Source organism: Agelaius phoeniceus, chromosome 3 (genome assembly GCF_051311805.1).
Source record: "Agelaius phoeniceus isolate bAgePho1 chromosome 3, bAgePho1.hap1, whole genome shotgun sequence".
In the NCBI taxonomy this organism is placed as follows: Eukaryota; Metazoa; Chordata; class Aves; order Passeriformes; family Icteridae; genus Agelaius; species Agelaius phoeniceus.
This window is the reverse complement of record NC_135267.1, coordinates 80,926,298-81,183,370: the sequence shown is the minus strand read 5'-3', so window position 1 is coordinate 81,183,370 and position 257,073 is coordinate 80,926,298. Positions and strand designations below refer to the sequence as shown.

Below are 257,073 nucleotides of genomic sequence, written 5' to 3'. Positions count from 1 at the left end.
ACTTAAAAATCACTGCAATAAATGCTCTCCCTGGCTGATATTTGACAGCCTTCTGTAGCCTTTGACACTGTACACCAGCCAGCCTGGCTGCTGGAAAGAACCACTGCTAGAGCAAAGCTGGGATGGTCCTGGAGGGTGCATGTGTGCCAGAGGCTCCTCTGCTGTGTCCAGCACAAGGTTACTGCAAGCTGCCCGAGCACAAGGCACCTCTGCGTGTCACATCTGCCACAGTGTTTGCAAAACAGAAATCAAGAATAATGTCTGGCAGCACAAGTGAGAGTATGAGCATCTCTTTGTGATGTGACCTGGCAAAGCCTTATCATGTGCCAAAGATAAATTTCTGTTTCTGATGGATTCATATCACATTAATGTTCATACAATGAATTGGGAGAACTCAGGGCATATTTTGCACCACTGGTAAACTGCTGTGGGAAATGAACAACACTAACTTCTCTGAGAACAAGCTAGCAAGTAATGAAATAGCATGCAGCCTGTACAAGGACTTTAAGAGAATAGAAAATGGGCTTTAGCTCATCCTTAACTATACCATGTTACCTGACAATCCAGCCCTCAGCTTCCTTAGCTGAAAGGCAGTCAAGTACATCAGCATTATTGTGTGTCCTATCAGAAAAAAATCATCCCAGGCAAATGATCTGTTCAAGAATTTGAAAGTTTTTCTTAGCTACAGAGATGAGACCCATATCTGCCCATAATTTGGAGCAGCTATTGCCAGACCATTCCACAACATTGGAGTTATCCACTTTGGAAAGTGGATACAGCTTATTCTTTGAAAGATGGTACACATTCTTCACAAGGAAGTCTTAAGTATTTTGACTTCTGAGCTTTTACAAGAGGTGAAGCACATAGACTCAGGAAGTCTGGGAAAATGTGACTCCTAGTGGGCTGTGAGAAAAGACGTGGCTAGCACTAGGATAATTAGATAGGTTATGCTGATAGGGGAGCCAAAAAGCTTGACATCAGACATTAGAGCAGATAAGAGGAAGACTCTATCAACTCCTGGGCTGCAGCACACTTGAGTCTTTCTCAGGTTAGTTTAGACCTCCTGTTTGCTTATGCCCCACTCACTGGCTCTCTGTAATGGTTTGTGGTGTCCACTCACCTCTCTGTTGATTCACCATGACCTGAGGAGAAGCAGCATTGTAGTTCCCCATTCCCAGTCTAACAGAAATTCCATGTTTCAAGGTTCATGTTTTCAACTTGTTTTATTGGAACATCCCATACAAACCCATTATCAGCAGGTGCTTTGGCAACAGATGGGGAGGAGCGCAGCCAACAATCAGAAAGTTAGCAGGGGTGAATACACCACCAAAACACTTCCTAATAAGGGCAATTTTTGCTAAATGCTTTTTCTCACCCAACCTGCTATGAAAATGGAGTGTCACCATGGAATAACAAAACATGGGAAGTTCCCACAAGGTTAACTCCCACATGGTCTTGTACAAAGAGCCCTTTAAGCATTTACCATGCTAGCAGGAAGAATCTAGTATATGAATCAAAAAAACCATTACTGAGAGTAATCTCCCTGCACTCCTCCTGCAAAGACATCCTGGATTTTGGGGTCTTCTCCCCTTGACATGTATATGCAATAGAAATGAAGCTAACAACACCAGTGATATTGCCATGATCTATTCCTGGAATTCTATTTCTGGCCCTATAAAATTATAGTCTCCAAATAAGACCTACTCAGTGAATCTTTTCAATAACCTAAAGACTTTTCCCTAATGCTTCCATCTGCAAAATCTGCTATAGAGCTTCACCCAGCAAGTTCAGTTGTAGTTCAGTGGGCACAGTCTGGTCTAAGGATGCTAAACATATGGTCTCCCAAATGTAGATCCCAAAGGTTTTGATGAAGATGATATGCCTCATCTGCCTGTAATTCTGAAGAATTGGATTGCTTTCTGAGAATGTACCCAAAGAACTTCTGCCATAATATAAAACTTTATATTGGTTTTTTAATATAGTAAGCAAAGTAAAAACTAGCTATTATATGGGCAGTTGCAGTCATTAAAGATGCTTAAATTATTTTCTCTGCTTAATCACAACAGTATGTTTACCTCATCTGTTGGTCTCCCAGACTTACAGCATCTCACTGACCTACCTAACCTTCAAAGTACAGAAGTGTCCTGTCACCCTTACCTACAAATAACCATAGGAAGCCCCCATTTTGAACAGAGCATTTTCATTTGTTAGGTTAAGTTCAACATAGCAAAGGCGTCTTTTACAGACACCCCACAGGAAAACCAGCTCATTCCTGTTGGTCTGTAAATCCCTGTATTAGCACAGGTTACAAACAGAGGATGAACAACCAGACCAGGTGGCAAGGGGACATGCTTCCCATCTCTGGCTGCCATCCAGGTATCTTTCCATGACACCTGGGTAAAGCCAGCAAGGATTAAGTACTCTCAGCAGGGCCAGGAAACTGGCCTGGTCTCTGTAGCTGGCCTCCCCCTTCAGCACTGCTCTTTGATTTACTCACAATTATTTCAGGCTTTGTTAACCAGACGTGGTCAATTTGACTTCCTCAGCAAAAAGCTTAAAAAACAAATAATCCAATTAATGGAAGAAGCAGAGTGTAAAAGTGTTTTGAAAGGGTTGGAAAAGCCAAGAGAAGCAGCTGGCACATGCCTGGTGGGACATTTCTCTCCAAACAAGGGCACACAGAAACCCCTTTTTAGCACAGCAGGGACAGCAGTGTTGCTTCCTCTTTGAACCTCGGAGTTCTCAGCACCGTAACACATCACTGGGGCTCAAAGACAACACAACTGAGCCCTGTATGCCATGCAGACAAGCAGACATGCAGACATGCAGACACACAGACCTGCAGTTAAATTAACTCCACAGGCAAATGCTAACCATTGTCAGTGCTGCCCACTTCCAGTCCTACAACGACATCTCAGCAAGGGCTTATATAAAACTTCTCTCTAGCTCATCAACCCAGCCTTCACTAGGCAGCAAAAAAGAAATGTCAGAAGTTATTTAAGAGTCTATCTTTAGCCCTGAAATGAGTGTTTGTGCTTTAGCTGAGGTGGGAGAGGGGAGTGGGAAGAGGAAGATTGAGAAGTGTTCATGGTTATTCATATGGCAACCATGGAGAATATGTGTAGGGCTATTCATTTGAAATGTTGCCTTTGATAATGGCATTCAGCTGCAGAAATCCCTAAATATCACTTAGAGAGAGAGAGAACTCCTCTGCTTGCCTGGAAGAATGAAATTCAGGGCTTTGGTTCAAATTTCTTGTACCACTTCTCCAATCCTCAGCCTCACTGTGTAAAATCTTGTGATAAAAAAGCTGTGTGACTACAACAAACCCCACCATGGACACCTTTTTTCAGGAAGAGTCACCACAAATATTAACCCTTGGAAATCCATGATGAAATTACTCCCAGTCCCAAGTAACAACTCAGCTTTGGTGTTTATGGCCACAGCAATATCAGGACACAACCAGGCCTGTAAAATTTGTCATTGATGGACTGAGGAAACAGCTGTTGGTCTTGTCCATTTGCTCCTAACACACCCAAGCAGCCAGGATCATGCCTGCAGCCTCCCTACAGCTTCTCCCCACACTACTGAAGGAGCAATAGAGGGCATCGAGAGGAAACATCTCCTCCCCTTTCATGTCCTTGCTTGCATGTTTGTCTGCCCCTGGGAGCAGGGGGAGAAAAGATCATCCCTTTATCCTAGAGATATGAGACAGAAATCATATTCCCATGCAAGCAACAACAAAATGATTAATTGCAACTTGCAAAGACTTCATCCACATAGGCTTAAGATGAGGCCAAGTGATAGAACATGTGAAATGTTGAGAAAGGAGGCCAAGTGCTTGGGTGCTGCAGGATAAGGTTAGTCTCTCTTATTGCAATTCTTGTGCATAAAACTGTTCCCAAACTTTTTGAAGTTTTGTAGATTAGAAACAATAACCACACTGACAGCAGTAAATTAGACACCCTCCATCGACTGTTTATGGCATAGAAAATGCACATCCCACTCCACTCTCCCACTGATAGGGTGCCTGAGACAGCTCTTACTCCAACCAGTTGATTTCCACTCTGCAAAACAGCTGATTTTAGAAGTGAGGATGGTGCAAAAGTCTTCTGAAATACCAGCCCAAGTACTAACATCTAGCTCCTAACTTCCATCTTCTTCATACGAACTCACCCTGTAGATGTTCACATGCACTTTTCATACAGATGAAACACCAAAGACATTACAAAATGTTTTCAAAAACCTCTTCAAATAATAGAAAATAAAGAGAGAAATAAATGAAATCTAACATTTTACCAGTCTCTTACAGGTGCTGATAAGCTCTTGATCACTTTCTGAGCACTTCTTGTTTGTATGCCTTAATTTGCATGAAACACTGTTGTACAAGAGCAGATGCGATGATGGAAAAAACCACTGTGCAGATATTTTTTGAATTCAATTTATCTCTTGTCTTTCATTTCTTGGATCCTTAGCAGACGTCACCCCAATTTTGTGCCCCAACTCTATGGCCTTCAGAAAGTTTAGCCTTGGAAATGTGAAACAAACCAAACAGGGAGTTTACTCAGAACTAGCTAGGCAGAATTGTTTGGCAAAATGCATCACTCACAATAACACTAATTCCTTTCCCCACCCCTGCATGTGAAAAGAAACAAATGAAACAACAGACTTTAAAAAAGCCCAATTACTTTCCACAAATTAACACTACTTATTTATTACATGCAAATCAGGACTTGTTTCATTTTTCTTACTCATTCTTGTGAATTGACTTTTTTCTAGATGATAAAATGTATTCACTCATCGGAGAAAAAAATTTGAAAAGAATGCTGTAAAGCATTAATTTTCTGAAGACCAAAGAAATTTACTTTAGAGCAGCAGAATCTTTAAATGTAATTTCCAAAAAGATTAGTGTCTGCTTAGCTGGACTAGAATAGTTGAATGGAAACAATTATAGTTAGCACTTGCAGGTTCTTTACAGGTTTTCTCATGCACTGCCACAAAGGAGACAAAGTAAGCCTCTGATGGTCTCCTGTCAGGTAACTCCTGTAAGTAGTGATCAGGGTATATATAGATAAGCTGTCCTAATCCCCAGCAGGGACTGCTGGATGGCAGAAGGCCCATGAGGAGGACATGTGAAAGGGGAGCTCACCAAACACAGCAGGGGCTGTACACAGAACCACCACACCAGAGGCCTCAGCAGCCCCTATTTACAGCTCACCTGGGCTGGCAGCAGCAGCCTCCCTGCCCCAGCACACTGGAGCAAACAGCCAGGGCAGTCAGGGAGCTGTAACAGAGGCTAGCATGTAATATTTCACTTTGCAGCTGGCACAGCTTGGTTTCTTAGTATATTATCTCACTCAGGAGGGAACACACCATTTCAGGCATCTCTGCAGGCCTGAAACCTCCTTCTCCTATACTGGTGAATCAGGATTGTCTCCTCTGTGCCCCCTGCAAGTGCATTGCACAAACACAACATGCCAGATGTCTGATCATAAATGTCTTTCACTTTATGGCAAGGGACTCACAGAAACCATCTCTAGCACTGAACAGCCTAGGATAAACTTAGGATAAACTCTCAGACTAGGTTCTGTAAGCTCTGCACTTCTCACCATGCAGAGCTCAAAGCAGCTTTGGGATGCTCTTCTTTGGTGAGCTATCAGTGGAGACACAAAATAGTTGAACCAGGATCTGGACACACCAAGGTATGGCTGTGGCTGTAATTCACTAAAATTAACACAACAGAGGCCTCAGTCAGCCTTGACCTTACTTTTCCCTGGCCTTCTGCCTGGGGCTCACAACCCCTACTGGGATGCAACAAAAACAACCATTACATTTTGCAAACAGAAGCTCAAGCACTGATCCCAGCACACATCAGGGTGTTGCAGGGCTGAGGATGAAGCAGCAGGAAATCTTTCCCTTTTGCCTGGTCCTGGGCTGCTTGTTCCCCAGCACATGCATTTTCACAGCATGTGTCTTCAGCATCCTGAATGACAAGGTGGCCTTGTCATAGCCCTTCTAGTGCTGGGTGACCTGCCTGGTGGATGAGGGGAGAGCTGTGCATGTGATCTCTCCAGACTTCAATAAAGTGTTGGACCCTGTCTCCCACAGCATCCCCCTAGAAAAACTGGCTGCTCGTGTCTTGGACAGGTGGACTCTTTGATGGGTAAAATACTGGCTGGATGGCCGGGACCAGAGATTTGTGGTCAATGGAGTCAAATCCACTCTGCAGTCAGTCACTGGTGGTGCTTCCCAGGCTCAGTTTTGGGGCCAGTCCCATTTAACATCTGCATTGATGATCTGGGCATGGGGATTGAGTGTACCTTCAGCAAATATCCAGATGACTCGAAGCTGGCTGGGAATGTTGATCTGCTTGAGGGTAGAAAGGCTTTGCAGAGACCTGGACAGGCTTGATCAGTGGGCTGAGCACAACTGCAGGAGGTTCAATGAGGTGAAGTGCCAGGTCTGCAGTTTGGTCACAGCAACCCCAGAGGCACTACAGGCTGGAGGAAGAATGGCTTGAGGACTGCTCTGCAGAAAGGAACTTGGGGGTGCTGGTTGACATGAGCTACCACGTGCCCAGGTGGCCAAGAAGGCCAAAGGCATCCTGGCATGTTTCAAGAGCAGTGAGGCAGCAGGATTAGGAAAGTGGTCATAGCCCTGTACTCAGCATTGGTGAGGCTGCACTGTGTTCAGTTCTGGGCCCCTCACTTTACAAAGGATGTTGAGGTGCTGGAGATGTCCAGCAAAGAGAAAGAAGGCTTGTAAAGGGACTAGAAAATGTCTTAGGAGGAACAGCTGAGAGAGCTGGGTTTGTTTGGCCTCGAGAAGGCTCAGGTGGGGTCTCATCACTCTCTACAACCACCTGGAAGGAGACTGTAGTGAGCTGGGGGCCAGTTTCTTCTACTGTGCCTGCAGTGAGAGGACCAGAGGGAATGGCTCTAAACTGATACAGTGGAGATTCAGGTTTGATATTAGAAAAAAATATTTTCATTTTTAGAGTGGTAAGGCATTGGAATAGGTTACCCAGGGAAGAGGTAGAGTCACCATGCCTGGAGGTGTTCTAGAGGCCTGGGTGGTGGTTTAGCAGTTTAAGGATTACAGTGGTAGTGTCAGGTGGACAGCTGGACTTGCTGATCTTAAAGGTCTCTTTCAATATTGAATCTTCTCTGATTCTGTGATTCTATTAATGTCTGTGGGATCATGGGCATCCCTCATTCTGCTTTTTTTTTTTTTTTTTTTTTTTGTTTTGTTTTGTTTTGTTTTTTTGTTTCTGAATTAAAAATAGCCAATTATCATAGAATCATAGAATAGTTTGGGTTAGAAGGGACCCTTAAGGATCATCTACTCTAATCCCTCTGCAATGAGAAGGGAAATTTTCAGGTCAATCAGGTTGCTTAGAGGCCCATCCAGCCTGACCTTGAATGTTTCCAGGTATGGGGCATCCACCACCTCTCTGGGCAATGTGTTCTGGTGTTTTACCACCCTCATTATAAATAACTTCTTTCTTTTATTAAATTTCAACCAAGCTTTCTTCAGTTTAAAACCTCTACCCCTTAACCTATTGCAACAAGCCCTGCTAAAATGTCTGTCCCTGTCTTACTTGTAGTACTGAAAGTACTGAAAATATCTTCTCAGACTTGGTTCTGTAAGCTTTGCACTTCTCAGCTTTCTTTTCTGTAAAAGCTGTTTGTGTTTTTTTTTCTCCTGATACTTTTAAAGGACGTGCATGGGATTTAAGTTTCTCTCTCTCAAAACTATTTTTCACTTTCTTTCATTGTTTGCCCTTCTTTGAAAAGAGCATTGAAAACCTAAGGTAGAAAATGTCTATTATTGAAATACTTGGAAAGCATTTACAGTATTTTTCACAGTATAAAAAACTCTGAGGAGTTAGCAAGCAGAAAATGTAGAGACTTTTCTCTTACAATTCTTTGGGAGATTTAATGCTGGCAATTATAAGAATGCAAATGGTGTTTCCAGCTGAACTGTGCTTGTGACTAAGCAATTTATTAGAAGTAATTTACTTGATTTGGGGATCAAAACACAGAGCTCACCTTATGATAAATGGTTGTGTCACTGGAGGCAAGGACTGGAGAATAGAGCTTATTCAGACAGATTTATTCTTCTAATAAGATTTGAAGAGTTTTTCCCTTTCTTTTACATGTAACAAAAGAGCAGCATTTCTTCTCAAGGCTTGGTTTCAGAGAAGGATTTAAAATTTCATTAGAAATTTGTGTGGCACTCAAAAGAAAGATCATTCTCTTTGCTACTCTATTTCTACATTACTGAGTTTATAGTTAATTGAATTGCTACTGTGTTGAGTCATGTTTATGCAGACTGCCTCTCTTCTGCTTTTTGAGTGGAAATTGATCATGAAAAATAGCTGGCTTAAAAAGCATAGATATAGCCAGCTGCACTGCAGAAACTTCTGTCTACATCTTCTGTCCCTTAGGGAACACCTCATCCCTCTCCATGGCTGGAAATGTATTGCTCTGTAGGACTGGAAAATTGATGCCTGGGAAAAATGGTGGAAATGAGCAGCAAAAAGGGGCACAGGCTGCATTCCCCAACCCTGACCCCTTTGCACACACAGAGCAATAAAACCTTGGTCACAAATATCCTGAGGGGGAGGAAGGGAGGTGAGTTTCTTGCCTGCAGCCCTGTCTGCTCTGCTGCCCTGGGCAGAAAAAAGCCTTTCCAATGTCAGGCTGGTTCTCACACAGCGGGATCATTTTTTGAATAGTTTTAGTGACTGAGAGCAGTCTGGAGCTTCAATACCTCTACAGTTTTGTTCACAGCAATGAACAGCTTGGTGGTGACCAGTTAAAGAAACACAGGAAACACACTCTCTCATCCTGCTGGAAATGAAAGGAAGACAGGGGCAGGACAGGGATGTCAAGAAGGAAAAGTGCTGGTGTTTTTGCCAGTCTGTTGGGATCTATGTGCCCAGGGATACCCTTGCATCACTCTATATCCTCCTTGTACCTAGATCAAGTGCACCCCCAGCATCTTCCTCCTGCCCCATCCCTCCAGTAGGATCCCAGCTTTCCCCTCCTATTTCCCCCACTCTGCCAGCACCAGGACTCTACAGTCTCACTCTTTTCCTTCCCAAATCAATTCAACTGTGCTGAACGGGACATTCTGCCTTCAAATGCTTCCCATCTTCTAGTGATGCTGTTCCTGGGACTTAGATCCACACAAAAAGAGATTCATTTGGGTGCAACACCATCCAGGAGTTAAGGGAACCTGTGTATTCCCGCCCCATACTGAGATCTCTCATTACCACACAGGCACAAGGCCACTTAACTGGGAGAGAACAGTGTTAAGCCTTACACGGCGAGCCTGTGCACAGAGTCACATGCAGAAGGGCTTTTCATGAGCTCTGGCAAATACCAGTACAGAAAATACATAATCCACCCACTAAACACCCTGGCAGTTCTGGCCCTGCTGCATGTTTGGACACTTCTGCTTGCCAGGGAGGCACTCTAATTTCTGCATGTTGCCTCCACAAACAACCTGCATTTTGAGCAGTCTTCAGTGCCAAGAGCCAAAGCTGGAGGAGACAAGGATAAGGGCACCACAGAGGAGATGCATTCAGTTGCTGGGAGGCAGCCATGATCTCTCTACTGTGAAGTGGCTTTTACTGGCATCACCTATTTACTCTGACACCTGATGAGCATAAACAGAAAACGCATTGGGAAAATAGTCAGGAAAACAGACAGAAGACTGTTACTGGGTTTACATTTTCCAGGCTTGATTTGCAGTGAATAATTGAGTTTTAGTGCCCAAGTAAGTGGCACTGGGATCCAGAGTGAGACCTGGTATTCTTGGCAAACAGAATTAACAGTGGCAATGATAGCACGTGGCTTGCACTGGAAGAGGGCAGACAGGGAAAGCATGCTGAAAAAGTAATTTGTATTTTCTGAGGGCTCTGGTCCTCAGCTGCAAATTTCAACACTGAATCCGTCAGTGCTGAGGCTTTTGATTAAAACAAGCACTCTCCTGAACAGATGATTTTACTCCTCATAAAAGAAGTCTTATGGTGATGAATCAGGTTTTATAGTCGAGCAATGAAATATATCCCACTTAACCTGGGAAGACTCAGTCCCTACCTACACTGGATTCCAGATGAACAAAATCCATATGCTGCACTTCCTACAGACCCAGTTCTGTTCAGTCATGGTACACTTCTGTCTGCAATAACTGCAAGTTCTCCTCAAAATATCCTACCTAAAACTGATTTCCATTGTGGCAGCATTTTGGTGTCTGAAAGCAGACTGGAGAGATACAAACATCACAGTCCACCTTCATAATGCCACAGCTTTTAAAACTGGTTACACCTCTTCAGCTCCAAAGGACTGTGGACACAATCAAGGCAAGCTCCTCTTCAGTATAACCCTTGGCATTTCCTGATCCTAAATGTTGTGGAGGCTTTTCCAGCCCCTGCATTTACTGTTCATTTTGTTTATGTTTCTACATAGCATTTGTGGCAACCTCTGTTCTAAATCAGGCATTGGGAATATGGGGCATGGGAAGTATGAGTAGATTCAGCTGCATGGTGAAATTAATGAAGATTTCTTGATGCCCGTGACAGCTCTGTGTTGCACTTCAAGTGCAAGTGCATCCTCCACCTGTTTTCTTTTTTCCTGTAGAGATATATCTTGAAATAATTAAAGGAAAGCAATATCTGAGCATTGCTTCTTTCTGCTACATCCAAGAACTATAAGCAAATGCATGCACCAGACTTGTTGGTCCTAACTGGTATTGTCTGCATCTTCACAGTAAACACAGTACATGTTAATATGCTCTCAGAGTGTACAGACATTGAACAGAAAGTGATAACTTCTGAGTTTGCTCAAATGCCTTCCAAGACTAAGTTCACTTTTTTTTAATGTCTTTTGATAACTGTAGAGGCTGGCAAGGTCGAAAGTGATCACCCGGAGCTTTAAAAAAAACCCAACAACTAAAATCCATGACGGCTAAAATGGTCATTGTTCAACTGGAATGACTCAAGCTCTTCACATATCGATAACAGAAAAAGGGTCCCTTTCCCATTCCCCACAACAAATCTTCATCCTTGAAGCCTGTGAGCCTGCCCAGTTGGGATAGGGATAGCAGGCTCCCAGGACCCCATTGCCCAGCTGTACACTGCAGAAGACCCGGGGTAAGGGGTTTATCAGCTCTCTCTTGAACATTGCCCTGGCAAACCTAAAAGGGCTGATTTTGTCACCTTTGGTCACTTTTTTTTCAGTCTGAGGCACGCAAAGACTTGGGGACTTGGGACGTAATGACAGAGCCCAGCTTTTCCACAGTCTCAGGAAACATGGCCTTTGCCATCTTCTCTGAGAAACACAGTGCGGTTTTCATATTTACACACTGTAAGTTTGGTATACATCCATTTAGCCAAGCATGCCAACATTATGCATTCATTTGGCCCATGGGGTCTCCTCATTCATAAAAAAGTGAAAACAGAGCCCTGGCTATCCAATTGCTCTAATTATTTAAAGATGTTTCTGATGCTGGCAAGGGCTACAGCACACATAATTTAGCCTCCCTACCTTTCTCAAAAACTAGACAAACACATCAATGTACTTTATATAAGCCTTACAGGACATTGGTTGTTTTATTTACCTCAGGCCCATTTCAATATAAGTGCTTTAGCAGCTAAAGCCAAACAATGTTAACCCCCTAACTGCCTTGCCATCCCAATTACACTTTTAACTTCCCACTCTGTTCTCTCTGACTTTTTTTTTCAGTCATAAATGGTTTTGAAGAAGAATTTTCCTTAAGTGTAATAATGCATAAGTTAAGATTTTATTTAATGGAGTTTGAGAAATGTGGAAAAACTGCAGAATTTGAACTCTGTGGGATCTCAGCACATCGTTCCCGATGTCCAGAGATGCCAGGAGAACCCTTGGGGGTCTCGAAAACCCTGGAATGTTGCCAAGAGTGTTTGGTGGCTTGATTTTGATCCATCCACAGAAGTAACAAGAGTCTGAGGACAAGAGAATCACTTTAGAGTAAAAGGTGTAAAAGAGACACATTTAGAGGGTGAGATATAGACTTTAAGGTTTTTGGTACAGGGGGGTTATGGAGACAAGATGGAGAGATCGGGGCGTGTCTTGTCCTTCTTCTTTCTTCTTCTTGTCCTCCATCTCCTGTGATGATGTTGGCACTTAGAGATTGGTTTATGGTGAAGGTGCACTTGCCAACATGGGCGAAAAGCATTGGGAAATAAAGGTAAATATTGTATACGTAGGTTTTAGTATAAAAAGACATGACCGCCCCGTGGGTGGTCAGAGAGTGCCTGTGACTGCCTGCAGATCAGACCTCTGTTGGGCAGACAGAAAATTTTGTAGATAAGAAATAATAAACAACCTGAAGACCGAAAGCTGAAGAGTCCAGACTCGTCCTTTGCATCGTGCCCACCAAAGAACCACTCTACCCGTGTCGGGGCAGAGACAGACAGCTGGACCCGACAGAACTCCACTTGTTAGGAGTTAACTCTAACATGTGCAACCATGTTCTCTTTGAACAGAGCCAGCACTGCCAGGCTGTGCGTGACATCTTGGGGTGTTGTAAGATTCTGCTCTCTGATTCCTGTGGTAGTATTTGCTTGAAAAGGCTCGAGGGTAATTGCTTGAGAGCAGAAAACTTTTTCCTTTCCGTTTAAGCACCTGGATGGGATTAGATGTGACATAGCTACATGTTGTCTTGCAGAAATCATTTAATTTGTCTGTTTTCTGTCCTTGTATGCAGAGTCAGGACTTCCTTACTAAGCCCACACTGATCAGCTGAGTAGGTACATTCAGCACTTTCTGTGTAATGATCACAAGCCAGGTAGTTCAGTCTTGGGTCTCATATGTTTCCTGTTCATAACCTGGAGAGCAAATTATTTCATGGTTTTAGAAGAGTGGCCACAGCCTTGTGCCAGATGAGCAGTGTGCACCTTGAGTCCCACAAGTGGGACAAAAATCTAGTTTGTGAGAAACTCTCTACCTTCCAGTGGGAAAAAAATTCCCAGACAAAGTTTGGATTTCTCTAAAAATTGTGCTGGCATCTCTTGTTTATCTGAAGAGTATTTTCTTTGCCTGTAACCAGCAGAGCCAGAAATTCCTCTTTAGTGTTGGGAAGATAAACAGAATGAGTTGGACTGGTGCACACACCTGCTCCACAGGACCTATATGCCTGTCAGCCCTTTGCACAGACCTCTTGGAAGCAATTTATGGCCTTTGAAATCACCATCCTCTAGATTTTGATCTACTCTGTGAACCTACTACACAGTAAAACCCTTCTTTCTTCCTCTTTCAATGAAAGTTTGACCTATGCATGTGAATCACTACAGAAAGGCCAGCTATGATCAAAAGATAATGGACCAAGTCAGTAATGAACTCAGACTGAATTTAGACATGTAAGCACAAGAAATTCAAAAGTACAGATTTATCTAATGGTTCCCTCACAATAGCCTCTTCTCAGATCAGGAGCCATACCAGTTGGTGAGCAAACCCAGAACATGTGAGTTCAATTGCATTTCAAAATAGGGCAGGTTTCCCCTATTTCATTTACCTGTGAATGACTGCATGCAGAGAGAGGGAAGTATGAGGAATCCTACATTTTTGTGCTGGCTGATATATGTAAGTCCACTAGTTATGTTATTAAAAAATGCTTTGTTAAAAATTGTTGAAGTCAGATTTTAATGAGGATTAGATTAAGTCCAGTGAGCTTCCCTTCAGTGAAGTGGGATTTTCAGCTGCCACCACCTAGCTCTTACCCAAAGCAATGGGTAACAAACACTGTGTGCCTTGAAAATTCTGCATGACAGATGATCTCAAAATGCAGATTTATTTAAAGGTCTGTGACTAAGGTCTATCAGCAAGTGTCTAGTCTTCCAGGTTGCTGCTACCTCTGTTTGAAAATACCAAACTTCCTTACTGAGTCTTGGCCAGATTATCTCCTCTGTCAGAGGAGATAATAACACTGCATACATACATCTTATCTGTCTTTCTGCTGTTTTATCTTCCAGAGTGAAGGTAATATCTGAACAGATCACTAACAGTTTTCTTCAAAAACTAAAGAACCTTCTCAACTCTCTTTGACTCCCTGGTCTTACTCACTGGCTGCTTCAGGGGACAGATAAGAGGTCTGCTTTCTTTTGCTTTCAGACTTTGTTTCAATGGATCATGATAAATCCTGCTTTAACTAACATGCACATGAAAATAGAGCACAGTAAAACTTAAAAACTACTATCACAAATACTACTAAGAGTTAGCAGAAAACTAACTGAGGTGGAGGCCTCAGACTAGAAGCAATGGTGGAACACATGGACACATACAGATAGGGAGCACTTGTCCATCCCCTAGACAATCATGTTCAATACCTTTTGTCTTCAAATTAGTGGCTTCCTGACTGCACAGCCATCTCTTTTGCAAACAAATCTTTCCCTGTGGCAAATCCCAGTACCAAAGTAGATCCATTCAACGTGGTCTACCTCTTGTTTCTGCTCTTTGTGTTGTCAGCTCCTGGGTGGCTGGAAATTGCCTCTGTCAGGAAAGAGCACAGGCGACGGCACTCAGAAATGTTGTGATAAAAAGAGACAGTCAGCGCCCTCCTCATTCTTTTGTTTTGATACTCCTCAGTTCTCCATTACAATCAATAATGAGAGGCTGAATACCCTGAATAATAACAAACCAGATAGTTGTCTTTTTCTGCCTACTCTGTGTTTCAGCTCCACAGTTCCTGGGATGCTCATTTCCAGGATGCCAGGTTAGCTCTCAGGCAGCACTGCAGAAATGTGCCACCCAGCTGGCAACATTCTTGACCCTGAGCCAGGAGTGGAGCCAGCAAGGCTGGGAGAGTAAGGTGGGTGCAGAGTGGACAGGGCTGCACCATTGCTATGTTTCTGGAAGCAACAAAGCTGTGCTCTCACACCACTGCATTTAAGCAAAGTCCTGCCAGGACCACACTGGCTCTTTGCCCATGGTATAATTTACCCACAAATAAGATAATTCATCCATGGAAAATGAAAAGTGGATCTATCAGCTGTTTCTTTTGTAAAACTGCCACCCTGCAGCAACAACAAAGAAGCATGACCTTGGTAATGCCCTGTTGCTCTTGCTTTGACGCCTTGTCGACAACGTTCCGCATGCCAACAGCTACAACCCTCAGTGAGCGGACACGGGCAGCAGGAGCTGAACCTCAGGAGGACTTTTTGCCTGTACCATCATCCCAATCATCTGCTGTGTCTGGTTTCTCAGTTCCATCACTCAACACCAGTCCAGCTAGTTTGATGCAGTCCTGTTGCATGCTCTGCAAATGCCTTTGCCACCCAACCATGGTTTGGTTTGCCAGAAGCTCAGTCTTCAGTCCTCTCACTTGCACTGGTTTGAGATCAAGATTCCTTGGTAACCCACTGACCTGAGACTGTAAAGCAATACAGGCAAATCAATGTCTACATATATTCCCATGGATTTCTAAAAATAAGCTGCTTGAATGGAAAGTAAGTGGCTAAAGACCAGTGAAGGTCTGTGCCCAAAGATTTTTGATCTATCACCATCTGCAGGTAAGGAGTTGTCATGGAGACTTCAGTCTTTCACCAGCACTGGGAAGTGGCACATAGCCACTTAGCTACAGAACCCCAGTAGTTAGATATTTGTCCCCTTGTACCTATGTACCTCTAAACCTGTAGTCCTAAGGTCTTGGTCTTTTTGTCCCTCATTATCTGAATAATTAAACCTCACAAAGCCTTATAAAAAAGGTAATGATATTCTGAAATTGTTAACTTGAATTAATAATATATGGGGCAGTGGGGGGTGGTTTGTCAGGTTTTTTCTGTTGATCTTCTAGGTAGAACTGCTAACAGATTTGCTGTCTGAAGAGGCTTTTTTGCCAGTCTAGTGCATCCTGCCTTGCATGGACTCACCATGGCAAGCCAGAGCTCCTGTATTAAGAGTATCAAATGAATTATGGATCATTATATCTTAGTAACACAGTTGGAGCTTGTTGAAAACTTTTGATATTGTACTGTTTATTAATATGCTGAGCTGTTACACAGTTTCTGAAGGTACTGGAGTAGATATTTACAAGTACCAGGTAATCACCTTCCCTTTGAACTAAAGGCATTTAGGAGACTGTTAAATCAGGAATTATATGTCTTTCTAATGTGTGTTTTGAAGTCAATCTCCTGTATTTATACTAGATTTTTTTTTCATCCATAATGATCTTAGATTAAACAGTGTATGTTCACCCATGGATGTTTCTATACACTTCCAAATACCTAAATGGAATTGCAAATTATAGTTTACATTCTAGTATCCTGGAATAAGATACCAGCACTTCCTGTGATAACCCCATAAATGCTATGATCTTGGTTATCTTAATACATTTTTCTTCTTAAAGTTACCCAAGAAATTTAGGAGATGTGCATACAGATACTTAAAGAAACTAGTCCTTTCGTATACCTCATTTGGCCAGGTCACACTTAAAAAATACCAGTTTATTAGCCTTTGAGAGCATTTTATTAAATCCTCACATCCAACTTCATCAGAAAGAACCCTCATGCCACACTTCTACTTCTCTGTGCCCAGACTCGCAGAGTTATTCTGTCACTAATCCTCTGTCTTCAGGGAAACTGCTGGGAGAATACGATGCTATTCATGTAAGTAAAGACATCACAGTCTGGCTCTTCAAAAGATGTTTTTTCTCTTTAAACCTGAACTGCATCTAACTAATCTGGTAGCTATAATCTTTAAGGCTGTGTGGTTTACTCTCATCTACTAGCTCTAGTCATTTCACCACAGTGCTGAACTGCACGAGGAGACTGAAAAAAATGAGCCACAACATCAGCTGAGTAAAGCTTCACTTCCCAAAAGAGAAAAACTTGACAAATCTGACAGGCTAGTGCAAAAGGAGCATAGAAATCCCTACCAAAAATATGTGGGAGGGAACATATATTTAAAATAGGACCGCCTAATTCAGCTGCTAAATCAGTGTAAGGAGCTCTGCAGTCTGTGTGTGCAGGAGGGAAAGACAGAGAGAGAGAGACAGTGAGACAGAGAGGGAGAGAGGAGCAGAGGGAGGGAGGGGGGGAGAGAGAGCAATGTGCCTTTCACAGAGCTCGGAGCTTGATGGGAATGTTTGATTAGCTCCTCTCTGAAAGAAAAAAGGTGTCCAGGCCTCCCTCTGCTGCCTGCCTCTCCTTCTCTAGAATAATGTTGGCTGGAGTTTGGGATACAGAAAAGCTTGGAAAAAAACCCACTTTCATACTGTGTGGAGAAAAGGAATAAAAAGTTGCTCACCTCAAGCAAGGTAATTCTGATGTTGTTTTTCTGCTATATTTATTTAGGGGGGAGAGGGGGAAGTTGTGCTTTTTGCCTGTTGATAATAGTTAAATGTTTTCAGTGCTGAGAAACTGAAGGGACATGATGTTTTATTTAGCATTCCAGCTGTGTGCTTAGGATCAAAGACCTAAGAAGATGAAGACATAAATGTAGAATGAAACTGTACTTTACTCAAATATACTTCATAAAGTATTTATGAAAGCATTAAGCCCCTGCTGTTAAAGTGGACACATATACTCACTGCCTAAACAGCAAGGGCTTAACTATGTGATAAAGAATGATGTATATAAGCCACACACCAATAGACATTTATTCAAGCCTTCTGTTCAAATAGTTTGTGGTAGACAATGCAATTTGTTCCTCAGTTTAAAACTGTTCTGGTTTCAAGACTTTTTCACAAACTCTTTTTGATCCATAGGAAGGTGTGTCATTAATAAACACTACCTGACACTGGGGAATACTAATCTCCAAGGCACAGAGTGGAAAATGGTATTATTCCAGGGATGTGTGTTTCTGTGTTGTGAACTCTTTGGTAACGGATAGATACAGATGTATGAACAGTACAGTAGCCTAGACTCCATACATCCTTTTGTGCTGAGTGCTTGTTTTGGTGGTGAGGCTCCAAAAATGAATAGCATTGTCAAGCCTGCCACAGCCACTCAGCTCTCTGCAGAGAGATTAGAGTCTTGATAAGTCTCTTCAAAATGTGATTTCTCTCCAACCAGTACAAACACGAACCAAATGCCCCAAGCTAAATATCAACTCTAGTTAATATTCTGTTCCTAGAGTTTATGGGAACTACACCACATTCAGAGCAAAAAGCAAAATTACACATTACAGAGGCAAGTCCTCCTTAGAGCACACTGGTTTTTCTCTAACCTCTCCCAAATTTAAACAAAACATCAAAACAAGAAAACACACACAGAGGAAATTTTGTTTAGATGTCTTTTAAAATACGTTTTACTGAGAAAAGCCATGGAGTTGTATATGTTTATAACTTGTGTTTTCCTATATACATACTGAAGTTAAAAACACTTTGCAATCACCCAAAGAAAATCTATGTTTTTCTGTGTTACCATATTCTTCACACTTTACTCAGTTCACCACTTGAATGACAGTCGTGGCTGTAAGACTGATCTCCTTCAGAGATGCAAAGAGAACTCAAGCAAAAATAACTGCATTACAAACATTGATTTTCAAATACTAAGTTAGTGTCTTATATTAAACAGACTTACTTTGCTTGCATATTTTACTCAATCCTTTGAGTTGCTGGGGTTGTTCTCACTGGGATGACAAAAAGGACTTCCTGTCTTGCAGTTATTCAGTACATAAAAAGTATTTTTTTAAGAAGAAATTTTGAATGTACTGCCAATACTGTGTTTCCACCTGTAGTAGTAATATTATGTTCTTAACTTGGTCTTTAATTGTTCCTACCATTACTTAATGTAAGACACTACTTTCCCCAGTGCTATAATTACAGCACTTACCACTGACTGGTTGAACCAAGCAGTTTTACTAGCTACACCAGGTTTCCTCACACTTGGAATACTACAAAGATACTCCTCTTGGATTCTCTTTTGTCTAATAAGGATAAGATCCTACAAAAGCCTTTCCTTTAAAGGAGGCATTAACAAGGTGTTGTTTTTTCACCTAGTTACTGACTTTCACAGAAGTAGTAAGAAATTAATTATTAAACTCTTTTTGGTCAAAATTATTTGGAGTATTTCTAAAAGGGCACTACCTGAGCCACAGAGTGAACACTGAAGCTGAAAACCAGGCCAATTACTTCATGTGAAATGTTGGAATTATTTATTATTTCTGGCCATTGCTTCTTAGAAAACATTGCTAAAAATAAAACCAATGTTTATGTAACAATGGCATCAAAAACTTGACTGTATCTGGTCTGCCTGGAGAATTTTTTTCTTTCCCTCTCTGAACCACAAATAAAGCTCTGGTCAGAAAACCCTTCACCTGACATCCACAACTTCTCTGGCCAAGCTGTGGCAGTGCCTCAGCACCCTCACAGTGAAGAATTTCTTCCTAATATCTAATCTAAACCTACTCTCTTTCAGTTTAAGTGTTGATAGGTAAGTCATTTAAAGCACCTGGTTGAAATGAGTAAACAAAAGTGATAACTCAGTTTACTACCTGCAACTCTGACTGTATTCCTGAAAAAACCAGTGCTGTGGCACTTGTAGACATGAAGTGCCTGTGTAGTGGGACTGGCACGGGCAGGGGCCAGAGCTGCAAGGTGCGTGCTGGCCCATTGCAATTGGCTGGGGTGGCAGGGTCTTTTCTGCATGGGTAATGAAAAACAAAAGTCTGGTATTTCCTGGCAGTCCTGGAGGGATGTTCTGGCCCCCTGAAGCTCTGGGTACACACCAGGACTCCTCCAGCCTGCTGCAGCATCAGCTGAGGTGTAAGTTTCTCATGCAGGCCTCAGGAAGTGGACACTGAACATATAATATGCCTTTCCTTCTGAAAACCTGTCCACCATACAGATTCCATTAATCTGTGTTGAAAAACAGAAACACAGAACCGCAAAACTGGTGGTTTGGGGGCTGATTTCTTCATTTAATAAAAGAAAAATAATAATCATAGAATGTATTGTACAAAAAACAGGGAGGATGCAGCTACAGTAGTCGCAGATCTGCCCTTCCTCCACATCTTTCTCTTGTGGAGTAGATTTTAAAGTCCAGAGTCGGAGAGAGAAATAGGTGCTTAACACCTACTTAGAGCACTTCAATTCCTCTTTTGAACTTGCCGGGTCACAAGGAGCCCCCTTGTCCCAGCGCTGCCTGGGGAGGCTGTGCTGGAGCTCAGCTGGGACCCGGGACAATGCAGCCCCTGTTCTGGGCCCGGCTGTCGCACAGGGACTATAATTATCTCTCTTCTAATGACCAGCCAGGCAAGATAACAGTTTTCATGCTATGTTTAGAAAACAATGTCTTACTACAAATTGACGGTTCATTCGTCCGTAAAAGAGCCTCTCTAACAGTCCTAAAGCAGCTGCCACTCTTTTGCATCCCAGTTCCTTTATTTGCTGCACATTTTTCCCTCTTGGAAAACCGGGGCAAAGGCTGCACAGGCAGCACAGCTTCCCGCTGCCACACGAGAGGCTCAGAAAGGCGCAGAAATGCCCAGAAAATCTGTGGCTGTTTAGATCGTATCTGTTAGGAAATTAAACTCTGCCTGTCTGTCTTGCCAGAGCCTGCATCACCCTTGTGAACTCTGTAAGCCCCCAGCCCAAAGGGGCTGCAGGCAGTGCTGTGAGCCCGGGCAGGAGTAAAAGTACTTTGTGATGATGCCCGGTGGAAAGCAAGCTGATGCAAAAAGAGGGATGTGAAGGGGCTTGTTCAGATACAACCGGAGCATGAACTGATGAACTTTTCTTCCAGCACTGTGGCCCATAGAGAAGTCAGGATCTCCTGAAATTCTGTCGGCTCCAAAGGCGCCTGTGGGGTAGCTGTACTGGCCAGCTGTCATTGCAGCCTGTGTGGGTGTAGCTGCCCCTTGCAGACACCGGGAGCTGCCAGGTTTGGGCAGTCCTGGCAGCATGGCACTCATGGGCTAGCTACCCAAGTGTTTGCTCTGGCTCTGCAAATATTCTGCACCTAACTCTGTTCTGGGGCAGCTTTAGTGCTGTCTGAGGGCTGCTACCACATCCTCTACAGCTGCCCTGCCAGCAGAGAACAGAGCCCATTCCCTCGTTCTGCAGCCAGCTCACCCTCATCTTCTCTGTTAGAGAGGCAATCTTCTCTGTTCTCCTCTCCAGCAGGACTTAGCTGGGTTGCCTTGGGCTGCCTTTCCTCTTTGGGCTCATTTTTCAGCGACTGAGGCCTGGAAAAAAACCCCAAACAAACAGAAAGTGTTGACCAGAAAGAAAATTTCCCAACAGCTTGGAAGCACCAATATTTCTCATGAAAAACCATTTTAATTTAAAAAACCAACCAAACAAAAAATAAACAAAACCAAACCCCAAAAACAAAACCAAAAAAAACCAAAAAAACCCACAAACAAACAAACCAACAAAAAAAAAGGTAAAAAACCCCTACTATCTGCAGCTTTTTTCTTCCCCTTTTAAGCAGAACACCCAAATCTATATCTCATTTCCTGAACTGGAAACACATTCCATTCAGAAGAGTGTTTATAACCATATCTTGTTCATTCAAATTATCTAGATTTAAACAGTTCTTAACATCAGTCTTGCTGTAGTGGCTGAACTGACTTTCTAGTGCCCAAGAAGTCCATCCTATCTTTGCTTTATCTCCAGAACTTCAGAGTGCATTAAGAGGTCAGTGGCACATTAAGAACACAATCTGTGTTACTTATCCTTAATGTGCCTCATTCTACTGAGCATCCCACAGACACAGATATAAAAAATACATTCAGCTTGCATTTGCAAACTGTTGCTCAGCCTATCACCTTATAAAATATTTTTGTAAATAGAACACATGTAACACAGCAGCCAGCAGTAGTGCTTCAGCTGGCAGCTTGTTTCATATGAAAAAGGCACAGAATCGCCAAGTGACAGGTACACATGCGCCAAAATTTTCGGGAAGATTCTGAATGTTCTTGTGTAGCTTCATGCAGTCCTTTAATGTCCCCACCAGGATGATCTGGGGATTTCCAACACCTTCAGGCTTGTACACAAAACTGTGGAAATTTTTACCTCTCAAAAATCACTCATTTACAGGGAAGTTTGGACACAGCCATGTCTGTGCCTCTCGATCTCCCTGCCAGGTTCCTTTAGGGACTCAGAAGGCTCCATTCTTTCTTGTTTCCTCCAAATACATCATTTACCCTTCAGCCCATCGAACAGGGGTGAGACATAGAGGAAAGCTGGCAGCAGGGCTGTGTATTCTGGCTGTGGACAACTTCAGTGAGTCAGAGCTACAAAAGGGTAAGAACTCCCTGACTACAGGGGTATTTTCACAGCTGCCAGCCAGCTGAGGATGATGGGAATCCATCCTGCTTGCCTTGGTGTGAGCCCATCCTTCTCACCTCTTCTGCAATGCATCTTCAACACTTGAGAATTTTGTCCTTCTGGGCTTGGTTGAAGAAGTTTTAGGACATGAAGCACAGAAAGAAAGAGGCTGTTTGGAAATGAGGCTGCATGGGAAGGAGAGGAGTGTCCAGATGAGGGGGTGAGAGGTTAGAGAAGTTTAGAGTAGATCCAACGGAGCAACTTTGTACTAATGTTATAAGGGCAAATATTGACACCACATAAGTCATAAAAGCCTGCTTGCACCCTGTTTTGGAGAAAGCCTTTCCACCAAACTGCATCTCAAAAGAGGTGGTAATGTGGGACAGAAACTCAGTCTTCCATGGTCTACATCTTCTATTCCTGTCAGTGAAATCTGTATGTAGAAAGAAATACATAGGTTAGGCAATAATTAAATTTGAAGTAGAAGCTCATATGGTAATCTCCTAAAGCCATAGTTCAAATTTCCTGAGCATGGAAGTAGATTATGCAATACTCAGGACTGTAGGCTTCATTTGTTTTCAAAACAAAAGCCCACAAATTGTAAGTTCCTGCTTCCAGTCCAAGTAGTTTCCTTTTTTGATCTTGGTCTCTCAGAAACAGAATCCTCTGATCCACCTCTATGCAAAACAGCAGGTTTTAAAATACTCTAATATGCAAAATTAGTAAAACAGTGTTAGCCTGGTTCTGAGGCACATATCTCAGCAATTTCTGGCTGTACCTACACTGTCACAGTATCCAGGACTGGGCTCTGAAGGCCACTTGCTCTGCCACCATGTTTTCTAGCTTTTCATTTCCCCTCCAGGGCACTCAGATACTGAGGAATGTAGTTTTGGAAGCTTAGCTATTCCTCATGTTGTCCACACGCCCCATATGTTAGAGAGACCAGTGCTGCCAGTTGCCAAGGGCTGCCAGCACACACCTGCCATAAGGCTGCACAGCTTGGCCCTCACTGTGTCATGTCTCTCACCAGCACCTCCACCAACAGCATGTCTCCAGGAAACCAGCACAACCCCTAATAGCCTCATTTATGATGCTGGCACTCATTCCAATCCCTAGCTCACTTTCCTCCCAAAAGCAGCTTGGAGCCCTCAGATGTCTTCTTCAGTCATCAAAAAATGGAAACGCTACTCACAGGTTTTCAAACAGCTCCCCAGAACAGCCCCATCAGGTGAGAGATATCAGCCTGAGTGCCCTGTTGGGTTGCAGGTGGGCTGCAGAGGAGCTGGGAGGATACAGCTGGAGCAGTCTAGAGCCAAAGCAGCAATGACCACTGCCTGGGGAGGGCCATGGGCAGCGTGGCCATGCAGAACATCCTGGGATGTGGGGCTGGGCATCCTGGCCCTCAGCAGCTGACCCTGCAAGCAGGCAAGCCATTGGGAGGTCCCAACAAAGCAGCAGTACAAGATGACTGAGGGGCAGAAGGTGATTTGGGGTTGTTTTCTGCTTTGCCTTTGGTAGCAACCTCCCTTGTTGCACAGGTTGGTTTTTTCTAAACTAACGGTATCAGAAAGATATTTAACTGAGAAGGCTTGGAGAAAACATTTTCAAACGGAAGTAATGCAATTAGGAAGAAATAATATTTTTTTAAAGTACAAAATATAAAAAGGAAAATATTATGCAGTGCAAGGAGCACAAGACTATCATTTTTAAGAGATTGCAAAGTTAATTTCTTAACTTCAATTTACTGAAGTTCAGAGAACTGAATTTCAGCTTAGCTTTACAAAATGCTTTCTACAGCATTCCCATGCTTCCTGACTTGTTGAAGACCTTTTGTGAAAGATGTTTCCTTGATCAAGTTGTCATTACTAGACATAAATTAATTCCATCACTTCCTGCCTTACTTCAAAAAGTGCCAAATGCCAGGGTAGCTCCGGTTTTTTTTATTTTTTTTTAATTACAAATATTTTCTGAATCCTTATCCAACCAGTCCTTGGCTTTGGCATGGGATATCACTAGTAATACAAACTGTAGGAGATACTGGATCTATAAAAGTTTTCTGTAAGCTGTTATATAAATTTACTAGCATGCTTAAGGATGAGTTTGGCTTTTGATCTGGACATATAATTCACTTTTGTAGTAAAGGGTTATGTGTAGCTTTAAGGAGAGAGTAAACATCCTACAGTTTCTCTAAATTTCTGCTTCTAAGTTTCCACCTAAAAAAAATATGTTGTTTTGTTTGAACATGCTACAGAAATTCCAAAACCATCCCCAGGGTTATGTGCAGTTTTTTCAGTGCCTTTAACAGAAATTCCTTGCTTTTAGACTAAATATGTACCTTCAGGGGAATTCTGACACACAACACTTAGTTTGCAGGCAGCACAATAGCATGGTTACTCAGTGCTCTTTATTGTGCATCCAATCTGAGAAACCATGTATTGCACTTTAAAAAGTCACTTTGACTTGTTTAAACCATTTGTTGAAAATAGAAAATGGCACATTTTCTAAAAAAAAAAAAAAAAAAGAATTGTGGCCACAAATCTCATGCTACAAAGCTAGCACAGCCCTCCGGCACTGCTGAATTGCAAGTACTTTCCTCTGCCCTCTATTTCTTGGGAAAATTGCAGTGCCAGAGATTGATGGCACCTGGCTGGGGTCTGAATGATGTTAAGCAGAAGTAATAGTCAAACTAGAAAAGTAGAAAAAGTTTGCCTGAGAGTGAGTGGGGCAGACAAAAGCCATGGTGGGGAGGAGAACAGAGGGAGGAAGTTTTCTGGACAGGGATTCACAGGTTTAAGCAAACAGCAATTCCCAATGAAGCATGAAAGCTGTGCATCAAAATGAAAAATTAAAGCATAATACATTAGCAGAAATCAGGAAAGTACAGTGTAATGGCCCCCAAAGAAATCATAATCCAGACAGTCCAAATTATATTTTCTCTGTGGGTGGGTGACATATTCTAAATGTATCTCTTCCTTTGCTGGAAGGGGCAGGTCAGACCAACATAATTGATGGTTTTCTTGCTGAGACAGATGAAAATGTATAATCATTGCGGTTTTATTTAAACTCTGAGAAAGGTCTGGCAAGTTAAATCACACTCTAGTCTTAAATAAATTACCTTCTTCTGAAAGAGCTCTGTAGAAAGCAGAGAAGTCATCATCACTGTTACTTCAAACTTATGTTTTAATCTCAGGGTATTGCATGAACACAAAATGAGTACCGCAGGGCTGCTTACATGTTTCTATTTGTCTCTAAATTTTTAGGTATATCATCTCTTCATTATACCTACCTGAATGAGAGCTATTTTGAACTAAATTCCTCTTGCCAACCTGCATATAAACATTTGTTCAACCACCTCAGAAAAAAAATTGCTCCTGTGCCCAAGGTGCAACTTAGGTAGAATTCAGACCTCTGAATCCACCCATGCCTCACTTCAATGACTTGAGAGTGACTTGACTGGTACCCCACAAGAGGTACTGGCTACCAGCAGTCCCCACAGCCCTTTTGAGAGTCAGGAGCCTCACTAAGCAAAGCAGGCACCATTTAAAACATTATGTGGCAGCCATCAAAGTCTTGTCATAAGAAGCAAGTGGTGAGAACACTTAATCAGGGATAACTGCCACGGCCTCAGGGAATTTGGACCCATGTTTTCCTCATCACAGAAGAAATATGAAAGGTGAGCATTCATTCACCTTTTCTTACAGCAGCGGGTGATGAAGTCTATGATATTTTTTAATTCCTGGATGCATATATTCTATTTCAGACCACACAAAGAGTAAAGTCTATCCTCCCACACAGACAAGCTCACCTCACAAAATAGCACCTTGGATCTTGCATTTTGTGACCTGGCCTGGTACACCTACAGGTCAGCCTAAGCCTCCATAATGAGCTATAGCTATCAATTCAACCTTTCTGTCTCAACAAAACTCAGTACCTGCAGTTTTTCAAAAAACAGCCACTTTTAGATACTTTTTTTTGATGTACAGACTTTCAGAGCAACACAGTGCACTGAGGGTACATAACTTCATCCCTCTGACAAGAAACAGGGTGAAACTAAATCACATGTGGCAAGTGCTAGTCCTATCACCCTGCGTGCTCCAAAACAAACAGCTCTTGCACTGCCAAACAAGGTACAATGCCATGGGTACGGAGTATGAGCATGAAACAAAGAAAGGGTTAAACAATAATAAAAAAAAATTAAAAGTGACAACAGCAAAAACAAAAAAATCTAAAATATTTTCCTCTAGAAGATGATGATCAGCTCTTGTTTATCCTAACCAATTTACTCACACCTACACCAAACCCACTTGATTTTCCCATAAAGGGCACATATTTAACTCAACCCACAGTGCTTAGAGATCCTGCTGCTAATTCCATGCTCCTTGCTCAAATAGATTTCAGACAAAGTCCACTTCTGTTTTTCTTTATGGTGCCAGTGTTGCTGAGATATTAGAACCCCTTGAAAAGGGAAACAATGACACACACTATTGTGGTACAAAGAGAGTATACAAATTAATTTCTGTGGCACAGGAGATTACAGGAGATAAACTGCTTACTCCTGCAGAGGCAAAGCACATGGCACTAGCAAAGAATTTCAGCTTGCACATGGAACGGACAGCAGAGCCAGACACCAAAAATCAAGGACTTATAATCTGCACTTCCTCCAGAAAATATTGCACTTTGCCATACAGTAACAATTATGTGCATTTAAACCATCTGTTTATTTGTAGTACATAGCAGCTCTCTCAGATCTTTATAAAAGTCAAGTTGCTAATAAAAGGTCAGTATAAAAAAATCTTACTTTATACACAGAAAGAATAGCTTGCTAATTCTGTCTCTTCACTAACATTCAAGAGTTTTCAAGTGTTTGTGGTCAGGAAAAAGTAATCAGAATTCTTTCAAAAAGGATTGTGATTTTAAAAGGTAAAATATCAGCAGCTCTGGGAAACACTGAAGGAGATACTTCTTAGTACATTTGTACTTAGCAGGAATTGAAGCACATGTTAATGTAATGCATATGTAACAGCTTCTCTGGCATAAAGGTAACTTCTGTTATGACAGTCTGAAAGATTCAGGTGGTAAAAGGTACTCAGATAAACAGAGATCCAGCATACAGTTTGGGAGATTTAATAGTGTGTAGTCACTACTTCCCAGTTCTGACTGGGACTGTAAGTACTGCCTTAACAGAAATCTGATTAGAAGTCTCAGCAAAACTCATGCTCCATAATAATAAAAAGTAGAAACTTTTCAGTTTGTTTTAATGGGATCTATTCATTTTGTAAAGGAACAAAGGAAGTGCAACTTTGTATTTAATAGCGAAGTGCCATTTTTGACTTACAGATAAAACATCCCCAGACCTCTCAGTGGATCTACACTGACTAAAAAAGTCTGTTGTAAGCATGGATTGGAGCCCTGCTTTCCCTTTCCTTCCCAGAGGAACAAAAAACCCACTGCTTTTTTCCAAGCTGTTGCTCCCTTTAGCAGTGTGAAGGAGCAGATGCCATGCTAGTGCACAGTATAGGAGATCTCACACAGCTTAAATCAGGTGACACCCTAGGCCCCAAAAACAATGAATGCACACAGACTTCCCACTACAGAAAGCCTGGAGCTTCTGTGCCTGACACTTAATAGGCAGCAATGTAAATCCTCCTGTGCATTTCCCCATGTGACAGCCCACGGTCTGAAGGCCAGGACCACCCCTTGGAGTACTGTCACCAGGGCTGTGTCACAGGATGTCTGTGCATTTCTCCTGATAGGCAGAAATTATTATAGTGGCAAAAACTAGTAGAAATATAGCAGAAATTATTATAGTGGCAAAACCAAGTTTCTTTACTAATATAATTTATTTCCATGAGGATACTAGCACTAACGCAGATACAGAGTCCACAATAAGATGTTTTTCTGTTTAGCTGTGACAACAAAGCTGTTAAGCAAATCTAACCACCTTGTCTAAATGCTTCCAGTATCTTTCTTATTGATAAACATCTGTTATTGCAGGCTAAGGGATCTGCTGAACTCTGCTGAGCCCCTGACAGGCTTTAAGCCTTAAATCCTTTTAGATTTACTGGCTTCTTTCCACAGTGAATTCATAATAATTTAGGAACAAAAGCCCACTTTCTGTTGCCTTGAAGAGAAATTCCCACCAGCCAACTAGGCAGAGAATGCAACTGCAGCCAAGCCTAGGGTTCTGACATCCAAGAGGATTGGGGTGGCTCCTGGGGCAGCTGGCCATGCCCTGGGGACAGCAGGGCTGGGGGCAGCAGGGCTGGGGACAGTAGGGCTGGGGACAGCAGGGTCTTCAGGAAGCAGTGGGAAATCTTGTGCAGCCCTGGTGATACAAGTGGTTACATGTTTTGTAAGACAGGAAAAGTTAGGCAGCGTTGGACTCTCCCCACACAACACACAGCAGCCCACCCATGAAGCCAGATTTTACATGGATGCTTTACCATATCAGACCTCTTCTACTGTAATTAAACTGGTGGAGAAAAACATCTCAGCACCAAGCCAAATACTGCCAGGAAAAATCCACACAGATCTCTTTAAATAAAAATGCCAATGCTGAATTTATTCACTGCAAATTTTGGGAATGCTCATATTAAGATGTCTTTTGCAAAGTCTAAGCCAGTGTCAGTACAATCTTTAATGGTGCATGGTAGTTCTGCAAATGAATTGCAGCTCTTATTCTGCCTCTTCTTTTTCTGTGATTGACCTAAAGTGAGAATTCACTGAAGGGGAGCAATTGTTTGATACCTCTGATGTGTTAGTGGGTTGAAACATAAGAGGGAGGAGAAAAGCATCTGAGCTGTTTCTCTGAGCACTCTTCTACATCTTGGTGCTATTTCTTTTAACAGCTTCACAGTAGAAATAAGCTTCAGTAAATGCTTAAAGTGGATTTTTGTTCTAAAAGATGGGCAACTCTTTTTAATAGAAACTAACCATGAAAGCAGAATATCAGCATTTAACTGCTCTTGCTGATATGGCTTGCACAGCCTGGGGTCACCCCCGCTGCACTGCCCATCATCCTTCAGAAGGACACAGTGACTGTGTTGAGCCACTTTCCATGTCCCCCAGATTCAGTTCAGTGGCTTCTGAGAAACCTCTGCCACTTTCAGCTTTAGCAGCCTAGCAGGAACCTTTTTCAGGGAGATCACCAAGGAAAGACATTGTTCTCTAAGGAAGTGACACTGTTGGTATGTCCTGGCACTTGAAGTTCTCCAACTGTAGCACAGAAGTAAAAATCAGAGGTGGATCTGCTCTATGTAAAAAGAGTTATAAATTATATAGACCCAGAACTGGCTGAACTCAGTTTAGATTAGCATACTATTTTAGTCATCCTCATTCATAGCATGTGGCTTGCTTGAAAAAGAAGAGTAATTAAAGTAAAAATATGGAAACATTTTATATGAAGACAGAATGCAGATTTTTTTTTTTTCTTGCTCTCCTCTATCTTCCTTGTTCTCTAAATTTCTTTCTGGGGTTACCACAGCCCTGCTTCTGAGTATATGAATTGTTATGTGAAATCAGATGAAATCTGCCATTTTTCCAGGAAGCAGATATCTTGCTTTCCTTGATCATATGCAGCTTTATCATTCTTATTTAACATTCTTCTTTTCTTTCTGGATAGCTAGCTCTTTTTCTTTAAACAAACATTTCCACTTGTAATAAGTTTCTCTGAAGATCAAGTTTATTTTGATCCTTGATATTCTCCCTGTACAACAGACAAATATATTCTCCCTTTCAGACTTTTTACTCTGTTTGTCAAACATTATGTAGTACTTTAATGACTACGATTAACTATGAGTGCCCAACACAGGATTCCCTCAACAATCATGAAATAATAGCAAAAGCAGCAGGTGATGCTCAGGAGGGGCTGAGAGGGGTTATCTCTGATAAGTTTGAATTCTTGTAGCCTGGCCAAAATCTTCAGGGATGGCAGGGGTCATAAACCATGTGTGCAGACCCAGAAAAAATGTTTTCCAGATGTTCTGACAGAATCCTCTTAATCTCAAGTGCTCACATATAAGTACACACATACACATCCTCAGAAAATGAAAGAAACCAGCAATTTGGCTCACAAATGATGGAACAATTGCAAAATACTTCATGCAACATCTTTCAGGAGTAAATGGATTTATGTTCTCCTTATCTATGTGAGATTACCTGGTGTGCTTTGATGTGCAGAAAGGACGATTCTTTGATTATTTCTTAGAAGAGCAGTGAACAGATTTGAATAGATGTCAGAACATGTCCATGCCCACCATGCCCTCTCCTGACCCTGGCTTCTGCGATAAGTATGTGAAATCTTGGTTTCTGGAGCAAAAGACAAATTTTGGAGAGAAGTAAAACTTAGTCCATGGGAGTGTGATAGCCCAAATACCACCTCCCCTGGGGATATCAGTTGTTCTAAAAAGTGTCATAAGAGGATGCAGCATGTGAGGACTGTGAAAGGTTAAAGAGCACACAGTCCCTCTGCCCCCAACATGCCAGTGTCATCTGCCTTACCTCCAAATGCAGCCTGATGTACTCTTCTTTTCCTTTTCAGTGCTCCTTAGTGCTCATCCAGATTTTGCTTCACTCACCATGAGGGCCACAGTCATTGCAGCCTTCTTTGGTAAGTACAGTTGTTGCGCTGCAATTTGTAGGGTCTGTACTCTCTCATCCTGGATGTCCAGTGGCTACTGACTGTTTCTCTTCCCTTTGGACTCCAGGGCTGATGAAGCTCTCAGTGGCAGGTGTAAGCCTTGGCACAGCTTTTCAGAAACAGGCTACACAAACTTCTTGACTTTGGCATAGAAAAAAATATTAATTCCTTGCAGAGATCTCCAAGTATATGACCAGTTACATGCAGTCCATATCAGGTGGGCCTGAAAAGTGCCTGTAATGTAAAGATTCCCTCTAAAGAAAAATCAGCTCTTTCAATTCTCCCTGTTCTTGTTCTTTTCATGAACGAGATGGTACCAAAAGGTTATAAATGCGTCTTATTTTCTTTCCCCTGGCAGTCAGACAGGATCTCACTTTTTGGGAACATGCAGAAACTCCAGAACTTGCAATTCATCTTACATGAACACTCTGATTGTGACATTCCTAGGCAATATTCCCTCTAGCTGTTATCCTCAAGTCTGTCAGGACAGTTGTTCTTAGTTCACATTACAGCAATCTATGTAGTTCTTCTACATAAATTACCAGATTACTTTCCCCACATTAGATTGTGCTGCAACATTCCAAGTAGTTGAGATATTGCACTTTATTTTCCACTCATGCTTTCCTTTTTTTTTAACTAACTACAATCTTGCCATGGTTACACAACTGCACCAGTGACAAAAGGCCCAAATACTGCCCCTCTGCACTGTCACTTCAGACAGTGTGAGGCTGCTTTAGCTTTTGAGCAAGTTCTAGGTGTGATTAAGTCTACAAACTCTCTGCAATAAGTCTAGGGGGAGAAGGGCATAAAAGAAAGAAATTACTTCTGTTGCATATTCTAGTAAGATTAATTTAACATAGGATAAAAGGATCAGCTGACACATCACGGAGAGTTTCAATTCCCTCTGAAAGCTCAGAGAAGGGAAAGGTGAATAGGAAAGTCAAGATATTTGTAATGAAGTTATCCATTTCCCATAATACAATGCTTATAAGATAAGCACAGAGAATAAAGAGATTTTATATGTCATCACTTAGCAAGTTAACATAACATGGTAAACTACAGGCATATATTGGGATGTGTCTTTTAATTAACAGCATATTTTACACTTTTCAAATGATAAACCTGCTTACTGAAGAAAATGGGTGCCCTTGCTGGGACATGCCACCCAAGAACCTCACACAGTCTGTAATGCTGCCCAGTATCCCTCACCTGCTGCCACCAGTGAGTGAAATGTCACAACACAAAATAACAGAAAAACCTTCCCAAATGGTTATTAAGAAAAATTTTTGGCTCCCAAAATTCCCAGTTGCTTTATGCACAGAACACATTGTTTCATTAGCATCCATATTGCACCAATTACAAAGAGTTCCCACTGCTTGTGGAAATATTTTTGTGGTTTTCTGGACCACATGGACTCCATGGCATCTTGAGATAGTGAGTTGCATAGAATGAATGTGTGAACTGTTCCCCTTCAGAGAACTTCCCCACAGCAGATGACATCTTGACTGCAAAGTTAACCACCAAGTAGAAACCTAAACGTGGCTGAAAATATTCCTATTTTAGGTTTTCACCCTGTTGATTCAAATTTGCAAAATCTCATGCAGAGGAGCTTGTGGTGACTGATCTTGATAGTCCATCTTTTTCCTGATACTATGTTTATGTGTTCTAGGTGTGTTTCTTACATGTACATACACAGCAAAGGAAGCCACAAAGAAGACAAAAAAGGCTAAGCTATGTAAGTGATCTCAGTAGAATTTTTGGCTGTTTTACAGCAGACACGTCCAGTGCATAAGAATGGTGCAAAGTGAGATTATATTCTGGAAACTCTCCACGATTGTCTAGAGTCAATGGCATTATATATTAGCTAAAAGACTCTTTAATGGAAAACAAATCATTGACTAACGTGTTTGCCACTTAACATTTATAAAGGGAAAATTTTGTAATTCACTGCTAAAATGTGTCTTCATAGGTCATTAGGTACCACACAAGGATCAAAGCAAGCACTAAGGTTTTCACAGAGAGAGAGAGAAATAAATATGTGAAATGGACTAAAGCACAAGTAGCTGATTGGTGTGAGACAAGTGGTGCATCTCTAGCATGTTTAACTTTCAGCTATTCTGCTGCAGGAGCAGTTCTGTCCACAGATTATTTTGCTCATGTAGCTGACAAACAAGCCTGCTGCGAGGTTGTAAACACACACTTAATCCCTTGTTCAAAGTAAATTGTACCCAGCAGAAAGTTTTAAAAATTAAGGGCAAGATAATGGGCTGTGACTTTAGCCTGACATAAAGATGGAATGGAGCTACATGAGCACAGTGGGAGGCTTGGGAAGCATCCCCACCCCCTCCTTCCCACGTGTTAACCACAGGCTGGGTGACTACACTTCCTTCTCTCTCCAGCCAAGTGTCATAACAGATATTTCCTTCAGAGAAGCAAACACTGAAGGTCAGAAATACCCACAGGCCTCCTTACTCCGTCCTTAGTTACTGCCACATCCCTTGGTATAGGGGTTATTAATGTGTTATGTTGTAGATGGAGAAGACACAGATGTCTTGTATCCCAAAACCATTGATATGAAGGCTTGGGAGGAGGGCATCCCTGTCACTCAGTTACTTACTGTTTCATGACAAGATCTCTCAGCTATGAAAGCATTCAGTCTGACTTGACCAAGATTTTGCACTCACAGATGTACCCCAGATTGATTGTGATGTCAAGGCGGGGAAGATAATCAATCCAGAATTCATTGCAAAATGCCCTCCGGGATGTCAGGATGTAAAACACCGTGTTTATGGCACAGACATTTATGCTTCTTTCTCCAGTGTCTGCAATGCTGCAATTCACAGGTGAGTGAGTTGAAATGAGTGAGGCACTCAGACAAAATTGTCATTTCAGTGCAGGGAGATTCTGACTTTTCAAATTCTTTACAGTTCCCACTTGTAGGTTTGATTGCAGGCTGCTGTAGAAAACCTGAGAGAAATTCCATGTGCGATGGCATGGATCTATTCTTACAAAGTGCTGTCAATCCCATAGTTCTGTAGAAATTAGTTGTGTTTGAAGAAGTTTCTCAACCTTTGGAGAAGTGTCTTGAGATTTCCAGATCTCTCATTCATGCATAACAAATTACTATTGTACTATTATTATTCAAGTGGAAGATAGAGATGGAGCTGCTACAACTAATAAGTCTTCAGAAAAAAATAGGCATATCACCAGTGATGAATACATATAACTCACATACTTCTGGGATTGGCTTGGTTCTCTGGGTTTGAATTTAATTGTCCTTGACTTCAAAGCCTGAGTAATGTGCTTTCCTGCTACATAAAAGGACACTGCACAAAGAAATTAGTAACATAAATTTTGTAGCAAAAGTTTTTCAGAGTTTTATTTGCCATGCAAAAATGTGCATAAAATTCTAACGGAGAATAACCGCACAACCAAAACACACTGCAGCTGGACCTGGGATGCACAGGCAGGATGCATCCAGCCAAAAAGGTTGCAGGCTGATTGACTTAGTTTGGAGTTATATGAGCTATGCTGTGCTTCCGATTCTGTGAAATGCCTGGGATCTCGGGCAAAGTGGGATAGTGAAGGCTTTGGGACTTCCCCCGTAGCCTAGGCTGAGGAGCTGTGTGTGCACAGCGCTGCCACCTCCTGGCTGCAGCTCTGCCCTCGCTGCGGGCATGACTGCCCGGGGACGGCTTTCCAGCCGCCAGTTCCTCCCTCACATACTGGTGTGCAGTGGGAATTGTGTCTCGGCGTGCAGAATTAGTCCCAAAGGGAAGTTAAAAAATACTGGTAGCAATACTGCAATCTCCCTGCAGCCCGGCTGGCTGTATTGTTACAGTGAGAACTTCACTTTTTCTTATTTGACAGCTGGCTTAGGCTTTGTTAGCTTGCAATTCCACAGACAGTGAATTTCTTCTCCATACATTTATTTCAACAGCAGCTTCTCACAATTACCACAGCAAAGTACATTTCTAACACACTCTTCCATCCTGTTTGCTGCCCAGTACTTATTTTCCTGCCTGCTCATTACTGCCAGCCCTACAACTCCCCTGCAGTTGCAGCTGGTTCCCAGTTGACCTGCTGTCCTGGTGATGCCAGAGCAGGCTGCATACCCTGCAGGATTTCTGTTTGTCTGGAGGTACATGTTACAGTGTGTGTTAAACACCATTTGATGTGCACCACACCTGGAGCCTGCCAGGTTTTCTCCAGTTTCCACAAATATTGTGTCCAGTTTACTCCAGGCTGGGGTCAGAAACGTGCTTGGATTTTTGCAGAAAACACATACTGAGAGTCAAAGAAAACACATTTTGTCACGTGTTTGGCTTGAAAGCTCCTCTGAGAACCTCTGCTTGTATCTTGAGTCATTCAATCAAGCTTGCAGGAATTGTAAAGAAGGCAGTAGCTTTTCCTTGTGTGCAACTAGGTCAAGCCTAAACAGAGGACCAGCAGATCAGTGGGAAGAGCAAACAGATCCTGACAGCACTTTGCCACAAACTGCTCTTCTTTATGTGGAAGGAGCACAAATATTTCTCAGCAGCAGGCTTAGTAGTGACATCCCAGCCCCACCACCACCCCTGGTTTCAAGGTGAAAGGAATCACTTCATACCTCTTGCACTGTAGAAGGGTTTTGAAGGTTTTTGTGGCGTTTCTCCCCTCAGACACTTTGTTTCCTCCTTGCAGTGGTATAATTGACAACACAGGTGGGAAGGTTCTTGTCCAGAAAGTCGCCGGGCACTCTGGTTACCGCGGGAGCTTCTCCAATGGTGTCCGGTCCCTGTCGCTGCCGCGCTGGAGGGAATCCTTCCTGGTGTCAGGTACAGTTCTGGGCTGGGGCACTGCCCTCCTGCTCCCCACCACTGAGTGCTGAGCAGCAGTGGGCAGAGGGGGAGGCAGCCTCTCGTTTTACACACCTGGTTAATCACCACAGGCCCACCCCCCATCTTTGGCAGGAATTGTGCATTTGAGACACTTCTCGTCCTGGGCTTCCCCTATAGCCTGCAAGGAGACCTGCACCCTGCCAGGGGTGTGCCCAGCCCAGCCCAGCTCTGAGCCCACTGCAGGAGGTGATGGCTGCTCTGGACTGAGCCTTGGAAGGCACCTTAACTCCAGCTATTGATGCATAAAGTCTCCTGCTCTTCACCCTGGAAAGCAGTGCTGCTGAGGGAACTGAAAGGCCTTTTGGCCATTTGAAACATCCTCAGCCTGAACCTGAATTTGTATCTCCTGAAATGACTTCAGGCTTATGTCAAACCCCATATAGCCCTGCTGTATGTATGCAAACCCTATATGAAGCAATTTGACTGGTGCATCCCAAGTATGTCAAGGACTCTCTCCATCTCTGTTAGCCAAATAGTTTTGATATCTAATCAGTGAAGGTAAATCCATCTTGCTTAAATTCTCATTCCTTTTTCCTCCCCATAGTATATACAGGAGCTCACTTGCATTTACCAACAAAATTCACAGATTTTAAAAGTTGGGGTTTTTTTGCAAATTAGATCCCCTTTACACCAGCTTCAGATTATCTTAAACCTACTTGCACTCACTCTGCCTTTGTGAAAGAGGGTTTGCTTGACCTTGCTTTCCATAAAAATTCTAAATCTAACTTCTTGATAAATTGGGCCAGCTCTTGCTGGTCTGCACTTTTGGAGGTTTAAGATAGGTACAACCAATTGATGTTAGTTAACTACATCATTCCTGGAAAAATCAACAGCTCAAGCAACTGAACAGCTACTAAAAATAATGTCCTTTTCATGTGAAAATCTGTAGACAGCAAAAGAGGTCTCAGAAACTGACCAAAACAAACTGTCGTCTTAATTTTGCATTCATGTATTTGGATGCACTTTTTTACAGTAGTCTGCCATGGGTATACCATATTATGAGAAGGATTTATTTTGGATGAGTAGGAATTTCCTGGAATAGCTGAATTGCTGCTTGTACTTGTTGCAGTTTTTTTCTCCAACAAACAGCACATTGTAATTCTGGCACATAAGTGGGAAATAGGATTTTTTTTTTTTACCTCAGCAGCTGCTCAGTTGTCATCCCATAAAACTGTAGAAATTCTTCCATGAAACTGTAGAAATTTTTTATTTATGATAATAAGTCTTTATTCTTAATTAATGAGACACTATAAAAGAAGATACAAGAGAAAGTTACAAGAGCATATCAAAGGAGATTATGAGAAACCTGGGTATGTGTAGGCAGGATGAGATTTGTGCCTTGTGCACTTAATTCTATGCACACTGAGTGCTCTCATTCATGACAGTAGAACTCTTAATTTATAAACTAGCTCAAATGTAAATCTCACATATCATATAACGTACATTCCGTATTTTATATAGGAACAGGAAGAAAACTTCCACTATGCCTACAGAAAATGTGAGAAATTTAGAACTTTAGAGAAATTTAGACTACTAAAAGCAGGGAGGCTGTGCTACTCATCTCAGCAGCCTGAGGCTGAATGCATACAGATCTTCTCAGAAAAAGAGGAGTTAGGGATGGATTTTTTATGATTATGAGTCATAAGAAGCCAGAGCTGCATAAAGCATTGCCCAATAAAAATATAAAGTCACCTAAGGCATTAATTTCAGGACAGCTTTAGAACTGAGTCCCCTATTCTCCAGCTGAATTCTCTTTCATCAGAGCAGACCTAGGTGCAATATTGCACCCTGGAAATGTGCCAACAGCTTATTCCTACTTAGGATATTGTCACCGAGTTTGTGATGTTTAAATTGTGAATGAACATCCACACAAAAGAGCACGGAAGAGGAATCTTTGGGGGACCCAGGGAATAAAGTGGCATGATTTGGGGGCAGTGGAGAAGGAGGTCTGTCCTCTGCAGCCAGCACACCAGGAGGTATGCAAACCCTTTGGTGTTCACTTTCAAGCACTGAAATGCCTTGGCACTCAGCTGAATGATTCCATTCAGTTTAGTGAGAGTTTTGCAGCTAGTGGGTTAAGAAAATAATCCTGAACTTCTGGGTTTGCTAGCCACAAATAAGCGTCAGAGGGTGAACAGCCACTGCACTCTAGCAGCCACCATGCCATAGCTTGCATTTCAATGGCCACAGCTGATGTTTTCATCACATTTTCAGCCCACATGAAAACACATTTTTAAGTATATTAAGCAAACTCCAACCTAGATGTAACTTTTTCCCAACAGTGAAAAAGACATATTTGCATTGCCCCAGAGAGCAGGGCCACATTCAGGTCAGGCATCAGGCCTACCTCTTAGTCACAAATGGGATGCAAATTGCTGTCAATCAAAAATCCCAGAATCCAGCCTCCCCACCCTAGCTGGTGTATTTTCACAGCAGCAGGCTCCAGGTTTGCATTAGAAATCAGTTTAGCACAGAAAGATACCAAATTAAGATCAGATTATCATGCTATTGTTGCATCCATGCATCCACTGCTCATACTGAAAGCTCATTCTCTGTTTGGGATAAAGGAAAGCATTCCAAAATTGTCTGTGATCCTATAACTTTTCTGTCTTTCTACTAAATTAGCAGATCTCCCTAGTCTTTCTTGGCTCTTGATCCCAGTTTTAACTCAGAGGGAAGTGGATGTGAAAGCCTGCTGCCCTTCACTTCAACCAGCTTCTGTGAGAGAAGCCCAGAAGGAACTCTTTCCAGTTTGTCCACTCATGCTAACTTACCAGCTCTGGTCTCTGGTGGATCAGTATTGAATTAAGTGGAGCTGCTCTCAGCTTACATCACTGTAAATGAGAAATGGAATAGCTTTTTTCATCATTAGTAACTCCAACTTCTTTATCTGTGGTTTTGTAATGACATCTGAAATTTCAAAGAGGAGAAAAACAAAGGAGATAGAGACATGAAAATGGACAAAAGACAGGGACTCTCCAGCTCCATGGACATCCCTGCTCATTAGAGTTCCTCTAGCATGTACTTTTCTTTGTGTGCCATTGATGCCTTGGAGTGGCCACCTAGAGGCTAGACAGAGTTAAGAGAATAAAGTAGGTGTTTATTAAAGGCCTTCAATAGATACACCTTGGGCAAAAGCCTCACAGAGGCTACACCCCAGATGGATGACAGTCCCCAGTTTCTAAGACAGATAAAAGTTTGGTCTATTTGCATATCAGAGATTAATTGTCCAATTATAGCTTCAGGTAATGAAGTCATATTCCCTGGGTTTGTTTCCTCCCTTGATTCACTTTTTGTTTATACTTTTTGGGGTCTGAGGCCTGGAAGGATTGTTTTACCTGACGAAAATGTGAAGGGAGCTTACTGATCATCTATATGGAGTTCAGAGTCATACATTAATTCAATACCGGATCTGAAAAATATAAAACCTAAAAACTTAAGGCATCACCATCACAGGAGAAACAGTCCCCAGTCCCCAGAAGTGGCTCAGTCTGTAGGAATTCATTCTGTTCAGTGCTGTTGGTCTCTGTATGAATTACCCAGGATGACAACTGACATGCTTGCAGAGCCATATGTACCTCCTGAAAGAATCCCCCAAAGGAATAGAGGAGAGATCATCATGACTCAGGTTTTGCAGGAGGTGGAGGCAGGTCTCACCAGAGGTGGTCCAGACACATGACACAGCACAGCATCTCATAGACAGTCACCAGGGTCTGGAACACCTACATCCCTCAGCTCCTAGAGGCCAAAGCAGTATTCCCTGCTGGGCTTTTCTGCAACACTTCTCATTCAGTGATGTATGTGACTGTAAAAACTGTCCCAAGAAATGGAATTGCATGGGCACAAGTGCTAACAGAGATGGCGTCTGCTCTGGCACAAAAGAGATTTGTGGTTTAAAGCTTAACTGGGAAACATACTTCATTGTTTCAAGACAGGACTCTCATTTTAGATCTAAATATAGGTACCATATGTTCCCACACACAAGCACAGCCTTCTCTCACTGTTATTACTGCAAAAGACTGTTGCCAGAAATGGCATCTTGCAGAAGTGAGGTCAGAGAAGAATGCTGTGTGCGTGATGAAATGAATCCCACATCAAATATGCTTTCCAAGTCAACTGCATAGTCAGGCATTGGAGAAGGCTGCCTAGGGAAGCTGTGGGTTTAATTAAAAGTTGTACAGATGTCTTTCAGGAATGGTCCCCTTGTGCTTAATATCATTTGAGAGCAAAGGAATGAACTAACTGGCCTCTGCAAATCCTCCCCAGTACTGTGTTTTTATGGTTTCTAACTCCTTTTTTTTGATTCTGGATTGAAGCACCAATATTTTTAGTGGTATGGTTTTGACATTCTACCATCAGATGAAAGAAATCTTTATGAAAATGAGTTGGGCAGTAAAGAAGAGGGATCTGATTCTGAATGCTTATGTTAGATGAGAAATTTATGAAGAAAACAGAATATTTTGTGATGCCTTCTAATATATATTTTTTGTAGAGGGCAAGCCAAGAAAAGGTGTGACATATCCATCGACCCTTGAATATTCTTCTTCAAAAAGTACAGCTGTTAAATCAGGCAAGTATTTGTGACTGACTATTCCTTACATCCATTCACAACTATCTGTCATAACTTCTCAGCTGTATAATACAAAGACATAACTATTCAGAGGCAGAAGTTCATGCATCCATTAGTATGTCATCCAAATCATTCATGGTATTTTTTTTATCTTAAGCATACGGAAATCATCTCAGACAATTTCTATTTTTTGGTCACACCATGTTCCACAGACTTCCGGTTCCAAATAGTTTCCCCCTTGCTTTAGATCTGTTACTGAATATGATGGTGTGCTGGTTATATGCAAGCATTTCAGGTTACACATGTTGTTTTCTGCTAATGGTACTCATGTTATCTCTTGGGATACTCAGTGCTGAGAGTATAACATTAAATAGTAATATAATACAAATGAAAGAGATGGTACTGCACAGCAGCTTAACTAAGAATGCCACAATAAAGAAACACTCTGTATAATCATTTTAGTCAGCATCCTACTCTGTAAGACTCAACTCAGTTTAAATAATTTAGTTGTTTGAAGAGGTCTTTGATCAAGTTTCACACTGGTAGCTGACATTCTTGTGCACATGGATTACCTCTGTTACTGAAATGACACTTGGTTTTTTCTCCCTGTTACAGCTATGTAAGGTTCAGACTCTCCCTTGGGGATGCAAACAAAAAGAAAATAATGTCCCATACTACAGTGCACTTCCCTTACACAGTCCTTTTGCTGATTGCTGAGCCCGAGCCTTCTTGGGCATATCCACAGCTCGCTGTGCTATAAGGAAATGTGCTGTATCTTCTCCATGAACTCAAATGCCTGGGATTGGGTGCATTCATCCAAGCTACAGAGAGGTTACTTGGAGACCTCTTCTTCTCCTGTAGGTTATTGTTTGGTCCTTGGAAGAAAAGTACAGAGCTCTTTTCTCACAGAATCATAGAATCATTATGGTCAGAAAGGGTCATCAAGTACAACTCAGCACTGCCAAGTCCATCATAACCATGTCCTTAAGTGCCACATTTTCATGTCTTTCAAATATTTCCAGGGATGGTAACTTCATCACTTCCCTGGAAAGCCTGCTCCAAAGCTTGGCAACACTTTCTGTGAAGAAATTCTTTCTAATATCCAGTCTAAACCTCCTTTGGAGCAACCTGAAGCCACTTCCTCTTAACTGCCCCATCCCCTACCTACAACCTCCTTTCAGGTACTTGTAGGGAGCCATTAAGTCCCCTCTGAGCCTTGGGATTTTTTTTTCCAGGCTAGAACAACTGAGTTCCCTCAGCTGCTCCTCTGCTCCTAATAAGACTTGTGCTCCAGCCCCTTCACCAGCTTCATTGCCCTTCATCTTTATATTTTCACTTAAACAAAAGCAAATTTAAATCTCAAAGCTGTAATTGTTCAGACCAAATATGTGCAGCTGAATTCCATGCCTTTAATTTGTAATACCTTTGCATTTGCAATCAAACATGTACAGATTTGTATATTTTTGACCACATATGCAGAAATTACTTGACCCAAACATTATGCTCTGCTAGAAGGGAGGGCAATACCTTGGGAATCTTGACTTTTTCTGAGAAATGTTCCTTAAATCACAGCTCATTATTCCCAACTGTAGCCACACCTGAAATATCAGCCCAAACATTTCAGAGCAGACCAGAGACAATCACAGCCAGGACTGAGCTTAGCAGGCTGAAAGCAATGGTCTCTTCCACCAGTGCCAAAAGCCATGTAATGTAAGAATCAGTGTAGAAATGGGGAACATCATCAGTCAGGGTTCTGTCACACAAAATACCAGGAGCTTTTTCCTGCAGCAAAGCAAAGACACAAGTCTTCACTTTGTTCCTGAATCAAATAGTGTGAATGAAATGCCAGGATTCTAACAACACAGACAGTGCATCCATGCAGAAAAAGGACAGGATTATCAGAGGAGCAAGCAACTGTTCTATCAAACCCAATGTCACTGCCTGATTTTGCCCATCCTTGTCCCACAGGTAGCATAGAGACCCATTGTTCACAATCTATCTTCCTCAGGCCCTCCTTGGCCCTATCAGCCCTCCTTAGATCTGCCACCTCAGCTCAACCATCTCAGCTGTTCTCTGCTAGAAACAGCTTGTCTTTAAGATAAAAGTCTCTGTAATATGCAGCCAGGGCCATTTTGTGAAAGAGGATTTCCTACTTACTTTTTAATATTAAAAAAATGCTACTTTTTATTTTAATTTAATTACAGAGACCACACTGTTCACTTTGATACTTAAATCCATTATCTGTAGGAGGCAAAAACAGTTCTTTGAGTATTACACTCACTGCTGTCAGATTAACAAAAAATCCTGCTTCATACCTGATCAGCTGTCAGAGATGCAATTTTAGTCCTCATCCCAGAGATGCCAGAGATTCACAGTCCCTGACATTTCTTTAAATGCTCCTGGTGGTTACAGTGCTTCTCAAATTCTGGGCACAGCCTTCCCAAAATTGTAACTCTTCACAGCTGCTCAAAACTATTAAAAGATGTTTAGAAAAAAAAGTACAAAATTTTAGGAAAACATTAACACTGCAGTAAATTCTCTAACAGTTTGATGCTGCCAAAAGAGCTAGAGAATAACAAAACAAAACAAAACAACAACAACAACAAAAAAGGGAAGAAGAAAATTCTCCAGTGCAAAAAAGCAGAAGCAGATTATTTTGTGAGGTAGTAGTAAATAAACTATAATGAGTATTCCAAGTATTTTGGTGTCTCTAGGTCTTAGAAATAAAAAAAGAACAAAAAAAAAATCTCCCTTTTCCTTCTAAGCCAGTCCATGGCATTCAGGATTCGGCCCCATAATGATCTCAAAATGTCAGGCAAGAAAGAAATACATCTGAACATGAATTAGTGACTGAAAGATTGCACATTAGCAAGTATTTCCCAAACAATGTACATACATCATGACCCTGGTTCTCAGAACATGCTACTGCTCAGAGGAAAAAAAATATGATGCATTAAATCTTATGAGTATTGGCTTGTTGGTGGCAAACCCCCATACTCCTTGCTCACTTCAGAAATTCTGTGAATACTGACAGGAGGTTTTGGGCTGCAAGAATGCCAGAGTTTGGCATGAAAGACAGGGGATGACTACTCCCTAGTTGTCACTCTTTCCCAGTAGGTAATAAAGCTCTGATTGGACTGCCAAACCTTCCTAATGGCATGTGGCAGGATGCCTTCCTTTGGGGACTGATAATCTCTAAATGGGAGACTTGAAATAATTTTCTTTATTTTTTTACACAGCTGCCTTTTCTAATGTACTCAATTTTGCTTCAGAGCCCAAAAAACCAGAGCAAGACCTAAAAGGTACGAAGAGTGCAGACACTGCTAACACATCAGAAAAAGCATCAGATCAAGGTAAGGGCTGGGGATCTTGGTGCTCTTTACAGTACCCAACCCACCCAATCTGCCTGCAGGTGCTTAGAGGGAGCATTCTGACACTGGTTACACAGACAGCTTTACCTCCCCCATCAAACCTCCTCTCCACAGCCCCTTTCCCACCAAACCAAACTGAAATGGAGCTTGAAGGGCTTCTGCTAATTCAGAGAAGAGGGCACTCACAGAGTTGAATTTCTGCCTGTGCTTTGGATGAGTTCAGGTTTTGTGAACTTGAAAATCTTGCATTATGGTTCTTGGCAATCTCCTATGCAGGGCATGTGCCCTGCAAACCCTTTGAAGATACAGTGAAAGAGATGGGTACCCTGCCTGCAGGAGCACTGGGAACAGCTTCCTCTTGTGTTAAAGGATCCACGAGAAACCCAGCCAACATGCACCAAGGCAACAGCTTTTCTTTGCTCTTACTATGCTGCTTCCTCAGCTTTTCTGATAATACTGTTGGCTTCCAGCTTCCTAGCTCCTCACAGGCTGGGGTATAAAGCTGGCCAGTGTGCCTGCTCCCAACTCCAGTAGACAGGATCACAGGGGAAGACTCACTGTGCCCTCTGTTTTCTCTCTTTTAGCACAGTTTCATGGAGCAGTGCACTGTTCAGCCCAAAAAGAGCCATTCATGCTGATTTTTTCAGCTGAGTTGTTTTGTTTTTCTTCTGAGCCCTCTTTCAGTATTATTCCATTAAAACTGTCTGAGATCTGAGTTTTTCACTGCCTAGCATTAGGTGATAATTAATCCACCAGACAGTTTCACAACGATGCCTTCCAAGAGGAGAACATCCAGAAATAGCAATAGAACACAAGCTTATGTTGTGCAGCAGTGAATGGAGTGTGCACCATTCCATTTCAATGTAAACACTGTCCCAGGCCATCCCCAGGGCTATCAGCAGAGAGGAAAGGAACAACACCAAGGTTAACATGGAATATATTTTAGGGCAGTTTTTTGTAGCTAGCTGGAAAAGAAAATAGTGAAGAACCTTTTTTGAGAAAATGACTTGGAAGAATCTAAGCTTGTTGACTATTTTTATAAGGATATTTAGGATGTATATTTTGCCACTAGAATTGTCACTGTTCTCACAACAGATGATACATTTTAAAAGTAGTAGCAACTGTGAGATGAGTCAATCTTAGATGAGATTGGCACCTTCCAGGTGGTGATCTCCCCCACTCTCCTCAGCCAAAGCCCTGACGTTCCCTGTTCTGGCTCTGACCCTCTCCCCCAAAACATCTTTATCTAAAAGTTGTCTTTCTGTCAAAAACATTTCAGTGCTGCAATTTTTTTCTGGTCTATGACTCAGATTGGCCATCTTTACTACCAGATGCCAGCTGATTTCCATTTATATGGACCTTCTAAGTGCTTAATTACACTGAGAAAGGATGATGCCAAAACAGAATCTGCAACTGGCTGGTTGAACCATTTCATAGGTCTGAGACATCTGTCAGTTTGATGAGTGTTCCTGGCCAAAGCAGAAAAGTGTAGGAGGAGCATTAATGCTGCAACAGGCTGCTGTCAGCACCCTCTGAGAGCAGAGTGTCACACAGGCACCTGCACTACACATCCACAATGAAGGCACTAATGGCTCCACAGATGAGGGTGCTTGTAGGCATCCTGAAGAGAATGCCAGTTTCTGGGTTGCCTTAAACATGGAGTGCTGCAGCTGCTGCCACTTCCATCCATGTCCCACATCCAGCCACAGTGACATGTCAATGTTCCTACAGGGGACACAGCCCGCAAAGAGCATCGGACAACTCCGGGGCCGACCCCAGCCACAGAAATGGCGACCACAACCCCCACACCGACCACCACAACGACAGAGCCTTCCACCACAGTGCCACAGCCAACCACAACCCCTGCAGCACCCAGAACCACAGCAGCTCCAGCCAAGGCCAGACCTGGACTGCACAGGGGCAGAGATATGGGTCAGTAGCATGGACGTTTGCATTTCTTTCCTCCAGACTGACAGCTCTCCTAAAATTTAAGGAACAAGATATACAGCTGGATATACCATGATTTAGAGGATCGTGAGTTCAGTAATTCAATGGAGAAATACTAGGAGTGGAAAAAAAAATTTAAGTCCAGCAGACCAATTCATGTGAGAGTAAGCTCTCCATTTGCAAATGCTGTGATGATTTTCAGATATAAAGTCAATAAATAGTTCTTTGATTCTCACATCTAGACTGAGAGATCAACAGATAGGTGAAGACTCATTTTAGAATTAATTTTGTGATAACTTTCAATAGATTAAAGCTGCAATATATTTTTTGTAACAGCTTTTGAATTTTTAAGATTAAAACACTGTGGAGGAATTCTCATCCTTTTTTTTTTTTTGCACACTTGATTTTCCTTAATCTTTCCTTCTTCATTTATTGTTATTCATTAGCATTGTGGGGATTTGCTTCAATAGCTGAAAATTAAAATCTCTTATTTTTAGGTTCTAGCAGTGTCCACCCAGCATATGCATCTGTGGTAGCTGCAGCAGCAAGTAAGTATGGTGAAATAAGTAAGTATGCCACAAGGCATGCAGCACAGTGGGTTTTAGGGCAACAATGATTCAATAAACTTTCAAGCCTCAGCAAACTCAATCACTGAATCCAAGCCTGGATTTAAACTGAAAACACAGATGCTTGTCCTGAATGTCAAAGATGCTGATCACCCACAGTTCTGAGGAAGTGTTTCTAGTGAGTATCTGCCCATTTCAGCTGTGACAAAAGGTGGGGTTTGCAAAACTTGAGACAAAGATTTTGCTGTTTGAATCATGTTTTCCTATTACTTCCTTCTGTCATACTCTTTCAAAGGGAGGCTTGGTTTAGCTGTAAAATACACAATGCAGAGGGCTGCAGAGCCACCTAAGCTTAGGGCTGAAAGCTCTGAAATGCTGACATACGTTAAAGCACTCTTCTCTCAAAAATCCCAGGCTGTGGTTCTGAGCCTGGCATACATGTGATGTTATTCCTGGCTTGCCACTTGTTATTGACAGCAGAATGGCAGCTGCTCAGAGCTCTGCATCTCAGTCCAGGAGCCTGCTCCCAATCCAGCCCACAGCCTGCAATGCAAGTATATGGAGGTGTTTTTCCATACACTGTGCAATTGCTCAGCTGTGCAGTCAAGAAAAGGAGAATATTTTCAACTGTTTGAAAGGTTCTGAGCATGGGGATATGATTGCTTTTGAGTGAAAAGGGAGCTGGGCTATCATTAGCTTTCATGCTCCAAAGCTATTTCTGAGTGCTTTCAACTCAGCTTTCCTCTCACATTACTGCAGTCATCCCCAGTGCCAAGTAATCCACAGCCAAGAACATGGCAGGACAAGTATCTTTTGGGTAATTCAGGTCTTGAGGGGAAGCACAATTAAGTAAAATTTAGCTGTGAGTGCAGAATAAAGGCAGGGGCTGGAGGGGTTAATCTTATCAAGTCAAATGTGCAGGTAGGTATGTGCATGGCAGGATTTACAGAAGTGAACACTATTCAAAAGTGTTTAAATTCTGTAGAAATCTGCATCATTCAGTACCTAATGTGCCTGCTAACTTGGTTCTGCTTGTTGCTTTCTTTTCTATTTCCTATTCCCACAGGCTGAGCACAGAGGAGGCCTTTATTGTCTTTACTAGCAATTAGGAAACCCTGTTTGAGGTTCCCCAGTCAGGAAGATATGTGTGTTGAGAGTAAAGTTTTGGCAACACTGAAATCAGTGGGAAGGTTGTATTTGCTTTAATAAGACAAGTAATTTAGTAAAAAAATTGAAAACAAACTCCAAACAAAACAAAACCTAAAAGCCAATCAATGACCCCAAAACAAAATCTTCACTAATTTTCCAATGTTTTCAGTGGTCACCTAATTGTAATTTGGATCCATCTTTCTTCACAATTTTCTTTACTAAAGTTCTAAGCATAAATTAATTCCCAAAATATTAAAGTGATCACAGCTAAGAACGGGTTATTGTGAGCTGGAGTGGTAGAGACCCCCTTCTGATTTCACAGACTTCATTTCTAGGATTATGTCCAGCATGTCAGTACCTGATATTCCTGAATTCTCCTGACTCCTTCCTGATTCCAAAGGACAAGAGCTGGATAAATTAAAAAATATAGAACATACAAATACAGTTTTGATGACACGACCACCAAAAAGAAGTTTTCTCTGTCTGAGGAGCCTTTAGCACCCACTGCTATTATTCAGGCCAGAGTTTCTGATTGTTGATATTAACCAGAGTTTGGCTTGACTGAACAGAATCAGATGTTCTCCTGTCCATCCTGCCTCACAGAGACTCACAGATCTACCTCCCTCTGTGCATTGGTAGTTTGCCTGCAAAAGACACCTCAAAAGTCAACAGCTATGAAACAGAGCACAGTCAGAATGAACACACCCTTTCCATTTCCAGCCACTGGCACTGGCAATAGTTCACAGGAGCAAAAGAAAAGCAGGATTTTTAGAGCATGAGATTTAGATTAGAGCATGAGAGCAGGGGCAAAACTGCTGCCCTAGTTCTTGCTGTTCTTTCCCCTTTATATTCTGCTTGTCAAAGACAGAGTAACGTAAAAATTAATGGAGACTCTGCTCCATTGCCAGACCCCTGCTTCAAAGATTTGATGTGCCAAAACTGCTAAATGAAAAAACACTGATGTGACTAGAGTGCCCTATGACAGCTGGTTCCTGCCTGCCCTACCAGGGCTTCTGCCTCTGTCCAACAGCAGCTAACCCAGCACACTCCTAAGGGCCACAGGCTCACTTGTTCTCTCCCATCCCAGCTCTTCAAGCAATCCTCTCTTGCACAGCAGATTGGACCCTAGATGAGGCTTGGGTCTAAATCCAGTGCTTCTCTGAACACTGCCATCTTAAATCATGTCATGATCCTTGGTGCCATGTCAAAGCACTGAGCTTGCAACTAAGCATCATGCAGCAATTTCCTGGGCATTGGCAGGTGAGGTGCTTTCCTGACCTCTGTGTCCAGGTGGGGTCAATGGCTGCATCTATTTTCTATTTTCAAACAGGGACTCCAAGCTGGGCACTGCCTACCATGGTGCACTACACAGATTTCATTCCCAGCTGTGACTTAATAGGGCAGTAAACAGAAAAGGACATGAGACAGTGGTAGTGTAAGTGCTGGAGAGGGCACTGGAAGCTGTTTTCCAGCAGGAACACCAGTAGGGCTCATGCCTTCAGGAAGCACTGGACAAACATTCCATCCTGGCACCAGGGAGAACAGCTGGTGTTTATTTTTGGATGCTGCCTTTCTGCCCAAGTTATCCCTGACTACTTAACCTATCAAGGGTGCTGACCAAGGTGCAGATGGCCAGGCATATTTTGTGCACAGAGTAGCTCCTTTTCTTGTCAAATCAGTTCTCATTATTCACAAGGTTCACTCTAACCTGCACTTAAACCGCTGTTCTCATCATTTCCTGCCTCCATGCTTCCTTGCTCACCACAGAACTTGCCAACCAAGATTTCTCTGCTTCACTACTTTGATTTTTGACATGGTTCTTGGAATTTGCCTAAGACTGTCCATCCCCAGTTTGTTACAGACTTCTCCTAGTCCTGCTTGGCCTCCAGCTTGCACAGAGCTCTGTTCTAATGAGCACATATTCCCATGCCACAGCCTCACTGGCATCTCAGATTTGAAGGAAGAACAAGCCTTGCAACCTGGAAGTGCAATTCCAACTTTTCCTCCTCTACCACCACCATGCTTGCCCCAGCCAACAGAAGCATGGCAGGAAGCAGCTCACTGCAGGGATGGGGTAATGTGCCTTTGGGAGGTACAGCAGGAGGGATCAGCTCTGTGGCCCAGCACAGTCAAAAGGTGCATAGAGAGAAATCCACATTGCTAACATCAAATTAAAATTTAAAAGTGGCATAAAATACTTGGATACTGAGGTAATCTCTCCTTTACCCTCTTGTACTCTGTTTCTTCTGACCTTGTAAAGAGTGTTAGATATACACTGGGGCTCAGTCATGGCAAACATGAGACAAGGGCAGCTCTGAGACCCAGAGTTAATTTTCTACCACCACTTTGGCACATACTGATCTCCTGTGTGCAAAGCCTGCCCTGCACTATCCCATACAGCACTGACTGCTGCACACACAGATTTTCCCCTCCAAATCTGAATAGTCAGCCTGGTGTAGCTGTGGCCCATCTGGAGCCTTACAAGCTTAGAGTTTAAAAGCCTTGCCAGTTTTGGCAGATGAGCCCATTACTTCCATAACAGGATCTCTTTGGCATCTGGAGTTTACAAGGTCTCTCAGGACAGCTCCTAGAAATCCCATCAAATGGCTTCTAGTGGCCTGGAAGGTTCAAGTTTGGGTCAAACACAAGCTGCTCACTGTCACCTAATTTTGCAATGTCGAGCTCCCAAGGAGCAGCAATTCCTGTTTTCTGAGACAACCATTCAAAATGGTCTCATTGATGACATCTTATTGATAAAATAACCTCCCAGGCCCCTGCCAGTGTTCACAGAGTCCAGTAGAACATTCCCACTGATTTCATCAGGCTTTCACATTAATCTTTCTGGGAAAACTAATGAATAAAGGCTTGTTAAAGGATAAGTTTGTTAACAGGGTTCTTAAGAATAATTAATGAAATGAACAGCATGACTAAAGACATGGTTTTCATCTGCAAATGATTTGAGCCTTTAGTATTTTTGAACAATGGGAATTTAATAACCCAATCACCTTTAAAAAAATCCTTTGTGGAGAAGACATGTCAGACACATGAATTCTCCCACATTATTTTCCCATTGTCTCATTACTTACGGTCTGCCTGCTTGCTCATATCCACTTAATCTCTGCAGAAAGGCTACTATCTGGTCTGGGGGGGTGGTTTTGGGGTTAAAACCTTCCTCACACAACCAGGACAATTGGATGGTACTGAAATAGAGATAAACACAGATCACCAGTGGGAGTGGGAGAAAGAAAAGTACAAAGGAGAGCAAATCACAGAGGTAACTGCAGATCTTTTAAATGCAGACCAGAGACTTGTAGAAGTAATATCCATAACTAAAGGGAACAGACAGATCTGTATGACAGACAGATCTGTATGACAGACAGAGCAAGACAGTCCTTTTTTAAGGAGGCTCAAAATATATCTAAGAAAGTCTATTAATGACAACTCTATATGTGAACCTTTAATTCTGAGAGCTATGAAGTGAGACTCAGTGAAAAAGCTAGGTAGTAGTAGTGCTGAACCAAACATGGTGTAATAAATCACACTTTCCCACTTTGATGTCTACTTAGGACAGGTTCAGGCTGCACAAGGAAGAGGACAGAATACAGGTATGTTTAAATTTAACAACAACCAGTAGATTTGTACTGCTCAAATACTAGAAAACCTTGTGTTTAAGTTCCATGTGCTAACCAATATAATATTTTCAAAGCATTCAGGGGCACTTCCACCTCTGCAAGTGACAGGAATATTTTACTACACAATACAGGTAAAGGCATTACAATCCTCCTCTATTTCCTCCCCACAGATATTTTTACCACTTACATATTCCAAGTCAAGCAGTAACTCACTGTTTTTCCCTCCTAACCATGTTCATAGCAGGCCGCAGTGAGAGGAGATATCACAGTGGTCATTGTGTGACAATAGTGTAACTTTAAAGGAAAAAAGATTGATTAAACATGGAATTGTTCTCAAAAAAGTAGTCTAAAATAACTTATAGAGGGCTTTTATAACATTTGCTGTTGCAAAATGAGAGGAGAGTGTTGTGTGTGTGTAAGTGTGCAGGACTAAGGCCTGACCCAGCTCACAGGCCCCAAGCACTGTCAGCATCCCGGACCCACTGCCACTTGCTCCAGAGGACCAGCCAATAGCTGCACTGTGCAGCACCTACTAACACTTAAACTCTCTTGCCAGCCTCTTTCAGCCCTTTTACATTAATTCATAGTTTCCATCTTCCTTTTCTGTGTGGTTTGAAAATGTGCAGAAGGACAATGTGGGGCCACTGCATCCCCTGTGATGATGCTCCTCTCTCCTCTCCCACTGGCATCCATTTAACCTCTTGCCTCTTTGTCCCATCACGCAGGTGCTCAGCACCAAGAGCCTGTTGCCACCTTCCAGAGGGCTGCCAGCTCTCCAATCCACCTGGGTGAGCAAGACTGCTAGCAGCAGGTTTTCCACTCTCTTTAACAGTTTTAGCAACCACAAATTAGCACTTGTACTGCACGTTGTTTTCCTGCATCCTGGAGGAGGACCAGGGCAAGACTCATGCACTGAACACCAACTAGCAGCTTCCTGAAAGGGAAAGGCAAAGCAAAGCTCAGTCACAGGTGACCTGGTGTTTCAGGCCGTGGGAATCAACATCTACAAATTGTTTTCAAGTTTTCTTATTTGTTAGTCAAAACAGGAAACAAACAACCAGCTCTGTGCAGCTTTTCAGGTCTTCAATAGAGATTGTTCCTGTAGTTCCCAGAAACCTCTAGGCTGACAGTGAAAGTAGAGGCTGCTTTTAATACTGAGAGTTGAAACATCACCTGTACTGTCTTCTCTTCCTGGAAGTGCAATTGACCCTTCCCCAGCAAGCAGCTCAGTGAGCAGGCACTTTACAACAACCTCCCAGGGGCTCCAGAGCTCTCAGCACACACCAAACACTAACTCTCCCATGAAGGACAGCAGAGTTTCTCAGAGACAGATTTTGTGTGGGAGCACCCAGGGTGGGGTGCAGGATGTGAGCTGGGTTGCAGCAAGGCATGCAGGGCTGCACAAAGCCCCACAAGAGCAGCAGATCAGGTCCAGGGGTGGTTCCCAGGATGACCCAACAGCCCAGGCTGCCAGGCAAGTCCCCAGCCATGGAGCAGGTCTGACCAGCTGAGGCAGGGCACCAGGTAAGGGAGGCAAGGTCTGAGTTGAGATAGCATGGCACTAAAAGTGACACAGGTACAAGGAGCAAAGGAGAGGGTGTGCACCTCTGTGCTTTTCCATGGATGCTTCCCACAGCCCTTTCTCACACACAGCCCTGGCCAAGGCAAGTGCTGCCCTGTACCAGTGCTGACCTCTGGCATGGGCAGCCAAACCCACTGGGAGGGAGAGACTGCAGCAGGTGAAGGTGTCCCTGGGCCCCGAGGGCTTTGGTGAGAACTGGGAATCACAGGAGGAGTACTGTGGCAGGGAAGAGCCAAGTGGTCATTCACATTGAGGTTAGAGGATGTTATTATGCAGGATATGTTATTATTTTTCCAAATGATTCCAGCCAGGTAATCTCACCCAGCAGTCTCCTGGTCAAAATGACAATTTGTAGTTGGCCTGGTTGCAGCATATTTAAAATGCACTTGTCCTAAGATGTACTCTATTCCCTCACTTTTCTACTCCTTTCATTTCAATCTCTTTCTCTTCTTTCTGTTTTTCATCTGTGTTTGTCTTTTTCATACCTTTTTGTCCATACCAAATGATATGCTGGCTAGTTCTCAGGCTAGCCAAATCTTTGCCAGAAAAACAGGAGAATACTGCTGAGCCTTACTTAAATCAAAGTCAGTATTTCACCCCACCTAATTGCTTAAGGCACCTTAAGGTCACCTTAAAGTGATTAAAAGGCACAAATTTTCCATCATAAATTATTCTGCTTTCTTTACCACAGAACAAGAAGGAAAAAAAATACAAACACATAGTTGCTGTATTCCCAGTAAGTCCTGATCCTTTTTTCAGTCTAGAATGTGGCACCTCAGATGTGTTGCTTTCTAGCAGCAAACTTTTTAACAATTAAAGGAAAATTCCTGAACAAGTCCTTGCTTTCTTGGAAAGGCAGGTTGATCTTCTTGATCCCACCAAGAGTGTGCAAACAGCAAAGATCAATTCTGAGAGCTTGGCCATGATGTTGAGGGACTTCCTCTCATCAGCTCAGGCTGCCAGAGAAGCGTGCTAGGAAACTGCCTTCCCCAACACAGCAGTTACTTGTACAATGCACATTAACTCCCTTGAAATCCCATACTCACTTAGTCTTGAGTTTTCAAGAATGTTTTTCAAGGCAATTATACTGAATAGTTTTGGTGGTGCCTTTCATTTTTTTAAAAGACATCAGTCTTGGAGTATCCTAAAAATCAACCCTTTTTTTTAATAGGCATCTTCAAGCGAGCCCTAGTTATAAAAATAATAATTTCACTTTCAGATATACATTTCATGAACAGCTTTCTTCATTATGTGTCTAGGACAATATGCAAGAAATAGAGCTTTATCCCAGATAAACAGGTCTCTCAAAAAGCTGTATGTTCTGCATATTTGCAGCCAGCCACTCCCAATCCTTGGTACTTATCTTGTGTTATTGGTACTTATCTTATTCATTAGGATAGTAAACTGCCACAGAAAGTTCTAAATGGGTGAACTGAGAAGACTGGTTGAAGAAATATCAGACAGCTACCCACAGGGATTTGGACAGACTAGAGTACCTGTGGACATCTGAGCTGAAGAAGCTGTTAATTGTAAATCTAGAAAAACCTCACCATTGCTCCTACTGATAGAAATCAGTCTTTTTCAGCATCTGCCTGTCTATCTGAAAAGCATCTGCTTTTCAGATGTTAAAGAAGCCTGGCTTCTGAGGGTGCTCCCTGACAATGAGGTGGCAGCAGAAACAAACCTGTGACACGTGAGATGACCACATTCCATTGTTCTGATCCTTCAGCTCACCTCCCTACATATGAAGAAGAGAAAAGAGGGCAAATCTTTGTGCAGCTCCTCAGCTGGTCCCATTTGCCGTACAGTTCCTACTGCTTTAAACAGGTTTGCCACTGCAACTCACAGAGCACCATTATTTCTACAGAAGACTCAAGAAGTGCAGGGTCTTCTTCATAATTTGCTCTTTGTCTGCTTTTTCTTTTCAGCTGGTCAGGATGAAAAGCAGCCTCATATGAATCTTCCTTTCCCACAGTCACTGGGTGCTCCTCCAGCCTGGGAGGGGGAACACACCTTTGGAGATTATCTACTCACAAACTGGTTTCATTCACATTTGTTCTTCTCAGTGACAGCATTCAGGAGACATGTTGGCCACTTTGATAACAAATGAGCATCAGCCCTTCTCTGTGGGCAGGGTCCCATGCTCTGCAACCATCACCCCTAGCTCCTGTTGGTGCTGTTTACTCATGGCTCTGCTGAAGGATGTATAAAACTGGCAAACAACACTGCCAGAATATAAGAATATCCCTCCTGGTTTTCCTCTTGTTTCTTTTCCCATTACCCAGGCCTGCCCTTCCTTTACCTGATTTCTGCTCCTAAGCAAAATCACAAAAAATCTTCTGTGTGCTTCATGATTGACTTAGCCCTTTGTTGTCCTCAGTTTTTAGATCCTTCATGGGGTGTTTAAGCAGTGCTCAGCATAAGGAGGGAAATTACCCTAGCAGTGTAATTCCTACCCTAAGGGAGACCACACACCTTATTCAGCTATCAGACTCATCCAACAAGTCTTCCTCCCAAAGAGAAGCTGACAGCTCCTCATGGGAAAGGCATTCTAAGGACAAGCTCACTGCTCTCTAGGCTGGAGGACACTGGCAAGCTCCTGCACAACTTTGTTGAAGCCTATATTGCAGTTCACCCACTGGCTCTGGTCAAGAGCATACCAGCTCTGTGCAGCTTATTGAGTCTTCAATAGAGTTAAATCTCTGCTTCCTGAGATTCCCAGGAACTGTTTCTGTCCTAGTCAGATGCAAGGGCATTCATCTGGCTGCAACCCAGAGCAAAACATCACTTTTGGGAACATCTGTCAGCAGGTTCCAAAAACAAAGACATTTTGGGGTTTATTTATAAGGGCAGCAATTTTGATGAAGTTATCTATTCCTAATAACTGGAAAGCAATTTTTAGACAATTTCTTTGTGTTTTGGTGGGCTGAAGGGATAGGGAAATCTGTAGGTGAGAGGTCCTCACAGATTTTCAGTGAAAATCTGTGAAAAACGACTTTAACAAAAAAAATATACTGCGGTCTCTGCCTCAGTATCAATGCAATTTAGAGGAACAAGATCAAAACAGATCTAGTGAGGTGTATTTAAAACCTTAAAAAAGGTTAGTGCTCTGAGGGCAGTGATACAAGGCTCCTAATTATGGCTTGAAATGTGCATGTAAAAGCTCCCAGGTTTACTGATTTCCTCAGCTCCTCAGTTGTTAATTTAAGTATTTAATAATTGTCTAAACTGACCTCTCTACATTGATTTAGAGCTGTGTGATCTCTAGTATTTGCACTACTAGCAGTAAAAGTTTTTTTTTTCTCTTTCATGTGTGAAAGCAATGGAAATAGACTCATGGAAACCTGGACTGAGCCTTTTTGACACAGGTAAATATTTAAAGCATCTAGTAACTAGTCTGGGAATAAGTGGTTTCCATCACACATGGGTAAAGCTAAATCTATTCATCAGGCCCACGACACTGGAGATAACAATCTTGTTTTAAGAAGTAATTACAGCATTTTAAATTGTAAATAAGGTATGTTGTTTACATCTTAGCAGATTATTCTGTGCTTTTGTCACTCTTGAATTCCTGCTTAAAGGAAGAGAGGAGCTCTGGAAAGAGTTGGCAGCTGCACTACAGGAAAGGGATTCTAGCTACTGAAATCCATTTGTAAATGAGAAGGTATTTTGGGAATGCCACAGCTGAGATCACAGCTTAGAGCTGCAATCAGTGAAGAACATGACAGATTATCCTGATGTCAATGTACTTAGGGAAGACATTCAGATAAGAAAAGGAGGGTTTGTGTCAAACGTAAAGAATAATGAACATCGTTGAAATTTTCTGACATTTTATCCTTCAAAAATGACAATATGGAGATAAGAATATTTTATGAGCACTGGTAAAGGAAAAAAACCCCTACATTTGTAACAGGCTCTAGTAGCAACAAGACCAAGACTTGTGCAACCCTTAATCAGGAGCAGCTTCCAACTGCAGATTTAACAGCTCCCTTTCCTCGGGAACATTAAAGCAGACTGCACAAGATACAGACCAATTCATGACATGGCACTCTGCTCTTCCCAGGGGCCTCACCAATACAAGAGGTCTTTCCCACCATGGGTTTTGATGCTGGAGAGGGCTGTGCTGGTGGCCCTTGTAAAGGCCATTCCCTTGAATATTCTTCTTACTTCAAAGCCACTAGTGTGCTTATTCAGGGAAAGCTACAACATGAGGGCCAGGGTGCAGAGGGATATTTTGAGGCAGAAAATGACAGATTGCATTAAATGCAATGAAAGGTTGGGCATGGGGGAAGGGATGTTTTATTAATAGTTTCTCAGCAACTGAAGAGCCAGCATAGACTAGTGTGATAAAGTCTGATGGATTCAGATTGTCACTTCAAAGGAGTGGTTTCTGGCGTGGATGTAATCACTGCTGTCTTACTTATATGAATGGGAAGTTTAATCAGTATGGACAGCTATGACAATCAGTGAAGGGAACTCTAATTAGCATGGCGTAGACTGCCCATGCAGCGAGTTGAAATTCCCATGGCAATACCAACAATAAACTGGACTGGCAGAACAGGGAGGCCCATAGAGACTGACCACCTCCCCAATTAGTTGGGGAAGAGTATTTGGTGGGTGACCTTATTGTTCCACTATGCACAAACCAGACAGCTGACCCACAACCTTCAAGACCTGATAATTGCACTGGCAAATAAAAATGAAAAAAAGCAGCACTGCCTACGCATGAGTTTTCCATGCTGACAAAGCTAATGTCAGCTGTATGCCTGGGGACAGAATATGGATCTTACAGGATAGATAAGTGCATGAGGCAAATAGCTATCTATGAATTATCCTTCATATACAATTTAGTTGCTAAAATGGATGGCACATGTTAATTTCTAATTTCACTACAGTGTTAAATCCACCTACTTTCTGTTCTGCAAATAAGGCAAGGTTGGGGGGGGGGGAATGCACATATGGGATACCAAGCTGACACATGTAAGATATGCAGTGTGCAGGCTGCAGGATGAAGTGTGGCTTTGGTCTGTTGCTGAAGAACTATTATGTGTCTGTGTAATTAAAGCCTGCACTGGAATATACACAGTCATAAGGCAGGCTGATGACTATTTTAAGTTAAAAAAAAAAACAAACAATCATTTTCATCCATGTGGTTGACAAAGAGAGGCTGTGCATGGCCAAGTCATGTTGCCTTTAAACTTCCACATCAGATAAACTAACCATAGACTTGCATAAGACTTGCCTTCCTTCAAAGGCAGGTTTGGTTTGTGTCAGCAAGACTTCAGGCCTGAGAGAGGTCAGAAATGTTTCCTGCAGCAGATACCACTGGATGGAATTGTTTGGTGTCACCCCTGTTCCACACTATTTTTCCTCAGTCAGGAACAGGTGGCCAGCCTCAGGCAGTGCTGCCCTAGCACCATCACTCTACCTCTGCCTGCTGGTGTTTCCTCCATCCAAATGGGCTTCCATAGGCAAACACACAACACCAGGTGCACTCTTCCCTGTTCCCTGCCTGGGAGCTCATCCCCAGTGTGCAAGACAAGAGGCACGAGCCAGCAGAGTGCTGGACAACAGCTCCAGCCGTAAAAGATGAGGTCAGTCAGAGCCTGGCTTGCCAGTCTGCTTTTGAATGCATCCAGCCTGCCCTGGCACAAGAGGGCCAGCTCCACTAACTGTGGAGAGGCTTTTCTGTCACAAGAGCCAGTGCCAGGGTGGGTGGAGAGCTCCTGTTCCCAGTCCAGAAAGTATCCTGTCCAAAGTTGGGGCAGGAGCACAGGGAAGCTGCACGTGGGTCTGCAGGCACCACATACACAGTGACAAAAGCAGCACCAGCCCTGGGGCTCTCCTAACCTGGCCAGACATAGCAGGGAAATCCTCAAACAAAGCACACAAAGCAATCACCAACTCTTGCTGTAAACAAAGTAGGGCAACTCTCTGTGCTCTTTGCCTGCTTCACTCACAGGCAGCCCCGTGGGCTCCCATACAAGGCCAAGCCCAGTGCTCCAGCCAGCTCCACATCCTGGCTCTAGCAACAGGCAACAGCAGATGCCTGGGGACAAGCAAAGCAGAGGGAAATCACTGCTTTGGTGCTGCTGTTAGCAGCTCTATTTGGTCCCTGCAGCAGAAACTTTCTACACTGGCAGCTGAATTCCAAAGTGAGAAGCCAAAGCACCCCTGTCTGGTACGGATGCTGCCGTGTGCTGAAGCCTCCCAGCAGGGACCAGGTACCAATCAGGTCAGCTTTACACCAGGTCCTGCACACTCAGAATTAATACAGACATGGCCCCTGACCCAAAACTATGTGCAGCTTCAGCATGCAGCTAGAAGGACTCAAAAATGTTGTATTTGACAATTATGAGAGGTAAAATTTTAGACTTAACTGGAATAGAAATAGGAGTGGTTACAGAGGGGGATGGAGCTGGTACTTTCCTCCATTTTCTTCACAGTACTCTGCCTTATTATGGTTTGGTCCTTAATACCTTCAGCAACCAGCTTTGTATGTCACATCTTCCATCATATTTAGGTGGTGACCTTCCCTGATGTCCCTTTACAAACACTGATGCTCTCATGCTTGGCTTGCTCATGGCTGGCTGGTGTGGAGAGGCAAACTCTGTGGTACCTAGTAATTTCTCATACTTTTCTTTATAGAGCTCACACTTTCTAAAATTACCTTTTCACTGTGCCTCTGAAGTCAGTAATCTTTCCTCAACTTACTTGGTGATGAAGATTTAAGGAAGTCTTCCTCCTAGTTTTCTTTAAAAATCTAACATGCAGTTTACAAAAATATTAAGCTGTTCTACTGTTCTTTAGACTAACAGCTTTCTTGGTGAGTGTTCAGTTGTAGCTCATCTGATCATTGCTGTCTCTTTTGAGGATTATCCCAGCTAAATCCCCTTAATCTTGTCATGCTTTACTGAAAAGACACAGTTCTTTGCCCTTGCTTGGAAGGGAGATGCTGGACTGTAGGAGAGTCTTGACAGACATTCAAGTCATGAGTGAAGTTCAGCATTTTTAGACCTAAAGCCAGCCTGATGGTGTCCTGTGAGTCAGTACCTTTCACAAGGACATCAACTCACCTTTTCAAGGCTGCTACCACCCAAATACTTCACTAGAATCCACTGGTGACCCATGAGACTTTCCCTTGACTTAACCATAGCTCTGTTACCCTGTTTCTTTTGTGCTTTGCAAAATAACCCAGACTTCTGGGGGCACCTGAGGAGCTGTGGCTTGCATTGCTTCCCCAGCTGTAATGAGCTGGAGTCAGCTGCTGCCTGTGCTTTCCTCTCCAGACAGAAAACAACATGATAAATCTGTGGCTTATCCTCTTCAGATATTGTGCAGCTCATTGTAAGGCACAGTGAGCCAGTGGGGTGGCAGTGCTGGTTTTCAGGAGAAGATTGCTGGGAGTCACCATCCCACACCATGGCCACCAGCCACACTCAGCTCCTGAGGAGGCCACTACTTGTGCATGATGCTCCCAAGCCCTTGCAGTTAGGGAACTGACTCCCAAAGGGGAACATCTCAAAGTAGGTGCTAGGAGAGATTTTGGTGGCATTCCTAGAAATGTCTCTGCTCTTGTTTTACCCCAACAGTGATGTAGATGAAAAAAGGTAAGCTCCAAGGATGTCCTCCCCATCCCCATTTCCCTCCCACATCAATCCTCAGGCCAGGGGGTCTCTGCAGTGACCCTGTTCCCCATTTCCTTAAAGAGCAAGGGCAGCTACCAAGCACATACTGATAGAGCCTTTCCTTTCTCTGTTTAGGCTTCACTTCAAAGGAAGAATTGAATCCAAAGCCACTGGAACCCATCTCCCAGGGGAATCAGAGTATGTACTTTAGAATTAACTTCATAATTAAGTGACATTATTAATTACATATTGCTAGAATGCATTCAAATTAAATAGCAAAAGGTAAGTTTTCAAGAAAGCCTAAGAAAATGCATGAGCACATTTTTCCCTTGCAGAGAAAAAGTGAGCACTCTCTGCTGACCCCTCATACACAGAACTGGCTTTTGCTTCTACAGGGAAGGAAATAACAGCCAAAATTTAGCTTACCTGGGCAGTGAGATGGTGGCTGCTCCCTATCACCTCTTCCCAGGCAGTATCAGCTCCAGGCTCCCAGCAGAGCTTCTTCACTCAGGTGCTTTGGTGGCAGAGGACAGCAATCCAGTGTGCTGCAGAGCAGGCTCCCATGGCTATGCTGTGTGCAGGCACCCTTCTCACAGCAGTGGGTGGGAGGGAAGGAAACCACCTGAGAAAGGGACCCAACGCCTGCCACAGCCAGGAGGGAGAGGATGCAGAGGGATCCTCAAGGACCACCCAAGTTCAGAGAAGAAAATGCAGGTTCCTCTACTCTGAAATCTTCTACAGCCCTTTAAAAAGTCAGATTTACCCATTATTCCATCTTTAGTTGAGGCCCAAAGTAGCACAAGAAAGAGAAAGCAAGTTCTTAGTGGAGAGATGGGGTTGCCTGCCACCTCTTCATTAGAAGCCACCCCAAAGAGAAGGTTCACCCTTCCAACAGTGCCTGGGTCCTCTCTTGCCCATCCTTGGGCAGCTGAACACTGTCTGGACTCTTTACAGTAACTACTGAACCAAATGTCTATGTATTCCCAGGCATTCCTCTTAATATTTGAAGAATTATTTTCCTATCAAAGATGTCAAATACACCTGAAACTGATACAGAAATAAGTGAAAGAAGAAGAAAAAGGGAAGGCTCTGCCCTATAGACCCTATTGCCCTGCAGAAAAGCAGAGCTTGGTGCAGTGGAGGCACCAGCAAGGATAGCTATGTTTCCAGCAGTTAAACTGAAATTAGCACACCAGAAACAAAATTTTCATCCCATTGATATCTCTAGGACCATAAAAGTCCTGTTTCAGATCTTTCCTCCCTGCAAATCAGAACGTGCTCACCTCCCTATGAAGCACCCTAGCCTGTGCTCTTGCAGTGTCCCTCTCATGTCCCAGCACTGAATCGGAATCCTCCCCAGAAACCAAGTCTGTCTGTAAGTGTATGTAAATCCTTGCCTCCCCAGACCCTGCTGGCTAACAAACTGCCCACTTCCCACATACAGATCTCATGAACTAGTTCCCTTTGAAGGACAAGAAATTCAGGAAAACTTGGCTGTTAATTGAGGTATTTGTTGTGGGTTCCCGACCTTGCCTCACGATCTGCTGCGAGCGGACACGGTTCTCAGTCACGCTCCTGTAATTCAGCATTATTAGAATTAGAAAAAAGAGACAGCTATGGAAGAAAAAATTGAAGGTAATGAGATGGGAGGCAGTTGCATAAGCCACTAAGAACAATTGGTGCTTTGTAGCCTTCGGGCTACCTAATGATTAAAACACAGTAGTTTGAACAGTCTGATTGGTAGGAGGCATCATCAGAGGGAAATCAAGAGATGGGGATGACCCAGATGCTGGAGGGGGAAAATGTTAATTAGCACTCTAGTTAAGCCAAATTTTGATCCCGCTCCGGTCGCAGACCAAAGTGGTGAATGTTTCACCACTAACTTAGAGAAATGTGAAAGCAGGTTGGCAGAGATGAAGACAGCACTTGCAGCACAAAGATGAGGTTCATCTGCGTAATTAAAAGGAAGAGTTTGTTTGGGTTCAGGCATACCTTTTATAGAACATTGCTTTCAGCCCAGAGAGGAAACACACAACAGCACACTGCTGCTGCAGCACACATGGGTACAAGGCTACCACAACATGCAAAAGAACAGCCCCCACTCAGTCTGAACATCCCAAGCAAAATCACCATCCTTGATGTTAGCTCCAGCCCAGAAGGAAACAGATGAACAATTCTCATTCAGAAGTGCAGAGCTGCCAGGATTGTTGTCAGTAATCCTGGACTGCAATCGCTTTGAAGAGACCCCACAGTGTCCTTCCCCTGAGGCACATCCCAGGCATCACACATTTCAGGAATTTCCCTTCCTTCTGAGGCACATTAACACAGTAACTGTTCCTGTTATGTCTATTACATCAATCAAGTCCACGAGAGTGTCACCAAGGAAATCCCCTTAGTTTGTGCTCTGCAGGTGGTCAGATCACAAAATCCAAGCACCATGGCTGGTTTTACAAACTCCCATCACCTCTGGGCTGCAAATAAAGCGTGCTGAGAGCAGACATGGCTCTGAGGGCACAGGATATACAAGTCAGCCTGCTCCTGTGGGGCTGACCTCCCTGGTCCCCAAAATGCAGTGCTTCCAGACTGACTCCTGTGAAAAGATTCTTGCCCTTTTGTCACAGACAAGCTTAGATGTTTTATGGGACAAAGTCATGCCAAGAACTGTGTTTACCAAGCAGTAGGACAGACTTTAGCTGCCAACTGTGACTTGTCCTTGAAAAAGGCTTTTTTGTAGAGTTTACACAGCAGGACAAGTCACTGGATGCAGAGTTTTTAGGCCTTGGCTGCCTGCAAGAAGCACAGCAATCAAAAAGCACTAAAAATATTTTTGGTGTTTCTTTATCTCTCCTCAGATTGCAAGGTTGATTTGTCCTTCCTAATGGATGGGAGCTGGAGCATTGGCAAACGCCGCTTTCAGCTCCAGAAGCGGTTCCTTGGTAACGTGGCTCAAGCCCTTGGCATTGGCAGTGCAGGTCCTCTGATGGGCATTGTTCAGTATGGGTAAGAGCCTCCCAGACATTCCCGTTGCCACAGGACATGACTGCACACTCTAGCTCTGTAGCATTCACAGTCTCTGAAAAAAAATCCCTTCACCCAGGATTTTTCTCCTGGGAAGCTGAGAAGCCTCAGAGAAAAGGAAAATAATTCTTATCTCATTTGCTTCTCCTGTGTTGTGCTCACATGTGGAATGTGTTTGGAGATTGTTTACCCACAGGTGATATTGTTTCATTGGATTCTGGCGTGAGTTGTTTTGACTCTTTGGCCAATCAGGGCCAAGCTGTGTCGAGACTCTGGAAAGAGTCACGAGTTTTTATCATTATCTTTTTAGCATTCAGTAAGTATTCTTTCAGTATTCTTTAGTATAGTATAGTATTCTTTAATATAATATAGTATCATAAAGTAATAAATTAGCCTTCTGAGAACATGGAGTCAGATGCATCATTCCTGCCTTCCTCGGGACATTTCCCAACAAATACAATACCACTCTAAGCTGATATGTGCTAAAGGCCTCACTCCAGCTTGCACTCAGGATCCAGGTAGCACAGACCAGCCCTGTGGCTTTTGTGTTGTATGTGAAGCAAAACACTGACATTTGCTCTAATTTCTCCTTTTAGTGATGACCCTTCCACAGAATTTAACTTAAAAACTTATGCCAACTCCAAGGATCTAAGGAATGCCATTGAGAAAATTCAACAGAAAGGGGGACTTTCCAATGTTGGTAGGTGATGGGGCTGCTTGCACTTCCTCTGCTCAGGGAGGGCTTCAGAGCCTGGGCTATAGCAAGCCCACACCTCCTCACAGGACACAGAGGCTGGGGCCAAACAGTGCTTAGTGCTAGCACCAGGCTGGTGAGGGAGCACTGCTCCCACCATGACCTGCATGTGTTGATCCCAGGCCCTGCAAATCCATCACAAGTTGACATGACATACGGGCAGTTCCCATCAATGCTTTGGGGATAACCCTTGATAACCCAGCTCATCATTCCCAGCCTCTCTGGGGCATACAGAGGGGGTTCAGTGCAGGAGGGCTCGGGAAGCACTGGCACCAGTAGCAGTGGTCTCCCTTCCTGCTCACACAGCCACTGTGTGAGCTGCCTTCCCCAGCTCTCTGCAGCCTCCAACACTTGAGTCAGCTCTCTGCCTGCTGTTTCATGGGATATTATCAGATGGAGTGCTTCCAGATCCATAACTCCTCAACTCCTCTTCTATTGCAGGGAAGGCACTTTCATTTGTTAACAAAAACTTCTTTCTGGATGCTAATGGAAACCGAGGTGGAGCACCCAACGTGGTTGTAGTGATGGTGGATGGGTGGCCGACCGACCGAGTGGAAGAGGCCTCCAGGCTGGCCAGAGAATCAGGAATCAACATTTTCTTTGTCACTGTTGAAGCAGCTGCTCAAAGTGAAAAGCAGAACGTTATTGAACCGAACTTTGTGGACAAGGTAATTTGTGGGCTGAGTCTGACCAGGACTGAGTCTGAGCATTTGACCAGGCTGAGTCTGACTAAACTTTCCAACCTACTTTGTTCAGGGCATTTCCCTTTCCTTCTTATCACTTATCGTTCTTTCTTTTCCTCCTTGTACATACTGTCTTGAGTTTTTCTGTACAAAAAGCAGGCAGTAATGCTGAGGTCAGAAGGGGAATGAAGTCAGTAAAGTTCTGGTTTGAGGTACATCATTGAGCAAATGGCTTTTCACCGACTAAAGCTTAGCACACACCTGCAGTTGTACTGAGATGAGAGGCTTTCCAAATACACAGTATTTGGAAAATGACAAAGTACAATCACAGCTTGAGCAATTTGGAATTGTTTTTTACACAAACCTCTTGCTGTGCATCTCCCACTAGGGAAAGGGTGAGGAGCCCTGTGAACCTAATGTCAATGTTGCATTTACAAACAGGTCCCACACAAGCAAAGGTTGGCAAAGTCCCAACACAACCACATCCTAGTTTTTCAGCTATACTGGGTAACTCAAACATTCTCTTTTCACTGTTGATGAAGGCCATTTTTCAGTTACTTGTTTCTGCTGCTATGGACTTCATGGTAGGACTTGGAAAAAGGGTAAATCTCTGCCGTATGTAGAAAAGAGAATGCAAGCTTTGATTGATTTGTATTTGGCACCAACACTAGCTGTCTGATAACAGTTCTCAGAACAAGCTGGTATCCAGTTAGGGCAGGAGATACCTGCCAAGTGGCAGACCAGGCTGGGCCTAAGAAACAGGGTTAAGTTATCTGGTATTTTCAGAAAACAGATTCCCATCTAAGCTGGGTTGCTCTGCCATGAAATAATCTCCCATGAGTCTTAGAGCTGCTCCAAAGAGCTGCACTGTCTCTGGTCAGCATATAATTGGATTGTATCTCATTTGCATTTAATGTTTTTTAAAGAACAAAGCTACAGCAAATCTCTGCAAACCTGCCAGGGATACAGCAGAAGTGAGAGCAGAGTGGGCTCAGAACAGAAAGGTAAGGAGGGAATAGTGGCTTGATACTGCTGCATCATAACACTAAAATAGAAGTAAGACAGTAAGAAGAGCAAATGAGAGCAGGGCACCATGAGAAACCCACACTGGAGGGAACTGGAACTCCCTTGGAGCTGTTAGTCTTTATGCAAGTCAAGACCAGGGCCTTGGTCTTTTAAAACAGTCAGATACACACACCATCACAAAGCTGATAGATAAAGCCTGGCTTAACAAAATATTCTCACCCAGAGCACTGAGGAATTAGCCTTTAAGAAGCACTAAAGCCAAAGACAATCTGATCCAGCCTGTTTGCATCACTCCCCTCCTTCCCTTCCTCCACCCCTTGACTTTTCCCATGTCCTCTTCTGTGTCAGCCCTACTTCTTACCCACACTCACCTGACTCCCACTAACCCTATAGAAGCTGCCCACAGATCTGGCCCTTATGAGTATTTACTTATAAAAGTTAATAGGTTTGGTTTTGGTTTTTTTACCATTTGGCAGAGCTAACACAATGAGCCTGGGTTTTCTTTGCTTAGAAAGGTATGAACCAAGTTATCCTCAGCTTACGCCCCAGGTTTCACTTCAAAGTAGTAGGGTTTGTCAGCAGGCAAAACTTTCTTTCTTGTCCTGAATGAAGGGAGCTGAAGTTGCTACCTGGCAAACACACTGTAATGTCCATGGGAGCCACGCTAAGAGCAGCTCTGTGATTTGGATGTTTTTCCCACAAACAGTGTGACTCACATAAAAAAGCCTGACAGGTGGCAAAACTTGCTTATTCAGTTTTTCACTACTATAATATCAGCTCCATCCCACAGTTAAAAAAAAGGCAGGAAAAACTGTCACATTACACAAGTATCTGTGATGTTACACTGACATCATTTCCCAGGGAAGCAGATGGTGATTGCAGGAGAGGCCATTTCAGACTCCAGCACTGCTCTTTCCAGGAGCCTATATTTACACTTTAGCTACATCCCTTAGCAGGAACAGGCGGACTGAGTTTCCATTGCGTTTATCCTTGTGTTGCCTCGCAGGCAGTGTGCAGGACAAGCGGTTTCTATTCCATCAACGTGCCCAGCTGGTTCAGCCTGCACAAGGTGGTGCAGCCCCTGGTGAAGCGGGTGTGTGACACCGAGAGGCTGGCTTGCAGCAAGACGTGCCTCAACGCTGCCGACATCGGCTTCGTCATCGACGGCTCCAGCAGCGTCGGCACCGGCAACTTCCGTACGGTTCTGCAGTTCGTGGCCAACATCAGCAAGGAGTTTGAGATTTCGGACACCGACACACGCATTGGGGCGGTGCAGTACACCTACGAGCAGAGGCTGGAGTTCAGCTTTGACAAGTATAGCACGAAGCAGGACGTGCTAAATGCCATCAAAAGGATCAGCTACTGGAGTGGGGGCACCAGCACGGGAGCAGCCATCAGCTACGCCTCAGAGCAGCTGTTCAGCAAGTCCAAACCCAACAAAAGGAAGATCATGATTGTCATCACAGATGGCAGGTCTTACGACGATGTCAGCATGCCAGCCATGGCAGCTCACCAAAATGGTAAGGTCTTCTATCACTGCCTGCTCTCCCCTCGCGCCTCAGCACTTATCCAGGTCAGATAAATGCAGTTTGCTATAATTTGAAGGCGCTGGATGAAACCTTACAAAGCAAGAGTAGTACTTTTCTCTGGGTTCCCACTGAGCTCCAACAAGATCAGCATCTGTTTAATAGCTGAATAAGGAACTTCAGAAAAAAACCCCAAACTTATAAATCATCACAAATGCAGCAATGTCTAGGAGATCTCAAACTACATTTGCAGTATTGGTCTTAAATTAGATTTACTGCAATGACAATTTTAGTGCTTTTTCTAAACTTTTGGTTTTTTTCAGGAGTCATCGCTTACTCCGTTGGAGTTGCTTGGGCAGCCCCAGATGAACTGGAAGCCATTGCATCAGACCCTGCTAAGGAGCATTCCTTCTTTGTGGATGACTTTGACAACCTCTACCACTATGTTAATCAGCTCATCCAAAACATTTGCACAGAGTTTAATTCCCAGCCAAGGAACTGATGGACTCCAGCAAGGCAGGACCTTTGGGTGTTGTGCTGAAGGCATGACAAGTGCCACAGAAATAATGCCAGTCCTCAGTTCAAGAAACACTGGAGGTGTTTCCCTCCAGCATTTTCCAGTCAGCAAGGTTGATTGCAGCTCTGTCCCTATGCATGATAATGCTCTGTGTAGACTGTTGATTTTTTTTTTCGTTGTGGGCATCAGAAACTCTGATTTAAATGGGCAGCAGAAGAGGCAGTGAATATGGAGGAAATAATTGCAGCTGTTTGAAGAGCTGCTTCCAGCATGGAGCCCCAGCTTGCACAATTCTCACCTTTGGACACACACAAGTTCCTTAAAAGTGCCACCTGCTCCCTGAAGTGACCAGGTCAGGGAGTGGCCAAGCTGCTGAGCTGCTGTGGTAGAAACACCTCATATGGCACTGCCCACCAGATGACACACAGATCAGGGCTCAAATACCAGACGGAGGGGGAACACAATTTGAGTACCTTCTTAAAAGCAGGTATTCTGTCCACACTGCTGTCTTGTCAGTAAGTTAAGCTTCAGCTAGCGTCAACTCAAGCACTGGGATTTATCCAAACCCTGAGAAACTGGAAAGCAAGAGAGAGGAAAGGTTCAAACCCCAGGACCCTACAACTCTGCCTCCTTTACAACCCTACAACCACAATAAAGCCCCAAATCCACAAGGCAGCCAACATGCAGGAACTGGAATCTAGTCTCCCACAACACTGCATTAATTACTTGACCTTGAGATGTGTCTTTCCCCTCAGCTTCCTCCTTCACTCTTGGATGGTTCAAGGCCTGCAGGACCACAGGAGTGTTGCCAGGACACAGGAGACTCTGAGAAAAACTGTGGGTTTAAGCTGCTCACAATCACTAAAGCATTTAAGACTCACCACTCTGTCATTAGACCAACACTCAGAAGTGCAGTCTCTAGTGTCAGGAGAGCTATTCAAGAGCCATTAACAGGATTTAAGAGGGAATTATCTGAAGTTCTGTGTTATACACTGGGAAAAGGAGAATTTCAAGCATTTAGATACTCTCCCTCAAATTTAGGACCAGCTTTTCTTTTATGGACTGATTTCAAAATCTACCTATTACAGCCCTGGATCTGTCAGAACACAGTGGTTTCTTAAGTGAAGAACTACCCATGTCACTAGTCAGTGCAGAAGGAGGGACACACTAGGAGGACCAAAATAACTCCAGTCTATTTAGGAAGCAGCAGTTGCTGGTTATGTTCCATCCAGTATCATTAAATAAAATACATTCATTAAGCTAAGTTGTCAAAGGAGCCTATAAAAACATGAGTGTTCACACTCCTTACAGCAATCAAAGCCATGCTGTGCCAGGTTTGTGGAACTAACAGGAAATGGAAAGAAATTAAAACTCAAATTTGCCATATTACTTGCAAATCAGGCTCTTAACAGCATTTATAGTTTTAATAACCATGAGCCAAGATATTTATTAGCCACATAAATTCTAATTGAATTGCCATAAGGGAAACTCATTTTATCAGCAAAAGTAGCACTATTTTTTAAATCATTATGTTTGGAAATATGACTGAAGTACCTAATAACCTGTCAACTAAGTAAGCATAACACAAATTAATGAAAACAGCAGATTCTTCATGATTCCCCTGGTGGGGTAACATAAGCCAGGCTGGGGTTCTCTCAAGAGGTTATCAAAGCCAATCTTGGATGAAACAGTGGTTTTACACAGTGAAAGTTCATCGCTTCCCCTTAGAAGAAACATTAAGTTCCAGCTTTAACTGAGTATCATCAATTCAACCATTCTAGCCAGACTGAAAGCCCAGGACACTGTCAGCATCCACAAATATATTTGTATGCAGAGTTTTTACCACTAATCTCTGCTGCTGCACTTCACAGCAATAACTTTTGGCTTGAAAAAATTATTAAGGACAGAGTTAGGGATGAGGCATGAGCCAAGCAACTCTGATATCCCCCATCTCCTGACCCAGCTCCTCACTACCCTTCTGCTGAACACATCTTTCTCTGTCAACAGGGAACTTTACATGGCCTGGACAAAACTCAAACCCATTAACTGAATTTACTGGGGTCTTCAGTTCAGACACCAGATTTATTGTCTAAAAACCTGTTTGTTTGGGATTTGATTTGGGGCTGCCTGAGAAAAAGGCCTAAATTCTAACTTACAGTTACTCTTAATGCTGTGGGTTTAATTTTTAATGCAGCAGCTCACTATCACATTGTTCTCCATACTGAATGTACTCTTGCAGCACCAAAGATTGGTACCCTGCAGAGACTTCCCAATGCTTCACTTGTGCAGAGGTGGCCGAGACATTGGGAGCAGCTAGAGCACACATGCTCTTTAGGATGTGCTAAGGGATATATGCATATGGGATATAACTTCTTCCTAAAGCTTAAAGTTTAAGCAATGATATTAAGCTTTCAAATGCTTTTTCACAGGAAAGTTGCACAGCTATCTTTTGTCAAGCATTTATAAGGGAGACTTCAGGGTTTGTTGTTCAAATGGTTTATCTTAAGTTTACAGAACAACTATGGTGCTTGTTTCTCAATGTGCATTTTTATTTACTTCTTGGGACTATCTTGAAATCACCAACACTCAAAATGTGAAAGTGGTTTAATCCAACTCTCATCTAAACATAGATGTCCTATTCATAAGCACCGTAAACTTAAGTGGAAGTCTCAAAATTTTGAATACACCCTTCCATGCAATCACAGAACACACTCCTCTTCACCTTTACTTTTCATAGCAATCAAATCACTTGCTGCCTACTAAAGTCTCTAAATACTGTTTGATTAAAAAAAACAAGTTACATATATAGATAAATGTTCAAAGGGGTATATTTGAAGAAAGCAGAACTCCTTCTGTAACATATACAAGCTATTTTGAGCTTATCAACATTAAGTTGCTATATCTTTTGCAATAAAATTGTCTTAAAGGCATATGCAGTGCATGTCATCTCATATGGGGTTAAAAAATAAACAGCAAATACAGCCCATGACATTTTAGTTTCTGAAACACAGCTGAGGTCATTACTACATCGGAAGACTTAGCAAGGTTGGCAAAGCCCTGGGTGGTTCACTGTTGTCCTTTACATGCTCAGATGAAAAAGATCCTTAGAGTGAGTTACCACAAAATTACCTGTCAGAGGCATCAGTCAACTGAAGCAGAGCCTAAGGACTGAAGGGCATCAAAATTATATGTACTTTTCAAGGGCTGCAAGATCATGTCTTATTTGGAATCGGACTTCCTTTGGAAGCTGAAAAAATATGACAGTGGCTTTACACAATTTCTAGATGTGGGACTGAATCAAAGGAGGATCTAGGTGTCCAGTCACTTGATGCTGGGCCACTTAGTTTCAGGTGTCTGACCAGTTCAGTGGAACCTGCTGTCTGGCAAGGCATGCCCAAGAGAAGAGATGGAAGCTGTCTGAACTAGTCACTGCATGCACATTCTAGAGGGTGTTGTCTGATCACCCTCTCCCTAAGAAATAAGCTTCTTTGCACTCAGAGTTGGCTGGTGGCTTATCAGTGCTCAGCAACCACAGTGCAGAACACCCACCTGGAAATACCTACTGATGTCCATGCTCTGGAAGCCTTGGCAGAGCTCAGTTTCAGCATCTCCTGCCAACTCCAGCATTAGCCAGTCCACCAAATTCAATTAAGCATTCAGCCATCTCTTCAGAGAGAAGTACCTCAAATTCCTGTCTCCCCAGAGCAGGACACAGCATTTCTGCTGTCACTGTGCCACCCTGCACAGAAGGCATCGCCTGCAGTGTGCATCTCCCACTCCTCAGCTGCTGCTGCTTTGCTGGTTTGGCAAGAGGAGAGTTTCTCCATGGCTGCTGCTGACAGGGGGGGCAGACAAGCTTCCCCTTCCTCCTCACACTCATTCCCCCACAGCTCTCCAGCACACAGGGGGAACCATACCAGTAATCAGGAAAAGCTCTGGAGTTAAGCATCCAGCCAGGATCAACCCAATCTAAATATATTTAGTGATTCAACACCCTACGTGTAACCCCACAGGACATCATCCACATTATCTACTTAGAAAGCCAAAGCAAGCAGTAGGTAGTCTCAGAAATATTACTTAGACACCAAATTTAAGTCACTTTTCTGTGGTATACATACCTTAAATTACTTCATGGTTGAACAAAGCCACTATCATTCTGCTAGCTATTTTTCTCTGTCCATGAGCAACATTATAGAAACAACTTGATCCCTTTTTTTTTCCATTCCCATCTCATTTCAAGACATCTTGGACAATATCAGGCCATTTACATTTGCTGAGTCACCTACATATTGAAAACATTACAAATGTACATCTATGCAGCTGAATGCTTCAAATTCCTCAAAATAATCATTTTTCCTTGTTAAACTGGGGGAGGAAGGGGGATGAGGGTTTTAGCACTGCATCAGCAACACTGCTCACAATCAACTGTGTCAGTCTTACTGAATGGCAAGAAACGTTATTTTCCTTAACACCAGTTTAACCCATTCTCTGATTTCTAATGAAAACTCTGACAGTGCAGTTCAAGAATTCCAGCACTCATAGAAATTACTTCTTTTTAAGCACAAGAAATTGTAGAAGCTCCACTGTATCATCAAATATACTCACTTTTCTCACATGCAAATCATCATGGGGCCATGTCATAGGCAAACCCATAAGCATGTTAAGAATGCCTCCCCCATGTGAGGGTCACTCATATGTTATTCACTGAATCTTCTTTCCCCCTACCTCAGGAATCTTCTAGAGGCATTCACATGGCGTGAATGAGATTGTACTGCCAATTCATAAAGCGATTCCTCCTTTCCTATGAGGCAGGAAGACAAGTAGGACCAAATCAGGCTATTTTATACCTACCAAGAAAAGATGAGAACTTCACTTACCCACCTACAAGCTCAGAAAAAACAGGATGGGCTCACTGACAACAACTTGTTCTGCGCAGGTCTGTGTAGGTTCTCCTGCCACCCGCTCACAGTGCCGTTCTGAGCACCTTCCTGTAGAGACACAGCTGCCATCTGTGATGTGTGCTTTGCTCTCCCTCATCCTCTCCCCAAGGGCAGAACCACGCGTTTATTTTTGCACTGAATGAACGCTGTCCTCAGGAAGAGCCACGTGTCTGGCTGTGAACAAAGCCTGCTGACAGCCCAGCTCCTGCAGAACTGCACCCCCTCTGCATGTCTGCTGACCCCACATTCACCCCCACACGGGCACCATGTGCCTCGGCACATGGAAGGAAGGATGTGGGGTGTCAACAGAGCCAAGCTGGCGCACCAGTACGAAACCAAGACATACGGAGGACAGAAAAACCAAGGCACTCTTGTGAACATGCTGCACAGTTCAGCAGGAATTTCACATGGCGTTACCTCAAGCCTCTCCAAACAAGTCTACTTGTCTTCCTCTTAATGTACTTCCCCCTCCTAGCACTCACTCCACAACCACAGGTATCTTGTGATAAAATGCAGAATTATGAACACAATGCAAAATGTTGAAAAATAGTATTTATTAGCACCCAATTTACATAATTATATGGTACAAATGACACTTGCTGCTGCAACATTAAATAAAGCTGCTCTTAAAAACCATTGCTTATTTCTGGAAGTCCGTGTGATTTTGCTCAGCACAGAATGCGGGTACAGTACACAGATACCCCACTTCACTACTGCCATACCAACACAAATACCTGCATGGTTACCTCAATGGGGTCTCATTTTAAACGGCACACTAACATAAGCAGATCTATATAATTTTAAATGACAAAATATTTATTTGACTTATTCAGGCAAGTGAATGTAGCTTTAAATATAACCTATCCAAGAAGTTTCACAAAATATGAATTGCAGTGAAAAAGAGAAAATTCAGGGCTGCACTTGAGAAGCTCAAAATTACACTGGCGTATTTCAAAATAATCTCCCTCTGAATTTTCTATCTTTGCCATTATCCAGCATTTTAAACTACTGTGTTTTAGTAAGAAGTTTAATACTAAGTTTCTGAATAAGCATTTCCATTTAAAGCAAAAATTTATACTTGTAATAATAAACGCTAAACAAATCTTTGGAGATTGAATCACTTTCCTTTTTCTCATGTCCCATGATTAATAAGCCTTTTCAAAATCATGAAATATATTACATTTATGGATGCTTACTCTCAAGAAAACTATTTCCTTCATAAATTAGAAAACAGAATTTCTCACTCAAAATAACATTCACTTTTGTACAACAGTTGCATTTAAACAAGGTAATTTTGGTGATACTGCAATTCTGACACAGCCTTGTACTGAGCCATACACAAAAAACTGACAAGTAGACTATTACTCAACAAGTAGGTACTTCTCATTTGGATCCAAAATTCTGCAAGACACTTGAAGCCAAACATTGTTTCAAAGTAGTCATTCAAAACTGGTGTATAAAATCATAACCTAGCCATAGTTCTGAAGGGGAATCTTAATTTCCTTAAGCTGTTTGTATATCAGCCACAGTAGCCTTTTCATATCAACAATCTGCAATGGAAGTGACCCAAAACAGAAGGGAAGCCACTGAAATTACTAACATATTAGTGGTTATCACCTATAGTAACTTCTCCTAAAGAGAGCTGTCAGGTATTTCTAAGTTCCATCAGAAAAGAAAAAAGTGTATTAATATAAGCAACAACAACAAAAAAAATTCCTAGCTACAGTCCATATGGCAAAGAAATTTGTCTTTTTCAACCTGACAGTTAAGTGAAGATAATTATGCAAAATACAATGCAAAGCTGACAAACGTCAACAGAGAACCTTACAGCAACAAAAGTCATCTCATCATGGAGTTCCTTCTACAAGTTTTTTCAGATGCACTATTCAAGGAAAAAATAGCACAAGACCACTTTTCAGTTTGCTTGGACTATAAAGGTACAAGAAATCATTAGCTAGCATGCTCAGTTTGCATTTCCAAAAGAAGCACTAACACATACGAGACAGTTTTCAAAACTGATGCACATTTGCAAATGTCCAACTTCAAGGAAACAATTCTAGGAGGCATATATCTGAAAACAAGCTACATTCGAAAGCACTGTATCTTGATGATAGGAAGCATAAAAAAATAAATTCTTAATGGAAAAATATTAGCTTGAAGTCCATCATTTATCCCTTATACAATGTTTTTGGCTGCTTTTCACAAGTAATCCAAAAATAATGACAATATTTGGCTTGGCAATAAGTTTTCCTTTCCCTTTCAGAACAGTACAAATCCAGCTGTATAAATCTTTTCCTAACACCACAGTCTAATACTCTGGTGTGAGGACCAAGGGTTACTCAAAATAACCAGGAAGTAATTTTGGGAGCCTGCAATTCAAACTTAAGGGAACCAAAGAAGGCTGGCCTGGAGGACCACGTCAATCCAAGGCTTTGAGCAGCTTAGAAACACGTACACGGGGTATGGTTTAAACACTGGTGTGATCTCCCAGGATCACAGCATGGCTTGGCAGCATGAGCAGGGCAGAAGCAGTCTAACACACAATACCACAATCTACATTTAGGCAGGAAGAAGTTGGGCTAAGAATATAATATTGTTAAATGCCTTTTTAGCTCAGCCATAGTTTGGATTTTGTAGTCTAACAACAAGTCTCTCCTGCCAACAAACCAGATGAGCTCCACAAATTATACTATTCAACTGGATTTATGCCTTCTGTAGTGGAATCCACATTCTCAAAAATATCTTAAATGATACAGCAATTCATAAGCTTTCACAACTGACTACAGAGCAGCAAAACCAACTCAGAAGGCAGGCTAAGAGATAACACACCAAAATTAAATAAACTGCATGTAAGGAGGTACAAATCCATCTTTTGGTGGTGAGAGGGCTGGGCTGAAGCTGAAGCTTCAACCACCCTTCAAAAAACCACTCCAAGAGAAAAATCAGAAGTCCTTCATGACATCCTGCAGTAAGTGCTCACTGCAGATGAGATTTTAAGATTCTCAGAAAATGTATCCTAAAGGGAAATTCAAGTGGGAAGATAAAAAGCCCAGATGAAAAGGATAGATAACCTGCACAGGTATGTTAATTAGCACAGGCACAGGCATTTTTTTAAAGGTCACATTTCCAATCATCCTCCCTCCTAGGAACATTCCCACCAGCTAAACAAGAGTGTTTGCCTGAACAAGGACTATTTAAACAAGAGTCATCCTAGTCCTTCCCCACCCTCCCCAGGAGTTTGTTCATTTGCTCTGCTGTATTTAACACTATATTTTACAATAGGGGTTATTTTTTTAAAACATTCTGACATAATTGGATGGACCAACACTGCTGTCCATCAGTTTCTCTGCTGCTCAGTAGGAATGTGGCAGAGGCTTTCAGTGGCAGTTTACAGGCAAATCATTTCCATAACTCTGTATCTAAGCTTACAGAAACTGATGATGAAAGAGTCAAGACTGTTCACCTATTGTCACCCTCTTCAACTAAACATGTTATCAGATTCACATAAAATATTCTCAACACCTTCATGTCCTTATGGAAAAAAGGAGCTTCCTGAAACAGCTGAGCATTTTTTTCAAGGAAATCTTTCCATCCTCTCAGCCACTCAGTAGTAACAACTATTCTAAGTATCTCTACGATGCTCATGAACAGCAGCTGCCCAAGAAAACTCGTATTGCCATGTCAAAGATTGCCACATCTTACACAAATCAATTTACCACATGGAAGAGGTTAACTATTGTATTCTGATTTCTTCATTTCTCACAGCGTAGTCCAAACCAACTTCCACTACACAGCCACAAATTTCAGCACAGGACAACCACAATGGCTGTATTTTCTTCCTTAATGAATCTCAGGTTGACTAGGCATTTCACACAGGCACCAAGCAGGCTCTTGGATACCTGGGACAGACAGTCTGCGAATACACTGTCAAGCCACAGCCTGAAAATGTTTCCAAATCTTGAAAGGCATTAGTAAAACCAAGACTTGATTATCTGATCATTATGCCTGCTTTTCAACTTATTGTTTTCACACTTCTGCCCATCAAAAGCTGCTCAAAAAACATATGAGTTTACAGAAATTGATGCTCCCCAAAATTACACTGCTAAAACCCAAGGAGGCAGAGAAAGGCAACACATCTGTGATCCAATAAATGTACTGAAAAGGTACTGTAACTAAGTCCTTTATCTCTCATTCATTTATTCAAAAGAACAAATCTCTGGTTACTTTAAATTCACAACTGAAAACCAGTACTGTATGACCTAATCACAAAGCTGTATGGTGAACACCACACACGTACTCAACCAAATTACATGGGACTGCTTTAACATGACGTTATTTGAAAATACACGTCCTAAAAGAACAGACTACAGTACATGGCATGTAGTTCTACAGGCTTCTTGCTAAAGAACATAGTTTATCAAAATAAAGATGGATGAGATGAAAGTAGCGAATCTTTTTTGTGGAAGTTTTCTCTCTGAGGCCCAAAAATAAATGCAGACACTAGGATTTTTTAAGAGTGACACAATATATCTAGAACTTCTTCCAAGTTACTCTAAATAATTCTGTGCAAGTGTTTTGGTAACTGAATCCAATATGTGAAAGCAAGCAGCCCAGTGAAGTAAATTAGAGTAAAAGTGAGAGTACTTAAACTAGTGGACCATTTTTCAACATACAGAAGGACTGAAAATTCTCCCATGAAATAAGTTAGTATAACCCAAATCATTAGCACAGGCTAACATAGACAAAAAATTATATGAGCTAACCATTAAAAAATTACCATGTAAATTAGATATGGGAAAACTAGTAATGGTAAAATGCTATATACTGATATTGCAGAAAAATGGTTTTTTCCAAGACTAAGCCTTGGGTCCAGTTTTGTTTACACTTTGGATATATGTATCACACTAATGAAAGTTACTAAGTACACTGAACCAGGAAAAACTGCACAGAAAAGGGGAACAAATAAAAATAATTTAGTGCCCTCAGAAGTTCAAAACTTGTAAGATCCAGGATAATCATGAAACAGGAATTAAGTCTCTAGCTGCAAAAGAATCATAACATACTAAAAGTGAAGAAGAAACTTGAAAAGCAGCAATGCTCAAATGTTATTTAAAGGAGTTGTCATAAATAAAGAAATATGATTTAAGTTTGTCAGACATCAAAAGCTTGGTCTTCCTACAAAAGCATCATGTTAGAGAGGATAAACCCAACCAAATAACAACTTAACAGATGACCCTCAGACTAAGTCCAACAAATCATGCATGTGGAATGGTGGTATGGACACCAATATCTGGAGAACTGAGCCTAAAGGATGAAAACAAGCAAATGTTGTGCAAAAAAAGCAGACTAAAAAATAGCTTGAAGAAAGCAGAAAGGAATGAAAATATACAGACGGAACCAGGGTGTGCCTGGAGGTTCCAAATTACGAAGACCGTGAAGAGTATGTAAAATGGCACAAAAGATGGCTTGGAATACTGGCATGAAATTACAAAAAAGAGCTACTAAATATTACATAAATTCTCCTGCCAGTGAGATGTAGTCATTGATTGAAATAATCTTTAAAAGGAAGCCTAATTGTTTTAGAACATATAAAATCTCACTGGCCAAGACAATATTAGAATGCACAAGTCTACAACCCCGCTTTAGCAAGCAGATGGACTAGATAACCTAAATAATTTTGTCAACCTCATCTCCTACGATGATGCTCAGAAGATCTGACAGGCTCATGCACAATACCCTGCAGTCCTACAAGTATGTGAGCAAGTACAGTAAAAAGACATTGACATCAATTATGAAGACAAGCACAAAAATATATATATTCCACAACCTCTTTGTAAGGCTACATATGTTTTGTTTTGTTTTTTAAAGGCACCTCATCCTCTAGCTATTGCCAGCTTTTAAAAAAATCACTTTTCGGTTTGAGCAAGAGCTCAAGAGTGAGAAGGAAACATCTTTCAATTCACATTTGAACAGCCACTTCTTACATTCCAATTGTAATCAGAATGACAGTCTTTAAAAACAAGCATGCTGGCCTATTAGTTTTTATGTACAGCAATTTAAACAACTGTGACTACATATTGTATTGTGTAAGCAAAAACACAACATTCATTTCATACTCACACCATTATCCTTTGTATACACAAACTCAAGAGAACTCTTAATACTAAAACATTAAAATGCACCCATGGAGTCTTCCCTTACTAGACACATTTAATACATGTTTACAATATATATACACATATATAATATACATAACTTTTAGAATTTTTCAAATAAATTTTTGTAATTTTTCTCTTCAAAAAGAAATAAAATAATGACACTGAAAGAATATGAGTCAAGTACACAAAACTCTCACAAAGTTGAATGCTCAGTTTTGCAGCCAAGTTTCCTCCTTTTCATCATAACCAAAACATTTTATAAAAACTAAATAATCTGTATTATTATTGTAGTCATCTGTTTCATGGTAAAAGTTCTAATCTTATCTAAGGAAATATATTGCATATCAATATCATGAACTGACATATGTGAATATTCTGAGCAATAAAAGGTATTCCAGAATATTTTAGCAGTACATATAATGGTAGCAGGCTCAAACAGCACAGGTCAACCTTTTATTCTAAATAATATACTTGCTTTAAACTCTGAGATCAACTTCAAATGTGGTCCCATCCCCAAATGGCACTCTAAAAACAACATAGTCAAACCTCATGTTGACATTGTTCGATGACTCCTGCTTATGAAGTGTCAGTTTAAAGGTAAGGACTTATTTATCAGTTTCCAGTCTTAACCTCAGGCTGGTATATGAAGAGTTGCACTGGGTTCTTTCCTACTCATATCAGCACCAGAAATCAACTCCAGCAGAAATTCTGCTTTCCATTCTCATCAGAGAAAAACACCAACTTCGTGCTTATGAATAGTAATAATTCTGATGATGACACACAACAGAAAAGAACCCACTCACTTTCCTTTAAGAAGGAACAAAAAGACTAACAGATTGGATTAAAAGTTATTTGTCAAATCAACAGAGAAGCTCTGAATAGATAAACAAAGCACATCTGTTGAGTAATTATGAGAAGCACTCATTCTTCAGGTAACCCAATCAATGGCACATACAGCCAGTGAAGTGGACAAGGTAAAAAGTCCCTCAAATGGTGCAGCTGGGAAATATTCTAGCAGTAGCAGAATCTCTCAAACTGATGGAGCTTTGTACAGTTTCCACCTATTCCACTAAAAGGACTCATACAAAGCATCAGATCTAATCTTCAAACAAAGTATTTCACTGTTATCCATAATGCCCAGAATGATACCCTTTTTAGCAGGAACAGAAAAAAAGGGGACGAATGTTTGATAGCTATAATTGTAGGACAGCTTCTTTGGAAAGCTTTTTGATAATTTCTTGTGCCAGATCTCCAAGAATAAACAGCATTAAAATCTGAATAAGTTAAATTTTCTACTACAGTTTGCACAGATTGCGTCAGTCTGTTGTTAATTGGGATTTAGACTAAAGGCTCAGTTTCTAGCCATACGCTAATACAGGCTTAAAAAATTATATCATTTTTTTTGCAAACAAAATATTTACTGAGAAACACAGAAGATGTAACAGAAACTTTACTGCATTTTAATGTATGTTAGTAATTTGCCTTCCTTTAATTGCATTTATCTTAGGCTAGCAGCCAGGTGGCTGAGATTAACTATCTGCTACTGCTCTCTGAACAAGATCTACTTTATTCATACACCAAAGGGATGACCAAGTGCCTCTCACATGATACAGTAAAGAGCATGTGAACTGACTTTGAATCACTTTTTCCAGGTGATTTGAGTACATTAAGATTCTTCAATGAGAACATCCTAGGAAGTTTCCCTCTTTTCCTGCTCCCTGATGCAATTAGACCCCTTCTTTCCAGTACTCCATTTTATTAATAGAGAATACGTAGACCTAGTTTCACCCAAGGCCTGCCTGGACGAAAATTCACACCCTCTACATAAAAGCTTTTTTTTTTTTAAAACTATTTGAAACTGAGAGATTCCAAGCTCTCAGCACCAGCTGAGCTCACAGAAACCAGAACAAACGTCAATTTAGAAAACAGCACCCTGCAAAACTACACACTTACAAACAATCTCTGAATTATAGGGCAAGATAAAACAACTCATGCCCTCCTCTTCTCTTTTGTGCAGCTGGTTAAATATATACAAAGCTAAAGTTGAATGGGAAGCACTCTGTCATACAAACACTTTAGCCAGGGCATCTGCTCCTGCACTGGCAATATAACATTTGGATGGGTGGAAAGCCACGTCATGAATGGACTCATCAAATTTTTTGCGATGGGCAGTAAATTCTTGGATGCAGGTCTTGCTTTCAAGATTCCACAAGCGAATCGAACAGTCATGGCCTAAAGAAAGGGAAAAGAGTTTTCTTTATAATTTGCATGCCTCCCACCATTATGAGAAAAAGAAAATGAAATCTGAATGTACTTACTGCCAGACATCAAATACAAGCCATTAGGATCAACAGCTAAACTTGTAACTGCATCTAAGTGAGCCACCATGGAGTGGATCAGTTTTCCTTTGAAAGAAAAGATTTATTTAGGTTATTTTCTGCAATTGTATGTATTGTATATTATACATAATTGTATGTATAACTTTGTTGTATGTATTCACTGCTTATGACCCTATCACAGCTGATATAAACACAAGAGATCTTGTCCCATGACTGAATCATTAAAATTAAATAGTCAGTATTTGAATGTTTACAGTTCCCAAGAACCACAGTAGCAGTACCACCAATGTTTATGAGACCTTTGCTTTAAGCCACGCTGACACTGCAATCACTGTGCATTTTAAATATATGCCCCTTAAGCGAATTAATGGAGTTCTCAGGTAGTATCTTGAATGGGTGGGAAGGCAGGGGCTGAGCATACTAGAAGCAATGAACATAAACTACCTGGGAATAGGGGATAGTTGTCTCAGAGAGAATTAATGTTTTATCACAGCTTATTATAATCACAGCAATAATTTCATATTAAAAGTAAGAACTCATGGGTCAAATGTGGCAGAGGTCTAGGAAGCACTAAAGGAGTGCCAGAGGTTCCTGCTCTCAAGAGCAAAATAATACAATCAATAGAAGAAACATAAACATAAGAACATGAAGATTTTTGAAAAAGATTCATTTTATGTTAAATATTTATAAACCCCATCCATAGGGCATTCTAAAAGAATGGACAGAGAGACTCAAGTTCCTTATCACTTTGCCAACCAAGCTTTAAATGAGCTGGCAATCTTTATACTCTACTCTACTTTATACTCTCTACTGATGAGAGATTTCTGCTTCAGAAGCTACCCCATTCTTGACATCCCTCAGCATTTGTGTGAGTAATATTGATTATAACAAAATTGGGAATACGACTTATATTACACAATGGCTATGGCTAAGACCTGCTGAAAAGATGCATACCTGTGTTGTTGTCATAGAATTTGATGTGTCTGTCCTCATGAGCAGTGATACTAATTGGAAGAGTTGGATGGCTGATGACTCTGTTTATCTGACAGGAAGAACTGACTGCTAAGAAAAAACCCACACAAATCAGTAAGTAAGTTGCTAAGTTCTTTGAAAGACTGCTACAAAGAAATAAATATGTAGTCAATCTAATTTGCAAAATACTTGTTACATACATATCCTGGCAACTCTCAGCTAGCACCTTATGTTGTGCGCTTTCCTCTAAAATACTTTCCAAACTACACAAGACAGAGACTTACATAAAACATATGTGTGCCAAATAAGGTCCAGCTTTTGGACATGGTTTTAGATAGGCACATCAGGCAAAAATGTGAAACCAAAAACTGAGTGAAAACACCTCATTCATACACATTCCTTCTCTTGCCAAGTCAAACTTTCTTCATAACACACAGGACAGGTAAATAAACACTGCAGCCAATATGTTTGAAGCAAACAAAACCTACCCCTTATTGTCTGATGTATAGGTATTGAAATTATTATTGAAAAAAGGATGCTCGATTATTCATAGGAGAGCAAATTTCCTAGCCTTCAGTAATTCTGAAATAGCATGCATATATATAGATATATATACACCCAGAGGAAAAAAGTATAGGAATTTTCTGGTTAGAAATCCAGGCATTGGTATGATGCACAGGTTCATGCAAGAGGTGTCTTAAGTCATAGATTATGAAAAAACCCACAAATAGTCATTACACAGGAAATCAAAATACAGATATTGTCTTTCATGTTGACTGTATTTAGCTAAATTGCTTCCAAAGAACATTCACACAATTTAATCTAAATTCTTACTAAAATAAACAAAATAGAAGGTTCACTTCCTATTAAAATGGTAAAGATTAATTTTACACCTTTCTATAAAAATCTGAACCATAAGGCAGTGTCAGCATCGACAGGACACTTAGAAATTATGAAAGTATAAATTCAGGAAAAAAACTCCACATTCATATTCATAAACATCCCTAAAATTACTAAAAGTACATGAACCTTCACCACATCCAGCCATCCTCACGGTTTGAAAATGCCAAGCAGAGGCTTATACTGAGCAGAAGAGTCCCTAAATAGTGTGTAGGGCATTTCAGGTGATATTTTCCTCTTGTCTAGTTCTTGTAGAAATAATAATTTATTTCTTTAAAATACATGTCAGTTTTATAGTACTGTTACATAACCAAAGATACTAAACAGGGACTTCTGGTTACCATATCAGGGTCTTCTTTTCCTAAAGGAACATTACGGAATTACAGCAAGGAGTAGGTGCAAAAAACAGAAGGGAGATAGGGAGGGAAGAAGAAAGGTGGCTTCCACTGAATTGCTTTAACTAATTTAGAACGGTTTTTTTAGACAGGAACAAAGATGTGGGTTAAAAGAAGACATCCAGCACAGTAAGGAATAACCTAAAGAAGAGATACGGAACTTTCCATTTGCTCTTATAAAATTACAGTCATTTCAATATTTTAAAACACACAAGCAAAGCCAACAAGAATGGCTTAGTGCTTTTTAAAAATATAATTAAATAGTAGAATTCAGTGACACAAATCCCTAAGAGTGAGGGAAAAAAAACCAAAATTTTAAAAGACTCAGTGTTTTACCATTGTGGCCTGAATATGAACCCTTATGTTTCAGCTCATTCTGGTCTCTTTTGTAAAGTCATTGTAAAATAATGTACTAACAGCAGGCTCTTCACAGTATCCTCTAAAACTTCTAGTATTGGTCACTGACATGATCCAAGGCATTATATGGATCACAAGGAGACCCTGTGAATTAATACTCTTTCACTGGAGCTTTGCTTTCCTCCTTCAGTGAAAATTTCAACTAAAGCCCATGTCCAAATGAGACAAGAGTGCAATAAAGCTTAGAACATGGATACCTCTGAAGAAAAATAAAAATAATTGACACACACTCCCAGTTTTTAAATAAATTCAACATTAAATTTTTGCCTCTTTTGCAGTTTTGGACTGAAGAGAAAATGGATATATTGAATCTGCAAAAATCACAAAGCCTTATTAAAGAAAGTTGTGCTTTTTCTCATGCTACTTGAAGAGTAGCATTTCCTCTCATTCCCTTGAAGAGGAATTCAGAGTGTGAGCTTGTTTCTATCTTATTTCAGAAGTATACAAATTCTTCTGCTACTGCAAAACCTGTGAGGTCTGTTGTAGTAGTAACAATTTACTGTTACATACCAGAACACAGCTTCTAACATTATCCATCTTATAATTTCTCATGACACCGCCTAATTCTTTGGAAGCACTGAAAAGATTATCAACAGTATCCATCTTAAACAAGCATTTTTTTTCCTTTAGTTGGTTTGGGGCTTTTGATACATACTAGTATCCACACTGGACTCCAGGGTAAGAATTCGCTGCCGTGTCTCCATGTTAAAAATGCTAGTGTGTCCACTGTTAAATGATGCTACCATGAGGCTTGGGTCACTGCTCACAAGGTCTACTGATGAAGGGATTCCCATTTCTAGAAAACAATGTAGAGAAGATATAGTTGGTGAAAAGAAAATGAAAAAAAAAAATTAAACAAAAAAAATCCTTACAAAAAAAGTAAGCACTTCAACACCAAAAGGACCCCAATTGTCAAAGGAAATGTTGCATTCTAAAATATAAATTATGCCAATCTAAATAGCTTTCCCTGTATGATAACTATTTCAATCCTATTTTTTTGGACATGTGTATCAACAACTTTCTTTACTAAGACGCTGTATCTGGAACTGCAGCTGTGCAGAAATCTACTTTAAAATTAAGAAAGCAAGAACTCCCTGTCCCCTTCTCCTTCCTTTAACTGTAGCAGCAATTCTCAAAAAAAACTCCACCAAGCTCCATTGCTTTGAGTAAAAGGACATGAAATTGAAGTGTACAACAAGTGACATGACAGATAATTAATGTTGTTATAATTAACCTAGACAAAGTCAGAGCTTAATAAAACACCAAAGTTCTCCAGGTGCAGATTTCACACACTGGAACTGTCATCATGTACAATTATATAAATACATTATAAACTTGTATTTCAAAGCTCCTGCCTATTGTGGTATATATTTGATCGCCTTATACTGTAGCTATCTGCACACCACAGGACAGAAGGTCAAATCAGCAAAGCTTGGGTATAGGATATACTCTTTAGGATTTTTCTCTTCAAATGTCCCATTCACCACCTGCTATGTGAAAGAACAACACCAGTTGCAGCAGACATCAGGAGGAGGAGGAGAAGACAGAGAGTGAGAAACTGAATTTTAAGCAACCTAATGTTGGATCATAGATTCAGATAACACAGGAATACCATCACATCCCTGTAAACTCTCTAGAGATTCATGGGAGAAATATCCTTCTGAGACACAGGACCTCAGGAATATTTCTCAGGAATGGCAGTAGTTATCTACAAGTACCCGAAAAAAAGCCAAAAAGGATTGGTGTGAGAAAAAAACACATTGTTTCTCAAGTGACCTTTTCTACCACTGCCATGCATGCTTCCTGGTAAGCAGGAATCTGCAGCTTCCTGGTAAGCCTACAATGGTTAATCTGAACGACTCGAATAATGAGTGACAGATATTTTAGGGGTTTGTTAAAGGTTATCAATAAGCTATATTTGGAAAACTGAGCTTACAGTCTTTGGATTTCACAACTGGGCTTCATTCCAGTTTGGAATACAAAAAAAAAGCCCTAATATTAGGGCTATTATATTGTCTCTGCGAGGGAAGACTACTCCTCCTTCCCCCTTAGTTTAATAATTAAAACCAAAACAACTCACAGTAACAAACTCCATAACTCTACCAGGAAGTTTTCAATGCAGGCAGATAGGCAAGCTGCAATAACAAGCCTGCATACCTTTAGAAACATAGTTTTGCTAAAACTAAAATACATGGAATGTTTCTATTTTGCTCAGTCTGTTTCAACTAACAAGCAATGGCATATCTGACCAGCTTTACACTATAATTTGACATGTCTGTCCAGCTGTAACAAAGTTTATTTTGCCTCAAAGTTTTTCTGAAGAGACATGGAACTGTCTCAGCTCATGGGCTGTCTTTAATGACTATCAGCTGTAAGAGAGTTTGGCCATGTCAATGGGCTTGTTCTGGAGCACTCTGGCTCAGACAGACAGCAACTTCCAGAAATTAGATTCTAACCAGTGCGATTTTCACTTGTGCATGACATTTCAGTAACTAACTCTAAAGGAGTATTTTTTTTTCAACTAGCACTGTTTAGAATCGCAAGGTTATTGTTATTTAGTTGATCTGCAAACTCAGAAATTCAATTACAATCTCTGTGTTAGAGGCACAAGGAACAAATCTGGAAGGTACAATGACACTGGTCTAAGATGAAACACTGCTTACTCCAAACTTCCACTGAGGAAGAAAGGGCTTTTTATTCTGGACAAACCAAAAGCAAGGGCCTAGTGGAAACTCAAATCTGAATGTGAATTATGGAGTTCATACACTATCCTCCACGGTGCTAGGAACATCAGCAGATCATCTGCAGCAGTTGGCTTTCAGATGTATTTAACTGTCCCCCTGAATGTAGGTATATATTCAGGTAATGTCAGAGAAGGGTCACAAAATTTACTCTTCCCAAAATCATTCATAAAGATACAAAACCCAGAAAGAAGCACAGGAAGTATTTCTATTCAGTAGCCAAAATTATGTCAGTCTGAACAGTGATGTTCATGAACTTCAGGGTAGGGTGATTTTCTGTACCTTGATTATCATTAAAGATATTGAGAGCTGGAGCAATTTCTGTAGCTTTCCACAAACGTATAGTGCCGTCTGCTGAACAGGACAGCAAACGCTGGTGAGCTCCACTGTAAACCAGACCCCACACTGCATCAGTATGGCCTACAAAAGCACCTCTTAGAACAGAAGGATCTGTGAACCAAACACAACAAAACACATTTCAAAACAAAACCTGAACTAAGTCAATAGCTGTATCTTAGCCTATGTTTAGGCATCAACCTCTGGAAGATAATTGATAAAAAATCCCAAGATCAATCACATCATATCAATACAGAAGTCTTAATTATTCTGGCATTAAGATGCTTGAATTTCAGCAGCATATGTGACATTCAATTACCCAGTTTTCAAATAAAGGAACAAAACAATGCTTCAGCAGAAAGGACAGTATTGACTTTGGCAAAACACACTTCATTGTTAAAGTTCACTTTCAAACAGCTATTAATGCCACAGCAGTCCCTTTTATGCAGAAGCTAGCTTTGAGACCAACTGCATCTGAAGCTACCACAAGTGCAAAATAAATCATAAAATCCAGACACAAGGCTGACATCCACTCAAACCTAGTAAATTTTACTGAACTGGGCCTTTTTAGCTGTTTCTAGCCAACATGAGCAGCTTTGAACCTTTTTATCTCAACTCCACAGAAATTTGTCAAAGAAAAGAACATTAAAATACACATTTCTTGTACTTTCCAAATGATCAGGTTTAGTCTTGTACTTCTAGCTGTTTCTAAAAACTATGATGAGATCGAGGCCTTTTTTAAGAAAATGACATTTTACCTTGCCATCAAGCAGTATCAGCATTAAAACAAGAGGTTACTTAAGTAATTGAAGATAACATTCAATCTGCTGTTTTAAACTCTCACAGAAGCATTATCTACAAGTTATACTATTTTAGTGACATAACATTACTGCCACTAAACTTATCATTTCACTGCTGCGTGCAACAGCAACGTACCATAAGAGTCATAGGGGTCAATGTTTGGGTTGGTTGTGTTCCAGCCATGGATGAGGCCATCTGTTCCCCCACTGTAGCACTGCTCACCATTACTGCTCATCACCACACAGAGCACTGGTCCACTGGAAGAAAGCCCCAAAGAAACACTGACTGTTAACATTTTCATCACATGCAATGCAGTGTCAATCTTAAGAATTTCCATGTTAGATACAATTCACTTGCTGCATGGATTGCAACAAAAATGCTGCATAATGAAATCATATGCTACAAGATTTCCCCTAAAAATGCCCTCCACAATATCTGGTAACACAACTGCAATCAGGACAATTAATCATTATGCACATGAAATGTGAAAAACACCACACTTTAAACTCTAGGATTTCATATTTCACATAAACACATTTTTTCTCTTTTCAAAAGATTTAAGGCACTTTCATGAAATCATCTCAGTAGATTTAAATTCACCGCATTCATTCTTCTTCAGTTTCATTCCATATATGCAAGTATGTGTCAAAAAGGCAAAAGCTGCAATGATGAACAGAACACCTGAACAAATTTGAACAGTATCATTTGTAGGTTTTTCATTTTAAAATTGTGACATATCTGACTTCAGACATAAATAACTATGCAGAAGGAAGCAGAACACATGAAGATATTCTAAACAACATAGGAACTAAAAGCATCACATGAAATCAGTAGCTGATAAGGTGGAAATTACTTTTTTAAAACATTCTGTTTCTGTTTAAAAATCTTATCTTCCTTAAAATATGACAGTATTTCTCAGGAAATACTTACTTATGTGCTCGGAAGGTATATATTGGCTCTACATCAAGAGAAGCACTCCTAAATGAAGTATGAAAAAAATGTTAACACGTGTACCATCTTATATAATGCTTCAGAAAAATTTGCCGGAATTGCTAAATTCTTAAAATCCCTGCTACACCTTTTGCAGTGTTTCTCCCACAACTTCCTCTCCCAACATGATTTTTCACGGGTCTAGGAACTATTTGCAGTCTTTCAAAACATGACAGGATTGGTTGTTTGGATTTTTGTTTGAAGACCTTCAAGGTACTTCAGAGACCCATCAAACAAGCAGCTAGGTACACCAATGGAACAGGAGTGGAGAGACATTAGCATCACATGGAATGTATCATTAATTGTTCTTATTGGAGCAAAGGAGTTTTGGACTCAAAGTTTTTCTATCAACACTGAAGTGCTTCAAAATTTGCTGCTCTGGATTTTATCAATCCAAGGGAGGACTGTGTTATGCCCAGCTCTCCTCAAAAGTGCGACGTACTCCCTTAACCACATCAGCCCCATTACGAATTTCCTCTGATTTCTGCAAATTCCCAGCAATTTGCAAGAGACAGTTAACAACAGAACCTGGCAACATCTCAGAGTTTCAAGCTGTCCCAGGTATATGCATATATGTGTATACATACATATGCATATATATATAAATGCATCCTATACATTTATATACACATGCAAGCACACTAACAGGCCGCATCCAAATATTTTCACTAGTAAATTAATTTGTCATGTTATCTACAAGGAAAATATAAAATAATGAATGGTTTTCATCTTCACAAACAGAACACATTCACAAACACACATGGATTTTTTTCTGGCATTCTTTAGGCATCTCCACCCTTCTCTGAGAGCTTGCTTTCCTAGTCTTAAATTCAGGGAACACTTTCCATTAACTGGAAGGGCCATTCAGTGAAGTAGCATCTAGGTTTTGGTTTTCCTTTATAAATTAAAAGTGGTTTTGAAGAAAATAAAGAAAAATTCTTACTTTTTTGCAGGGGCTGTTTTTTGTAAATTCCACATTTTTAATGTATGGTCCTCTGAAGCTGTTATTAAGACTGGTTCAACTGGATGAAAAGCGAGACCTCTTATTCCATCAAAGTGACTTCTTAACGTAAACTTGGGGTTCCAAGTCTTTCTCAATGCATCCTTATTGTTGGCTATCTAATAAAACAAAATGCCAAACTTGTAATTAAGCTGGAAGGCACAACAAAAGGAAGAAATCAAAAATTTAGTTTGGCATTTTCAGAAGATATCAAATTACCTCACCCACTTTTCACAATAACCTGCTCTCAAACAACAGTCCACTTAACACTAACCAGACACTTCAAAATGAGAACCAAGGTAGACATATTCCATACGAGTAATGTTGCGTCCACAGTGATAAATTCTATGCAAATCTGAAATAATCTCATGTCTGTCAAATTACACACTTTAAAAGCACTGATACTTCAATTAATACAGTTAAGTACTTAAAATTTGATCTATGGCTCATTCACTTACGAAGTTAGGCTTGACTCACCAAGGTGCGGTCCCTGAATATTCAAAGTACTACTGACATAACACCTCTTAAGAAAAGATCTGAGAGAAACAGAGAAGTCTCTAGAAGCACAGAAAGGAACACAACCTAACTTACCCAGCTAAGGCAACACAAGATCTCTAATAATGCATGACAAGTTTGCCAGAATAGAAAAAAAAAAGGCAAAAAGGACTTGGCTACACACTAAGAATCTAACTGGCAGGCAATAAGGTATCATGTATACAGACACATTTGGCAATAAATGCATTGTAGATGATCCAAAATAAAGCCTTTTAATAAAATAAGTTACTTCAATATTGCTCCTCTGAACAAATATTGACACAAAAGGCTGAACAGACTACTTCACTGTCAGTCAACAATGTCATGAGTTAAATCTACCTTTCCATAACCACTGCTGATGGTAGTTATGGAAAAATCAAGAAAACAAACAATTGTACCGATATTTATCATGTTGAAATCTAAAGATAATTCAAAATAATTTGTATCTTTAACTGCAAAGATGAGAGAACTATTTTGAGCCACTTCAAGAAACATTTCATCCTGGGGACTGGGTGCGAAAGAGGAGGTTTAAGAACAGAAGTGCTTTTTCTTAAGCTTTGTTACATCTGGATTTAAGAATAAAAATATGCATAAATTAAAAGGTTCTATAGATTTTAAACAAAGAGAAGGGAGCCACAAGAAACAGGTTTAGTCTCATCATATTTCTAAAGCAGGTTTAGCCTCATCATATTTCTTAGTAATGACATATTGCCTTGCTCAGGGAGACAAGTCAGTTTCTTTGCCAGCTTACTGAGCCAAGTTGGCTCGGTGAGGGAACAGACAAATGCTCGGGCTGGTACAAGGATGGGGCAGGACTGCACAGTTAGCAGCTCTGGCAGGTTTTCTGAGGACTGGCCAAGAAAGTCTCAGCAAAAAGGGTACAAGATGTACAGATATCTGGAGAGAAATTTGGTTGCTTCAACATAGGCACCTAATGCCAATCAGGTGCTGGAGGGAGCCTGCCTGCCCTCCAGCTGCCGTACCAGCAGCACAGGTTCTGTGCCACAGCTGCAAAAGCCACAAAGACACCTCAGGTGGCCTAACAGTGAATTCCAGTCCTGGCAAGATAAAATTCTATATTTGCTTGTCTTTCATTCAAAAATGTCCTTCCAAAAGGAGTCAAAGAAGGGCACTTCATAAACTGGAAAGCAGATGGAAGGCAGTCCCAGCTAGCAGACCAGCAGCAGAGCTGGAAACAGATTCTAGCCCTGACACATCACCCACCTGGCTGCACCACATCACTCTACCCACCAGTCTCACAAGCTCTCAGGTTGGTTACTCACACAGCACACAACCTCCTTCGGTCTCTCCCCACCAAAGCACAACTGTGAGGTAACCCAAGGCCTGAAAAGCAGTTTGGGGGGATGCCAACCCCAAAATTAGCACCTGATCTGGATTTGCCAGTTATAATAATACTTGTGCCTATACAAAATTGAAAATGAATTGAAAACAAATTGAAAACTAAAGAGAGCAATGACAGGTACATCTCTTGTTCAAAGTTGTAAGAAATCAAACAAGGGCCTACTGCAAAGTCTAAAACCTCCAAATCAGTACTTAACATTAAATGCAATGATTTTGTAGTTCAGTCACTCTTATCTAAAATCTATTATAATTTTATGAAGATGATTAATCTATCCAGAAGACTAGAGAAAAAAAAAACAGAGCCAATCAAAGTGAACATTTGTCAAGAATGTGTAAAGGAAGGAAAAAGAAAAGGCAAACTGAAGTGTATTGGCTAGCAATCTGGAAAATTTAATCTTGTTAGATACTCTAAAAACCAATATACAAAAGAAAAAAAAAAGTCTTTTAAGTAATAAATTAATAATCTTCATTACCAAGTGAAAACCATTCTTCAATTTACAGTCAAAGCACTATGTAAAAAACTGAAACCATGAAATGAGGTAGGCTAATGCTGCCATTTTTTAGAAGAAAATAATCCAGCAAAAATGTCAGTGAGATGAAAGGAACCAAAAATGGGAAAAGTGTCTGCCATTCTTGAAAGCAAATGTATTTAAAGACTGATTCACGTGATCTTTCTACTTAATTCTCCATATGATTCAAAACTGACACTTAAAAACAAATACTAAGCTTTCACTAATCATACCTGATTCACATTTGGCAGCCATATTACATTATCTGTAAGCTAAACTTACAATAAACTTGAAATAGGAACACCAGCCTTTCATTTTGCTTCAATAAAGTGCACAGTTACCAGAGCAAATAGTTTTATAATTTTTTTTTTAATTGTCAGCACTAGAAAAAGGTAAGAGTCGAGGTAACCATGAGTATGAATTCCTGATCACAGGACTTCATACAGGCATTGGACAAATGAACAAATAGAAGTTGGTATTCTCTACCATGCAGGAAAGGACTGGAGTGGATAAAGAAGTGCTATTCCATAAATGAAAGCTGTTAGTTCAGGATACAGAGACATGAACAAACACAACATTTATATGGACACTTGCACAATGAAGTCAAGCAATGAAAGCATCTTGTACAGATGGGTTAGCTTTGTCATGTTCTCTGAATTTAAAATCCAGCCTTGGATTTTTAGGAGTACCCGTAACAGCAATTTATTTGTACATTACTGTACCCCTTTCTGAAGACGTAATTAGGGACAATTCGTTCTTAAAAACATTAGGAACTGAGACAAACTGGGAGATAATACTGAAATACTGAATATTAGCAGAAATGCTCTCCATTCATTGCAATATTGATGATTCATAACATATCACATGTTCAGAAACTTGCTACAGTGGTAGGGCACATCTCTGCAGTGGCACTCTCAAATGAGTGTAAGATTTTATTAACGATGTATTTCATTGCTTTACAGAACTTCAAAGTAAGGACCTGCATCTTATGTCCAAAGTCTCAGATTTAATTTGTCATGGTAAAATCCCAGATAATGATTATTTAAGAATCAGATTTACTGAAGGGTAGGATTCATCCCCATCCGAGAATTAAAAATTATCTCTGAAATCCCTCAACCTTGACACAGCTGGGCAATGCAACAGCAAGATTAAACTGAAGCTGACAGATCACACAGGAGCAGATGAATAAATTAATACCTGAAGTATCTTTTCCCAAGAAATCAGAAATACAGAAAAGAAATTGCATACAACTGAAAAGATGCAATTTTAAGAAAGATTTTTGTCATAAACAGTGCAAGAAAAATAAGGCTGCAGAAGTGCTGTCCACAAAACCCTCCTAAGAGTTCCGGTCCAGTTTCCCGTTTGAAATGAAACTATTGCTCACACCAGAGGTAATGTAAACCACAGCTCTGCCCCAGCCAAGTTTTAAGTAACTCCCAGGAGAGGGATTCCATTGTTTCTCTGTTTCAGTATCACCTACTACGTAACTTTCTCCCCCAATGTCATACCTGAACCTCCCAAGCCATCATTTGCTGTTTTCTCCTGCCTTAACACCTGGCACTATGGAGAAGCTTGGCTCTGTCATCCTTACAAGCATCCTATACCTGCAGGCTGCTATTCAAGCACTCCTCAGCCTCCTAACAGCTAAGCAAGATCAGCTCCCTTAACATCTACTCATCAGTCAGAAGCTACTGGATACTCCTCAATTTCTCTACAACCCTTTTTAAGTGGAGTGGCCCAAAACTGCATACAGCCCATATAAAAGGGACATAAATGTCTCTCAATCCGCTGGCCATGATACTCCTAATTTTGCTCAGTCACTGGAGTTACAAGTGCCCAGATGTACCACTATCACTAATTTACTTTCAACTACTTGCATAAATAACATGGCAGGCAAATGAGAGGAGAGGGGCTTGTAGAGAGCTTGAATGCTGCTGTGTATGGGAAGGACTCCTTTGCCAAGTAAAACTTTGTGACATCCTCTAGCAGCGTAATTTTAACTGGAGAATGTTTTCTGCTGAGTCTGTACACAAGTAACTTGCATCTGCCTTCAACAAGACAGAAGAACATTGAGTTACCATTAATAACCACTTACATCATAAGTCAGTGAATCTGCCTCATTTGCTACTGTAAGGCCTGCCAGTTCTCCAAGACCCAGTTCATTTTCAAGGGCTTCATCTGTTCCCATAATGAAAGATTTCCCTGAGGATGGAGGGAATGTTAAAGCTTCCACTGCAAGAAAACAAAGCAAACAAAAAAATCCTGAAACAGAGATTTATACTACGGTGTACAATAAAAGCACATTTTCCACTTTTAGAATGCTACATATCTGTCAAGTAGCCAAGGGCAAAAAGATGCACAGAGATTCACAGAAAAACAGCTATTCCAAAGATAATCACTGTACTTACCAATAAGCAGCACCCTCTGAACACACCTACACCCGAGATGTGTGCGACTCCAGACAGTAAACGGAGCCAGCCACGGGCAGGAAGGGTGTGCTACCATTAATCCATATAAAGTGCACAAGAAACACAGAAATCACCTTCCCCAACTCAACTACAAAATATAGCAAATAGATATTGAAGAAGCAACAAAAATGTAGACAAAAAAAGCTGGTGGGAGCAGCCTAAATTCAAAACCCTTCAAGCACCGCTCTTCGAATAGGTCTCTTAGTTATTACCTTTTCATCACAAACATCTTTTACCTCCTCCACCCCAAAGTTTACACTACAGTTTTCTTTTCCTGTCTTTTGAACTCACAATGCAATATTTCACTTAACACACAATACATACAAGACATCAAATTTGAAAACTTCCTAGAATAAAATGTGTGCCCAAAATATGGCGTCTCAGCTTTATAAATACACAGCTAACATCAGCTGTCCTTTTTTTGTGAGAATCCATGTGAGTCTCTGAATTAAAAAACACATTACTGAAAGGACATGAAAATAGAGCTCTGCTAATACAGCTCTCAGTACATGTGAGAAAAGTTGGAAAGGGAACATTCAACAAAAAATTCTTCCACTTCACAAAGCGTTGCTAAGTTACCCCCTTCTTTCATGAAGAAAATCACTGAGCATGAAGGAAGCAGAACTACTGAGATCTTTGGTAGCTATTCCACACACCAGGGCTTTTTATGCATCTTAATTATAACTTGGCCGACCTACTTTTTCATTCTCACTGAAAGACTGCTAAGTGGAACTCATGTTTTGCACTTTTTTCAAAACACATATTTACCATTTTAATAGAGCACATGATATCACAGAATCATAGAATGGTTTGGGTTGGAAAGGACCTTACAGATCCCCATGTTCCAGCCCCCTGCCATGGGCAGGGACACCTTCCACTTGATGGGGTTGTTCAAAGCACCATCCAACTTGGCATGGAACACTTCCAGGGACAGGGCATCCACAGCTTCTCTGGACAACCTGTTCAGTGTCTCACTACCCTCACAGTAAAGAATTTCTCCCTCATAACCAATCTACACCTGCCCTCTTTTCAGTCTGAAACCATTCTCCCTTGTGCTGTCACTACATGCCCACATAAGAAGTCCCTCTCCAGCTCTCTTCCAGGCTCCCTTTAGGTACTGGAAGGCTGCCATGTTTGACAAATTAATATAGCTTCATATCCTATGTGTTATTATGCTCTATATTATAGCAATTCAAATATTGAATCAAATGAATGACTCAGCATTTTTCAGACTTAATAGTAGTGCTTCATTACAAAGATGCATGCATGGCTCTCCATACTAGAGCCATGGACTAGCTTGGACTAGCTTGAGAAATTCTCACTTGGACTAGCCCCTGTGAGAATTTCTCCTAATTTTTGGAACACATTATGGAAATCAATACACTGGCAAGCTGCAAGTTGTTCTGTATGATTCACCACACAATCATGCTTCACTACACGTGCTTTTGAAAGCTATAGTAAGGCATCTGTGTTTACCTGCACAGCCTCTATCTTTGCACCTTGGAAAAAAGGGCACGCTTGTGTGTGTGTATCTATACATACATACATTTAAAATTATGTCAATGGGGAAAAAAATGATGCTCTTATGTCCTCAGAGTTTCTGGCCCACACTTGTCTGCAAGGCTTGAGCACAAACAAAAGTAAGTGATTTAGGATGGTCATATTACAAAGCCACTAAGTGCCAAATTATTTTTTTCATTGTGCTCAAAGATATTCAGCCAAGACTTGAACTTAGGTAGGTGTCTTGACCTTACTTATAGTGACCGTAATGGAGGAATAAGAATGTAATCTATTATACCTAAAACTTGCAATACTGAATCAGAATTTGTAAAGTGCTTGGAAAGTCAGAGAGAATAATTCTTAAGTAACTACAAACATCCACCCTCTATGAAGGGGAATGTACTTTTTTAATATTTACCTTCATCCGTCCTGTTTATCTCATGTTCAATGAGCCTTGAACTACTGGGCCTAGAAGAAGGTGCAACAGATGGCTGTAATGAAGGGAGATCATCAACATCTCTCAAGTTTGCAAGCATATCTTGCAGCTTTGACCTGTTGGGCCCTAACCAGAAAAAAAACAAAAAATTAAAGGGTTTAGGCATAGTTCACGATGATACTCCTTTTATCAGATATGCTACAGCAGCACATGCAACAATGGATCCTACCTTGCATTATGATATTACCACAGAAAAACTAATGAGCACTTATTTCAGCAGTAACTAATCATCCAGCATGAAATGAATTTCAAGAAGAAAGTGATAGAAGCAGCTGAGAATTGTGAACGCACAATTTTCCCCATATGAATGGACTCATAGTGCTACTTGTACTCATAGTGCTACTTGTACAGGATGCTGAAGAATGCCGCCAACTGAGTCATACTTTAGATAATTCGAATATTTACTTTGCTAAAACAATAGCTGACATCCATGAATATTTTAGGATTTGTGCATCAGGTACTTTGTGCAGCATATTGTTACAACAACATTTTAATTTAAATTTATTTGTGCAGTAGTGTAGTATCGTGAACTATATAATCCAAAAAGTTATACTTATATTAAAATAAAATGCAACTGGATTCACTGGCCTACTTCCTGAAGCTACATATGGTGAAGACCCATGCCCTTCTTGACACTTACCTGTGCTTTGCTCCATCATTTTCCCACATCCCTGTTTTGACTGTTTTATATAGGATTGAGGCTGAAACATATCTTCGGTAGTTTTTCCTGTTGTAAGTTTAATTAAGAATGGGAAAATGTCTTACCCATAGTCCATTATGTTTTTTTCCTAGACCAGTAAATAATACAGCTATTTTCAAGCAGCTTTAACACAGTAGTGTACTCTAATATAGGTATTCTCTCATAAAACCATTCTATGATTCTATTCTCTTATTACTTCACAGGAATGTTTACTACAGCCTTGCAAAATCATGAGTTTACTAATGCAGTTGCAAACGCTACTTTGTCCACCCTAATCATAATGACTGATAATACACTAAAATGTATTTAACTTGTCTGTCACCAAAATATTACTCAATCCAGAAAAACACTAAGAAGGATTTTGCAAGATTGTTTTACTATAATATCTGCTTTATAAAACCAGTATTTTACTTAGTAGAAGTTCAGTGGCAAAGCACCATATATGATGAAAATAAAGTCATAGAAACAAACTTTGTAAAATTTAATGTTATTTAGTTCCTTCTTTTTTCTCCAGACAGCCTCCCTCACATTCTTCTTCACTATGCGCAATATTATGAATAACTGAAAACAGGCTCTGATTCTTCCTGACTTTTCTGCATTGATGGCCCTCCAATGATGGTTTGTCCATGGAAAGATGCTTAATTTCACTGCTGCAGTAAACCACTTTGTCTCCCAAGATCAAACCAATCAAATCAATCCAAAAGGTACTGGGCAGCAATTATCCTCATGAAGGAGCACTGGATGTCCGAGTGCTGCCTTTCCATCGTGATTTTTTATCATAATGATATAAAACATATTCCAATAATGTCTGCTTCTATATTAACAATTAAGTTTTATCATCAAAAATAAAAAGACAACAGCTGTTCAGGAACAAAATTTCAGCACTTGGATTAAATAATTTCTGCTAGACTAACCCCACAGCTATTTACCCTGAACTACATAACATGTCTGTGTATTTTAAAAATAACAGACAAGTTACAAAAATCACTTTCGTTGTAATCATATACTGGCATGTCCTGTCTATCTTTAACCATAAAGAAATTTAGAATCAATTTTGTTAAACATGAACACTTTGGTTAGTCAGCTCAGATTCTTGTCAGACTTGGAATTAACTTCCAGTAAATTAAATTTTTCCAAAGATGACAAAAATATCACTTAAGAAATTTAAAGCATGGTAATTATTTACCTTTTTTTTTAATTTGGAAAAAAAAGGAGATGTTTAGTTTTTCTATTTCATAACATAATTTCAGCCAAATAACCAACTGCTGAGCAGCAGCTAATTGAGAATATCAATGCAAAAAGTAATAAAACAAGTCAGCCTCAATGCGAGGCTCTGACATATTTACATCATTGTGCATATCTCTTTGGAAGTGAGAATTTCCTTGGTATTCATAAGCATCTTGCCACAAAGGGAGAAACATCCCTGAAATTTCTTACCAGGCTACATGCAATATTATTAATATACATCTTTCACACATGAATTCTCAATATGGCTAGGTCTTTGAAACACAGCCATGAATACAGTGTTTCATTTTAAACTCTCCATCTGAGTTCAAAAAATTTAATGGCTTACCTATCAAAACCAATTGATTTAACAAAACATATCTGTATTTCAAGAAATGTAACAAAAAAATACAGGGCTAGAAACTGTATTTCAGATACTGTTCACAGGTGGTTTTTTTTTAATAAAAATACCCAACTTTTTTGAATGCTAGTCCCAGAGGTATGAAAGTCAATAAATAAATCCTGTGAATTACAAATAAACTGATGGTCATAGTTGCTTCCTATTTCGAGCCCTGCATAACAAATTATGATGACAGCATGACTTTCATGTTGTGAATGTCAAGTATAAACAGGGGTAGAAATTAACCTGTTTTCTCCCACTGTCATCTAATAGGATGCTCAAGAGAGTTTCCAGTTTGGTCTCTTTCTTTGTTTATTTATATACCAGACTTTAACTCATCCTGTGAAACTGGCATGTTTCCAGCTAAGAAAGGATTCTGAAGTCTTCTGTATTAAAGTGTGAAGTATTAAAACAATGCCTTTTACAATTTAAATATCTGAATAACAAAAGTACAAAACATGCTCAAAGCAAGAATTTTTAACTAATCCAACACTTGGTTGGAAGAAGTTATATCTAATCCAACTATTTATCGTAGGTAACTTGATCGTCTGTCATTAATTTCAACCCCTGAGAACTGGTGAACAGGAAAGCAGTCAGGAGCAGCAAAGTAAAAGAGTAAGTAATTTTAGGAAAACATTGAAAGAGAGATAGAATTAAGGGTGTGAAAGATGTGAGATTTATGATTTTAAGGTGCAATGTTTTCCACTTACTCTTCACCCCCTTTTTCCCCTTGCGCTCCTTTTTGTATTGTTCCTTGAGTTTGGTTATAACTCCCTGGTCGACATTCCAGGCTTCAGGCATGAGACACTGGTCTTCCTTTTCTAAACAAAGTGAAACAAATGAAACATCCTTTTTCAATAATGTCACCAAGTGATCTCCACTGAAGGAGGCAACAGCTGCTGTCAACGTTTGTCTTTTATTTTAAACAGACAGAAATAGCACCAAGCCTGTGAAAGCTGCAAAACTGCTACTCACATTCCACTTCTGTTTGCTCAGAATGTTCTTATTAAAAATTGAGATGAAATTTCACATGTTTAATTCCCATAACCAAGCACATAGCTGTCCATAAATGTAAGCAACATTTACTTTATAATAAATCAGGACACATTTTTCATCTTTTTCTTTCCTCCGGGGAAAGGATTATTACATCTAGAAGAAACAGCTATGCTACTCGTCTACATAACTTTACAACTCAGATGTTGTGTACTGCATTTCAAATTATCATTTTATTGGTTTTGTGCTATATTGTCATTTACACAAAGCAGTAGCACATTTAAATAATTTTGGAACACAATATTCATGTCATCATGGTTTAAATAAACCCTTAGACCACTAAAGCCATGAAACTTTACAAAAAGGTGAAGGCCTGAGGTAGTAATCTTTGGAAAAAAAGTCAAAAACATTTCAGCGTACCTAATGCAAAAACATCCCCATATTTTTGTTTGGATTTGTTTTTTTTTCCTAAACATCTCCCTCAAATTGTTTCCTCTGTCACATGATACAGAACAGAAGAATCCTTCCAATTCTAGAGTATTCAGAGATTTTGAGCAAAACATGTTACGTGAGTTCAAATCCCCCAAGCAATTTTTCCACATATGGAGGCTGTCCTGAAGCAGCTTAGAAAAATAATTTGCGAGAGGAGGGGAGGTATTACAGCTCTTCCTTGTATATATTTTCTTGACCATTACAGCTTGAAATGCATTATCTTTTTGCTTTGTTTTGCTCATTAAAATTTTAACTTTATTATTTAAAGATTAATTCCTTTCAGACCAAGTTTGCTTTCTACATTGATAAGCTATTCTAGATCTTTCAAAATACAAACAATAATAAACTTATTCTCAGACTAAGCTGCAGAACTTAAATGTCTGTAGAGGAAGCACAACACTATCAATCACAGTCTGAAGGAGCCACTATGACTGGCCAGAAGATAAAAACCACACACAGGTTATTAATGTGACTGACTTGTCAAAAATGAATACTGCTAAAAAAGACCTAGGGATCCTCTATCAACATCAAATTCAACAGGATTCAGCAACATATTCCTGCAGCAAAAGCAGCCAACAATATCCTGGGGCTGTATTAACAAGAATGTAACCAAGAGGGTGAAGGAAGTGACTGTTCCCCTGTGTTGGGCACTCGTGAGACCACAATTTGGAGAACTGTATCCAAGACAATATTTTTAATGCTGAGAAACCTTTTAGGTAGAGTCCTAAATACCTATTATTAGCATAGTGTAGCAAGTCTAAGCGAGCCACTAAGACTGTTCAGGCAGCTGGAGCAGATGGGCTTCAAGGAGGGGCTGAGACTACTGTGAGAGTTCAGTGATGCCAAAAAAAGGCATCTTAGCGTGGCTTCTAACTACCTGATATACAGATTCTGAGAAAACAGAGACTGACTCTGCTCAGACTTGCATCACAGAGGGAAAAGATACTTTTTAAGATGCTCTCTCACTCCTTTGAACCCTTCAGTCATGATCCTATACTCATGGAGTGCCAGATTAACTTAAGACAAAGTTTATCAGTTTAAGTCTTTTAGAAAAGCTATGAAAATAAGCATTAGTAAGCTGAAGAGAGACTCTAAAATGGATTGTATATGGGCCAAGTAATGTCCTCTTAATGCATATACCTCAATTACCACTAATGAGCAAGAACTGCATAATGAATTCAAAAATATATGAGAAAATCATACTTCAGAGAAACAAGTATCTAGTCTTTCTGGAATTAGGTCATAAGTTTTAATCATGCTTTTCCTCCCTGGCTAGACAAGACTTTTTTTGCCTCCTCCAGAAAAAAAAAAAAAGTCTAAATTGATTTTTATTAGGTTGTTTCCAGGAAAACACCCAATATATTAATTTTCTGCAGACTGTTCCAGTATGCTTCCCACATGTCCCACAGATACTATTCAACTTCAGAAGCAGATCCTGAACTATGGCTATTCAAGTGCTTAATAGCTTAAAAATTACCAAAAACATTTGAGGACCTTTCAAGCCAAATGGGGTCAACCGTTTACTGTAACTGAACAATAATACTTGGAATCCAAAATGAAGAAAAAATTTCCTCTGTTGCTGCTGTCCCTCACTACAACATCACTCTACTGTACTACATTTAACAGTTTCACTTAAGCTGACCTAAGTGATTTACAACAGCAGTTCTTTGAAGAAGCTAAGTCTTACATAGTTACCATAAAAGACACAGGCTGTGAAAGAAGTAATTGAAAAACATGAACACCTCCAACACAAACAAACCTTTTTGCATTTCTGGAAATGAAAGAACTACTTTTAATAACAATTTATTTTAAATGTTAGACTTCTGCTCACTTGTACTCAGCTGTCATCAATGAAAGCAAAAATAAACCAGAAGTGTGAATTTGAGAACAAAAAGCTCCTGTTGGCATACTGAATTTTGGTGACACAAGCAATAGCTGCACTGACCCTGCATAAATGGATAAAATTTTACTATTAAAGAGCAGTATCCAATTTTTTTTTAAGAGCAGTATTTCTAGATTTGTTGGGTGAATGACTGCTGATATCTAATGATCTGCAGATACTGACTGCTGTATCTAATATTACAACATCCTCTTAAGCAGAGACTACACCACACTGAACAATAACTTGGAGTCCAACCAGGAGGTGGACATGGCTTCAGTGAAATACAGCATCTTGGAGATGCCCATGTGAGAGCCACAGCTACCATGGCTTATCGGTCTGTCAGAGCTGCAGCTCCATTGTAAAGCTCAATTGTTTCCCATCATCTTCAATAGCTCCATGTTCACCTATCCTTAAGACTTTCCAGAGCAGCTTAAGTAGGAATCAACTTCCCATCAAGATATTTAACCAGTTCTCTTCTTTCTCCCCTTCTCTATACCAAGAGTTTAGGCAGAATAATTACGTCAAGGTAAAGTGGAGATGGTGGCAATCCAGGTTGCAGGGCATGAACCTCAAAGGACAGAGAGCAGCTTGTGAAATGTCTCTCTATGACTAGTGGCCCTAAAGATATATTATTCTGCTAAATTATAAAAGAAAGTTTGAGCAGCTGAATAGTTCATATTAACTAAATTACTAATCCACAAGAAGAGTACAACTCATTTGGATTTTATGACTCACATTACTCTCTGCATCCAAGAGAAAAAGCAAAGATGACAAAATAACTTTCATATCATAATTGTAAAATACAGCTTTATCAGAGCCCTTCATGTGCATGGGTCACTGGAAAAATACATTGAAATGCCACTCATAAAATTTAAATTCTATCTGCCTTAGAATTAATGAAAAGGAAAAATGACGCGAGGCAGAAACTTTGAAGATTCTTTACATTGAAGCAGTTTACAGAAAAAATGAGATTATATCAAGAGGACTTCAGTCTACCAATTATTTATCCATAATCAAATAAAAATAGAAATAGTAGAAATAATCAAAAGATGCTGTGATCCTAACAGAGATCTCATTCAATGAACTGATCAGTCACAATATGTTCTTAGCACACTTTTTTTTTTCTCCTGGTATGATCCATCAAATTTCCTTACCCCAGTCTGTCCCATCTCCTGAACTTCTCGATTCCGCATCACCATCATCTGAGGTAACCAAAAAGTCAAACTCTTTCAAAGCTTCTTCTGTATCTCTGTCTTCACTGCTGTCAGATAGCACTCTTTTCCTTACAATCTGAAGGGTCAGAAAGTACAGGGAAAAAAATGCTGAATTAACTTACAAACATATTTTTAATCCAAGCAGTACTGTCTTGTCCTCTATGCAAAATCCAAACAGGAAGTTGAAGAGGAAGCAGAAAAGTACACATTAATAAGTAAATCTGGAATAGTACACAGACTTTGTTCAAACTTCTAAGTGAAAATGAAACTTGTGTGTAACTCTTTCTTCCTGTGACCATCAATAATCAATCACGTGGATAATAACCGACACTAATCTACACCACTACTGTCCTTTTCTTTAATACTATAAATGTACAAACTCTCTCTTAAAACATTTCTGAAAAACACATAAAACACACAAACAAAAACTCAAGAATGCCACAGAAAAGACTTCAGTAAAACCAAACTCACTTTGCTTCTCTGAAAATTGCTAACTTTCAATTCTGAAATCATTCTCTATGCGGACCAAGACTCAACTCCAGGAAACAAATAAACCAACCCCAAATCCCACAACTGACAAGAGCTGATTTTCTTAGACTTTGTAAGTCATTCCATCCCGAATGCTTTCTCAGATGGTATTGCTACTTAAACATGTTGCTTTTCATGTTTAAACTGAATTTCCCTCTCAGTTTCAAAAGCAAATTCTGGTAAAAGAAAAAAATATACGATTTAATGAAGAATTTAATTTTAAGTGTTCCACAAATTTACTTTTTCATTAATAATCAAAATGAACTACAGTCTTTGCAGTTATTTGACTAACTGGTAAGCTGATGCCATGTTTCATGAAAACCATACCACAATTTTTACTTCTACGAAAATAGAAAATTTACCTTAATCAATTTTTTTGACTTGGACCCTTGCTAAGGGTCAGTCTGTAAAGACTCCAATACATAGTCCAACAACCCACAGCTCATGAGGATGACTGATTGTATCTCCTCTAGATACAGAGAGCCAATTTCTAAACCTGAAGCAATTCTAAACTTCAAGCTTCATTTCTTCAGCAGGCATAGTGAACATATTGTATTACACAAGACTTAACAGAAGAGTCTCAGACTTTAGTTCACAGTCCATGAACGACAGGAAAGATCTGAAAAGATCCCCTTTAAAAATTCCATAAAAATAATGGTTTTTTTAGTGTTAATTCTTAAAATTGACCATAAAGACAATCACATCCATCATCTCTTATCTGCTTCAATTTTTAGGAAACAATTCACTGAATAAATGTTAATTTTAAAGAAGAGTACTGATTGCATGTATCTATGTGATCATATGAATAAATCATATAGCAAAGTATAGGTCATGAGTGAGGTTAAGGCATTTGACTGAACAAACAAAAAAATTTCTTAACTACATTAGAACTCTTCCAGTTATACCTCTTCCTTCCACAAGCTATAAATACAAGTGAATTTTAGTTTTGTAATCTAAGACGATTTTTACAAGTAATTTCAAGTATCATTAATTTTTTAATAAATATTCATGAATCATTATTGACATGCAATGTTTTGAACAATACCTTCAAACTAAGCTGAGAACTGTAAAAAAGGACATTGATACCTTAAAAATTGTGTTCCAGTATCTATCAAAAATACAAGTCAGTATGGAATAGCAAAGAGATAATTTTAGAAAAATTTAACCTAACTCACAGCAATAAAGATGGCAAAGCATAACTTGTATGCAAAAACTTAGAAATGCATATAGAATTCCTCTTACGTACACATGCTTGTTCAGGACATCATAAAGATGCATTAATGATTTGCATGTGTACATACACAGTCATATACTTTGCTTATAGGCACCTCATTAATCTCACTTTTTCTGTTCTTCGTAACTTTTTCAATTATTTTTTCCACTCACTGTTGCAGTATCAATGATTGTTTTCTCTCTTCCTTCAATATCTTCTTCATCTTCCTCATCACTAAAGTCTGCAGCTGCATTTTCAAGAAATTTGAAGGTCTCTAGCAGAGAGGCAGAGTCAGTCAATTCAGGTTTCCTAAACAACAACAACAACAATCACCATCATGAGAGAAAAGAAATCACAATGAAGTTTCTTTTGCAATTACTAAGCTGTTCTGTATTATTATGTCCAACATATAAGACTAAAATAAGCCTACTAGTAAAAATGAACTGTTAACAGCTAAAATTCTTGTGGCTAAAGAACTAAACAATAGACATAAAGTGTATTATTAGAACCAACAATTATTCTTAGTATAGCTGCCATTACTAGGACAAAGACTTCAATTTTTTATTTGAAAAGCATTTTAAAGCAACATTCATTTGACACATGCCCAAAACAACATCAATTCTGCTATGCCATTACTGAAAGCCTCAGCAACAAGGACATGAGCCACAGCTACCAAGCTGAGCTCCCACGTGTACATCAGGGTACAGGAAAACTTTGCAACTGCTGGGTGATGTTCCTCATCTTGATGGGAAACACCAAACTCTAGATCTTTCATTCATTAGCTTTTAATACATGATAAATATGCCACTATAAAAGAATATAATGGGAAAATATGAATGATGACTAAATAATATTTGAATTTACATTAAACAAATAAGGACATGGATGAAGATTGGGGAAAATGATGACTGTGCTGGCAGAAATTTAGGCAGTGCCTCAGAACAGGAAGCATAAGGGTTGTTATATTAACAACAGAAGAGGAAGAATCCAAGAAACAGACTGTAACAATTACTAAAACTCTGACAAAAGTACAGATAAAGTAGTCCTAAAATTATCAACAGCATCTGTGTTTTCTATACAGAAGATGCACTTCTCCATCAATCCCTGAAAGATACAGCGGACAAAATTCATTCATCTTGAATTGTTACAATTCCTTCCTAAAAACTGGTACATTCTTGAGATGGCTTTGAAGCAGTGAAGGCAAGCTTTACTGTTTTCTTACCTTTAATCAGTAGACAGTTTTTCATAGTTCATCACTAAATGCACGTCATCTTGATTCTCACAACCACTGAAACAGTAGAAGTCTCTCCCTCTCTCCTTTCAGAATTGTAGCTCTAAATTGTCTTATGCAGTCACCCTTAGTACCAGCAAGTGCCTTGTTTCTGCTAAGCATTTTAAAAGGTTCAATCAGCTAACACACCTATACAGTAAGGCCTTGCAATCCCCCTGCAGTGTGAGCACCTGATCATCCATCCATCACCCACTTACTCCAGTGTTTTGTCATAACGCTTTGCAGGAAGCATGCAAGGGCAAAAGCTTTGATGTGTAATAAGGCATGATAAGCAGCACACTTCCTTCTTTGCCAAGTCTCTGCTCAAGCAGTCCTATGCTTACATGACAACAATTAGAAGTGGCTTCCTCACAGCCCCGGTATATCTGCATTTCATTAAGACAATTTGCTAGTCTACTTTTTTTTTTCATTTACTGACCATTATAACCCAAAAATGCCAATAGAGATTTCACTTTCATTAGAAGTTCTGCATACACAGCAGCCTCATAATATATATAATACACCTCCATGTACATTATGTTTTCATGGTCACTGTTTTTTCCAAAAATATTCCTTCTGCCTTTCCAGATTTTAACTTAGATCTAAGAACAATCTTAAGCAAGTTTCAAATTTGCCCTGCTTCCAGCAGTATTGTGACCCTCGCTTCTAGGACAAACCTGACAACAACCTGTGATATCTTTATTTTTCCTTAAGTAATCACTACTTTGGCAACCTGTAACACTTCATGAATCTGTAGTCATAATGTACATTTTCACAGAAATGCTATGGTATAGTTGCCTTCCTGTTTCCAACAGAAAAATCTTGGTAAGACAACACTTGTGATTTGCTTAAATTGACTAACTTCTTGACTTTCAGCAAATTCTGAGAGTCTGTGTCTACTTTTATTTGAGTAAATCATCCAACCACAACTATTTCTGGTTTTTTTTTCCCTCTGTATTTTGCCATGTAAAAGTATAACACGTAAAATACCATGGCTGATATCTATAACAGCAATTACCAGACATACTCCAGGTAAACAGCAATATATGAACTAATACCAAACATGGACTATAAAATTTTTAATTAAGAGACCTTACTATTAAGAAACAGATATCCTTCTACAGGTCCAAGTATTTGCAGTAAATCATACCAGACTTGGCTCTGTACTCATTTGCTCTTAAACCTGGCTCTCTCACACTGAAGTTCAAAGTGACTACCAAAAGAGGTTGTATCTTTTTTTGATTAACTGCTCTGATTTCAACTGTGCTATTAATTATTACACATTTTAGTGGGCAGGATATATATACACATAATAATGTATCTGCATTTACGTGGGGAGCAGGGGTAAATGGGCATCTCAAGCACTGGGAAACATGGTAGCTTATTTATCATGTATTTCAAAACTCCTGTACAGTACAGAAATGTACAGTCAGCATAGTGCCACAGAAGATTACTTGTGCTACAACACAACTTCCAAGAAAGAATTCTTAAAAACCAAAAATAAAAACAGAAGAGAAAGAATATTTAAACTATCCAAGGGTTCTACAGGAAGATAGTTTCAAGCTGACAGACAGGCTGATTTCCTATACTGTACCCCAATAAACTTTAGCAGTCAAATCAAAGGCGATTTAATAATTTGAGCTATTTTTCATCCTTCAGCACATATGAACATAATGCATTCTGGATAATGCTGTCAGTATGAATATTTTGGAAGAACCTAAAATGTATTGAAGAAAAATGTCTGGCCTTAGCTAATTTATGCTATGTATTTTGATGGATATTTCAAGCTTCATTAATTTTCAATCTCTTTTTTTTTCATTTTTTCTCTTAGGGGGTCATTCGCAAAGCAACTTAAAAAAGCAGAAGGGTCAAAAATATATTCAGATATAGGCTAGTAAAATAAATAACTTTAAATTCTATTTTAGAAAATGAAACACAATTTGACATTTCCAGGGCTTGTGTAGCTTCCAGTATTTTTTAAAAAAATCAATGGGTGAAAACAATAGAATCAAGCTCCAAAAGTGGGGACTGATACAAACTGTAGTATTACAAGCACAAGTCAGGCAAGGTTCAGGGCCCATTGCAAATAAAGAGAGACCAAAAACCCTTAAAAGGTCTCAACAAAGACAATTCCTCTCTTCTGGACTGTCCTGTATCACAACATATTTAAGGAAGAACATAATTTTCAAAGTGCAAGAACTTCGGTGCAGCTTTTTCCTTCCTCCCCAGCCATACTGTCTAAAGAAAACCAGCTGGGGAAGAATGAACCAGAACCCCCAGACAGCAGGAGAAGCTATGGAACCTGCCAAAGCAGAAAGCACAGAGCAGCCAGACTGTGGCAGGGCCTCCCTCAATGCTGTGCTCCTCAGCTGCTTGTTCTGAGTCTCTTTCCCACTGCTCCTTCCTCAGCTGGACTCTGTAACAGCACTCTTGCATGCTTTTCTCTCCAGCACCTAACTTTGGCTTCTCTCCTTGAAGGTCTCGTCCCAGGTGACGCAGCACTTCCTAACCAACCAGCCCAACAAAAATCAATTAAACAGTATCATATCTTCTATCACATACTGTTATCTCTGTCCATTACATCCTCCTTTCCAGTAGCCTTATCCAGGCAGACAGGCAATTCTTTGGGGCAGAGATATTACCCTGCCACTCCTGCCTACCCACAATGAGGTACAGCAGGACTAACTGCTTCTCATGGGCATAACAATAACTACTGCCAGAAGGCAACTGTAGCTAGACTAATGCTGCTGGGTTTTCCATCTTACTACAATAGATGGGCAGTGCACAGATTTTGTGAATATCACTCCTGAAACAGGGAACTTCTGACCAAAAGTAAGAAATGTTTTCCTGTTTAAAACACAAAATTCTTGTTACAAATGGGATGGTAACTGAAGTACTTACATCCCTTAAAATAACATGAAACTGAAATCACATTAGTATTTTCCTCCTCAGGAGAAGCTGACAAAATTCTGAGTAGCTATGATGGCTGTGAAAATCTGATCCCAATTTGTATTTTACAGGCTGTTCAATTATTCAGATTCATGTTAACCCCTTGGCCCCTTTAAGACTAAAAATAATAGTATCTTCCCATGAAATCAAAAAAAAATTATTTGTGGATATTCCATATATACTATTTAAATAAAGAAAGCCTGGCTTTGCTGGGCTCTGCAGATCATAACATCAACTCTTCCTTTTCTGCCAACAGTGACACACCTTGAGACAAGCATTTTGTGTAAAAACTCACTTGGTTCTGACACTGAAATATTGCCAGCTTTAAAAAATGTATAGCTCAGACTGAATGTATTTGCTCTCAACATTTAATATTAATATTAACATAAATCCCATTTCTTAGTGAGTGAAATGCAGAAGCCATAACCTAGAGGCAAGGTGAAGTTCTTTTGTGGAAACTACAACAGCATGTTGATGATACCTTTCCAGCTCCCAGCATGATCCAGAACATTTCAAATTGCAAAGTCAAGTTTAACTTAGACTAAAGTCACATTATAGACGTGTATTTTCTTTGTAACTAACACACTCTATATTTCTATCATTACCTTCTCTTTTGTTGATAATAACTCTGGAAACTCTGTGGTCATGTCCAGGGAGAATCTCAAATTTCTCCCAAGAACCATCCAACCACAAGAACATTAACTGCCTCAATCCTACTCACAGCCTCAAAGGAAAGAATAGAGGGCTTTTTTGTTTGTTTATTTTATCCAAGACATACACAAGTTATCTTAAATAAAACCAGGATTTTATTGATAAATTCAGAAGCAGGAAGAAATACCACAATAAAGTTAAATAAATACAAGTTCAGCTTAGGCTGAGAAATGTTCCTGGGAGCTTGTACAGCTGGAAAGAACCTGTTGTGACCCAGGATTCAGAGCTGTTCTACCATACTCTTTCTTGACCAATTTTCTTTGTTTCAGTTTCCTACTACTATCAAAATAGCTACTGCATAGTCTTCATAAGCTTTATTGATTCCCCACAGAATTTAGTTATCATATGTTTTAAAACAGTCTTTTCAATGTGGCTAGTTAAATTCTATCAAATTGTACTCATTAAATAAATGCATGCAAATTCAATGAGGAGAGCCTTTAAGAACAGTCCATTAGAAGTTCAACACTGTAAAATCTTTCATAATGCAGCACAGAAAATATCAAAATAATTTATAAAACTACAGAACAGTTAAAATCATCAACATTTACACACAATGAACACAGGCCAGGCTAACAGTCTGTCGCAACCTTTGAATCTCCTACGAAGTCACACCACACAATGCAAGAACTAGTGCAATATGTATTATACAACTGGTAAGCAACACTTACAAAATGGTTTGCATATAAATTGGAATCACAAAGGAATGGCATTTAAAAAGCAAGGACCACTTCTCTTGCCAAATCTCGTCACCTAACTATAAAATATCAAACAAATAAGTTTTATAAAGAATTAAAAAAACCCCTAATATTTGAGGTACTAGAGCAACTCCTGTAAGTTATCTCTCCATTCACCTCCCCTCTCTTTGCTCCTCTCTCTCCCCAACTGCACAACTTCTGTCTCTTTCTCCCCATTCTTTCTGTACTGTGAATCTTATGTGACATTTCCAAAAACCATCTCTCAAACTCTTAAGCCACAGAATGATGCCAATTAAAAGTGTGGTCCATTTGTACTTCTTTCTTCACAAAAACCCCCAAATTTATCTACTTTTTTTTTCTGCTTTAGTGCACCTGTTGAAAGTATCCAGATCTGGCCTAAATCAGGTACCTTTGAAATGCCTGTTAGGTCACTGCAAGATGGAGGCAGGCAGAAACAGAAAAAAGGTGAAAAAAATTCCAAAATCTATTTGCTTTATTCCCTTTACTGTTTTTTGGTGGTTTTTTTTTCCTTTTTGTAATTCAACATCTACTTGCATACTATTTTGGAAATCTTTCTTATGGCAGCTATTATCCGAGGTTTATAAATTCAGAGGTATTTTCCCAAATAAACCATTTTATAAGCTAGTCAACAAACAACATTCATCAGCCAGTATGCAGCATTTTCATTACTTGGGCCAGTGTTAATAGGATTTAGAGATGCAAAAGAGTTATTAAGTTCTTCTGGTATACAAAAACGTTCATTCACTGAAGCGTCAGTTGGAATGATTTGTTGTATATCAGAAAGATACAGTTTTCAAAATTTTTGATTTTTGAAAAGGTCTTCAGATTTGCTTTCAAATGCTGAGGTTTGATTTTGCTCATGTAAAATACAGGCAGTGGAAGCCCTTGGCAGTTCAATAAGAAAAGAAAATGCAGCAGGTAAGTTTAGAGAGAAACTGATATATCACTCAGGACCATTTTTCTTTAAGAAGTTCCTATTGGCTATTTTTAGTTCTAATGATCAAACCTTTAGCAAGAACTAATCTATACCCATTTTTATATATAGACATTTGTATCTATGCATATATATACACATCAGTTTGGTACATCCTCATTCCTTTCCAGTTCCATTCCTTTATTATATTTGCTTCCACTCATACTAAATAGTAGTCAAATACACACCTTCAAGAAGGTAAACTCATTTGACTGTTTAGATTTCACTCAGTAAGATAAAGCTACTAAAAATGAGGTAATAAATGAACTAAAGATATTTAAGTACTCTCGTGTTTTCAAGGCTACAAGCTACAATTGCAGGCAGCTTTCAATTCTGTTTCAGTTTGTTGGGGGAAAGCACCCATTCCTCTCACTGCAAGTGTTAGGAATTTAAACCATTATTATGAGGTTATTATTTTAGTATCTATTTTTGAGTCCAGTCATGCCAAGTGGTACTTATCTTTTGTAATGCAAGTGAGCTGATTGAAGAAATTGAAAACTGATTCCCTTTTAAATTCCATGAAATAAGTGAAAACAGGACTATATCTAGCTCATGTTATCATATTAACATTTCATCTATGGATTCAAAATCTTGCAGGGTGCGTTCAAAATCCACATGATGTCTTTCTTGAGTGCTAAAGTTTTCAAGAGGATCTGTACATCAGCAAATAAATAGGCAATGTAAGAATTCAAGTCTGGCCAAACATGCAGAAGCTAGTAACACAAAGTCTGAGGCTACTTCACCTAAGGATGAAGAGAAACTGATTTGGCTTAAAACAGAGTCAGACAACAGTAGTGTGTTCATCACTGTACCAAAGGAAGGGGAACTTCTCTGAAGAAACTGCAATAATTTAGGATATACAAAACTAAGCTGAGAGGTTATGAGGGACCAGACAGCAATTTTCTAAAACAACTAGAGCCTAGCAGAATTCAAGTTACATATCCTCTGCTTCAAATAAATATTATTGTATTAAGTATTCGCACTACATTAACCATCATATGCTTCTACATACCAAAGCAAACAGCATCAGCTTCACTATAATCACCCCAAACATTCTCACTAGCCTTTCCCACAAAAAGGCTCAACTCAGTGTTGGCATCCCAAACACTGAGTGTCCAAATCTCAGCTGTTGAAATAGGTATACAGGACAGACAACAAGATAAAACTCATATAATAGACAAATGCTGCTGCAACAACTTAAAAATCTGTTAAAGCTGTAGTAAGCTGAACAGAGGAAAAACATCCTCCCTACCTACCACGAAGTATACACTTCACATATCCCCAAGGTCAGAGGAAAAATGCCAGGTATTATCTTTAAAACAATCAAAGGCATTAAAAAATATTAAAAAATAAGCAACGTGTGGGTTTCCACTGTGCTCAGAAGTAGAGTCAGAGCAAGTCACAGAGGTATTTCTGAGGAAGGCTGAATAGCAGCAAAAAGCACTATGCACAGATGAATACACTAACACAAAAACTGTGCTAAAATCGGACTGTGTTGAGAAGTAGATCAGCTCTTCATTTTTTCCCTGGAATTTTTTGCAATACTCATTTATTTTATGCTCCACCACTTTCATTTCACTAAGAAAATATTGGTTGGCTATCAAACAAATAATGAAAACATAAAGGAAGTTTTGTTTCCTATTGCCATTACTACCTCTCTCCTCTCAAAGAGATAACCATATGGCAGCATAAAAGCATCAAATACCATCTCCTTCCTTTCTTTGGAATTTATCACGAGTGTTCAGTTGTACAGAAGGCAATTGAGCCAATCTGTTCTTTCTGTAATTTACACTGCTATATGGAGAAATCTTTAAGGAAATTAAAAGCTAGTGTGCCTTCCACTTTTCTATTCTGGAAATGCATCATTAAATCCATACTCCTTCTGTTTTTCACAGAACCATTTTCCCCTCTATTGTACATTATCTTCATCACATTCACCCACATTCTGTTCAAACTCCTATTGATTTGTCTTTATCATTTCCCATCCCCAAGGTTTCTCTTTACTCCAGTCCTGTACTCTGCTTCTCACATTTTTCACTCCATGTAAACAGTTTTTTAAAACACAGACTTAAAATGCACAGATTCAACCGGTTGCATGTTATGCAGTTCTTCCAAAACCAAACAGATCAAAAATGCTATGAGCTGTCTTTTCTCACTTCAACAGAGGTGTATTCCTTGTTAGACTATATCCATTTTCATGCATTACCTTCTGCCCAGTGCTCTGCTCTTCACATGTAACTAAAACATCTTCAGGTTGACCAGTCTTCTCAGACTTGCGAGCAAGTATTTGACATCAATGTTCATTATATGTTTTGAACAGGAAAATCTGCCAAACTGCATTGGCTTGAGCAGTTCACAGGCTTCTCTGGTGATAGCAAAGCTTTCTCCTATGAAGAGTTTCACTGTACTCATACAGCCACCGAGAGTCTTCAGTCTGCATTTTAGTTTGCAACTGTCCCAATGTCTCATGGTCCCAGCAAACACTAACATATGTCCTCAAACTTCCTGGAATTGCACTAAGGTTTTGTTTGGTTTCTTGTTCTTCCAATTTCTCACCATAACTTTCCTCTTCTACCACTACACCAAACTGCAGACACTTGTTCACTGCACTTCTTCCAACTGTAAAAGCCTGCTGCAGCCCAAATCCATTTTTCACTTCACATGCACACAAGGATAAACAAGAGGCTGCTTAAAAGAAGGTCCAGTCCTTTTGCCCTCACAGTAAGCGGCCTAGCACTGGTGAGGTTGTTTCAAAGGATGCACCGTCCTCAATAGTAAGCCAGAATTTAGCTGAGTCACCTAAATTTCTCCTAGTTCTGCCAACCAGGTAGGAAAGTGTTGAATTAGGGTTTCAAACACTCACTAAAAATTTTAGTTGAGTTCAGGAGTAGCATCCTGAGCTCAGGAGCAACATCCATGTGCCTTAGACCTGTGTCATGTATTCAATTCTATACTTTCCAAAGAGAAGCTGTTCTATATAGGCTGAAGTTATGCTGGCCTTACATGAGACAGGTAAATATGAGCTTATTTCTCATTTTGCACCTACCAAAAACCTGCACTTTGAAATCTCAGAGGTAAGTAATGATGCAGTTGGAAGAAGGTAACAGTGCCAGATGTCACAGAAACACTGAGGTAGCACAAAATGAAATAGCTGTTAAATAACAGGCAGTCTCTGCCAGGAAGCAAGCCACAGAATGCTTCCTGAAAGAAAAATTGAGAGGTGGTCTGCAAGTGTGACTGAAGCACCCAGAAGAATCACAGCATTGAGAGGCAGTCCTGTACTTAGATTGATCACGGAATTCTAGTAAAATCCTGACTTTTTTCCTTCTGGTGAGGGAGATCTCAGTGGACATCCAGAAATTCAAAATCACCCATGTTCAACATGACCATGTTGAACAAGAACCCTGGAAAATTTTTCCACTGTAAAGCCCTTGAGTCCCTTCTTGTTCATTATCTTATCAAAACACATCCCTAAGCTCTATAATGCAGTCTGCCATCTCAGGCATCACAAGCAAGAACAGTTTTTCAAAGTGTACAGCCTGACCAGCCTTGCAGCTGACAAGCTAGTACTGCCACAACGGAAGGGAATTATTTTTCTCCATCAGTGAATATCCTCAGCAACAGGGTAAACTACAAAGTGTTAAACCTAATGTCAGATCTATCCCAAAACCAAGAAATGCAGATAGGAAAGAAATGCAAATATATCCAAAACTGCTCTATTAAAACCACTGTCCCAGTATTTCATCCATCAAGTAACTACCTTATACACATATCCACCTTCTTCAAAACTATGTAAATACACAAAAGTAAATTTTAAAGTGTAAGAGGAGAAGCTTTATTTACACACTTCCCCTTCACCAGAAATCAAACCAGAACTGTTATTACAAGCTATCAAGCATTCCTTGTTCTTCAAAACAAAGCTGTTGTACATAAACGACATGACTTGTCAACTATGTAGCAACACAATATATTTTAGTAGCTTGCAGGTTTTCTCACACATTCAAGTTTTCCATCTCACAGCATTATATTTAATTACATAACAATGAACTTCTGCCCTTATGTAACTTGTTGGCCTGAAGTTGCTGCAGCTATCAGGAGGGTATCATGAAATCTTACAAATACTTTTTAGAAGATAGGATGTATATATAACAGTATTAGGTCTTAGAAAATAAAGGTCTTGAATTTTGCCCCTTGAATATAGAAAAGGAAAAAAGAGTGAGGATTTCCGAGGAAAGCTGTGCTACTACTGGAAACAGTACTCATCTACCTCATCTACTCTTCCTAAAATTCTGCATGATTTTCATTATTATTCCAGTTTTGCAACTACAGTATCTTAAACATGAATAAACAGATTATTTTTCTGAAGCCTTTAGAGTTAAGTTTAACTTATTTTTTTCTCTTTTTTAACACTCTTCTGAAAAGAGAAGAAAATGGAAAAACACCTCTTAAGTTTTAACATTACTTAAGAGAAGAAGTAAGAACAAGCTTTTACCATCTTTGACTGACTTTCCATAGTATTAGAAATATTAAAACACAGAAATTTGTACCTTGCACTTCAGTCACATTTACATATGTCAGTAGAAAACCATAAACTTTTAGGACTCAGAATGTAATGAGTGACTTTATTTTTCAGATTTAGCAAAAAAATTCCTTCTCTTATATAGATTATCATGTCGTAGTCAGCACAGACCAGAAGAGCAAAGCCTGTAACCTACACAGTTAAGTGTCCAGCAATACAAACAAACCATTAACTTGAAACAACACTGACTTCTAAACACTTAGCAATCATATCTCAAAAGAGGCTTGATTTGACTTAGTGCTGCCATCCAACTGAAAAAAAAAAAAATTACCGTGCTTTCAAGATGTGAATCTAAAGAATTACTTCCATACTTATTGCTTACTATAATAAAATTAGTTAGAATCGCTTTAATCTCAAACTAGAAAAAAATCCTGAAATCTTCTCAGTAAACAAAAATTTTGTTCAATGCCACTAAGTGCATTTATGCAGAATGAGAACAAAGTCATCTTGATGCTTACCCAATCATTGCGTTTTCTTTAATCTGGCCCTCTGTGCCATTTACCATTGGTTCTTGATTTCTGCTCTCTTTTTCTGAAGCATCACTTGAGAGGCCCAACAAAGCTCGCACTCGTTTTGATTTCACATCCAATATCGTGTCGGTGTAGCCCACTTCTTGTAGATACCTGAAGGAAGAGAACTCATGCTAATCTCCTCTGCACATGTCACTTCTGCAAAACATGAAATTCCTCCCTGAACTTCTCCCTGAACTCATCCTCAATCCCTTAGCTTAGCAAGTGGCTGAACTTCTCCCTGAACTCATCCTCAATCCCTAAGCTTAGCAAACGCCGGTGCTGAGCTAGTGAAACATGCTTGTAAATCATCCTGTACCAGCTGCAGAGGGATCGCCTCTTGCAGTACCAGCCTCTACAGTCACTGAGAAAAAAAAAATCAGAGAGCCTAGCAGTCAGAGGTTATACAATACGTTATTCATTCATCTACTAAAATGGATGGAAAAGCACTTTCAATTAAAATACTTACAACTGCTTTATAAAAATCACCACAGTTGCATGCACAAGCATTTTTATTATTTGACACATGGAAACTAGATACAAGAAGCAGCAGATATGTTCCTTATGTAAACATTATTAGAAGCCTAGAAAATGGAATAAAACCTAAATTCTTTAGCTGTGGCCATTAGTAAGAGTTGTTATTTATGATGGACTAGACTTGATAAAATCTGTCTTGCCTTTCCTTTATTCTGCAATGGATCTGCAAAAATTTGTCTTTCATATAAAGACTGAACAGCAAAAATCATTGTATGAAAACTTCACAGCCCAAAGCTGGCTCTGTAGTTTTAAAGTTGGCTCTTTCACCAGTATGCCATGTTGCCCTTGAGAGAAACAGGAGGGAAATAATGATTTAAAAAAGAAAAAGTAGACATTGGTTTGTGTCCTTCCCTCTAGAACATGGAGTTAATAGCAGTGAATTGATTAAATTGTCAATATTCTAGACAACTCTGAAGAAGGGAAATGCTATTTTACAGTGACAGCTGTTACAAATCAGGGACGTGCACTTCTCTTCCAAGAACATTCTCCTCCAATTATTTAATATCATTCACATAACCACATTAGGAGAGAAATACTGATTGTTGGCCACAGAAAAATCAAACCAGTCACCTATGCAAAACAGAGTCTGTCAGTAATATGCACTCTATATTCAGCAGTGTGTCATTCTTGCATGAACTGCGCTGAGACGGAATGACTTGTCTTCAAAATCACTGATCCAAGTCAAAACCACTCTAGTTACATTTATTCAACATGCAGGCAAAGATTTGAGCTCTTGCAAAAGAGAGGCCTGTACAAGCCATCCAACAAATTTAACTTTTGTACAACTCCTTGGAAAAAGGTTCCAGTCCATCCTTACTGTCTCAGTCCTCTCTCATTTAATCCTCTGAAACACACCAAATATCATGGCAATTAATTTAACTATGATCACAATTCAAAAATTAATTTAGATGAAGAGACATTTGTTTCATTGACATGAACAGAGAATTAGAAAACATCTAGTCTAACCTTCTGGATGTTAATCTTTTCTGCAACTTAAACAAGCCAAAATAAAACTTTTCCTTCTCCAACGCCAGCTGTTTTTATTTTACACAGCTCTTCGCAGAATCACATGTGTCTTTTGCTTTTTAATTGCAAAATGTCATGACCCACTGTTCTCCTAAGCAGATTGGCTTATTACACTCCATGAAAGAAAAGTAGATGAGATCAGGTGTTTGTGACTTGACAAGGCTTCTCATCTGAAGTTATGAAATATTAAAATTTTTTAAAACCCAAGGAAAAGGAGTGCAGAAGCTCAATGAACTTAATCACACACTTCATCACACTAGCTTTTCTTTCAGTAAAATACAACTGAAAAAAAAAACCAAAAAATCAAATACCATCATATTTCATTAGCAGATTCTTTCTTTGCATTCAGTATTTGAGTCCTTTTTTCAACACTTACTGTCTTAACAGCTGTCGTCCTTGTTTCCATATTAGCTGGCTGTTCTGTGGTGGCTGAATCTCTGTCTCATTCCCTTCATCTGAAAAAGATTATTTTTTTACATTTTTTTTTCTTTTCCTATTTGCATACAAGATGCTCATCCACATAAAAAGTGATCTGCCTTAAAATGATTAGGAATGGTTTAATACCAAAATTCAAAGTGCAAATAATGAAGGGAGAAAAAAAATGCACACAGCACATAATTGTAGGACTATATACACATAAAGATTTCCAGGTACATCCTACTCTATGAAAGCAAGTTCCACTAGTCCTAACTCCTAAGCACTCCTATTCTATGAGAGCAAGTTCCTAACTCCTTTAGGGGCACATAATGACAGTCAGTCTGCAGTCCAATTTTTGCTTTGGCCTCCCAAGATAATTGCTGCTCACATTAAGTCTGAATACAAATATCTTTAACTGCTAACTGCAGCACGATATTGGTTTACAACTTCCCAATTTTTTTATATTTGACAGTTCAATATAAATCAACAGATCTACTTGCATCAATTTAATCCTTATTTGCATTAGTTTTGTAGAAACAAACAAATAAACAATAGGGACTATTTTTTAACTTGAAAAGTTGTTAAAAATTTTTCAGCACATTTTCCCCAACCATAAATTTGTAACCAAAAGTTACTACTCCAGAAAAATCTGAAAAAAAAAATTAAAAAGTATCATGTGGCTATTTGGCTGTTCTTTTAAGAAAACTATCAGAATACTGGCAACCAACAGCTACACATTTATTCCATATATAGCTTCACAGCACATGATGGTGGGTTTTTTCCTCTCCTCAAGGAGATGCATATGCTTCCCAAGATAAAATGCCTTGGTTTATTATCTATGAAAGCCTCTATAAAACTTTAAAACTTTGTGGTCCAAACACTGAAGGATGAACAAACTTCCTGTGTAAACAAGACTTAAGAACCAGAAAAACCTGTGGTATACTCCTATGAGTAACTTGATATGTGACGTGTGAAAGCTATTATTCTCATCAGGAAGTCACTTACCTTTAAACAACTCAATTAATACTACACAAAAAAGCCCCACCACCTACCCAAAGAAGCTATTAAATACTAATCAGAATTCACATGCAAGGAGAGACATATGAATTTTAGACATCTCATATTCACAAATCTATTTAATAGCAACCACAGGAAATAATCAAATGCACAATCATCTTCCAATGACAACTGGACACAGCTGGATCCAATGCACAACTACTAAAGCTCAGTCTATAATTATTAAAACATGACTGAGGTAAATCTGCCTGAAAATTCTTTTTGAAAGCAAAATCCACTCTTCTGAAGGCACTGTTAAGTATATCCAGAGGCAAGAATTCTCTTGTGCTTAGTCTCCTCAAAAGTGATGACTGCTAGCACTAGCAGTGGTTAACAGATAAGAGTGAAGAGACTTGCATTATGAGGAAATTATAGCAGAAGATATAGTATATATAGTATACAGGGATAAATTGTATAAATGATTTTATTTTTAAAGTATCCCTTTACCAGGAGATTGAAATCTTTATTCTAAAATTGTGTTACAGACTCACAAAGAGATCATAAAGAAAACAACAAGGATCCATGTAGAAGAACTACTACCAACATTTTGACTTTTTTTCATGACTGGGCAGGAAAAACAGGGACAGGCCAAGGGGAACATATCAACACACAACATAAGTATCAATCAAAGACAACTTCAAAATAGCATTAGAACAAAGTTTCTATTTTAAGTCATCAGTCCAGATTTGATATAGAATGAAAATACACATTTCTGATAGCTGTATATAGAACACAATGGGATAAATGAGAATGATGGAATTTTAACTAAAGTCTTTCCACAATGTTGACTTTGCAGGATTAATGCACAGTCTAGACTCTGCTGGGCAAGCCAGGCCTCACACTACATTCCTCAGCTGAAAACTGCAGCAATGTGCTGTAGATGCATCCTGAGAAATTACAAAAAATCCCTATGGTTGTCTAGGGCTGTGGTATGATCAGGACAAAGTTTTCTAAAGGTCCAGAAAGAGACTGAGGTCTTCCACTTAGTAGCACCAAATTCAATATTTCTTCAGTTATGGAAATAAAGCTGATAATTGCATGAAATAAAATTTCTAAAAAACTCATTAAAAACTTGGACAAGAAAAGCCTGGTGTAAAGCTCTGCTAGCTGGTATGGGGTAGGATTTTTTGTTTGTTTGGGGGTCTTTTCATGACTTTCTAAACCCAATGAGGTAAGAAATCACCATGACAGTCAGCTAGACCATCCCCTCCATAAACCAAGTGACAGAGATGAGATTTGCAGACATTCTATGCTCTGCCTTTACATATAGGTTGTTCCAATTTTGTTGTAGTAGAAGCATCAGGAGACTGAGACACAAAAAACATTACCTATTTTTTCAATGCCTTGACCATTAGCCAGATCTCTGTACCTTTTTTAATATTTTTTCCCCCAGAGGAAAGGATAGGGAGATAGAGGGATAAAAGGAAGTAACTTAAATTCTTATTTCCCCAATTCAGTGCTTAAATCTATTTGTGTGAAGTAGGAGATGAAAACAAATCAGCTTTCCAGAGACCAAGGCAAAAAGCTGAAATAACTAAATGCATCTCCAATGACCATTTGAAATCTCCCGTTCAAAAACTCTCACTTATGTCTAAATTGCAATTTAATTATTTTTTTCCTGGAATACCACTGAGGTAATTGAACCAAAAAATTATGAACTATGTATTTCATTCAGAAGAATTATCCAGAGATAAAAGGATTCTAGTGCTGTGAATCTAGTATCATCCTGTTCTAAAATATCCATACACATCACTAAGGGACAGAAAAACTACTCTCTCCAAGAGCAGTCTGCTCATTCGGGTTTGGATTTTTTTTTAAAATCTAAAGTAACTTGATTTATTAATAGACTCTTAGAGCACCAGGATATATTTTTAATTGTACAAGAATAAAATACAGGCTGGAATAATAATCTCTATTCTTACTGCTCCATTAAGAGACTTATTTTATCAATACTATCAATTCAGCATTTGCACATAACACAGTTAAGCTTTTATGCCAGTAATAAACTCACTCTCGTTAAATTCTTACCAGAATCATAGTTTGGTGGCTTCATATCTCCCTGATTCAATTCTGTGCCATATTTTAATTTGTGGTATTTAGCCCTGCAAGGAAACCAAACAAAAAAAAAAATTAAAATCTATTAGTACATTTAAAGGATATCTCTAAACACATAAATGTCATCTGTTTTCAATTGAAAAGCCACTCCTTTCTTCTAGGCTGGGAACAAAGCAAACTAAGTAATTTTACCATGACTTCAGATAGGTAATTTTATTGAAATCTTTTATTACTAAGGGTTACATGTAATTGCATAGTGAATACTGAGGAAATACATAGAGCAGTTGACTGCACATTTTACAAAATGTTCTTGCTACAGAAAAGGTTCCTTCCCTGTGGACACAAGCAACTCATCTGCTTCCCTTCCCAACCCCCCAGCCTTTCCTTTTTAGCCAACATTTATGAAACATTTTTACTACCCATGTCAGTTCAGTGCCATCTACTTCATATCTCATACTGTCACTCCATTAAGCAAACTTTAGTTTTATTCTTCGAAATGCTGTGCTCTCCCAACAGCAGCAGGCCCTCAGCCAAAACTATTCTAAATGAGACTTGGCAATGACAGCTTACCCACACCACTTTCTCTCAAAGCTGCTAGGTCTGCCACTTGACCAAGTGCAAAAATGGAGACTTTTTCCAAAATTATTAATCTTTTAAAAGCTTATTATATTTTGGGGCAAATATAATAAGCCCCACAAAGCATGCCATACAATGAACAAGAATAGCAAAAAAAAAAAAAAAAAAACGGAAATGCTTTTTAATTTGAGAAGCTTCATCCTAGAGACTCAGTATGTACAGACTTTGAAATACACAAAATAACACCACAGTAGAACAGTATTACACATGCACATGTAAATTATTCAAGATTCATTACAGCAGTCTTATAACACTGCAATAGAGAAAGTGAGGCAAAGTGAGCCTTTTCTAGTTTTGCAATCTGTTCCCTCCTTCTCTGACACTCACCCTAACTTTATAAGTACAAAACTGCAAGTTTTATACATTTACAACTGGGTAGAAGAGTGGCACTGACACCAGTTCCTACCCTAAACAAAAGGCTAAGAACTCAGGAAATGCTATGTGTGCAGCCTGGTGGAACAATCAAACAGTACGCATGTAAATGCAGCTCAAACACAAATGTACAAAGTGAAGTGTAGGGTAGCAAGAAAAAGGCTGAAAAAGACAAAAAAAATAAACCTCTCATATGCACCAACATGAAAAGAAGTTTCATTAGCTCCACTAGGCACAAGGGAGCTCTTCCACTTAAAATTTATTTTTAAAAAAATTAATGGGTTTGACACTTTGTAATTGTATGAGGCAAGTTTTCACTAAAATCGCATGACTATATCAAGAACAGCTGCAGAAAATGTTTCCAAGTTACCTACACCTCTAGATTGATTCTTAAACATCTTCATTATATTACTGTTTTCTTTTGCCTTTTCCTATTTCATCAAGAAAGCCCATTACTTCTAACAAAATAGTGCTGAAGAATGCTTCGTAGTTCTTACATTTCAATTTCAACAGTAATAGCTTCTTACTAATCCAGCTGCATTTTAATTATAATAAACATTTAATTCTGACTGAGAAGGGTAAGTGAAGAGTGAAGAAGTGCCTCTTAGGCATAGCAACATCGACAGACAAAGGAACTAACTCTCAAGAGCCAGAGCACTAAGCTCTAACTCAGATGAGCAGCAATCAACAAGGAAAAGAGAAAGGATGTGCTTGAAATGTATTAAAAGCAATAGATGGAAGTTAAACATTTTGGTCAGTACAAAAAAGAATAACCAAGAGTAGAACAAAATCAAGGCTGAATGCTCAATCAAAATATTTATCTTTCCTTTTCCAACTATCCATTTCTTACATGTTACCCTAGTAAAACAACTGCATTACATTATTGTCAAATATTGATGCTATATATACTTTTCCCCCACCACCTCTAATGAAAAGCAATGATTAATGAAGAATTCAGAAGTCCTCCACTCTGTCACCAACTTTAAACAGTACAATTTTTTATGCAGTCGTGAAATCAAGAGACCTTAATATGTAATCTATTTTGATCTGACTTAACAGAAGTGAACAAATATTAATACTCTGCTCTAATCTGGATTACTGACATATGTTGTGTTCTACTTCATTCCTTCAAAGAATTCAGGGAGAAGTTAGTTTTGCAGCAGTTGACATTTGCTTTTAGTTTGTGGGTTTTATACAAAGTTCCACTATGCTCTATGCGTTCACTAATTTTCTTATCAAGTTTTGTTAATCATTTCCAGCCTAAGTAAAATGTTTGCTAGGTTCACTGCAAGGATCATTCTTTGGACCTTTCCTGTTCCTCAGATCTCATGTTCTCCAAAATCCATCTTTCAAAGATTCAGACTGCAGTTTTTTAAACTTCTCAGTATATTTATTTCAATCTCCTAAATCCATGTTTGCTCACTTTTTAATTCACTTCCCTCTTAAATCAACAGTTATAGTCTTTTTTCTTACTGAAGTTTTCCCCACTCATCAAAAGTATTATAAAATCACTTCAACAAAATGAGATTATTCATTTAAAATCCATTTTAAACTGTTAGTATCCAAGATTTTCTAACTGGTTCCACCTCGTAACACAACAGCTTTTAAAGCTTTTGTTGATATTCTTTACTTCAAGAGGATAATGTAGATTACATGGTCTTGTACACCACTGGCCCTTTAAATTTATTTTAGGGCCAAACTGGATTAAGATTTCATCTTTCAGAGGACCTAACTTTGTATATTGCAGGCAGAGACCAGCAGCACTAGAGAAAAGGCAGAAGAACAGTGTTCTAACAAAGAGGCAACTGAAGAGATGAAAAGCCCCAAAAAGTAATCCTTATTTCCAATATTGCTGGAAAAGTTAAAAACAAAGTTATAGATTTCTGACTGCACAAAATGATAAAAAAACCCCAGTGCTACAATCAAATCTGAATTGAATTCAGTTGGTATAAATTCAGGTCTCTGAGCAGGACACACACTTGAAAACAGAAGCATGAGTATCATGCCAGAGTATGTGACACACTGAACTCATCTTCAGTTGAGGTCAGCTTCTAAAGTTCAGAAAAATATTACCAAAAACTCCCATTAAATCAATATAGACTGCTAATAGTTTATCTAGGAAATATCTTCCACATTTCTTCAGGCAGTATGACATTTATTATTAGATGCTTTTTTTTATGATACAGCTGAAAATGTCACAGGTATGAAAGACAAACAATCTTCTTTCTAAAGTGCACTAAGAAAAGAGCTGAACACTATGACTCAGACTCTAGGACTAGAAGGGAATCTTGACCCTTCAGTTACACATATTGCAATCAAAGGGTATGAAACTCTTCACAAAATAACCTCTAATTCTTTTCTATACAAATTCAAAATATCACTTATTCTATTAGCACATTTTAATTTAATCTGTTTTTACAATGACAGAATATCTGCTGTCCACCTGTAATGCTTAATTTTTTCACTTTTGCAGAAATCACAGGGTCCATTTATTAACAGCTTTAAAATGGCCTTCTGCAGCTCACCTTGAACTCTAGCTCACACATCCCAGTAGTGTGATACTACCATCACGAAAAAGAGATAAAGTATATTTTGCGTAAAAAAAGTACAAAGAAAATGAAAGTTTCTTCAACCTTTTTATCATCTGGTCAAAAAAAAGGACAGTGGTTTGGTGGCAGGGGAGAAAAAGAAACAAATATTTATTATCTGAAACTTGTTCAACTTCAATGATTTACCTTCCATTTCTGAAAATTACATATGAATTATTAACAGTATGCAGAGACAGAAAAATTACTTGAAAATGACTACCTGAAGGATACAACTTAATAGAAGGTATTTTCTAGCTGAAGACTAGCCTTGAAGTTATTTGAAAGAAAGCTATTTTAGCACTGTGAAACTATGCTCCTGGGTAGATGCCCTTACTCAGATAAGCATGACTATTACCACTGCTCTGGCTTCTGCCCTTCATTACACAATTCTCCTCTTTTGATTAGAAGTATTTTCATTAAACTATGTGTCTTCTATTTAGTGCTTGGAAACATTCAACATGGCTGCCACACAAGAATTGCTTAGGAAAATGCTAAAAGCCTTCATCCACGTTTCCTAAGACTGAGTGCAGTGAAACTTTTCTGAATACTTCACACAGAAACAAATTTGATTCCAGTCAAAAAAAGCCACTATTTCTTGGAAATATCTGTCGCCAGACCTGAAGCATCTGATCCAGCTGTGCTGAGGGAGCCTGCCAAAACATCCGTAGAAGATCTGGGAGCTGCCGCCAAATCAAGAGACATAAACAAGAACGACTGCCAGGAACAGCACGGCGAGATATTCTACCCAGGGGAGAAGGCGCCAGCCTTACACTGATCAGACACATCAGTGCAGAAAACAACACAAAATTAAATCAACTGTTTCTAGAGACATGGCTCAGGAGTCCAGCTCTTTGGTTGAAATATGTTAAGACAGGAAGTGAGCTAGACTAGCCGAAATAGGACATGTACTTGAGAGAAACAGGACTACGTTTCAGCTAGCTCCTGAAAATCCAGAGGCACCAGTGAAACTTACTGGTGGTGGAGCAAGTATTGATAAAGTCATAAAAAGTAATCCTCAACTCTGAACAGCCTCACACTGCAATCTACTGGATGCTGGCAAAACTACATCAAAACTCCTACTGAAAAATGCTAGCACTTAACTATGCACTAGCTCCTTCTAAGCTCCTTGCTACTTCACCTACTAAGACTCTTCAGCAGAAATAACCTGCCTTGCTATACACACAGTAAGAAGATAACCTCACAATTACAGACATAAAGACTTAAAATTAAACTAAATTTGCCAGAGAAACATGACCATCAGCAGTAAAACTTATTTTCTACCTTACCCACGCTAAAATGACATGACATGAAATAGAGAACATCAACAGTGGTCCCAAAGTTGTTAATTTACAGTAAAATTTGAAACTATTACGTTGATAAAAGAAATGCAGAGCAGCCACTATAAATAACAGCTCATAGAAGCATGTACCTGCAAAAACAAATGTTTCTCATTTCTTTTACATGGTTTCCTGAGGGCATTATGAACATGGAGTACCCTGGTCCACAATTTCATATTCTGTTCTGTTACTCATAATTTATTTCGTCCAGCTGAGAAAGATCTGAAATACTACACAGCCAGAGCTGAAATGAAGGAATACAGGAATGATTTCCTACCCCCTCACAGCGCACCAACCTTCCCCAAACTTGATAGGAATGTCTTCCTCCTACCTTGGAGGATCTCATTTTCCAGCTCTAAGAACCCAATGGAAAATGCCAGCATCCTGATTACTGCCTGACCAGGCTGACAGCTGATTTAGGAAAATGCTGGGAAAGGGAGCAGTGCTTCCAAGCTCAGTATGTTGCCACTCTTTGAAGTATCAAGCAAGAACACTTGCTGGGAGATAATTCCAGCAGAAATACAAGAGTATTTCTTTAGAAACTGGCAAATAAAACTGCAGTTTAAAACTACAAACTCATAAATAGCTGTCTCCAGCACACACACCAGTCACAAGTATCACATCTGCTTACAGAACCACCCGTACTGGAACTGTCACACTGGATCACATCAGCTGACTGTAGCCTACTGACCTGAGTAACCGAGGCTAATGCCACACACTGCAGAAAAACATGCAACATAAAAGATACTGGTGTCAAAATTGTAATAAGAAGCCACCAAGTGTTTTTTCCTAATCCTGACAGGGACTGCTGCATTAAGTTTTAAATGTCATAATTTAGGTGGATTTTACACTCTAAAACTGAGGGACATTTTCACCATCCATATGGAAGTTTGATTTTTGTTTTTTTAATGTTACAAAGTTTCTCTGCTAGTACACAAAAATGTATTTACATTGTTTGATAATTTTAAATTGCTAACTTCTGTGGGTTATGAACATGGAGTGTTAGAGGTACTTTTACGTAATCAGGAATAGCTCCACCAGTTTTGAAATACAAGAAATCTTCACAGAATATATATATATAACTTAGAGTATATTTTTAGCTGAACCAATGACACTAAGCTCTGTAATTATGCTTCAAATGTAAGCCTTTCCACAGCCATAAACTGCAAACTCCATTATGCATACATTTTGTATTTTTCTGTGCTCTTTGATGTAATATTGGTACCATAATGAAGCCCAGGCAAAAAGAGTATCTACCTTAAGGATTCCTCCAAGAACTCCCCAAAGCAGAAGAAAATACACTGGAGTCCAGGGGCTACTGCTGGCCAGAACCCTGGCTGCATCCCCATGCTAGTGGATTCACTGGTTGCTACCAGAAAGAGACAAACTGGATGGTAGAAGACACATCTTGTGCTAAAATAGCCCATACAATACAGTAATGTAACTATTGGTGTCCTTTTAAAATTATCTACCAGTGATGTTCTATTCCTCATTTGCATATGTGTGTATTTTAAATCTTATTTCTACTAAACAAACTATTTCAGGGGCTTCTTTTATTGAAGAGAAACAGGAATTATCTAACAGGAAAATGATAATGTAAGCAATGACTGCTTTGCAACAGTACCATAAGTATACTCTTTATTCAAGAATTTTAAAAGACATTTCACTAATTAAAAGAATGTAAACTAACCTTGCCCTGAAATAAATCGGTTGAACGGAGAGATTTCTGAATTTCTGCTTGCCTCAAAGGTTAGAACACCAGGAAAGTATACATAAGAATAAAATGGTAAACTCGGGACTTGTACTAAAATGTCCATGAACAAAGAAACAGACATTGACTAACTGGTAAACATAAACATTTTTGCAATCACACAATTAACCTCCAGAAGATATTCTTGTATAGTCTCTCATACTGAAAAGGCTAAAAACTTAGCAAGATTAAAAACTAGTAATTATTAGACTGAAGACAGTTATTCAAGATTTCACTTGACACGTATTAATAAACAAAGTTATTACGGTGAACAAAATGAAAATACACTTTAATTCTGGAGTATAATCTATACAGTTCAGTGGAATTTTACCAAGGGAAAGCATTCATTATTGATCAGCTATGGGTTTTGTTAGCCTGTTTTTCAAGTCATACTGTTTTAGCTGTTGCTCTCATCATAATGCAGACATTTAGACTAGTGGTTTTATTTAGTACAGTAAAATTCGTCAATAGAACTGAGTAGAGACAGAAAAAACATTGCTTGGTTTTGTCAAATACAAAGGCAAAAATAAACTTTCTGCCTTCAGCATTTCTTCATCACATACTCATCACAAAAACAGCATACCTTTCCTGTTTGAGCGCATATTCCAGCATTTTGATTCTTCGCACTAGATCCTTCTTCAGATTTTCTTGTCCTTTCCTTTCACCTTGAAGAAAGGCGATCTGGGCCTGCAAAAGCAAGTGTTCAGTTTAGAATCCGATTGCTCAAAATTATTCAGCTTAGCTCTTAAGTGTGTGTATGTCTTCCAAAGTTAATTTAATATTCATTTGTAGAGTTCAAAAGGTGTTGGCTTACTATGCTTCATAAACATTAAACACTCACAAAAACCACTGCAGAGATAAGCCTTCTAAACAGCATGCTCACTACAGATCAAAAAAAAAAAAAAAAAAAAAGGAAAGGAAAAGATAAGAAATAAAGCAATTTTGGTTTGTTTGACAGGGTTTGTTTTCTCTCTTGGATATGGATAAACATTCAATAAAGGATAAGGAATGGATAAAATAAGCATACAAAAAGCCTTCAGCAGATAGAAGTATTCACCAACAATAAGCAAGAGAAGATGATAAAGTATTTTTCTCACTAACTGAACTAGTGTATAATTAGAGTATAATTCTATAGATACATGTCAGATACATGACACTAGTAAAAAAAACCTGATGTAAACCATGTTCAGCTAAAATAAGAACAAAAAAAAAATAAACCCCTCTTTGTATTACAGGGTTAAGTGTTAATTATGATACTTACTAAAATAGGTTAAGGAAAGCTCTCCAGAAATACTGTAATTAAGAGAGGAAGAAAAAGGAAAACAGGGAAAGGTATTTCGGTGAGGGAGACAAGAAGAGAAATGGTACATAAGTAAATAAAAGTGAAGTAGAAAATAGACAGCTAGCCTCTATCAACTTCCAGCACAAGTATTTAGTTGCCTGTGAAAAATCTCCTTTAAATAGATAATTATGACAAACACAAGATATTAATTCCTAATCACAAAGGAAGAACTCCCTGGTTTTCTACCTAATGCTCAAATCAAGAGGCAAGTTCTTATGCTTGCTCAACTCACACATACACTTTGAGGCAAAAATACCTGCAGGCAGTCACCACTTCATGCCTCAGCCTCACCTGCCATTTCCAGGATCAGAAGCTTTCTGCACCTCTACAGCCAAGTCACCAGGCACCTCATCTGTGTCTTGAGAAGCACAGACAGGATAAATGGCAGCTGGTCTATGCCATCAGCTGTTGAGTATGACAACCTATAACCCTTGCATTTAAATAAATGCTCAGGAAAGTGGGATTAAAAATGAGCAGGAATATCCTATCTTCACCTGTTACAACCTTGCAAGCAGTCCCCAGATATTTCAGTTAATGGAGATAGCTGCTTCCAAAGAATCTGACTGCAGATTTTTACCCCAAGGTGAGAAAAAACAGAGTCTCTAAATGTCATTTTCTCTCCAACAACTATAAAGGGAAGGCACACAACTAACTCAGTTGAATTTTGGTGACCAGCAAAGATGAATCTTACACCAAGAGCCCATTTGTTGGTGGCCAGCAATAGCAGCTGCTCTAAAATATCACACCAGCTGACATAATTTTATTGCTCAAGTACAGTCAGTAAATAGCTTGACAGACACCTGAAGGATCCTTAACTGCCAGTCACCAACTAGATCAGCCAGTTTATGACAAGAGAAAAACACTGGCTGCTCTCCAACTAAGTCACTCTTCTCCTTCAACAGGGGAAATACATTAGAATTCCAGAAAAAAAAAGTCAGCTGAATCAAAAGAAAGATCTCTCACTCTGGCATCAACTACAATTGAATTCTAATGTCAATTTTATGCTCAGGTTTAAAGAAAGGCACAGGAGAAATAAATGCTGATGCTGGAGTCAGCATTTCCTACCCTAAGGAATGTAACTGAGCGAGAAGCATCCCAGCTCAACAAGGTCAGCATCCCTCCCAAGAGGAGCATCTCAGGCACATGTAACTTAGTTTGCAGTAACTGTACAGACACACAGATTCTCCCTCCCTATCTCCACACAGGCCCAGCAGAACTGACACATGCTCTTCCCGTCAAAAGGGAGAGAACACCAAAACGTACTTTTAAAAACAGAAATCATGGCGTAAATATGTATTTGGCTGGAATGAAAAAGATCATCCAATGCCATCAGGACACAAGCTGAAGTGATCTATTATGTGACCTGCTGTCTGCAAGCAATTTCTAGCCAAGAATGAACTGACTGAACACGCTGGAATGAAGCATTTTTACTCAGAAGGCTGGCAAACAACGCGGCTCACACACTGCTACACTACAAAGGTCAAAGCAGCATTTCTGTTCTAACAGTTGAGGCTAAAGTCATCTTCCACTGGTAGCAGCCTAAACTAAATTAAAAAATGCAAAATCTCGGTAGTTTTAACAGTCTTCCTTTTGTAAGACAGAGATACATAAATGGATATGATTGAGAATTACCATATGACATCTCCTTCATGTGGACATCTTTTGTCAGTAATACCTCCATACTCTTAATGATGTCTTAGAACTTTTCTTTTTCCTAGATTTTCAAGAAGTACTTGTGTTTCTTACTTAAAATACACACAGCAACAACAGACGAATCTCCAGCCCTACACAAGCTTATTGCTAGGATCCTTCAAGGTTAATAAATATATAATTTACAGATAGGAAGTTTTACTGGTACTTCCAGAAACTGAGAATAATTTTGCTCTCTCCTTGGAGGCTGCATGGTTTCTAGCATAGTTTGTTCATGCTTTTCTTCAGAGTAGCATCCTTATGCCTAATACTCACTATTTTTGAAGAATTCTGTCTCTGGAAATGAGAATACTTACATTTGGTCATTTTTATAACTTAGAGAAATATTCCCTTTCTTTTCCACAAGATGTTAGCAACCCTTATCCCTCATTTGTACATGTACTGAGTAATTACAATTACATCAGCCTCCACAGACAATAAAAATCAGTTATACGTGCAAGCTTAAATGTTACTTGAGAAATTCTCAATACCGATATTCAGATTTGCTTATATGGCACGGAAGGACAGTATTAAAATAATAACTGAAATTTTATATTAACAATAATGTACTAACAGTTCGTATGTTTTAAGCAGATTTCATTCTTTAAATTTTCATTCTTTTGGCAATTCACCAAAAATATGCAAAGGAATCTAAATGTTCATACCATAAAATAAACACTTTGCAGATAAATGCAAACTGAATAAACAAGTACAATGAGTTGAAATATCTAAAATGACAAATTCTAACAAGTAGCAGTATTTTTGCAGTCTCTAGAACAATGCAGTGGCAACTGTAGGATCACTATTTCCAATTAAAATACATGGACAACATTTGTCTAAATGTCTGTGCAAAAATTTAATGTGCAGGAGGTCAGGGTTGAAACACGATGAAAATTGTAACTGAACCGCACAACTACAGTTTTCTCATATTTCAGGCATAAATGACAGAATTTTACCAATAGACTGAGACACCACAGGTGACTTCCCATGGCTACAGCTTTAAGCCAAGTCATATCTGGAGTCTGAGCTACACCTGAGGAAGAAGAGGAGCAAAAGAGATTCCCTTCCGCTTTGAGTAATCTGCAACACTGCTCTACACTTGTGTTTTGGCCGCTCCTGGGAAAGTTTGCCAAAAATTTCAAGAATTCGCAAATATTCCCAACAAACAGGTTCTGTGACAACTGACCTTCTAGGTAATAAGGTTAAAATGCATCAAGTTGTAAGCCAGTCTTTGCAAACCTCAAAATTGCCTATGGGGATCCCGCAAAACCTCGTATTGTTCCTTGCCTTACGGGTGGGGCTCATCATCTCCATAAAGCACCCGGCCCCGCTGGCTCCACGGCAAGAATCAAGGCAGGATCCGCCTCGAGTTTATTCCAGGCTAAGTGCTACAAGTTACTGTATTCCAACTCAACTGTGACATTAAGATCAAGAGAGAAGGAGAAAACAAAACCAACAAAAAAGCCAAAATCAAACCAAACAAAAATAGCCACCACAAAACCAGAGAACACTGTAAAAAGACATGCCTGGAACCATCTATTTCAGCTGCAATTGTTGAGTCCGGGTTTTTTTTTTTCCACTTCATCTCACAGAATTTTTTTGTATGACCAACTGCAACATAACCTAGAAGTGTCATACACATCCAGTCTACATTACAGCACTGTAGCTACCTTAACTAGTCCACTTCTTTATTAAGAGGTTTTAAAAATAACATTCATTCTTACATTAAAAAAATTTTCAAAGACAACAACACTACTGCTCTACAAAATTCCCCAAAGGACTCTAATGTCACCTTACTTTGAAGCAGACAAAAAGGTGATACAATGTTTGAGGTAGCACTGGGCTAGAAACAATTCTTTCTGTAAATGTTGTTGACTTCCTAATACTGGCTTAGCAGCCATAACAGCATAATTAAATCATGAAATCACATCTTAGTAAGTCCAGATTTTACCAATGTTTAAAATGTACACTGAAATTTATAATTCCATGAATCAGCAACAAGCATGTTTAAAATATATTATATTTAGACATCTTTTTAGGCTTATACCTTGACACTACCTAAGAGTAGGAGGTAAAAAATTCTCCTCTTTAACAGGAAATTTTAAAAAATAAACATACTATGACTGCTAAACAACTGGTGCACATTTAGTATCAACTTCTATCAATTTCTTTTTTACAGCTATTTTAAGTTAAAAGGCAATTTATTTTTTTTAATTCATAAGACTCAACAATTATAAAAAGCCTTTCTATTTTTCTCTAAAATATCTATCATAATATTTTAAAGTAAACCTCACTTCAAATTTATGGGCATTCAAAGGTCAACAGACATCATTTGACAAAGAGCTACTAAGACACACAATTCTCTACATAATGCTTCCATAATTCAACAACCAGGTCTTCAGAGGTTGAGAGAAAGAGGACAAAAGGGTGGGGGGGAAACTGCAGGGAAAGTATTGCAAAAAATATGCAGATAGCTAAAAGAACTAAATACATTATAGAGATGAATCAATCTGGAACAGTCGTGCTAACCGGTCTACCAAGATCTGCCAGAAGGATTCTGCAGGCTGCCAGGCTACTCAGTATTTTAGATTATAGCTGGCTCACTGAAGCACTACATATTTAAGTATATTTGTAAATAAGTGTAGGCATGCCCCAGGGGTGAGAAGAGAGGAAAGGGGGAAGGGAAATATCAATGGTCTAGTACAAGTAGGGAACAATTTTAAGAGGCACCATACTTCACATCACTACGCACACCTACTCACACTCTGTGCCAAGAGAGGCTGGGAAGCTTTTGTAATTCCTGCAGCCACTTAAGATAACAAAACTCAAGTGGGGCCACAGGCTGAAACGACTGGCAGGCACCAAGGCATATTTAACTTCACCTTCACACAGAAGGTACTTCATCCCATTTATCCCTCACATGCTCTCACTGGATGATAGCACCTCATGAGACCAATGCAGAGCACAATCTGCTACTGACACCTTATTTTTGTTGGACTTTTCAGAGATGTCCTAAAACTAGCATCAGATACAAACCCAGAAAAAACATCAAAAGAAATCAAAGATTTAGTTTACAGTAAAAAAACTATGGATGAAAATGCCATTTTCTTACGTTCTTTGTCTTTTTCAAACAATGTTGTCAAAGACAAAACATTGTTTGAAGAACAAATTCAGTAAGACTGAAAAACTCCTAATAAATGATCCAGAATTTATTCACAATTTATACCTGGCAATACCTTGATTACTCTAACGTAGGCATCTCAAAAACAGGAAGACTTGTTTTTCTGCAGTTTGAAGTGTTTGACTACATAGATCTCTGTTCAGAGAGCCAGTCTTTCTTTTATCCTCTCTTCAGTGCTGCCTTTCAGTGTTCTAGCAATTTTAAGCATCAAAACAGTTGCCAAGCAATGTATAGTCAGCTTATTTAATCATTCTTCATAAGCAAAAATTTTCTCACCAGTCATTTCTGTGGTACACGTACTTAAGTGGTGAACATTAACTTTTTTTTCGACCCAAGAGCACATGCCACATACACCAACATAAGCACAAAGAGAGTGCAGCTTTTAATTCTATTATGTAATTCTATAAGCAACACTGCAATGGCATGTCACAAAATAATCACATATTATGAGCTGGAGTCTAAATTGCAAATGCTCAAATTCCTTTCCACTTGCTGTACAAGAAGGGCAGAAATGCAGCGACAGCAGTCAGCAGCAGGACTGATAAACAGACTCATGGCCCACATTTGAACAGACAATGGGAGTTCACAGGCTCAATGAATCACTTGGGCTATGGCAAGACAAGGGAGAAAAAATCTGGAGGAGATTTTTAGATTTGGCTTCAGTAACAGAAAGAGGAGTGAACCAGACTTGACCACACAAGCATTTGCAGAGGCAATTGGCACACTCCAGTTCCTCACTCCTACATCCACAATCAGCTACTCCTTGTATTCAGGCATGCATGACCACTCTGAACTGACTTGGGCATCAAGTGAAACAAATAAAAGATAAGTGATTTTGTTCTTACCTCCTGTTTACAAGCTAGGATACGAATATCATGCATGCCATTTTTGCTCCAATGCTTTTGCAATCCTGCCCTATGTGACTGCACTAAAGGGAAACATATTCCTGGCTAAGACCAGAAAAAATGCAGTCTTTCCTCACTGCAATCCTTAATTTAACTTCTTTATCACTGGGTTATTTTCAAAAACACTCAATAGTAGTGAGCATATAGCGAACTTTTTTCAAATAGGAAAAGAACATCTGGATGAGTTCATCTACAGGCCCACACAGAACAGGTCACTCAGATAAAATGAACTTTTGTTTTCACATTTCAGAGTATTTTTATTTCTAGCTTATTGTCTGCAAAGCTTGGATTCTGAGCACTCTGAAATTATTCCAAAGAACTTTTTCAGGTATCCAGGCATTTCTCAGCATTTAAAACTATAACATAAGGATCCCTCATCTACTTCAGTTTTTGCCACTTTTAGACTAAGAAATGTAGAAATGAGGACCTGACAAGGCTCACCAGCCTTGTTAAGCCAAATACATGAGTAGGTTACTGACCAATACTTACTTTCTCAGAAAACTGTTTACTGATAACAGTTTTAGTTACAGCTTGGTATTTGTACAGTCTTACTTCTTTTAGCATTAAATTAAGATGAACCAAAAGTCTCAGGCAATTCACGTGGTCTTCCTTGGGGAATTTTACACAGACCATTCTAAAATTAGCAAATAAAGTTTCTGTGTCTACTGAAACGGCAATAAAGGCCAAGTTATATTTGCAACTTGTTGTTCAAACAGTGCCAAGTTACTTATCTCTGATGCAATAAAATTGCCATAAGCCAAGACCCTCAAAAGAAAAAGAAGGGCTACGTTTTAAGTAGGACAGAGATACAAAGTTAATTAAAAATGTTCACCAATAAAGACACTTAGGATGTTTCACCATATGCTAACCTGACGCTGAAAACCAAAGTTTTCCACCTAGAACACAGTAATCTATTCTGGTTTTGCTCAACCAAGAAAAACAGAAAAATGCCTTTTTCTTTTTGCAAGTATAACTTTCCATGAGAGGAGTCTGAAAGGTTTAAAGACCACTTGGAGACAATGTAACTTTATAAAACTCTCTCAGTTCATACTACATCAATATTTACAGCATCATTTTCCTAAAGGATTTAGGCTATTTAAGAAACACATTTTCATTGCACTTAAACTAAATTACAGGTTTGACAGACAAGAGAAGAACTGAAATATCTGATGCTAGGAAATTATCAGATCAATTATGCACAAAAAAAAAAAATCCAACTATAAAAACCAGATGCACACCAGCAAAAACATTGTCTCATCAGTTTGTACTTACGTTCTACATCTACAAACATCTGAATTTCTGAAAATCACTGAACATTTACTCCCACTGGTCCTCCTCACTTAAGTAAAAGAAGCCATGACAGCGTATCAATGATTATATTGGAAATAGCTGGCAAACATGCATATAAGCAGAGGAAAATACAGTTTGGTTCACATGAATCTGTAAAATATAAAGTTCACAAAAAAAACCTTGTGAAAGAGAGGCTATCTGGTAGTCACCAAGGCCCATTTAGCATCATTTTTCCCAAATAAACACACCTCAGTATTGTGTTCACGGCTTGTTTTCTTCTGCCTTTCTTTTGATTTATCTGATATATATATAAAACAATAAAGTTGAAATTATTGCCCTTCTGCAGTGGAGATGTGCGTAACATTAATCACTGGTAATTCTTTTGTACTATCTGCCTTATGAGAAAAAATATTTCATAGAAGACTTTTACAGCACTTCTGCCAATTCATCTTTCACTGAGAATCTTAGAAATTTGACCTAAATCATCATACTTAAAAATCTTATACAAAACTTCTTCAAATTTATTTATCTTCCATTTTATTGGTCAAACTGTATCTTTAGGACTTTTCCATTATCTTAATAACTGATTTCAGCAACTCACTGCTCATTACTTTTTCTCTGAACAACGTTTTCAGATTATCCAGCTATCAGAACAACTTCTAACTAGAAATTTAATCCAACAAGAAGACCGTTATCTAAAAGCCAACAAACTGTAAATATCAACAATTTCTGAATCAAGTAACAAATGTCCTAAACCACACTATAAATAGTCACAGCCATCTGTCTGATTTGCCCCTTCTCCTCATTACTTTAACTTGTCTATCTCCAAGGACACAATCTTACCACGTAGCAGGCCTGGTTTCATCGCCTGCCTCTTGCAGGAGAAAAGCAGCAGCAAGGGGCAAGATCCCCATCCCTGATTCTCCCCCCCCCACAGAGAACTAACATTACTAAATCTGACTTCCATACCCATCTCAAGTTCTTAGCTATTACTTCCATCACATTCCTTCTATTACAGCTGTTTGCTATCATTTAACCACATTTTATCTCATTTCATTATCTCTCCCTATCATTTGGGTGGTGTTTTCTTGTTCTTTTGGCACTGTCTTACAAGGACTATTTTTAACAAAGCTGTAGAAACACAAGCACATTGTATCCACCCATTCTCCCTAATTTCCTTGCAAACCTTTTCAAAGGAAAGTTTACCCAGGAAAAATAATTTTCATGTAATGCTATCAGGTCGCACCACTTGTATGGAGTCTACTACTCCAAAGAAACAAGTTACTAGTTAGAGGAAATGAAAACTTCAGCAGTGAAGGGGACAAAAGTTAGAAAATTCCTTAGCAGGATGGGGGGTTGTCCATAAACACAGTTACAGCATAGCAGTTTGTTGCAATTTAGACCATTTGTGAAATGCGGAGAAATGCCAATATCTGCAAATCTGTACTTTTGCCAGAAAAATGTTTGTCACAAGCAAAACTTTCTACAGCAACATATGCATTGCTTGCAAAGACAACATTTGTAGCCAAAAGAAAAGCCACACACACACACACCTTCCAAGCTCATCCAGCCTTGTTGCTTGCTGGGTCAAGGATGTGCATTGGCAGCTCTCAGCTCTGCAGGGTCCCAGTCCCCAGGGCAGAGTCCCCATTGCTCCCCCAGGGGTGATGGATTGCTGATTAAAAGGGAAATAACATCCGAAAGAGACAGTCACTCCCAACCAGTCAGAAGACCCATGGTTAGGGCAAGACACCAGAGTGGGAGGCAGTTCAACCCCTGCTTGCCTCAAGCAAAAATATGGATTTCAGTGCCCTGCACATGCATTTGATCAAACCCTTTGCTATTTTGGGATGGGCTTGTCCAACATACAATGACAACTCTGAACTGTCTCTGTGTCAGTCCAGAAAAATGCAGAATGAAAAAACCTGAAGTTTAAAACTTGTAGAACAGGAAATCCTGTCTTGTCAACTATCCCAAGCAGCTGCTAGAAGCATCTAAGAAAAGGAAAATCACTAATTTCTGAAAAGATATGAAAATAGATTATAATGCCATAAAGCACTGTTTGTGAATACTTAAATGAGGACTAATAACATTAGTATTCATCCTAGTTAATTACTTCACAGGGCATCACGAAAGTCTATTCTTAGGATAATTTTCCAATCTGCAGATGTCAAAGTAGTGTAAAGAGAAAGCAAGCATTAAAAGTTAAATATGTAATCAGCAGATAAGCATCTAGGGGAACCCCATATTAATCTGTTTTCATTCTTATTTGATATACACAGCTTACTAATGATGCTTACATAGATATAAATACAGAAGTCCTCTTTTGCCTTGAATGAGGAAGATTATATAATAGAGGCAACAATAATTTCAAAAGGTTCAAGAAAAATAATTAGAAAATCAGAATAAACAAAGTATTTGCCAGGGAAAGCAAAATACAGGCACCGATAGGGAGAAAAACCTTGGGAAGGCAGTACTAGACCAGTAACTAAGACCAGATTAAACTGCCCAGCTTGCTAACTCACATATGTTATGAGCTTGGGTGTGTGTCCCTTGAACAAGCACCACAGAACACAACAGGAAGGTATTCTACTTGTCCATCACACTTAGTTCCACACAGTTAATTAGAAGGATAAGAAAAAGAGAAAATAAAAAGAAGCCCAGAGAGGAAGAAAAGGAAGTCATGAAATCACAATGGGACTGACTTACAAGGTGTTTTTGGAGAGAGGGTAGAGTGGAACTAACCAACAACTACAGAGCAGAAGCCAAGCACAGTAATACTGTGGCATAAGGTATCCCAAGTATTTCAATACCATGGCAGGTAAGGAACCAGAGATAAAAGAAGTCTACCTCTTAGAAACTAGATGAATTGCAGGAAAAAATTATGGCATACTAAGACCACCACACTAAGTAGGTCCTTTGCCCCACAGCCTCCCAAGAGTGGATGGATAATCTAGCACTGGAATTTGCATTGGATAAAAGTACAATGAGAAGCACTGCATCTTTATCTCTGGAGAGAAACTGTCCGACCTCAAATTTCCATTATGCTGTTAAATATTTCCAAATATACAGGCCAACAAAAGGCTTCAGAAGGAGCACAGACCAGGCCTGTAATTAACACTGCTCATGCTTCAGGTGCACAATTTCTAAAAGCCACCTCGTAGCTGCTGAACCCTTACCACAAACCTCTCAGAGGAATCCAAGAACATTCATCTGCAAATGGTCACAGCAGACGTTAACGCCTGATGTCTGTAGAGATAGCCAAGAATTTTGCACCTTCCTGAACATGACTCTGCAGCAGATAAATGCTGTTACAGCTCATGGCAATGCCAGCCACAGCTAATTATAACTTTATTGAGATGTTTTGGCAAGAGTCAAAGGCATTCAAGCAAACAACTTGTGATGGGGTTATCTGCCACTGATAATACATGACTTCTGCAAATAGTCTAAATGCTCAATTTCTTTCCTCCTCTCTCATCCGTAACACCAAGCTTTTGAGGGATACCTGGGGGAGGAGGAGGGAAGTCATGCTGCTGAAGGATGTGATAAATATGCAAAGTGTTATTACTTTTAATACACTGGCAAAATTTCCTAGGTCCTGCAAAACAGATTTTTTTCTCCAAAGCAATATTTGATATCTGAATCAGCTATGAATATATGTCAAGATATTTATGGGCCTCCACTGGATATACGACACATGAGGTTATTCCTATACATAGCTAGCTAGTAACTTTCTACACAGTATTTACTAGATGTAGTGAATAGAAATATCATTCAGTTACTAACCAATTTCTCACTGAATCAGGGAAGTTAAAATAAAAATTACTCTCTTGTTCTCATGACCACTTCCTTTAAATTCCTACAAGGGAACTCTCATTAAAGAACGTCACACCTACCACTCTTCTCAGAGTGGTTGTTTGATGTATGTAGAAAGTAAAATTTAAAAGATGAAAAAACCAACCCAATAACCAAAAAAACAGAGAAGTGGTTTGCATTACTACACAGACTCAAGACTCTCTTGACAAAGACTTTCAAGGAAAGTCATAGAAAGAAGAGATGGACAGGAAGAGACAAAGAAAGGAGACTTAAAAAAGAAACCCATAGACACTTTTCAGTCTCAAACATGGCCAAATGAAAACCAAACAGTGGGCTGGTAGCAACACGGCCAGCGTTAAGGTTTAACACAGGAATTTTCTTGTAAACAACACCAAAGAGGAACGAAGGTTGCATTATCGACTGTTATTGGAGTTAATGCAACGTGCCCATCACTGAAGTATCTGACAGCAATGGCTCTAGGCCAGGAGCTCACAAGTTCTTTTAACCACAAGATCACTATCAGTCCTTTCATGCATTAATGAGCGTATCAACCCCACTGCTTTTCAAACGAAAACACTACATAACGCGCCTCATAGTACCGAAGGGGATCCAGCCGGTCCCGCGGGCCTGGCCCTGTGCGGGCGGGGCGGCACCGGGGCCGGGGACAGCCGCGGCACAAGGGGGGCGCGCAGCTCGCCGGGGGCAGATTGTGACAGGGGTTATGAAACTGGTGACAAGTTGGGGCGGCCGACCCCGAAGGGCATCCGGAAAACCCCGGGAGCAGGCGAGAGCGGCACAGCGCGCAGAGGCCGCTCCCCGCCGGGCAGGGCCCGCTCCCCTCCGGGCCGGCTGCCACGTCCCACCCCCGGCCCGGCCGCGGCGGGGGGCGGCCGCCCTCGGGGGCAGCGGAATAGCCCGGCCGGCCGCTCCCTCCCGGGGAAGACGACAAGCCGTGACAGCGCCCAGGGCGGCCGCTCCCCTCCAGCTGGGTAGAGCCGGGGGACACGGAGGGGGAGCGGCCGCCAGAGCCGGGGCTGTGGGGGAGTAGAAGGTCGCGGGTGTTACCTGCAGCTCCGCCCGCTCCGCCTCCCACTCGGCGCGCTCCGCCTCGAAGCGGCCCCACTCGTGCTGCAGGAAATGCAGGATGCCCGGCACGCTGTACTGAGCCCGGGACGCCGAGAGCGGCGCGGCGGCTCCGGAGGCTGAGACTCCCCCTCCTCCGCCGCCTCCTGCTGCCGCCGCCGCGGCCGCCGCTGCCGCCGCCTCGCCCGGCTCCAGCCCCGGCCCGCCCGCCGGCGGCGGCAGCAGGAGGGCGTTGTTATTGTTATTGTTGCTGAAGAAGACACCGGGCCCCGCTTGCTCGTCCATGGCCGGGCCGGGTCCGCCTGGCTCGCCGCCGCCGCTCCCGCCGCGTCCCGGCAGCAGCAGCAGCAGCAACAACCTGGGCGCGTCCCGCCCGCCGTCACCGCCTGACAGCCGCCCCCGCCCGCCGCTACGGTGGCCTGGCGGGGACAGCGCCGGGGAGCGATTCGCCCCGCCGCCCCGCGCGGCATCCTGGGAATTGTAGTTCCGCTGGGTGGCGGGGAGGATTCTTCGATCGCCGCCCTCTTCCCGCACCGTCCGTAATCCCGGGGATGGCGTTCGGACGGCTGAGCCTCAGCGCTGGGACGTGCGGTCCGGTCGGCTGGGCGGGGGCGCCGGCGGGAGGGGCCAGGCAGGGGCAGTCCCTGCAGCGGGAGCACCTTTAGCTCCGAGCGGGACTGACACGGCTTGACCGCAGCCCACCCCAGGAACTCGGGAAGGGCAGGGGTCTCGCATCAGTCCCACGTGCTCCCATCGGGCCCTGCCCTGGCAGCTCCGTCTTTTCTGCTTCCTCCCCGTTCTGAGCAGCGCTCGGCCTCTCACTGCCAAAAGCTGGAAACCCTGCCCAAGGCTACGGGGGTTTCTTGAACATCCTTTGCAATGCTGGGAAGGAGAGCGACTCTACATTTTTCAGGAAGTGCTACGCTGCGTGGTCCGCGAGGAAAGGGAAAACAGGAGCCTGTGGGATTGGGGGCGGAAGATGTCGGCAGCACTGCCCTCTCCCCACGGCACCAGGGCACGAAGCTGGGCTCCCTTCCCACGCCATGTGCGCCCCAGCAGCAGAGCCCTGCTGAGGGCAGACAAGGCGCCGCTCCATCGGGCTGTGCCGAGGGCCAGCACCGTGTAAGAGATTCTGTGTGCCACCACGGCGGTGCCATGGGGCTCCTGAGGGCGATGGCCGCGGTGGCCCCGCTTGTGCCAATTGCGCCCCTGGCCGTGGGCCGGGCGCACCGGGCGCGGCCCCGGCGCACCGGGAGCGGCCCCGCTGCCCTCTCCAGCCGCGGTTCCTGTTTCGGTGTGGCTGCTCCGAAACCGCAGCCGCCTGCCTCGTAACCCTGCCCGCGGAGCGGGATCTGTGGCAGCTGTAGCCGCCTGCCTCGTAACCCTGCCCGAGGAGTGGGAGCTGCGGCTGCTGGACCATCTCTCTGGGAAACAGCACTAAGGAAGCTGACTTCGAGCATCAGGAGAGCAGCGGGGAACGGGGACGACAACACGGGACAGGGAGAGTGACCTGGGGGACCTCGGAAAGGAACCTGCGTAGAACACGGCTCACGCAGAAGGGAAGGAAACAGCAGAGAGAGAGATGAAAGATGTGAAGGGGAAGCGGAGCAAACAGTTTCATTAAAAAGCACATTTAAAAGGCTATTGACAAAGAAAAAGATGAAAAGGACAGTGACAAACAACAATCAGCACTACGGCCATTTCAAGTTACTTCAGTTTTTTTAATCAAATGGAATTTGATGCCAAAATATTGTGTAAAACCACATGATAATAACTTTAGTATCAGGAGCAAGCAGAGAAGCGAACAAGGACTAAAACTGGGGAAGGATGTATACAAACGAGAGTTGTGCATGTTGCAGACAGCCACACAAAATACAAAGAAAAACCTCTCCCTTCTCTATCCCTCTACATCTATCTAGTGCCATTTTCTCTTCTGCTAACTTTTTTCTATTGTTCTACTGACTTCTAAGTTATGCTTGATTGCTACACTTCCCTCCCCCCTTTCGAATTTTCAGACATTTTGTCAACTAGAGTCTAACCAAAACTTAAAAGTGCTGAGATAAAACTTAAGGCAAACAAAACATGATTATAGACAAAATCTTTCCAAGAAGTCATTAATTCCTAGACTACCTGGTGGAGGGGAAGGAATCTAAAACAGGTTACAAACTTGTTTTCTCTTTTACTTGCAAAATGTTTGTGTTAATTTTGAACTGGAAGAGTCCTTAATACTTTCAAATGTTAAACTGGTTCAGAACCTCTAAGCAAAATAGATTTGTAATGCTGGACAGACTTATTAGAAAGGGATGTATTTAAATCAATTTAATTCCCACTACCTATAGTAAGATGAAAAAATTAGTGAAGTTACTTTCCTTCTCATGTACAGCACATTGTTTTCACTTCTGCATATATCTTTACTCCTGCAGAACAATGGAACAAGACTTGATTACTATTTTTACCAAAAAAAATTGAGATTAGAGTACGCACCACTTGCTGTGTCCTCACTTTAGTACTAAAACATTCACTGTGAAAAAAAGCATTTCTGATTTTATGTTAAATATTTTGCACACAGCCAACTTACCATAGGGCAAAAGAGCATTATCTTGACCATTTTGCATAGGTACTCAAAGGGATATTAGGTAAGGTCTTAGAGGAAAATAGAAAGCCTAGAGGGAAGTATCTATGCAAAAATAGTGATCTACAAATATTTTAAGCAGATATTAGTCATATTCAATTATATTTACTATCCCTTTGTTATATTTGAAGTTGAAGCATCTGAAATATGCAGTTTTTACAGAGTATACAGAGAAACATCAGAGATGAAATTCAGCAGGCCTAGTAGAGACCTCTGGTTATGTTACTTCTCTCTATAAAGCAAAATGTATAGAAAGATCCCTATAAAAGCCCATAAATTCAACAGCTGTGTCAAAAAATTCATGTAAGTCAGTCTTATATACACAAGAAAATACATGGTTCCACACTTCTGCCAATAGGAAGGGTGAGGCCTGGCAGCAGACAGACACTGCGAGTCCCTGGCTGTGCATGCAAGGTGAGCACAGCACATGAGCTAAAAGCCCCAAAATCTGCACATCAGACTCACTCAGATGGGAGGGAAGCCACATGCTTTTGAAAAAAGCCTGGCAGGGGAAGGGAAAACCGGAGGAGCCTGGCTCCCACCTGTGTTCTGCCCCCTGAGTCACTACAGTGCAAAGTGCTCCAGTACCTCAGCTTGCAAACTTGATCAAGGACTACAGGTATGATGTATCAGAAAATAAAATCTAGCAGGAAGGTTAAATACCTATGAGTCTGGACAAAGGGCAGAGCACTGACTCACCACATATTCAACCAGTTCCTGGCAGAACAGGAAGACTGCAAACACAAAACACCTTACAAGGGCCAAGATCTACACCTACAAAAATGCAGATAGAAGGCAGTTCTCTTTAAAAACTCAGTTTCCAGTGCATTCTTTAAAATTTATATTCGAAGAGATAGGGGATTAGATTCCTTGCATCCTTTATTCATTTTCAAGCATGGAAATGGACTTGAAAGAGATATACACCACATAAATAAGGACAACCCATTAAGACAGCATGCTTGATCATTCACCTTAAGAAAGGCTGAAATTTTTCAATTATTTTGTTGTGGGGTTTTGGGTTTTCTTTCATGCAAGCTGAAACAATCTACAAAGTCCCTTTCCCTATTATTTTTTTTAAATAAAAGGAAAAAATTCGTACTTCTACACTAGAAATTCCCCACGGTACAGGGTAAGTACTTCATAACAGTTTCTCCTCTTCTCTCCATCCCCACTGTGTTAGTGTGTTGGCACAATGGTGGGATAACAATCACCAGATTTCAAAAACCACTGGAGGGTTTGAGATAGCTTTTAAAAATAAATAAAACTATTTAGATATAGAATAATTTTTGGTGGATAATTTATAACAGAAATTCATAAATATGATCACAATTTCCTAAAAATCTATACAAATACAAGTAACACCACTTCCCTTGTAATGCATGGATTTCAAGTAATTACACAAAGCTCCATTAGACAGCCTTTCACACACAAATTACACGAAATTAGACATGTATGCAGGGATAATGTAATGCTTCTGACTACTTAGTGGTCCAAAAATAATAAAAGTAATTCAAAAAAAGCTAGTTTTCAGTTTAATTGTCGGGGTGGAATGTACTGTGGGTGGTGGTTGCCTAGCAGCTGCTTTTGCTTTGCTGGCCTGACTTGCTCGGACTGCAGTTTCTAGACGTGTTTTCAATTCAGGAGCAGCTCCCATTACTGTCTTGAAAGCATGGGGGTAAAGTGGACCAATGTGCATTAGGTTCTGAAGCGCAAACTCGTGAAGATCCTTGGATGCTGTAGTTGCAGAAGCAAAGGCATTTTCATTCAGTAAATAGGAGATCAGAGTGGGAACAAGAAGGGCAAGCAACTGTACTCCTAAAAATGAAAGAAATAAAAAATGGAATTACCATATCAGAGAATGAAACAAAAAAAATTATCAGCTACTACACGGGTAAGGAAGGGCAATATTGTTTTCAGAACTCACAGTAGAAACTGTAATCAAAAAATTATCACATTAAAACAACTGAAATGTAGATGGCTTCCTGTGTTTTGATCAGTCCAATCTGTCTTACCAGGACTGGATTTAAGATTCTATTATTGCTCATTACAATTATGTTGATCCTGATGCTTATTTTGAGATGCTTTGCACCATCCAATTGCAGATCATTGATGAAAGATTTTAAGATGTAGAGTGCCTATCATATTAAAGGATTTCAAACACTTTTCAGGCAGACAGAAATGTTACTCCATTGAATTTGAGTATCCACCTCCCCAGCAAACATTAAGTGAACTGATACCAGAAAGCAAGTGTTCACAAAAAAAGTCAGGGACAGTTATCTGCTGTTATTTATGTTGCATTGGTCTGGGAGATCCTAATCCAAAAACTAGCAAGGCAGCTATACTTCAGCTAGCATGACCTAGTAAGGCCACAGCCCAAAATGGCAAAGGGATCAAGAGGGTTGACCTTGAGAACAAAAAAGGCAGCTAAACTTAAGCAACAAGGCAAATTTTTGTACCTAGAAAGAATTCAAGTACAACTTTGAAATGTGTAACCTGGTAATTGTACATTTTAAGCTCAAAGAACTTAAAAATTAATGGTAACTCATTTATCAAAATTGTTTTAGATTACCAGAGTATTAATAATTTTTCCTTATAGGTTCTGACTAATTCATACTCATGGGGTGAAATGTCTCCAGCCAGCAAATCAGATGATCTGTTTTCTCATTTGTTTCATTTACTCTCTCATTTTCATTTCACCTGTGTTTCAAACAACTGTTCCAGAAGCAGAATGAGGCTCAAGAAATTTTATATTCTATCAAAAAAGAGAAACTCCAAACAGGAGTGCATTGGGGGAAAAAAACCCACAAAAACCAACCAAAAAAAAACCCACCCAAAAAACCCTACACAAAACCAATAGTAGTATTCTTTCAAGGAATTTTTTCAGCATTTAAAGTCAAATGTCAAAGACAGTGAGTCTTCAGAATGCCCATGGTTTCAGCTGAAGAATAACTAACTCAAAGAAAAATTATAAGTAATATATTCTATCTAGTAAATCTTGCTTCATCTACAATCCAGATACTCTGACCAGTATGGTTCAATTTCTTGGGCTCTTTAGCCGAAACTTGTTGAGCTGGTAGAAGGGATCTGATAAAAGTATACTAAAATAATTAAGTTAACAATGAGAAAAAGTAAATTGAAACAGCATGAAATACAAATTTCCAAACAGAATAAAATATCACTTATTACTGCAGTTCATGTTTAAATTTTTTTCCTGCAATCACCAGAAATGCAAAGGTCACAGCATATCATACTGTATATGCTATGCAAGTTCATCTATACAAAAGTTCAATCACTGGAATTACAAAAGCATGTTGCACACACAGTCCATTTGTGATTACGCCACTGAGTTCCTAACTGCAACATTTCTAATATTCAATATTCTATTTTAGCATTACTCATTTCTCTAGAAAACCTAAATACTTACTATTCTGCTCCTCACCAAGGGCAACCAACGTTTCAAGGACTTTAATTCCTTCCTGGACTGCTAAAAGCTCCAGATTGTTGTTTGGGCGGCTCCTTTCCACAGCCTTCAACTTCTCAACCATGATAGGGGCCAGTGAATGAATATATGGAGTGGACAGGGCACGATTGGTGTGTTGGAACACAGAAAGCAGAAGCTGGTAACACTTGGCTTGAACCTAATCAAATCAAGATAAATACAATTGTCCTCAAAGTTATTTGTTAATTCAGTGAATATAATAAACTCTGTTATCTCTGATTAAATAAATAAAAAGACTACTAAATGGGAAGGAAACGTACTAAGTAAGAGGAAAGAAGCAACACAGCCCAGCTAATAAAGCAGTATTAGCCCAGTGTTCAATAAAAGGAAGGACAATTAGAAAGAACACGCAGGTACTAAGTAGCAGTAACAATATAAATCCTGAGAAAATAAAGACATAGTTAATTTCAGACAAGTCAGTCACACCAGTTCACAGTGAACTGCATCTTTAGGTCTCAGAACTCCCAGCTCTAACAGTAGCTTAATCTTCAAAATCATGATATGCTATTCCAATTCTAGAAAGGCAACATTGCCCATAAAAATGACTCAGAACAAAGTGGTCTTATTGTTCTAATACAAGCCAAGGCTGTAGCCAAAATTGTCAGGCCTTTCCATCCTTGCTTCTCATTCTCCATTTTGTGCTGGTAGTAGCCTAGGACTATATGGGCTGATCACAGAATGCCCTCCTTGTCATTATCTATTTTATTTTTTATCCTCCTCCCTCTCTGTGGAAAGCAGAGATTATTAAAGCCAAGGTTTGGGAAAATGACCCACTGATGATCTTGTTCAGATGAATTTATGAATACATTTTTTTGGGGCATACAAAGATCTTCCTCCAAAATCCACCACAAATAACCCAGCATTTTTGAAAAGGTGAAGCCTCACAACAAATGTGAGGATAAAACAGGGCACGTGTTTTCTAACTGCACTCAAGTCCAAACAGGATGAGTTATTGAGCACACGCTGAACAGAAATGTTCTAGAGGAAGTATTACTGAACAAAATGATCTGTGAGGAGATCCAGGGATTAGTGGAAACACAGATATATAAATAAAAATATTGAATAAAAGTCATAGATTATAAAAACTACTGGTAATAAAATATGGGTTATGAGCTCATATTACTGTTAATTCAATAGAATACAGCTGCAGGTTTTCTATACAATTCAATATTTAAGGTCTGAAATAATAACAGAGCATTTGTATGCTTTGTAACAGAGCTCCACAGAAGAACGTTTTTCCTTAATGCCTTACTCACCATCATCTTTGACCTTTTCAACAAATTTTACCTCTATCTTTCCATATTGTTACAAATAATTCTCTTCCTTTTCTGACTTTCTTTAAACTTCATTCCTTATTAGCTGTTAAAGATGATTAGATTAACCTTTGAAATAAGGAGTAAAAGTATTTTCTTAAATGCAACCATATTTCAAAAGAGTTTTATGACTGCATCTGACAGCAGAATTTCATCCAAGTTTTTTTCCTTTGAACTGTGTAATATAAAACTTTGGACCATTGTGCATTCACAGAAGTCTACAAAAACTCCTGAAAGGTAAAATCAGAGCTTCTTCAAAGCATAAGAGTCACACTCTCATGTAAAACTTGCCCAACAGCGTTGAAACACTTGGATCTCTCAACTGAGTTATCTTGTTGGAACAAAAGGGAATTGAGCTCACCAGACTTCTGGTTATTACTATACATGATATTTGACCTTTTCATGTGGTAATAGTTTCAAAAATACTCCTGTATTTCTTTTAAGGCATCAGTAGTTTCTTTGGAAGAGTCTTCTCCTTAATCAGTTCAATGCACTTAGTACAATCACGATCATGCTTTTATTACAAACAGGTGTCTCGTCCCTGACTGCAACAAGGAATATTTTACATTTAAAAAGCCAGAATGAACACACAAGTATTACAGAGTATTTGCTCTGCACATTGGTGAGAAGAGAGTGGACACCATCTGGCTGCTCTCCAAACTTGCTCTGTGTGTTACAAAAATAGTGGTAAGTTCCAGCTGACGGGCAGCTTTCCAGCAGGGTAGTGGGCGACCACGTACTTCTCTCTTACTGTTCCTGTGTTTATACAGAGCTCAGAGACAGGACGACATTAAAGTTTCACTTAATACAACTGGCATTTCCATTCGCACAATAAAATTCTAAGCAGCTTTCTATCCAGAGTCAGGCTTCAGAATCAACTGAATTTTATGTTCATGCTGGAGAACACCTGCCCTGCTATGGAGAATTATCAGTCCAAACAGGATTTTAAATGCCTCACTGTGACCCCAAACACATCCGCATTTTTTGCATGTTTTTCTTCTCAGGAATCCCTGCAGTGTTTGCTAGTGGAAACATCACAGATTTTTCTCCTTAGCTCCCACCTGCAGATTTGTATACCCACTCAAACTGATATATACATGGCTGGAAAAGTTAAGCTTAACTACCCATACAGTGCATTAGCCTGCTTGAACTAAGTCAGTCTACAACTTTTTTAACTTTCCTCCTCAATGACAGAGTAATTCAGAAGGCATTTCACAAACTCAAGCCAAAGGGCAGAAGTGAAATTATGATACAAATGAATCATGATATATAGACATTCTGATGGTGCCCACAAAATTATATTTTTGCTCCCAAACTGAGTTTTGTATGAACACACAAAATAAGCACAGGTTTTGCAAAAACAAATATAAAATTGATCAGAAATGTGGGTTGTAATTTTATTTATGGAAAAATGGTTTAGTTTGTATTATAAAAGATCAACACTAACGTTAAAATGTCACCCCTCTATGGTAACCGACCTTTTCATCTGATAGAACTTCATATATCAGAGACTGGTTTTGCCTTTTAAAAAGCTGAAGTCAAGAAGCTGGCACAAGGCCATGAACACTTTATCTAGAAGCACTAAGTTTGGGTTATTTTGCTCATGAGTTTCAATAATGCATTGTTGAAAATTCTAGTTATCCTGACAGCAGTACTTGTCCCTGAAGTAAAGGCATCACAAAACATTCAGGAAATGTGTTAAATATATCACGATTAGTTTCTGCTGGCTGCATGTCATTTACATTCCTATAACATGATCTTACCCAAGGATCAGAAGAATTCAATGCACTTCTAAATCTGTTCATACATCCATTTTGTAAAGACTGCACTCCAATTATTTCAGTGCTTGCTGACAAGAGGAAGAGAGCAATAGCTGTAAGTATGCTTACTTCATCAAGAATAGGTTTAGAGGCCTCTGAAAAACAAAAGCAAACATGCTGTTAGCTTATTCCAAAAAGGCTTTAGCATTTATTTAGTAAAATCCAGTGAACACAGATAAAACTCACGAAGAGGAAATATATGTACTTGAAATTATTCACAACTGCATATGCATTTACTTATTACAGTATCATTGTTGACTGTGACTGACAAAAATTTGAGCAATTCTATTCTAACAGTTGCTTTAATAAAGTAAGTCAATCTTTCTGAAACTTAAGTATCAAGGAAAACATCATCACCCACTTTCCCAGACCAAGTCATGCTTTTTGTTTTCAGTGTGTAAACAAGAGGAAAAAAGATATTTTTAGATCTTTTCCCCATTAAAGGTCTACTTCACTTTTTAAAAGTATTATCTTCAGCTGATACAGCAGAGTGAGAAATAGATATCCAGCATGGCAACAACTTCGACTTAACATGAGGTTTCACAGAACAGACCAGTTGATCTGACAGCCAATTGTCACCAACAGGAACAGTCCTACTTTAACCTTTCCTGTCTTTCAAATAGCCTATATTTGCCTTTGTCACCATTTTTTTTTCCTTGCATAAGTTCTGTCTTCACAGATCTCATTAATGAATTCACAACAGGAACAAAAATATGTATATATAGCTATTATAATACATATTAAAAGCACTGCTCTGCTGGTCTGGTTGGCCACATAGGTTCTGCTCTCCCCTGAGAGGCACAAAGAAACAGCATATATAAAGTCAGCAAAAAAGAAAAACAGCATGACTGCCCTTTACAGATATCAGCTAGTCACTTAACTGGCTTAGCCATAATGTAAAACCTCACTTCAAAAAACTACTCCAAGCATTTTAAGTGACAAATTTTCTTACATTATTTAAATTATTTTAAATTTACATTGTTTGAATTTTATTGAATGATGAGGTTTGAAATTGAATGCAGTGGACCTTGCTTAGATTTTTGCATCTGTGATCGATCGCACTTCACAGAAGATTAGAAAGGAAAACATACACTCTTACAAGGAACCTAGAAAAATTCCTGACGCCTGCAAAAAGGTCTCCAGCCAGTGATGTTTCTGGAAAGAGGGCCTGTGAAATCTCTACAGTAACTAAAGGCTGGAAAACAAGAGCTGATGTGACAAATCAAATTAGAAGTTTGGCTTGGTTAACACAAACCTAGTGATCCTCCCCCTTTGGACATTTCAGAATCATTTGCAATTACCTCCTCATTCCCCATCTCTCACATGAGTGACTCCATTCAAGCCTCTCTTCACTCTCTACAAATGGCTCCTTGGCAATGCAATGGGATGTTTTTCCCGCTGACTACCACTATGCAAATGGCAAATCTTTGTGTCTCTTTGCTAACTAGGCAGCTAAGACTGTACATCTTTTTTACTTTGTGAAGGGCAAGGCAAAGCATGTATGTGAACCATAAGAGGTGATCTGCAGTTCTCTGAAGAGACAGTAACCATTGTGCTGGTGAGTAACAGGGATTGTTTTGGCCAGGATTTCTTTCTCACCAAAGAAAGCTTTTAACAGTGTTGTGAGTATCCTAGTCCAGTATGAACCTTTCCACAATTATCTGTGGCTGTCTTCCCACTCATTCACTTTAACACTGATTGTCATTAAGACTAAATGACTTGATGCCAGATGCATTGCAAAAGGGAAAACTTCTAACTGGAGGTTATGCTCAACACTGTCAAAGACAGACCAAAGACAAATCTGAAGTGAGAATTCCTAAGATGTCACTATTTTATTAAAGCCAATGTTGTGCTTTTCAACAATAAAATCTGTTAAGCAACTGAGGAGTTCTGCTCATTCAGGTCTTACATTAACTTATAGGCAGATATCATACTTGACTTTTCACTACAGAAAATCCATTTTTCTTGAATTTTAACTCCTGCACTGGGAAACCACTTACCAGGCTGAGAGTCTTCCAAGATAGATGCCAGAGTGCTGCGGATAAGACCTGTCCATTGTTTCTGAGTTTCATCAGTCCTGACTGTTGGAAGAGTAACAATAGTTTTTATCCCTTGAAGAGCAGCAGGGACTGGAGGTGGGACCTGATTATCTGCTGACTTTACTGCTGTTTCTTTCAACACCTTTGTTATAAGAAATAGGATGGTGGGTAAGATTGTCATACACCCTAAAAAAAAGGGGAAAAAAAAGAGATAAAATAGAATTTTTAAAGTGTGGTAGATAAGCTCTTTGTCTTTCCCAATATGGATGTGTATGGTTGGAGACAAAGGAGATGAGATAAAGTGCAATTCAGGTAACAAGTGATATGTGTCATTCACCATTTTATTACCAAATTCATTCATCAATGCTACTGAAGTGTATCATAACACAAATCATACAAGCCAACAATTGAAATGCTGCTGTCAGTTCAGGAATGATGATTTAGCTATTAAAGCTTTGTCCCACATGGCATGTGATACAAGGTATGTCATCCAGGTTGCTAAGTACCTTAGAGAAGGATCTACATATCACTAGGGTCTTACAAACAGCAAAAATAAGAGGTCTGGAAACAAGTATCCAAACTAAGTTACTGCACTTCCTGAGTAAGGTGGTGTGCCCCACCTTACCAGAAGCAAAGAAAGGAAGCTGTTTGGGAGTCTCAAATCATGGACAAAGGCTGTAGCAGTTTCAATTACACATGCAGACAGACTTCAAGCCCCTACAGGACTGACAGAAGAGTGCTGTTGGGTTTAGGCATGCAAAATCAATCTACAGATCACTTCAGTCAGTCAAGCCTCGTTCCATATCTCTTCTATGCTTCATTTCCCCACATCTGTGGAAACACAAATCCTGCCATTTTCCTACTTCTGGGAATGCTGTGAGGATAAACACATGAAGTAAAACAATTATGACAGGAAGGGACTGCTCTTTAAACTAAGAGTCATTTCTGAGCTACTTGCAGTGGCCACTTGCCAAATGCTGGGAGTAACACCCTCACTCCAGACAACACAGAAGTAAAAGTAATACTGTTACTCTTTTTGCCCACCCTCTTTCCCATCACCTTCTCAAAAAAAAAAACCAAAAAAACAAACATCGGGCATTAAATAAAAACAGGACATGACTCCAACTCAAAATCTGTTGTTCCTTAAAAAAGTGCAAGGCACAAATTCACAAATTTCTGTTTGAAGACAAGCCATATTGTCTTTTGAGCATAACTTTGTCCAAATATGTTATTTGCAGAGCACCTCATTAGGGAACTAACTTTAAAATGTCTCATCTGTAAGAGTGGGTGAAACTTCCCAAAGATTCTTGAGACAACAGTCAAGCAATTTGCTCTCCAAAAAGCAAAAGTCAAAGAGCATAGCTTCCCATGTAATTGTGATTTTACCCATGAACTTCACTCAGTGCAATTATCCCAGCTTACACACATCCTTTGTGACAGTCTTCCTGGGCAGAAGAAAGCTCCATTTAGTTTATAATCACACTGGGAATGACTGACAGCCAACGGCTGCAAGGCCAAGTGTACCACAGATGAATTGTGCTGTTTTTCCCCCTGTAGGATTGTCTTTTCATACAGCTGCTGCTTTTCATGAACTTTTCATGAATTTAATTATCTCCAAAATGTCTGTGTTCTTTAACAATATGATTAAAAATTGCCCAAAAGGTTTCAAAAGCATGAAAAAGGGGGGGGGGGGGGGGACCAACAATGAAATCAAATTGGTACAGGGGCTTAAAATCTAAGTGTGTTATTGAAACTCCTACAGCCTTTGTCCACAGAGCTAATTTCCTCAGCAAATATGCAGCACACATGCAAACTTAAAATCAAATTTCCTTTATGCTAGTCACTGGAAAAGCCTGAATTTTCATTTAGTTAATTACCTAAATATTATTAATGCTATGAATTAAAGCATTCATAGCAATGTATTTACTTTTTTTTTAGCATCATATCCTCACTGTGCTAGCACTCACACATATCCTGTGAGTGTCCTACCTGCTGGAGAACACAGGGAAGGCAGGTCAGACAGAATATTAACGGTGGCAGCCACAAGACGAGCGCTTTCCTCAGAGAGGTGGGATTTGGCAGCAACGTGACTCGGAGAATCCGACACTTTTGAACTCAGGTGGGGCATGTGTCGTACTAGGATGAACATCAGCAACTCCATGGCTGCAAACACTAGAGATTTTCCAGGCACAAGACCACCACTCTCACCTCCCTCTCCTAAAGCAAGAGGATTTTCTTTTTCTTCATTATCATCTTCATCTGAAAAAGGAAAGAAATGTCTGAGACAGTTAAGATGCCACTCCAAAAATTACATGACACACTCTTCACAAAGAAGTTAAGAATCAAGAAGAAAAAGTTGCTTTACAGTAAGATAGGACAAACATAGCTTATGTCAGACTAAATGTTTTAGTTAGAATGACTTAGAAGGGTTTAAAATGCCTTAGAAGTACTGTGATTGCAACAATACTTAATAAAAATCATTCTGGAACTAAAAAACTAATGTAGTCTTGCACGAAATAAAACTACAGCTAATTATCTTGCTTCTCTTAAAAATGATCATAAAACTAACAGCAACCAATGACAAATAAACAGCCAGGACAATTTTTTTTTAATTTAATAGCTATTAATTAAATGTTCCACCCTGACAAAATCTTATTCTAGCCTAAATTGATTATGAAATAAGAGAACAGAAAAGCACTGTAGGATTCTATGTCTATGTCTAGCTGAGTGTATTCAGTTCAAAAAGTCTCTCTTTTGATGGTAGCTTGGCCAGCTGCAGTCTTTCCTTCTCCCATTAAACAGCAACAGAGACTCAGTAAGGCAAAGCTGGCCTGAACTACCCCTATAGAGCTCCTATGAATTTAAATGATTGCTACTGTTATCACATTCATCAATCTGAAAAAAGCAGCTTACTGGGCTGACAGTAAACAATTCCATTAATTCATATGAAGGAACAGAGCCTGCATTTTCAGTTGTGCTGGTTCCTCAAGTTCCAGCAAAATTTTCTCCGTGTTTTTACATGGAAAATGGGCAAAAGCTATCAGTTGGGGGGTTTTTCCTATCAACAGTACATTGTGCCAGATTAGGATAGTAATTTTCCTTAATAAGAGAATATTCTCTGGGGTTTACTTCACTTCTTTCAGGTAACAGAAAATCTGGTAGACCTATCCAACTGAAACAGGTATCCATGAACTATTTCCCAGGTTGCCTCTTGGAAACTAATTTACCTAGCAAAATGGAAACAGTGTATCTGAGATTTTTTTCTAAAAATGGTAAAGGCATGATTAAACAGGGAGCCTCTCTCTTAAAAGGAAGAGGTCACTAGAAGTACCTCAGAAAGTAGCTTTCAGACTGCTGAGTATCTCCAAGCATAGAGATACCACATCCCTGGGCACCTGCTCTTCTGCTTCACCACTCCCACAGTGACCAATTTTTTCCTAGTATCCCATCTGGATTTCCACTGCTGTACTTTGTGTACATTGCCTCTTGTCCTTCCACCACATGCCTTTCAGAAGACTCTGGATTGTCTTTAAATCCCCTCTAAGAAGGGGGTTTGCTATTATATCCCACATTAAGCCTCTCTTCTGCAGACTAAGTGAGTTCAGCTCTCTCAGCTTCTCCTCACAGGTCACACACTTCACTTCCCTAAGCAGCTTAGTGGACTTCCATTGAACTTCCTTCATGTTTGCCAACAGCTGTCTTGCTCAGAATGAGGAGGAAGGGCAAAGACAACTAGACACTGCTCCAGATGCATTTTCTTGGTTATGGTTATATCCCTAATCCACTGGTCATGCTTTCCTAACACAGCCCAATAACAGAGGCATCAGCGTTGCACAGGTTTCACACCACACATACAACTCCTCCTCTGGCAAATCTGCTATCCAATCTGTCAGCCCACCAGCCTATACCAATGCACATCCCATCCCAAATGCAGGATTTTGCATGTCTTTGCTGAACTTCAGCAGGTTCTCAGACCTGCAGTTCAAAATTCCCCTTAAAGGCAGCACCACCCTCCAGCACACCCACCACCTGCCCAGTTTGGTATCATCCACAAATATGCTGAGGGTACATTCTCTCCTATCTGTCCTGTGTGCTTCACAGTAGCAGATCCAATACTGATCTCTAAAGAACACCAGTTGCAACCAGCTTCCAGTTAGACTTGAATCACTAAACTCCATTTAAGCACAGCAGTCCAACAAATTCTTCTCCTACTTTTCAGTCACATCACTCAACTTGACAATGATATTGTAGAGTACTGGGTCAAAAGCCTTGCAGAAGTCTGAGTAAACAATATTCACCTCTCCACTTTCAAAGGCACTTATTTCATCACAGAGGGTGATGAGGCATTAATTGCCCTCAGTAAGTCTGTGCTATTTCAAATCACATTCTTCTACTTCATGTCCTAAGAAGTGGTTTCAAAAGAAATTTACTCAAAAACCTTTCAACAAGTACAGCAGGCTTACTGGCAAGTTCACTCAAACCCCACCTCATGTCTTACTCAAAGTTACTCACAGCATTTCATTTTTGCCATTCATTGAAAAGCTTTCTTGAGCACCACAGCTTTACAAAGATGACTGCAACAAACTCAGCATGTCATCAGCCCTCCCTCAGATGCATCACATCTAGTTCCAGGGTAGGGCTGGCTTTTTTGTGAGTAGTCCCTAACTGGATGCTCACCTGTTGTTGTAGCTAGCACTGCCCTCCCTAGGCTTGCTCATTAGACACAGACACGGGAGGGGTAAGCAAGAAGACAACAGTGCCTTAGTTTTTCCTCTAGTGTGTTTTGTCATTAGATCACCCAATCCATTCAGCAGCAGGTCCAAATTTCCTCTGCTGACAATCTATCTATAAAAGTTGTTCTTGTCACACTGGACATTCATCATCAATCTCAGCTCCACCTAAACTGTGCTTTCCCAATTCCACTCCTCCATGCCCAGGAAGACTTCAGTAGTCTTCTTTGGCAGCTTGCCTCCATTTCCAATATCCAAGCACTTCCATGTCACATTTGAGCTCAGTCAGAAGTTCCTGTTCAGCCAAGTCGGCCTCCTGCCACGATCATTGTGAATAAGCTTTATTTTGTCACCAAAGACGAACAATCCCTCTTTCCTTTGACCTTCAGGAAAGTTTACCACAAGATTTCATCTACAAGATCTCATCTACAAGCTCCCTGAACAAGCCAAAGTCTGCCAAGTCAAGCCAAAGCTTTTGCTCCACTATTCATTTTCTTTCTTTCCCTTGAAATTATGACCTGCACTATCACACAGCTGGTACAGCCAGAACTACCATTAACCTTTGTAACCATTTCTTCTGTATAAGTGCGGAGCAAATCCACTGAGCCCCACCCCCATTTGGACTGTCCAGCATCTGGACTGAAGAAGTCTGTGCTTCATACACTTCTGAGTGTTAGCCTCCAGCAGTGTCGCCTGGCTGGATGGTAAAAGCCTTTCATGAGACTCCCATAGCCTGACTGGAATGCTTTTTGGGGTTGGTTTAATATGGCTTCATTCACCTTCCCTTCTTGATTAGGCAGCCTGTGGCTCCTGACTGGTATCACCCTTCACTTCCTTTCAGTGTTATCAGTTCTGATCTGTCCAAGTAGGACAGCTGGCTTCTTTCCTCTTGCCAGATCTCCTCAGTGTTCTCCAACTGGGTATCTGGAGATCGAGCCTTTTGTTGCTGGAAGTCACAGTACTGCAGCCACCATCTCCATGCAAGCATCATCCTCCAGGGCCATATTCCAGCATAGTCTATGGCTGTCTCTCCTGAGAAACATGGGACTTCAGCTCCTGCACCGGCAGGACCTCTGAAGAACATTTCATTCTTTCATTTACCTTTCCTGACACCACAGAGTCTGCTCACCTTCACAAGCATTTCCTTCATGTCTCACAGGTGAGACCAATGTCACTTCCAGCTATGGCTGCACAGACAAGCCTCTGGAGCACAGGCACATTAGCATTTTCACCTGAATTTCAAACTGGTCATTAGACCTCTGATGTAGCAGAGGTGATTGTCCCTCAGTCAGCAGACTGCTGTTGTATGTCACTGCCACCATTATGCTGACTCCAGCAGTCCTGTACAGTCTTGAGCAGCACTTCTGGGCAGCATGAGCATGCCTTTCCATGCCAACTGCCTTGCTCCTGTTGCACACCCTGTTCCCAGAGATCCTGGTAGCTGACACGCCCTGAGTGCCCTCAATAAGTGAAGTAAGAACCCAGGTGCAAGTCTGCTCCATTTCCTGGCAAGATCTCCTGGGCAGGCAACTTTCCATACTGGTTTCAGGAGCAGTTCACTCACCTCATGGATGTCAGCTGTGCCAGGGACACATGACAATACCCTGTACTGGTGGCTAAATCATTAAACTTCAGAAAAAAGGTAAATGAAGTGCTAAGGAGGCAGTCAGTAGAGAAACATTAGGGAAACTGAACAAGGTATTAATAAGGGGTGTGCTGGGTATACCTTGCACCACTCTTACTCCAGAAAAATTAATGAAAACCATGACATGAAATGAGAATGATCAGAGGAAGAAAAAATACAGATTACAAGAGTTAAGAAGTCAGCAGGTAATTATGAACACAATCAAAATTATCTCTAGAATACACAGCATTTTCCTCCTCAGTGTAACAATACTCCAATGCAACTGAGTTCCTTTCCCAACAAGAAAACCTGTTGCTTATTTACTCTGCAAAACAAGCCATGTTTACAGAATCTTACTTAGAGTGTTCCTTTTTTCCTGCAAATAATCTTGAGCTGCTCTTACTATCTGCTGGACAACTCCTGTAACCAGCAGCTGGACTGAAGGAGGATCCCAGGTAAGGAGGAGTCGGTGAAGCACACTCAAGAGTTCAACACCAAGGAGCTGCAGTGAAACAAAATACATAAAAAAACATTCATTAGGACTAAACAATTCCTAATTGTTATATCACTTGCTTATGATGAACAAATACTTTTCTCACACAAAAAATATTACAGCTCTTGTAATCATCATTGATGAAAGTCCAAGACCTGGAAAAAGCTGATTGTTACAACATGCTCATACATTACCTGATCCTCTGCAATATGGATCCTGGCACAAGGGGAGTCCAATAAAGTATGCAGTGCTTGTAAGCAAGATGTAACATGCTCTACGGGCTCTTCAGGTCTTGGGGAACACAGAAACTGTATACTAACACCTGAAAAGAGCAATAGTTAAAAAAGAATGTTCACACCATCATAAAATCAAGTTTTTGTTTGAATTCTTTTGTAAGTATAGTGGGTTCTTGAAAACTTTAGAAAGACAGCTGTTTTTCTCAATTCTTCTTCCTTTCAATTAAAAGAGAGTCTATGCAAAAGAATTGTATTCACTTCTTCTGCATCATGTCTTCCCCAAAATTTGGCAGGATAAATAATGCACAGTGACAACAAGAAATTTAAGATTACTGAACAGAAATCCATACTTTGTTCTAAAGATCTGTAAGTCAGTGATATGAATCCTTCAGTTGTAAATTGAGTTTCATTTTCTTGAACTCCTTTAAGTGTAAACACAAACTAAATTAAGCTCCAAAAATCATGCAATATTCATCTTCTACATATGGCACTTAATTCCAGATTTAAATGTCTGTATCTCAGCAAACTTCTAGCACTCCTCAGAATAAGAGATTACATCCACCTCTTAAAGCTGTTAGGTAACAACAAAGGGAAACAGTGAATGCTACTCACAGATGAAAAACTGATGCAAAAGCTACTCCACGTGACTTGCTAAATATCACTCTCTACTAAGCAGTGTTTTATAGGGGTGTGTATTTTAATTAAACTCACAGCTTTTGCATCTTTGAAGCATAACATTTTGTATCACCTGCATTATACTACAGTGTAGAACAGTTCCTACTCATTTTAGTCAATTACATAAATCACAATAATCACACTGACAAATATTCTGTCAAAGCTACAAAGAACACAGAAGGCAGAGAGATAAGAGGGAGGACGAGACAGAGATTTTCAAAACTTTACTGTCCAGACATGTAGCAAATTTTAAAATTCACAGATTTCAAGCAAAGTATCTTTTCTCATTTTCATAGTGTTTCATACCAAAACATGCTGCTACTGAATGCTAAGCTTGTAACTCTTACCCAAAATTAAGTGCATTCGATCTTTGTTTATTTCTGGCAAAGATTTAGTGGTAGGTGGAGTCCCAGGTGTCTGGTTCAGCATAATGGATGTAGCACGTTTCTGGGAACTGGGCATTGCTGCAGCAGTCTCTTCTGTTGACTCTGACACATTAAATCCTGTACTGTTCAGCCAAAGTGCCACTGCATGTAGTATGGGAGCCCAGGAGTTTCGGTAATGCAGTCTAGCTGTGTCAATTGTTTCTGGAGTGTAAAATGCTCCTCCTGTTAAATTAACAAAGCAAAGGTCAATTCTAAGATTTTCTGCAAGTAACAGATCAAAAGCATGCACTCAGAATTTATTAGTATATTTATTCTGGGTGTGCTTGATCACAAACATAATCAGGTATAATGCTTGTTAGTGGCAGTACACTCCAACTCTCCTTCTCTAGTAGCAATATTAGTACCTCTCATGAGAAAGTGCACTGGCCTCAATAAAGCAGTAAGAAGAGAGGAAGAAAGGCAGGCACAGTCATCAGATCTTGCAGCATTTTTTATATAGAGCATTCACTCTTAATCTGTAAAACAAAGTCTGCTCTAATCTCAGGGACCATGTTTTTCATACAACCAAAATCTTTTTGCATTTGATACCAAAGTATTAGAGGTGAAGAAGTACTCTTTCTTCCACAAAGACAAAGTTTTAATTATCTCAATGATTTGAATAAAGAGTATATTCATTTCAAATTGAAGGAAAGAGGATTCAAAGTTAGAAAATACTGTTATTACATGCTCAGGTAGGAATTTATCACTTGCATAAAAAACATGCATACTAATTAATTTACAGAATAATTCTGAATGTCCAGCTACAGTTTCTTTCTCTTTTGCAGAACACAACAAGAAATTCAAGTGCATACCATCTGGTGGAAGCTGGGTAGCAAACTCAGCTGGTAGAGTTAAAAGAGCATAATCTTTCAGTGCAGCCAACCAGAGCCGGCTCAGTGCCGGCAGTTCAGGCTGTACAAGCGTTATCAAACTGTCTGGTGGCAACTCATCCACGGTACCAAAATCATCCTCATCCTCCTCTGTGCTCTTTGAAACACGCTTGGGTTTGGTTTCTGCTTCTTTCTTAATTTTCATGGCAACGACATACACCTAGAAGTAAAACATGTCAAAGTATGTGCTGTGAGATTCTAAAAAGAAGGGAAAGCAGCAGCCTTTCCCATGTGAATGTAACAGATTCCACACAGATAAAATTCATCAGAAAATTACTGGAAAAAAGAGATTTTTCAATAAAACTCCATTTTATTTAAGTCCTTTCTTTTATTTCTACCAGTATATATATAATGCTTAGGTTCATAAATGGGACTTTCCGAAAACAATCTGGCCACATGCTTTCTTCCTAAAAATGTGTAAATTATAAACACTTGACAGTGTTAACTAACTAGCTGTTTGGCTAGTTAACTAACTGCAATATTTTCCCAGAATATATTTTAAGGTTGTTTTGATTTTTACGGTTTTTTGTTTTCTTGTTTGTGGGGTTCTTTTTTCAATTTTAAGAGCAGTAAGATGGGAAGAAACTCAAAATCTGATATGGTGTGAGTGCATATTTTTACCCAGAAAAGTGCAACACAACAAAGAACAACCAAGCCTCAATGTAAATATGGCTCTACAGAAGGGCAGAGAAAGATACTGAGTTTAAAACATCCCAGAGTAGAATTGAAAAAAGTTAGGAGAAAGGCATGTACAGGCAGTATGAGGTATGAGGCTGCTATTACACTGTAAAACGTTTCCAAACTTTGGCAGATTTGATGGTCATGGCTTACCTCAGCCCATGCTTTGAGAACAGCCAGTTTTTCCATAGTAGTTGCACTCTCTCGGTAAAGCTGGCTAGAAGATCCCTTTCCTGCTTGCACTTTATCCAGGGAAGAGACAAGAAGGTTGTGAACTCGGCGAAGATCATTCAGGTCACTTACAACCCCACTTCCTATCCAAGCGCTACAAACCTAGACAACAAAGTTTAGAATCACTCTAAACTAGCAAAACAACCCAACAACCTTAAAAATGAAAAAAAAAACAAAACAGTAAGAAAATCAAACCAAAAACAACCACCAGGAAAACTTAGCCACTGTCATCCTGCTTAAGACAAATAAATCAGGTTTTCCTTTTTTTTTTTTCTCCCCAGCCATGACAACAGAATTGCTCAGGTGAGTGGTTACAAGGGCTATATTTGCAATGCATATTACAAGAGAACTTAAGAGACATGGAAAATATTTTTAAAATTTTTCAATCCTCCATAAAAATGTTATAATGATTTTTTTATTCTCTTCCCAAGTGTCTGGTCAAATCATTCAGGTAATGAATCACTGCATTCTCTGTGAAGATTATATTGGGCAGCAATCAACAACAGTATACCTTAAAACCCCTCAACATCTCAAATCAATATATAAGGCTCCATACTCTAGTGGGAAGTTTTCAAATTATTTATGTCAAGAAAACACCTAGAAATTATTTGAAAGACTGAGCTATGATTTGGAACCCACAGTTCTATACCTAGAACAATCTGTCCACAATGGTGGACAGACAGTTTGGTGTCTCTCAACTTTTCATTTGAGTTGAATGGATCCAAACAGGTACTTAAAATAACAAACATCACACAGACTGGCTGCTCCTGACTAATGCTATACACTGGCATTCATCCTCTGAAAGACATTCATGCCAGACATAATGCAGGCAATAGAAGCAGCTTGTGCAGCTGCTTTTCTACAAAGAGAAAAAGGGACAAATTCTTTAAGAAAAGTTGCTCTTACTCTGGAGATTATTCTACAAGGATGAGGATCAGAAGCAAAAAAACTCACAGAACTCAAGCAGTTCAGGTTTTACAAACTTTTTTACAAGCCATTTTTGACCTATCTCAAATTTATTTACTTTGCTTTTAAAGAACCAGTTCCATGAAATCCTTTGGGGAAGGAACTCTCTCATGATCTGGAATGATGGACATATTTAAAAGAAAACAACTTAAACACAAACACTAGAAGTGTCCCAAACAGGTACAGAACAAAGCTGTTGAAAACTTCTCACAAAACTGTTCTTCATTCACAGCAGGAATAAGACCAGCTTCAATCCTGCTGCTGAGCAAGTCAACATCTGTTTCACCAATGACATAAAACTATAACAACATCCAACTCCTTCAGGGAAGCTCATCTCTGTCCATGTAACTTCTAGAGGGAGTTAAATATCCAAACCTAATCTCCAACCATTTGATCCTGTAAGTGAACACATCTGCTTTGAAACTGGTTGAATAGAGAAGATTTTGACAAGTTATAAGGAATATTAAAAATTTTGACACAAACTGCCTCTTCATTTAAACGTGCAGAAACACTCTGTAAATCAGGATGAACATATTTTTTCCTACAAGTAGATACCAAGTTACGCTGTAATTGAGCAATCCTTGCAAGTTTTGCTGAAAATTAAAAGTGTAAAAGAACAAAACAAAATCACACTCCTGATCACCCAAATTTACTAACAGAACTCAGAAACACAAGAGTTGTTTTTAAAACTAATGTTTGCATAGCTAACAAAACTGCTGCTTTAAACAGTAGTTTCTTTAGCTGTGAAAACCACTTACTACTACAGCTATGTTGCTGATAGTTGATTTAAATGGCAGTACACAAGATCACATGCAGGAAAACAATCCCACACACATTCAGAAAAAAAAAAATCTTTTAGCAAGTTTTCACTGACAAGTTGTTACTATGACTGTAATGAGAATGCTCAGATCTTCTAAATTCTAAAACAGAGCATTAAACTGAACAGAAGTTTAGTATTTAAAGGTAAATTGTCAGTAATCCAAACATCTTATCAGACTGAAAGACAATACATAAATTTCTACTGGTCTCATTAAGACAAGGGTTTTTTTTTCCTTTTTTTTCTTCTTTTTTCTTGCAGAATTCATATGAAGACAGTTAGTTCCAGATACATTTTTTGATGTAGCTCCCTAAAAGGACTTCTGCACATCCGAGGAACAAAATATATTACTAGGAAACTCGAAAGATGTTGCAAAAACATGACAGCTAAAGTTTACAACATCTTCCAGCCATTTGATGCTATTTCTCTTTTGCATCCTTCTTCAAAAGAGAAGGAAAATTAGTTTTACTTATAGTATGTGAACGTTTTCCACTGTACCTGACAGGCCTTTGCAGTTATATCAGATGGTGTATCTTGGGAAAAAGCTGGCCTCAGAGCAGCCCCAACCTGTTGATAAGAAGAAAAGTTAAAAATCCAATTACAATAGGGACATAGTGTTGTTTATCTCATCTTGTTTAAGGCTCAAGGACAAGTACAGAACAAGCAAGACAAAATTGCCAAATTTGGCATTGTGGTTACATCCCAAAATTATCCTTGCTGTCTAGCAAACATTTGCAATAGCAGACTTTAAACAACAACAACAATAAAGTCTTAAACTACTTTTTTTCCTTGCCCCATTGCCTTTTTAAGTCTCAACTACCTTTGTGAAATATGTGGTATCCTCTGTTAACGAGTATCCTTTTAATTACTACAGTATCACAGGTGCAACTTCTGTTAAGGATCAATAAGCCAATGACAATTTAATGTCCAAAGGAACAGCAATGTGAAGTTAAATATTTATGGTTGGATTTGTATCAAGTCCGCAAAATGACAAATACTGACAGGAAAATGCCTTTTAGGCAGTTGCTATATGGCAATACTTTTCTGAAACAAATGGAACAAAGTCCACGAGAAAGAAGCAATGGTTACGGCACTACAGAAGGAAGAAGAAAAAGGCAGGAAATGAAAAGGATGAAAGTCTGCCTTTAGAAAGTATTTGGAAAGATTTTGATGACAGAGTAAAAACAAAAGGGGTGAAAGAATTAAGCTATGCAACAAAAAAGCACAATAATATCCCCAAATAAATCTTTAATTGCCCACTTCCCAGTGATATACTTTTGTAGTTTTCATTAGAACAGAAGTACATTCACTAATTCCCAAGAAAACTGATTTATTAGCTTAAATCTAGAACTGAGTGAAAAATATTTTCCAATTCTTATTTCTACAAAGTAATAGCCACTTTTGCCAAAAATTAAATGTAACTTACAATATTTGGCTTTCAAGTTACTGAATTTTAATTTTATCAGCTACTAAATTACAATAGATAGAATGAGATACAAAAATAAAATTTGAAGAGGTAAGTGAGTTTCTGTAGCACATTTTCACACACAGAAGAATTTCCTCACAGCTTTTTTTCAAATTACAATATGTTCTCAAAGCTAATACTGGCATATTGGCATAAATACACTATTTCCTGAAGTTATGAAGGAGATCTCACATTTGCCTGATACTGCTCCAGTATCACATGGCCTGGAAACTCTGGCTCGGGAACAGATGCAAATTTCTTGATGATGTCCTCAAGAGCCTGAAGCCCCGCCATGCGCAGCTGGTTGCTGTGGTCTGTGGCAGCCATGAATGCCATCCGGATAAGGTCAGAGAGATGGAGTACCAAGAAGTCATCTTAGAACAAAACAGAAAGAACTATCTAGTAACTTAAAAGATAGCTAACATGATGAATACTTGCAGTATTTTCTTCATTGACATGCATGAATTTTACCTATTTGTTTTCAAAGGTCCACATTTAATGCATGGAAGAAGCAGGAAAGAATGCAACCTAGTTTTCTTTCTTGTTTTCCACTTTCCCTCCCCCCACAAAGTAATTCTGTGGCTTTTATTCCTAAGACAACCTTAAAAACTGAATAGAAATTGTGTAGAATGAAGTGTGTAAATGTGGCTAAGTAGCTTAGAATATATTAAAACATTTAGTAAATCCAATTTGAATGATCCCCCAAACACACAGAAAATCTTCAAGGCAATTCCTGGTCCTGCTCGAGTCCTATGCTTACAGTGACCCCTGCTGATGTCAACACCTAAATCTGAGTATGCCTCTGGTTCTCCTTCCAAAAACCACATGCAAGGCTGTAAGCATGCAGACAAGCAAAATACACAGCTTGGTAACATTTCTGAAAGGATTATTCTTCTCTAGGTAGTCATTTCATTGCTTTTTTTACTCTCAATTTGAAATTACCACATGTTGTACAACTAACATGAAAATAAATTATTGAACAACATCCACTGTGACTAATGAAACCCATAAGTTGCCTAAGCTATTTTCAAGTCTCAAGGTAAAAAAGGAAAATGTTTTTGTGGCTGAAACTTTTCAGAGGTGAATCAGTAAAGAAAGACTGAAAATCACCTCCAAAATACAGTGATAAAGTCTGCACTTACTTTTTCAGACCATAAGAGACAATAGTAAAATCTGAACATTTTAGAAGCTTCATTTGGGGGAGACAGAATTTTGCTGAGTTTTCCTTTTTACAATGATACCAAACACATCAAAATTCACTTTAAATAAATAGATACAATTTTCCAGATTATGATATGCAATTCTCTGCAGGACCCTATAAGCAGCAGTTATTTCATTATTTTCTTTGTAATGCAATGGCATGACAAAATAAACTTTCCTGAAATTGTTCCTTCCTAGTCTTCATTGGCCTGAGCCTCAAATCAAGTCAAAAACCAGATTCTCACAAAAGCAATGCACAGTGCTGGAACCAGGCTGCACTAAAGCAACACAGGCAAAGACCTGGTAACTCTCCATATCATAACAGAATTCCTCAACACAGACACCAAAATCCATTAATGTCACACATTCTAGGTTGCTCACAATATTCATCTTATATACACAAAGTCCTCATGAGCACTACGCAGGTGAACCCAAACAACCACAAACAGGGACAACTCAAGGACAGACACCTCACACCATCTGCAAAACATTTCTTCACAAAACTACTATGCCATCTAGGACCTCTCAATTTTGATCCTCTAACTTATAAAACTATCTTTGGAACATGAGCTTGAAAACTAAGATTTATCACTCTCATGGATACGAAAAGAACAAACCCTATAAAGTCTCTGTCTTTTTATAACTCCCTCCCACATCCCCCTCCCTCTGCAACCAATGCCATGGCAATAATTACCTAGCTTGATCCCTTCTTTTTTTCTTTTCTACCATCTCTTTAGATTGGAGATGCTAAAATAATCTCAAATTTAATTCATTGCTGTCATTACATTAAACTGTGAAAACACTCCCAGCTTGCCCTTAGCTAGAAGTTTATTGCTTCTGTTTCAGAATTGAGAAAACTGTTGCATCTCTAAGGTTTTTTTTCCCCTTAAGCAGACCAGTCTTTCAGAACTGGTATGTTCCAGAAAACCTCATTCTTTGTGCTCACAGTACTGTAACTACAGTGGTTATAAAGACACAGTTTTATTGATTATTGCTGGGCATTTCCTTTGGTTTTGACCATCTGAATGAAAGAATAAGTGCTTATTATTTTTTTTTCTTGGTTGTGGAATCTTAAGCTGTAAAGACGTGTCAAAATGAAAAAAAAAAATTAAGAACAAAACCAAAGCATGCAATTACTTTTTGGGTTTTTAAGTCTGGCTGAACGAGCCAGTGCCAGGTCGAAGTGAGCCTTGTTGGCATTCTCACACAGCATGATCACCCGGCACAGACAGTCTGCTGCAAACACTCGAGTGGCCCAGCGAGGTGCCACAGAAGGCTTGGACTTGTCCTCTTCACCCAAGGTGGTAAACATTGTGTCATCATCCATCTCATCCTTCTTCTCCAGCTCCTCATCCTTCCCTCCTCCCAAGGGAGCAGCTGTGCTCATGTCTATGACACAGAACAATTAAAAGGAATAGAAACATGCCACTGTTAAAATCCACAGAAGGCAGTTAAGGACATGAGCTCAAGCCTTTCCTTATACTGAGATTCAGAGCAGACTAATTCTTCTATAGAAACATTTGACAAATGTCCAAAAGCAAGAGTGTATCATTAAAAGAAATGGTTTTCACCTCTGTTATGGATTAAATTACCCTTTATTTGTCTTACATTATATGAGATAAATTCCTGTGAATATTAATTCTCCACAGTTACCAACTACAGCTGATTCCCAGATCTAAATTGCCCAATTTTGTAAATTAACCCATTAAATTGCCAATAAACAAGATAAGGCTCAGAATTAAAAGAATTATCAGGCTCAGAATAAAAGAATCAACTCAGCTTTGAATTATTCAGCTCCCACTTCAAGTGGAAGACAAAAAGCAAATTAAACTGAAACAAAATTACCAAGCTTCATGCAATGGGACAGCTATGCAGCCAAGTAGGCCACTGATAGCACCCAAAAATGTGACTAATGTTCAAAAAATTCTTTTCTCTAGGTGTAGATTAGAGACTTCATCTCAGAAAATAAAAATTATTCCAGGGATTACATAAAAAACCAAAAGCCAAACATGGACCAAAAAAATCCCTCACCGAACATGCATATATACTTTTGCTATTCAGAAATGAAAACATAAATCCTCAATGACAAGTTCTAAATCAGCAAAATGCCAAAATACTGACAAAAATTACCCCAGCAATAATTAGAAGAGAAAGGAAATAATTGCAATGCATGCTTCTTAGAAACTAAGGCCTGCTTCTTAGAAAGTCTAAATTTAAGCAACTGAAGGGCCAAGACATTCAATAAAGAAAAAGGCTATGGCAAATCAAACATGGATCATGCTAATGCATAACAACAGCCTTTTGAGAAGGCATTGAGGACCTTATGTGGCTGATTTGTAAATCTCTGCTTAAAAGCAAACCACATTTTGGTCATATGCCAGTTGGTTGGATCAAAGAAGATCAAAGTGAAGTTGCTGGCTTACAATACACCTGAGAGAAATTAATTTAAATATGGTTTGCTCCAAGACATGTCACCTACTAATAAATAAATAAGAAATTGGACAACCATGTAAAAATTTTAAGACCCATTCCACATGAAATAACAAAAAGCCATGCCAATTTAAAACTCAGGAAATGAGGTCTTTCTCACTGGGCAGATTTGTGGTAACCACATTGCATAAAGAAATTATTGGTAGCATTACTCATCAGTAAATGTAAAGCTGGCAGCATTTAGAAACAGCTTCAGGATGAACTCACACATGCCAATAAACAAGTATAAATGCAATGGAAATGAGCGGATTCTGCGTCATAACCATCCTACAAGCTGAAAAACAGGAATAAGGTCTCAGAGGACAAAATCTGTGCAAACAAATCTGCAAGGCTGAACAACAAACAAAAATTTCATCACCATGGTAACCCAGCATCACATCAGTAATTCACAAAACCTCATAAAAGAAGGCTCAGAACGTGTACAGAGGTCTTCTCTCTGTACAATCCTGATGTATACAGGCTAAAAAAGATGTCTGCTTTCACTTAGACACTGAAATGTCAGACTTACAAAGACCATTGGAAATCCTATTCAAGCAGTTAACTTTTTACTTATGAGCAATATTCTGAAATTTAACACAGATAATTCCTTCTTTCTATGGCAGTTTAATGGCACTACAATCAAATTCTGTATACAATATAACCTACATCTTAACTAGGATAAAAGAGAAGCTCCAAACCAATATTGTCAGAACACACTAATGCTAAGGACATACCATCATTTCTGTGTATGAGACAGAACACTTACCACTGGAAGCTGCAAGGACATCCTTACAGAGCATGAGCCAGTGAGAAAGGTTTTCCACTGCCAGAGATGAAAGCATGTGTCCCAGAGTGTCGTGGATATCTGAGCACAGTTTCCGATCGGTCTCTCGATCCAGCATCCCGAACAGGACGCCCTCCAGGCCTGTCTCTGTTATATTAACCCCCTGATGCCGGCAGTGAGCGTCTCGCCGAGAGCCAGCCCCTGGTGCAAAAGGATTCATGTCTGCAAAATGAGAAGGAAAAAAGCTTTTCTAAAATCAGGAACTCAGTTTTAAAATTTCATGCAGCAGACTTGAATTGGTCATTGTGTACCTGTGCTCAAAGATCACCAAGATGTTATTGATATTTTTCTGAATCAACACTAGAAAGATTCTAATACAGCATCTGCAAGGCAAATAACACCTCCAAGTGTTAGTTAAAAAAGTAAAAATAATCCTCTCTTCAGGGCATATAGCCCATGAATTTGTAAAAAACCTAACAGTACTGGACTCTAAAGACTCTTCTCAGAGACAGACATCACTGATATCATTTGAGCAAGATCACAATTCTGCATCTGTATGAAGACTGTGCTGATCAACACTGTTGAGCCTCCGATTTTCAAAATAAAATGATACATGTAAGAATTAGACCAGCCAGCAAAGTGTACAGCCATTGCAGATATGATGCTGACAGAATATAACACAGCCAAGCAGCTGGATGAAACAGCCCACCATTAAGTCAATTTTCAAAATAACAAGAGCTATAATACTAGACTGTAAAATAACTGTAAAATGCTTCCACTGTGTATATACCGTGTTCCCTATTCGATTGCCAGCCTTAATGAGAGAGAGAGAGAGAGAGAGAGGTTTAAATCTGAATTTCACGTTACCGAAGTCAGAAGGGACAGTTAAGGGTTTTTCTCACTAAGGGTACAAGGGGGTTTTGGGCTTTTTCCCTTCTTTCTGAAGGCAAAGCAGACATATGCACACATGTCCATTCAACTGTTCCAAAAAGGCCACATGAAAGAAATACATACTGATGGCACTGTTCTCTTTGTCTCCAGCGTTCTTTGCCAAGCTCATGGCATATTCACACACTTCTGACGCTTCCCTCTGAGCGAGCTGCCGCAAACATGCCACTGCAGCCCGGCGCAGCAGCAAGTGAGAGCTGCACAAATGGACCTGAAAGTCAAACCCACCACAGGTGAGTGAACTGCAGCACCCCAGTACCAATAAATCAATGCTGCTAAGGACTAAAAACATTCCATTTTTCAGTTATAAGCCCATGTGTGAGCTGCTGGGAATCAAGTTCTGAAGGTTCAGAAGTAAGCACTTTTCATAATATACAAATATCAAAATATAGCTGACATACACAGAGCTGACAGCTGTCTGGCTAAAGAGATAAAAGCTTAAATATTGGAACTACTGTGCCACTGTGATTTAGATTAATTACAGTTTCCAATTTGTTACACTCCAGTACTACTCTGCCTCATATTCTGCTATAGCTGTAAATCACTTTCTTTTAAACAAAAAAAGCCATTATCAGGTGTACTGCGCATGACAGCTATAACAAAACCTGCATTTCCCATTAGTAACAGAATCTATAGCATTAAGTTATTAAAAGCGCCTCTCAATAACACAGCATAAGATTTCTTTGCTAATTCCTTTGAATCACCTATAGCACAAGCAAATATTTTCCTTACAGAAGAATTGTGTATGGTCTCTATTTCTCTGAGAGGAAATAGCTCCACAGAAAAGTGAATGTTTTTCCACAGTGAAAGAGGTGAAGAGTGCCCTTTAAGAAACTCTAACTCTTTATTTACTCCAGGGTAATTTGGTTTCAATAAACCAAATATCCATTTGCTTCTTGGCATTACGTTATTATGGGGATGGAAAATGCTTCCCTAAATGAAAGGGTTTTACAGTTTATAAAGCATTTTAACAGTACATCTTTATTCCACATATGAATATACAAGAATTTAGTCCTAAAAAAACAGGCAGTCTTTAAAGAATTTCTAAATATCACGACTGAGGTTGTTTCAATGACCTAAAACACAGAATATTTGGGAGATTTATTAATGTAAAGGGTATTCCACGATTCAAGCTACAAAACAAATAACTACAAGTTATGAAGCTAATGCAGGAAGAAGAAATTAAAATGAGATTGTGGAACTGCATGGTTTAATTTTGATACCTGGCATTAATTCCATTCTGAAGAGTTGGCTAATGGTGCAGGTATGGCAGACCTTGCCTACATACCTATGCATTTGCAGTAAGAAGAAATGCTCAAGACAACTCAGAGGAAATCCTAACGAAGTATAACTTGAAAGTAAGGAATATGAGAAAGGAAAACAAAAATAGCTTCCATTTAGCAGAAGACCATAAACTAACAGGAGAAAAACAGGAGAAAACCATGGGAAAAGGTTTCAAAACAGCGCTAATTATTCACGTATGAACTTCATTGTCTGTAACATCACCCACTGGTATTTACAGAGTAAATGGCTGTAAGGATTATCTCTCCTGATGTACATCATAATCATACAAAAGAGCTTATCTGCTTCTGGGTGTGCTGCACCCCTTTCATGCAAAATTTTGTGAAGGGACAAGTGACAGGTTCTGTAAATACACTGCGCTCCCAGGAGCGCTTGGGGCAGGGTGGGGCTTGGGTGTGCACAGGGCTGAGGAGAAGCACCTAATCATGAGAGGATGCCCTAGGGAAAATCTGGATGGCACACTAAGAAAAAGGTCCAGTGTTGACATAAGTAGGATTGCATTCCTTCAGGTAACACTGAGTCATCAGCACTGCAAAGAATGGCATAAACAAGCTTGCAAAACATCTAATAGACATTAGGGAGAAGCTTTTCAAATATCTCAGTATTGGACTACTGAACCCTCTAAAAATAACTTTTACAATAGTAATTATTAAAAAAAGCCCACCAACCTACACCAAAACCACACCCACACCACCCTTCCTCTCATATTCATATTTGGTATGTTTTGGGTTCAAGCCTTTGACTTACTTCCAGGCCTAAGCCAGGACTTGCTGACAGAACACTAATGGAAGAAGGTGGCAACATTAACAGCAGCAGCACAAGAATTTGTATGTCAGCCCCTAATATTCTGACAGTGGTAACATAAATCCAAAATCTGCTACTTTTCCCCAGCTTGCTCACTTCCCTCTTTGCATGCAACCAGTTGGAGCAAACAGAGCATTTCAGAACCTTTTTTACTCAGTTATATATTCATAAATGCTTGCTATCTTACACTATTGAGGGTGAAAATGAATCAGCCCCTATGACTTCAGTTTTGGGCAGCATTCTGAAAATATGTAAAATGGCTTGGGGACTCCTGGGTTTTTACAAATATTACTTGCTCATTATATATGGCTATCCTTGCCATCTTGCTGAATATTTCCCCTGTCCTCTGCTAAGCACATGCATAAAACTTGGAGGACCAAAAGGGATGCACTTGATACTCACACAAAGACTAGGAACCAGACTGGACAGGTTGACATGCCGTGGTGCAAACATATGAAGCTGCTGAAGGCAGGATATAGCAGCTGCCTGAACGAGTGAGTCTGAATGGTCTTGTGTGATTGCACATCCCACCAAACAGGAAGAACGGATTGTTGAAATTGTAGCTCCGTTACCTAATCATGTAAGAGGATATCCTTAACACAGCAAAACTTTTCTATCACATCTGCAGACTTTAAACCTTTGAGAAGCAAGAATTATTAAAGCTTCAATAACACAAAAAAAGAGTTCTCAAATTAACATGCAACTTTTCTGACTTGCCATGCAAATGAGAAACACTGCAGAGTGCTTCAGTATCTCTTTTTTAGCTCAGTTAAATATCATGCTGTCCAAATAAAATTCTGGATCGATAAACTCCAGTCAGAAATACTGTGAGACTATCTTCTCAGGTCATGAAACCAGTTAGTTATCTGAAGTTAGATTTTAGAAGTCTCTTTCATTCTATATATGTATAAGCAACATTTCACGCACTGAGCCATTTCCTAAAATATCAGGTAACTCTTTAAGTTCATATCTATGTATGCAGGCAATTTTAATTAGCTCCAACAGATGAGTAGCACTCATCTATGCTCTACTAGAACAAGCATTTTAAAAGAACAGTATTTGATTTGAAGAACAATCCAATTCTGCTTTTTAAGAATTAACCTACATCAGGTTTATAAAAATATTTTCAATTACAGAAATATAACCTGCAGAAGGCATTCTACTTAAGTTGTTATTTTAAAAGTTAACCATATGCCAGGTCAAAAGGTTTACAGATACACAAGTTCAATTAAACCATCTAGAATTATGTCACAATTAAAATCTTAAGTCTAGTCATTTAGAGTTAAAATTCCATTAGTGGCTCTCTGGCATTGTAGACCAGAGAGATCAAAGACCATCCTCTAAATAGTCCTAAAAATCCCAGTTAGACAAAGTTACAAATCTGTGGTTTTAACACCTGAGGCACAGAATTTCAGACACAGTGTTCAGCATGACAAGATTTTAAGTCTCTACAATAAGGTACAGAGATCTAAGGATATCAAGAATGAATGGAAATTAGTTATAGTTCACAGTATCACCCATTGTATCAAACTTTAGCTCTTGCCATCAGTTTAAAATAAAATAAACACATCTTAAAAAAATGGAGGAAAAAGCTTGTCTGATGCCCTACAAAGATACACACAATAAAATATGCAGCAAGGGTTCCATGGCTTACCTACCATGCAAATTTACCATTAGCCAAAACACCATACATCCCTGCAACCTCTTTATACAAATCTCAAACTGCAGTCCAAAAAGCCCCAAGCAGTCACAAGGAGGATCAGCATGAGGTTGTTTGCAGGACTGTAACTGAAACAGCCAACATTGCCTCCCCCACCTGCAACTAATAAAACCTTATATTCTTCCATTTAAGGTAATAACATCATCTTTATACAAGGTAGATTTTTTGTTTCACATCAAATTGCCACTAACCTTGCAGCTCAGGCCCAACAGTAGTTATTATAGCCCCAAGGCACCTGCCCAGGCACTGATGCACTTCTGTGTGTGATGGTGGGACAGTCAAGAGCAGGGTGAGAACGAGCGAGAGCGTCGGCTCCACGTACCCACGGTACATTGGTCCACTGGAATCCACGATCAAGGCAAGGGAATGGAGAGACCAGGTCTACCAAAACCACAAAGGAAAGTTTTTCAGTAATGCATTCAGGAAATTAAACAGTTTTTTATGCTGTTGGAGCCTAGCTCCGTACTCCTGCTCCTAAGCACATCTAATTTACTACCCTGACTCCAGAAGTATTTCCAAATTTCCCAGACCTCAAGCAATCACCTGAGAGTTTAAATATATCTAACATATTTTTTGGTTATCAGTAGTTCTGGGGATAATGGAAATAAGGTGACAAAGAATTTGAGGAAAAATATGCTTAAGCACTTCAAAGAAAAATACAAGCACAAAGAACACATCCACTTAAAAAGGAAAAAAGAAAAGTGACTTGAAACAGGAGAAAGAGTGAATCATTCCACTATAAAACTGGAGGAAGAGTCTGAAATGGGCAGCTTACAAAGCCCTTAGCAGAGATGGTCTTTTATATTCCAATAGGAAATGATTTTCATGACAAGCTGAAAGGTTCACATGCATCTTTCTAACTTTCTTATTAGCAGGTACAAGAGAAAAAAGCAGTATTGTTCAGTCAGTGTACTATAGCATGAGGGGAAAAAATGGTGAAAGACAGACCTATTTCAGCTGAAGGTGAGTAAACAACAAAAAAGCAAAGTAATTTATTGTAATTGTCAAAGCAAGAAGCAGGTAAGAGGACTGTCCTTTTAGATACTGACATTTCACTGGAAATAAATTCCACTGACAGACCTGAAAGCATTAGCTATCTCCCCATAACACTGTACTAAATGATCTTCAGAATTTTCTCACATTAAACACATGACTAAGATAAAAGACTATTACTACTACAAAGCTAGACTCTTAGGAATAAGCTGGAAAACCTGCCTTTAAAATTGCTGCTTTTTAATCCTTTCTGATGCAATCCAAAAACCATTAGCACTAGCAATCATCTAACTACCTCTACAGTCCTAATCCTGTGGTAGCACATTACAGCTTATCCTTTCATTCCTGTAAACTTCCATTATTCATACGTCCATACAGTTTCTGTGTAACCACACTGATTCAGTGAGGGATGAGGTTTAAAAGCTTAGTTTTTCACAGTGGCTGGGTGCTCTATTCTCAACAAAGAGTAAGGTAGATATGCAAGTTCAGACTGGACTTCCCCTTTATACTTATTTTTCTTTTTTTTTTTTTTTCATAAAACATTAACCTTTCCAATTTCTTTTTGGAATTACTGGTGCACAATTATATGCCTCAAATTACCCACTCATACTTGAAGTTGGTTACATATGCAAATTGCACATTGTCTTTCCTTAAACCATGAAAATTCAAAAGAGACTTAAAGTTGTATTTATAGATTTTTTTAACATTATCTCCAAAAAAAACCTAGGCTTGTCTTCCCAACTGATAAACCATGTTACTTTGTTTTTTTGCTGCTCTGAGGAAAAGAAATAAGAAAGTACTCAAGTGCATATTCTATCAAGTTAACAGTAAACCAAGCTGTAAGTATGACTCCTTATAGTTACTAGGGGCTTCAGCTTCTCAGGCTGTGGGTATAAAGTGCCACTACTCTCCAAAACCATTACTCTTTCAACAGCATGTTTAGTCCCCTTTCTACTGTACCAGCAACTTTTAGCAGTCAAGTCATCCTCCTGTGAGACTTCACAAACCTATAGTCCACAGCAGATAGAAACCCCTCCCTATCTTAGACTTGGCTCCTACTGATTCCCTTTCTGTCCCCTAACTGCAATTTAGCTTGCAACAGATTTCTGTGCTCATAATATAACCCTGCAAAGATGATGTCCTGTGTATGTGATATCTGCAAAGGAAACTACTGCTCATCACCTGAGTCTCCAGTAAGTGATTACATGCCAGTTATCAGCTATTAAAAACTTCCTTTTAGGCAGCTAAGGCAATATTAACACATGTTGCTGTAAAGGCAGTTTGGAATATGCCCACAGTGCATCACTCTGGCACAGCTGACAAGCAGACCCATGTCCTTCTGAATTAAACTGACCACTTCCAACTGTCTCTCTAAATTGCCATGAAGTTACATTTTAATTACACTTTAGCTTTGGGATTCTGTACTCTGGGAGTTTATAAGAAAAGATTCACTTTCTTCATGCTCCTTGGCACATGGATTCACTTTCTTCACATTCTCTGGCACATGCTACACATCTTACATGCGACAACATCTACTAAAGAATATCTGAATATGTAGCTTAATTTTTAATCTTCATCTTGAACATTTTAAGTAATTTTGTGGTGATTGGTTTTTTGTTTTTTTTTTTTTACCTGGACTTCAGGAGAGGTTCCATCTTGTGCCAAAGCCAAGAGAATACTGACACTAGTTTTCAAATGCTGTCCAGAACCTATTCCACCAACATAGCGATGGAGACAACCCAGAGCCAAGGAATGGCCTGTTCTTGACACAACGTCTCGAGCAGATTTTAACCTACCAATGTTTAAATATAAAGAAATCACTTCATTCAGTAAGTATGTTACACAGAATCTTAGAAGTACCACAACAGTGCAAAAGACTAATAAAGTTTTGCAGGCCATCTTACAAAATCTTGAGAAGCCTAAACAACAGCAAAAACAATGTACTTATTCTAGATTGCTATTAATCCAGGTTACATATAAAACAAGAGGAAAAGAAGGTATTTTAATAATTATTTTCTTTTTTTCTGGTCAGAACTTGACCTTTTAGATGAAGAAGAGTTTAAACAGATATAGAAAAAGAATCCAGATTTTACAAGAGGAGGACTAATTTAATAATCATTAATTATTCATAATAATTAAAAATTCAGAGGAGACTAATTTAATAATCATTCCAAAACCACTGATGTAAAAAGGAATTAAGAATAAAAAAATGACAACCCACACTGAGAAATGACAAACTGGCAAATCCAATTTTTTTATATAACTGTTTTCTTCAACAGCTGATTTTTATGGCTTTTCCAAGAGAGCCTCTTAATTTTTTAATAGCCCTTTACAATGAAACTAAAACAGAAGGAGTAGCATTTTGAATTATTTGGTTGTAGGAAGTTGTATGCATTGACTTATTGAGTATTTTCCACAATACTGCTTCTGAATACATGTCACATACATCACCTGGCAATTCGAAGCCTTTTCAGTGGTGAGGAAGAGAGATAAAAGAAGAGATTTCCTAATAAGGACAAAGATTTTTTTCCCCTGGTTGACTGAATATGAGAGACATGCATGCTTTTGGCCATCAGCGAACAACAAAGTAAATGCACATCTCAAGTATAAAAAAAATCACTTGACTGTCAACAGAATGACAACCATTAACAACTTAACAAGTTAATCTAGATAAGAAACCAAGGAAAGTCCCAGTAATAGAAATTCAATGAAAGACAGCAGGGATGATGTACTTTATTACAAGATAAAAGGGTGAGAAAAATTTAACTACTCAGAGGTAAGAGAGCTGGACTGAGGCCATGCTCATGCACCTGGCCCAGCCAAAAACATGGGCTGCAGCCCTGAGGCAGCTGCATTCTGATTCAGAAATATGCTGATGCCTTAAATTTAAGCAAGAAATTGGGAAACACACTATCTTGTTGCTTCTACCAGATATCTTTCTAAAGACCCAAGATAAACAACAGAATATGAAAATAATACGGGCCAGTAAATCAGTTAAATCAATGTGTAAAGAGTGAAACAGAACCACTATTACATAATTGACATTACAGACATACTTAATGTAAGCTGTGCTTATCTATCTGATACAGTTTAGTCACCTTCAGGTTAACTCCTCAAAAGCTGTTCACCAGTGTCATTTCACATTCCAAGTGTCTAACAATTCAGCTTTTATTCCTCACATGAAATAAATCCAAAAGAGAAGAATCTGTTTAAAGTTTTCTTAGATCTATGTAACCATAGGGATCGAGCATGAAAGAAGAGAATAATGAATATGGTATTTGGAAAAGGAATCTTCCAAACTACATTAAATTACATGTTACATTAAATTTTATTTCATTTTCTGAATTAAAATCAACTTACTTATCAAAACTGTACTGAGCCATTCTAGCAATGAAAGAGGCTTCTCCAACCACTTGAGCCATTCTGCCAAGAGCTTCACCTGCTGCACATCTCAGAATAGGGTTAGGATTATCAAGGGCACCCATTACAAGCGTCAAAGCAGATTTGCGGACTTCTTCTGGTCCTAATGTGCTTTTATTCTCAGCTAAACCCTACATTAAAAATTAAAATAAAAAAAGAAGAAGAAGAAGAAGAATCCAATAATACCCCAATGCAGGGAAAAAGAAAATATATTTCAGACCATCAAGTGAAAACTATGCGCTTTTGCTTTTGTTTCAGTTTGTGGTAGTTTATCCTAAAATAAATTGGTTGAAAACATTTGAAACGCAAAATCAACAACATCCTGGGTATGATGTTTGTCAATATTCTACCTATTTCACAGACAGGAAGACCTGTTGCACCAGTCTTTTTTATCAAATGCATTACCTACATGCACCCTAATCCTACCAAATATGATCTAGCTTTACATGGGACACCTCAGGAAAAACAAAGGAGAAGCTTTAAAAATCTGACAGCAAAAATCTAATAGAAAATACAGACCAGTTACATTTCTACAAGAATCACTTAAATTGAAGACATTACAGATACATGAAAGTATTTTTTTCTTTATAATCACATCCTTCCAAACATTTATACAGCCCTTTATATTTACAAAACAGTAACACTAAACAGCGCTTTTGCAGTTTCTTTTACTCTGGGAGAAATAATTAAACACATGTAAAGCAAAAACACTGCATGTACTATAGAGCAAGAAGTCAAAGGCTCTACCTTAGATCATAATTTTCTGAAGTCCTCACTTCAGCTCAATTTTGCCCATTTTTTGAACACTTGGCATGGCATGGGAGCTTCCAGAAATCTGCCTCGGAATCTACATTTCAACTTGTAGCATTGTAAATCACGTTTTTAAGAACAATGCAAAGAACCAAGGTGCTGTTTTGCCAATCAACCAAAGACATGGAGCTCCAGTAACAGCTTAAACTGGGCAGTCATTATTTCTGACTAGCTCTCTTACTTTCTGACTTGATAGCAGCAGGTTGCATTTCCAAGTCTAGACAGAGAGCACGCAGTAGTAGCTGCAGTCAGTGGGATTGGGCATAAGCACCTAGAGCTCTGTGCAATAAGGCAACCAAAATGTAAACCCAAAGCTATTTGTGTATTCAGTTACACAAGCCACATCTGCACAATACTCTGTGACTTGAGGGGTTTTCTGAGTATACATGATAAAGTACTTAAATCCATGAGTCCAGTGTAAATAAAACCAGAGGACTGAAGATGAAAAGACAGTCTGATTACTATAGAATGCTGAATACTATAGAATGCTGATGATTGTAGAATGCAGTCATGAGCCTCATCTGTTCTCTGTACTGATACATGAAGACAAGAGCTTAAGCTAGTATCCAGAAAAAAATTCAATTCTCGAATTTTCAAATTTTTGAATTCTTGAGTAACTTTAGTAACACTCTTCTAACAGCCCTTTGTACTGAATGCAAACTGATGAACTTGGGCTTTCATTACAAGTTTACAAGTCCTACCTTTAAGGCACTAAGAACAGCAGTAAAGATATTAAGCTGCACAGCTTGCTGGCGAACACCTTTAGCCTGCTTGACACATTCAGCAAAGTGATCCAACATCTGTAATCTAAAACAAAGGAATGAACATAATTGAAGTGATAGCCTTTCAAAATACAAACACAGCTAGTAAAAACCACACACAACAAAAGGGCCTTTTAAGTTCAGTAGCAGAACTTATGCTTCAGGGGCTGCAGAAGCTATTTGCTGTAAGTAATAACAGCAGGGCTACTCTGAACATCCCTCTGCTGGTTCTTCTAGTTCATGCCCAAATATTTACTATTCCTTTGAAGAAAACACCACCAAGAGGAAGTGAATCTTCAGGTGCATATGGCTGTATAACCAGAAAGCTGTGAGGACCAGAGTGGAAAAATGCCGTCTTTCCACTATGACTTAAAATAGTGTTACCCTTCATATTTGTTTTTCTGTTTCTATTGTTTTTCCCATTTAACATCCATTCCAGCCCCCACTCCTCCCCAGAAAACATTACTGAGAGGAGGAACATCCCCTTGAAGATACCAAAAACAGGAATGTAATGAATAATCTGCATTATTAATTACTCAGCAGTTCCCAAGCTACATCTTTTCACCATTAACAACAGGTATAGACTAAGGTGAATTACACCAAGCTGGTCTCAAGCCTATCCTGCACTTACTACCAAATGAGGTTGACTACTATGAAAAAACTGCTCCCAAAAGATTTGCATTGAAAGCTGATTTTACTTTTAAATGCTTCTTAGAACTGTTTTCACTCTGTGCTCAGGGACAAATTGCCTAAACTGAGTAACAAAATTAGTCCTGACAACTCATAACTCTGTAGAGGTAATGTGAAACACAAAGGAAAATACGTTGAATTCCATTTCCTCTTTTTCATTGTGCATATAATTCCTTGCTGACTATAAATCAAATGGTCCTACTTATGGCAGCCAAATGAAATTCAGTGGAGGCCCCTGCTGTTTTCAAGGTTGATTTGAAGTTAATTGCAATGGGTACTTTTACAGGAAATTTTGGTTGCAGAGATATTACAACTGTTAAATGCAGCATGAAAAGAGAAGAATCTAGTCTCCATCTCTGAACATTAATCTTCAAAAAGATAAAACTGAGGAAATCACTTTATTTCTAAAGTGACTACACACATTCTGGATGGGCATCAAATACTAAACTCTGAATTTAAAGACAGTTGATACCTTAGTCAATTCTTATTTCAGGAAAAAAAACCAAACAAACAAATAAAAAAGTCCCCACCACAACAGTACCCAGAGAAACAAGGCATTAGGTTCTGAAATTGAACACTGATGTAAACTGACCTATGTTTGTAAGAGACATGAGGAAAAACCACACCAAAGAGAGCCACAGATGCATCAATGACAGATACTCCCAAAGGAAGGGGACCAGGTACAGCTTCACCAGCAGGGATGCGCAAGTAAATGGAAGAGGGATCATGTTCCAGAGCACCACTTCCAGATGCACTGTTTGGCTGGAGCTGCAAAATTCCACACAACATCAATACCTCTGAATATACCTTTGCACATAAAATTTGGAACTAGAGATAACCAAGACACATATGCAGTAGTTAAAATAAGAGAATAGCTTACAAGCACCTGAATACAAGTGCAGTATCCTCATGCATACACATTAGCATTTACAGGGTCAGCTGAATTCTGAAGGGTCAAAATTGTTAACAGCTAGATAAATATACAAACTATCACTTCTGGTATTAAGAGATGAAAATTAAGAGAAAAGCAGATTAATTCTGCTATTAATAGTTTCTGCACCATTGAATATGAAATACCATTTCAGACAGAAGGTTATTCAGTCACTCTCTGAGAGTTACAGTACAGTGTATTAAATTATCGGTTTTGGCAATGATATGCCCTACACAGAAAGAATTAGAAACACTACTAAAATTATAAACTCTCCTATCATCAAGGAAATACTTCCTAACCATCATTCTTTCATGAAACACTATCAAACAATCATCTATTTTCTCTGAAGAAAATTCTATATTTTTATCAATTATTTAATCGTGAAACAAAATTAGAGTCTGTATTCTTCTTAGAAGGACAGAAAACACAGCAAGGTTTGTTGACACCTCTATATCATTAAAAGATAAAACATGACTAAGTACAAGAGAATCATAGAATGATAGAAATTTAGGGGCTGGAATGGATCCTAAAGATCATCTGGTCCAAGGCTACCCTACCATGGGTAGGGACATCTTCCACTAGAACAGGTTTCTCAAGGCCTTATCCACCCTGGCTTTGAACAGTGCCAGGGCTGGGGCATCCAAAAGCTCCCACAGCAATTATTCCAGTGTCTCACCACTCTCATAGTGAAAAATTTCTTTCTAATATCTAACCTAAATTCCCCCTTTCAATTTGTACCTGTTACTCCTTGTCCTATCACTACAGTTCCAGATGAAGAGTTCCCCCTCCAGCTTCCCTGTAAGGCCCCCTTCAGATACTGGAAGGTTGTTCTGAGGTCTCCAATCAACCTTCTCTTCTTCTCCAGGATGAACAGCCCCAGCTGTCTCAGCCCACCATCACAGGGGAGGTGCTCCAGTCCTCCTATCAACTTTGTGTCCCTCGTCTGGACCTGCTCCCAACAGCTCCATATCCTCCTTATGTTGGGGACACAAGAGCAGAGGGGCAGAACCACCTCTTTATCTTGCTGGCCACACTGCTTTTGATGCAGCCCAGGATTCCAGTGGCTTTCTGGGCTGTGAGCACACACTGCCACTGTTTTACAGGCAGGAAGTGAATTAAAAAAAAAAGGAGGCAGGAGGGAGTGAAAAAGCTCTGTGCACTGAAGACTGCACTGGAAGTCTACTATGTCCTCCACAACAAACAAAGGAAGTTTGTAAAACTCTTTTTTGCTTTGACATGCTGATCTTGGCTCAGAAAACTTCCCACACCCTTGGTATCAGTCTTGGCTTTTGGATCTGCTCCAATGAAACCTTCTGAGATACCCTCCTGCTATTAGATGGCTGTTGCAGAAGAGCAATGTTGTTTCAGCCAACAACATTGTGTCAACACTTTCAAATGAAATGTAAGGATTTCTTACTACACCTATAAAACCAGTTAAATCTTGTTTTGCTATAACACCATTTGAAATATTGATATTTTGACAGCAGTTTCATTATGAAACATGTTAAGTGGAACCTACATTTCTCCTAATTCAAAAAACTTTATATGAGAACAACTTCTAGGCTAGGAAGATTGGCAGACAGGAAGAGATATTGAGTTAGGGGTTTTTTTAAAAGAAATGAGGTTGGTTCACTAAGCACAACCCTATGAGTAGCATTATGCAATTTATATCTCAGCTGTAGGTGGTTTTTAATCAAAACAGTACCCTGGAGATGGAAGGACTTGTATCTAAAAAAGCTCTGAAATAAGACTAAAAACAAGGTATGAAGCTCCAGTTTTAGAAGGCTTCCCCACACACACATCACACCGACAGGGCAGATAATTCATTCTTCTAGCTTTTTTTGTTACCTGATCTTCAATTGACTTATGATCTGTTTCCTGCAGCCAAGAGCCAAGCAGAACACTATCATCATAATGACAAAGAGACCTTAGGAGTGATGTGGTTGTATTAGCAGAGTTGTCTGTCAAAGTAAATTCTGCTACCAGCTCTCGAAGAAGAGCATTAAATGATCCTAGAAAGACAGACATTAAAAAGAATCACCACTGCTTCTTAGCCAAAACATTTCAGCCAGTGATCAGAAGTTATAAATGTACCATTACTTCAGTTTTAGAGGTAGCTAACAGAGAAGTAAACCTGACAATACCAGAGTTGAGAGCAAGGCTTCAAATGCAACTGTAGGCTCTCAGTTCCCAAATCATGGGTACCCAAATACCTACATAATAGGTATGACTGGAAACCACTGGAGGTCATCTAACCCCACCTTCTGCTCAAGCAGGGTCCACTAGAGCACATTACTCAGAATCGTGTCCTGTTCTAAACAGATTGGGTCATCCTTACAGGATGACAATCCAGATGTAGAAAAAAAACCCATGTTCATCCACATGATCATGTAGACATAATGAATTAACAAAGAAACCCAAAAAGTTAATCTTGTCAGACTGTGTGACACTGGTTGGCAATTTACCAATAGCAGATCTGTGTAATCGATCAAATCAGGTTTAAAAAGGAAAACAACCAAACCAACCAAATAAAAAAACCCAAATGTAACCAAAACTAAACTTCCATTGTCACATCTGTTTTTCAGTATACTAAGAAATAAAGTTCTCTACCTTTTAAGTAACAATGACTTTAAAAACTATTATTTGATCTCAGACCATGATCTCCATACCTCTCAATCCTACAAAGGGGACCATAACTGCTATACTCCAAGTGTCACTCTATGAATGCTTTTCAATACTCTGTAGTTATATTGTCAAGATAACATACAGAAAATTAGGAATATAGTACAAAATTCTTGGAGATTCCTAGAATTATATTTTGACTCTTACAGCTGCTTCAAAGGTATGCATAACAAGTACTAAGCACAATTTTTACTTTAACAAAAACTGTTAAAAATTTATGTACCTTCATATGTCTTTGGGGGCAATAAAGCCAATATATCATAAAGTCTTAAACGAACCATAGCTGCACTGGCTTTGAGATGAGCTCCATGGGCTTTAATTACTGATGGAATGCTATAGAATTAAAAATGAAAAAGAGAAACCAGAAATGTTGCAGTTACAGAAGAGAGTATTTTCAGACTTCTTTTCACAGGATATAACTCTAGGCAAGACAAGAAAATAGTGTTCAGAGAACCACTCTGAACAACATTACTCAATTAATGACACATTTTCAGAAGTAATTGCACAGAGAAAACTTTAATTATAAACTCAAGAAACCCAAAACGTATGTTGCCATAAATCAGTGGCATGCACTTCCTCAGAAGTCCTATTTTAATTACAGGTGGGGCAGGGGGAAGGGGCAGACACCAAACCACAAAACCCAACTCCAAATTAGTTCTAGTATTTCAAGACCAGGAAAAGACAAAAGTGAATGAAGAGCAGAAACTGCCTACTTACTGTGACATCATTGTCATGGCACATTCTATGGGTGTCATCAGTTTCCTGATCACATCCTCAGTGAGGAGCTCAGGGCAGTGAGCAACAAAGCTTCTCATAGCTAATAATAGAACAGTTTAATTTAAACTTTCACTGAAACAAACAAATATAAGACATAAACAAGATACAAATTCTGAGAATATCAAAAGCGCATTAATTAAAAATGTTTATTCAAAGACTGTGTGATCTGTTCATAAAATTGTACGTCAAAGCCAGGACATACTGATGAAAATCTAACACATTTTACTCCTTTTCAAAGAAAGAGGGGAAGTTACAGGAGTTCTCTCTGCCATACTTGGGATCACGTTTTGATTCATGCTCAGGGATAATCTCAAAGTCTGGATTTCTTACCACACAGAGCTCCAGCACGGCCTTCCAGTGTTACTTGCCAGGTAAAAGAATCTCCTCTTGCCTTCTCTGCTTCCAGCTCCTTCAGAGAACGTGGGAACACGTTTCGCCACAGCAGCAACATCTTAGGCAGATGATACCGGACAACAGAAGGACCTAAGTAAAAAAAAAAAAAGTGACAATATAATAAAAATGTGTATTTAAGTGTGAAAAATCTGCTGTGAAGGCTTTTGCTCTTCAAACTATTTTTGTCTTACTTCACTTCTCTTCCTTTCTGCTCTACTTGGAACGATGAAAACCAAATGAAAGTCTCATTCCTAGGTTGAAAGTGTGGCAAGTAAGTACTGTGCATCACATCTGCTTGTGGGTATCCTAAAATAGGAAACAGACTACCCTATCCACTGGCATGCCATACAGAACCATGGTCAACTGTCTTTTTACTATCTTTTTATTCTGCCTTCTAATTTTTTATATTAATTTTGAAGGCAGATTCTTTAGCCTGCTCTACCCTGTCCATAAAATAAACAGAAAAACAACTGATAGTTACTGATTATGTAAATTAGTTTAACAGTCAAACTTTCTTTAAACTTCTGAAAAAGATCCAGTGCAAGTACATTAAAAATATATTGGAGGACAACCACAATAAGAATACACTGTTAGAAAAATATGATGATAAGCTGGTAAAAGAGACAATTTAGAGAAACAAGATGAAACACAAATGGTATTTGATGAGAGATCAAAATAATGCAAAATGCATCAGAACTTTATCATATTTTCCCATATAAAAGAAACACAAAACAAACCAGAAAAGAACACCACCACTGCCACTGCTGCAAAATTCAAGAGTGTACTTACAACCTCTGAAAATGCAGCTTGTGATACTTCTATAATGGCAGATACAAACATGAGGCTGGCTTTTTTACAAGAAAACCAAAGGGCTTTTAAACTAACAACACTTCTAGCAGTGCTGTTGCCTATCTACAGACACACATGCAACTTGTTGGAATGCTCATTGGGTTTTATTTACTGTCCACTTCTTCTGCACCACAGTATTAAGGAAGGAAGAGTATGGGTAATTTTGCCCTTTCAGAGAATGACTAAAGGCTGGGTTTCTAAAACCAGAACAGGATCTTTTTTTCAGGTATGACATCTTCTACCATACTTCAGCTTAGATAAGCACTAATATTTCACTTCTCCCCAGCACAACGTTGCTGAAGTAAGTGCACTTACACTCTGCTTCCCCTGTATAAATACTCTTGAGCTGGATAATGAGCCCATTATGCATGAAGACCATTTGCCAGAGTGGATAATCAGAAGATTTGGACAAGCTTTGAGATAAAAAGAAAAATCAAACCATTTTTACAAACCTAAAGTCATAAGTGCTCCAAGTAAGAGCCATCCAGCTTGAGTCCGCTGCAAGGAGAGCCTGCTGTTCTGCGCAGCAGTTCGTAACAGATCCTCGGCAATACTGACCACCATCTGCACCAGAGCAAAACACAGGGGCTTTCAGAAACATAAATGAGGCCACTGCAAGCTACTTCTACTTGGTCACTCTAACAGACTAAAGATGTTCTCAAATCATTTGAATTGACCTTCCATAAAGAAGGAATGCAGATTACATTTCATGCTGATGATTAGTGTTTTTCATATGATAACACAGCCAGCAATATGCTCTTCAGCAATTTTTCAATATTTCAATTTCTCTTCATCAAATTTGAAAGAGAGGAAAAGAGCTGTTAAATATTGCAACTGAGATTCTAAAAGCATGTGCTCTGGCCACTACTCTCGCACAAGGCACAAGCTCAGTTTCAATAATGCTCATTAGCATGCCACCCATTTTGCCAAGCTTTTACTTGTAGATGAAAAGGTATCTTTTAGTGCACTCACAGATAAAACACTTACTATCTCACCTTTCCTTTGGCATGAGGAATGCCTAGAGGACACTGATGCACACCACCTAACAAAGCAGCCATTGCAAAACTGTAGCCACTAACAGCTTCAGGGGAGGTCTTCAGATTGTTGAGTCTTTCTGCACATCTGTCTAAAAATGGAGTCAACTGAAAGGGCAACGCCACAGCTACACACCGCAAGCACCAGGCAGCAGCCAGTCGAGCAGCCATGCTGGGATGAAGAAGAACTGAAGTTACTGTCTCCAACAGACCTACAGAAACGAGAGGTTGCAGTCTTTAACTTATGGTGCACTTTTTAATATACATATGCTTTTTAATATACACAGACAAGCAAACTGAATCAATACTAGACAGCCAATGTGAAAGTTAAGAAAGTCAGAATTAAGTTACTTGAATTTGCTGACTTTGCCTTTTCAGGAAAGATGGTACTTGTTACTAGCATTATGCTGCTCCCCATCAGGTTTTGTCAGCAAAGGTGGAGCCATCAGAGCCACAGCACTGACTCCTAATACTTAAACACTGAAAAGAGGCAGCAGGGCTACAGAAGAGAACTGGATGAGACAATTCCCATAAAATTTTACAGATTGCCAGTAACAGAGCAACAGTAACACTGATCTTTGGGTTTGCTTCACACTGTAGCCAAGCACATGCTGTAGATGTCACTGACTCCTGTACTCTGCTTTTGACATGGTGCTGTCCACACTGCAGCAAGTTTATATCCTTCTACACTCTCCAAACTTCTGTGGCTACCTAATCCCACTTTCTAACTGCACCCTTCAGTTCAATTTGTCTCCACAAAAACATTTTCTTTAGTCCAAATCTTCAAAGCCCCCACTGCTGCTTGTTTTCTCTGGAACTGTGAACAACTTCTACCTGCTGAGTTCACAGCTAACAGAAATAATACTGAAATACAGTCCTCTCTGTTCTTATGGGACACAGCTGCCAGAAGGAATAATTATGAGCAGTCTTCCCTACTCCAAAGCTGGCACAAAATCAGCATGGGAAGAATGTCATATGCAACAACACAACAATCTATATGATGAAGTGTCTAAAGAAGCTTGTACTTCCAGTGGAAAAAACATAAGCCTCCACAAACTCAAAAAACTTAAAGCAGTAACACTACAGAATAAGTGTGGATTCAGATATTGAAACAAACAAGAAGAAAATCCCACACTAACTTCAGCCAAAGAACTACTTCTTTAAAAGGGGCCTACCAACAGCTTCAACTCAACAAAACACTTTTGCCTCCCCCCAGAAATTTGGTATTTAAAGGCAATGTTTTCCAGGATCAAATATTTCAGACCTTACATAGCAAAACAATGCATTTTCTATAAAACCATTATTGTAAACAAACCAATACCAAAAATTACCACTTCACTCACCCTTAGCAAGAGCTTCAGAAAGACTCCTATCCAAACAGCTGTTTAATACTTGGTCAAACTTGAACTAAAGTTAGGGTACTACACACAGTGAGGTGGACAAACGTAGTTATCTGGAGTACTACAGGAAGTACCAATTTCAGAGATTTATTTCTTTCATACTCATTGCTCAAATGCCTCACTTAACCTATTTCCATTTATTTGCATACCAATAGAGGGTTCTTGAATAAGAGGAGATGCAGTGGCATTCAGACTCTGAACCAGACTACCCAGCTCTTGGAGGGCACACACCATCACGTGCTGGCTTGCAGCTACATCAGCAGCTCCTGATTTATTTTCACTGTTAGCATCATTCACTACTGCTTCTGCAGAAAAGAGAACAAGAGTGTCTTGCTTAACTACAATTAGAATCCCACCCAAGCATTCACAGGACAGAAAGTGACAGTTTCATTTTGACATCAATCCTACATTCAAACAAAAGCACAAGTCTGGTTATAGTGAAAACTAACAAAATGAATATATTCAGCAGGGAAAGAATTTTATAGCTATTAGCCAAACACAGTTGTCCAAAGACCATAAAAAACGGATGCCCAGCAGTTATTATGGATAGTAAAGCACTAGAGGTAGGACAAACAGTGTAACTCTATGTGTGCATCTATACAGTAACAAAATATAATATATAATCTTGACAAATCTAGGTTCTGCATAGAAATTTGCATGCATGTATGTTCAGTGAAACTAAAAAAGAGATCTTTAGTAAATAATTAATCACAATTTCTAATCATCTCAGTGTAATCCAATTGAGTTCCTTAATTCCATAGTATGTTCTCTTACAAAATATCCCAGAAGCAGCAACTATCTCTTCAAAAAGGGACTTCAGTACAAGCTTAATGTTTGTGTGTCTACTACACAAGAAATTCAGAGAATGGTCTGCTGTATGTGAAGGGAAGCAATTATTACCAAGTAAAAAGCTTTCCCATTTTTCATCACATTCATGAGAAATCCTCAAAAATATGTAAGTTCTTCAAACTATCCAAATACACAACTGAATTTCCTGCAACTTTGACAAGGTGGCAGGAGTATTTTCTGCAACTGTTTCCTCTCAGAAACAGCATTTTCAATAGACTTGTTTTCTTGGAAGTAGTAATTACAATAATGAGAAACCTTCTAAAGTTCCATGCCTACCCCATAAAAAAATTGTTATGAGAAGAATCTGCAAAAGTTTCTGAATCAAATTCATTTCCGTGTGTTAAGCATTGTTTTAGAATCCAATTAGATGGCAGCAGAAAAGAAAGATATGTTTGGTAAATAAAATGATGAGTATTTCCAATTTAGTCTTTTAAAATCTCCAGCTTGAGCTACTTCCTTTCATAAGAAACAGATGCCAAGAGAGTTTTGTTAGCCCTCTTAGTAATTCCATACTCTGCAAAGTTTTGCAAAGGGGTCATATTCTTCAGATTACATCATTTTTATCACAAAATCCAATTGGATATTAGTATGGATATTAGCAGGGGAGACACAAGGATCTACAAGATCTTGAGCTACAGGATTTTTAACACTGTTAGTAAAGAACTCTGCATGACTTTCAAGACAACCTATCCCAAGATAGATGGCAAATGCATAGTTTTCTTGTCCACTTCCATCCTAGGCCTTTGACAATGCATTTGCTATCTGGGATAACAAGCCAGTGTCATACAATCACTTTTGAAGCAGAACTCAGCCTTTGAACATTGAAACAGAAAGCAGATGAACTATCATTTCCCATAAGAACAAAATTATTCCTCACAGTAGAAGAAAGCTAAAAAATGGCTGCCTCAGTAAAATGATAGTAACTTTCAAGTGGTCTTGAATGAAGAAAAATGGTTCTCACCCACTGCCTTCATTTGTTTACCAATGGCTTGACATATTTCTTTGGCAGCTGCAATCTGTGCTTTCTCCCCCAGCAAGCTGCCCACAGTTGCTCTCAGGATAAAGGACACACATCTTCGAGAGTAAACAGCCTCCACGTGGGTCTGGGTTGCACGAGGATGGGACACCAGATCAAGCACGTGGGACAGAAAGGTGGCAAAGTTGCGCTCCAGCCACTGCCCTCCCAGTGTTGTAACGAACACAACATAGGCCTGCAGATCCAGAAGTCACACAGCAACCCAGTTAAAACAGAAAGAAAAGACTGTGTGAAACTACAGCCAGGCTCTAATGCAGAATAGTAGCAACACCAGTTAGCAATAAGCAACTTAACCTAATGAAGTTACTCAGCACGAACCAATTCAGAATTCACATCTTTGCTGCTGAAACTCAACTTTCTCCAGTACCAAGAGTACTGGAGAAAGTACTGTACTGTGATGCATAAAATACACTTTGGATGACAGCAAAAAAACCCAGTTCATTGCTTTAAATAAGCCTCTTTCTAAAAAAGTAAAGAACATCATGTAAATAAAAGCAACATCAACATGTTCCAGTTCACAATGAAAACCTGGAATATTCACCAAGTTAACCTGAAAAGGCTGAGACAAAATAAAGGGTTTCACAAAATAACCTATGATCAAAGAATCTGGATTCTGGGAAGGTACTGCAGCATACTGAGATACATGATGGCATGAGAATGTCTGAATTTAAAGAGATGCTGCCACCTTCTCTCTCAGACAAGAGGAACTTCCACATTCAGGAGCCACAAAAGGGTAACAGAGCATCCTCTCTAAAAAGAAACTAAATTTTAAAAAGGAACTAAAGTCTTTAACATACTAAGTTTTCTAATATTTTTGCAAGTTAATCTCACCTAATATACGCTGATCAAGTAAGTTTTCCTTAGCTCTTATTTTAATCCATTGTCACTGCATATCAATAATAGAAGAAAGTAGATAGGGGAATGATACCTCATGTACATCTCACAAAACAGAAGAGTCAAATTAGACCTGTAAATTAACTTATACAGAAATAGAGAACAGAAATGTGTATTTTTCCTAATAAAAGGAATTATCTATAAATTTTACTTCATTGAAAAAATTACAAACCTGGGTAACACCAACTCGCACTTCCCTATTGACAGATCCTCCTACTTTTAACATCTCTCCACCACTCTTCAGGAATCCAGATCCCCCTCGCAGAAATCCTGTGGCCATGAGCTCCAAGACCTCCTCAAGAGTGGCTCTCTTCACATTTTGCCGCATCACTTTTTAAAAAAAAAAGTAATTATTTATTCCCAAAGATCCAACCAACACAAGCAACAATCTTGAAACCAGACTTACTAATTGAAAACTGTCTTGCAAAAACAAATCTACCCAACATTTCAGATAACAATTTACTTGCCTGTTTAAAAAATAATCCACTTCTCCCAAGTGGTTTTTGATAGTTTGCTCTGTCTTTTCTTTGTATGACTACAACAGAGATTCTGTGCTCTTTTTAGCTTATTTTTTGTAAAAACAAACAATCCATCTACAAGCTTCCACCCACTGGAACAACAATGTGTCATGCAGCACTGTCAATGTAACACAGTACTGAAGGTGCCACTAAGTCTGCCAATGTGGACATGGAATCCAGAAGGGCTCGTACCTGTTGCTTGTTTTGGTATCAGTGCTGTAGCCATGACGGTCCCCAAAAGCTTTGACACTGCAACTCGCACACCATAGTTTGAGTTTTCCAGAGCTTTAAAGCACAGCGTTGCAACATTCTCTAGTTCAGCTGTCCACATAAACACTGCTTCATTCTGTAATTCCAGCAGACACTGTAGGAAAAATAGACTTGCTAAGCACCAGGAGACCATTCTTACATTTTATCTAAGTATCAGGCTGCAATTGTCAGGTTTATTCAGAAAATATTTTAATATGAAAATTTCAAGAATTAATTTAGACACACTCTCCCACATGCCAACTATCTTAGCTGAGTAAACAATCAGAAGAGTCATGGAAGAGGCTAATATATAAATCAAAAAATTAAAAGAAAGCTCTACACAAGAACCATGTTACCAAAACCCTCTCCCACTGAGGCTCACAGATAACATATTCTATCTCATACTTTTTTATCAAGTGGGGAATACAGTACTACAGTACCTGTGAAATTAGTCAATTGTCTGAGCCTGCAGAGTAAACTAGTAAGGACTTACCTTGTCCAACTAATTATCAAACTTCCCTTCCTGAACAACAGGTGCCAGTTCAAGTGCAGGTACTGCCAAGTCACAGCACCAGAATGTCTGTGGCTGGTGAGAAGACACCCACCTTAGCCACTGCACAGCGCACAGCCATCGACCTGTCCGTCAGCAGAGAACGGGCATTCTTATAAATATCACGGTGACAAGAAGCTGCTGCTCCTCCAAGTCCATTGAGGACTTTCTGCAAACTCATCAGGATTTCACTGCGGCCCTGAGACTGCACACACACAAAAAAAATTGGTGCAAAAATGTGGACGCAGCAGTTACATTAAGAATCAGGTGTATACTTACACATTTTCCTGCTTCTACGCAGCAGTGTTTTTGCAAACATTGAAAACAAAGGCATATATCACTGATACATAGCTGATTTTAAATAGAAGTAAACACCACACACAGCTTTACTTGAAGTCCCTCAGTTGTGACACAAACTGAGCCCAGGCAAGCCAAGAAACTGGCTCTAGGTAAAATGCTTCAGCGCTGCCCCACTAGTTAACAACTGCAGACTTGGGGGGAAAAAAAAAAAAGCAGCTGATAAGAGAGAATGGGAAGCCTGAGTAAGTCAGCAGCTTCATGCCATACCTGCACACAGGCAGGTACTTACAATCTGAGAGCATACACACATAAATAAATACATTAAATAAATAAATAAGTAAATAAATAAATAAATAAATAAACAATCACACAGGTATAACAACACAGCTGAAGAAAACAGCTGCCACCACAAGTTCCACACAGTCAGTATTCCAACTTGTCCCAACAGAGCTATTTGCACAAAATCAGATCCACTGACAGCCCAGGATACATCCCCTCAATATTATGACACACTCTCTCTTTTCAGCATACAATGTATTCTGCTCACATGCAGAGTAACAACTTCCCTGCAAAATTTAAGCATGCATTATTAATTTTAACAACTAAATGTTTATTCAGAGTTTTAACAACTAAATGTTTATTAGCAAAAACCCTAACACAGTAGTTAGAAATGACAGATAAAGTCATTTCTGAATTTTAATTACTGACACAACGATGAAGTAATTATTACAATATTTACATTATAAAGTCCAAACTCACTGCAGTAGACTTGAAACTAGCTAGGAAAGTGATTTGCATCCTTCAGTGCAGAAGAAAAACAATCTAGACAATCTGGCAAACAATGCTGGAGGAAGCAGGTTTCAGTTTAAAATGGAATTAAGATCACATAAACAAACTGAAACTTACCTCTGCACTTTTCAGAGACTTTAACAGGTTATTCACAGTTTCTGGAAAAGAACTACCCAGCATTCTCCCCATTTTTTCATAAAATGCTCCAACACATGCCACAGCAGCCCTATGAGAAAAGAGAAAAAGAGTACACATATTAACGTATCTTCCAAATGAAAACAAATAGTTAAATAGAAATGTATGTTCTAATCAACATTGATGAATAAAAATCTACTTGCTATCTACTACTTGTACTGGCTGTTTACACAGTCCATTGGAATAATTTTTCTGTTTACCAAAAAAAAGGAACAGAACAGTTACCAGCTTTCAAGAATACAAATGGATTTGAAAGGGTATTACTATAGGATCTACACATAGAGTAAAAAATTCTGGAGAAAACAAGACAGGCTGAAATCCCAGCAAGATTAGGGTTTTGTGTTTCAATAAACTGTCTCTTTGCTAAGCAAGAAAGCCTCTAGCCTGTAATATAACCTGACACATTTTTGTAGATACTGAAATATGGGGTTTTTTCAAGACTAAGAACTTAAAATCCAAAAATTATTGCATAACACAGGAAAATTTACAGGCACTGTAAAATCTCTGGATCCAATTATTCACATATTTTCTTGCTCTGCCATTTGAGATTAGGAATACTTAGTTATCACCACACTGCAGTTATATACACAAACTGTTCCAGGACAGCCACAGAAGCAGCTCCTGAACACATGCACTTTTTCATTACAAAGGAATGAGGCTTTTTTTTAAATCTGTAATTGCTGGCTGAATAGTATTTTAGCTAAGTTACATGACAAACTCCTTACAGGTTCCCCTTTAATGGACACATGTCCATTAAAACACCTTCTGGACTATGACTTGGTAGCATAAATTTCAGAGGGTATTATAGTAGAAAACACTTCCCATTTACACAAGTTCCTCATACAGCTGCAAGAGCTAGAAATAAGAAGACAGTATCTGCCCAAACTGTGACTATTTCAGATTTTATTGTCAAATCCTATTGTTGTCATAACATCTGAAGGCAAGACCAAATTTGGGTTCACTAGTCACCAAGAACATATGAAGCATTATATGGGAAAGTGCCAAAAACAGTTTCAGTGGAAGTTGTTTGTGGCATTAACCAAATTCCTAGCAACGAGACTGCTCCTATGACTAAAGACAAACTGGATCACACATCCATGCACACACATATCCACATGTAGAGAATCTGCCTGAGAGACCTGTGCAGCTTTGCATGGTAGGGGAATAGAAAAGGCAACATCTGATGGGGAAAAAAAACTTGAACATTTGGTTACAATTCTCTAGGCACAAACAACACCCTGGTTTGACAATCTGCAAGTTCCACCTTCAATGGGATACCTGAGCACAATCAGCAGCAATTCCACTGATGGAAATGCCTTCATTAATGGTTATCCTCTCCATGCCATAAGCAGGTGAAGAGTCATGACACAGTACCTTGCCTAGAGAAAACCATTTCACTTTCACAGAGACACGTATGTGTCACCTTTGAGTCCTGCCCTTCACAACCTTTCTCTGCTACCTAGATCAAGCATATGTAACTCCAAACAACCACACAAAACATAAATAAACATAGCATGAACATATACAGGCAGGTTCTTCTGTAATATCCAGGACCTATTGGCTTAAAAATCATTCCTCTTTCCCCAAACATACAGTTTGGTGGGCAGGTAGGCTGCAGTATCATCTTTGCTCTTGATGATGTCATTACACTTGTCAAGTGTCTGGAAAACAGTGAATGTGTCTCCAATGCTGTAGAGAGCAGCCAGATTTTTTGCAAGCAGCTTCCGTGTGGGTGGCCCAGGGGAACTGCTGATGAGTCCTGTTAGCTGCTCTACAAGTTTCTTCTGTTTTTCCTTGACATCTGTCTGTTAACAGATCAAAAATAAATAAGAAAAGTAGTTTAAGCCACTGTGTAATCCAGAAAAATCTACAAGAAATGGAAGTAAACTTTATACCACTCCCAACTGTATATAACTCAGCAAATTGCTTGTCTCAGAGAGATATGAGATACATTCAACAACAGCAGAGACAGATGCTAAATGCTCAGAATTAGCTGCTGTCCTATTTAATTTTTACTTTTTAAAAATACTTACCAGCTGCCTACTGACTGCCTACAATTAAACATTTAAAATCTACAAATTAGCATACAGACTCTTCAGGTTGAATCTGAAACCATACAGGTACCATCTGGCCATTACCTGTAAACTTTCTCTGGCATGAAATTAATACAAATCCTTTTTAAAAGAAAATTTATTTAGAAATAAGGGGAAAAAAGACCCATTAAATTACCTTGTTAGCAGCTGCCAGCACTTTATCCAAAAATCTCAACCATTCAAAGATAAAAACTGGTCTCTTTGCTTCTGTGATTTGAGCTAATGCTTCCTCATTCAGTAACAAACTATGAGCCAGCTCCATAATGGGTTGAATTCCAATTTTATTGCAAATTTGTGTAGAAACTCTAAAATAAAAATGCAAATGTTAGTATAAAGTACAGTACATCAGTAGAAAGCTTTGAAAATCAAATTTAAATGTTCAGCTTGCTTAGACTTAGCTAAATAGTCCCACATAAAAGCTACTCACATATTTACAAACTGAGTCTATTCATTAGTATTTCAGGGAACAGAACTGTTAATTGTACAAAGAGCACCTACAGGCAATTTCAGGGCACAAACTCTCAGCCAAGAAAAATATACCCAAGTCCCTGTTTAAAGGAGGTAAAGGAATAATCTCAATGGCTCCACTTACATGAAAGAGAAAAAGGATTGTTGCAAGTCAAGACCCTTGAGCACACTCCCAAAGCTGGGGCATGAACCTGGCTCCCTTCTCCACACCCTTCAACAGCCAAGCTGAGAAGATGAGCCTGCCACAAGGAGGAATTTCCAACACAAGTTTGGGAGAAGCAGGGACAGGGATAGGATTTGGCATCACTTGACCTAAGATTTCCCTGATCCCACTAGTCTTGCTTTAAGTGCTGGACAAGCAAGCTCCCTGAAATCCAGCAACCTTAGGGGTGACAGCCCAGAACACAAGCAGCAGCCAAATTACTGCAGGTCTCCCCAGCAGGCAAAATCCTGCAGATGGAACACTGGTGATCCTGCTCAATCAATGGGGCTGGCATCAAAGCTTACCAAAAGCACACTGCCAGTGTAAGCAAACACTCTGCCAACTTCATCTCAGCAAACCACCTGAAGATAAGTGTAGCTATTGAATGCAGAGCTGACAGAAGGAAAAAACCCACAAAATTTACCCAAAATCACAACATTAAATCAACAACTTTCAGCAAAAAGAAACCCAAGAAGCAAAAAAGCAACCCAACCCCAAAACCTGAATATAGAAATCCTGAAACTAGGATCAGGCAAAAAAGAGAAAGCAGCACAACTACAGAGTATTATGTAAGACATCAGCTTTCAACAGGCATCATCTTTTGACAGCTGCACTGCTCCACTTCTGCTCTCAAGAGCTCTCAGCTGCTTCCTCATTCAATATCAAACTCAACAAATTCCTGAAGTCAAATGAAGTGGCTTTAATTGATTTTTTTTAAACAGTCCCCAACTGAGACATTAGTAAGGTGACATATTAATGCTGTATTATTAATTATGTATTATTCTAAATCCACCTTAATGATGAAACAAAAGCATCACACTGTCTTTAATGTTAAGGTTGTTCCCCACACTTCAGCACTTTGCCTATTTCTCACAGAATAGAGTTCCAGCAAAGGTGGAAGAGCCACATATGGAAAGAAGCACACACAGCCCTCCCTAACTTCTCCAAAGACATTTTCTGTCAGGTTTTTTTTTGTTTGTTTTTTCTTTACATTTATAAAGAACTGAGAAGGCATTGCCTGTCAGACACATCACCTCAAAACACCTTTACACGAGAGCAGAGACACAATGAATGATGGCACTGTGATTCTTTGTATATCATCCCAGAGATCTGCACTGCTTGTCACACCCACACAGCACCTAAGTAGTACCATAAGCACTGTTGGACAGCACAGCTCATTATTCCTTTTCCTCCCCACATACAAGGTTTCATTTGGCCGTGGCCATAAGAGCCAAGAACCTTATGCACCTTCCCCACTTTATCTAAAATGTAGGAAACACAAGTTCAAAGCAACAAAACCTGCACATACACTCAGCTGTGCTGGTGAAGCACAAGGCATCAGACACAAGAACAAAAACACAAATATTCAGCTAACTGAAGAGTCAGTCTAACACAGAGCTACTTACATAGACAGTCCAAAGCTCACTGACACTGGCCAAAGGTTTGCTCCAAAAAGCAGTGAGAAGCCTACCGAGTTCTACCGATCCTGGCAAGGATCTTGCTGTGAATGTTACAAGAAATAAATACACTGTGATCTCCCGTGGGATGCAGAGCCAAAGCCAACCAGCAGCCAGTGAGGTATGCTGGAGCATTAGAGATTCCAAAACGTTCGGAGGTACTAAAATTCCTTTCTATTCCCCAGCTATTTTCCTATGCCTAAATCAACTACTTGTATCTTCATCATGCGTGGATTTCAGTGAAGTGAGAAAGCCGAGAAGCAGGCAACTTTAGGCGAAGCCACCCACTCCTGAAGGACTCCCTCAGGTGAAAAGGTTTTCGTTCCTGGGTCCCCCACCTGTATCGGCTACTTCAGTAAGCTGCAGCAGCTCTCAGGGCACTATGCCTGGCTCTGAAAGCCCCTCAGGAGGTACCGCAGCGGTGCAGCGCCGGCCGTCAGGGATGGATGCTCAGGCAATGCCACTGAGGAGCCGATGCCAGGGGAACGATGCCCGCTGCTTTCCCAGCGCTCACCCCCCCACGCAGACGCGCACAGTGACCCCCACACCTCAGCCAGCACCGAGGGGAAGCGCGGAGCCTGCCCCGCTCCGCCGCAGCCGCCGGCCCGCACCGCGCCGCTCACGGTCACTTACGCTCCTCCCGAGCGCCGGCCGCGTCCCGCCAGCTCCGGGGTGCACCAGGCGCGACACCGCGGCCCCGGGGCCGGTCACGATCACGGTCACGGACAGGCGTGGGCGCGCTGCGCCGCGCTCGCCCTCGGCACCATCACCGGCGAGCTCGGCCGCTTCGGCCCCCGCCGTGTCCCGCTCCGGCGGGCGAGGAGGGGCGTTGGGGGTGACACGAGCGGCGCTGCCCCGAACCGGCCCCGACGCAGCCCGGTCGTGCGGAGGCACCGCGGCCGCGCAGCAGGAAGCGGGAGAGGCGCAGGCGCCGGCGGGCGGGGCAGCCCCGCGCAGGCGCCGCGGAGCGGCCGGGCCGGGTCGGGCCGGTGGATGCGCGGTTCCCGGGCTGTTCCCGCCGCTGTCCCTGCTCCTGGCGCTTGGCTGCAGCTGGCGGGGGCTCCCGGGCGTGGAGCGGCGTCGCGGCCGCCCGTGGTGGTCGTAGCGGAGCCCAGGAAGACGCGCTGTGGGCTTGGGGGCGGGCGCATGTGCCCCGGGGCTGGCAGGGGACAGCCCGGCCCGGCGGGTTCAGGTGTTTTCGTCCCACGGCCCCTCCGTCCCCCACCTCGCAGGGGACGCACAGAGAAATAAAATGCTCGGTAACACGCACTGACGGTGTCCATAGGGGAGGCGTCGGCATAGAGGCGTGCTGAGCATGGAGGGAGATGAAGAGGAAGACTATATGTCTGATTTATTTCTTAAGTAAGTAGGCAGGTCTTTTTTTTCACCCCTCTTAAGTGATTTTAAACCTGTTAAAAAAGCAAAAAACACGCTAATATTTGCTGGAATTACTAACCCGCAGACAGGATGTCAGGCCAGGCTTGCCCATGGTGAGGCGGGTGAAGGAAGCTATTCAAAAAGAAGAAAAGCAAAAAGAAGCCAATGAGAAGAACAGACAAAAAAGCATAAAAGAAGAAGAAAAAGAGAGACGTGACTTGGTACTGAAAAGTGCATTGGGCAACGAGAACAAAGGCTTTGCTCTGCTCCAGAAGATGGGCTACAAGAGCGGCCAGGCCCTTGGCAAAAGTGGTAAGTTTGTCATTCTCTGGAAGTGTATGTCTGTATTCAGTTATACCTTAATATTTTACAGACTGCAGCTGTCACTTCTTTTGTTGACAGTAAGGTCAGTAAGTGCCTCTTGGAGAGTCATAGCATTACAGAACTGTGAAGGTGCTGTGACAGAACAAAATATGGAGCAAATCCCTAAAACTGAAGTAAAAATAGTACAGACTGTTGAGGGATGCAAGGGACGAGCAGCACTTGCAGCTCAGTAAGTGCACTTGAGTACCTTCATACCGACAGGAATTGCATTAAGGATGTTTTGAAGGTTTTGCAAAGCTAATAGTGTTCAAAAAAACATCAGACCCTCTTGAAATTTATAGGTGGATTTTGAAAAAGAAACAGTGCACACTGGCCTACCCTTATGAAGCCTTAATGGATGAAGTAAAATCAGTAAAACAAGGAATTAATAACTGCTGTGCCAGTTCAGCATCTCTGGCAGACAACCACAATGAACTGGCCCAGACAGATTCTTTTTATTCCTCATCATTGTTGTGAGACTGCAGAATGAAAAGGCCCCAGAAGGCAGTAACAAAGCAGTCTTCATCACAGGCATCTTACACCGTTACTGTCAATGCCTTTTCTTTCAGTTTGGTCCTGTCACAAAAAAGTACATAGGATTCCAGCAGACAAGCTAAAAAAGAGAGGGACTTTCCACTACAGCTGTGTCATTTGTAGTGCACTAAATGTATATTGATTGGGAAGTTTTCAGCTTCCAAGCAAAAAAATGACAATAATGGCAAATGCCTACTTGAATATACTGCACAAATCATTGTTTGAGAAAAACTTGGGTTTTCTAATTGACTTTTTTAATTTTCTCTCACAGGAGAAGGCATTGTTGAACCTATTCCTCTGAACATAAAAACAGGTTTGTGGTGTTTTCTGATTTATTTAGTTACATATCAGAGCTTCTCAACTGCTTACATTCATCTTTTAAACTTACATAGGCAGAAGTGGGCTTGGTCATGAGGAATTAAAAAAGAGAAAAGCTGAAGAAAAACTGGAAAACTATAGACAAAAACTCCATATGAAAAAACAAGCAAACGAACAAGCTGCAGATCAGTTCAGGTAAAGTCATACAACTGATATTCCAAGGAATGTCTAAATAGCAATTCTTTTTCTGGTGTTTGGCTATTCTTTTAATGTGCTAGTATTTTTGAATGTTTTGAATGAAGGGTGAGAGTTACAATACAGAGTAATTGTTTCTCAGTTCTAAAGCAAAAGCAGCTGAACACTGTAATGCTAAAAGCATGTGCTGCACCTTTTAGTTTTGTAATTGTTAATAATGCAAACAATATAGATACTAACTTTTCTCAAGTCATATGCAGCTTTTTTAATTTGAGAAACATATTTTGAAATATAAAATCCACAGATATTCCTGAGCACTGTTGGTATAATGGTTTTAAAAGTCAGGGTACATTTTTAAAGATTGTAATGTTTTGGTTTTCTCCTGATCTTCTTGTAGTATATGGAGAAGCTGAGGAAAGGCTCTATCTTTTGCAGATGTTTAGTGAACCAGTTTTTTATGTCTTAGGAAAACCTAGTGAAGAAACAGTGTAGTGTGGTCAAAAAAGGTATCGTGAAGGTGTAATTCCCAAGAAATACAAGTGTGCTCCCACAGAAATAATGTCAGAATTACTTAAATTCAATGTTGTTCAGGTCTGAGAAAATTAGTAGGAATAGAATCTTAGATTTTGGGGTTTTGTAATGCATCTGTCACTGTGTGTCTGCCTGCTTATTTACTTCTGCTTGTTCTTAACAGAATAAGATTCAAAACCAAACAAGAAGAACGTAAGATGGAAGGGGACCTGAGAAAAAGCCAGAGGGCCTGCCAGCAACTAGATATGCAAAAAGTGAGACCTGGGGGACTTTCTAGAGGGTTGGAAGGAAGACGTAAGAGGTTAGAGATACAGGCTGCAATGTAGTAGTTCAGTTCTTGGAAGTTCTCTAAAATTGTGGGGTACTAACTTAAGTCTTGATGTTTGGCAACACTTCAGTCCTCTTAAAATATTTCAGTCTATGTCTGTACCATTAAGACAGTTGAAGGTGCACAGCAACCTCATGGTAACTTACATGAGGACCTGTGGTTTTGCTTATGGATGTTTTTGGTTACTTCTGAGCTGTTTGCATATCTTCCAGTAGCCAGTATCAGGCCTTCCTATATAATGGTGCTGTTTGCTTCAGGTGAGGGAGCTACATCATCATGCAGTGATTGACATTGGGAATGGACTTTGGAAGTCATTGTGTTCAGCCCTTCTCCTCAAGCAGAGTCACTTAAAGCAGGTTGTCCAGGACCAGGCAGATCTTTAGTATCTCCAAAATTGGGGATCATTATTGAGGGAGTCAGCAAATTCACCAAAGTAGCATTAAAAGCAAACAAAAAAAGCTGCACAAAACTAAATACCTTCTACCTGCAAGGAATAACGTGGGTGATAGTAGTGAACCACTATGAATTTTTGCCACTGGAAAACTTAAAGGGTTTTTTCCCCCCTCTGTTAACCAGGTAGAGGTTAATACCACCTCATAAGTTTTGCTGAGATTATTCAATATTACTTAGTTTGCTTCAAATGAAGTCAGCTAAATTAAGCTTAGATCATCTTTGTTTACTTTGCTTCCTTTAACTTTACCTGAGGTGAATTATGAAGCACTGTGTGATATCTTGATAACATAACTTGGGGCATATCTTCAACTGATAAACAAGGGTATCTGCTCACAGGCTTGGTGTGAGATTGCTGTGTAGCCTTGCACATACCAAACATAGATGAAATAGAACTAGATGGTAGCATTGGCATTGTTAAAAAAAAAAAAAGTAGTGAAAAAGTTTAAAACAGTCTTGTGGACTGCTGTACTTTTACCTACAGCTTTAGTAATTCTTGGTTATACTATACATGCAAGTTTTAAAGGCTAACAGCTCACTTCCTAGAAATTAGTTTTATCCAGCATTTTACAAGAAAACTTACAAAGACAGATAATTTCCATTTAAATCCCTTGTTATTTAAGGATATTGATGTTCCCAAGGAGACTTGGTTTTGGATAGAACCTGAAGAAGAAGACAAAAAGGATGAGGAGGACAAGGAAGATGAATGCACAAGCTCAGACTTAAGCGTAAGTTTAAGGTGTTCAACTGAATTGCTCAATTCAAACTTAAATTTAATATTCCTTGAAACAGTGTGTATCTATACATACATGTTTCCCACACTGTAGGAAAGGGTCTCTTTGCAATCCCAGAGCACTGACTTTTATAGCAGTTACATGATAAATTATAAAATATTAAACTACTGATATATTTCTCATGTGTTTTGAGGCTGATCTTTGAAAAAAATAGCCTAGAAATTAAATTTTAACATTTTTTTGCCTTAGCCAAGATACACAAGATCACAGATATTTGCTTTTGAGTTTTAATTTTGGTTGGAAGTTTAGAGTCACTAATTTCTGAAAATGCTTCACAGATTATCTCAAGATGGACATTGGAAATACATATTTTTAAGAACTAGGTTACACAGCTGTTGTTAGCCTTATGTGTTTGATTGGCAGAGATTAGATGTGAAAAAATCCCCAGAAGATACCATATACATGAAATCAGGTAGCCAAGTAATATTTTTAGCTCTCTCATCAGTGCAGGTTTTTAGCTGGAAAGAAGGATAAGCAAACAACAGCAATTAACTTTCCAGAGATCAGGAATTCCTGTGCACTCTTCTACAAAGGTGGGACACTTCATGTCTTACTGAGCTCCAGTGTTGTAATGTGTACAGCATTAGGTTAAACACTTTGTTTTAGCAAAGCAGTAGCTCACAGTGGTTTATGTCATGTGAGGCCCAGCTCATCACACACCTGTACGTATCTCTAGGTATCAGAAAAGCTGCACATCCTGACGGCCTATTTGAGAGAGGAGCACTTCTATTGCATTTGGTGTGGAACAACCTATGAAGGTGAGAGTGACCCAAGCTTTTGTAGGTGCTTTACTTTGCTTATGCAGCTAGACTCCAGTTGTAGAATATATCCTTGGTTTTTCTCTTACTGCAGCTCCAAATCTACATAGCAAATTTACCTTCCAGGCTGCTGGTTTTTGCACAAAGCTTTGTACATACTGTTATTGTGATTGTTAGCCAAGTTTTAGGTTTATATGCAGAGAAACCAAAAGCAAACAAAAAAAACCCACACACACAACAAAACACAGCAAACCATATTGAAATTTATTTGAATTTATATTAAAATTTAATTAGTTTTGAGAAAACATAATTCAGATATTAAAACCAATACCATAAAAAGCTGCAAAAGTTGGCAGGTGTTTCTGAAACAATCAGAACACCATCCACTTTCACAATACCAAAGAGAGTAGAATTTATCTTTGTTTTTAAATTTTTTTTAAACAAATTTGAGAGTTACTAACTTGTAAACCTTGAATTTTATTTAATTTGTTCTACATGGATTCTAGAAATAATTCTGGCAACCATTTTTTCCTTCCCTGAGCTGCAACTACTCACTTTTTTCCTGCTTATCCTGTAGACTCTGAAGATTTATCTTCAAACTGTCCCGGAGACAGTGCTGCAGATCATGACTAAAGCCAGTCTAAAGGAAGAAGCCCTAGATAAGTATGTATAATTCATAGTATCTTTTAAAAGGCTTGGAGCTATGACATACTCAAGAATTCATACCAAAGTATGCAGAAGAAGAGTTTAAGTTGACAAGCTAAATTCATATTTTCTGTTTGATGCACAATTTAATAGGAATTACAAGTTGGTATTTGTAATTGAACTAACATAATTGAGAGGTAGGTTCAGTCTCTCACATCTTTGTTTATGCGCTGCCCAGCTGGTAATAAAATTCAAGTATGAGTAAAGGCATAATTATTGGCCAATCACTTTATTGCATAATGTGTTAAACCAGGTTTTTTCATCTTTACAGAGATGCCTAAATACCAGACTGGTTTTGCTTACTATCTTAAACCTGGTGGGGAAAAAAAAACCACTTGTGAAACATGACAGTGACATTACTTGAACCAATATTCTGTTGTATATAAAGATGAATATTTTCCATAATTAAATAGAATTAGATCATGATGGTGGGTTTTCATTTTTTTTACATAAAATACATTTTAATAGATCTTTTATTTTTAGGTAACAGCAGTTGCTACTATAACTAGCCATTTTTAAAAAGTTAATGCTGAAATGTACAAATACTATGCAGGGAAAATATATCAAAAATTCCTGGTGCAAACTACTGTTACAAACTGGTACAGTATTACTTAACAGCAAGAAAGTAATGATACTACTTTGCTCTGTCCAAAAACTGTAAAGGAAATGCAGCCAAGAGATTGTCCATTTTCATATTATGAATAGTTTCATAGAATTGTTTAGGTTGGAACAGACCTTTAAGATCATCAAATCCAAGTATGTGTTAAACTTTAAGTAGATAAAACAATTATATATTTATATAGATCAAATTTATTTATATAGACTAAACATATTTTATATGTTTATTTTTATATAACCAATAGATTAAAAGTAAAGAGAAATCAGCAATAGTAGTGTTCTGTCTGTAAGGATATATAATTTCTCACAGATCTTGACCACTGCAAAGAAATACTAATTAGTTTAGCATAGTGAAATACTTTATGAATTCCAGTCAAGGATAAGGTTAGGAAGCATAAAGCCCTGATGGAATTCAATCTGGCCAGGGATGTCAAGGAGAAGATTAGATTCAAGAAAATCTGAAGAACCTAGAGGTGCACAAGTCCATGGGACCTGCTGACATGCATCCACTGGTCCTGAGGGAACTGGCAAATGAGGTTGCTTGAGTTGGAATTGCTCAGCCTGGAAAAGAGAAGGCTCTGCAGAGACCTTAGAGCAGCCTTTCAGTACCTAAAGGGGGCTGAAAAGAGCTGGAAGGGGACTTTTTCCAAGGGCATGTAGTGACAGGACAAGGAGGAATGGCTTCGAAGTGAAAGGTTGAGATAAGATATTGGGAAGAAATTCTTTACTATGAAGATGATGAAGCACTGGAACAGGTTTCCTAGAGAAGCTGTGGATACCCCATTGCTGGCAGTGTTCAAACAAGGCCTTGAGTAATGTCATCTACTGGAAAGTGTCCCTGCCCAGGGCAGGGGGGGTTCAAACTTGATGATCTTTAAGGTCCCTTCCAACCCAAACCATTCTATGATTCTATATATGTCATTCATGATAAAGAGAAAAAAAGAAAACAGTGTAAGGCCTTAAAAAGTATACAATCACATTCTTATTTAGCAACAAATACTTGCACCAGAACACCAGTAATTTCCCTAAGAATATAAATACTGTACTATTTCTTTTAGAGCAGTCACCCACTTTTAACCCATTTAACATATCAGAAAAAGCATACAGTATTTCACATATTACCTATTTTTTGTTTAGAAATCTCTGCTCATTTGCCCTTACGGAGTTACGTTGACCTCACATCAATGAACAGTTTGACAAGATAGAGCTCAAAGACAAGCACCTGTCTTTTCACAAATGAAGAGTAGCAGAGAACCTACTGTTCCCTTTTGTGGGGGAGTGAGCACACCAGAGGTACCAAGTACAGTTATTCAGGATTAGGCATGCCTCAGTATTACAATAAGGGACTAAAACCTAGAAGCATGGGAATGTTTAAAGTGCTCTTTCAGCCTAAGATTTCAAATGGTTACTACTGAGGCAATTTTCCTATAATGAGGAGAATTTTCCTATATTAATAGCACCTTGAATGTTCCTTTCCAAAAAAGACAACCATAAAAACCTAAAGTTTTCCAAAATTGAGATTTGTTCTAAATTAGATTTCCTAGAAGCTGAATGTTTAACATTTAAAGAAATCCTCATTTTACAAGTTTAAATTCTAGAGCACTGAAGGTGCTAGGTCATCAGCAGCTGTGGAGAGATAAGAAAACTTAGAGTACTGAAATTCAGTGAAGAATAAGGTGCACCTATTTCCTTTTCTGCCAAAACTAGTCTTGGGACTAATGGAGCATTCCAGTAATTATTAACAATATCACTGAACAAATCAGAAAGGTTTGAGTCACATACCACCAGACAGCAGTTCTTCCATGGAAAGCAATAGATAACCTTAAGGGCTAATGGGTGCAGCACATGCAGGGATTTGGCACAACCCAGTTAGCACTTTAGCACATCAACATGATCTTGGAGGGGAAAAGGAGCAGGTACTTATTGTACAAAACAGTCCAGCTCATCCACAACCTATGTTTCCAGGTAAAAACTGCGTGTGATTTCTTGATTTCTTGCAGACTTGCCCTGTCCTGGTTGCAGCTGGCAGATATAAATGGTGAAGTGGCCAAGGAAAAGACACACCCCAAGTCTTGCTGTTGCTTTTGACATCTGTTGTCATTTCATCAGTTGTAATAAATTCATCAAATTCTGGATTTAACACAGTGTGAAAGGACATTCAATAAGAATAATTTCTAAGTGCCTTCTCTTTATCAGCAGACTTAAGAAGGTCAAGTAAATAAGATATAGTGATTCTTCCTGAAGGGTCTGTTGAAAGCATCTTTTTGATTATGGATGCCTGAAAAAAAAATTAAATGTCAATAGTTTGTTTTTTTGTTTTTTACTTTTTTGGGGTTTTTTGGTTTTTTTTTTATACAGTACCAAAAATGTATTAAAATCCCATACCTCTGTTGGAAATCTGTTGTTGAAGTACTCTGGAAGTTCACCTTTTCTAGCAGAGGGCCATATCTGAAATGCATAAAAGAGAATAGTTTTGGTATGCTTTCATTTGTTATGTTTTGTATCTCCACCTTATAACCCATATAGTTTACTGAAGTAGTTAGGAAAACACAAATCTACAGGAAATGTAAGGCTTCAAAAGGTAACTAAAAAGTTGGGGCTTTTTTCATTTAGTTGTGCTTTGGTTTGGTTTTATGGCCTTTTCATCAACTATTATCCATTTCTAAGCTTAAAAGCTTCACATACAACAATGACATGTTTGTTTCAATCTTCCTCTATTTCAGAACCATTATCTTTCTTTCCTTAATTTAAAAGTAATGGATTTATATTGTCTAATGACATTGAAAGAAAAGAAAAAAGCAAGACAACTGAATTTCTGTTGCCAAGCCAAGCAGGTGTGCTTCCTCCTTTTTATCATATCCAGTACCACACTGGTATGTCATTGCATAAAATGCTACATGGACTTCAAAGCAACTAACAAAAGATTTGTCATTACGTGCTTTAGAAATGGCTTTTAGTTAACAATTTTTTTTTCTATATGACAGTGTCTCTCACAACATCCTGATAGGCAAGCTCAGGAAGAGCAGGCTGGACAAATGGATGGTGAGGTGGACAGAACTGGCTGAACAGCAGGACAGGGTCTAGTAGGAGGCCTGTCACCAGTGGTGTCCTCCTAGCTTCAATACTGAGCCCAGTATTGTTTAACTTGTTCATCAGTGACTTGGATGAAGGGCAGAGCCTTCTCAGCAGGTTCACTGATGACACAAAGCTGGGAGGAGTGGCCAATGCCCCAGAGGGCTGTGCAGGCCTTGGGAAGGACTTCAACAGGCTGGAGAGATGGGCTGGGAGGAACCTTGTGATATTCCACAAAAGGAAATGCAGGGTTCTTGCACCTGGGGAGAAATAACCCTGGGCAGTAACCCTGGCTGGTGGCTGACCTGCTGGAAAGCAGCTCTGCAGACAGGGACCTGGGAGTCCTGGTGGACAACAAGCCATCCATGAGCCAGCAGTGAGCCCTTGTGGCCAAGAAGGCCAATGGAATCCTGGGGTGCATTAGGAAGGGCAGTGCCAGCAGGCCAAGGGAGCTGATCCTGCCCCTCTGCCCAGCCCTGCTGAGGCACATCTGCACTGCTGAGTCCAGTCCTGGCTCCTCAGGACAAGAGAGACATGGAGCCCCTGGAGTGGCTCCAGTGCAGGGTAACAAAGATGATTGAGGCTCTGGAGCATCTCTCTAATGAGGAAAGGCTGAGGGAGCTGGGCCTGTTCAGCCTGGAGAAGAGGCCCTGAGAGGGGACCTCATCAATGTCTGTGAGCATCTGAAGGGAGGTGCCAGGGGGATGGAGCCAGGCTCTGCTCCGTGGTGCCAAGCAATAGGACAGGAGGCAATGGGCAGAAACTGATGCACAGGAAGTTCCACCTGAACATGAGGAGAGCTTCTTTACTGGGCAGGTTATTGAGCACTGGAACAGACTGTCCAGAAAAGTTGTGGAGTCTCCCTGACTGGAGATACACTAGACACAAGCCCAAGTAATGTGCTCTAGGGAACCCTGCTTGAAGAGGTAGGCTGTACTAGATGACCTCCAGTGGCCCCTTCCAATTTCACCCATTCTGTGATTCTACAAGTGGCTTTCTGGGTAAAGAGGGCAGTCTGCTTAATTCATTTGCTGTTAACTAGTGTAATGTCTGCCTGAAGATGACAGTCATGTTCTTAGACTTAGCTGTGTATCCTGAATCATCAGCTATCCCCATGAGCCTGGCATAGCAAGCCCTTTACAACTGCTATCCAGTAAAACAACAGCTCCCATGAACTTGGAGTTTTTTCCCTACTCTTTAGCAGTAGCTTCAGGCCTGTGACCCTACCTGCTGGGGATCAACAACTGAATCAGTTACTCAGCACAGAATAATCAACTTTGCTTTTACATGATGTTCTTACAGCACTAGAGTTTAGGGCTTGCCAGCACTAGAGTTGATCATGTTCCATTAAGTGAAATTCTTTTTGATCTAATGGAGCAGCTGAAGACCATCCTAGGATTTTCCATGCACATAACTTTCCCACCTGCCTGCAGAGCACAAGGAAATGGTGCTTCTCCAACTGTAAACACCATGGAACTGTGCATGCATTTGCAGTCAACTGTGAGCAGGAACAGAAGATCTGAGGAAGTACTGCAAGGTGGCTGGAGAGAGCCAAGTTGAACAGACACACTGGTATGATCTTCTCATACTGGCAAAAGGATCTGGCTGTTCAAAATCTGAGTCCAACCACAATTACTTTAGACACCCAGCAGCTACATCAATGTCCTACCAATATGCAGGTTTGCATATTAAAAGCTCAACACATATACAGGATACCTTTTTAAAAAAAGCTTAAGTAACATGGGCTTTCTTTTTGAAATAATATCTGTTTCACTTAAAGTAACATGTTCCAAATCACTTTTGTTTTCATCTTGGGAAACTGCAAGGGTTTTGACTTGGTAGAAACTCTTCTTGCTCCACTGTGCAGTGAAGACAAGAGCATGGCAGAGACAAAACTCACCCATCCATAATTTTTATTTTCTAAAATTAGAAAAACATACCCTTTAAGTTTCTAATCCAAGAAACTTGACATACTTTTTGTATGACATTATCCTCTAGCATGCTCAGGCTTTGGTGTATATGTAGTAGGACAGAAGTGGAATAAACTGTAGTATTTCCCTCAGTTATGACATTTCAACTGAGGTATGAGGACTTACAGGCTTTATGGAAATGAATTAAGGAAAAAGATGTACATAGAGATAGTACTCAAGTTTAAGAGATTCCTTCTAGAACTATCAATAAGTGATACCAGCTATCAATACCAGATATCAGTAAGTGATATCTAGCTATCAATAAGTAATACCAGAAACAAGGCAAAACAACAGCAGAAGGAGTTTTTAAGTTTAAAGATTACATACCTTACTTTTTTCATGAGCAGTGATCGCCGAAAGAATTTCAAACCAAATTAATCCCAATGCATAAATATCTACTTCCTTTCCATATTTGGCCCCAGTCTAGAAAGATTAGAACAGAACAATACAAGTATTAAATCCAACTGGAGAACAGCACTTCCTAAAAGCAAAATTTGAAGTCAGCAGAAATTTCTACCCCAAGGCTACAGGACTGGCCCGACTCAATATCCTTCTTAGCTGTTAACCCTTTCTGCCTCAGACCTGTTAAATAGTGACTATTATGTCACACTGAACACCCTGAAATTAAGGCTTCTACAGACCTATACACAGATAAAGCATGCCAATATTGCCCTGTGACAAATAATGAAACAAACAGAGAAGCTCAAACGATGCAATTAACAGGGGCCCTAAATTCAAATTTAAATATTTGTCTGGCAGCCTGGTTTTACAAGAGGATTCCTTACAGCATGCAGAGTCAGACTGTATGTTCACACAGAGCAAAAATCTTTACCACACTTGTGGTAAAGCATTCTCCAGAGTACAGTTATTCTCTCATATAGTCATACCAGGGAACTTTAGGCAACTTGCTTTATTACTGAGATTAGGATTGAGAACATCCAATGCTGAGTTTATAATGCACATCTAATTACAGAGACACTAATACAGCAGGATAATTACCTGTTCTGGTGCCATATACGATCTTGTTCCTCTGTTCTCAGTCAGAGTCTCAAATGCCACAGAAGTCACAAGACCAAAGTCACCTATTTTTATTTGATCATGTGATATGAATATATTCTGAGGCTATTTTCATATATATAAATAAAAAGAAGAAAAAACAATCACCAAATGACCAAGGTTTATCACCACACCAAGCATAATCAGCCACAGAAGTGTTTCCCATAAAATCTGATGATTGTTCAGAAAGTAGCATTAAGAAACTGATGGTGTGGAAAGAGGAAAAAGTTAAATCAATTTTTAAAAACACAAGCTAAATTTCAAGTAGTACATTCTGCAGTAACTGCATCTTTTCTTCCACTAGCTCAGGCATAGCTGTGTCATGCTTTAACTGCTCTTCAAGTACACTGTGCATATAACAGTCTGTATCCCAAAGTGCTTTTCACTCTTCCATCCTAGACAGAACTTCATCCTTGACAGAACATCCTAGACTAACTTACACTTAGGCAAAGCATTTGGTCTTACATGGAATTCCACTCAAGTCAGAGTTTCTCCTAGGCACAGAAGGATCACATGTACTAAATGAAATGCAGAGTTAAGGCTTACTACAGGTATCTCAGAGTATCATGTTCACATTAAACTTCCCCTTTTTAAATTTGACAGTGTCATGGCTTAAGGCCAGTTGGCAACTAAGCACCACGCATTGTAATGAGAGGGAGAACCAAAAGTAAACTTGTAAGCTGTGTTAAAAACAGTTTAGTAATTGAAACAAAAGAAAAATTTAATAATAATGTTAAATAATAATGATAATAAAAGGATTTTAAAAAAACAAAACAAGGAGAAACAAGTTATGCACAGTACAATTGCTCACCGCCCACTGACTGATGCCAGATCCCCTTCCTGAGCCCAGATCAGCCCCTCTTCCATGTAAAAAAATAGTATTTTGACTTAAAATAAACACTACCTAGTAGCAACCAAAACATCAGTGTGTTATCAGCATTACCATAATACTGAACCCAAAACACAGCACTGACTGTACCACCTACTGAAAAAAAATTGTCTCCTAGCCAAAACCAGAACATGAAGTCAAAGAACTAAAAAGAACTATATGTGCTTCAATGAAGTTTCCCAAAGAAGATAAAGAAACTACACTTCTGAATGTTTTTAAAACAAAACCAAATAGCCTCATGCTGTCTTTTACTCAAAGAAGCTCCTGTGGACCATAAGGCCAGGAGATACTTAATAGCCAACAGGAAGAGATCTTCATGTAAAGAATGCTCTGTGTAGTTGTTCTGTTCAAGTCTGACCATGACCACCCATATTTAATATAGTACCTATAGCTAGCTACACTATTTAATGACTTTGTTCCTACCAGGTACAAATTACTTTAATCTCAGCTTGAACCTATCCTGCAACTTTGATTCTGGGCTATGGAGATGTCAGATGGCCAAGCACCTAAGCTGACAGCAGATCAAAGAGGAGAGGAAAGCTCTTCAATTCAAAGGTACAGGTAGAAGAATTACAGGTAGAAGAATTAGCAGTATAACTTGGTTCTGTTCAGGAGAGGGCTAATTTGGACAGTAATCAGTGGGGAACACATGGCTAGGACAAGGAGGTTATTCTATACCACCTCATGTCATTTTCTGGGAATGGGGGTAGGATTTGCTTTCGGATCATGGGAGCATGGCATGGTCAGGCAGGGTTCCACAGTGAAGTTTTGCATGTGAATCACCCTCTGTTTTTAGACTTCTAGTTTTAATGTTGTTACTGTTTTTGTCTGTGTTTGTTTTCTTATCTCATTGCTGTTTCTAGTAAATTGTTCTTATCTCAACTGGTGCTCTTTACCTTTTGTGCCTCCACTTCTCCTCTCCAGCCTGCCACAGGAGAAGGGGAAGTGAGCAAGCAGCATGTGGATTCAGTAGGAGCATTAAATGGGAGAATACCACTCCTGATCGACCACAGCCTCATCCCTACCTCAGCTTGTAGAGCATGAGACTCCTAATCTCAGGGTCAAGGGTTTGAACCCCATGTTGAGCATCAAATATGGCCGAGGTGTGTAGGGGATCAAGTGAGGCACTTGTGGGTACACTGGAGCTGCCTGCTATGAAGGGACTTCAGTCCCAGCTATGGTGGTGAGAATTTGACTGCCAGAGTGGCTCCTGAGTGGTCAGGCAGGGAAGTTAACTTAACCCTAGGAATGCCGCCAGATTTTTTTCACTAAATGAGTGATTTAAAACTCTGTAAGCAACATTATAGCTTCCATCCTGAAGCCATTAAGGCTTTGTCCCTTAGAATCTTTATATTGAAATAAAATCATCTTATGACTGTGCACATCTAGAGACTGAAAGTCTATCCAAAACTGTCGTATTCAAACATTTGTATGCATACACAAGACAAAAGTAACTAGAGGATGTTGTTATCAAACACAGCATGTATTAGGATAGATAAACTACTCCTTTACAATATGGCAAGAGCCACTTTCTAGACTCAACTTTTCTTTTTCCAGTAGGCAGACTTGTGACCCAGTAACACACTGAAAATGCCTGTTAGCTGATGACTACTGATTCTTTGAACTCTGAGATCTTCCAAGTTCATCTGATTTTGGGATGAGGTTCAGCCAGCTGCTGAAAGAGAATCAATCACTAGCAATATCCAAAGAAGCACACTAGGGTACATAACAGAGTAAGCAAAGACTATAAACAATTTAACATTCTCTGCAATTTCAGTAAGTACACTACCTTTAACTTTTTCTTTCTGATTTTTTTTTTCTTTATTTACCTATCCTACATACCTTGAGGTCCCGATGAATTAACTTTTCAGAATGAATACATTCCACTCCTTTCACTATTTGTAAAAATTTGTTTTGTGCCATTTCATGATACTTTCGGTCTTTGGTAGTTTTTACAATCCACTCTTCCAATGTCCCTTGTTCACAGAATTCCATTTGGATGAAAAGACAGAGAATTTCTTGGTATGAATTCCAGCTTCAAAAGAAAATTACATACCATATTGAAATTGACAAGATACAATTCCTCCCAAGTCATCTTCAAAAGCCCTTTTTGTTAATAATTACTTTTTGGAGTTACCCAAAACAAAGTCTGCAAGTCCCTTAATTTTAGGAAAGATCCTACAGCAATTTGCATTAAATAAAAAGGACTGCAACCCAAAGAATCTCTGCTCAGTCGCCACATATTCCTGGAATATTTTTGAAGTTTTTCTTGCTCTCTAGTTTCACACTGGTAGTTTTCTGAAAGCCCAAGTTCCATTTCCCTCATACCTAGAAGTATGTCCTATCCAGGAAGAAATACCACTGTCCTTGGCTCCATCTGGCCTTGTAGGAACTGGTGGAAGACCCTGACACGTTTCTGCTCAAGAGATCAGCCTTCCTATCCTGCCCAGAATGGTCATGTTCTTTCCAACTCTGTCCTGTCAAGAAGGTAATGCAGTGACATTGGTCTGCTAGTCACAGGAACCCTTCTGAGGACTGGAAATCTAGATGAAATATATTCACCCATCTGGCAGCCTCACACATTCCAGAGAAGCCCCTAAGATAAGCTGAGGCTGGAGATGGTGAGGGGAAGGAAAATACAAAGAGAAGCATGCACTGGTTTTCCCTATGTACGCTGTGTGATGAGTGCCCTTGGATAAAGCTGCTCGAAGCACTGAAAGAACAGGCATTAAATGGCTCAGGACTCTGTAGGCTTGAGGTCAGGGCACAAATTCCAGTCTGGGTTCTTGGCTTTGGGGACTTTTTTGACCCAATAATGTAAAATGTAAATGTAAATGTAAAATATATACATGTAAAATATATACATGATATTGAGGCTCCAACATATTAATGGTTCTGTTTTGACATACTTTTTTCCCCCCATTTTACTGCTCACTTAATGAGCACAATAATGGAGAGGTATCACACCAACCATAATTTTGAATCCATTAATATTTTATGGCTCTAAGGAAGTATGGCAGCCTATGTGAAGAGTATGACTTCACAGCTAGTAAAAAAGGCTTACCACAAAAGCTTGGAAAAGTTATTAGTTTAACTTACTAGTACAACTCTCACCACTGGTTTACCAGAAGTTTCAGTGTAAAAAGGCTACCTCTAAAGTAAGGAGCATTTCATTTTGTATTCCTTTTCTAAACAATCAAAATGGTTTCAAGCATCATGGTTAAAATACTAACTTAGGGAAATAATTAAATCTATGGTAGCTACTGGCTGACCAGTACTTATAAAAAGGAAACTCTGATCAGGAATTTGGTAGCCAAGTGACAGACAATTTTTTCTGTTGTTAATTCTTGCCCCAGATTCTGAGTTCTGCATTCTTACTCTCCTCTGTAAATTCATTATGTTCCATATATTGAGAGAGGAGTGACATATAAAATTATATAATATACCTTATTAATTCCTAATCAAGGAAAAGAAGATGTAAATATACTTAATGACATACAACCTGCTGCTGGAAGTACTGTGCCTTTTTTCCTAGCAGTATGATTGCATGTGTGTGCATTTATATTTGTAAAATAATTGATAACCAATTATGAATAGATGAAGTTCACTACAGATGTGAAAAAACTTTGTGAATGCAAACTGTTATTTTGTAGTTACCTTGAGCTTGGGTACTTGATACGGTCGTACCCTTTCCAGCTGCTATGATAGCGCACTATGTTCTCATGGGAAAGTCTTGCCAGTCCTTGTGCTTCACGCTCTACTTTCCTATCAGGAGGGGGGAAAGAATTTTAAAAACAAGGCATTTCCCTTTTACAATGTAATACAAAGCTAAATAAAAGATAGGCTATCAAGTGCTAGGATACAGATAGTTTTACATTAATTTAGAAACAAAGCATATTATTCTCCTTCATATTAGTTCAAAGGTCAAAACTGAAGTTACAAATTTGATGGGTTGTCTTTCATCTGCTCAGTTATTCAAAGTGCAAAAAGTGGTTTAACCCCATTAGTAATTAAATCCCCACTCAAAAAAAAGCTGAAAAAGCAAGTAGCTGCAAACCTGCCAGCAAAGTATCAGTCATTACTTGAAGAATCAGTAGAAGGTTCTCAGTTCTCAGGATAGCAATACCAATGAAAATAACATGTATTTGCAAACAACACAAGAATCCAAAAGGAAATGTACAATTAGACAATTTAAGGGACAAGTATCTCCAACAATTTAAAACCTTTTCAATAGATAACCTAAAAGAAATTAATGTTTTCAACTGCTGATAAAATACTCCACTAGGTAACAGAAAATTACTTTTAAAAAAAATTAAGATCTTTCTCTGTTGAGATTTATAAAAGATAAGCAACACAGCACGAGAGTAATGACTACATGGGTCAGATATAAAGCATTTTCCCATTACAAAATTTATTACTTGGATTTTTTTTCTATTTTCCATAATTATAGTTATTTTGCATTACTGATATGGAAATTTTCCATGTAGCCTGTCAAAAGTAACAGGGCTGCTTTGAATGTTTTAATAATCATCAGGTTTTCTTCAAACACATTTTGCAATATTAGCAACCAGAGCACTACTGTGTTCAGGGAAAAGAGAACTTAACATACCTACATTTTTACAGCTCCAGCAAAAATTAACCCATTACATGCAAAAATTAACAAAGGTTCAGGACCACTTTCAGCTTCACTTGGAAATAAAGAAAACAGTTCACTAGAAAGGACAGATAATTTATTATAAAAATCACCTAAATGCTCCTAGTATTGTTGAAAAGAGAAAATAAAGTATTAAAGTCTTGATTAAAGTTGTCCCAAATGACAGAAGCAAACATTCAGTACATACTCTGTGAATTCAACTCGTTTGATTGCATAGGTTTTCTTATCACACTTCGATGTTGCCTTGAAAACATTCCCAAAACCACCTGCACCAATAGGCATTATTTTTTCATACTGTTCGAGAAATCTTTAAAAACAAAAAAAGGAAAACCCCACTTAATTATACTTAATTCTCAGTTAAGAATATAAAAATGATTTTGACAGATTTAATACATCTACTGCAATATCATTCTACGGTCATCATTTGACCAATCTACAGGTGTAAATCACAGCCTTGGGGATTAAAACAACAAGGGGAAACTGACCCTTCAAGGCCTGTCAGGTAACTACCCTCACATCTTCACATGAATGACATTTGGTTGTGACCTTTAAATACCATTGCTTGTCAATTCCTATGCTAGATTTGAAATTTCCAGGAAAAAATCTAGTACCAATTTTCTTTGAAAGTTCTTTTCACAGCAGTATTTTCCCTCCTTCTACCACAAATAAAGAAGCAAATCTAGAGTCATACATACAGTTATTGTCTTACAAATATTAATTAAAAAAAAAAAATCCTTCTTACGTTTTATTGACAGTGTGTGGACTCCCATTCTCTTTTCCAGTATTTGTGTCCACATCTGGCAAACCTTCCTTGGAATCTGACATATTTTTTTTCTCTTCCTTGTTTCTTACATTAGCAAAATTAGCTGCCAATTTTCTTTAACAGGGATAAAAGCAAAATTTATAATGAGCCATTTTTCTAACACATGATGAAAAAAGAAATATACCTCCCAATAGCAGCATTTCTTTACTAGAGATAGAAAAAAATCAAGTTATTTAAGGTATATCTTGTTTAGAGGAGATAGCAATCTAGAAGTAAACATACCTTTTGGTCTCCGGGACAGACCTTTGTGCATTTCTCTACATGGAAAACAGAAAAAAAAGCTTAACTGAGGTATCCTGAATATTTTCACTGCAGTCTGCTTAAAACATGTCTGATAATTTATCTAGGAATTGCCTATAAACATGATCATACCTTATGTGAACAATGTCATAAGAATGAATCTTAGCTCAGTGTTTTTCACATAAGCTATGCATAACATTACCATTGCAAAAAATGAGCTCAGTTTGACCCTTTTCTTGGGACTACTGGCATTTGTTAAACACTACATAACACTATATTCCACAATACAGAAGGAAATGACTAATGGTTAACACTACTGAACGTTCTTAGGAAAAATGCGTGTATTTTCCAATGATTAGTGGATAAATGAACAAACTGATGTTACACTCTGACAAGAAGCATGCCCTACTCAGGGTCTAAAATGTAATTATGAGGAAGACCATTTTCATACTGTACCTGAGAAGGTGAAGGCTTTTCACATATTGCCATGTCTTTCATTTTTTCTACCAACTTTGAAGATGAGTTAGCAAAGCAAATGGTGTTTTTACTGAAAAATAATGGACTATTTTTAGGTGAAAATAACACAATAATAAATAAAATTATTATCACAAGAAAAGAAGTACCAAAAAATCACAGTTTTTAAAGCAAAACCTGAAAAAGCATTAACAATCATGACTGACTTAAACTACAAAACGTCCTGCTTGAAAACTATTAAAATAACAACACTTTATTTCTATTATAAAATGAGTCTATGATATCTAGAAGATAAAAGAATGTAAAAGTGGTAGTGGCACTACAGGTAAACTGCTGGTTTTTAAATCACATCTCAAACTTAATGTATGTTCAGTTTCTTTTGCTAAGCAAATTTTTCCCTTTAGTGGAAATGAAGATTCATGTAGAGTGAAAAAAGGGGGGGAAAAAGAAAAATGAGAGAGAAGAAAGCAGAATATGGAGCACAGGAGAGTACTGAAATTGAATTACACTGAGTTCACAAGACAGTCTCAATAGGAAAATGAGTGTTAAAATGGCATGAAATAGTGCTATTGAACGACATAGGGCAATCCATTTATATCACAGAAAAAATGCTTCTGAAAGAACTACCTATGTAAAAATGTGAACAAATCAGAAAGCTCTAAACTTATTATAAGCTATCCCATACAGACTCACATAAAACTGCACAAGTAGAACAAACTTTGCTCTGAAGTTTAGGGAACAGAAGTTAAAATTAGATTGCTTTATACTGCAATAAAACAATAAAATTATATTAGATTGCTTTATACTGCAATAAAACAAGAAAATTATATACTTTATTTAGAATTAGAGCACATTACCCTCTAAGATTACTAAATATATTGTTATCACATTAGCAGTGAACCCAACTTACTCTGAGTCAGACTCAGATGGCACTTGAGAGGAATTGCTGTTATAAGATCTTTCGGTTTCCATCTGGAAAAAAGAAAAGCCAAGAATGTTTAACAAAATCACATAAACAGATCTCTAGAGCAAAAGATGCCATCCAGAGAGGGCAGAGGGAAGATTACAGGGTCCTAAGAGCAAGTTGGTGACTGCACTAAACATTCAAAAGCCCTCTTCTGCAGAAGAAAGGCACCTGCCCAATTTCCACTCAGGGAAAGGAAAAGCACAGGGCCCTGTCACAGTGAGCATACTATACAGACACATTTACAAAAGTAGAGTCTGGATTCTCTTCAAAACCAGGATAAGCCTAAGAGTAATGAAAAGCAAATATCTTTGTTGTTTGTTGCATGTGCAACTGCTGTGTGGAAAATGAGATATATATAGGCTTTGACATATGTAATCAGCAGAATTGAAAATCTGAGTCAGTACAAATTGACATTCAATGTCCTCAGCATGAAAACACTGCAAAACTCACAACTAAATTAGGGTTGAATTAAAAAAAAAAACTTATCCCAAATACTTAGTAGAGGTTCTTCCCCTTCCTCCCACTACCTATAAGATCATTAAAGTAACATTAAAAGCAACAACTACAATGGATATAGACCATCACTTCACAAAAAGTAAACAAAACTATGTTTTTTGGGGTTTTTTTTACGTTTCCTAGTATTCCATCACAGTATCATGGACACAAAAACATAGGGTTTATGTTTAAATGAGAACAAACAAACCCCTTTTTTAAATACAGGAGTACTGGACCTTTACTACTTTTTGCCAGATTACATTTTGTTTGTTACGCAGACATCACTGAGAATTAATAAAAATTAAAACCAAACCAAAACAACCCAATCTAAATTTAGACTATATGGTATACAAGTTCTGTTTGAGGTAATAAATTTCAGACATCAATGAAAATAAAAAGATCCATGGGTTTGCAACCAAGGAAGATCTTAAGAAAGGCTCCTAGATCTATAATGTTAATTAATTACAAGGATGTTAATTAATTACATGGTTGACTTAAAAACAACTCTAAAAGCATTGAAAATTCACAGTAACAGCCAAATAATTTTAAAAGTACTTAAAAGTGAAAAGGCTTCTTTCCTCCCCTATACTGCCATTCTTCTCTTTAAACTACCCTCCATTTGGTTAGTTCATATGTTCTGTACATTTCAGAAGTGGGTTTGGATCACTATTGGAATTCTGATAGTTTTTTGCACATGTGGAAATAACAGCTGCCAACATGAAGACAACAGCTCTGCTCTCCAGAGGATGGTGTCAGCAATTGTTTCAAAGGACTCTGCCTTGGAGCACTACAGAAGGCAAGTCCTGTTGATTCTGACTCCTGCTTTTGCCTCTCACATTACACAATAGATTTTTGATCCCACAGAAGACAGTAAAAGAAATATGTTCATAGTCTGCCAGCTCAACAACACTTCTCACAGAAGACAATTGGTATACGAGTTGGAATTTTAAAATTTTTAAAACGTGTGCATCCTTGAACGACAGCATATCAGACCTATTCTGAAACACAGAGAGATATCAATTGTTAGCAGTTTGGTTTTTTAATCCAGAATACAGAAGCACAACATAAATTCTACTAACAGTAGCCCAACCAACATACTAAAATATGGATTGTTTCCTTTTTCAATGGAATCCATGGAATATGCTTTTAAATACAATAAAGAAATTGGTTCAAAGATTTAAACTTCTGTGATAAGGATAAATCTAGCACATACTGTCACAGAGCTTTCCTTATATACCTTCTCATATGCTTCCTTTGCAGCAGCTTGTTTTGCAGCACCTAGGGAAGGTCCAGTGCCCCTTCCACACAAATGACCACTAATTGTACAGCTAATAGAATACCTGTAAAATACAACAGGGAATCGAGTCTTATATCCCATATAACAAATCTCAATTTAATGATTTTTAAACACTGCAATCAAGCAACATTATAGAATGGAAATCTGAAGTATACATCTTCAGAACAGCATTTTCAATATACATTTAATCTAATTAATAATGGTAGGTAACTACCAATTTGTTGTGCCTTAAAGATAACTCAGTGGAGAGCAGCACTGCAGAAGGGCACCTGTGTATCCTGGTTACTGGCCAGTTGAACCTGAGTCAGCAGTGCCCTGGCAGCCAGGAGGGCCAACCCTGTCCTGGGGGGCATCAGGCACAGCATCACCAGCTGGGCATGGAAGGGGATTGTCCTGCTCTGCTCTGAGCTGGGACAGCCTCACCTTGAGTGCTGGGGGCAGTTTTGGGTGCCATAATATAAAAATGACATTAAACTATTGGGGAGTGTTCAAAGGACAGCAACAAAGATGGTGAAGGGCCTTGAGGAGCAGCTGAGGGCACTTGTTGTGTTCAGCCTGGAGGAGTCTGAGGGGAAACCTCACTGCAGTTACAGCTTCCTTGTAACTCAGATTGGCACTGATCTCTGCTCTCTGGTAACCAGTGACAGGACTCAAAGAGAGAGCATGAAGCTGAATCAGGATAAGTTTAGGTCAGATATCAGGAAAAGATTCTTCACCCAGAGGGTGCCTGAGCACTGGAACAGCTCCCCAGGGAAGTGGTCACAGCACAGCCTGACAGAGCTCAAGAAGCTTTTGGATAATGCTCTCAGGCAGATGGTATGACTCCTTCTAAAGATTCAGCAAACATGACCAAGGATAATTAATGGTAGCATTAGTAAACACAAAAAGTATTAGAAGGAAGCAGGAAGGTAAATTATATCTTACGTGGGAACATGGGGATCTCCAGTACGATTTTTGTTAGTATAATCAACTGTGTAACCCGTCCTTTGGGAATAAATATTTAATAGGCTGACATAATCCTTGTCTGGTGCAGGTGATGAGGTTGCTGAGATTGTTTGAGCTGTTGGTAAATCTGCAGCTGCCATATTTGAGGGACTCTTAGACTATAAAACAAACAAAACAGGTAACTTGAAAACTTAAGTTTAAAAATACATTAAGATAAACAGTGCACAAGAACTAATATAGCTGCAAGGTTTGTCCACATTTCAAAACACTCTTAAGAAACCCCAAGTTTCCATTAACTGAGTCCTTTGTGGCAAAGGACAGACATCCCAAGCATAATTATTACATTTTGAATAAACGTAAAAGTGGCTTTCCAAGTACTACACTTTTGCCTTTAACAACCTCTCACCATGCCTCATCCCACCCCTTTTAGGAAAATATAGGGAACAAGCTGTGAAGAAGGGATGGCAGCAGGATGCTGCTGATGCTCCCATTTAGCAAGGGCTGCAAATGCTCCTGTGCATGTACAAGAGGGGAAAGCAGGACTCTTCAGCTGTCTCATGATTAGTCAACATCAGTAATGTAGCAGCAGACATGCAGCAATTGTGTTAAAGTAATGACAGTGACTCAATAAAAGCCATATAGAAATAGGTAAGGAAAGATTTCACTCAAAAGGTGCTAAGAAGCATTCAGAGTTGGAAAGAAAAATAAAGAATGGCAAATAAAGAAGGGCAAAACACTTGGCAGAAAACTAAGGAGCAAAATTCAAACCTAGACTTAATCAAGGAAGGAGAGAGTATACAACTAGCTATACTGTAAAGAATATAATGAAAAGGAAAAAAAGATTAATTAGTACAAGTGAAAGTAAGCAATTTCATTAGCAGAGTGGCAACAGACACACTGAGTAATGCCCTGCAAATGTTTTGTAGATATTGAATCATATAACAATTGTCAAGATATAAAAGGACAACTGCCCCTTTGGATACACCAAGGCAGCTTAACAAAAGCAAATACATTTCCTTATCCTCCTATAACAGCAGAGGATGAAACACAGTATTAGATATCAACCCTATTGGAAAAAAAAAAAAGGAAAACAATTCAGTGATAAAAAGTTGAAAAGTGATGAATACGACAGAAACAAAGGCAACTTGAATAATTAGAAACTGTTTTAAATTAAACAACATGTTATCAAAAATCTGTTTTCAGATATGCAACATTTACTACATTACATGTGATGTACACTGCTTAGTAACCCCCAATACTTAATCCTACAGTTTACTCACCTGTTCCTCAATCATTTTCCATGTTTCTTTTGCTGCTACTGCTTTCGCCTCTTTTATACTTTTACCAGTGCCTCTACCATATTCCTCACCATTTATTTTCACAACAACTGTGAACCTGCAATGAAGGAAACTTGTCAAAAACATTGCTACATTTTTCCCATATGTATACTTTAATAACCTTATCAGATTAAACTTTGGGGTTTATTATCAACAAAGCACTATAGGATAACTACGGGAAGTACTGAAGCATTAATGTGCTTTTCTTATATCAAACCTTATGATTATCATAATTCTTTAGTATAAATACTTTTTAAATTTTCCTCTTTAGTCACAAATACATGCACTTTATTAGTTCAAACAGCACTTTTAGCTGCTTAACTGCTTTTTTAAATCAAAATAATTTAGTTTTTAAAAGCATAAGAATGGATGAGGTCAGCATTGTTACAAGCAAGATTGTGAAGCCCTAACACCAGGACACATCTCAGCAGTGTGACACCACACAGAGGAAACATTAGCTAATTTTGGTTTCATGAAACCAGATGTGACATTACACTCACCTTTAGTACCCTGTGATGTACATTGCTTAATAAGAGCAAAAACCACGTCTGGTGCTTGTGAGACATGAATTTAAAGGCAGTCATAAAAAAAAACCCCACCAAAACAAAACAAAAAAATTACCAACAAACAAACACAAGCCTCATTCCTGCCTTTTTGTGCTCAACTGCTGATCCCTTCCCTCTCTGTTCCTCCATTCCACAACTGTGCATGTCCTACTTCCCATATGGCAACTCCATGAGTCAGAATGGGAATCTGATGCAGCTCAGGACTGACAGGACTGGATCTGGCTGGGATGGGGTTAACTTTCTTCAGGGCAGCCAGAATGGTGATGTGTTGTGGCTTTGGAACTAACACAGAGTTAATGTTTTACCTACTGCTGAGTAGTGCTTGCACAGCACCGTTGCTTTCTTTTTCCCACTCCGGCCTCCCAGAAAGCAGAGGAGGGGTAGGTGTGAAGCTGAGAAGAGACACAAGGAAGGCAGGTGTCCAAAGGGATATTCCATGCCATATGGCATCTCACTCAGCAATAAAAGCTGGGAGATGAAGAAGGAAGAGGGGATACCCATGGCTATGGTGTTTACCTTCCCAAGTACACACTGGACATGACGAAGCCCCACTTTCTTGGGAACATCTGCCAGCTGATGGGAAGGAGTAAGCAACTTCCTTATTTTGCTTTGGTTGCACATCCAGCTATGCTTTGTATATTAAACTGTCTTTATCTCAATCCACAAGTTTTTTCTCCCTTTCACCTCTCTGATTCTCTCCCTGTCCCACTGGGGGGAAGTGAGTAGGTAGCTGGGGGTTTCACTGCCTCCTGGGGTCAACCCACCGCTGTGCCCTAATAATGAATGGTTGCATTTCAGACAAATCAGTCCTTACAGATCTGACTTGTCCTGCAGCTGCAAATCCCCTAATGTTTCTGATACTGCCTTTGCAACAGCGGAGAAAACAACAAGTGGATTTCTGCCTGCGGCAGCAGCACACACTTGCACCAAGTTAAAGTGACCATTATAGCCTCAGAGCACCTCTGTGCTTCAGATTGCAGCAGAGTGTGTAAATGCTCACAGCCAACAAGATGGATTCACACAGTCAAGGTACAGCACCATGAGCTCCTGTGTGGGAAAACTGGTCTCAAATAGTGTAGTGACTTTAGGAACTCACTTTTTTCATTATTCCAATCTCATTCTCCACTTCCCTTTAACGAAGTGTTTGGGTGGAAAACAATGAAGATGCAGAATAAAGTGCTTGCTCTCATTGTGTAAGCAAGGCTTAACAAGAAATCTTAAGGGGACAAACAGTAGGAGAAGGCACCCCCATAGTGTGCTGTATACGCTACACATAGGAAACAACAAAGAAAAAACAAAACATGTAAGAAAGGTTCTTCTTGGGAAGGAGTTTATCAGCCAACCCATACCTAAGTGCTGAATACTACACACATTCAGCTATGACACTGCATCAAAATACACCAATAATTTAAGCATCCTGAGGAAATCTGCAGTGAGTCTCCAGGACCAAGCTGAGGACTACCGGCAGAAGTGATACATGAGTTGGTCGTAAGTGCGGAGTCACTCACCATGAACCCCAAGGCAATAAGCAATTCCCAGACTGGACAGGTTTAGGCAAGACTGGCCTAATTGTCCACTCTCTGTGTTCCCTGACCATGAAAGCTCAGGACTGAGCCACCCTGGTCTCCTCAGCACCAGAACCATGACAGGAAGGGAGGTATCTCTGCATCATGCCTCAGGCAGCTGCAAGGTGACTGATGAGATGGGACACCACAGCAGAGTTAGGGAGCTAGCTCACAACCAGCAGCAGTCAATGCATTCAGAACACCAGGAAAGAGCAGCAAGCATAAGGGACTAAAGGTTTACACATCACTACAGCCAGACATTTTACACTGTATCCTTGGAATAGCCCAAGTTACCCAGGATTTTCCTAGATACCACTGTCACAAAATGGGCTGAATTTCATTTGTGAATGTAGCAGAACACACAGAAAAAAACAATGAAAAACCACAACAAATGGAATAAACAACTTGGAATGTATGTAAGTTCTGTCAGTCCCATGCCATCACTTTTGAAGAATGAAGACGTTGCTGTGTGATCACAGCTGTGGTCTTTACTGCAATAAGAGTTACTTTTTTGAATACATGAGCCACATGGGTAAAAAAATAAGATAACTATTAATATTTGAGATGCAAATAATATCTATTAATCTATTCTGAGATGTTAGACAGATTTAAGACTAAATCTGCATAGACAGTGCTATCTGACAACATGCAACACATCAAGAGAGATGTATTAATTATTAGCATAAGCCTTGTCTTCATACAAACTAGCAAAAAAAATTTAAAAATCATGCAAGGAAATATTACAGATCTTGAGTATCTACAACCTTTAGCAAGGGAAAAAATACACTGTATCAGTGTTAAAAAATAAAATATATTCCATCACCCTAATTGTCTCTAAAAGGGAAAGCAAAACTTCTTAAGCAAACGACCCTCTTCTTGTAAGAGATGTTAAAAAATATACCACACATTAAGTATGTTAGTATGAAATCAGTTAATACACCCAACCTTTTTGACTAGAAATCAACAATGCTTTGTAAACACTTTGCTTTGTAACTTTGAAATCATAAACTGAAATTCTTGCTGTAACCCAATCCACCTTCTGAGAGGAGATGCATAATATAAGATACAGTTACTAGTAAGTAACAGGTGCATTGCTGGTACTTTCTGAAAAAGAGCCATCACCCTTGAAATAAGTTTTCTCCTTAAACTGTATTACATGATGTCTTCCCCATGCACCTACCATTCAATTAATTGTTTCAACCAGCTTTCCCACTACACATGCTTTGGGCAAATTAATATTTGTGACTGCAAGCTTTACACAGTTTGTTCATTGCAGGAAAAGCCCTCCTCGTTATTGACACGCAGAGTAAACTTACTCAGGATCATGGTCTGGGCCCGTTTTATCGATGGTGTCATAAACCACTGTACATTTATGTATTTGACTGTAACGGTTGATCTTCGTCATATACTCACGATCCATTTTGACACAATCTTCAATAGATGCTGCAAAGTAACATTCAAAGATGTGTCTGTTGCTCTAAACATGGAATAAAGGCAGCCCTAATCCTGGTAGATAGGTCACTGCTAAGATATAAAATAGAAAATTGGTGCCAGCAACAAAGTTCATGGGAAACTAATTCGAAGTTCTAATTCAAATGATTGGTCTGCAAATGTTCTGGAAGTCATTGCTTGGAATAAGGGTTTTAGAAAGCAGAGTGGAGAATTCAGTGATTAGAGAAGATTTCTTAGCAGGTTTTTTGACAGAAAAAGAATTAATCACTAACTGATTTATGTGGGAGAAAAATAATCAGTAATGTTTCTCCAGAATTAGAATCGGTTCCTGCAGAAGAGATTCAGAAGGCACTTAACATATCCCTTCGAGCAGCGGTGACGCCAGGCGCAGCCGCACGGACCAAAGATGACCCCAGGCTGCCGCCACCGAGCGCGGCGGGCCAGGCCTCTGTAGCCGGGCTGCGGGCACCCCATCTCGCAGGGACCCTGCCCTTCCTCCCGCGCCCCCGCCCCGCCGGTACCTCCGAGCTGCTGCCGACGCTCCGGGACCCGCGGACGCTCCACCAGCCGGCTCGGCCCGGAGCGCTGCGCAGACCCCGCCCAGTTTCGTTTCCCGCAGTGCCGGTCGCGTTAGAACGAAAACGAAAGCGAAAGGGAGGCGAGGCCGGGAGAGCCCCGCGGGGAGCAGGGCGGCTCTGGGCTGAGGCCGCGGGGAGCCGCGCTCGGCCCGGCACAAGCAGCGGCGCCTCCGCTGCCTGCGCTCTGCCCGGCGCTCCTGAGCTTACGGGGAACCGGGGCGCCGAGGCAGGCGAGCGGCTTCGCAAACACCTGAGCCCGCGGCCTTGCCCCTGACTCGCTGGCGCCTTTTCCTGTTACAGTAACCACACCCTATAGCTCCGCAACATGGCCAGCGGAGTGCGCACCCAAATACTTCCAAAGCCCTCAAGCCCAAGAACCCCCGGCGTTTTATAACCTCAGAGTGTCCCCAGGGCGTCAGTCCTGCTCTTCCTTCTCGTCTTCTCCTGCCTCCCTGCTCTGTTCATCCATCGCACTGGCGTCGCCTTATCCAAAAGGTCGGCAGTCACCGGCTGTTACTCTCAGTTGTCCATTCACCTGGCTGCTGTCACCTGTCTTCATGTCCTTTGTTGTCTCAAAGGCTGGGAATTCATGGCCTCTTGTCTCGAGCTCCAACCAGGAGCCCAATCTGCATTTCAATCTGCAGATTGCAGGCCAAGACACCTGTGTGAGAAGTATTCCTCAACACATCGAGCTTGAAATATATCATGGTTATCACTGAACATGAATGCACTTCATAATAAATCTCTTACTGGGATAAAGGAAAAAAATCAGCCACCAAATTAATAATATATTCTGTGGAAGTGGAAAAGAAAAATCTCCAAGATTAGTTTTCGGGGGCTAGATGTAAAGGGTGGAGCAAATGACTTCCACTGTGCACACAGGTCACTACTCCTGATCACCCAGATTTGATTTCCACCCCCTGCCAGGTCTGTATCCAGCAGAAATCAGACAGCTGTAGAAAAGGAAAACAGCAGTAAGCCTTAGGTCTTCCTCAGTACGAGGAAACAACTTGGGCACCCAGGAAGCTCACCTGCTCTCTCATAGTGCTAACACAACCAAAAAGGACCCCATTGAGACACCAGTGGAGATGCAGGAAAAAGCCATCAGAGAGTTCCAAATGTTGAACTCCTAAACATAATCATCTTGTAGCAAAAAAAGGAGCAATTCCTTGTTTAAAGATACCAAACTGGCATTCTTACATTATCACTTCTAGGATGTGCACTCTCTCTTATGTTTCCGCTTGTCCTTTTCCTGGTTCTCAGCTTCTGCTGAGAGGGATTTCCAGCCTCTAGTGAGCTGCAGAACAAGGAACAGGAGAACAAGGAGAAAGTAACACACTTGCTGATAGATAAACAGTCCAAATGGTCTTTGAAAACACAAACATTTTATGTAAATGTACCTTTTTCCAAAAGTACACATAGGATCCAATGCTCACTGTCTGCAATGTAGGGCTCTCTGAAACAAATGTCATCTTCCTAAGTAGAATGCATCCTATTTTTAAGTCACTCTTCTGTGTAAATTCTGAAAAACAGTAATTCAGTAGAGGCACATAAAATCCACATGCCTAACACCTTTTCTGTCTTATCAAGCAAAACCAACACATTTTATTAGAACCAGCTAGAGTCATTTTATTAAAACTCCTCTTATTGCCTTAACTACAGGATCCTTAGCTATCTCTGTTTCTTCTCAGAATCCACCTGTCTCCTTAAAGGCTTATCTTCTGTAGTTTTACTTGCTATATGCCAAACTTTTGGGAACAACTGCTTTGGCCTTGCATGTAACTCAATGTCTTCTATCAGATAAGGAGATTGCTACCAAAGGTGTGTTTTTTAGAACTGAAAGTGACCTGGAGTGAACTTCCAGTTTTTTGGTAAAAGACAAAGTTTCCTCCAGCTTCGTGAATTGCAGTTAACGATTAATGTCTAATTGATGTTAGCAGTATTAAACACAAATCAAATTAAGAAAATTTGCTAGATGGCTGTTAAAAATACCTTGTGTTTCTCAAAACATTATCAATGAACAATACACTGTTAAACTTCACCTTGGGGAAAATCAAAAATTCTGAAACAGTTGTTGGTATATACACCTAAAAATCTTGTTTTATAAGGCCGTTCAGGCTTTCACTCAAATGCCTTTGAGATTCATTTGCTCTATAAAATATTCACCTTTGGAGTTTCAAATAATCCATTATTATACAGAGTCTCAAAATAGTGGAGTTACAGTGGAGTTACTGACTTTGGCTTTATTAGGAATACTTGCTGATGGATGATTCAATCACTGTGCTGTGGCTGCTGTGCCCAGAGGTAACTGCAGGACACGCTCCAGAAGGTAACAGGGAAGCTGGGAAAGCCGAACTGAACCGAATCTTTTACGTGCGCCTCCTCGTCCTCCTTCGTGCAGGTCCCCGTTCACGGAGTGAAAACCTACAGACTTCGGCATCTTTGGGCGCCACGCTGCGACCCCATGCAGGGACCTGTGTGGTGCCGTTCCCTAAGTCTGGGACAGGCTTCCCCAGCGGCAGCAGCCGCTGGCCCGGGGCTGGCACAGCCAGCCAAACTCCTGCCAACAGCCGGGAGCGGGCAGGCCGGCCCGCGTGGAAGCGCTGCAGGGGGAATTCTTGCACGGCAAAGCTGTTCCCTGGCAGCACCTCAACAGGTTATTTTCCAACCAGCTGCCCGCTGTCCCGTTACCTCATCCAGAAAGCATTCATACACAGAGGAAACAAACCAAAGCAAACACCAAACAACGAAACATAGACCCCAAATACCGCGGCGCGGGCCCACCCAGGGCACGCCCGGGGTTCCGCAGAGCCGCTCCTGCTGCCGGGCTCAGCCGCGGCCCTACCCACGGCCCGCACGGCGAGGGGCGCGCCGCCACTCCCAGCGGTAGCCGGGGACGGGAGCTCCCGTGGCCTTTCTGCCCTGCCCGGCACCACCCCCAGCCCACACGAGCTGCTGGGATTCGGGAGGCTCTCCTCATAGCCCATTCCAGAGCGCTACGCCCCTTCAGCCCTCCTTTTCTGGGGCCGGGAGGGGCACCTGGCAGCGCCGCCCGCCGCCCAGCGCGCCCCAGGCAGCCCAGTTCTGGCCCGGGCCCCGCCCCGCGGGCCTGACGCGAGGGGCGGGCTCCGGGCTGCCCAAACGCGCTGTGCCCGGCACGGGCGGCTCTGCCGGCGGTCAGGGGCGCTCCCCTCCGCCGTCCGAGCGGGGCGGCTCTGGCGGGAGGCGGCGCCATGGGGCTGCACGGCGTCAAGGCGGTGTTCTTCGACCTGGACAACACGCTGATCGACACGGCCGCGGCAGGGCGGCGCGCCATCGAGGAGGTACTGCCCTTTTCCCCCTTCCCGCGGCCACCGTGGCTCCCGGCCCGGCGGCGGTGCCGGTGCCGCGCGTGTCCCGCTCCCTCCCCCGCTGACACGCGGCCGGGCGCCGCTCCCGGGAGCGCGCCGCGCGGCCCCGCAGCGCCCTGACGCGCGCCCCCGCGTCCCTTGCAGGTGATAAGCGCCCTGCAGTCCAAGCACCACTACGGGGAGGGAGAGGCCCGCGCCGTCTGCGATAAGGTGCAGGCCAAGCTCCTCAAGGAGTGCCACGATCCCGCCAAGATGTGCATCACAGACCTGCGGATATCGCACTGGGAGGAGGCGATCCAGGAGACCATCGGCGGGGAGGCGAACCGTGACCTGGCGGCCGAGTGCTATTACCTGTGGAAGACGACGCGGCTGCAGCACCTGACGCTGGCCGAGGACACGCGGGCCATGCTCACCGAGCTGCGGAAAGGCCTCCGCCTGCTGCTCCTCACCAACGGCGAGCGGCAGACGCAGAGGGAGAAGATCGAGGCGTGCGCCTGCCAGCCCTACTTCGATGCCATCGTTGTGGGGGGAGAGCAGAAAGAGGAGAAACCGGCGGCATCCATATTTCATTACTGTTGCGATCTCCTGGGGGTGCAGCCCGCGGAGTGTGTGATGGTCGGTGACTCTCTAGATACAGATATTCAAGGAGGCCTGAATGCTGGCTTGAAAGCAACGGTCTGGTTAAACAAAGCAATGACTGCCCCAGTAGATACCTCCCCCGTACCTCATTATATTATTTCTTCTGTACTGGATCTTCCAGCAGTGTTACAGAAGATGGAGCACAACACTAATTCTAAGTTAGAAACTGACCATATGGCTGGTAGCAACGAAGCACATTGATGATGGTTCCAGCATAGAGACCTGCTGAGCTGTTAGGTGACAGATGCTCTTTTTAAAAGTCTGACCCTAGGAGTTTGAACTCATCTATGGTCTCTTTTAAATAGCAGGGGGATTGAATAAGAGCACAGTTGTCAGTGAAAACCAGACAGAAGCACAGAATTATATTAATTTAGATTATGCAAGTGCAGTTAATTTAAAGCAATTGCCTCTATCTGGAAATTATTTTGACAGACTGTTGCAGAAGTCTGTCTGTCTCTGACCTGAGTTGCCAGTCTCTTGTATTTATAGTGGAAAAGAAAATTTGAATGTTCTGAGCTTTCACATGCTTTGCTGACTTGTAAGCTTAGGCAGAATCCTCAGTTCTGACCTTGTGTGCAGTGTGTAAGAGAAGGTGAGAAAGAGAGTGCGGTACAATCTGGTAAATCCTCACAACTGATCTACAGTTTATCTCAGGAACTGGAGTGAATTTCATTACTTCTCAGACTATTAGAAATGCTCTACCTTTGATCTTTTTTACAAGTTTTAGAATTTTTTTCAGACTTTGCAGTGGTTTTTCTTTTGTGGAACTTGTATCTCTTGCCAAAAGTACTTAAAAGTACATTAAAAATTTGCTTTTTTGTCGGGGACCATTTATCAGAGGGACTTGATGAATAAGCTTTTACTTTATATTATCTTGGTGCTTATGCAGTATACTTGTAATTCAGATTATGATTTTTGTTGAAATGGATAAAACAGGGATATTTTCAATAGTGCTACTGTACTGTCAGACTCTTCAGGACCTAATATCATTGTTCTGTCTGATTCTATCAGTGAATTTTGATCAGAATTTTTGGAGAAACTGTTCTTGGTCTTGGTCAGGCGTATGACTACTCAGATTGAACTGTAGGCTTTTCTGACTGTTTTAATGGCACTGCTACATAATCCCTCCTTACTCCAGTTTGCATGTGTAATTCATGTGATTTATTCTGAAGAAAATACAAGCTAATTGTCTGTAAATGGCTCTCATCATTCTCTTCCAGGAATATGTCCTATGTATTACAGTACTTTATAAGGTATATGTAATATTTCCACTACATGTAGGAGATGACTCTCTAAAACAGTAAGGCTTCTCTTTCCTGGATCATGACATTAATTTATTTTTTTTCTGTGCCTCATATTCTTACTACATAATGGGGATGTATTCTCATATTAAATGGAAATGTAAACACTTGTTGGCAAGTCTGTGGTTTTCAACCCTATTTGCTATATATTCACTAGGATGAGTATCATACCATATATGAGAAATCAAATTTTATATTTTAGAAAAATTCCATAACAAATCTTTTGAGAACAGGGGTGTTAGGGTACTGGCAGCAATTAGAAGTACAGAAACCTACTATGAAATGGGTGTGTAGAAGAAATTCTATATACAAAAAACATTCATGTCAAATTAAACAAAGGAACCTAAGTTAATGCTGTTAAGTCTTGCATGGGATGGCAGTCAGTTTAGAGGAGGCCATTAGTGGTTTGGGTTAAATTATTTGATAAGGAGTTTAGGTTAGATCAAAATATGTTGCTCCTACGTTGAGGAGGGGGAAAAATACTCACTAAATTTGGAACCCCTTTCCCAATTGTCCATTAGAAAAGGTAAAGCAGTCCACATTCCTTGTCTTACCTGGCCAAGCCTGCTGAAACATGAGATCAAGGAAGAGTACAGAGATAGACTTCACCTATTCCTTTCAGGAAATGGGCATATACTGAAAAGAATCCAATTACAGTAACACAGTAACATGAACCAGTGGCACTGACTTGTCACAACATCTGAAGGAAGAGGCCTAAGTTACAACTTTGATTTCCATTTGAAGAGCATGAAAGCAGTCACTGGTTTAGCTGATGAGCAAAGCATTGCTACTAACATTTCTTAGAACCAATGATTGAGACAAGAATAATAAAGATCATTGAGCCTGTCAGGGATACTGTGTAAAAATGGAAATGTATCCAAATGATTAGAGGGATCCCTGAAGTAATCTAACCATACCACCTAATACAAAAGCAACAACTTTGCTTTCAACAGCATCCCAAAGGAGCTACAGGGTAACTGACTTTGCTCTGTTTGCACAGCAGCAGGGTAGTAGAACTTAGGTCCGAATGAGGTTTCTGATACAGCTGATATTTAAAATAACAAATAGTAATAATTTGCAAGTCTGTCCATGGGCTTGAAGGAGATATAGATCTATAGATATATATTATACCAGGTTACCATTTTTTAATCTAAGTTGAGGCTCATATTCTCTAGCCACTGCATCATGCTGAAGTGACAAGCTTAGCCTGCTTATTGTAAAGAGGGTCTCTTGTTTTAGAAGAGACTGCTCTTTGTTTTGCACATGGCCAGCCATTTCTTTTCACCTCTGACTCTGAAAAACCACAGTAACTGTGCACTCAGGTGACAGTGTGGTCTGTAGAGATCACACCCGAGTATATTTTTCCATTTCTGAGTTCTGTACCAGGCTGAATGTGGCTGCTGGTGTCCAGAGAGGGAAACACCATTATGATGCTTCTATAAAACAAGGAGAAACAATACAAGACTTTTCTATATCTAGGGCCATTCTTAAAAGCAGTTACCCAATAAGCTGGACTAGGTGTCTGGAGTATCTCTAAATACTCAAGATGTTTTTCTTGGATAGAGCTGTTGCAGAAAGGATAATGAAAAATAATTATATTGAGTAAAGTGGGAACATAAGTGTAATGATGGGATAATTTTCACATCAGAAGTAGGAACAAATCAATTAAACAGTCTAGTAACAGTTCCCATTAAGTTCTGGTTTCGCTTAGTGTTATGCTCTATTAGCTAAGTTATCTGATTTAAACTATATTGCCAAAACATGCAAAATAAAAAGAGGAAAAGGAAATTCCATCTATTTTTTTAAAACCTTTTTTTTCTAGATAATTATTACCTCCTGAGGTTAATCTACAGTAACTTTGTCTTGGTTGAAATTAACTGAAACAATAGTTTAATACCAACTGTATTCTAATTCTTGATTCAAAATAACCCATGTACTAGCTAATAAAAGTGTTTTTGTGGAAGGGGCTAACAGCAGGCCTGTTAGCTAAAGGAGAGAGAAGAAGCTGAGAAGCAAGAAGAAACTGATAAGGAGCTCTCTCCAAAGCTGTTACCAAGGAGACTGAGAGAAGAGATGAATTGAAGAAAGATAAGGAGAGAACTTTGCAGCTGGACGAAGCATTTTTAGAAAGTTAGCTGAAGTCACTGTTACTTTTCACCAATGGTGTTATGTTGATTTATTGTGGCCAATAGTTGGAGTAGAAGAAGCATAAACAATTAGGAAGTGTATAAAAGGTCAGCCATTTTCAATAATAAAGAGTTGCCATCTGAGACTGCTTGTCATCTCTGCTTGTGTCGTGACTACCTCGACAATGACATATTTTGTTTATAAAATGTATGTTTGACCACTCCGAATTGCTGTGGATAAATACAACAAAGGGCAAGAGTTCTGTTTGTTTCTTGTTTTTTTATTAAAATAGCACAGAATTAGGATTTGAAATCCATGGCCTCATGTTTAGATGGGGTGACTGGATGTAGTTTCTGTCATTTCAAACAGACGCTGGGACACAATTACGTGTTTATGAAGATTCACAGCCAGACTGTGTATTGTTGAATTGCCAGCTGCATTTCAGTGGTAGTTGAACCTGACTTGCCAAGCTGAATGCCAGCTCACATAAGCCTACATGTCCTGATGTCATGGCATTGGCTGCTGCAACAGCATAAGAACAGACTGCAAGCAGAGAAGATCAGTAAATACAGAAATCTCAAGTCCAGGGGACCCATTCTGGCAGGTTATGGGTGCACAAAGCCATATCTGAGCTATTGCTACACTGACCTCTGTGACTTAGGAGAGGGGGAGAGTGGGAGGTTGCTCACCTTGGGGCTTTTTTGGCTGCAGAAAAGCAAGTTGCTCCCTTACCATTTTCTGTTGGGTAATGGAACAACTAGTCCATCTTCTGGACCTGTGGAGATAGGTGCAAAGGTAGAAAGGTACTTAAAGTCACTGCAGATAAGAGTAGGACATTAAACAGAGTACAGGAGGGCTCAGCTTCTATCATGGGCACTTGGCCATGCCAGCAAGCTGCTGGCAGCATCACACACCTGCACAGAAGAGCCTTTCTGTTCTTGTGGAGAAAGCCTTGTGTATGGAAGGCACTAAGCTGGACAGTGACAGCCTCAGAAATGAGGGTGTTTTATTAGACATCTTAGAAAGTGACCTGAATGTTTCATACAGGAAATAAGCATGTTTCATTAGGGTACTAAGTTAATGCAAAGACGTAAGATGTTTGGATTAAGGTTAACATTTTCCTACTCCCTGCAGCTTAAGGTTTTCATATTTCCTGAAAGAGAGACAACAGACAACTTGCTGTGCCCCAGCTAACCACAACCAACTCAGTTTGTCTTTTCCTCTGAAGTTTCTCTTACGCGACACCAGTGTTTGGGCTTTGAACTGAATTGAAGTAGCCTGGCCCATCACAGCAATTCCTCCTCTTCACATGTGCAGCAATTTGTTTTTCAGCTTCGGCTCTAAAATGTGCCGGGTTATTGTGAGGCCTTTAAAAAACAATTTAAAATCCTACCTTAATTCTATACTAAAAAACTCATCATCTGGAAATGATTTGAGTGTGTTGAGAAGTACGACAAAGAGAACAGCGATGTATCTCTGCTGTACGTAGCATATACTGTTCTTTTGTGCACAGCTTTTGCCATCAGCCTTGCAGGGGGATTGTCTCCATTATACGCCGCTTTCTAGATCACACTGTACACATACAAGAGACACAACAATGCAGAGATGATGTCAGCTGTGCCTAAAGCTAAAACTGCAACTTTTTGCCTATGTTGCTGGGGACCTAGAACACATTGCCCACTCCTATATCATATTTTGACCTTTTATTTTGTCTGCTAGAAACAAGATTGCATGAGAGCCTTCTGCTGAACAGCCCTCAAATGCTGGGGGAAAAATGTACTTTAAAAAATATGAAATTAATCTATGGTGCTAATATATGAAATTGAAGTTCTTAAAAAGTGCAAGCCATGTTTCTCAAGTCAACACTTCACCAAAGACCAGAAGATAATGTCTCATAAGGTCTGATTTAACATGGGAAAAATATTGCCGTTTACGTCAGTGGACCTTCACAAATTTAAGTAAGGTTTGCATGCTCATTTCTGTGAGCAAGTGCATCTTCTTTCCACTTCTCCTTCCTCAGCTTATTCATCTTCATCAACTGTTTTGTCAGCTGTATTTCCATATCTTTCTGAATCACAACAATACCTAGCATTTGGGATGAAGTTGGCAGAGGACTGCAATAAAAACCACTGGAACACGGCCATCTTCTGTTGCAAGGTCATTTTTAGTATCAGCTTCACAGCAACCGTGTGCTGCAAGCATGTTCATGTTTTAAATGGTCTTTCCTGCAAACAAACTTCCATTCATATCACACAGACTAGGCAAATTTTTCATTAAAAAAAAGACAAAACCTAAAAATGTTGGGGGCGAAAAAACAATATAGAAAAAAAGTGCCTCCAAACAAAATCTCTTAGTCATCTACACACTCTCTGAGGAAGTGACCTTTCAGTGTAACAGAAAGGTCCAGCTGGAAGTGAAACCATTACATGTCAAAACACATCAACTATACAAATATCTGTTTTATTAGTTCTTCTGCTATGTGAGTATTAAGAGTCACAGTAAATTCTTCTACTTTAGTCTTATGAATTAGGCCAATGAGTATCCTCAAAGTTACTGTGCTGTTTTCATCTGTTCACTAATGTGTTATAGGTCTGTCTGTTTGATAAAGTCAGGCTTAACAGTTTTCATTTGTGCTGCTGGTGGAGTGGTCTTTGCTGTTAATGATGTGGCCTGTTAAATTGCACTGGGGTTAGGATTTATCAGGAAGTCTGCAGTGGATGGACTGACAGCCTTTGTTTTCCAAACTGTTGATGCCTTCCATTGTGTTTTGTTACAGACTTTTAAATGAGAAGGGTCCTGAATGTTCTAAGTCCTTTTTTTCCTTTCAGGAAGAAAATGCATAAACTACACAAACAGCTTGTTTATTTTCCTTTCAGTAAATGTTACTGGGTAAAAATACTTTTCTGCTTCCATCCCTCCCATCTGAAAGTACTTTAAAAGTGCCTAACAACTTTGTGTCTAAGCTACTTTGATATATTTGTTATCTTTATCCTGATACTTTGTGACACATTATAGTCTGTTAAAAAAACTGCCGATGCTACTGCTGCAGCCAGAGGTTCATCTTACTACTGTATAATTATGGTTTTACACTGTATTTCTAGGCTGTACCTCAAAATGAAAACAAGAGCCTACTTTAGAGACACTTTACTCTGAGGTAAATCTATCTAGTTCACAGTTTCTATTTGTTTTATTTTGAAAACTGTCCGCCTGCTTAATGGTGCTCTGTCCATACAACTGACTTTCCATTTGTTTTTTCTATGGAGCAGCAGTGTTTGTACAGATTTGCAGGGTGAGTAGCATGCAAGAGATGTAGGCAAAACAGAAAAAAACTCTTTGGCTTTAGGATTTGCATTTCCCCCAATTTACAAGCCTTGGCAGTTTTTAGGTTGACTTAACATTGTTCTCTGCAGCTTAAGTTCTGTTACCCATGAATAATGAGGAAACAAGATGCTTTTGAATACTGTGTAATGATTTTGAAATACTCTGCCAAGAAGAATTGTAATTGGCCTGGATCCTCTATTTGACATTGTCTCTCACAATATGCTCATAATCAAACTCAAGAAGTGTGGACAGGATGAGTAGACAATGAGATGGATTGAGAGCTGGCTCAATGGCAGATCTCAAACAGTTGTCACTGGTGGAACGGGGTCTAGTTGGAGGCCTGTCACCAGTGGTGTCCTCCAGAGGTTTAACTTGTTCATCCATGAGCTGGATGAAGAGGCAGAGCAAGTTCAGCAGGTTCACTGATGACACAAAGCTGGGAGGAGTGGCCAATGCCCCAGAGGGCTCAGAAGCCCTTCAGAAGAACAGATCAGACGGACTGGAGAAATGGGCAGGGAGGAGCTATCTGAAATTCCTCAAAGGGTCATGCAGGACCTGCACCTGGGTAGGAATAACCCTGAGCACCAGTACAGACTAAGGAACAATCTGCTGGAAAGCAGCTCTGCAGACAGGGACCTGGGGGTCCTGGTGAGCAACAAGCCATCCATGAGCCAGCAGTGAGCCCTTGTGGCCAAGAAGGCCAATGGAATCCTGGGGTGCATTAGGAAGGGCAGTGCCAGCAGGTCAAGGGAGCTGATCCTGCCCCTCTGCCCAGCCCTGCTGAGGCACATCTGCACTGCTGAGTCCAGTCCTGGCTCCTCAGGACAAGAGAGACATGGAGCCCCTGGAGTGGCTCCAGTGCAGGGTAACAAAGATGATTGAGGCTCTGGAGCATCTCTCTAATGAGGAAAGGCTGAGGGAGCTGGGCCTGTTCAGCCTGGAGAAGAGGCCCTGAGAGGGGACCTCATCAATGTCTGTGAGCATCTGAAGGGAGGTGCCAGGGGGATGGAGCCAGGCTCTGCTCCGTGGTGCCAAGCAATAGGACAGGAGGCAATGGGCAGAAACTGATGCACAGGAAGTTCCACCTGAACATGAGGAGCAGCTTGTCAGGTATCAGAAGGTTCGTGCTGGCATAAAACATTTTAAGGATATTCAAAAACAGGCCCCACTGTTTTCTATTTCTGTTTTGTCTTAAGAAGGACCAGTGCTACATTTGAGGTTGCATGTCCTTGCTCTATATAATGGGGCTTGCTTAAGAAAATGGCTTTTTTTTTCTGTGTTGCTGAGTGTTAAGTGATGTCCTTAAGGTGTCAGAGATGCTAATAAGCTATTCTTTGCACATTAGAAAATTCAAATGTGTTTCAGGAGTTTTTTGATGGATAATTTAGGAGAGAAGAAAGAGAAAATAATAGGACTATTTCTTGATTGCAAACAGACAGTGTTTGGAGTACAGTTGAAAAGAAACTCTTATCATATTGGTATTTAAAAGTACACCATCCTGATTATACTCATAGATTTTTATAAAATCTTTTCAGATTTTTTTAATACAATAAAATTTTTGAAAGACATCAGTAACAAAGACAACGCAATTAGTACTCTGCTGGAGACTTCATTCTCACTTTTATTGTTCCCCCAGCAGGTGGCATTAGAGGTTCGTTAGATGTAGATACAACCACAGATTTTTGCTGTTGCTTTGTTGCTGACGGTATTTGTTTATTTATTTGTTACAACGTTCTTTATTTTTTTCTTCAGGAACTATTTTAAAAATAAAACATACCTGATACACATAAATTAGATCAGAGCAGTCTTCTTTTCAATTCACACTACTCTCCAGGCATCATAAATTGCGATCCCATTTTGCTGGGCATTGTAAACATAAATGGCAAAATAGCCTCGCTTAGAAGAGGTTTTGATATAGGTGGATAAGTATTATTTTTATTTTAAGTATGAGGATCTGTGGTGTATTTTGCAAACTACACAACAATCAGTTGAAAATGAGCATCACTGTCAGGATCAGAAACAAGTTTATTATACCATCATGTTGCCAAAAAAAATCTAGCTTTCTAAAGTACTGGTGCACTTGTGCTTGAGCTGAATTTGCTTTAAATCATGAAGGTATTTGATTTATTTAAGGGAAAAAGATGTTTTTTTCCTGCAGCTAATGCTGCAGTAGCATCTTTATGATTTCAAAAGTCTCCGGATGAGCTCCTCTTCCTATAAATATGAACACAGTAGCACTGTATTTCTATGATTTCATGTAAAAGAATTACTATATAAGCTGTTCTCCTCTACTACATTGTATTTTTCTCACTCTGTGGACTTCTTGTCTGCACCCCCAGACCAGCAGTTCAGGCTGGTTCTACAGTCAGCATCCCTGTTCCTGTTTGGACACCTGAAGAAGCGGGCTGATTTTCCTTCACATGCCCAGTGTTTAGCACCGGGTACTGTCTTAGATTTTGGCATACAGTGATGGCTTTAGATCCCCCCCTGAGGAAGCCTGGTGCCTGGGCAGGGATTTCTGCTGTTTCCTTAAGGCTCAGCAGGTGGCAGCTGGGGACCAATTTCTCAGCAGACGCAGCCCACAGTCTGCTACAGCCCAGCGCAAGTGCCCCATCACAGGCTGCCTCCTTCCCAGCCATCACACCGGCCCTGAGAGCACAGAAAAACTGACCAACACCTGCAGTGGGCTTCTGCATTTCAGAAATCTGTACCACTTGGTGAAGTGGGTTTTATACAGCAGACTTGGCTCCCAAGAGATGCTTGCTGGGTAGACAGGACGGGTGCCCAACCTGGTGGTGAGCCATCTGCAGCTCCAGGGCTGCCAGACTTCCAGCAGCACGGCTGGACCTGCTGCTACTTGTACAGTCAACCAGAGCAGGGAAATCCTGACAGAACTTATAAGATTACAAAGAGAACATGCTGAGAGAATAAAGGGTGTTCCCACTGTGAGGTACAGAAATACTGCTGTCTCTGTCTTAGCAGAGACAGAAACAAGACTCAGCAAAACAGTGGCTGGCTAACGCACAGCAAGCTTGGGGCTGGGACACGGCTCACAACCTGATATGTCCAGCCCTGGTTAATGGCCTTGGCCATTGAATATGAGGCAAAACCCTCCCCTGAACCTCTCCAGGCCAAGGATAGCAGCATGGTAGCAGGGCCTATCCATAAAATAAAAATAAGTAGTGCTTTGGAGTGGCTCAAAACATTCACTTGCACTCAGCAACTCCTCTTGCCCCCCGAGAGCACGGCTGTACAGAAGTTTTCCCACAGGAATGCATCCCTGACAAGTACTTGTGAATTAGAGTACACACAAAAGTCCACATTTCTGCACTGGCTGCATCTTGTCCTAAAGGCACTTAGAACATTTGGGGGCTTTCTCAATAGACCTAATGTTAGAGGAGGTCTTTTCAAATGTTAAAATAGTATTATCAGATGTTTGCACAGAGAAAATGCTCTTACACAATCCCCTTTTCAGGATCCACAATCAGGATCTTTCCCTGATGATCAGAAGGCACGATGCTACCTTGTCTGAGTGACTGTCTGTGTGACATGCACACCAGCTGTGGGGAATAAAATGATTTTAATGGATCTTTGTGCCTTAATCAGGCCAGAATGACACAAAATATCAGAACTTTGATGCTTAAAGTCTGGAATAGTGAGTATAAAGGTCAGTGCAGCTGTTTCATATGACTAACTAGAAATTTCGTGCCTCATGCTGTATTTGTTGTCCTCCTTTTGCTTTTCCTGCCCATACAGCTACTGTCTCTTGTCTCACCCACTTTTCAGGATATATTTGTTAAGCTCCTTTGGGTGACCAATCTTACTACACATTTCTTCAGTGGCTAGCATAAAATAAGCACAAAAGGTTGGCCAGTGTATCACACCTAAAGTAAGCACTACTAATATTTTTTTTTTTGTTTAAACAAGTAATATTTCTTTACTCTGCAATGAAAAGCAAACCTCCTAAAACTTCAGTGCTTTTCCTTGGACTGAAGACAGCAAATTTAGAAAGTGGAAAGGCAAAAATCCAACATGTTTGCAGATTTCCACAGGTCATACTAGAGAAATAGCTGGAATTTGTTCTATCCTAACTTGCTGTATTTTGGCTCAGACTCCAGTTGTGCTTTCACTGGAGTGCATAGAGAGGATCTTTTGTAAGAGTAAAGTGTGTATAACTAAGGAAAGCAGTGGAAAAGTCTGACCTGCTACTTGTGAAGTTACTGCCATCACATGACCTTGACAAACATTTTAGCTACTGTCTTACCTCACTGTAGTGAGGCAAGCATGGGTGATGTCCTCTCTTACAGATCAAAGTCAGTGGGAATTCCCTTTGAGCAAAAGTAGCAGCTGTAACTTGCATGAGGCTGAGGGATCATGTTTACCTGGAATTTCCCAGTACAAAACCCATAGAGGCTGGCAGGTATTTATCAGCATGTGGCAATCTGGCATGCAGAGGAACACAGTTCATAGTGAGTGCTTTAGCCTGAACACTGCTTCAGAGAAAGTGGAGAAATCCTGAACACTGACACCCAGGATCTCCACAGGTGAGTGCAAGGCAAGTGGGAATTACATCAATTCAGGAAGAGGGACATCCTACCTCTTAAATGCAGAATTAATCCCCACAGCATGTTGTGATTTCCAAAATATAAATGGCTTCTGAAAGGATAAAATAACATCCAAAAGAATATGCTGAACAGAATAGTCTGGGTACAGCTTATGCCACTTTTCAAGCCTGTTCATAGTCTTCTGGATGGCATTCCATTGCCTGTTCATAGTCCTCCTGATGGCATCCCATTCTTCAGGGTGTCATCTTCAAACTTGCTGAGGGTGCACTCGATCTCTTAATCTATATCATTGATGAAGATATTAAACAATGCTGGTGCCAGTACAGACCCCTGAGGAACACTGCTTGTCACTGATCTCCATCAGCTCACTGAGCCATTGACCATTGTCCTGGAATGCAACAATCCAATAAATTCCTCATCCACTGAACAGTCCACCCATCAAACCCATCTCTCTCCAATTTAGAGAGAAGGATGTCATGGATGACCGTGTCAAAAGCCTCACAGAAGTCCAGGCAGATGACCTATGTAGTAAACAAGGTACTGCTGATGATTGGAGCCAGAAATAAGACATTTTTAAAATACTGCTTTAAAATAATGTGTTTCTATAAGTATACACTAACAATTCATCTCTGAAAATGTGATATTACTGGACTTAGAACTTTTTATGTGAACTTTTCACTGGGAAGAATTTTTCAGTAAAGCTGTGCACTGCACAAGTACCAGCTAAAAACCAGCTCTCACAAAGTAAGGGAAGCCCTTGTGAGACTATTAAGATTTCAACAGGTAGAAGCACTATCTATCTGCTCTCAGATTTGAGCTTAGGTTAGTTCCTGTTTTAAGCAGATTCTCTGTGACTCACCTATGTGATAAACACAAGCACACATGGGTTTCAGAATGGGTCAGGTTAGAAGGGACCAGAGTGGCTCATCCGGTCCAGCCTGCCTGCTCAAAGAGGGGCACCCCAGAGCACATGGCAGAGGATTTTATCCAGACAATTCTGAAATATCTCCAGTCACAGAGGGACTTCACAACCTCTCTGGTCAATCTGTTCCAGTGCTCAGTCACCCACACAGTAAAGAAGCTCTGCTCATGTTCAGGTGGAACTTCCTGTGCATCAGTTTCTGCCCATTGCCTCCTGTCCTATTGCTTGGCACCACGGAGCAGAGCCTGGCTCCATCCCCCTGGCACCTCCCTTCAGATGCTCACAGACATTGATGAGGTCCCCTCTCAGGGCCTCTTCTCCAGGCTGAACAGGCCCACCTCCCTCAGCCTTTCCTCATTAGAGAGATGCTCCAGAGCCTCAATCATCTTTGTTACCCTGCACTGGAGCCACTCCAGGGGCTCCATGTCTCTCTTGTCCTGAGGAGCCAGGACTGGACTCAGCACTGCAGATGTGCCTCAGCAGGGCTGGGCAGAGGGGCAGGATCAGCTCCCTTGACCTGCTGGCACGGCCCTTCCTAATGCACCCCAGGATTCCATCGGCCTTCTTGGCCACCAAATGCAGATGACATCCTGACTCTGCTCATTGTTTCAGCTTTGGTCATTTCAATTTATTTTTAAAACATTCACATGGACCTTTTTAACCCTCTCATTTTCCTCCAGAGTCTGCAAATACTTTTCTACTGAATTTTTTTCAACAACTCCTCCCCAGATCGTCTAGCCAGCTTTCCTAAGTTGTATATCTTTTATGGCTAAATTGAATCAGAAATTTTCTGTATCTTTTCTTCAGGAAGAAATACAGACTAACAAAAAATGGCTCGTGAATTAGAACTGTCATGCTAATATCAGCTGATCAGCTGATATAGCAAGCCATAAGATAAATATCTTAACAAGTGTTACTACATATATTTCTGCTTAATATATTGAGCATAAACAATACAATTGTAACATAATTTTGGTGAATAAGCAGAGTAACTATTATTTCTAGCATCAAGTATTGGCAGCAGTGTGTTTGTCAGCCTCTGTTTGGTGTGAGACTACATGCCAGAAGTTCTGTCGAAATATTTACACTTTCACCTACATTTTATTTTTCATTACTTGTTTGCTGTAACCACCTCAAAGTTTGTTTCTGCAGACCCCTGTAAAAGCATGCTAGTCCAATTCCGTGTCACTTGAGAGACAGTGATTCAGCAGTAATGGCTTTTTTGCATACATGAAAATCAGTTTGTTGCTGCTGCCAAGCTAAACAAACTGTGGCCTCTTTCCAGAAAAAAAAGAAAAGAACTCCTTATTTGAACTGAAGATGTTGTTGTAAGTTTATCTTAATGAGGTGGTTATAGTCTTCAGCGCTCATTTTTTAATTATTTGGAGGAATCCTCTTGGACTCAGTGAAATGGCATAGTAGGATATTTATCTGGGCTAGAAAAATCCAATTATCAGAAACAAGTGGGCAGCTTTTCTAAACAACATCCATTACATTCTGTAGGATACGAGTTTTAATTAAAAGAAACAAAGCCCTGGTGTTCTGGGTACAAAGAAGAACTCCAGACTTTCCAGTCTGGTTCAGGCTCAGCTGCCAGTTCTGTCTTCCCCTGGCTTTATCTATATTCAAAGTCACACCAATTTAACTCCCAAGCCGTTTTTAATCACAGTTAATGAAATAGATGCTAACTGCTGCAGAAATGCACTTAATTTGATTTAAATACGGTTTATAGCAGCCTAGTTAATTGAGTTTATCACCACCTCCAACTGGTGTATATCACTCTTAAAATTGAATAAAAAGTGTCTTCAGATTATATGACTAAATTTAAATTATACAGAATAATTTTGAAGGTAAATGTTCCCTATGCTAGGGACCCCAGATTTGGAAGAGGATTTAGACAGCCAGAATTCCCATGGGAAGACCAAAAGAAGAACTCCACAAATCACCAGCTTGGGACTGAGGATCATCAGGGCCTAGGTTTGCACTGAGAGCTGCCCCTTGCACTGTGAAACCATAGCTGGACAGGAATTTAATGTGCTGTTATTATAATCAGGATGAGCTTCAGTGAATAACAAATAAAAGAGCTACAATGTGTATGAAAAGGACTGGATAAAATATTAAATGAAACCAGTGTGCCATGACAGCACAGCAGCAAAGACGATTGTTTTCAACAGCTGACAGGCATTTCCATTTTATACACTGGAACAAAAATGCAGATATGTGCACATTAAATTATAGCTGGCACTAAGGAGATATAGTTCCTACCCAAAGGAGCAAGAGTTCTAAATAAACTTTCTAAATTGCAAAAGGAAAAATTCACTGATTTATAAAAGAATAGTTCAAAGTGATGAACTGCCCTAATGGTGATAGGATACCTTATTCTGATGTGTACATTCTTCTGCTAAAATAGAAAAATAATTTCCTTATCCCAGATGCAAGAAAATATAATATTTTGAGATTTTTAAGTAAATTACTTATTTTCTCACAGCATGTTGATAATGTATCCTCAAACTCAGCTAAACACATCTACACACAAATAAAGAGAAATCTTTTTAATAAGGATATCTATTTAAAATTAATGCAGTGGGTCATGAAAACCTGATCTGTTTTTAAAGAAAATTATCATCTGATATGATTATCAATATTTTTGCCCTTGCCTGTAATGAATGAATACCTCAAATGAATCTCAAATTATTTTGCCTGTATTTGGGATTTCCCCTTTTCAACAACTCCATACACTCCTTTATATAACCCATTGGCATTGAAGCAAAGACACTATTCACTATTTTAAGAATCCAGCAGATAGGACAAAAATCCTACAGCAATATTGAATATAGGTAATTGCAGTGAAGGAAGTTGCAGAAATGAACAACTGAGGAGCTTCATTTAGCAGAATTAGTGTGTCCAGAGACTTCACCAGCACCACTGCCAGGGGCTAGCAGTATCACCTATCCATAGCCCAGGTCACAGGTGAAGCAGCTCTTATTTCATTTTGGGGCTCAGATCACCTAAGTGCCCACATTGCATGTTTTCATTTGCTGCTGGGCTTCAGTCTAGGAAAAAACAACTCATTCCATTGGTGACAAAGCCCAAAACATTTTCTCTGAAAACAAGCAAGAGTGCATATTAGTTAGCTGACTATATTAATTAGTAGCTCCTAAAAGACATCCCTCAGCTCTCACCAGGCTGAACAGAACACACCTTGTCCTACGTCACTCACCCCACACCATGAGGAGGTGGCCCAACTGTTATGTCCCAAGATGACATGTAGTTTTACAGGACTCCCAATTCCTCCAAAGTAACTGAAAGCTGAATTTACCATTCCTTCTTCCCCGCAATATTAAACTTTGACTTGATTAGGGAGTGTAAATGTCACAGGTAAGATCCAAGATGGTGTCAGCTGGAGTAGGCCCACATAAGACAGGGAAGAAGCTCTGCTGGTTTACATCAGCTGAGCATCTGACCAAGCTTCCATGGCAGGGATATCTCTTCTGGTTCTTTTTTTCTCTTTCTCCTTTTCTGTCTCCTTCTTTTCCTTCTTTTCCTTCTTTTCCTTCCTTCCTTCCTTCCTTCCTTCCTTCCTTCCTTCCTTCCTTCCTTCCTTCCTTCCTTCCTTCCTTCCTTCCTTCCTTCCTTCCTTCCTTCCTTCCTTCCTTCCTTCCTTCCTTCCTTCCTTCCTTCCTTCCTTCCTTCCTTCCTTCCTTCCTTCCTTCCTTCCTTCCTTCCTTCCTTCCTTCCTTCCTTCCTTCCTTCCTTCCTTCCTTCCTTCCTTCCTTCCTTCCTTCCTTCCTTCCTTCCTTCCTTCCTTCCCTTCCCTTCCCTTCCCTTCCCTTCCCTTCCTTTCCTTCTTTCTCTCTTTCTCTCTTTTTGTCTCTCTCTCCCCCTTTCTCTATTTCTCTCTCTCCTTCTCTCTCTTTATTTTAATCTCTATCTCTCCCACATTTCCTCTCTTTCCTCTTTTCTCTCTTTCTTCATCTCTTGCCCTCTTTCTTTCTTTCTACACAACTGATATTCGGGTGTTTTCTGACTTCTGCAATGGCACTGCAGGACTTACCACTGCAAATGAGAAGAGCAGTGTAGGGAGTCCACTCCCCTTTCCGGACAGCTGTCAGCACCAGGTGTTGCAGGGGACAAGGAAGGAGGCACACTCAGCAGCTCCCGCCACTGTGGAGCGCTCAGTTGTGAACGCAGCGAGGAGAGAGGACACAGACCCCCTGCACACAGATAGACTATTTCAGCTCTCTGGAATATTTACTTTTCTTAGGTAAGTACCTGATTTGATTTTGTATTTTACTAATTCTGTCTATCAATTCTATTCTTAGAGTTCTCTACCAAACTGACATTCATTTTAGTCTTTCCTGTACATATGCTCTGCGAAAGTAGTGATCAAATGAAATTTTAAAATACCTTTGTGTCATTATTCTTTTAGGAAAAGATGCTGAACCATCTAGACCATACTTGTCTGCATGTATCTGTAGTGTTTTGCCTTGCATACACCTTCTCTTCAAACCTCAAGCAATATAGTCATCTCTACTTTTCTTTCATATGAAAGGCTCTTAATTCCTTTACTATAATTCTTATTTTTTTATTTGTCTTATATTCTAATTGAGATTCTCATTACTGAACTACCTATTCCCAGTTCTTTGTCTTGATTTTTTTTGTTCTACTTTTAAAAATACACCAAAAATTTCCGAAAAAGCTAATTACATGAAAATGAGGGTAATGCAGAAGCTATTACACTCTGGAGCAATTTACATGGCTTGAACAAGTTAGCATTTTCTGAGAATACACTTTGAAGCAGCTAAGTTTCATGGGAAAATGGAAAGAACTTAATTACACTGGAGTACAATGCTATGTTGTCACCCTTACCATCATATTTAATAGCAGAAAACAGTTTGATCGTTTTCGTCTTAAAAATAATTGAAGTGTTACATCACTTTTAGATACAAGCAATTTCTTTTAACTCCTTCTTTATAAAAAAATGTAATCTCAAGTCTAGCAGTTTGGAAAAGATTTGAGAATACTGATTACGTCTGGAGACAGTTTGGAATATTTAGTTTCCAAAGAAAACTCTGAAGCTGAGTTTGACTAAATTATTTTTAAAAAGTAAGAGATGTCAAACCAACACTTTGCATTCTTTCTGAAGACATCTGTGCTTTTGTTTTTCCTGTCTAGTGAGGGAGTTTAGAAACCATTAATTCACACATTTCTAGTGTTTTTTCTCCAGTCTAATAAGCACGTAATTTTAGAAAAACTACATTAAGACAACAAAAAACAAGTGAGTAATTCCCAGAGTATGGATTGCAGATAATTCAGAAGGATATGGAAAGTGGTAGTGCTTTTAGGTAAAAACATGCTGACAAAATAGTTCCTCTCTTTCACCCCACAACATTTTTGTAGGGTCACAGGGGTCTTTAATAAGAAAAAAAATCCTTGAGAAGCACTGAGTTCCCCCAAAAGACCTATTTTGACAAAGAGAGAAGTTGTCATGACAGCATTATCATCAGAATGCTCTTTGCTCTCCCCAGGATCTCATGACTTTCCCAATAATAGGAAAGCTCACCACTACTTCAATGGATAGTGAAGGACCACCATGGCCACTTAAGGAGTTAGACTAAGTAATCTCCTGAGAAAAGGACAACTCATGTTTGCACCTTTTCATCCCAGGAAAGCAGCATGATTTGTCAGTGTTTTGATGATGATGACGATTACTATTATTACTATTGTTTCGTTCACAGTATACCCATGCTTAAATGTGCTGCAGGGGAAAGAGCCCACAGCAGGGGAGCCAATGAAGGAGAAGAGCCAAGGTGTCTCCTCCACCTCCTTGCCTGTCATGGTCACCTGCATGCCAGGACAGGCATGTCAGAGTGACCCAGCTGGTGTCTGCTCTTGAACGGCACCCAAATTTCAGAGAAGCTCAAAACCTTCCCTCCCTTTGTTTAGGAGACAGTAGTGAGGGTTTCTTAGCTGCAGGAACACCCAAACAATAAGGCTGGCTAATGCACATGCAGTATTTAATTTCCCGTGGGAGTTTTACTGCTTAGGGGAGCATTGTACAGGCAGATATGGCAGAGGTAGTGCCAAGGCTTATTTAATTTAATTACAGTGCCTCATTACTGACAAACATCCATTCCAGTCCATGAAAGGTGTAGGCTATTTTATAGAGGGCCTTGTGGCCCCCATTTATTTTCTCCTGAGTTTGATCTTGCTAGGTATTTGAACTAGATGCCATCAGGCAGCAACAAATGCTTATTATTATATAATGAAGGAGGAGGGTTAAGCAGGAGGTGGAAAATTTCTGAAACAGAGCCTTAGCTGAACAAGAAAACTGAAAGAGTAAAGCGTGCAAGGTGTGGATATATCCATATCTCTCTCCGTATACATGTATAGATAGACATAACCTATATATATGCACAGATTCCATAATTAAACATAATTTATTTTTATGGCTTCCTACATCAGAGCTGGGTTTTCTTAAAGCACCTTGTAAGACCAGTGGGTGCTCACAATGGTCTTTTTCTTCAAGACCTTCTTTTCACAAATGGACCATGCCACTGGGTGAAACTTAAAATTAGGGGTAGGAGAGCTCTTCTAAGGATTCACTAACCCTACAGTCTCCCTGCTAGGGAACAGTAGTGATGGACTATTCACTGCCATGCTTGTTTCTGACCACTGACGAATGATCATGCAGTTCACAGTGTCATATGAGTGTTCAATATGATAAGTTTGGAGATAAAATGTGTACCTGTAATTTTACTCACTTTATCCTTCCCCACGGGTCTTGTGGAGCCATGAAAATTCCAGGTTTGTGAATACCGGCTTGCCCCCAGCCATGCTCAAACACTGTGCTTGCGCCCCCAAGACTACAACAGAGGTCAAGCTGAACTGACCAAAGCTCCTGGAACATGACAAACCCTGATCTGCCACATGTTAAGATTTCCTGCCTCTTCTGCTTAAATTGATGGAAGTAAAAAAGGAATCACTGCAAGACAGAGAAAAACTAAGACCACAGGTATGGCCAACCTGCAGCCTGCAGGTGATATGAGAAGGCCTTCTGTCAGATATCAGATGTGTTAGTAGCAGGAAGGAGTGTTTTGGATTTAGGAATTGTAATTAAAAGCAGGAGGCTGCAGCAGTAGCAGCAGTGCTGTGAGTGTCCCTAGCACATAGTCTGTGTGCACACAGCTAATGAAGCAGTCCATATGTTTTATCCCTGCCAGCAGAGGCTGGCAATGGAACAGTAACCTGGGGAATAGGATTATACTGGATAGTGTGAAGAGGTTTTGTACAACAAGTAAGGATTTCAGGAGGGTATTTGGTATGTCATGTGAGTCTCACCAGAAGCTGTAGGTGAGCAGATTTGAGTATATATATGGCAAGGTAGGTCAAAACTAGCTGAAAGTGATAGAACAGGATGTTTTGCAGACCTAGCAAGAGAGGTGCAGAGAGGCTGGAAGAGAGAGAAGGAAGCAGCCAGGAGCAGGCACTGCCCATAGCAGCATGCATGAGTGCCATTGAGCTGTGCCCAGTTTGGGTCACACAGCCACAGACACTGGGGAGGGAACACCACAGTGTCTGAGGGACGCCCAGGAAAGAAAGTGGCTGATCCAGATCATCTATCAGGGCAGAATGAGTAGGACCTTGCTGTGTCAGTGAACACAAAAGAGACTGGGGCAGGGAGGAAACAAGGGAGCCTCCTGAACTACAAAGTCCCCTGCAGCCTTTCCATTACAGCTGATTCTCACCTGGCTTTGGGGGTAATCCCTGTGTCCTGTGCTGAGAGAATGAGAAAGCGATTTTCCACGTTTGGATTTCAGAGCTGGCATACAAGACAGTGCCCTGGTCTCTGTATCACCAGCATGAAGATGTGAGAAAAATCTGTGCTTCCAACAGGTTTTGCTCAACACACAGAGGAGCTCTGCAATCTCTGGCACTGCTCTTTTGCAATGTATTCCATGGCCTGCACCTCACATCGCAGCACCTCAGGGATTATCTCACAGCGGGTGTAAAACACCTCCTTATCTGATGGCACCTGGTGCCTTTCTTCTTACACACCTTTTATGTCATGGCAGGCCACCTCCTGCCACATCTTCTGGCTCCCTCCAGTTAAAAGGTAGGCATCCAGCTGACAGAGACTGCTCACCTTTTGTGTGTCATTGTGTGAGGTTCTCAGGATCTTTAGCTGGTCACTGTGACCTTGAGAAACATTTAAAGTCTCTTTTCTCAGCCTGAGCACTTGAAGAATGAGTCAGAGCTCTTCAGTTCTTGGTCTTAAGGTTGTTTATTGTGTCTTATCTATTAAAGTTTTTTTCTTGCCCTGCTGAGGTTTGTCTAGCAGGACAGTTCCAGGTACACTGCCTGCCCCCGGGGCAGTGTTATGTCTTTATACCAAAAACTACATATACAATGTTTACAATTACTTTCCAATACCTATCACCTATGTTAGACAGTGAGCTTCTACTCTAAACCAATCTAAAAATGCCAACATCACAGTAGAAGATGGAGGCTAAGAAGAAGAAGGAGAAAGGCTGGACATACCTAGATCCCTCCATCTTGCCCCCTGAACCCCCATTCTAGAAACCTCAAAATCTACTTTTTCACCTTGTGGTAACTCCACTATTATTCTACTTAAAATCTTGTGGCTTGCTGATCTTCATATAAGTTTGGTAACTTGCTCCATGGGTCCTAATCAAAACCACAGGTGTTTTGGGCTCTGTGCCAGGGCTTCTGAGCCCCCTGGCAGGGGTCTTGGCCATTCTGGACAGCCAGAGGGATGTCCTGGGTTTCGACATGAGGCAGCAAATTTTGAAGCAAAAAATGGCAAGTTTCTCATGTGGGAGCAGAGAGATGTAGGGGTTAAGGAAAGTGTTGAGGTTAAAACCACATCAGCAGTCAGAACAGGACTCCAGATTTGGCTAGAACTCAGGAAAAACAGAGAATTTGTGCCTTGTGAAAGAAGGGGCAGACAACTCAGGAGGACTACAAGGATATTAGCAGATTATGAAGGAAGAAAATAAAAAGGACCAAAGATGAACTAGAATTTAATCTGGCTACTGCTATAAGAGACAATAAAACATGTTTAAATACACCAGCAGCAAAAGGAGGGCTAAAGAGAATCTCCATCCTTTGCTGGATGATGGGGGAAACATAGTTACAAAGGATGAGAAGAGATCTGAGGTACTTAATGCATTCTTTGCCTTAGTTGCTAATAGTGAGGACTACCCAGTTGTCCAAAGGGTACCCAGCCCCTTGAACAGGAAAACAGTGATGGGGACCAGAAAGAAAGCCCCCATTACTCAAGGGGAAATGGTCAGTGACCTGCTGAACCACTCAGAAATGAAAAGGTCTACAGGGTCAGATGGGATCCACCCAAGGGTATTTAGGGAGCTGGCAGAGCTGCTCACCAAACCACTTTCCATCATCTACCAGCAGTTTTATCTTACCAGTGAGGTCCCAGTTGACTGGAATTTAGCAAATGTGATGCCCTTCAACAAGAAGGGTCATAAGGAGGGTCTGGGGAACTACAAGTCTGTCTGTCAGTCTGACCTCAGTGCCTGGGAGGGTTATGGAGCAGAACAACTTGAGTGCATGTACAGGACAACCAGGGGATCAAGCCCAGCCAGAATGGATTTATGAAAGACAAGTCCTCCCTGACCACTTGGTCTCCTTCTATCCCAGGGTGACCCACCTAGTGGGTGAGGGAAAGGCTGTGGATGCATTTACATGGACTTTAGTAAAGTGTTTTACACTGTGTCCCACAACATTCTCCTGGAGAAACTGGTTGCTCATGGCCTGGATGGATGCACCCTTGGATGAGTGAAAAACCGCCTGGATGGCTGGGCCCAGAGAGTGATGGAGGATGGAGTTACATACAGATGGTGGCAGGACACAAGTGGTGCTCCCCAGGACTCAGTGTTTGGCCCAGTCTGGATTAATACCTTTATCAACAACCTGGACAAGGGAATCTAGGGCAGTTACAGTCACTTTCCAGAGAGCAACAGGTTTCTTGGCATTGGAAGATGAAGTGTATGTCAGCCACCCCAGGGTACAGGGTGAACTGAAGACGGGAGCCTTCACTGTTATCCTGGGAAAGCAGAGGTACAAAGGGCACTGGGAGGAGTTGGGGCTCCTCTCAAACAGCACTGAGGAGCAAACCCACAGCCAGCAGACACCTTCATGGGTATTTCACCCTGGCAGCTTGTGCACTCCATTCCTGAAAGTCAGAAGCAGATGTACTTGCCTCACCCTTTTCCTGGCTTGCTGTCAAGTTTTGGATGGGCTCTGCCCTGGCAAACCCATTGCTCACAGTCAGCAGAAACCTTTCAACTGCATGACCAAGATGCCCTGCTCTCTGACTCATTAGCACCACCAACTTAAGGAGTTGAGTAAGTCATTAATTTCTTCCAGAAATATCATTTTCCCTTGGTAGCTTTCCAGGGTAATGTTGCCAAAGCCTTCCTGGATGGTACAGGTAATACCCTTTCTCTTTTATGTTCATTTTAAGTTCCCAGGACAAGCTGTTAGCCAGGTATGTCTCCTTGGGCACGACACCAGTCAGGAGGACCAAAACTCACTCAGATTCTATTTCCTCCCTCAAAGCCTAGCTCTAATCCTCAGGGGGAAAAAAAAGGAAAAAAAAGGGAAAAAAAGAAAAAAAAGAAAAAAGAAAAAAAAAAGAAAAAGAAAAAAAGAAAAAGCTGTTGTCCAATTTACAGCACAATTCCTCATTCCTAAACAGCTGGAACATCAAGTCCTTCTGCAAAACTCACACCACTACAAACCAGTGACACATAATTAAATAATAGTTCCAGCTTGCAGCAAACAGGCACCTAGAGCATGAAACCATTTTTCCCTCCAGAGCCCTTGTCCTCTTCACTGATTGAGCAGGTTTTAGGAATCCTAGTCCTTTTCAAAAAGTCACACACAGAAATATGTGAAAGGATCTCCAAAACACATAGTGTTTTGTTAAGATAGCACATCCTTAGTGGTCTTAAAACACTGACACTATTTTTAAATGACTCTCCCCAAACAATACTTCAACTTCTCTTGGCCCTAGATAAGACAGGCACAATGGGAGATCCTTGTTACATTTTTAAGCAGTATTTGAAAATTTAATTTCATGAATCCTTTCCTTTCACTCACCACAATCTTCCTCTTCTTTACTTGTGATTAACACTGTTAGAGCTCAGGGCTGACCTTGGCTCTTGAAACCAAAGGCAAGACTCTTGTGATCAGGCATTCACCAGTAGATAAGATAAAAATACTGAATGTCAGTGTTCAAATACTCCTCATAAGGAAACATCACTGTTTCCCAGTTAAAAGATACCATGGCCACATGTAGGTCACACCTTGGCTT

At 40.0% G+C, this 257,073-nt stretch overlaps 6 protein-coding genes and 2 long non-coding RNA genes across 25 annotated transcripts; 3 read left to right on the top strand and 5 right to left on the bottom strand.

Moving 5' to 3' along the window:
• Positions 1–17,041: 17,041 nt before the first annotated feature.
• VIT (vitrin) lies at positions 17,042–73,330 on the top strand. 6 transcript variants are annotated; one of them, XM_077175722.1, is made up of 19 exons: positions 17,042–17,301; positions 30,800–30,868; positions 32,568–32,633; positions 33,585–33,741; positions 35,582–35,715; positions 40,271–40,348; positions 43,588–43,701; positions 45,451–45,651; positions 46,164–46,214; positions 50,948–50,986; positions 51,088–51,144; positions 51,739–51,801; positions 55,916–55,963; positions 60,359–60,421; positions 63,076–63,223; positions 63,838–63,941; positions 64,437–64,663; positions 66,711–67,224; positions 67,554–73,330. In XM_077175722.1, the coding sequence occupies exons 2-19, from the start codon at positions 30,838–30,840 to the stop codon at positions 67,730–67,732; spliced, it is 2,274 nt and encodes a 757-aa protein (XP_077031837.1). In that variant the 5' UTR covers positions 17,042–17,301; positions 30,800–30,837; the 3' UTR covers positions 67,733–73,330. The 6 variants fall into 6 exon arrangements, with proteins under 6 accessions (XP_077031837.1, XP_077031838.1, XP_077031839.1 ...); XM_054629454.2 differs by having other exon boundaries at positions 17,044–17,301; positions 43,621–43,701; XM_077175723.1 differs by lacking the exon at positions 51,088–51,144.
• LOC143693586 (uncharacterized) lies at positions 18,356–32,904 on the bottom strand. 2 transcript variants are annotated; one of them, XR_013181429.1, is made up of 4 exons: positions 30,760–32,904; positions 30,418–30,567; positions 22,006–22,693; positions 18,356–21,173 (listed from the first exon to the last, which is right to left on the bottom strand). It is a non-coding gene; the product is annotated as an uncharacterized LOC143693586 (long non-coding RNA). The 2 variants fall into 2 exon arrangements; XR_013181430.1 differs by having other exon boundaries at positions 22,338–22,693.
• Positions 36,801–61,253, bottom strand: LOC143693587 (uncharacterized). Its single transcript, XR_013181431.1, has 4 exons — positions 60,650–61,253; positions 42,664–42,820; positions 38,553–38,612; positions 36,801–37,025 (listed from the first exon to the last, which is right to left on the bottom strand). It is a non-coding gene; the product is annotated as an uncharacterized LOC143693587 (long non-coding RNA).
• Positions 73,225–142,523, bottom strand: STRN (striatin). Its single transcript, XM_054628950.2, is given in 20 exon segments — positions 73,225–81,077; positions 81,164–81,250; positions 82,139–82,246; positions 84,524–84,664; positions 86,892–87,059; positions 87,882–88,003; positions 88,677–88,724; positions 89,680–89,855; positions 94,237–94,373; positions 96,528–96,671; positions 97,246–97,332; positions 99,640–99,750; positions 103,451–103,586; positions 105,425–105,560; positions 116,908–117,072; positions 118,898–118,976; positions 122,023–122,096; positions 129,316–129,419; positions 142,021–142,355; positions 142,358–142,523. Coding segments are annotated over 20 exon segments (2,679 nt in total). The 5' UTR covers positions 142,509–142,523; the 3' UTR covers positions 73,225–80,907.
• Positions 142,524–145,531: 3,008 nt separating this feature from the next.
• Positions 145,532–201,016, bottom strand: HEATR5B (HEAT repeat containing 5B). 4 transcript variants are annotated; one of them, XM_054628729.2, is made up of 37 exons: positions 200,772–201,016; positions 200,088–200,182; positions 198,148–198,316; positions 197,512–197,723; positions 195,841–195,949; positions 194,690–194,839; positions 194,028–194,199; positions 193,490–193,647; positions 192,349–192,598; positions 190,688–190,843; positions 189,100–189,350; positions 188,557–188,668; positions 187,193–187,345; positions 186,803–186,902; positions 186,309–186,418; positions 185,252–185,415; positions 183,065–183,240; positions 181,723–181,828; positions 180,152–180,342; positions 178,424–178,583; positions 175,990–176,179; positions 174,481–174,650; positions 172,039–172,183; positions 171,007–171,246; positions 168,909–169,160; positions 166,764–166,945; positions 165,605–165,673; positions 163,246–163,425; positions 162,337–162,574; positions 161,447–161,707; positions 160,383–160,510; positions 160,053–160,197; positions 155,331–155,600; positions 153,303–153,527; positions 151,246–151,397; positions 148,095–148,308; positions 145,532–146,485 (listed from the first exon to the last, which is right to left on the bottom strand). In XM_054628729.2, the coding sequence occupies exons 3-37, from the start codon at positions 198,271–198,273 to the stop codon at positions 146,181–146,183; spliced, it is 6,222 nt and encodes a 2,073-aa protein (XP_054484704.2). In that variant the 5' UTR covers positions 198,274–198,316; positions 200,088–200,182; positions 200,772–201,016; the 3' UTR covers positions 145,532–146,180. The 4 variants fall into 4 exon arrangements, with proteins under 4 accessions (XP_054484704.2, XP_054484702.2, XP_054484707.2 ...); XM_054628727.2 differs by lacking the exon at positions 200,088–200,182; XM_054628732.2 differs by lacking the exons at positions 200,088–200,182; positions 200,772–201,016 and adding an exon at positions 198,987–199,004.
• A 67-nt stretch (positions 201,017–201,083) lies between these two features.
• GPATCH11 (G-patch domain containing 11) lies at positions 201,084–214,978 on the top strand. Of its 2 annotated transcripts, none has more exons than XM_077175736.1 (9): positions 201,084–201,500; positions 201,601–201,827; positions 202,684–202,725; positions 202,805–202,925; positions 203,620–203,710; positions 204,858–204,962; positions 205,705–205,786; positions 206,364–206,446; positions 209,111–214,978. In XM_077175736.1, exons 1-8 carry the CDS (start codon positions 201,454–201,456, stop codon positions 206,417–206,419), a joined length of 771 nt encoding a protein of 256 aa, XP_077031851.1. In that variant the 5' UTR covers positions 201,084–201,453; the 3' UTR covers positions 206,420–206,446; positions 209,111–214,978. The 2 variants fall into 2 exon arrangements, with proteins under 2 accessions (XP_077031851.1, XP_054486200.1); XM_054630225.2 differs by having other exon boundaries at positions 206,364–206,449; positions 209,110–214,978.
• On the bottom strand, positions 206,030–232,199 carry EIF2AK2 (eukaryotic translation initiation factor 2 alpha kinase 2). 8 transcript variants are annotated; one of them, XM_077175729.1, is made up of 19 exons: positions 231,656–232,199; positions 230,890–231,011; positions 230,690–230,786; positions 229,885–230,150; positions 228,776–228,902; positions 225,272–225,386; positions 223,971–224,149; positions 222,987–223,089; positions 221,198–221,259; positions 220,270–220,360; positions 219,796–219,830; positions 219,493–219,627; positions 218,938–219,057; positions 217,754–217,861; positions 215,939–216,131; positions 213,151–213,273; positions 212,479–212,574; positions 209,495–209,557; positions 206,030–209,387 (listed from the first exon to the last, which is right to left on the bottom strand). In XM_077175729.1, the coding sequence occupies exons 5-19, from the start codon at positions 228,877–228,879 to the stop codon at positions 209,268–209,270; spliced, it is 1,647 nt and encodes a 548-aa protein (XP_077031844.1). In that variant the 5' UTR covers positions 228,880–228,902; positions 229,885–230,150; positions 230,690–230,786; positions 230,890–231,011; positions 231,656–232,199; the 3' UTR covers positions 206,030–209,267. The 8 variants fall into 8 exon arrangements, with proteins under 8 accessions (XP_077031844.1, XP_077031843.1, XP_077031845.1 ...); XM_077175728.1 differs by having other exon boundaries at positions 231,726–232,199; XM_077175730.1 differs by having other exon boundaries at positions 229,885–230,127; positions 231,726–232,199.
• A 377-nt stretch (positions 232,200–232,576) lies between these two features.
• NANP (N-acetylneuraminic acid phosphatase) lies at positions 232,577–237,049 on the top strand. Its single transcript, XM_054630224.2, has 2 exons — positions 232,577–232,812; positions 232,984–237,049. Exons 1-2 carry the CDS (start codon positions 232,723–232,725, stop codon positions 233,677–233,679), a joined length of 786 nt encoding a protein of 261 aa, XP_054486199.2. The 5' UTR covers positions 232,577–232,722; the 3' UTR covers positions 233,680–237,049.
• Positions 237,050–257,073: the final 20,024 nt, after the last annotated feature.

Coding starts and splice junctions, on each gene's coding strand:
- VIT (XM_077175722.1), top strand. CDS start 30,838: ATGAGGGCCACAGTCATTGCAGCCTTCTTTG. Junction 60,422..63,075: donor CATCTCCCAGGGGAATCAGA/GTATGTACTTTA, acceptor ATCTCTCCTCAG/ATTGCAAGGTTGATTTGTCC. Junction 63,224..63,837: donor ATGGGCATTGTTCAGTATGG/GTAAGAGCCTCC, acceptor TTCTCCTTTTAG/TGATGACCCTTCCACAGAAT.
- HEATR5B (XM_054628729.2), bottom strand. CDS start 198,273: ATGGAGCTGGCTCATAGTTTGTTACTGAATGAGGAAGCATTAGCTCAA. Junction 153,528..155,330: donor TTCCCTGTGTTCTCCAGCAG/GTAGGACACTCA, acceptor CCTTTTTTTTAG/GGTGTATGACAATCTTACCC. Junction 148,309..151,245: donor TGAATTCTTCTGATCCTTGG/GTAAGATCATGT, acceptor TGATTTGATTAG/GTTCAAGCCAAGTGTTACCA.
- GPATCH11 (XM_077175736.1), top strand. CDS start 201,454: ATGGAGGGAGATGAAGAGGAAGACTATATGTCTGATTTATTTCTTAA. Junction 201,501..201,600: donor ATGTCTGATTTATTTCTTAA/GTAAGTAGGCAG, acceptor ACTAACCCGCAG/ACAGGATGTCAGGCCAGGCT. Junction 202,926..203,619: donor CAAGCTGCAGATCAGTTCAG/GTAAAGTCATAC, acceptor TGTTCTTAACAG/AATAAGATTCAAAACCAAAC.
- EIF2AK2 (XM_077175729.1), bottom strand. CDS start 228,879: ATGGATCGTGAGTATATGACGAAGATCAACCGTTACAGTCAAATACAT. Junction 220,361..221,197: donor CCATCTGAGTCTGACTCAGA/GTAAGTTGGGTT, acceptor ATTATTTTTCAG/TAAAAACACCATTTGCTTTG. Junction 213,274..215,938: donor TAATTCATCGGGACCTCAAG/GTATGTAGGATA, acceptor ATATGAAAATAG/CCTCAGAATATATTCATATC.
- NANP (XM_054630224.2), top strand. CDS start 232,723: ATGGGGCTGCACGGCGTCAAGGCGGTGTTCTTCGACCTGGACAACACG. Junction 232,813..232,983: donor GGCGGCGCGCCATCGAGGAG/GTACTGCCCTTT, acceptor CGTCCCTTGCAG/GTGATAAGCGCCCTGCAGTC.